This window comes from Episyrphus balteatus, chromosome 1 (genome assembly GCF_945859705.1).
Source record: "Episyrphus balteatus chromosome 1, idEpiBalt1.1, whole genome shotgun sequence".
NCBI lineage: Eukaryota > Metazoa > Arthropoda > Insecta > Diptera > Syrphidae > Episyrphus > Episyrphus balteatus.
The window spans coordinates 126,520,002-126,765,643 of NC_079134.1; the positions used below are offsets into that span (position 1 = coordinate 126,520,002).

Below are 245,642 nucleotides of genomic sequence, written 5' to 3' on the forward strand. Positions count from 1 at the left end.
TCAGCCCCATTTGAATTAAAAAAAATTAAAAAAAGAAAATAAATTTTCTAATCTTTTTTGGGCTGAATTAATTAAAGTTATGTAAAGATTTTATAGAAAACAACATACAGAAGGGGAACGCACCTTTACTTTAGGTTCGCACGCAAGTGGAAGGAGACCTCAATTAAGGAAACTGAAAGCGACTGGCTAAGGATAGAGCTGTCTGTAGTAGCTTGTTTGTTGAGGCCCAAATCCACAGGATTGTAGCCTTAAAACGCAGGGGGTCTATTACGTATTACGAGCGGCAAGTTAACGTTACTTAAGTAAACAATAGTCACGACAAAGAGCGATTATGTAAAAAAAATTCAGAGGGTCCGTGACAGCTTTTCCATAAAACATCAGAAATACGTCTTTAACATTATTCTAATGTGACGCTCAACAAACTTTGTTCTTTTTATCTTTTTTACTAATTTCCTCACTCCATTGTATTGCATTTTCTTACCCCTCTCAGTAATAGATACATGAATCTAATTTTAATTAAAAAAGAGCCACGAAGTGCTTTTCTACTGCCGGAGAGAAATTCAATTTTCTGGAAATTCTAAATTCTACCCCCCGCAAAATTTAATGATTTTGTTTTAAATATCTTTTCCCACCGCTAGGGATCGCGCATTGCAATGCAAAAATGTATGTTTCCTTGTATTGTATTTTTCTTTAATTTTTTTTCTCAGTGTAGAGTTGATACTAAAAACGATTATATAAAATAAATTAACGAACTAAAGTTTTAAACTAAAAAATAATTAGAAAATATTTTTACTCCGTGAGTTCTGATCTATCGTATGTTTTTAAGGCTTATTTTTTCAGGTTTCAATTATAATGCGGAATAACTAATGAAGGCTTTTAAAAGAATAAATTCATAAATAAATAAAAAAAAAAAAAAAAAACAAAACAAAATGCAAAATTAATTAAAAAAAAAATAAAAACAAAATGCAAGATATAATATGTGTTTTATAAGCCCATTTTTTTTTTTTTTCAATTTACAATGCAAATGCGTGACCGCGACCTTCTTCAATTATGACAAAATACAAAACCATTAATTTTTTTTCATCAAATTGATCATTTTATTTTTCAATCGCTTTATTAGATCTTCTATAAATGTCGTGTGCAAGATGAAACCATCTAGTCATATTGTTATTCACATCTCCTGGCCTAATACTCGGAAACTTTTCTGCTACACATTCTGTGATTAAAAATAATTAAAATAATATTAGTATAATTAATTTAAAAAAAAATAAAATAAATTTATGTACCTTTTATTATACGGATCAATAGAAGATATTGCACTTCCATGTTGTTATTTTTGCCATAAAACGAGCAGATAGAAGCAAGTTCGTATTTAAAACACGCTTTAAGACATTTAGAAATATATCTATTCCATCCTCGATCGTCAATATTTTGTAAGAATTTTTTCTAATCAAAAATTAAGAATTAAAACATCATAAAAACAAATAAAAGATAAGTTACGTACAAACAATGCCCTTGGCACATCATCATTTTTAATTTTTTCTTCAAAACTTTTCAGTTCTTCTTTGGTCCCTAACGGAATACCAAGTGATGTTCTATCGACTACTGCAGTCTCCCGCCATGCAGTTGTATGATTTCTAATTTCCTTAAATTCTTCGCAGAGCTTATCTGTTTTGGCAGCTACTTCTGTCATCAGTTTTCGCAAATTATCTATAGCACTTAAAATTGTAGCTGTATCAAGAGCATCGTTTCTATGGTTTGTTATTGATTTGGATGTCGATGGATATGGAAAAATTGTACTTCTTGATGAATGGGATTGTTCTGAGTTTAATCTTTTTCTCTTCGCAGAATCATTGTTTGTTGGAGCTACTAATAATTGGGAATTTGTTTTGTTTCCATTTGATGTGACAATGGATATTTCTTGTGTCTCTGGTTCTATCATTAGACCAATTTGAAATTCCATACATTCGTCCGTTTCATTATCTTGCGGCAATGAAATTTCAATCTCGCTATCTTCACTATCAGTCATATCTGGAAGAATTAAAAACTCTGTTAGTGGAACTGTTAAGCTCAGAAAATGCAATTTTGATGATTCGAGCCGAACAGCTCAAAGTTAAAGTATTTATAATTACTAAAAAAATCCGATGGGTTCAAAAAGGCAAAGAGGCTCCACTATTCCCAAGCACCGCGCCGTTGTGTTTGATTTTTAGAGAATTTAAGCCCTTACTTTTCGTCAGTTGTGCACAGATTCCTCTTCAACTATTCTAAGTCATGTGCTTCTTAGCCGACCTACCTACTAACGTGAAGGGGTTACATTTACTGTGTAACAAGGAAGCTACATAAGGATTTGAATGAACTTGGGAAATTTGCACTGAAACCTTTAAGATCTATTGAGCCCCCAATTTAAGCTCTGCAAGTTACTTCTTAAAGCAGGATTTCCAGCTTCATATGATACCTCTAAGGTATTGAATTATTGGAGTATTTTAAGAGACGGTACACCTTTAACTAGAACCTGGTGTTTGCCCAGATATCTGTTTCGTTGGTGCATCGTTTCACCAAATACAATTTACAATTACAAATTTGTAGTTGTAATTAAAAAAAAAGTAAAAGGGTAGATTAATTCCTTAGGTGCGCGCTTATTATTCAAAAAAATGTTAACTTTTTGTATGTGGTCAAGAGTTGGTGTAACAAAATTTTTTTATTATTTTACAATTTTTGTGAAAAATTGCTCGTAGATTGTTAATTGTAATGGGATTTTGAGCTGAACGAATTAATTCACTTATAGCGTTTTCGTTTGGTCGTCCGGGACTGTCCGGAATTCTCCCGAACGATTCTGAAACTGATCGTTTGGCACTCAATGACAGTTCTAATTCTGAAAAGAAGAGAAAATCGATTCCGAATTTTGAGGCAGAATCAAAACCAGAATCACGCACACATGTTAACACTTAAGACGTCAAAGTAATGAAATGTCATTCTTTGTTATTCATTTCTCAATTTCAAGATTTTTAACTATGCACAAACTTCAAACTATATTAAAATAATGCGAAGAAAGAAAACAAAAATAGATAACTTAATGATAATAAAAAAAAAATAAACAAAACAAAACTTTCATCAGACGTTCGCATTTGATGTTTCACAAATACAAAGGAACCCAAACTTCAGAATAAAAAAAAAGTATCTAACTCTGATCGTTTGGCATTCCGGATCGGACAGTCCCGGACGCTTCTAAGAATTCCCAAACGAAAACGCTATTAATGGGGTTTTCGTTTGGTACAAAAATCAATTTATTTTTTGATTTAGATCTGTCAAAAAACTGATTTTCGCAATTTTTGCCTTCGTTTGGCAAAAAAATTGATTTATTTTTTGATCTTAGATCAAATTTTCAGATCTGGATTTTTCGGCAGATTTACCCATTTTTTATCAACACCTACACCAATATGCATTATTATTGTCATCCATCTGTTTGACAAGTTTTTGTTTGAAAATAATTTGTTTCGGTTTCAAAAATATTTTTAAAAAAAAATATATAAAAAAAAAAATTATATAAAAAAAATTTATAGTTTTCAATTCAAATGGAAGAAATTTTAAGTGAATTAATTTATTCGTGCAGTTCATCTTCGGATAAAAAAAATCAACGGTCAAATCAATATTTGACAAGTGCGATCGCTGTCTGGTTCATAGACACACATACACACCAATACTATTGCAAATAAAAATCAATCTGAAAACGCGTTCGTTTCGTAACGAAAAAAATCAATTTATAGATCAAAATAAAAATTTACCAAACGAAACCCCCATCTTTAAACTAAAAACAATTTTAATTCTTTCTTGAAATCAAAACAAATTATTATCAAACAAAAACTTGTCAAGCTGATGGATGCCAATAATGATGCATGGTGGTGTTAGTAAAAGAGCGGTAAATCTGCCAAAAAATCCAGATCTGGAAAATTGATCTTAAAAACGAAGGCAAAAATTGTCAAAATCAGTATAGCAATCTTTTCTCCACAAAATGCAAAGTGATTTACCCAGTACCCTCAAAGAGTAATAATTGTATTGCCTTTCATTCGGGATTTGGTAGTCAACGAACTATTACTACACCTAGAGGGAGTAGGTTTCAAGGTTATTTCCAACGCGGATGATGTGGCAATTGCTGTTTTAGGGAAATACTTCCACACCCTTGCAGAACTGCTACAAACGGAACTTGTCTTCTTCTTCTTCAGCAGATAAATATGTGACACTAAAATATGTAACACCTTCTCTATTCAATCAAGCTAAATATCAATGACTTATTATTTTTGATACAAAAAATTATCTGGAAGCTTAAATATTTAGGAAAGAGTAAAAAAAAAGCAATGTGAAAATCTTTTGACATGAGATGCAAACTTATGCTAAAGCAAGACGTCTTAAAGAAAACTAACCTTAGATGGACTCAGAACAATACTATGGCAACCAAACAAACAAGTTACAATATTCTTATTAACTTATTATGCTTATTAGTCTTCTTCGGCAAAATAACTTTTTGTGGGGTGATCCAATCGGGTAAGGTTTTTTCTTTTTTTTATAATTTTACTGCCGAAACCTACAATCGTAATTAGTTTTTTGTGTTATCATACGCTGATACGTTGTTTTAAATAGGAAAAAAAAATTTGTTAATTTTGAGGGGGCCGGAGATAAAACACAAAGCTTTTAAATTCAACCGTTTCCTGTATTCGGTCCCCTTTTATTGTTAAGAGCCCCCGCACACTACAAACTACACTCGTCGGGTTGGACTCCTAGTGTGCGCAAAGGCAGCCGACTTAACAGTCGGGTCGCTAGAAAATATTTTAGTTTGAAGGCAATTCGCGACCCTAGAACAACAAGGTTCTAAGTACACCCAAGTGTGTTTGGAGAAAAACGCTTCTCAATATTGAAACACCTTTATACGGTAACTGTGTATGAAAACTTTGATTTTTTATTCATAATTCGATGAGTTTATAGGATATCTTTAAGATTTTAGCTTAAAACACTAATAAATACACATTTTTAACCCTTAAATTTGACTTTGAAAACCCATATAGGACTTCGTTGCTCAACGATGCAACGCTTAAATTTAGAACAATAAGGTTCTATGTACAATTTTTATTCTTATTCGATACTGAAGAATTGGGATGCGTTGAAATAAAAAGATTTAATAAATTTTTTTCTTTTTGTTTAAGAGTGGTATACTGCAGCAATTATTTATTATTTTTATAATTAGTTCTATTTCAAAAAAAATAAACAAAGTCTAATTGCTCAGCATTCAATTTTTTCGTCTATACATGTTACAAAGTTCTAACTGCAACATTGCTTGCAGAACATTGTCGGTTAGAACCTTGTTGTTGTGTAGCAAAACAAACTTTTTTTCGATCAAAGAAACTTTTTGATCGGCCGATACTTAATCGTTGTAGTGTGAGCACTTTCATACATTTTCATTCTGATTAAGAGACCGACTTAACTGTCGGCCGATAGAAAGTAAGTAGTGTGCGGGGACTCTTAAAGTTTAAAAAATGGAAAAAAATAAATAGATTTTTGAATCATTTGATGTTATTACTTATTAATATTTAAAATTGTTTTTAAATTCTAAAAAAAAAAAAAAAAAAATTTAAATAAAAACATTCAATTTATTTAAGCTTGCCCTAATCAGTGGCCGAAGATGGGACACTAGATGGCCGAAAATAGGAAACAAAGGCCGAATTTAGGAAAATCGTAAATAAATTGTTTTTCGGAAAAATAATTATTGACTTTGTTTTTAATTTCAACGAAAAAGGAATAAATAAAGTACATTTTACTTCAAGAATTATTCGAAAATGTTGATGTTTGACGTTTCTCTGCTTTATTTTATGAGAAACAATCATTTAGGGGCTGGCTAATAGAAACTCTACCCAAAATGTTCAACCTCTTCTATGCATCTGCCCTCTACTCTTTCCAATAAAAGAATACTCCATCTAGGAGAATTCTTCCATGACTAGTGATCTAGAGAAAACAGGCGTAAAAAGTCTGTCCCTATTCATTAGAGCCTCCAAGTAGTTCGTCTCTGGGGTATCACAATGGACCCAAGAGGTCTAAAGCCAGAACTATAATTGGAGGAAGCATTCGGAAGCTTATGTCAAATCCACCTTTTTTGTTGTTGTTTTCTTTGAATTTTTGGCAAGTTTTCATCCGTCGAGTGCGGTTGCGAGCGCTGTTCCCCTCCGTTTTGTCCGACGCATCCGACAATTATAGTTCTGCCTTAAATGAGCTGGGTCTTCGCTCGACAGCCACTTTCAGTAATTCAAAATCAATGGGCCATATTCATAATCATATTTTAGAAACGATTGTAACTTAGACCGGAGTCTAAGGTTATTACCCAGGTTAGGACTCTTTTTTATAGAAAAATGATTTGGGTCTAAATTGTCTATGAATAAGATAAACCTCAGTCTATTTTAGAACCAAGAAAGTTACAGCTTATGAAAGAACTATGAATATGGTATATGGCCTAATGTACGTATTTGGATTCGTTTTTTCTTGAATCAGTTCATAGTGGTCATGTCATAACCTTATGAAAGCCCGCTCATTACAAACAAAAAGGGGTGAGGTGGAAGTTCATCAAGTTTCATAGAAACCGAACAAAATATGCTTGCGACTTGTTCCAAAAGAGTAAGGAGCCCCTTATCACCGTTATGTAGGACGTACAAATTGCGCATCTTTATGGATGCATATTTTTCGAAGTTACTACTTGTATGAATGGAAAACTGAGTCAATGTGGATTCGTTTTTTATGTACTTGATCCAGACGTTTTATAAACCTTCAATTTGAAAATAATAAGGTATTGCAAGAAAAGCTACGTCTTAAGTTAATGTATTTCTGTACTTACTTAATTTTTACACAAATCTTCTTTATTTTTATAAAATTAGAGACAAATACAATTTGTTTTTGAATACAAAATAAATTGTGTATTATTTTACCACTACGCAAGAAACAAGAATAGAAAAATGAAGTACAAGCACAATGACATTTGAGTGGAAGAGTTCAGGGTTATATTTGGAAGACGTAAAACGGAGTCATTCAACCTCAGAAAAAACGAACTAATTATGGCCTACACCTACTGTTCATGAAATATTTGTTTTTATTTGAGTATATACATCTTTTATCTTTTAAATATTTTTTTAATTTAAAATTTTGCAAAAAATGGTTAAAGGCTTAAGCCTGGTACGCTGCTCGCGCTAAATTTTAGCTCCCATACAAATTATCGAAAAATTTTATCTGAGCTAAAATGGATCCCATACAAATTATCGATAACTTGTATGGGAATTTTATCTCGGCTAAAATTTAGCTCGAGCTGCGTACCAGGCTTTAATTACAACGGCCACTTTTTGCAAAAAGTCAAAAAGTGAAAATTTTCAAACTCATTTTCTGCCAGTTTTTCTGACAAAAAATTTAAAATAATGATGCAGAAAGCTTATTTTATGGTTTAAAAACAATTTTTGTAGTTCTTTCCAAAAACAAATAGCACTAGAAAGAAATAAAAAATGTTTACTTTATTTGTAAATTTCCCACTTTTTCACTTTTTACGTCATTGTAGTTAAAGCCTGGTATGCTGCTCGCGCTAAATTTTAGCTCCCATACAAATTATCGAAAATTTTTAGCCGAGATAAAATGGATCCCATACAAGTTATCGATAACTTGTATGGGAATTTTATCTTGGCTAAAATTTAGCGCGAGCAGCGTACCAGGCTTAAGGCTTTAATTGTATACAAAAAAAAGTTACACAGCAAAGCGTTGCCATTCCGGTTTGGAATAATTTTTTCATACAAATAGCCGTAGCAGTACCGCATACCTATCCGGTGTGGTCATTCCTTTAAGGTTAGACCACACTAGAGGGTATATGTGGTAGCGGTAGGGGTACTTATATGAAAAAAAATTCCAAACTGACACATCAACGTTAAGATGTGGAATTTTTTAAATACAAATATCGTTACCGCTACCCGTACCGCTACCACATACCGTTCAGTGTGGCCAAGGCTTTAAGCACTCCCAAACCAAAGTCAAAAAATCCGGAACGGCAACGTTCAGGTGTAGAATTATTTGATATACCTACAAAAATTATCGACAGCATTATTTTTAAAATAAAACGGTTTAAACGACATGGTAATAAAAAAAAAGAAAGTCTGTACACGTGTACGTGTGATTGAAGTTATACTTTTCGCTCAGAGAAATTCAGTTAGTTGATTTCCACACAAACAAAACTGTTTTACAATTATGAGAACTAGACATTTCATTCCTTTGTCATTCTTGTCAAAAAAGGCATTTTTTCCCAAAAAAAAACATCTTATTTTTTTGTTATCGTTATCTATAGATTGGTAGTCGGTCTAAATAAAGTGCAGCTTTTAAAATGTGTTGCAAGGCAAAAGTTCTAAAATAATTTTGAAATGAAATGAACCTAGTGTAACGTACGCATAACAAAACAAAAAAATTTTAGTACAATTTTTAACGCCATCTACAATTTCAAAATATCACTATTCTGACACCCACTGACAGCTGTTGTCTAATGTCAAAATCAAAAATCTATTCATCTCTTTCTATCCTATAATAAAAGTATACATTTGCAAGAAAGAGAAACAAATTCCACAAAATCCACAACATCTAGAAAAAATTTTCATTTTTCATATCGAAAAATAGAAATCACTATTTTTTGTCGAGTTCCAATTAATATGGCCGCATGTTAAAATTTGTAATTTAAGGATATTTTCCTTTGTTTATCAATTAAATTTAAGTAAAATTAATAATATATAATAATTAAATATATAATAAAAAGTAGTGTTTAGTATTTTTGTTAAGTGTTTTGTTTCTAAATAAAATAATAAAAAATTCAATTGGGACGTCTCTTGTCTACGCCCCTTGTTTGTCGCGTTTTAACAAAAAAAAATTGAAAAGAAATTAGAAAATTTCAGTGAAAATATGAAAAATATTAAATAAAAAGTGGAAAAAGTGGTGAATTATTCTATATAATTATTAATTTTAAGACGTCTAATGAAATAACTTGCACACTTTTTCCACACTATCAATTTTTCTTGCCCAAAAATAAAAAAAATTAATATAAAATAAACCAAAGTAAAACAAAAAGAAGGAATTTGTTCCAAAGTGAAGATAAAAATTAATAAATTTACCAACAATTTATTAATTTACATCTCTGAAAAATTAATTGGTATGTCCTTTTTTTCATTAATATCTTTTTTTTCTATTTAAATAAAATATGTATTCATAATTTAGGTAATATTGCGCAGTTTGATCCTTTAAGAATTCGTCCTTTTTCCACATTCTACTCGAGGAAAGGAAACACCAAAAGTTTCTTTCAATGCCAATTCGAATTAAACAAACTGCCCGCAGAATGTATTGCAATTTCTTGCATTTTATTATCATCCCTCTCTTCCCTTTTTTGAATTAAAAATAATAGAAAGATGTTTTATAAGAAAAAAACGGAAAACACAATAAACAAAAAATGCATGAAAACTAATCCGTGCAGCTGCGTTTTTTGTTGTCGGGGTGTCCTATTATATTTTGTAGAAAAAATGCCTTGTCCTTGTTTTCTTTGTGTGTCGACGACGAGGCGCATTACTTTTTGTCCACAGACGGGAAATGCAACTGCATTTAATTTGCATATTTTTTTTATTTTCATCATCATCCATTTCATTGAGGTGTTGCATTTCTTGATAATACAAAAAAAAAGATGCAGACAAATAATGGCATTTTTATAGGCAATAAGATGAAGATGATACAAAAAAAAGGGTTAATGTGCATTCTAGGTACCACCTAAATACTTTTATATGGATTTCTTTAAAATAATGTTGTTGTAGAAATCATTCTTGTTGCTTGGTAGGTATACATTATGAGAGATATTTGTCTATTGATAAAGATGCAGGCGTTTTTTTTTATGTAGGTTTGCATGCAGTCGAAATGCATTCGGAGAGTTGTGTGAACTTTTGCCGCGAGAAATAAATGCAGTTGCATTTCTTTCCTTTACCTTTGTTAGTCGAAAATGTTTATTATAAGTACATAGGTATAATAAATAAAAACAGGAATGATGCAAAATAAAAAAAAATATTATATATGTAGGTATTCCCTCTTTTAAAAACGACAATCCAAACCATGTAATAAACTGAAGCGGTCAGTCTTTTTGAGATAATAAGATCTCACCAAAAACATAACTGTTAAAAAAGCGGACAAGCTCGTCTTCGTGACGGTAAAACAACAAAGTTCTAACCGACAATTTTAATAAAAATGAGTTATATTAGCTGCGTTCCTTTGGAAATATTTATCTACTTTTTAGTACTTAAAGCTGCTTTGAACTACTTTTTCAGTATAGCAAAGTAGATCAAAGTAGTTTTAAGTACTAAAAAGTAGATAAATATTTCCAAAGGAACGCAGCTATTATAATAAACAGGGTGTCCTACAGTCACCGTTCCAAATGAAATGATTCCAGAGGTCATTTTAAGTCGAAAAACTTTAGATGTAATTTTTTGGTTTTTGTCCCGTTTTCGAGTTATGATGACGGTTTTTATGATTTCTGCTCTTTTTTCCTTTAACTGGCTTTATCTTAACTTCCAAAACTTTTTTTTTCTGACAACTGTTTCTCCGCAACTTTTTTTTCGTTTTTTTAAGTTGTTTTTTTTTTCACTTTCAAAAAAAACGTGAGTATTAATTTTTCCGCTTAGGCTTACTGGTTGAACAGAATGAAAATTCGCTTGTAGCAAAGAAAAACGTCGTGGTACAAGATGTCAAATAAATTCGCTCAAAATGTAGAAAAGATGAACAGAATTATGTGGCGTACAAAAATGTCAATTGCCTTGAAAAAAAAAAAATAATTTTAACTGAGTAACCACATTAGAAACGTCAAAAGTCATTCCGCTTGTAGCTTGAAGTAAAAGTCGACTCGACTTGTACCACAGCGAATTTCCTTGCCACAGCCACAGCTACGTATTCTGGCACCAATATACTAATTTCATACTTTTTAACTTTGACAGCGACACAAGACACAAGCCACAGCTACATCATTCTGGTCTACCAGTTAAAGCCTAGTACGCTGCTGATGCGAAACGAAAAATCCCATACAAAAATGATACAACGAAATCGTAAACGAAAAATTTCGTTCAACTTTTCGTTCTGCAGTACGCTGTTTGACACAGCGAAATTGAAAAGTCTCCACTTCTTTTTCGCATACAAACAATTGCCATGGACATTAATTGTGTGCCGAAAAAATTACATTTGAGTTTTTTTTGTTTGGTTTTGTTGTTCATTTTTTCATTGCATGCCTTTCTGAGTTCCGTGTTTGCTTTTTTTTTATTATTTATGTTTTGTAATTTGTGAATATTTTTTCGTCGAGATTTCGCAAGCATTTCGTTGTCCTCGTGGAGACCGACGAAAAATTTTGTTTCGCATCAGCAGCGTACTAGGCTTAAGTTGTGAATATTTTCCGTCGATAAAAAAGAATACCGAAAGTAATTAAAAAAAAAAAAATTAAGAAACAGTGAATTTGAAAAAAAATTTTTAATTGAAATGAATTAAAACTTTGTCTGAGCTATTATGGTTAAGAAAATAACAAATAGATAAAGCTCAGAAAAAGCTCATTTAATAGCAGTCCAAGGTTTTATCTTCTTTTATAACCCATTCAACTTTTTCTGCAATTAATACCGTGAACTTCTTAGTTTTTTTCTATAAAACATAATCAATTGCCTTTAATCCTGGATTTATTCTGTTGTTCAAACTTATAAGATTTTTCAACCTCTGTCACCCAAATAACTTCGAAGACCCTTTGCATCAAAAAGTCAATTAAAAAAAGAAAAAGAGATTTATTCTGTTTTTATATCTGACAGTTCAATTATACTGATGTATTGTAGAGCAACAAGGTCCTATAAATCGTTTTTTGAAGTCACCTTTAAAGGATTAGGGGCCGTTTTGTTGACACTCGATTATCTTTTAATCATGGACTGTGAACAAACATTCACAGTAACGTTTTACGTTAAAATTGATAGATTTCTAATAAACTCATCCAATTACGTTTTATCCTTTATTGAAGTCACCTTTAAAGGATTAAAATTAAATTTTTTTTTTTTAATTGAGTTTTTACAATAAAATTAATAGATTTCGAATAAACTCATCGAATAACGACGACGCACAGTGTGGCGAGCCCATTAGGGTGGGTCAAAAAAATCGAAATTCTTTTTTTTGAATTGGTACTCCGAAAAATCGATTGCTAGACCCCTCTAGAATATACACACCAAATATGAGCTCTTTATATTAATGGGAAGGTCCTCCGCTTTGCAATTTTCCATTTTTACATCAAGCTTCTACTAAAAAAAATAATTTTTTTATTAATTGACTTTTTAGCAAATTTCTTTTCATATTCTTGTAGGAAATTAAACGCTCTACAAAAAAGGCCTAATGCACTTTTTTCGTTTATCTAACCGTTGAATAGATATTTGAGGTCCAAAAATCGAGAAAATCTTTAAAAATTCGTTTTTTGTTCTTAATTTTGTAACAAATTGAAAAATTATAATGATCAAACGCGCAAGACATATTCTTGTTGAAAATTGATTGCTCCACAAAAAAGGTCTTATTAACTTTTTTCATTAATCTAACCATTCTAAAGATATTCGAGGTCAAAGTTAAAAAAAAATATAAAAACATTTTATATTTTTAAAGAATTTCTAATTCACTGAAACTTCATTATTTTCAAATTAGCAAGATATATTCTTGTAGGGGCTTAAACGTTCTACAAAAAATTCCTTGGAATGAAATTGATTGCTTTAACCGTTTAGAAGATATTCGTATCCAAATCGCAATGCATACGGGTCATAAGAAAACTATTGAAATCAGTGAGCATTGGTTTGGATACGAATATCTTCTAAACGGTTAAAGCAATCAATTTCATTCCAAGTAATTTTTTGTAGAACGTTTAAGCCCCTACAAGAATATATCTTGCTAATTTGAAAATAATGAAGTTTCAGTGAATTAGAAATTTTTTAAAAATATAAAATGTTTTTATATTTTTTTTTAACTTTGACCTCGAATATCTTTAGAATGGTTAGATTAATGAAAAAAGTTACTAAGACCTTTTTTGTGGAGCAATCAATTTTCAACAAGAATATGTCTTGCGCGTTTGATCATTATAATTTTTCAATTTGTTACAAAATTAAGAACAAAAAACGAATTTTTAAAGATTTTCTCGATTTTTGGACCTCAAATATCTATTCAACGGTTAGATAAACGAAAAAAGTGTATAAGGCCTTTTTTGTAGAGCGTTTAATTTCCTACAAGAATATGAAAAGAAATTTGCTAAAAAGTCAATTAATAAAAAAATTATTTTTTTTTAGTAGAAGCTTGATGTAAAAATGGAAAATTGCAAAGCGGAGGACCTTCCCATTAATATAAAGAGCTCATATTTGGTGTGTATATTCTAGAGGGGTCTAGCAATCGATTTTTCGGAGTACCAATTCAAAAAAAAGAATTTCGATTTTTTTGACCCACCCTAGAGCCCATACAATTGTTTATCATAAACACCAGCACCTAAGTTTTTAGAGATTAATTGTTTTTCTCTTATATATGTATTAATGAAAAAAAAAGTTAACAAATTTACTATTTTTAAGTTAACTTTTAGCATAATTTATGAAATTAACATTTATTGAAGAAGACACTGGTCAGCAAAATAGTTTTTTTGTTGTTACATAAACCAAAATATACTTTTCGTAAGGTGAACTCGAATCCGAAGTCAGAAAAATTCTATCACATCAAGTTTTTGAAATATTCCCGTTAGAAAATCTGAAATGTCGTTTTAACAGTTTTTGAGCTGATCGTGGCCGGGCCAAGTCATTATTAAAAATTTAGTATGTAGAAAAATATAATTTTTTTCTTGTTCAAAACAATATGTAGGTAAAATATTTTTAATTACATAAGCAGCTTTTTGTTACTTGTATATGGTTAAACATTATTAAAAACATCGATGTTTTTATTTTTGTGATCCCCTTGAAGCTGTTTCTCAAAAAATGAATTATTTTGAATACTTGTTTCGTAGCTCATAAATGTAAATATCTCTGGCTGGAGCAAATAGGAGCAGCTCAAACTTTGCCAGCACTAAGTATAGACTTAAGGCAAATATCAAAAAACTATCGATCGATATGATATTAAATGTTTTTTTTTTTTATGAAGTTTGAAATTCAATTGTTTGTTTTTTTGTTATTTATCAAAGAAATGGTTATAATCTATATAAAAAATTAAAAAATAAATTTAAAATTTGTTTCTTATGTGTTATACAAAAATACCTAAATGAACCAGAATACAGCAATAAAATTTTAAAAATATTAACCAAACGTAAAATATATAGGTTCTCTCAAAGTTTCGCCTAAATTCCTCAAAATATTCTTGATTTCCGAGGTACCCATGTTTCGGAGCATAATTTGTGTACATAACGTGGGTTATATGCTGTGCTAATTATATTTTCTTATAAGTTGACACTTCTAAATTATATTTCAATAGCAAAAATATTCATTTCTAACAAAAATAAAAACGATTTATCATAAGGGGACGACACACTGTGCGACGGTTGGTCAATAAGTCCCTGAAAATTGACACAATTTAACTTTTGATTTCAAATCCATGGCACATATTCTATAATAAGCGATTCGGAGTTTTAAAAATGATATTGGCACATCGTTTTCTTTATTTTGACCGCATTACGAGGCGAACGTCGTAGTTTTCTAATCGCAATAGTGTTTGCAAAATCATTCGACTTGAGTCGAACGTTCGACTCGCGAGTCATAATAAGGCCCTTAGATTGTCATACACGATATTTCAAATATGTAACTACTCTTAAATTTTTAGATAGATCAGTCAAATAGTGTTATCAGTACAGAGATTCAAATAAAAAGCATTAAAATAGTTTTCTCAAAATGAAAAAATCGGAATTTTGTGAGTTAAATATTATTTTTTGGGCAAAAAAAGGCATAAGTAACAGAAACCAAGAAAAAGCTTCAAAAATATTATGGAAATTCCTCTTAACCTATTGGAACTCTCCACCACTGGTTTACAAAGGATAACGCACCATCGCACAAGTCCGCATTCGCAATGGCAAATTTACACGATCTAATGTCGAATTCCTTTCAACAAAAAAAAAATCGAAAAGTCGTAAACAATGTTCCGAGCATGTTTTGCTGAGCAAAAAATCGATTTTAAATCGATTTTTTTTTGAAAGGAATTCGACATAAGATATGAATTGCTCCCTCACTCTGCCCATTCTCCTGGTTAAGATTCTTGCGATTACTTCTTATTTCCAATTATGAAAAAAAATGGATTGGTGGAAGGAGATTTGGGTCGAATAATAAAGTCATCTAAGAAACAAGTAAATGTTTTAAGAGCTTCAAGAAAACGCCTTTTTAGGAATATATAAAAAAAATACAAACATGGACAATGGACAAACTGCCCCACCCTCGCATATATACAAAATCAAACACAGTGACCGAATAAAAGAGTTCTTAATATCCAGAAGCGTTTTTCTCAAAACACACTTGGGGTTAAAACTTTGTTGTTCTAAGGTCGCGCTATGTTGAAGGTTTTACCATTGCGTCTCAACATAGAGCTTAATCCTAAACGGTTGGAAGGATTTGCTCGCAATCTGACTCATACGGCTGTTATTGTTTGTAGCTTGTTTTGTGGAAAATTGTTTCATAGACTATTCTTGAATTTGCATGATGAAGTTTTAGATGCAATTGTTAATGACAATGCAAATGTTTCTTATCGGTGCAATGACTGTGTTAAATTTCCAATTATCACCGATCTTATAACAAAAGTCAATGACCTATTACCTATTGTTAGTGCTGTATGTAAGATAGTTGAAAAAGTAGACAAAAAATTACAAGACATGAGTGATATTATAGAAACTCTGCATGCCCAAACCCAAACTGATGCTCTCAATTCTTTTGCTACTGGTGATGCAAACAATGTGCATGGTGTTGATACACAACTCGTGCATGATGAAGTATTGCATCTGGTTTTTTGTACGAAAAGGAATTTTTTGAAAAAAAAAAACAAAAAAAAAATGAAAATCGTTAGAGCCGTTTTTTTTTTTAATTAAAATTTTTTATATACATAGGTATAAAAATTTTCTAATATTTTCAAAAAAAAAAAAAAAGTTGGTGTGCCATTTTAAGAAAATAATTAATTTATACTTAAAAACGAAATTATGAAATATTTCACCAACCCGTTTTGAAAAAATTGATTTAAAAAAAAATTCAAAAATGTGTTTTTTGAAAATTTTTATGAAATTTTAATATTACGCTTATTTAAACGCTTTAGTATAAAATTTTTTGTTGAAATAAAGTAAGTCTTGAAAAAGGTATTCAGAAACCAAAAAAACGGTTCTATGGCAGGTACCGTTAGTAATGGTTCAAAAAATATTTTTTTTTTTATTTCAAAACTTGCGTCTTATCTGTAAAATTACTCACACAAATTTTAATTAAAATCGTTAGAGCCGTGTTTGAAATAAATTTACTTTTCTATTTCCGTTATACGGCAGGTAAAATGAAAAGATCAAAAATAGTAAAGAATTTTTTTTTTCATTTCAAACTATTTTTGAGTTTTTTAAATTTGAAATGCACATTTATTTGAAATGAATCAACAGCAAAAACGGTGATGATATGGTTGGACAGTTACAAAGAAAAACATCCGTTTGAGATACCATTGGTACCAGATTGCAAGCGAATCCGCCCAGTGATGCGTTCTTTTATTCGACGATGTTATCTATTGTTAACAATAGTTAACTTTCATCGTTCCTAAATGAGAAAAAAGTTACAAAGTGTAACATCGTGACGTCACAACATCGTTCCTAAATCCAGTGTTGAAGTGTCAAATAGTTACATTTTGTTACATTTTCCAACTCAGCTCCTGGACTTGAGTTTCAATGTTAATCTGTCAAACACAACTAAATGGGGAAGAGAGGGGATGATGTGAGAAGAGAATTTCTTGTTTGTTTCCATATTTGAAATTATTGAATTAATCAATTTGCTTAGAATTCAATTAAAAAGAATTATTTCAGTACCAAATTAATTTTTTCTTGTTTATTCATTCATAAAATTAATCTCAAAAATTTTTCTTTTGACAGATCAACAAAATGTAACATTTAGTCGTTCCTAAATCAAAGTTAACATTTTGTAACAAAATGTAACAAAAACAAATACAACGATTTTTTTGACATAACAACAATAGTTAACATTGTTCAATAAAAGAACGGACCACAGCCATTAATGGTTAAAATCTCTTTTTTTTTTATTTTTTTTTAACTTGTCCATTATTTTAATGTGTTGGTTTGGATTACAACTTCGATTTTTTAAATAAAGCCTATACCGTCATTACAGTCTCTTTTTATTTCACGGAAATCTGTTTTTTTTTTTTTTGTTTTTGGTAACCAATCGGGTCCACAGCAATGGAATTAAGGTGAAATCTTCTGTAAGTTTCTGAATTGAAACTCATTTAAATAATGTTTCATATGCCTGATTGCTTTAAAATAAAATACATATAAGATATAATAAGAACAAGTCTACAGACTTATAAAACGGTGTAGTGTGCGCACGCTCGTAAGGCCCTATACTGTTTCAGGAGTCTGCCGATAGTTTGCAGACTATTTAGTTTGAAGGCAATCGAGAGGCTAAACAAACTTTTTCATCGGTCGATAGTTAATCGTTCTAGTGTGCGCACTCTCATATATTTCCATACTGATCAAGATCCCGATTAAACTATGGGCGGGCCGATAGAAAGTCTGTAGTGTCCTGGGGCTCTAATACATGTTGAATAATAGTTGTTATTTCTAAAAACAAAAAAATTATCTGAATAAGTTGTTGTTTCGCATTACTTTAAGCCTCTTTTCGTATAAACAGCAATGACAAATCTTTGTTATTTATGTAAAGAAAGAACATCTTTATGCCCTTTGTTTGGGAGAATAAAAATTGTTTTAAAGCTGACTAATCAAACTAGCTTACTTTACCAAATACATTCATAAAAACTAAAATACTTGTTTGCTCATCTGAATAAGTTCAACGGCAAAAATTTTAATAAATGTTAAGTGACGTGGGTCAATTGGACTGTTCTGGACTATTCTGTCTGCCTTTAAATCAATTTAGGTTTTAAATGTTAAGACGAAAATGGGTCGGAGAAAATCCTTAAGAGAGGAAAACAAAGCAGAACATAAAAGAAAGTACCTGATAGCCAGCTGTGATATAAGTGTCAATTGTCGTGTTTGAGTTTTGCCATCTCCGGGAAATATGCGATAGGAGCAGAAGAGAAGCAAATTATGTACTATGTTTTGAGTAAAAATTAAATTGAATAAATACCCCTGAAGAAGTATAGCCCAGTCAGTTTAGTCATTTTTAAGGCTAATCTGCGAAAAAAATCCTACTGGGCTGAATTTTGGTATACAGCTTGATGACGGCTTTGTTATGAAAATGTGAAAAATCGACATTGATATCGTGTCGGCGTTAAGAGTTATAGGGGTCAAAAGGTCACGAAAAGTTTTTTGCAAATATCTCGCGACCTATTGATCGGAGGTCATCAGAGGTTATATATATTATAAAAATTGATCGTCGTGAAATTATCTACAACATATGCTCAACACATTTTTCTGTGAGATGAACCGTTTCGCGAGTAGAGCGCAGAGAAGGTGACTATATTGCACTCACATACGAAAAAATACATATTTATGGTTTATTTTGCTCGATTTTTGAGCTTTTTATCGAAGTAGCTTAATTTTTTTTAGGTTATTAGTTATCTTATTACGTAAATACAGATTAACTAAAAAAAATAATGTACACATTGGGATAAAAAATATTATGCAAAAGGGGGAACCACGTTTTTTGGAAATGTTGTATGTTTCCCTTTATTGTACAATAAGTGCCTTCATTATTAAGAACACACTTTTTAAACATGGTTCAATTTTAGTTTCAACCCAGTAGGAATTTTTCCGCAGATAAAACCTAAAATTACTGGACTAGTAAGAAACACTTACGAAACGTTATTAAAATAATGGGATATAACTTGTTTTATTCCCATTTTTGTATGTAATCCAAAACAGAATAATAACAGTGGAATAAAAGCTCTTGAATAATTAAGCCGAAAACATTGCATTGAGAAAAAATTAAACAGATGTTAACATTCAGTAAGCAGTTATTTGCGAAATATCAAAAAGTTAATACAAAACATGAAAAGTGGATGTGAACCGGTAAATGTCCATTGATCAAAGCTGCTTCCAAATCTCATGATTCCGCGCCAAATCACAGCTTAATCACATTAAAAGGACTTTTATAGTCACTTGGAGGAGTCGTATTAATTTGGTTTTAATTTTGCTAGATTCAGCATACAAATAAACTAGCCAAATATTCGGCACACCTCTAATTTTAACTTTAAAAAAAATGTTTTTAATATAATTACAAAAAAAATGTATAAAGAAAAAAAAATTGTATATCTTTGCTCTATTTTTTTCTAAATCATAAAATGAAAATTAAAGTTTATTTAAATTATTGAAGTCAAATTCTTTTAAATCAATTTCTCAAAATCTTTTTATAATAATATTTTCCAGAACAGATAGCCATACAACATGCAGCACCATTCTATGCCTCCCCGGCCACAACACATGCGACATCCTCCAATGCATCAAGGCCCAATGCACTCAGGACATCCTCCACCACCACCACATATGGGAATGAATATGGGCATTCCACCACAACAACAACAGTCACTTCACATGCCAAATGGGGCAGCAAGACGTGGACCACTTCCACCACAGCCATATGTCATGCCACACATGAGAGATCAAAATAGGTAATTAAACAAAATCGAAATTAAATATTATATACAATTTAAATGGAAGCCATGATAATTATCTTCCCATTTCCATCCAATACGCTTTGGAACTCTCCTCATCGTCCTTTGTAATACTCCTCTCTTCTGGTTTTTTTCTTTGTTTGTTTCTTTTTGTGATTTTTGCTAATTTTATTGTAAATAATTTCAACACATATCATTCGAAGAATATAACCATTAAATCTGCATTTCCAAACAAAGAAATAGTGTGTGCATTGGATGCACATCTTCAATGCGTTCTCACCCCATATGACAGCCGTAAGGACTTTGAGTTAAGGTTATGACCTCTTGCCAATCATATTATTGCAATATATTTCCACATTCAACAAGATTACCATACATTGTCCTCCTTGTTGTTTCTGGTCATTCAAGAAAAATTAAAACGAGTCTACTTCCTTTTTATATACCTACCTTCAGTTCTAGATATAGGTATAGGTACCTTTTGAAGCCAATACCTATGGTTGGCAAAAAAAAAAAAAACAGCACATAAAGGAATGATCGAAGTTGAAAGATTTCTGTCTCTCTTCAACACATCGTTTTGTTTACTTATTTAAATAATTCAGCGGGTTCTCAACAATCACTGTAATTGTTGCCTTTAGTTAGATTTACTTTTTTATTGTTGTTGTTTCATCTGTGAGACACATTCCCCCTTAACTCTTCATCACAAGGTATAGGCCTTTCATCGAGTTTTGAAAACATATGATTTCAGTCCAAGAGAGAGACATCAATCGGTGCGGTATTATAAATCTTATCATCGCGGAAAGAATCTAGAATCGAAAATTAAGAAGAAAAAAAACGACAAAAAATATTAGAATTTGCCGGAGAGAAACCATTACCGGATGTTTTATTAAATATGGTTAGTTCACGACGATTACCAAAAGTGTATGTGAAACACTAAGTTCATATTAATTTTAATTTATTTCTAAAAGCTTATGTCGCGTTGCCCTAAATGAGAAATTTGTATTTTTCCCGTGTTGATTAAAAATTTTAATTGTCCCACCCAAAACTTGTGTTTTTAGCAGAAAAATGTAATCCAAGTTTTATTTTTGAATAATTGTCTGGTGCTTAGTAAAAAGAAAACCCTAATGTTAAAATTTCTTGACAACCAAGTCTTATTGAAATAACTATTTAATTGAACTATTTAATTAACGAACGCATTCTTTTCTAATAAAATCGCATTTCGCTGCATCAATCTTATGATTTTTTTTTTTTTTTGGAAAACAAATATAAGGAAGACCAATAAACCATATCAAAGGATTAATGTAAAGGAGCGTTCGTGACTTGCAAACTCACACCAGGCATTAAATATACACTTTGTGGCCAAAACCGCACAACATTAGGAGTTCTAAGAGAATACGAAATTACAATAAAATGCAACGGTTTTTTCTCAGCGCCAGATAGAAACTAGTTACAAAAAATTTCTAGACGTCTACGGAGTACTCAACAATATATTTACATTTGATTATAAAAGAAAAAACAATAATTGTTAACATGGGACACTTTTCATGGCAGCAAGTGTATAATATATATTTTATACATGGATATAAGTTTGTTTCTTACTCAAGAAAAGTGTTATAGTGCATCCAATTAAGGAATATATGGAATGGATTGTCTACCAATATTTTCTTTTAAGGTGTTTTTACTTGCGATATAGGTACTATAGGGCAAGTTTAGGATTCGTAAAAAAAATCGAACTCGAGATAACAATTTTACATGACATTACGATGATGGAGAATGCCAAAAAAGTGGGTCCGGCAATTCTGTCTGTCTGTCTGTCTGTCTGTGTGTCTGTCTCTATCTGGGGCTGCAGCCTAAACGAGTGAAGTGATTTTCTTCAAACTTGGTAGTTAGCAGTTTTTGGTGATTCCCTAGAGGGGAAATTGAAATTTTTTTTTTATAACCAAAACTAACGGTACCTGCCATATAACGGAAATAGAAAAGTTAATTTTTTTCAAAAACGGCTCTAACGATTTTGATTAAAATTTTTGTGTGTAGTACTACACATAAGAGCCAACTTTTTAAATAAAAAAAATATTTTTTGTACCGTTATTAACGGTACCTGTCATAGAACGGTTTTTTTCGTTTCTGAATATCTCGTACAACATTAACCCGATTTAAATGAAAATTTTTATACAAAAGTGTGTAAGTAAAGATAATATTAAAATTTTAGAAAATTTAAAAAAAACGCATTTTTGGTTTTTAAAAAATATTTCAAAATTTTTTTTTGAAAAATCAATTTTTTGAAAATGGATCAATGAAAAATTTTGAAATTTAGTTTTTATGTGTAAATTAATTATTTCTTCAAAATGGCATACCAACTTTTTTTTTGAAAAATGTTAAAAAAATTTTATATATAAAAAATTATTTTTTTAAAAAACGGCTCCTACAATTTTCAAAATTTTTTTTCTAAAAATACCTTTTTATACGAGAAATAAAATGGCATATTTGTTTTTTTTTTTAAGATATTTTAAAACGGATTTTTATTAATTATAAAAACAGATTTAATTTTTTTATACTACTTATGAAATTTCTTCAAAATATCGAATTTTAAATTTCTTGAATAAAAAGCTTTAACATTATAGTTACTTTAAGCATAAGAGCAAGTACGTGCGACCCCAGTCGTGCAATTTATTTTATTAACCCTTTGAAATCTGCAACTTTTCACCTCGAGGATGCAATGTTCGTCATTTTGAATAATATACAAAAATGGAATTTGACGAATAACTCAAAAAACAATTCTTAAAAAAATTGTCACGTCGAAACCTGTAGAGTGCATCATTTTACAAAAATCAATAAAAATGTCTATTTTCCAGCTACGTTCAGCTACTTTTAGATGCTTTCAACTTTAAAATAGAAAAAAAAAAAATGTCTTCGAAGTTTTTATTAGTCTTGAATAGACACATTCTTTCTAACGACCATTCTTATATCAATTTAATGATAATGAAGTAAAATCATAGCTACTGACCTCGAGACATTTTTTTTAAATATTTAAACATAAATTAAGGCAAAAATGAGAACATTACTAAAGAGAACGGGAAAAGATCATGCAAATCATTTAACGATGGCGTATCCTGAATTATTGACCATAGAACAAGCTGGTGCTGGTGCAGTTCTGATTATGGAAACCATGAGAAAATCGTTATTTAGAATGCAATTTTTTTTTATAAAAATTGATTATAAACCCGGTTTCAAAAATATTTTCATTTGATTTCAAATGGTTACAATTTTTTTATCTGAACAATGTAAAAAAAAAGATGGTATTAAGATTAAAAGAAAAAGGTTTTCCTTTGAATTGAAAATCATTTCTTCTTTGGTAAATAAAATAAAATACATGACTGGATCGCACGTACTTGCTCTTGGAGTTCAATGTATTTACCTATTAGTTAAAAGAGTTCAATTAAGATTCAATGAAATTCTAAATATTACTGTCTTAAATTGAGGCAAAAATGAGAAAATTCTAAAGAGAACGGGAAAAGATCATGCAACTTAATGAACGATGGCGTATCCTTAATTAACCATTACCAATAAATGTGTTAAATTTTGTTAGTGAGACAAATCAATGGTCTAAGAGGAATGCGAAAAGGTAGACCACCTAAAAATTCTAAGCAACCGCACGAAAAAATTTACCGTTTTTGCAACATAGAACAGAAGAGATTATCTAAGCTCTGAAAGTAACTGGTCGTTGTTCAAATGCAGTAAACGAGAATTAGATTTAGACTTTAATTTTTCTCTTGATTCTCTGCATTCTGTTGTCAAAGGTGTCCGCTCCCACAAAAACTGTTTTACAAGTTTCTATAAAATACAAACATATAAAGCTGACCTATTGCCTAAAATTGGTTCTGTATTGGAAACTATTGCTGAAATCAACCTTCAATCAAATTTTTAACTGAAAATAAAAATAAGCTCACGAATTGTTTTCAAGATCAGAAAAATAAAGGTTGAGTACCAAAAGAAAAAGTTCGCTGCTCAACTTTTTTATTCTAAGAAATGCTGAACGGTGCATTTACTGGTGGTTAATTGATGCCCTTTTTAGTTAACAACAAAAATACTGACCGCAATAAGTAATAACATGCAAACTAATAAAATTCCAGTCATTAAAACAAGAGTTATTAATTTTGCCGTTTTTCCCATACACTCGTTCCACTGTGCGACGCACAGACCGATGGACGTCATGACGATAACGAATGGGTTTATTCATCATTGTAATAATAGTTTTGATTAAAACCTCGAAATTTTGTTTTTGACATGAAACCAATAAAAGCAAATTTAAAAAACCACCCTCATTCTGCCAAGTATGGTTAAATCGTTAGAAGTGGTGCTCGGTAGAAAAAAGTTTTCCAGGTTCAATTCCCGGCTCAGGTTGAAAGTTTCTACTCTTTTTAATGTTCTTTTTAATGTAATGGGATGTAGAAGGGCTTTTGTAGCACGTTATACGTTTCTCGCATCAGAAATACATTCCGTTTATGCATTTCTTCAATTATAGGGACATTTGCTTTTTCTTCTGAGTGTGACTTTTCAATTTTTTGGGGTATGCTGTCAATAGCGTGAGTACTTGCTGCCACGGCATTAGAAGTTGTTAGAAAAAAAAATGTATTCATAACGTCATATTTAAAACAGGGCCCCCTGGTTCCTTAGCGGGAGGGTTCGTATCATATGTGATGGTGAACATTGAATCGATAACTAAATGTTTAAACAGAATCCAAACTTTTGCGACCTCTTAAAAAACTGCCATATACATAAAAAAACACAAAGCTCTTCCAGTTTTAACCTACTTAAAAATGATTTCAGAAATCGCATAAATAAGCAGAAGATAGGATAAAATTCCGGTTAATATGAGCAAATAAAAATAATCCCAAAACCAACTGATCTGTACAATAGCATTATTTTCTATCTGCACTCGATAGTTCAAGTATAAAATTCAAAAACTTAATCCCCATCTTTGTGTACACTTGAGAAAAGAGTCAAACTTTTTGCCAATAAAGTGTCAATTGTTAAGAGATGGATTTCTCCATAAAAAATACATACCCAATATTGCACGTAGTCAGAATTGAAATCTTCTTGAAAAAAAAAACTTTCATGTCGTTTCATGTGTGTTTTTTTTTTCCTTCTTCGTATCGAAAAATAAAAACCAAAAGAAACAAGAAATTATCCTTCTAAATGAAACCTTTATAATATTGTAAAGTGGTGCCGTCAACGAATCCTTTCATAGTCATCGGTTTTGCTCACAATACCAAGGGTGTCAGAATGGAAACCAGTTAGATTTCTTTCCGCCCCAGTGCTCTTAACCAAATATCGCGCAAGCAAACTTATGATTACCACTGACCCTTGTTGCACTCTTAAAGAAAATTTTACTTTATTATACTTTCAATTTCACCATGCCAGCCAGCCAGGCCAGGCGAGCGAACGAGCGAGCGAGTGAGGATTTCGGATTTGTTTGTCATTCGACAGTAGAAGTGACACAGAAGCAGCACAACTCATGCTGTTTGTCCACAAAACGCGCTACTGAACTCAATTCTTTGCTCTTCTATTGTACTCTGAACTTTTCAGAGAAGACGTGCTGATTTATATTTATATTTTTTTTTTCTTCTCCACTGTCTTTACTACTCTCTGGAGAAACTATATACAAAGTACACACATAGTGTGTGGATAGAGGACCTCTTTTTTTTTTTTTGTCTGCGTACGGTTATATTTACTCCTTGCATTAAGGAAACGTTTCAATAGCAAATCCCTTAACAAAGCATTGTTAAAAGTATTTATTATCTTCCTTCTTTTTGTCCAATGACATTTCCTCTTGTGTATGCTGGCAATGGAAGTAGTTTATCAGACATCATCAGCATTTCGAGAGAAATATACGAAACCACAAGCCGGTGTAATGTCGTAGTTTTTTTTTTTTTTCGTTTTTGCTGATGGTAAGTTTGTTCGTCTTCGTTCGAACTCTCGACTCGAAATGTCTTTTGAAAAAAAAAAGACAAAAATGAAAAAAAAAATCCTTTTCAATTTTATTTCTTTGTATGTAGACTCCTGCTGTCATCTTTCATTTGGATTTGAATAATTGAAACTTAAAATTAAAATTTATGGAATGTAATAAAATTATATATTTTTTTTTTTTTTTTTGCTTTTTGACTTGTTTTACTGGAATCATTGTACAACTGGCTACATAAATCAACTAATCGTTGTGAGTCATGCTGACAGTAATTATGAGAATTTCACTGCGAACTTTTATCAATGGTATTGATTTTTTAAAAGTTGATATTCAAGCAGTTTATAAAAGAGCTGTCTTTGGCCTTGAATCCAATAAAGAAGTTTTGTTACATGGTTAACCATCACTTTAGACTTTCTATAATCTATTAACAAATGTAATACATAATATTTTAAGCATCCTTGGCAAACGGAAACTACTACCGCATGATATATTGTTCTGCTGTTTTCTGAAAAATATTATAACAACCTTTAACTTCCTTATCGATTTTAGGATGAAATTAAAGATTTCTGAAAAAAAAAAAATTCGAACCAATGCGGAAAGCGAAATCGCTATTACTCCATAGAATTTCTTAAGGACTTAGAACAATAATTTTGATTTCCGTCGACGAAATCCAGTAATGCCGAATTTCATATGAAAAATTACCGAATTTACTACTTCTACTTTTTATGTACTTCCCAAACAGTTCCTTTTGCGAGTATTGATTCAATTGAGTCAAAAGACAAATCAAATGCTGTACTAGACCCTTCCTTGCAATGTTCCACTAACCTTCTCAGATGAACTTAAATGATAAAGTTAACGCAGTTTTTTTTTTTCAAAAATCGAAATTGATTGTCCGTTTTGATCTATTGAAGTTATTCATGAAGCGAACCAATTTTTACTATCTTCATATGATGTTAGGTGCTGCATACTCATGCAATGTGCTTAACTTCGGAAAAAGTGACAATCGGAAGCGGCGATAGGTAGTAAATCCAGCGGGTGAGGTAGTTTATACATTTTTCATTCCCTCTTTCTTATACGCGAAAAGAACTATTTAAACAAAAAAAAAATATATAGCCTTTGAACCCAATTTTTGGAGTAACTTTAAATCCCTGGGCAAGGTTTTGCGTTTGAGTTGAATCTTGCTCGAAAAATGATTCCAAATCCATGTTTTAATGTTTTTTCGTCTCACAATTTCGTCTGTCACGTCAATTTCACTTGAAATAGTCTTATCATTTGTATTCTAGACGCAATCAAATTAAAGAACTAAACCAATAGTTCCCGCAAATGACTCAAAATTTGACATCTTCATAAGAAAAAAGTATTTGAAGCTGATGCGAAATAGCTAGCAAGAAAGTACTTTTAACGATACATTAGTCTGCCCTCATCTTTTGGCGTCGCGGTGTTTCCGAAAAAATTGCAATAACAATGCACAACGTTTATGAGCAAAACAAAAATTATGACACAACAGGTTTGCCATCCCTGATAATCACTCGCTGGAGTGAGTTTATATATTTCCTTAATTTCTAGATCGGCCTAAAGATAATCGCAAAATCGTTCCATTTTTCAAGCTCACGTTGCCAGAATCTGTTTTGATTCTTATTCATAACCTTTATGGAATCATCGTGTCCATGAACGAATATTGTTCAAATGACTTGTTTCCAGTAAATCTATTAGGTATTTTGTTCAAATCGTCAAAGATTTCTACGATCTTATCCTGGCTTTGACAAACATTTTTAATGACTCCTTGATACTCAATTTCTTAAAAAAGGTAATCACAGAGACTTTCACACACAAACTTTAATGCAAATCGTCAAACCAAAATATAGTTGAGTTAAGTTTTATTGACTCATGAAGATAATACATAAATTATACAAACATTTTGGTAATTATTTAACATTCTTCTTCGTTGTCCGTTGAAAATATTTGATCATCCAGTCTCTTATTTCTCTTATTTAATTTTTTAAACAGTTCTCATTAAAATTCAGACGACCAAATTTATATAAATTCCTTTATTATTTATCATTTTTAGATTGGGCCACCATCAACACTCACAACAACAGCATCAACTTCCAAGATTAAACAATCAAATGCAACAAAATCAAATGCAACATCACAAGGGAAGACCGCCTCCTCATGTTGGTGGCGCTGGAGTTGCCTCTGTTGGTCCATTAAAATATCAAAATGGACAAAATAACGGTCCTCCTCCAACTTTGATGAGAAATAATTCACAACAATCTCACCAAGCACCACAATCAAGACTTCCTGCGCAACAACAACAACAACAACAGCAGCAACTTCCTGTTGTTGCAAACCAGGTTCAAATATTAAAAGGACCACCGCCATTAGAACAACAACAGCAACATCAAATGCAACATGGACAACATCCAAAAATAAATTCATGTCCACCGCCACCATCTCATATAAACAACCAACAACAAATTCCTCATTTATCTCGACCTCCGCCAGTTCAACATGCGCAACAATTCCGACAGCAACATCCACATAAACCAATTCCAGTTGTTAATCATGGCATACCAGCAGAGCAGCAACAACAACAGGTACAACAACCACTACAACAGCAGCAACAACGTGCATCCCAAAAGTTTTCACATCCCAGGTCGATTCTACAGAACCCCAATAGGAGTAGTCATCATCATAAGAACCACATTCCTCTAAAAACTCCGCTGCCTACAGTCTCAGAGGTTGAAATTCCTATTATAACTTCAGTAAAACCATCTTTAACTTCATCAGATAAACTATCTGCAACAGCTGAAGATTGTAAGATACCTAGACTTAAAATGGCACAAAATGTTAAGATTAAAAAAAAATTAACTTTATTTTCAGTTACTCCTAAGAGTCTGGAAAAGAAACAACCCCCTGTAGAGAACAAAGATGGTGAAAGTAATTCCTTAATACCTGAATTTATGTCCGTGGTCATGAAAGGAGATGGTGTCTTTCAAACTACAAAAGAAAAGACACCCATGTGCTTGGTAAACGAATTGGCTCGTTTCAACAAAGTTAGTAACATTTTATACTAAAATTTAAAATTCATGAATCATAAATTAAAATAAAAATTCTTCTCTGATTTCAGATACAACATCAATACCGTCTCACGAGTGAAAATGGACCCGCACACTGTAAACGTTTCACAGTCACTTTGAAATTAGGCGAAGAAGAATACTCAGCGGAAGGATATAAGATCAAAAAGGCCCAACACATAGCTGCTGCAGAGGCAATAAAAAAGACTAAATATAAGCATCCACTTCCAAAAACTCGTCGTCCAGAAGAGTCTAGTCTTCGTACTACAATCACACCTACTGTCGAACTAAACGCACTTGCAATGAAACTCGGTCAACAGACGTACTACGTCTTTGATCCACGCACACCTCAAGATCTTCCAAATCGAGATCCTGCTAATGCTAATGGTCAATATGGTCAGCAAGGGCCTAATGGTCCACCGCACAACAATACACGATTATCAAGAAAAATTGAATTTGTGTCAGGAGGAGGACAGCAGCCACAACAACAAATAATGGCTCGTTTTCCTCCTGGAAAACCAAAATATCCTGTAAGATTTTCAAAATTAAAATTTATTATTTTTAACTTGACAAAAAAAATTCCCTTAGGGACAAATTCCTTCAGTAAATGGAGTTTCACCGCACTTTGCAAATGCTCCACCCCCAGAACTTTGTAAAATCACCCTAATTGTTGGGAAACAAAAGTTTGTTGGGAGTGGTAGGACGTTACAGTCGGCTAAACATGACGCGGCATCAAGAGCCTTGCAAGTTCTGAGAACGCAAGCGGCAAATAAATTTAAAGAAATCCTCACACGAACTGCCAAGGAAGGTGAATGGAAGTCACCAATATCTCTAGTCCACGAGATTGCCATCAAACACAATCTCGGTGTAGCATTTAAGGTTTTACGTGAAGAGGGTCCAGCACACATGAAAAGTTTTATTACAATTTGTGAAGTTGGAGACATTGTTGTAAGATAAATTGATATAGTTCCTTATCATTTTTCAATTGTTTATTCTTTGTTAACTTTTTGTTTTCAGACCGAAGGTGATGGCAATGGCAAAAAAGTCTCGAAAAAGCGTGCTGCCGAAAAGATGCTGGAGGAGTTGAAAAAACTTCCTCCACCTTCGCCATCTAACTCGCCGCCAGTGAAACGAATTAAAGTTAAAAGTTTCAAACGGAAAACATCACCAACACCGAGGAAGAGGAACTCAATCAGAGAAAAAACCGACAGTGAATGCGCCGAAGATACAAATCCGATATCGCGATTAATTCACATTCAGCAGAGTCGCAATGAAAAAGAACCCACCTACGAGTTGATCTCAAGGATAAGTGAATCTAAAAAAAGAGAATTTGTAATGGAAGCAACTGTACCGGGGCAGGTTGCTCGTGGATCTGGTATAACTAAAAAGTTGGCCAAACGAAATGCTGCGCAGAGTAATTTTTTTTTAAACTAACTATTGAATGGAGTAAAAATTGTAATTATTTTTTTATAGATCTACTGATTGCAATGGGATTCGAAGTAGCTGTAGACAATGAAAACGAAAATGAAAATGAAGAAAATAATAGTCAAGTTGCGAATAAAAATCCAGACGCAAAACCTGTTCGAAAAGTTAAATTTAGTGAAAACAACAATTCGAATGAAACTTTAAATGCAAATTCTGTTTCTCCTAATGGAACTGGCGGACCATCGGGAAGACAGATTGTACCTGGGGTTATTTTATTACGACAACATAGTAAAGGTAAAGATAACAAAAGTTCTTCTTAACAAAAAATTAATTTTTTTACGTTTATCTTTAAAGATTCTGATGAAGTGGAACACACGGAAGATGCTGAAGCTGCAGCATCAGTAAACACACCAAAAGCATCTTCACCACCGGCGCAGAAGAAATGTTCATTACCTACTGCTGGAACATCTGTTCGACCTAAGGATCAGCTTTTGTACTTAGCCCAAATTCTTGGTTTTCAGGTGAGAATTTAATAGAATTTTTATAGGAATATAACATTTAAGGTTTTCGCTGTTGTTAACATATGATATTTTCAAAGTTTTTATATCAGCCGCGGTAAATATAAAATATTAAATGAATTCACTGCCGTTACTCACTCCGAATTGTTCTGTTTTGATTAGGGATTTGCAAGTTGGAACCAAACCGTGCTCACTGTATGCCTGTTTAAAGAAAGCAACAACTGAATCGATTTTGAAGAATTTAGAAAAAAATCCCATATATGAGACAGCTTGAAACTCATCCCAATTGAAATTTTGGTGTCGTATTGGATGGATTCAAGTCTGAAACCCACAAAATAGAGGATGTACTCAAGGCTCCGTTCTTTTTCCGACTCTCTTCTTCATTTTAATTGATGATTTACTTCTAAACTGCTTCGCTAACGACAGCAGTCTCAGCTTTTGATACAAGTTTAAGATGTAGAACTACAAAAGCAACGTCTGATTAGCACATTAAATTCATATCTTGAATGCATTGTCCCATGGATATAAGGAGACCTTTTAGAATGCTTTAATGCTTCAAAAATTCAATGCTCTCTTTTTCGTTAAAGCGTAACTCGCCTCCTTGGCACTGTCAATGAGTGGCACTTGCATTGCATCGATCAAACAAAAAAACTTGCAATTCTCGTACATCAAAAATCTCTCGTGGAACGATTACATCTTGGTTGTTGCCAAAAACGACGCAAAGCGTCTGATCCGGCCGCTATCTATAAAACATATATCTATCCTGAGCTGGAGTACAACTCCCATATTTGGGTAGGTCCTCCTTTTACTTACGTTAGCCTTTTGTGTGCTTTACAAAAAAGAGTATTCAAGATGATTGGAGATAGAACCATCGTTAAATCTATTACCTCACTTGCATACGGTCGTAAAATTGTTTGTTGCTCCTTATTTAATAGATATTTTTATAAACAGTGCTGTATCTAAATAGCCAGCTGCATTCCACCCTTTAAATATTTCAAACATAATACTCGCGCTCCTAGCTTCAGTTCACCCACGAGCCCAATTTAGGACGTACATTTAATTACAGAGATTCGTTCTTCAGCCGCACAACAAGAATGCTGAAAGCTTCTGTTTGCTATGTTTTTTTTTTCTCATTATTTAGATTCAGAAATAAATGTGCACTATTTCATCCCCCCCTATTTTCCAAACGCACTCACCGTTTCGTTCAACAGTTAGAACTCTTTGGAGTGCGAGCAAATTATAAATAAAATGCAAAACTGGGTCGCACGTACTTGCTCTTGCAGTTCAAAGTACCTTTATCTCTAAGATCTATTTGAAATTTAAGATGAAATATATAAACTTTAAATATATGTCAATTTTTGAAAAACGGCAACGCCATGTTTCCGTTCTCCGAATTTTTTGAGAATACCTCAAAAACGTTATATATGAGATATGCGTTAAAAAGGAGATATTAAAAAAAAATTAAAAAAAGGGTCTAGGGAATCATCTGTACCAAGTTTCAAGCAAATCCATCCATCCGTTTAGTCCCTAGCTCGATGTACAGATGGACGCACAGACCGACGGACGGCATGACGAAAACCACTTTTTTTTATCTTCTCCATCATCGTAATGTTGGTTTTGATTAAAACCCCAAATTTTTTTTTCTACACGAAACCAATACTTGCCCTATAGAGCAAGTGAAAAATTGGGTGGCATTCGTAGTATGGGTGTCAAAACCATTAGTGAAGATATTTCTAATTTTAAAAACGAGTTTTAAATTTTTGTATTCATTCTAATATACTTTTACCAAAGGAGCAAGTTTATTTTTAATATATTGCCACTAATGAATCATTAACAACACTAATTTGTATTGTTTCTTCTCACAGGCAAACTTTTCAGATTATCCCAAAGGCAATCACAATGAGTTTCTCACCATTGTCACATTATCGACAGCACCGCCACAAATTTGTCATGGTGTTGGCTTGAATATTGAAGAATCTCAAGATCAGGCTGCTTCTGCTGCACTACAAATTCTTAGCAAATTAGGATTGGATAACATCAAACCAACACCAGCAGATGATTAAAATTATAGAGAATCCTAGTGAAATTGTCCTCAATCTATTTATTAAAAAAAAAAAACACCCACAAAAAACAAAAAGTGATTTTGGTCCAAGAAAAAGATTCCCCTCTCCATTATCTACAATATTTATTTATCTAATTATTCTAATTCATAGTTATGTTATTTATTAATTAATTATTTGTTATTTTGTTTAAAGCCAAGTTATTAGTTTTTTTTTTTTCTTTTGTTTTCAACATTATGTCCCGTCCAATTGAATTAAAAAAAAATAATAAACAAACTCTAAAATGTACATTGAGAATCCAAATAAATTGTAAGATTATTGCTGATTGGGCGACAATTTCCATTAAAGTGAAATTTAATATCTCACATCATGTAAGCACACGAAATTATTTATTCTTCCTATATCATCAAACAAAACTGCAATACTTACACCTTTTTTGTTGTAAATTTTAATTTTAAAAAATGAAATAAAAAAAAATTTGTTATGCGAACAAAAAACTAAACGAAAACATTTTTATTATTTATTTAGCCCTGATTTTTCAATCGTCAGTTAGACTATCAGAAGAATAAATATCAATATAAAAAAAACTTTTATTCCTAGGAATGAGCTCTATCTGAGGTTTATCTGACTATTGAAAAATTGGCCCTTAAAAACAAAAACAAAAAACCCTAATTTACTTAATTACAACATTAAGACAAAAAAACAAAACAACTTATGCTAGTGAAAACAAATAACTAAAGTAAGCAAATAGATTTACTTAAAATAAAAAATAAAATAAAACAAATTATATTTATTATTATTAAAATATTTATTTTTGTTATATAAATTCATAAAAAAAGAAAGAGAAACTAAAATCATCTTCTAGGCTAAGGTTATATTCGTTTTTTTTTTCTCTTTGTGTTTAAAATCTTCTTTTGAATGTATACAAATTATAAGTGTTGCTCTAGGAGTTTTAAGATTTTTCTTTATTTTCTATTTTTGTTAACAAAAAAAAATAACACAATTTTGTTCATAAAATTAAATTAAATTACATTTTTAAGTCACATAAATTTATAAGCAATGAGCTTTTAGAGAGGCTCAACCAAAGTGAACAAAAAAAAATATGAAAATTTTAAAATTCAAATCTTGAATCTATACATAGGTTCCTCATTTGATATTGCATTGTCAATATATCAATTTATAGCAGTTTAAAAATATTCACTAACTGCTACTGAAAACAAAAATTAAATAATTAAGTAAAAAAAATACTTAATTTAATTGATGAACTACCAAAAAACGTATGTTATTAACTTGCTAATTAATTTAAAATCATTTAATTTATTTGTATGATTTATTGGTTATCAGTGCTCTTATAAATAAATCTTACCAAACGAGTTCTAAATATTAATTTTTGCCTGAAGATTAGTTTTCTCGTTATTGTTTTTTCGAGATCTTTTTTTGGCTTGAATGTTATTTCCTATTCCGTCGCGAGGTGGTGATACATATTTCGCATATCATAATTCTCGTACTCTATATTGTATTGAGTTCTGTATCAATATTCTTCTTCTCCATTATCGACGATAATCTTGTTCTCGGATTGGACCAAAACTCTCAAACTTAGCTTCACATTACGGAACCACTTGGGTTCGCTGGGTCGACCTCAGAAAAAGTCAGCAGACCTCCCAGTGCTGTTCAATGTCTGATGTCAATTGAATGCAGTTGTCGTTGCATTTGTTTTCTCAATGAGTTTTTGGGCCTGCCTCTTTTTCGCGATTGTGTTGGACCTTCGTATGTTTCATATCGTTTTTTAAACTGGGTTCTCAGGGCTTCGGTGCTCTGGTTTTCTTCTTTGTATGAAAATGAAAATACCAGCTTCATTGGTCGGCTGTATTTTATCTAAGATGGTATATTTGACGTTTTGTACATTTTCCAACATTGTAAACCGTATGTAAGTACTGGGCAACAACTGCAGTATAGAGCTTTTCTTAGGGGGCATTTTTGGTCACAGAATATGTAGGCAGTTAGAAGTAGTAGTAGGATGGCGCCGTAAAAATTGGCAGATTGCTCCTGTAAAACTTAAGAATTGACGTGTAACCGTGGTTTGCTCCGATAAAACCGATGGTTTGCCCCAGGTCCAAAATCAAAGATTTGCCCCGATAAAATATACGGATTTCTCCGGCCAATTTAGAGACATCTCCTGTTAAAATCTACGTATTGCTCCGGCAATATCGAAGGGTTGTCTCGTAAAATCTACGGATTTCTCTGTTTTTATCAGTTCTCGAAACACTGTTTTCAAAAGAATATTCTGAGAGCACTGCAAACATTAAATCAAATAAATATTTGAATTTTATAAAAACGCAAGTTAAAAACACTAAAAAAAATAACTTTTCAATACAAATAATTAAATGTTCTTACAAAAAAAAAAAATACATACATAATTAAACAACATGAGGTCATATTGATGAACAAATAAATTTAATAGAAATAATACTAATATTAATAAATATTATTTATGAAAAAATATCTTAATAGGTACTATAAGAATATTTGAAAAAAAAAGAAATAATAATAAAAACATAAAAAATTCAAATAAATTTTGAAATTAAATTGTAATTTAATTAATTTTAAATTTTATTTTAATTTTTTTGTTTATATTCAATTAAGTGGAACTCGTCTAAATATCAATTATTAACTATTCTTATATAGTTATATAAAACAAAACAAAAAAAATATCTGGACAATATATACAATAAACTCTTTTTATTTATTGTCCATTTAAAAGAATTCAATATTAATTAATTACCATCTACCTAATATAATAAGGCATGAATTTTACTTATTTTTGTTCTCGTTTGGTTTATATTTTAAAATTATTCTTTAAATTTTCTTTTGATATTTTTTGTTTCTTAATCAAAATTCTAATTTAAATTTACTTAAAAATAATAAATAATACAAAAAACTAAAAATATCAACAATTTGTCTATTATAAAAATTTAAAATTTATTATTAATCAAAAATAAAATAATAAAAAAAACTTTGTAATTGAAATTTGTATTTTGTGTGAAATGAAATTAGGCAAATGGTAATTATTTATTAAAAAAACAAAATAAATATCTAAATACAATTTACATAAACTTTATTAAAAAAAAATAAATGTATTTGTTTATGGTTGGTTCTTATGTATTGAAACAAACATAAATTAAAAAAAAAAAAAAAACAAACAAATATTTATAAGATGAATGGAAATTCGATACAAAATAGTAATTTAAACATAAGAACTGACCATCTTTGTGTATTTTGAATAAATTAAAAAAAGAAAAAATAAACAACAAAATATATTTAAAAAACAACTATTTCATGTAAAATGTATTTAAATAAAAAAACAAACAAAAATATAAGACAAAAAAACCTTAATGTATATAAAATAATTTGCCAGGAGCCCCTCAAATATATCGACGGAAAATAATTTTATTTTTAACCCGCTATTTTTTTTCATTCAAATACAGAAGTTTCGGAAAAGCAAATGATTTTATAGGAGAACAATGTCTAAAGTTGAAAAATCAACACCATACAAAACATTTGATTTGTATTAATTTATGACTCCTATGTCATCTAAGATTTTCTTGGCTGATGCGTTTTTGATAATGTCCTTATGTGGTGAAGCGGTGGAGCCTACATATTGCACTACGTGTTTTTTAATGTCACGCGACACATTTAGGTCATTTTTTTTAGAATTCAGACTTCACAGTCATACTATAAAGAGCTCCTAACTATTTATAGATAAAATCCGTAAATATTATTAATATATCAATAAAAAAAAGGACCTGTAATAACTCACTTGGTTCGTCCCGATACGGCGTAATAATCCGCCACTGTTGATCAAAAATTGGTACAATAACCATTTACTAGTTGATTTTAAAGAGCGAGCCCTATCTAGTATTTTGTACCAAAGCCTCATGAAGTGGTTGAGTGTGTCTTTTTTTTTATAAAAGTCTGCCAATTTAACAGGAATGCAGCTTATCACTTTAATTTCTTTTTATTTTTTTAAATTCTAACTTTTGTTAGAATAACCAGATACTATCTGACTTTAAAGATCAAGCTAGTGCCGAGCCCTATCTAGTGTTTTGTACCAAAATCTTTATGAAGTGATTGGGAATCTCTTTCTTTTTTTGTTTAATAGTATGCATTAATTTAGCAGGACTGGTACACTCGGTACTTATTCGAGTATGTACTAAATTTTTTTACAATAACTAGATAATTGATTTTTAAAATCTACTAGTTCCGAGCCCTATCTAGTTCTTTGTATAGAATTAACGTAGAGTTATGTGAATTATTCACATAAACTGTATCATATTTCTTTTAATCTTCTAAAAGTATATTTCAGTTACCAGATACTAGCTTATTTCGAAGATGAGCTAGTGCAGAGCCCTATCTAGTAACAAATTAATAACACTAACGCTGAGTTAAGTGAATTCCTCATTTAATCTTATAAAGTGGGTGTCTTTTTTTTTACTCATAGTCCATATAAACTTGTCAGAACTATAGCTTAGCAGTTTTAGTATACTTCAAATCGATTTGAATAATAAATCATGATGCAACAATCAATCATAAGCTTATTTTGAAGACCTAGCTAAAATGGAGCCCTAACTGATATTTTGTACCAAATTTATAGAATTAGGTCGAGTTATGAGTATTCTTAACATATTCACTGGTGAAAGTGTGTTTAATTTATGTTTCCTAATATTTTATATCAACTTGGCAGACGAAGACTACACTTGGTACTGATTTTCGTATACTAAATGTTGGTACAACAACCAGATACTAGCTGATTTTACATATTTCTAAGTACCGAGCCCTATCTAGTATTTCGTACCAAAATCTTCATCAAGTGGCTAAGGGTGTCTTTTTTTTAGTAATAGTCAATTTGTTAGAATTGGTCTTAATTTGAGTACTAAATGTAAGAACAATAACCAGATACTAGCTGATTTTCAGAACTAGCTAATGCCGTGCCCTATCTAGGATATAGTACTAAAATGATTAAATTAACGTCGGAGTTGTGTTATTTTAATTCTTCAATAAATCTTCATCAAGCCACTCAGTGCGTCTTTTCTTTTTATTTTCTAATAGTTGTTGCCTCAATATAGCAAAATTAGATCTTAGTTTGTGGTTTTAGTACACTTTCTTCGGATTTTAAGGTACTATATGCCAATAAACTGATGCCTGCTGACTTTGTGGACCTAACTAGTACTGAGACGCATACAGTGTTTGTTTCAAAATTGTTATGAGTGTCTTTTTTATTCTATTTATAATCTGCATTCATTTTGTAGCACTTGAGCTCATTACTTCTAATGGTACTTCTTTTGATACAATAACCAGATTCTACTTGATTTTGAAGACTACTACGGAGCCCAAAATAATTCTTTGTACAAAATTGATGAAACTGAATTTTTCACTCAATATTTATCAAGTGTCTAAGAGTTTCTTTATTCTTTTTACTGATAGTCTTCAATTTTAAGAACTTAGATGGATACTAACTTATTTGATTACAAATTTTTGGTACAGTATCTATATATATTTTATATACTAGGTGATTTGGACCTTGCAAGTACGGAGCCCCATCCATTATTTTGTACCAAATTGGAACTCACGTCTGCTTATGGGAGTTGTGATCTTCTCAAGTGGCTCAGAGTGCCTGTCTTTTTGTTTCATAGTTTGTGTTAAGCTTTGTAGTTCATGCACTCGTGGTACCGATTTGAGTACTAAAATTTAGTACAATAACCAGATAATAGCTGATTATGAAAATCTACGGAGCCCAATATAGTGTTTTGTACCAAAATCTCCATGAAGTTATTGAGAGAGTCTTTTTTTCTAACTATCTGAATTAATTAGGTTAGAATAGAGCTTGTTACTTCTAAGGATAGTTCTTTTCATACAAAAACCAGATACTACCTGATTTTGTAGACTAATACGGAGCCCAAAAACTTAGTAAACTTGATAAATACAAGTAGCTAAGAGTGCCTTTATTTTGTTTTTATTAATAATCTAAAATTTGGTTCAGAAACTGGATACTAGCTTAGCTAGTGCCGAGTCCTATCTAGTATTTTGTACCGAATTAATGGAACTAGAAAAGTTATGTGAATTCTTCCGTAATTTTCTTCGTAAGTTTCATCAAAAGGCACAGTGTCTTTTTTTTATTTTCGAATAATTTTCCTCAATTTTGCGAAACTGGAGTACAGTTAGTATCGGTTGGGGTACTAACTTTTGGTGCAATAACTTGATACAAGCTGATTTTGAAGACCTAGTTAATACGGAGCCCTAACTATTACTTTGTTCCAAATTGTAGGTAAAAGTATCGGTTTTTTTTTAAGTGATAATCTGGATCAATTGACTGATTTTGAAAATTTGGATGGTGCCGAGCCCTATCTAGTGTTTTGTATCAATTTGATACAAATAATGTAGAGTAATGTAAATTTTTCTTATCATCTTTCTTAAGCAAGAAAAACTAGAACTTAGTAAACCTGTTACCGGTTTGAGTTACTAAAATATGGTGCAAACATATTAAAAACCTACTAAATACGGAGCCCCAACTAAAACTTTGTGCCAAATTGATAGAACTCGAGTTAGAGGTACAGATATTCGATTTATTCCCATCATCTATTTCATCAAGTGGCTGATTTTTTTTTTAATACGAGTTTCAGGTTACTTTAATAAAAATGTCTTCGCTTAACATTTCCTAGTATATTAGAAAATTATCAAACATTAAATAAAATCATTTTCCATCAATATTTTGAGGTATTTATTTTATATATGTTAAACAAAAAAAAATAATAATAATTCTTGGTTGATGTGTGTTGTAAGAATTAAAAAAAAAGAAAATGTTGTAAAATGAAAAAAAAAAAACTATTTCCATCAATGAACTGAAAAAAAATGAAACATATTTGGATATATTTTTAATATTAATTACTTAAGCCGAAAGTAACTCTCTCCTTTTATGATCTTATTTATTTAATGCCATTTAAAAAAGCTTGAAACACCGTCTGGGTGTATAGAATATTATTTTTAGTGAGTTACTTTTGAAACAAATACAAAAACAAAATCACACAATTTTGTTAAATAAGATATCACAAATTTACTTTTATTATTTCTATTTATAAAATACCTATACCTACATTATATAAAATAACACTGTATCAAGACAAAAAAAAAAGACTTAAGTAAAATTATATTCTATCTTTGCAATTAAAGTGGAAATAAAGATAAAACAAGTTTCGAAATGCTCTTACAAAAGGCAAACAAAATATGTATCCTTTTTTTATTTGATCAAATTAATGCCGAAAATTACATGATACTCATTAGTAAGGGGCATAGAAGAAATTTTCTTTAGACTGTTATACCATCAATAAGACCATACTTACAGGGAGGTATTTCCAGTTAAGGACGTCAAGTTGTTTGAGATTCCTTTCCAATCGGTTATACCTGTTTATATTTTTTTGAAAATCTTAAAAAAAAAAATTGTAATTGTTTTAGCTGAATGCATAGGCCTGTTCACTGCGATCTCATATCTGTTAACTAAAACTTGTTTCGGGTTTTTGATCCGCAAATATCTGCTTCTGAATGAAAAAAAAAAAAAAAATATTTTGATTCCAAATAATTCAACAACCCAAACTCCTACAAACTCTTGATTTTCAGTTATGAATAGAGTCTAAAGAGTCCTTTCTTTTGATGTCTCATTTGATGGATTTGGAGAAAATTTTTGAAAATTCTGAATTTTTAGACCCCTTGGATAATTTTCGGTCTCTGATCCGAAACTATCTGATTCCGAATGAAAAAAAAAAAATATTTCGATTGCAAATAATTCAACAACCCAAACTCCTACAAACTCTTGATTTTCAGTTAAGAATAGAGTCTAAAGAGTCCTTTCTTTTGATATCTCATTCGATGGATTTGGAGAAAATATTTGAAAATTTCGAATTTTTAGACAAGGGGTACCCCTTGGATAATTTTCAAAAATCCTAAAAAAATAAATTTATAATTTTTTTAGCTGTCCCAAGGTACCCCTTGGATAATTTTCGGTCTCTGATCCGAAACTATCTGATTCCGAATGAAAAAAAAAAAAAATATTTCGATTGCAAATAATTCAACAACCCAAACTCCTACAAACTCTTGATTTTCAGTTAAGAATAGAGTCTAAAGAGTCCTTTCTTTTGATATCTCATTCGATGGATTTGGAGAAAATATTTGAAAATTTCGAATTTTTAGACAAGGGGTACCCCTTGGATAATTTTCAAAAATCCTAAAAAAATAAATTTATAATTTTTTTAGCTGTCCCAAGGTACCCCTTGAATAATTTTCGGTCTCTGATCCGAAACTATCTGATTCCGAATGAAAAAAAAAAAAATATTTCGATTGCAAATAATTCAACAACCCAAACTCCTACAAACTCTTGATTTTCAGTTAAGAATAGAGTCTAAAGAGTCCTTTCTTTTGATATCTCATTCGATGGATTTGGAGAAAATATTTGAAAATTTCGAATTTTTAGACCCCTTGGATAATTTTCGGTCTCTGATCCGAAACTATCTGATTCCGAATGAAAAAAAAAAAATATTTCGATTGCAAATAATTCAACAACCCAAACTCCTACAAACTCTTGATTTTCAGTTATGAATAGAGTCTAAAGAGTCCTTTCTTTTGATGTCTCATTTGATGGATTTGGAGAAAATTTTTGAAAATTCTGAATTTTTAGACCCCTTGGATAATTTTCGGTCTCTGATCCGAAACTATCTGATTCCGAATGAAAAAAAAAAATATTTCGATTGCAAATAATTCAACAACCCAAACTCCTACAAACTCTTGATTTTCAGTTAAGAATAGAGTCTAAAGAGTCCTTTCTTTTGATATCTCATTCGATGGATTTGGAGAAAATATTTGAAAATTTCGAATTTTTAGACAAGGGGTACCCCTTGGATAATTTTCAAAAATCCTAAAAAAATAAATTTATAATTTTTTTAGCTGTCCCAAGGTACCCCTTGGATAATTTTCGGTCTCTGATCCGAAACTATCTGATTCCGAATGAAAAAAAAAAAAATATTTCGATTGCAAATAATTCAACAACCCAAACTCCTACAAACTCTTGATTTTCAGTTAAGAATAGAGTCTAAAGAGTCCTTTCTTTTGATATCTCATTCGATGGATTTGGAGAAAATATTTGAAAATTTCGAATTTTTAGACAAGGGGTACCCCTTGGATAATTTTCAAAAATCCTAAAAAAATAAATTTATAATTTTTTTAGCTGTCCCAAGGTACCCCTTGAATAATTTTCGGTCTCTGATCCGAAACTATCTGATTCCGAATGAAAAAAAAAAAATATTTCGATTGCAAATAATTCAACAACCCAAACTCCTACAAACTCTTGATTTTCAGTTAAGAATAGAGTCTAAAGAGTCCTTTCTTTTGATATCTCATTCGATGGATTTGGAGAAAATATTTGAAAATTTCGAATTTTTAGACCCCTTGGATAATTTTCGGTCTCTGATCCGAAACTATCTGATTCCGAATGAAAAAAAAAAAATATTTCGATTGCAAATAATTCAACAACCCAAACTCCTACAAACTCTTGATTTTCAGTTATGAATAGAGTCTAAAGAGTCCTTTCTTTTGATGTCTCATTTGATGGATTTGGAGAAAATTTTTGAAAATTCTGAATTTTTAGACCCCTTGGATAATTTTCGGTCTCTGATCCGAAACTATCTGATTCCGAATGAAAAAAAAAAATATTTCGATTGCAAATAATTCAACAACCCAAACTCCTACAAACTCTTGATTTTCAGTTAAGAATAGAGTCTAAAGAGTCCTTTCTTTTGATATCTCATTCGATGGATTTGGAGAAAATATTTGAAAATTTCGAATTTTTAGACAAGGGGTACCCCTTGGATAATTTTCAAAAATCCTAAAAAAATAAATTTATAATTTTTTTAGCTGTCCCAAGGTACCCCTTGGATAATTTTCGGTCTCTGATCCGAAACTATCTGATTCCGAATGAAAAAAAAAAAAATATTTCGATTGCAAATAATTCAACAACCCAAACTCCTACAAACTCTTGATTTTCAGTTAAGAATAGAGTCTAAAGAGTCCTTTCTTTTGATATCTCATTCGATGGATTTGGAGAAAATATTTGAAAATTTCGAATTTTTAGACAAGGGGTACCCCTTGGATAATTTTCAAAAATCCTAAAAAAATAAATTTATAATTTTTTTAGCTGAATGCATAGGCCTGTTCACTGCGATCTCATATCTGTTAACCAAAACTTGTTTCGGGTTTTTGATCCGCAAATATCTGCTTCTGAATGAAAAAAAAAATATTTTGATTCCAAATAATTCAACAACCCAAACTCCTACAAACTCTTGATTTTCAGTTATGAATAGAGTCTAAAGAGTCCTTTCTTTTGATGTCTCATTCGATGGATTTGGAGAAAATATTTGAAAATTTTGAATTTTTAGACAAGGATAATTTTCGAAAATCCTAAAAAATAAATTTATAATTTTTTTAGCTTAATGCATAGGCCTGTTCACTGCGATCTCATATCTGTTAACCAAAACTTGTTTCGGGTTTTTGATCCGAAAATATCTGTTTCCGAATGAAAAAAATATATTTCGATTGCAAATAATTCAACAACATAAACTCCTACAAACTCTTGATTTTCAGTTATGAAAAGAGTCTAAAGAGTCCTTTCTTTTGATGTCTCATTCGATGGATTTGGAGAACATTTTTGAAAATTCCGAATTTTTAGACAAGGATAATTTTGGATTATCTTCGAAAATCTTAATAAAAAAAAATTTAATTTTTTTAACTGAATGCATAGGCCTGTTCACTGCAATCTCATATCTGTTAACCAAAACTTGTTTCGGGTCTTTGATCCGAAAATATCTTCTCCGAATGAAAAAAAAAATATTTCGATTGCAAATAATTCAACAACCCGAACTCCTACAAACTCTTGGTTTTCAGTTATGTATGAATAGAGTCTAAAGAGTCTTTTCTTTTGATGTCTTTTTTTGAAAATTCCTAATATTTAGACAAGGAGTAAACCCCTTGGTTAATTTCCGAAAATCTTAAAAAAAAAAATTTTAATTTTTTTAGCTGAATGCATAGGCCTGTTCACTGTGATCTCATATCTGCTATCGTATTTTCCGACGAATTGACTGGTTAAATTAGCGTATGAGACTAGCGAGGCAAAATGTGTAAGTACTACAAATACAAACTTGTACCGTTAATTGGTAAATGTCTCTGTCATTTTATTTCAACTTTAATAATTTTCCCAATTTATTTTTAAATCGAATCATTCTATAAAAGCTGAAACACAATCACGCTTTGCCGTCGATTTTGACAACTGCGAAAAGTTCAACTATAGGAAATCTGTGTATCCTCACACAATGACGCTTTTCTTACGTACGCTTTTTTTGACAAACGTAAGGAAACGTAAGAAAGCGAGCAAAAGTTCAACCAGACTGAACTTTTGCTCGCTTTCTGACATTTAACAGACATAGTTACAGTCACCCACATTATTATTGCGCCAAATGTGAATAAAAAAAATAAATTATTGCAAAACTATGTGTGTTTTTTTAATTTCTCTATATAGATTTTGCACAAAAAAACGACATCGAGATATTTTAAATCAAAACAATTTACGTATTAAAAACAAAAAAAAATTAATGATGTTTTAGACTGAGTTTTATTGTTAAAAACAATATATTTTGATTGGTTTTGTTTTTATAACTATAGGATTAAAGAATAAACAAATTTCTATGCATTTTTTAAACACATTAATATCCTTTTTCATTTTTCCACAATTAAATCAAGATAAAGACTTGGCCCAATAATTTTGTGAGTGACTGTGTTTTTTTTATTTGACAGCAGATTTTATGTTGCAATCAGCTGTTCAAAGTCAAAGTGACAGAAGCGCGCTTTGAGGATTTCTCAACGTAACGCAACGAAGCGACGCCCTAAAGCGTGATTGTGTTTCAGCTTTAACGATCATCTATCCATATACGTTACGTTACGTTCTGTTAAGATTTCCAAAAATAATCAAAACGAACAGTTCCAAAAATAAAATTAATGACGTCATTATCCAAACGTCAAATACATGTCACTTTGTCGTTGGTTTTTTTCACTACACAAAAAAAAAAAAAAAAACAACCAGAAATAAAAATAAAAAACCCAAAAAGAAAAAAATAAACGTCTTTAAACAACTACAGTGACGAATATTTTTATTTTGGAATTACCAACAGGGTTTTTCATTGTTTTCTTTGTGTTGTCTTCATAAACCAATTCCAATTTAACCATGAAAAAGATCCCGCTTCTATCGAATTTATTCTCACGTTCCCGCTCCAATGCTGGAACTCTTGAAACAGATGCTCTACCTGTTGATGATCCACCCGAATCCAGAAGTAGACAACATAGTTTAAACAATGGCTCATTGAATTCGGGTGACTTTAATGCAGCCCTCCAATTGCACAATCAAATGGCTGAAAGTTCAGATCTAACTGTAGCACGAACTAATTCGAATAATCAAGTTGTTGAGGCATCCAACAATGGAATTCCACAAACTACAATAACAAACAATCAAATGGCTGTTCAAAACACACAAGGGCAAGTTGTAATGCAATTCTCCAATGTTAATGGCTTGCAATTTGGATCGAATTATACATTTAATAGTGGGAAATTAGAACAAACATTGTCACCTGAAAGTTCTTCTGCAAAACCAGCGCCAAATAATGGCCGACTGAGACGAACAAGGACAATCGAAGCAATGATGAAGTCTACGGAAGAACTTGACCATAAAATGATGGTTGTTATATCGACGCATTTGGGAGAAGGCTGGAAAAATGTTTTGAGAGATCTTGGCTACACGGACGGACAAATTGAACAGTCTATTATTGACAATCAGATTCAAGGTGGCGTCAAGGAGGTGAGAATGAACTTGAATGAATAGGGTTATCAAAGGTTATTCTTGTTTTGAAATTTAATTTTTAGCAAAAAAAAACAGCTTGTGAGTTTCTTCATTTGTTGTTACGAAATAAATACATTTTTTTTTTTTTTTTGTTAATTATTTCCAGGAAGTTTTTTATCTTATGTTTGAAGAAATAAAGATTTGCCAATTAATAGGTTGACGTTTGTTAAAGTACATACAAATCTCATTAACAATTAGCTGGAAATCTATTTTTATAGCAAGAACATACGGCAAACTTTTGATTAGTCTTTTATTATAGACTAGAAGACTCCATCCGTTGTTGGATAGTGAAAAGTTCTTAGTATATTTTATTATGCTTTGGAATTGTGCGAATAAATTTTAAAAGATAAATATTAGACTGGGCCAAAAAAATAAAATATTTTTTTTTTTTGAAAGTTACTTCGAAAATCTTGTTCAGGATGATGAAAAAAAAATTGGTGAAAATTTGAGCCGTTAAAAATAATTTTAAGAGGTTATCATCGGTGTTTTTTATTTTTATACATGATATGATGTGTTACAACAGAACAGAGAATTAAATTTCCTATAAGAATCTGTCGTGGTTTTATTTTTCTATTCACTTATTTGCTCATCACAAAATTCCAAAGTGAAACAGTCAAATTGAAAAAACACTTCGATTTAAAAAGCTTAATTACTCGAATACGGCTCGCCTGACGAAAATTTTCAATTAGATCTTTTTTGTAGGAAATTTAATTTTATATAAGAAAAAATGAACAGAAATTTTTTTTACTTTGATCGTCTAGCAGTTATGTTGTAACACATCATATCATGTATAAAAATAAAAAACACCGATGATAGACCTCTTAAAATTATTTTTAACGGCTCAAATTTTCACCAAATTTTTTTTTCATCATCCTGAACAAGATTTTCGAAGTAAGTTTCAAAAAAAAAAAATATTTTATTTTTTTGGCCCAGTCTAATAAATATAAATAAATAAAGATAGAAACTGTAGGTAGACTATAATAGCAAACTGATGATTAAATAAACATAAAATGTGGGCAATGATATCTTGCTTCTTCCTTCTACTAATAGACCAGGGTCGATAATTTTTGAAACCAAAAAAAAAATCATAGTAGGATGAAACCCATTGGAAAAGGATGTGAAAATGATAAAAATGAAAGGAAAAATAAATTAAGGGCGAACCAAGTTCGGGAAGTGGGTGGGTTGAGTTTTTAATGGTAAAAATTGGTATATCTCGATTTCCGGCAAAACTACAAATCCTATAGAAAAAAGTTGTGTGGCAAAGTTGTAGGTAATAAAAAGATCTACAACTTTTGTATCAACAATTTTTTCACATAACCTCGAAATTTATGTGAAAAATTCAAAAAACAGAGTTTTTGGTTTTTTATTTTTATCTTTTTCAAAAACAAAAATTTTTCTACGAAATTTGGTGAAAACTTACCTTATTATATCCCAAATACACTGTAATTTATTTGATTTAAAATATTATTTTTTGTTTACTTTATTTTGACTTAATACCAAAAAAACACCCTAATTTTCAATCGAAAATTCACTTGTCAAAATATCAGCTTTTTTCAAAAAGTCGGTGGGCATTTCGTTCGTTAAAATGTCTATTTTGTGATGGTGTAAAAAAAATTTACATAAGTATACTATAGAACATGTTCTCGTAAAATTCAAAAAATGAAAAAAACTTGAATTCGAAAAAAAATTTTTATCATTGTTTACAATTTTGGCCTATTTATTCAAATTTACACTTTAATTACTCAAAAAATGGATTTCATGTAATATTGATAAATCTTACGTAGGATGGGTTTCATCCTACTATGATTTTTTTGTACTTTTTAATGTTTTTGAAGGCATCGGCACTGGTCTATAACTATTCTATACCTATGCTATCAAAATACAATTTTTTTTTTTTGAGAGATTAAATAAACAAATCGTTTGGAGCAAAAAGTTTTTGTTTTCTTTGCAAGAAGACCTATTTCAGTAAGTTTGTTCAACCACCACCAAATCGAAGCATTAATTTAGTGAATCGACTCATGCTTTCTAAGGAATTCCAATTTAAATCACAGCACACAAAATATACCTGTAGCAAAAATCGAGTTCGACTCCGGTGCTTTTATCTTAATGGACTTCTGAAAGTATTCTGATATTTTTACTTGCGATATAGGTACTTTATATCAAGTTATGCATTCGTACAAAAAAAAGTTGAAATAACATTATTTCATGACATAACGATGATAGAGAATGCCAAAAAAGTGGGTCCCGGAAGTCCGTCTGTCTGTCAGTCTGTCTGTCTTTCTGTATAAGGAACTAGAGCCTAAACGGATGGACCGATTGAGTCCAAACTTGCTGTGTAGCCGTTTTTGGAGACTCTCCAGAGGGGTTTTTGGAATTAATTTTTTTGGGACCAAAAATAACGGTACCTGTCATACAAAAATGTTGGAAAAGTTTAATTTCACGAAAACGGCTCCAACGATTTTGTTAAAAAAATTAAAATGTTAGTTTTTAAACAAGGTCTATCTTTTGAAGAAAAATTTTTGAAAATCATTATTAACGGTACCTGCCATAGGACCGCTTTTTTCGAATCAAATTTTCTGCAAAACTGCTTATTATATTTTAAGGAATTTTTTTTATACAAAAGCATTTATATACTTTAAATATAAGCCAAAAATCAAATTTTGAAAAAAATAATTTTTGGATTTAAAAAAAACAACGGGACATTGAATTTTTTTGAAATTTTGTTTTTAGATGTTGATTAGTGATTTCTACAAAATGGCATACCAATTTTATTTTAAAACTTTTTTTTCAAAAAATTATTTATAAAAAATTAGTTTTTTAAAAAACGGCTCTAACGATTTTGAATTTTTTTTCTTAAAATGCACCTTTATATTTCAAATAAAACTGCGTACTTGTTTTGTGGGCCGATTTCATTTCATTTCATTTTTTTGAAAAATGAATTTTATTTGTTTTTTTTGTTTTTGTTTTTATATACCTACATTTCCCAAGTTTTTATATAAAAAGACTTAAAAACTTAAGCAACTTGAACTCTAAGAGCAAGTTCGTGCGACCCAGTCGTGCATTTTATTTTTTTTCATTAGTGATATAGGAAATACAAATCGCGAAGCCACGTTTTTCATAAAATCGAATTTTATGATTTTTCGAAATCATTGGAATTGATTAATTCAATTCACTACGTATAATTTATTACTTATCCTTAGTTGTCTCTCGAATTAATTCTGATCATATACTTGAGTCATCCATGGAAAAAACGAAATCGGGAAGGAAATTTAGATTTTTTAATTAACATAGTAATGCTCATTACTTCATTTGAATGAGGGTTTTTGTTAGTAAATTTTCCTTTGTCTATAATTTAATCAATTTCTCACTTTAAAACATGTATATAAAATTAATATTAGTAAGGTAGGATAGAACCATATCTATGTAAATTGTGCAATTCAGCCATTTTGTAATGAAAAAATATGTATACGTTTTTTCGCTAAAATAAAGATAAGGTAATGTTAATTAGAACCCTAATTTGTCCAATATTGATATCATTCTAAGAAGGGATTTTAAGGTTATCAAAAAGAATAAGTCAATTCAGACATAGCCGTATTTAGGGGAGGGTTTGTTGTTTACGAGGTTACCTAACCTAATCAAGTCACTAAAATACTGTAAATCTCCCTTAAAGTCTCTACCAATTTTGTATCATTAAAGAAGCTTTCAATGAAGTTTTTGATAAGGTCCATTTCAACGTTTTGTAAGAAACTTTTCACAGCTGTGTAACTTTTTTTGTACGCCTACATAAATGAGTTTTTACCTCTTTGATCATTTCCTAAAGCACCATGTTAACACTTTAAAATGGCCTTTTAGAAACGCTTTAAATAACACAAGTTATATTTATGCAAGGTTTTTGGTGCCGAGACTAAACTAAACTTTCCCAAAGGGTTTTGGTGTGCTGAGCTCGAAGCCGAAGTCAGAAAAATTCGATCACATCTCGTTTTTAAAATAATACCCATAAATCTGTTTAAATCTTTCCGATATCTTTTCAACAGTCCGAGATATCTTCAATTGCTTGGCTTATTATGCTACCATCTATGTTAATGTTTTTTAATCCAGTAGACGGATTAAAACGTACGACATACAGAAGCAAAGATATTGGCTTGGAAGTAAAATATCCCAAAAAATTCATTTTTGTGAATAACTCCGCTAAAAAGAATGATCAGGTGGTGAGAAATTGGGTTTAAGCCTTTTAAATACACCCCTATCGATCCATGAAATAAAAACTGACAGTGCCTCTGTGCGCAAGGTTAGGCCCTTTTTTCCGACGCTTTGACTGTAGTATAAGAATGGTTAAATTTTATTTCTTCAAACAAATTTTCTCGCTATCGCTCACAATTTATATGAACCAACTTATCAAACTTTGTACCTATTCAAAATAGATATGCCACTGAATATTCGGCTGTTTTATATTCGGTATATTTTTAAATTCGTTTACGGAAAGCAGAGGTATTTTAAAATTTTAACTACGAATTGCTCTCCTTAAAAATGTTTTAAAGTTTTGCAAGTTTTTCGTTTCGTGGCAGTTCTAATGACCAATTGCTTTAGCGAAATTAAGAATCGACTGCAGTTATAGTATATAGAATATGTGACTAATAGTGCATTATTTCTGTTGCAATTACTTTTAATTAAAAAAAAAATAACCATGTTTATTTATTTTTTTGTATAGGTCATATATCAGTTATTGCTCGGTTGGACTAATAATGCAGAAGAAGGTGAAGCTACTCTTGGATTAATAACTCAAATTCTTTGGAAATCCAACCATCGGGAGTGTGTGCAAAAAATGAAAGAAGTATGGAAATTGACTAATTCGCAACAAACCACTTAAATCTGAATTAAAACTGGAATTCAAAAGAAATTCCAGCAAAACATATAAACTTAACGCTGTGAAAAAGTGTGCTCTAAACTGCAAATACTTTCGAAAAAAGTAAAAACTGGCATTTTATCATTTTTTTTAGAGAACATTTTTATTTAAACTGTTCTACTTTTGTTTGTTCAATTTTTTAAAATTATTGTGTTATTTTAACTAAAATGTTGTCAAATTCCTAAATCCAGATAATATTTTTTTTTTATATTGTTAATTATATTCTGTAAGAAAAAGATACGAAAATATATATTTTTCATACAAAGAAATGGAACATATTATTATTTTTGTTGTTGTAATTACGACGTAGATCCTATTTTTTTTATGGAAGTTGTTGCTCTTGTAGATCAGATTAAGAAAAAAATGAGACGCAATTTATGAACTTTTGATTCAATTTATTCAACCCTCCTTAAAAAAATTGATTTAACTTTCGCAAAGGAGACCATTTCGAAGTTTTCAATTGAACTGTTATATCATTTTTTTCGAGCTATAAATAAGTCAGCCTTAAAGTGGGGCTTGAAGCAAGGTTAAGTACGGACAGTCGCAAACAAATATGTTCAAAATTGTAAGCTGAATTCCAGATTAAGGGCCAATTTTTCAATAGTCACATAAACCTCAGTTTAGTTCTAAATTTTTTGTTTGAATTTGAAAAAATTAAAACTTGAATTATTTTTTTTTATTAATTCTTTTATTATTTACAATAGTACATAAATTAATTCTATCCTATTTTATATACACATATTCTAAACTGAGTAAAATTTTTAAATAAATAAATATATATGCATACATTTGTATGTATTTTTTCTTTAGAAATACAAAAGTGCAAATTATATATGCTTTTTCTTAACCCCTCAACCATCCCTCTGAAAATTTTAAGCACGCTCATTTATTATATCAGTCAGTGCTCGGTGCAAACCTAAATCTATGCATTTGATTTTGTATTGATTTTTTTTTTTAATTTTTAAATTTACAAATCGGTGACTGACTTTCTTCTAACATATTTGGCAAAATAATCTGGACGCCAGCATTTGCATGAACCTGGTATCAAGAACCAATCATAATACAGTCGAACTTGGAAGCAACCAATCTCGTCTTGGCCATCACAATGCTGACTGGGATCATTTGCTGTAGTTGTTCCATCCGATGCTGACGCTACACCAGCTCGTTTTTGTAGATATTGCTGATAGGCCTGGAAGTCTTGAACTGATGGTGCTGCTGTAGTTGTGGATGTAGAATCGTCAGCACTAGGATAGAAGATCTCAGCAACTAAAAGGCTAACCCAACGTGGGGATGAAAGACAGCCTCCATCTAGATAATGACAGCGGGATTGAATACAACGGGTCACCTCAACTGTCTGGGTAAAGTAGCCTTCGTAGGGAATTTGCACCACATATCGCCATGAGCCTTGATAGTTTTTGGCAAACACAGGTGTGGCATATTCGACTTTAGCTGGGCATGGTGTAGGTGGTCCTTCATATCGAATGGGACCGTTTTCTTCACGACGTTCAGCCACTGTAGGTTGAGTTGCTCCAGAATCACCTTGAATAGCACGATAAAGAGTGCAAAAGCTGAAAGCGTTTGACATAAAGGATTGTTTCGGCTAAGTCTAACACAATATACTTACACTCCACCTCCATCACAGAATTTTCTCGATTGCCGTTCTTGGTGAGTAGGTTGATCTTCCTCATTAACTTCGACATCGGGATAGGTGAAAGCTGGGATTTCAGAACTTCTACGATTGCGCACATGTGCATTGTATTGTCTATCAATGTTATTTTCTACTGTTTCAACCGGATCGTCCCGAATAATTTGAGTTACTTTCGGTAAAGTGTCATCGGCTTTCAATACGGGTAGTGTCTTTGATAAAAATCGGAGGGTCTGATTGCGAATAAGTTCACTGAAATAAACAATATACAAGATTAAGTATGCATATATTTTGAGGGAATTAAAACTTCTTACAATGGATAAGGTTCACCGAGCACATTTTGCTGCAATGGATTCCTTGGAATCTCACCCTTATTAAGATCACCACAAATATTATTTACGGTAACTGAAGACTTCTTGTTGGGGGCATCTGTACAATCAATGTTAACATGTGTATATGGTGGTGGACGAACTTTGGGTGGAACAGAGTTTGGCGATTCCACAAAAGCATAGTAACTAAATTTTGTAAGGAATGGTTTAATTTTAGACTTGGGGTTACATAAAATGTTTAGTTTGTGTTTACCCCTCTGGTGGTTCCTCATATTCAGGTTGGACTTCAGCTTTTGTGTAAAGAAACAGCAGGCAAAATATTTTCTGTAAAAAGAAATAGTTGTTAGTTTTTTGTTTAAGAAAATTTAAAAAAAATCAGGCAGTTTTTTAAGCTCTTTGTTGCCGAAACCAATTTTACTTTCTAATTTTTCTAAAAAAAAAAAAATAAACAATAAAAAACGTTCAAAATAATTTCAGAATATTTAGGTGTTTGGGTCAAAAAGTTCGCGGAATGGCAGAGAAAGAGGGTAACTTTGATACGTTTTTATTTTCCCTTAATAATATATTCTTAAGCCTAATGTATTTCTAATATTGGTAGAAAACTTTATTGATACCGTACAAAAATTTTATTTGCAAAGCTCCACAAAATAGGGTGAGATTATCAACTTGACCTGTACATTGTCGGTAATTTTTTTTTCTACGAAGTTTTAAGATCCCCTTTAATCCACTTCCTTATGCATCAATGTTTGTGTTGTATCCACCTGTTATTTTGACACGTTATTCTTTACAACCGATTAGCCAAATCCGTTCCGTATTCCAAAAACTTGAAGCCATGATTTTTTTAGAGAAAATTGATTCTCTGTCTCATTTAAACCGACAATGCCACTGAAATACCATTGTTTTTCCAATTTAAGAGTCTAATTTTGGGGAAAACTGGTCAATTTTTTTATGGAATTTTTCAATTACATTTCAAATAATAACGGTTGGCAACGTTTTTTGTTTTCAAATTTTTTTCAAATTAGATAATAAGAGACCGAAATTAATTTTTTTATCAACTTTCAATTAATAGTTGACAATCATAATAGGGATGTATGTGTTAAAGAATATTGCTGAACATTCCTCATTTTTATTAACTTGGGTAAATAGTTGCAAAAAAGTAAAAAAGGGTGTCAGTGACGGACATTCGCTGTTTTTTTCACTTCAGATTCTTTGATGTAGAAAGCTTAGAACAAGCTATTATCTACGATCAGAGGCTTATTATATGTGCATGTTAGTGGTTAGTATATACAATATAAAACAAATAATAACGAACAAATTTACAAGTTATAAAATTATAAGTACAAAAAATCCAAGATGTATTACATTCGCCATGGTGAACGTTTAAGTAAGAAATTTACCTCTAAGAAATCACTCAAAACCTTAAACTTTCAAGCTCTAAGAAATTCTATCACTTGTAAAGGTCACAGGTCGAAATAAAGACACAACAAAACTAAATTTTTATTCTCAGCTTTTTAAGATTTCAGCCAAAAAAAAAAAAAAAAGATTTTATCTGGTACATAATTTTTCAAGTATCATAAAATGTAGGTATAGGTATTAAAATAAACTTGTGAATCACTTTTTTTAATTGTTTTTTTTTTTTTTTTAATATAAATAATTATCTCCAGCTCCAAAAAGTTTGTGATTTTAATAAAAGGGAAAAGCTTCAATTAGCCCGACCATTATAGAAATTAAGTTAAGAAATAAACCACAACAACTCCGAATTTCATAACTTTTTTAATCAACCCAAATAAATATTCTAAATGGCAGCGATTTCATCTACTCATGTAATTTATGCCTACATCAAGGAGATGAAATAAAAATGAAAGTGAATACGAAATTGCCAGCACATTTTTTTCTTTTAAATAAAAGTTTATTTCTCCTGACCTAAAGCAATCAATTTTATTTTATATCATTTTTAACGATTTACATGTATGATTGTACAATTTTTATGTTATGATGTGTTTATTTGTTTATTTTTTTTGTTCAAAAGTTTTGTTTACAATATTTAAACTGTTTAAATAAAACTCACATTCCACACAAATTGGACTTATCGAAGGTGAAGGTGACCTAATTGAACCACAATAAGATACTTTCTTCGATACCTACTCAATTTCTCTTTGACTCAAATGCCGCATTCTTATAGATGTTGACTGCTTTCAATAAGTTGTCCAATTCCTTTCAACGCATCATATATAAATGGAATTTGGATATTTTAAATCTTTGCTTGTTGGAGGTGCGAAATTTGTATTTAGGCACAACACACAAATAATATACAAATCATTGGCCTCGTTAGTTAGCATGAGTAAGACTTTAAGGTGTGTTATGTCACTTCAACGCAATCAACTTTAGTCTTATAAATTAAATACATTTGCAAGATAAGAAATTTCTTATTTGAAAATAAAACCAAATTAAACACCAAAAAAAAATTCATATGAAAACTTCTCCATTCTAAAACCTTAAAGATGAGGCTCTCACGCTATTACAAATACAAAATATCCTTCAATTAAAAATGGGATGCAGATTTTAAAGATTTGAATTGATTAGTTTCCAGCAAGTTCAATGGTATCAAAGTATAATCCCCCCACACATATGTAGGAAATTTCTGGAAGTTTTTAGGCTTTGTGAAACAAACACTTTTAATCTGAGTGTCACATTTTCTAAGTTGGCTCAAAGTCAAAACACATTATTTAATAAAATGCACGACTAAGGTCGCACGTACTTGCTCTTATGGTAAAAGTAACTCTAATGTTAAAGCTTTTTACTGAACAAAATTATGAAAAATTTAAAACTTGGTATTTTTAAGGAATTTCATAAATAGTGTAAAAAAAATAAAATCTATTTTTAATAAATAATTAAACCACCATTTTAAATGATCTTCTTCACAAAATCAAGTATGCCATTTGATTTCTTGCAGAAAAAGGAATTTTTAGAAAAAACAAATTTTAAAAATCGTTAGAGCCGTTTTTTAAAAAAATAATTTTTTACATTATACAAATTTTCTAACATTAAAAAACGGAATTTCGATTAAATTCATCAACCCGTTTTCAAAAAATTGCTTTTTTAAATAAATATTTTGAAATATTTTAAAAAATCCAAAATTAAAAAAATAATTTTAAGATTTTTATATAATGATTGTTGTAACGTTTCTGTATAAAAATTTTAGTCATAAATAAAAAAACCGTTCTATGGCAGGTACCGTTAATAATGGTACAAAAAATATTTGTTTCCAAAGGAATTTTAATCAATATCGTTAGAGCCGTTTTTGAAAAAAAAATAACCTTTCTATTTCCGTTATGTGTCCTCTAGGGAATCACCGAAAACAGTTAACTACCAAGTTTGAAAAAAAATTCCTCCATTAGTTTAGGCTGTAGTTCGAGGTACACAAAGACAGACAGACAGAGTTGCCGGAACCACTGTTTTTGGAATTCTCCATCATCGTAATGTCATGTAAAATTGGTATCTCGAGTTCGATTTTTTTTCCGAATCCTAAACTTGCCCTATAGTATCTACCTATATCGCAAGTAAAAATAAGAATCCAAACCTTAAAACAATTTAAAAATACCTTTAATATAAACCACATACTAAACTCTGAAATAGTATCTTTAAAAGTTCAATATTTTTATTCTCCACACTGTTGAGTGAAAGTATAAATAAGATATTTAAATCCGTATCCATCAAGATACTGAACTCTGAACTACACTCGCGTGTACGAAGCTTAGACGTGCTTCACGAAGACATAGTAAATTTCAAGGGTGATTAACGTTTTGTACATTCCTCCGACACATTCCAATCCAACAAAACCGTCATTGCTTCGTATCGGTAGTGTGTTCAAATAAAAACATTATTGCTACCATCAATGGAAGATCATTGTCTTCGTAAATAAATAATAATGCTCATCGAATTTTCTATTGATCTTTTAACAACAAAATTTTCTTCATTTTACTTTCTATACATTTGTATAGTATGTGCGCTATCTTATTGCAACCGAGATAGAGTGAAATCAAGAATAATATAGAAATGAAAATATAAATTTGTTTAATGGACAAAGAAATGATTTTCCTTATGGCAATGAACCTCTCGGTCATGATTAGACAGTGAAGGTAAAGAAATTATAATCAATATAACGGTTGACTTCGGAAAAAGTATAATAGAGAACCAGAATGAAATGATAATGGAAAATTGTCCATTTCATTCTAAAATCAAGTAATAATGGTAACATTATAAACATACGAGTATCAGAATAATATAAATATATAGTGAAAGTTCTATTTGCGAGCACAGCGACGAGTACAGAGTTTTTTTAGACGAAGGAGGAGAAGTAATTTTCCATAAAATCTATATAATATAGAGTCCAGGGGAAAAACAGCACAAGTGCATTCAAACTTATTCCGAGAAAAACGCAATTAAAATTTTGTTCTCCATACAACTTAATACTAAAGGCTTAGCATTCGTTTATTTTTTTATCAAGTGCTTATAAATTTGTTTTCTAAGAGAAAGAATGTTATCACTAAATACTACAAGACCATCATAAGCTTACTTACTATTACCTTCGTGTAATAGTTTTAGAGATCTAAGCGTTTCAGCGCAAAAATTTGCTGCGATTTTGGTTTGTTTTCAGTTGAACGACAAATTCATTTCATCTTTTTTATCCTTTATTTGCGTCACAATAAATGTAAAAAATTATATCAAATAATTCTCTAATCCAATAACATTTTAAGGGTTTAGTTATAAAAGTTTCAAATAATTGCTGTTTTAGGAAAATATAGAACCAAAAGATTGCATGATAGCATACATTTAGCATTCAACGCGAACTTAACACAGTCAATTGATTAACACAACCACTTCAAATCTATGGTGCCATTAGTTGTATAAAATTGTTACCGGTAGAGTTGCTTTGTCAGCAGAGCTCGGGAAATATCCCTCTAAAACCTTTTCTGTAATTTACCCAACATTTGCAAGGGTAGGAGATAATTTCAGTTCAACTTAAAATCACTTAAATTTTATTCAGTGCATCTCATAAACTAATGAAAACACTAAACCCAATTATTTTTTTAATCTTGTGGGAGGTCCACTTATTTGAAGAACACATCAATATCTCAATAGAAAGACTTGTCGCACAAAAAAAAAATTAGAGCACCTTTCTGATAATTTTCTTATACAAATAATTTTCGGCGTAGCGCAAATTAAAAATACGTTACACTAACTCTGATAGTGTATAATTAGATTTCCAATCAGAAAGGTAGTTGTACATTTTTTGAACGACAAGACATTCTCGAGATATTCGGCCCAAGCGAGGTATCAATCGGAACGGAAATTTTTTCGATTTTATACGAATCAGGATACCTCGCCAGTGCCGAGTCAAGCATTTAAAAAATAGACTACAAACATGTCTGAAACTGATATGAGGCGTTCAGAATAATAATGGGTCAAGTCCATTTCAAAATTTGTGCATTATTAGAGAAGGTTTTTCTCAAGAACTAAAGGATCTTTTTAAAGAAATGTATCTTTCATTGTTTATTCTATTTGTTATAAATCGATACCCTTAATTTTTAAGACCTTAAAACATCCAACCGATAGGGAAGTGGACTTGACCCATTATTATTCTGAACGCCTCAAATAAGTAATCAGAATTAACCTCCAAATTCTATTGAAGTCATAACTTTAATCAGATTTTCTAAATCAGAATCCTCTCTCTTTTACTTTGCTACCAGTTTTCTTTGCGATTGTGGTAGGTATAATCGAGTATGTTTGTTTGAAGGATCGAAATACTTCTTTCATATCAATATAACCAGTACAAAACTTCATGAAACAATGAGGGCAATGCACCCATAAATCTGTTCTTTATGTTCTTGCTGATGTAGTCATTTCCGATAGGCTAACAATTACAAATTCATTAAACACTATTTTGTGTTTATTTTTGTTATACACATTAATACCGAGGAAAAATAGATTTTTTTACAGAAAACATTTGTAATAGGCTAATTTTTGGTATCCAAGTTGGAATAATTGTGGTAGTTTACAATCTTCAAACAAAGTTCGGAAGTTTCTTCCACCAACTAGGGCCGTTATAGGGTGTCAAAGTTAAAAAAAAAAAAACTAACTTTAAAATAAGTAGGTTTTAAATAAATATTATTTTTTACAAACTTGTAGCTGAGCTCTTATTTTACAAAAAAATTTCGTAATGTTTTCTTGTATCACTCACTTTTTGGGCGTTAGGTACCTACCTATATTGCATACAAATAAAAAGAATTGAAAATCTTAAATTTTTTACTTTACTTTATAGCGGTCTTATATTTCATAATAATTTATTTAATCATTATGTAACATTTCTTTTGGCATCGAATCTTGAAATTTTCCAATTTTGTTAAGAAAAAGGCTTGAATTATAGATTTCAAATGCAATATCCAAGGAAATATTAATATAGAACGCTTCTCATGGAAAATGTAATTTAACGCTCTCCTTAATTAAATGAATTGGTAAGTAGAATAAATGTTGAAAAATTGTCTATATTCATCATAAAAATCGGTAAAGTAAAAGTATGCAAAAACAAAAAAAAACAGTTGAAAACACAAAGAACAACATCCTGTTCTCTAAAAAATTATACAATTAATGTATTTTTATCATCAGAACATTATTCGTTTCTCATAAATATCTTAGCAAAAATTTCTCTTTCAATATACCTACCTAATATTCTAAAACTGTAACTAAAATGAAAGTGTAAATCATTAACTTTGCGCATTCCAAATAAAATAAACTCAACTCAAACGAACATTATAATCTATTTCGCCTTTTAAAAGATATGTTGGTTTCATTAAAAAAAAAAGAATAACAAAAAGAAATTCTCCTAAAATATTTATTAAAAGCCAAAATTGAATAAAAAAAAACACCAACAAAATGAGCTGTGGGTGCATTAATAAATTCTGCTCGCACACACTTCTTCAGAATTAACATAAATACACCAAACACAAAATATGGGTCAATGTATTTGAGGTCAGATTTAATGAGGTTCGTTTGTTTATTCATATGAAAAAGCAACAAATTCCAAAGTGTGACGGTGCACATAATATAGTATACCGCCGCCGATCCCAAGCCTGTCCTCAAACTGATGTTTATTCCAATTTCTTTTTATTAAAATTAAATCGCGCACCCAAATTTCGCTCATTTTTTTTTTTGTGATTTTTGTATTCTTTGAATAAATTTTTTGTTCATAAAAATATAGTCACACTATTAACTTCACCATCAACACGGTATTTAGCAATTAGAAAAGAAGACGACTTCCACTTCCATTATAATAACTGTGCTATGCAAAGTTGAAGAACTGGTAAGTGTTATTAGAAGTGTGTAACGGAATATTTTGAACCATTTAAATGACTTTGCTCTATAAAAATTTATTCGCTTGCACCAAAACGAAAGAGCTGACGTGCGAACTTGAAAATAATTTTTTTTTTCCTTACAAAACTTACCAAAACAAATTTATAATCCATCGTGTTTTTTATTTTTACGAGCTGTTATTTTTTTTTTATATATGAGATAATTCCAATGTAATCGCACTTTAAATCACTAACCGAATTGTTGGTATTATTATTAATTTCAAAATAAATTCCACCAGCAAAAATTTACAACTCGATTCACGCACCGCGCAACAAGAACGCTTTGCTTCAACACTTTGATGTGAACTAAAAATCAAAAGACAATGATCCCAACATTGGAGCTTCGCTATTGCCACACTACTGCGCTGCTGCTTATTGGCGAAACGACAACTTCATCATTAAGATCATCGCCTCATCATATGAGTCGCCACCAAGTATTCAGCTTAGAGCTCTTTAAAAAATCACTCCTTCCTTTTCTGCCTATTTAACTACTTAATGGTAAAAAATAAAAGAAAGAGTTCAAGAATGTTCTTCGTTTTCGTTGTATTTTTCTGCTTTAGTTTCTTGTTTTCTTCCTTTCTTTTCGTTTTCCTTTCGAAGCTATACTATACGAAGACCATCACGACAACGACGACGATGGCGCGCGCAATGTGAAAGCTAGCATAAGTCCAAAGAATGAAGACTATGTTCCCATTGCTATTAGTTGCACATAGGCTTGGCAGGCCAGATACCTTCCTCTGACAAAATGATATACAAACAACAACAACAACAAAAATAAAATAGATCACTTCATATAAAAACCTCTTCCTGCGTTAGAAAAAGTATATTGAGGGTCGATTCTGAACATGTGTTTTGAATTCACCAGCGCCATCATCGTGCTTCGTCGCACCGCACACGTTTTCTCCAATTCGTTTCCAATTATTGGTCATTCTTTTTCTGCACTTGGTGAAAATTCTGCACACAATGTTTCTCTACTGGTAGTCAGAGTCTATGTTGCTCATCATCACACCCAATGGACATGGCCTCAACATGGACACATACATGACCGCATATCAATTTTAGAAAATAAGATCAAAGTCAATGTCTGCAGTTGTTTTGTTGGTGCGGCGAACTTGTTCAATAAAAAAAAAACATGTTCCTATAAGCATTATGTAACGGTTTTGACTTATTAACAGATGTATCTAATAAATTGTGCCACAGATAAACTCGCTTCGGTGGGTTAGACTTTGGTGCAAGCTATATAGCAACCAAAGTGTGGTAATAAATTCTAATTGCTGATTCTGTTCGCGTAAAAGAAAGTTTTCTTACAGAACACATAGAATGACTTCTTTATTGGAAGTGATTTAATATTAAAAAAAAAGTTGTTAATTTTGGTGCGGCGGCACGCCGCGCCATCCACGCCAATGGTTGCTATTGCTATTGGTGGTGACGATGGTAGTGTGGAAGTATGTTAAAATATAATCGTTATGCTTATGATTATGTGACAGAGAATTTTTTCTGATTTACTTTTATCTTGGATCTAGAATGTAAATCAGGTGGATGAGTGATGAGCCGATATGTTGCTTTGCATTTATAATATAAAATTTATATATATTTTCTTAATGTGTATCCGAGCAGAAATCAAAAGATACTGTGAATGGATTAGGTATACCATGAGATTGGAATTAGAACGCATAACTACCGCTAGATTTGGAAATTAATGCTATGCATTCCGAATGTGGAATGTAAGAGTAAGTATATTTTGTTTTTGTGTTGACCTTGTCACGCCTTAAATGCGTATATTCGTTAAATATAGCTGAGAGTACAGTTAGGAGATTTCCAGAACGAGAAGAAGACGAGTGACATTTCTTTGGAAAAATTCGCTTAGAAATTGAAAACTCAATTTTGTTGACCTGGAAAATGAAATTATAATCAATCTAGAAATAGTTTTCTTTAATTCTTCATATTTATATGAAATATTTTATTAATAACACGGTGCGACACTGAAAATACACCCGAGAAATAACATAGTGTAGGCTGTTCGTATGGTCGAATAATGCATAAAAATATTTTTGTTATATTTTTGGAACCCTCCATTTTTTTTTTATTTACAAAATACCATTTTTACAGACCTTACGATGTAATCTATCAATATTTCAGTCATTTTTCTAACAACTCTCAATATGTTATATGTTTTTGGAAAGAGGATTTCCAGACCTTTTGAATGATGTATATAAGTCTATTGTTTAAACAAATTAAGTGTATGTTTTTATCCCACAAATCTTGAAAAAGTGATTTTTTTCCCAATTTTTTCAACTTTACCCAATTTTTTTTGCAAAATAACACAAACAAAAAAATAAAGTAAGGTTATATTCTGAAAGAATATACATTTAGGCACAAATTGGCGTATTTTTTTTATTGAATTTGACCAAAACTGCGGAATCTATGCTATTTTTTCGTAAATAGAAAATGTGGCTTTTCATGATGTGAATTGCAAGGTGCACAATAGGGTGTTCATTATTTTAAAATAATAAGAATTTCTATGCTCCTAGGATCTTATATGGTTGGAAATAAACTAAAAAATATATTTTCCAAGTTTCAAGTCTCTAACGGCCAATTTCTTCACAAAAGTCCTAAGTCAGCTTAGTACCCGGTCTAGCTAGACCAGGTCCTAGCACTAGTACTCGGTCCTAAGGAAAAGTTAGGACCCGAGCATTTCTTCACATATATAGGACCTGATCTAAATTTACAACGCAGTCCTAAGATTTAATACGTATAAAACTGGTCTTACTGTCATTTTGAGAATTTATTGAAGTTTGAAATATTTTATTTTTACATTTGATCAAATTTAACAAATAAAAAATTAAATAAAAATAGAAAACAAGAAGCAAATAATTAAAATAAATATTGGAAAAATGTTATGAAGATTAAAAACGCTACAAGCAATAAAAATTCATACATTTTATGAAGAAAAAGAAGTCAAGGATGAAGACAAGAATAAGAATGCAGAATCAATCAGCCAGAAATGGCGAGGAATTATTCAATAATATGAATGCAGCCACGAAAGCCTGCCAAAAAGGCAGAAGGACCACCATAAACCATAATAAACGAAAAAAAAAAAATATTTTTTATAGACTTATGTTCATTGTGCTAATAAAAGAAAAGCTTTTAAAAACGCAGTATTTAGTGATTTGGTATTATTATGTATGTTTTCATTCCATAATTGACCTCCATCGGAGTTAAAATTTCCGATTTTATAGTACGAAAATTCCCACAGATATTTTAATTTGTGATACGGTCCTCAAAATTATCCGATCCCGAGGTGATGTTTATTCATTGGTTGTACAGCCTCGTTGTCAAAAGCAAGTGTCTTGCAATTCGCCCCTACTGCAAGGCTTGTACAAATCATGAGCACAATTTAAAAATACACCCGAAATCTTCTGTGGGCTTTGTCCAAAAGTCCAACTCTCGTGTTTTTTGGTAAATTAAAAAAAAACTTTCAAAATCAAAATGGGGGGGGGGGGGCAATGGTGTGGTGGATGTAGTGCTTCACTGCTAACCTGGGAGGTGTGGGTTCTAAATTTATTGCCAACAGAAATTCTTTCCTATCTTTCTATTCCTTCTAACTAGTGCCGTGCAATATGCATCACTAAAAACGCACTTATCAATCGATACAACACCCAAGTAATTAAAAAAAATCTGTAATATGGACAACAGGTCATTTAAATTTTCAAATGGAATTAAAATTCACAAAGTCCACTAAATTTAAACAAAAAATAATGAAAATTATTCTTTTTTTACGTTTTTTCTTCTTTATTAAACTGCAATATCACATGAAAATATGAAATTCATTTATTTGATTCAAGTACTAAACGCTAGACTACCGATTTTGAGGTCCTAACTTCTACCGAGTCCTAACTAATACTCGGTACCAATTTGACAGTACTAGGGCTTAGTACTTTTGTGAAGAAATCACTTGGTACCGATTTGAGTACTAACGATTGGTATAATAACCAGGTCCTAGCTGATTTTGAGGAGCTAGCTAGTACCGAGTCCTAACTAGTACTCGGTCCTAAATTGACAGTTCTAAGGCTTAGTACCTGAGTCAAGAAATGAGTTGGTACCGATTTGAGTACTAACTTTAGGACTAGGACCGGTACTAGCGCTAGGACTCTGTGAAGAAATCGGCCGTAACTTAATTCTAACCCGTGCCGCCAAGCGGTTGAAGTTTCTTATGGGAATAACTTGGGGTTTCTTGGACCTTGTTCGATCAATTTTAAATTCCAGCCAAACCATTCGTTCAAAAAATTTAAAACTTTACAGACTCAAATTTAATAAGTGTAGCTATCATGTGAAAATTTTTCAGATTTTTAATTGTTATAATTTTAGAGATTTAGCTTGGTAAAAAAAGTCATTTTTTCAGACTTTTTCAAAAATTGCTTTTTACACGTTTAATGTCAAAAATTTAAAAAACATACATTTTTATTCACAAATAAGCATAGCATGTATATTTAAAATGCAAATTCAATTCATAGTTATATAAAAAATTAGTTTTGTATTCATTCTTCAAGTCACATCGATATTCAAAAAACGTGTTCCCGATTTAAGAAAAAGTACTGTAGTAAATAAACAAAAAACTAATTAATTATATAACTTTGAATTGAATATAAATTTTAAATATACATACTACGCTTATTTGTGTTGAAAAATGTGTGGTTTTTAATTTTTTGACATTAAACGGGTAAAAAGCGATTTTTGAAAAAGTCTGAAAAAATGACTTTTTTTACCAAGCTAAATCTCTAAAATTATAACAATTAAAAATCTGAAAAATTTTCACATGATAGCTACACTTATTAAATTTGAGTCTGTAAAGTTTTAAATTTTTTGAACGAATGGTTTGGCTGGAATTTAAAATTGATCGAACAAGGTCCAAGAAACCCCAAGTTATTCCCATAAGAAACTTCAACCGCTTGGCGGCACGGGTTAGAATTAAGTTAGAGACTTGAAACTTGGAAAATATATTTTTTAGTTTATTTCCAACCATATAAGATCCTAGGAGCATAGAAATTCTTATTATTTTAAAATAATGAACACCCTATTGTGCACCTTGCAATTCACATCATGAAAAGCCACATTTTCTATTTACGAAAAAATAGCATAGATTCCGCAGTTTTGGTCAAATTCAATAAAAAAATACGCCAATTTGTGCCTAAATGTATATTCTTTCAGAATATAACCTTACTTTATTTTTTTGTTTGTGTTATTTTGCAAAAAAAATTGGGTAAAGTTGAAAAAATTGGGAAAAAAATCACTTTTTCAAGATTTGTGGGATAAAAACATACACTTAATTTGTTTAAACAATAGACTTATATACATCATTCAAAAGTTCTGGAAATCCTCTTTCCAAAAACATATAACATATTGAGAGTTGTTAGAAAAATGACTGAAATATTGATAGATTACATCGTAAGGTCTGTAAAAATGGTATTTTGTAAATAAAAAAAAAATGGAGGGTTCCAAAAATATAACAAAAATATTTTTATGCATTATTCGACCATACGAACAGCCTACACTATGTTATTTCTCGGGTGTATTTTTTTTTTTTATTTTGTAGCACAGTGTAATAGGTTTCAGTAAAGATTGCAAAAGTATATTTTAGAAAATGGGGGGATTTTATAAAATAAGAAAGAGCCCTTAAGTACCTATAACATTTGAATCAGAAAAATGATTCTATGGTGACGTTTTCCCCAAGACATAATCCCCAAACTAAAATCCCTAAACCTAAAATCCCCAAACTGAAATCTTCAGCAGCGGAATCTCTAAAGAGAGAATCCGCATAGCAAAAATGAATTGAGCAAAGAGACCTTTCTTTTGATGGGCCACTCGATGGATGAATATAGGTAGGACGTTAACCTTGACTTTTTTTTCTAAAACTCAAGGAAAATAGATTTGAAAGTTTTTTACCTAAATGCATAGGCCTGTTTCCTGTAAACTCATGTCTTTTAAATAAATTTTATTTCAACACTTTGATCCGGGAATATCTGCTTCCGTATGTGCAATAATATTTTAATTGCAGATAACTCTCCAGGCCAAAATCTCAAAAAAAAAAAAACATGTTCAAATAGTGAACTATCCGATTAAATCGCATGATTCACTACTTGAACATACATACATATTAGGGTGGGTCAAAAAAATCGAAATTTTTTTTTGGTTTGGTACTCCGAAAAATCGATTGCTAGACACCTCTAGACACCCAACAAATATGAGCTCTTAATATTAATGGGAAGGACCTCCGCTTCGCAATTTTCCATTTTTACATCAAGCCTCTACGAAAAAAAAATCTTTTTTTTTTTTTTAATCTACTTTTTAGCAAATTTCTTTACATATTCTTGTAAGAAATTGAACGCTCTACAAAAAAGGCCTTGGACACTTTTTTCGTTTATCTTACCGTTTAATAGATATTTCAGGTCCAAAAATCGAGAAAATCTTTAAAAATTCGTTTGTTGTTCTTAATTTTGTAACAAATTGTGAAATTATAATAATCAAACGCGCAAGACATATTCTTGTAGGAAATAGATTGTTCCACAAAAAAGTCTTATTAACTTTTTTCATTAATCTAACCATTCTAAAGATATTCGAGGTAAAATTTAAAAAAAAATTATAAAAACTTTTTTTACTTTTCAAAATTTTCTAATTCACTGAAAATTCATTATTTTCAAATTAACAAGGTATATTCTTGTAGGGGCTTTAACGTTCTACAAAAAATTACTCGGAATCAAATTGATTGCTTTAACCGTTAAAAAGATAATCGTATCCAAACCGCAATGCATACGAGTCATAAGAAAACTACTGAAATCAGTGAGCATTGGTTTGGATGCGAATATCTTCTAAACAAGAATATATCTTTCTAATTTGAAAGTAATGAATTTTCAGTGAATAAGATAATTTTGAAAAGTAAAAAATGTTTTTATAATTTTTTTTAAATTCGACCTCGAATATCTTTGGAATGGTTAGATTAATGAAAAAAGTTACTAAGACCTTTTTTGTGGAACAATCTATTTCCTACAAGAATATGTCTTGCGCGTTTGATTATTATAATTTCACAATTTGTTACAAAATTAAGAACAAAAAACGAATTTTGAAGGATTTTCTCGATTTTTGGACCTGAAATATCTATTAAATGGTTAGACAAACAAAAAAAGTGTCCAAGGCCTTTTTTGTAGAGCGTTCAATTTCCTACAAGAATTTGTAAAGAAATTTGCTAAAAAGTCGAGTTTTAAAAAAATGATTTTTTTAGTAAAAATGGAAAATTGCAAAGCGGAGGACCTTCCCATTAATATTAAGAGCTCATATTTTGTGTGTATATTCTAGAGGTGTCTAGCAATCGATTTTTTTTTAATGGAGTACCAAATCAAAAAAAAGAATTTTGATTTTTTTTGACCCACCCTAATACATATGTATTATATTTGTTTTGGACATAATAATTTTGCTGTTGAAAAGAAATGGTAGCTTTATCCATTTATAATAAGCTTTTTTCGTCTTTTATTTTATCTTCATACAATAATCTCATCCATACACGGAGAAAAAAGACCACATAAAATTAAGCCGATCCCACTTTATATTAAGCGGATTACTGCAAGGTTTTTTGATTAGATGACTGCCGTCTTAAATTAAGGTGACAAATCACATTAATTTTTTGAATGCGCAAAAAAGATGATCTCCCGACTGCGACAGCCTTACAATCGTGCTATCTCTCTGTTGGAAATGAGTGTGACTATAATTTTAAAAAAATTTTTTGTCGGTTTGATGAAAATTCACATTAAATAAAATGCACGACTTGGTCGCGCGTACTTGCTCTTGTAGTTCAAAGTTCCTTTATCCTAAATATCTCTTGGAAATTTAAGATTTTGTTTAGTGTCGAGAAAAAATAATTTAAAAAAAATCGAAATCTAAAAAAATTAAATTAAATTTTTTTTTTCAAAAACTTTTTTTAAAATTTTTTTTTACATTTTACAAATGATGTCTATAAATTTTGAATAAAATTGCCTTATGCTTTGATGAAATATATGAACTTAAAAAAAATGACAATTTTTGAAAAACGGCAACGCCATATTTCCGTTCTCCGAATTTTTTGAGAAAAACTAAAAACGCAGTTTTGTTATAATACACCGCCTACACCAAATTTCATCGAAATCGTTAGAGCCGTTTTCGAGAAAATCGCAATACCTCGAAAACGTTATATGGGAGATATGCGTTAAAAGGGAGATATTAAAAAAACCAATGGAACCAATTACAGATTTTACTGTCTCTTCGAAAAAAAAAACACCCTTTCACCTAAATTTTTTTATGAAAACTCTTTATTCTTGCTTTCTATCCCAAATTCAATGTTTTTACCAAATTTCATTAGGGTGACCCATCATTTTTGTTTTCACTAAAAAAAAACACCCTTTTGACCATGATATTTTTATAGACACTTTAGATTCTTGTTTCTAATCTTAAAAGTCACCTAATTGCTGAATTTCAATAAGGTACCTCTAATATTACTCTAGTATTACACATTTTTTTAAATATACCCATATTTTTTCTACACCTAAAAAAAAACAACCTTTCACATGAACAATTTTTATAGATTTCTTTTATTCGTAATCCCCATGAGAAAGAGAACATATTTATTGAATTTCGTGAGGGTACCTTTTATACCATTGATTTTATTGGACTTATCGCGGATTTTCCCTATTTTCCCAAAAAAACACCCTTTAACCTTAAATATTTGTATAGACTTTTTGGGTTCTTGGTTTCTGTTATAAATGAAACATTTTTACCAATTTTCATTGGTGTAACAATTTTTGACCAGTTTTTGTGGTATTAATTCCGAATTTCATCATTTATTGAAAAAAAAAATCCTTTCACTCAAGTTAATTTTGTACTTTTTATGGATTCTTAATTCTTATACCAACCAAAACTTTTTCGCCAAGTTTTAAAAATTAATAAAATTTAACAGCCATATTCTGCTGTTCCCGTGAATCTCAGATCCGATTCACACATTCGGTTCACTTTAACTCTACCTTGCCATCCTGCTATCCATCGGGTAAACTGCATTATCATCCCTCAATTTGACGTCCAGGTGAACGTCAAATTAAAAAAAAAATGGCGACGAAGTAAATTGAAAGGAAAAAAAAATGTTTTGTTTGTGTTTATTGGCGATTGGAGGATATACTACTAGCGCCGTAGTGGTCAAAAATTGTAACCAAATATACAGGACGGAAGGAACTAGCGCCACCTAGCCTTCACAAATTGGAAATAGTTTTGTTTACGTCAAGCTGTCAGGCCATTTTTTTTTTTGTTGTAAACAAACACTCATCAAAAATTTCTTTTGGGGTTTATTGTTTTGTAAAAATTCATATGTAATACAATTAAATACATAAAAAGGAATATAAATATAAAATGCTTGAAAAAGTAGTTCATACAATTTAAACAAGTATGTAGTGTGGTGTTTACATAAATGTAATTTTTATTAAGTTTATTCGTTCAGTCGGTCCTTGTCGTCCGCAGTCGTTTGTGTCGGTCGCGTCTCGATTAAATTTTGGTGTATAAGTACACGAGTTTTCTCGAAAAACACCATTGCTGTTGGCATAGTTTTTTTTTTTACAAATCAGAAATAATGGCTGATGGTAATAAGCTGTAATTCAAACAACGCATCAATATTGGAAACAGACATTGAGAGCTTTTTGAAAATATGCATTCCGATAAGTCTGACAATGATGCAGGAGGCAATGGACCAGCTTCTTGTGGAGGATGAGATGGAGCAGGAGGTGATAATCTGTTAATCACAAGTCAGGAGAACCAAACCAGATTCCACAACCAGATTCCACTGAAGCAGGTATGAGGTGAGTTTCGCTTTTAACTTTAATCGTTAACATATTCCCTTTAAAATTATTTTTTTCTATCAAGATAGTGCCAAACAACATCAACAGCAACAAAAAGTTCTTGTGCAAGACATCAAACAGATTCAACAGTTCTTGGAGAGTGTTGGAGTATTGCAGACCAGCGATGGCCTTAGATCAAGCAACACTTCAAATGATTGGAGACAACAATCAAATTGTGACTGTAAAACAAAGCGATAATCCAGCAGGGTCACGGAGATCATGTTCTTGGTAACCTCGGTGTTCAAATTACCATGTCCGTTTCATATACCTACTACTGATGAACAGCCCATTGATTCAATGGAATGGAAATTGAAGGTACCGTCTTTGCAACGACAGCTGTTGGTGAAACAGCGTTAGAAGTCATCTAATTTGACAAATTCATACTGTTTTGATATCTAAAATTTAAAAAGTAGCGATTTTTTTTTCATTGGAATTCGTTGTAGATCGAACTTTTGGTTCTTTTTAATTCTACATAGATATATTAGAGGAAAACTTTCAAATTGTATAGTTTAAGTTCTTTATTGTTACGGTGATTAAGTTTTTAATTATTTAAATATACAAAAAATTCATTGTGAATACATTTAATTTGATTTTTATTTGAACTGATTTTTGAGTAAATTTATTGAATAATTATAAGAATTGAAATTGTGTTTTTTTTTGCATACAAAATGTCTATAAATTATGTAGGCGATAAAAATATTCGAGCTCTGAATATCAGCTCGGGTAACCTTATGCTGGTGTTTCTTGAATTTGGACTCGATATGTTGTTGAATAAGTTTCTAGAGAAAAATAATTGAAACTGATTAGAAGAATTTTCATTAAATAACAAAAAATACAATAAAAACCTGATCATATTCCAACTGACATGCGAGAAAACTTCACTGGCGTCAGTTATATTAGTCGTTATATTTGAAAGTGGTCTAAGTCACATTTTGCTTCCTTTCCAAAAAAATTTCAATTTATTGAATCAAAAACAACTATTTAGCGGAATTTTATGTTCAAATATATAAAAACGAATAATTAGCCCATCTACGGGATACAGTGGCAGATTTGATGCAACACTGATTTGATGCAACACCAATGGATTTAAATGGCTATCTTCCTGAGAAGATGTTTCACAGAGAACAACTTTTAAATTTATTTGATTATCCTTTGCGTTTCCAGTTGCTTGCGGAGCCAGCTTCAGGAACTTTTTTTTCAAAAATGTGTAAATGAGTGAACCAGTCTTTTCATCTCCAAAATCAGTAAAGAAACACCAATGGATTTAATTTGGTCAACTTCGTTCGAACGCACTCGATGCCAACATTCTGCTATGCAGATCAAGAACATCTGTTTGCAAGCCGACGAAACGGGGTGGTTCTTCTCAGTCAATTCTCAGATAATTCCTCTGCTGATCCTGTTGCTGGTAATGCAACTGCTGTTGTGGACGAGATCCATGGGATTGGTTTTATTGTTGAGCAGAATGAAATGTTGATCCTGCTTCTGTTCTTGTTCTGGTCTGTTGTTGTTTTTGTGGCTTGCCGACACCCGTTGGTACCTATATTTTTTTGATTGTTGTCCTTTTTGGTGTTCAACTTTTTTTTGTTCTTTTGGTGATTGTTTTCTGCCAAGCGACCTACACAAAGACTTCGAGGGTGTCAAACACAACATGGATGACGATCGACGACGGTAACAAGGACAATCTTCAGAATATACTTTCTTTCACATTTATGTAAATAATACGACACTACTTAGGTACATTTGATTTGTTTGAACACCTTTTTCTTAATTTTGTATATTTATGTTACTTTTTATGTATGTAAATTTTTTAAATTAATTTTTGCACAATAAAATCGCGAACGTAAAACGAAACCAATGAGATGCGAAAGAAAAATGTTTTGTTTACAAAAAAATGTCAGATGACTTGACAGCTGGACGTGTGTTGTCATTTCCCATAGCAAGGTGGCGCTGGTTCCTTCCGTCCTGTTTATTTAGTTGCAAATGTTGACCACTGGTAGCGCATTTCAACTTTTCCAATCCCCAATTTGCATAGAAAAAATAAAAGCAGCCGATTAAATGTTAAGAAATAATTAAAAATTTATGAAAAGTGGCATTTTGCTTAATTTCAACGATGGTGAATTTATTTTTACAAACAAAAGTGACAGATCCGCAACATTTTTTATGCGGATTGCAAATGTATGGAGCAAGTTCATTCACGTGATTAGTGGAATACTGAACAACATTACCGATATTACCGACGTGAGTTTGGATTCCCCCCGATGAATAGCAGAATGGTAATTGGTGAATATTTAGCGATTTTTCCCCCCGATGGATAGCAGAATAGGGCTGTAAGTTAGCTGTTATGATACCTTTCTCACACACCTTAACCTATCAAAAAAACACCCTTTCACAAAAAATACTTTTAAGAACTTTATGAATCCTTTGTCCCTGCTTTATCTAAGACCTTCATCCCAAATTTCATCAGTGTAGCATGTTTTTCACATGGGTTTTGGTTATATTTTACTTGTTGAAGTCAAAAAACAAGCACCCTTGTTTTTAATCGGCAATAACTTTTCTTAGAGCAGTCGTATTGACTTATTTATTTTTATGTCTTTAGATTCAGCATAAAAAAAAACCTTGAAAACATGTGTCATATGATGATATTCGACTAACAATTTTTTTCAGTATATTTTCGACCTTCACCCCCTCCCTCATGTCCGCGAAAAAACACCCTTCATCCCAACTTTTTTGTATAGGTTCTTGGTTCTTATCCCAAAAGCAAACAATTTTTTTTAAGCCTATTTTACCTGTACTATATAGAGCAAGTAAAAAGATGAAGTTCACATTAAATTTAACTGAGTTTAAGTGGAAACGCCTTATTTTAAGCGGATATGTTCTTATTTTAAGGTGGTGAAATTTAATGTGCACAGCATCTTATTTTAAGGTGTCTTTTTTTTCTGCGTGTAGTAACTATTGTTAGGAAACATAACAGACACTTCCGTTTATTAGTACTTTTGACCCGAGATAGAAAGAGATCGGAAACTTTCGTACGTTTTACCCCACAAAACCCATTTGTTTATTTCGTGTTGTTGTAATTTCTTTTTTTTTTCGTGAATAAATGTGAGCTTGAGCTTGTAGGCTTGCAGTATGACGTCAGAAGTTTCCCCTCTCCTTTTGGGTATCTCTGCTTTTGACAAACTTCAAGTGCATTTTTAATTTGTTTTTCAGAAAGAAACACAGTCGTTATCATGTCATAACGCATAACGGTAAAAGAATGTAATGTCGACCATTTGCAAGAGCAATGGTGTAAGTAGAAGAAACTGAACATTGGAGATTTCGTGAAGATTTTGGCAAAATAAATTGTTTCTTTGGAGATTTTGTTGGAGATATGTATGTAATGGCAAGTTAGATTATATTTTTTGGAGATTTTGGTTCATGGTGATACCTATTTCCTTATGGGGTATTTCGTTCGCACGACTCCCTTATTTATTTGGTTGTTAGATTTTAATGGGAACATAATACCATTTTTAATAATGGAAAAATATATTAAAACATTATAAGATGAGCTGAGTTTTCTTTGAAATGCTATACAGTGCTTTGCAAAAGTATAATCGCTTCACTTTAATTTTCTGTACAGTGATCCGTTGTTGAGATATTGATAGTCAAAGTCAAAAGTATGGTTTTTGGTTTGATTACTGATATTGCAGTCTAAAAAAAAATCGTAGAAGTTTGAAACAAAATGAATCTTAAAGCCAAATAAATAGAAAACTTTGTATAACAATTTTTGTAAAGTAACCTCGGCTACAATTTTGTAGAACATAATTTTTTTCTAAAACTTACCGTTTTAAAATAAAAAATGTTGTGACCTTTGACCCCTTATAATGGGACTAGCGGACAAAGGAAACTTCACCAAGCTGTATACCTAAAATGAGCCTGTTACAAGTTTTTTCCTTGAAAAAATCTATTTTTCCTGGGCTATTAAGAAAGTGGGAAATTTTTTTCTGATAACAAGATTATTATTTTTAGAAAAGCTATTTATTTGGCTTTAAGATTCATTTTGTTTCAAACTTCTACGATTTTTTTTAGACTGCAATATCAGTGATCAAACCAAAAACCATACTTTTGACTTTGACTATCAATATCTCAACAACGGATCACTGTACAGAAAATTGAAGTACACATTTAAAAATTTCATTCAATTCTCTACAAAAAAATTAAGTTTGCTTTGTTAAAAAAAATGTTTTCTTACATTTGGAATTAATTTAGAAAAGCTATCAAAATATGCATTTTTACGATTTTCTTAGAAAATGTACCGCTTTTTAATTTCTATGAGTGATAAGATTAAACTGAGGTTTAATTACACCGGCACTCAAAAAAAAAAAAGTGTCATGTACCAGGAACCAGACCTATCTTTCTATATGTTTTCGGGCACGCTGAATCCGAATTTCAAGTCCGTTTGGCCCGGTCACCCTCCAGTTTTGAGCTGTGACTGCATTTTGTTTGAATTTTTGTGACTTTTTTTGAAGTTTTTTGCATTTTTCTTAAAACTGGAGGGTGTTTGGACAAAACGGACTTGAAATTCAAATTCAGAGGGTCCAAAAACATACAGAAAGATAGGTCTGGTTCCTGGTACATGAAACTTTTTTGTTGTGTGCCGGGGATGACAGCGACATGTCGCGAAAGTGCCAGCACACAAAAAAAAAACACCGGCACACAAAAAAAAAAGTGTCATGTACCAGGAACCAGACCTATCATTCTATATGGTTTTAGACCCGCTGAATCCGAATTTCAAGTCCATTTTGCCGGGTCACACTCCAGTGTGCACTTTACTCAAAACTGGAGGGTGACAGGGCCAAACGGAAATGAAATTCAATGCATGAAATTCAATGAAATTAATATGCAAAGTTTCAGACTTATTCATCATACACCATATTTCTGCAGATCTAAAGGCCATATTTTTTTTAAATAGACTTGTACCACTTTAAAAAAAAAACGATATGGCCTAGTAAATATTGTGGTGCTTGGTATAAACATGATACCATAATGATACTTTTTGCGTATGTTGTTCCTCTTTTTAAAACCAATTAATTTAGTATATTTAAATACTTTCAAAAACTGTTTTACAATTTTTTATAAACGTTTGAGGGCCTTAAAAGAAAACTACCCAATATAGAAGTCATCATGTTTATACCAAACACCACAAATATTACCATTTCAGGAAGAAGGGAAAAACTGTCGAAACGTAGGGTGAAAATATGAATTAATTTTTTAAATAAATCAATTATGTACATCAACTTACGAGTAATTGATCACCTAAACCTAAACGCCATTGAGCTAACGTATAAAATATAATAAATACCAATGATGATGATGATGTGATTTATGTACAGTGTTGTGATAAATAACAAGAGTGATGTTCATTTTTCTATAAACTTTCATGGCCGTGAAATTTGTCATATCTTTCACATAAGCTATTAAGGCTAGCTTTAGAAATTGCTGAAATAAATAAACTTATTGATATTTGCAGCTCATGTGCAAGGCAAGTGATGATGTATGCAAGTGCACAGATACTTTTAATTTCTTTAAACTGGTGTCAAATGATAATACAAAACTTTTTGATAATACACAAAGTTTTGTCACTCTCAACTCAGTTTCAAAAGAAACTGGTGTTCAATCAACCTTTTTGTGGGTGTGCATTGTGTAAAAATGTTAGTCTTAGATTTAATCTTTAATTTGTACATAAATGTATTTACCTGAGGCTTGAAACAAGAAATACTGATTAAACCTTCTAAATACTATTTGATTGTTTCTGAGATTCAGTTAAGACTGAACGACCAAACACTTCACTATTTTTTAACACAGAATAATTGGCTTACACATTTTGATCTTGTCACATGAATTTATAAATGTTAAATTAAGTATTTTCCTAAGCTTAAGAATCCTTTACTCACATAATCTTACCATTTTTGTCTCTCTTTAGCAAAACACAATTCAAAACACTCTTAATAGGAGATGTTTCAATTAAATACAGTCCCGAGACAAAGCACTAAAAATAATAGCCCCAGAAAAGAAAACACATTGTTTTGTTTGGAGAGATCTCAACCAATTAACTTCACTGTTGTTGCTGTTGTCATTTATAATGCTGTCTTATTTTATGCACCCAGAATGTTTTAACAACTCCACGCACACACAAATCACCAAAATAAAAAATTAAAAAATTTGAAATTTTCAATAAACACGACAGAAAAAAAAAACTCTCAGAGAGAATAACAAAGAAAGAGAACAATCAAAAACTTTTCTTATTATAATTATTTTAAACTTTATTCATAAATTTTCAATCCGATATATAGGTTGTATTTTATTCTTAGAAAGAAGCACAATATTCTACAAAATATTCTCTCTGTTTTTTATGTTCACATCAACTTCAACTACACAATAAAACTATAGTTCTTTTAATTTTTTTTTTGCAAAGTACAATCAATTATGACCAAGACAAGAAAAATATAAAACATATGCAAAAAAGTTGTTTGTAATTTTTTTTTTTTCCAAAAAATGGGTAAAAATGTTTGTGTTCTTGTTCTTACACATCTCTTCTTCTTCTTCTTGCAAACAGATGTGAGTGTTTATTTATTAAACTAAAACTGAAACTTGAATTTGTTGTCATGTGCTCTTGTATGAAATGGCAATTATTAAGAAAACAATGTAACATTTGCAAAACCTTTTCAGATAAAACAATTTTGGAACAAATGCTACATGGCGTTCTGATACTGCCCAGTAGTCGGGAGGAATTCCATTGAAGGGATTTGAATGTCATACACTTTCATTGATTGACATTCTTCTGCACTTTCTGCACTAACTTGCACTGCACACCGTTAATCAATTTAAAAAAAAAAGGCTAAACAAATATTTTTAAACAAATAAAACAACAAATTTTGATTTTGAATTTAAAAATTCAAAGAGAAATTAATTTTTGGCGGCATTCGTATTCACAATCTCTCACAACTAGATTACATAGATACTGAATCGTATGGGGAGAAGAAACAACAATTTGATTCTCTCCAGATCCCACTTCTGAAACTTTCACAACTTATTGTTAAACAAAAGATTTTTTTTTAATTAAATGGTTTTTTGAATGCAAATTTGTTGCATGCAATTTTTTGTCGCCATCACTTTTTCAATCATGATTTTTATAAACTGTGAGAAAAACAATCATCAAAGGTTTGGTTTTGAGGGGGTTTTCAGAGGAAAATCTTCCAAGAGAACAGAAGCACATCACGTTTTGTTTTGGTTTTTGTTATATTGAGAGGAAAACAACTACGTCAATTATTTAACGAAAACTAAGCACGTCATCATAAAAATCACAAGAACATTCAATTTTGTTTTCTTCAATTTGTTTTAAAAATTTTAATTTTTTTTTTTCACCACGAATACTATTCATTATCATAAATCACCTAGTGTACTTTTGTTGAAACGAGCACAGATTTTTTTTTGTTCTTAATTTTTCTAATCAAAAATTTTTAAAAAAATATTAAGTTAAGTTTAACACAATAATATTATAGAGAGAAATAAAATTTTTAGTAAATTTTTAGTTCGTGGTTTTAATGGAAACAATTTCAAACAGGAATCGTCGGTCAATATTTGAAGTCTACTCACTAAACTGCACATTAATTATATTTTCTTTGTTTTTAATTTTAAAATTAAGAACTTTTTTTTATACAAAACTTTTTTTTTTTTGCTTTTTTCTATTCTCACAAACATTCACTTCTTCTTGTTGGTGTAATATAATATTATTATAGTAATATTTTTTTTTTAATTTATAGCTTTTATTGCTATAGTTTATATAAATTTATAAAATAAATGAAAAAAAAAATACCGTCGAATATGAACGTTCTCTAACACCTACTACATTATCTCTACAAATTAGAGATTTTTGTTCATTAATTTGACCCACCAAAGCGCAAGAGATCTGAAATGAAATTAGATTATAAACAATTAATTAGTTTATTGATTAATATTGTAATATATAAAGTACACATTGGAAGGATATAAGAAAAAGGAAAAGTAAAGTTAATACAAATCAAATCAATGTGTTAAAAGGGTCAAAATTAACAATGTCGTTTGAGAAGAAAGGCATATTATACGTAATAGGTCAATTTTTGTTATTTGTGAAATATAAAAATTGACTCTGCTTACTAAGAAGCTTCTTGTTTAAATGTTTTTTTACACAAAGGGATCACACTGCAAATTAACTAATAACCCTTATACACAAAATTTTATTCATATAAAAATCAGCCCGTGCTCTGATTTTTTTTATTGGTTTGCCAGGAGTTATGACCAAACAATGAGTTTCGCCCTGGCACAAACGTTGGGCCATCGGTTGAATTTTATTTTTTTTTTTCTAATTTCTTATCCATTACAATACATATGTATAACAAAATATTTACATCGTATTATAATTGTTATTTTGTTTTTTTTTTTTCAATAAGTCAGTCTAAGTGGAATTTTCCAACCGTATTTTTTATTTTTTTATATTTATTTTTATTTTTTTTATATTTATTTTTATTTTTTTATATTTAGTTTTACTTTTTTATATTTATTTTTACTTTTTTAATTGATTTTTTTTTATTTTAATTTGAATATTTAAATTTTAATTGTTTTTAGGTCGAGTTTCACTATAAATCGAAGTTTTATATAAAATTTTGAGTTTTGAACTTTGTTTTCATGAAATAAGTCGAGTTTCTCTTTTTTTTTAATTTTTTTTTTTAATTTATTTTTTTTTTTAATTTTTTTTTTAATTTATTTTTTTTTTTTAATTTTTTTTTTAATTTATTTTTTTAATTTTTTTTTTAATTTATTTTTTTAATTTTTTTTTTTAAATTTATTTTTTTAATTTTTTTTTAATTTAAAAAAAAAATTTCTTTATTTTATTTTTATTTTAATTTTTTTTTATTTAATTTTTTTTATTAATTTTTTTTATTTAATTTTTTTTATTAATTTTTTTTATTTATTTTTTTTTTTATTTAATTTTTTTTTTATTTTTTTTTTTTTCATTTTATTTTATTTTATTTTATTTTTTTTATTTTATTTTTTATTTTATTTTTTTTTTATTTTATTTTTTATTTTATTTTTTTTAGTCTCAAATTTTGTAGTCCTATATTTTACACAATTCCAAAAAAATATATTGTCACCATTATAAAGAGACTTTTTTCCACCCACTTTTTTATAAATTGTTATTTCTTTTATTTGTGTAGTGCCAAATTCGCACCTGTGTGCGAAATTACAAAATTTACTACAAAAGTTTAAAAAAAAAAAATGAATGAAGTGTTAGAATTTAAGATTCTATCAACGTTAAATTTTTTTCTTCGTTCGACACGTTACTTTCAACTACATAATTTTAACAGATAGAAAACAAAAAGAATTTTATAAAAAGTAAACAAAGTTCACATAGGAGTTTATCAAAATTAACAATAAATATTATAATTTAATTAAAATTACCTCTTTACAATAATTTAAGCAGTTCCTCCGCGCACTACGACAATCACCAAATGATCTTCCTTCAAACCATCCTCAGTGACACTGTGGCAGGTTCTCTTTAAGAGTTCTGTTGAAAAATCACATGGTGGGAATGCATACAAGACTCCTGTGGCCTCTGTTTCTTTGTTCAGAAGCGATATTACACCAGCTGCTTCCTTTTGTTTCAAATACGAAACCAAGTTGCGAAGTGGACGTGTCTGCACACCACCAGCTGCATCATCAGCTGGAACAACAGCTGTTGGAGCGGCCAATCCTAGGAAGATCGCATGCGATGAAGAAGAAGTAATTCTCTTTTGAACATCCTCCAGTTTAGGTGGATCCAAACGCAGACGTTGTGTAATACGCAGATTGTGCTTGCCATCTTCGTCACGCATCAGAGAATCAACAATATCAGAATCACCATCGGTGAGATGGAATTTGGCAGGGAAGAGAGAACTTTTAAGAATTAATGAGCCTTCCCATAAAGTGCTGCATTTTCTAGAAATGTCTGTGAGTGTGCGAGCAGCACTCAAAGCTCCATTACGTCTCGTAGATGAATCTGAATCCGAATCGGGACTGCGACGCCTGGGAGAACGAGATCTCGATCTATCAACACCAGGTTCTCGTGATCCTGAACGAGCTCTGTCAAATTCTCCGGGTGGTGGTCGACGCCATTCATCTTCTGTTGCACCGGCTGGTGGTGGTCGATGTACATCATTGTGATAGCCGCCACGATACGCTCCTCGTCCGCGATAAACACCACGACCGCGGTGTCCTCCACGCGGTGGATACGGATGATGGTAATGTGGTGCTGGATGGTGATAAGGTGCCATTTCATCGTAGTGCGGATCATGATAGTCATATTCTCCGCGTCTGAACTCACCGCCCTCTTCATATGGAGCTGGTGTCGATGATTTTGCTTTGAACGCAGCAGATACGGCTCCAGCAATTTCTGAAAAATCAGTTCTTAAACGTTTTCCGGGCCCGCCAAGTGGGAAGCCACGCATTTCCTTCATTGCTGTGGTTGCTGCCTCAACGGATTCATACTGAATGTAAGCACATGTGTCGCCCTTTTGATATTCAATTTTTTTAATTGCTCCAAAACGATCAAATTCTCGCTCCAACTGTGTAACAGAAGTCCATGCACCCAGACCTCCAACCCAAATGCGAGTTGCTGGTGTTGCCTTTCCATAACCAATTTTACACTGGAATTTTCCAATATACTGGCCGGATAGTTCGAGCTTTGCCCTGTGAGCCATATCAAGATTTTGATATCTAACAAATGCAAAGGCATTGCCTGTGCCGGGTGGAGGGCGTTTGATGTCTATATCCTCAACGATGCCATACTTGCCAAAGATGCGACGCAATTCTTCATCTGAGATATTGACCTCCAAGTTTCCAGCGAAAAGGGTTCGGGTAGCAAGCGGATCGTCTTCGGGCTGAACGTGATGCAAGTAGTTGGGGAATTTGTCTTTCTTACTTTCGGGCTTCTCATATGGGATATGTGGCCTAGGCACCATATGCCTAGGCATATAGTGATGCGGTGGCGGATGCATGTGAGGTGGCACGTGATGCATTGGTGGCCCACGGGGAGGAAGATAGTCGTGATGTACGACAGGGCGGAATTCTCTGGGATGATGCATCGGTCCGGGCGGTGGTGGTCCATAACGATCATAAGGGTCGATAGGAGGACGACGCCTCTCTGGTGGCCCAGGTGGAGCTACCGGTGAGCGAGGATAATAATGAGAATGTCGATCATACTCCGGTGGAGGAGTAATTGATCGAGGACGAGCCCGATATTCATTGCGCGATGATGACTCATAAACTGGCTCAACTAACGCAATTTTGTCATAAAGTATGACACGGGGTTTATGATGCTTAGCTTCGCGGGCATCCTCTGGTGTACGGAAGCACACATATGCCACGCGTTCGTCCAAGTCATGAGATATTCTAATACTGAAGTCTCCAAACTTCTTATAGTCCCTGTAAAGAGTTTCCTTGATGAATTCATCGGAAGCTTTCGGATGTAGTGCGCTCACGCATAAAACTTTATAAGTTGGCCTATCGGCCTGAACTCGGACATAATCTTCGCGATGCGGTGGTGACATGTATCGTCCTCGCGGACTTGGTGAACGTGCCATGCGGCGGCGCAAACGATCAGGCGACATGCGCTCATCAGAACTTCCTCCATTATCGTAACGACCCATACTTCCTCTACGTTTATTTCTTGGTGAATCGCGCGATGCGCTACGTTTCATATTATGAATTTTAACAGTGATTCGATCAAGTTCAGCCTCCCGATTACTCATGAGCTGAATTGGCAACTATGCTATTAAAAATTGAATTTTAATTGATATCGTTAACAACAACAATGCGTTCAATAATCAATTTGTATTCCTGTAATGAGAAGAATTTAAAGCAAAAATTATAAAAGGGATGTTTTTTTCATATCCTAAATAACTTTAATCAAGAATTGACTTAAAACAAAACATACACAAAGCTCTTAAAAGAAAACACTGATGGAAACGACAATATATGTATATCTTCAGCATGAAATCGCCAAACGGATTTTACAAAATTAAAAACTGAACTGTAAGCCCTTCATTCAAATTACAAAAACAACATTTTATTTTTTAGTTTTTATACCGTCGCGACGGGCCGGTCGTCGGCACAAAACCAAAACCGCGAATCTGCATTTTTGGACATTTTCATTTAACTTGTTTTCGTTCCCTCTGTTCACTGCGTCGCGGTCGACCAATATGCTCTATCTGTTGCCTAGGAGCCTAAACTATCAATGTCCGTTGCACGAACTTCCATGAGTTTGCACGAGTTTCCAAAACTTTGAAGCCGTTTTTTTCAATTCCTAATTTGTAGAATCAGGGCGTTCAAGCTTTTTGTTTTGGTCATGTATCAGGTTGTTTTTCACAGCAGAAAACTACCTAATAAAAGCAGAATAAATCATCATGTCATGAATTTTCCTGACAATCGGTCATAATTGGATCGTTTATTTAGAAGTTAAAATGCCATTAGATAGTGCTCAGTAAATACTACAAGACCTCATCATTAGTTTTTGACATAATTTTGACATAAAGTTGACATGTGCCGTTTTTCCCCTGGGCCCTTCATTTTAATATACCTACTCATGATCCAATTTAACGCATGATTTTACTGAACAAATCTCTTATTAGTTTATAATTTCAGTAGTATGGTTCTTTTATCAGATGATAAATTCAAGGGATGGACGATGGAATGAAATGTGTGTGAATGTTTGGGGAGAGATTTGCTAAAGTCAACAAGAGAACCTTATAGAGGTTGGTCATACATTTTCCTGTGGTGGAATGTGCTTTACAACACGTACGGAGTTAGTGAGCTTTGGTTTCATAATACCAAGGTTTTCATATAACATTTTTGACCCTTCAACAATAAAGTAATTTATTGTTTGTTGTTGTTTACAGCATAAAATGTTTAATCAGTAAAATACTGAGTATTTCAAAAACATGGCTAGTGATGTAAGTATCAATTATGTATTTTTGATTTGGGCTTTTATGATCATTGAGTTTTTAAAGCATAAAAGACTAATCCATTAATTTTCCCGACGTTTCGTTTGGTTTTTTGCCAAAATCTTCAGGGGTTTTTAATTTTGATTAGACCTTGAACAGCTTTTGTTTTTTCTATCTTAAATTTATCACATTTATACTCAAATTAAAAATTTTGTTTGTTTGGAATTTTTGTTGCAACGGTGAATTGAAAATAAGATGGACTATCTCATAAAACCCCACGGGTAGCTTCCGATTGAATGGGATATAAATCCAACACCACTAGGTAAGCAGTCAAGACTATCTAGTTGCTTATATTAACACTTCGTCGTCTATATTAAAATCTAGAGTTTTTCAGAAAAGCGATTTGAAATATTTTTTTTCTTAAAAAAATTAATTTTCATCTAGAGTTCATCGGAGGAGCTAAAAGTTTTAGAACAAAAAAAAAAATAGAGAGACTTATGTACATACAGAAAACCTCGTAACTCCACTTTTTTTCAAAAATGACTTTTGAATGCCATTCTTTAGAAAATATGTCAGCGGAGCAACCCAGAAAATTTGGGGTCATTCCGAAAACTCTAAATAGACTTAAATTCAAATTTTGCACAGCGCGTTTCTTCCCAACTACTCTGTTGTTTGTTTACTCTTTCGTCTCTCCTGTAAAATTTTGATTTTGGGAGTTACGAGGTTTTCTCATGAGACCGACGATATGTATGTCGTTTCGCATAAAAATAATTACTATTCTTATGTTTTTTTTTTTTTCAAAGTGTCGTTTTGCGTTAAAATGAAACCAATAATTTTGTTTATTAACAGGGATGGCAGGTACGGTACCTTAAGTGCAAAACAACATTATTCCCTCAAACCTTCAGTTTAAGAAGTATTTAAATGAAAGCTTGGCCAGAAAACAGGTTATTGTTTTGTGATTATTTAATTTAGTACTACTATCAAAGCACTTCTGTTTGCAGATGATATAGTGATTCTAGCTCATTCACCGGATACGATTTAACTGATGATCAATCGATTATGCGAATACTGTGCCAAATGGAACCTAGTGGTCAACCAAGAGAAGTCGAAGATAATGATCTTCAATAGAGGGAGAGGCAGACTACGAGCAAATGAGAAGTGGCACTACAATAACGAAAGACTTGAAGTTGTCAGTGAATACAAGTACCTTCGAGTGATCTTCACCTGCAATTTAAAAATGGAAAAGCACTTAAAAGATAAACTTGCAAAGGCAAAAACTGCAATAAACTCCACTTGGAAGATGTGTTTCTCCAAAAAATACCTTAACCATAGCACAAAATTTAAAGTTTTTGAATCAGTTGCAGAATCAATCACGCTTTACGCAGCGCAAGTATGGGGAGTTCAGCAATAAGATGAAGCTGAAAAACTTTTACGTTTCTACTTAAAACGCATGTTCAGGCTACCATCGAACACACCAAACTATGCGTTGAACCTGGAAACTGGATTATCAGCGTTATTCATAAAAACACTTAAGTTACAGTCTGATAACATTATAAAGGTCTTAAACATGGATGAAGATCGACTTCCGAAAAAGATCATGATGATAACAGTGAGCAGAAAAGTTGGATGGTACGATGAGTGGCTGGATCATGCACGTTTGTGTAATCTCGATCTAAACCTAGATAATTTACGAGATCATTTCCACCACAGATATAAACTGCAGGAATGAGTATGAAAGTGAGGCAAGAGGATCCCTTTACAGATCGGTGTACAGTAGATTCAACTATAACCTTCAACATGCAAACTACTTCCGAGACGAACTAGGCGTAGAATCCATCTCAATGATGCTAAGACTGAGGGTAGAACTTCTTCCTCTCAATTATAGGCCACACTGAGATGACCTTCCAATATTGTGCAATATACAGGGTGTCCCAAAAGTAATGGATCAAACGAAATATGCTGATAGGCCAACTTTAGGGCTCTCAGAATTTGGTAACTTGTTCATCCCAAATCTTAACGGTTTTCGATTTAATGCAGTTTTTGTAAAATTTCGATAAATCCCGACTTTACAGCAGTATTTTGCTTCCTCGGCTCATAATTGTTTTTTACAATTCTTTCACTAAAACATTGCCTAATAATAAGAAATAATTAATTAATCAAAATATTTTTTATTTCATTCGCCATTTTGCTGCAAATGAATTAACAGTTCCATGTTTTATGAAAACTCAATTTCTCACTTTTATTTCAGAGCAACACCCTGAACAAATTTTTTATGGTCTGACCCTGGTTTATTAATTTGAAAACTTTCCGTGTTATTGCAGATTTCAAAAATGTATAAAAGTTCCAAAGATGAAATTAGAACGAAAGATATTACAATTTGAATGCAAAAAAACAGAGGTTTTCAGAGCAAAATAACAAACAAAAATCGAGGCTTTTATTCAAAAAGAAATAAACAAACAACAGTCGAGAAAATTTGTTTATTTTTCTTTGTTATTTTTCTCTGAAAGACCCTGTTTTGTTGCTTTTAAATTGTAATATCTTTAGTTCTAACTTCAACTTTGAAAACTGTTATACATTTTTGACAACTGCAATAACACGGCAAGTTTTCAAATTAATAAACCAGGGTCACACCATACAAATTTTGTTCAGGGTGTTGCTCTGAAATAAAAGTAAGAAATTAAGTTTTTATAAAACATGGAACTGTTAATTTATTTGCAGCAAAATAGAGAATGAAATAAAAAATATTTTGATTAATTAATTAGTTCTTATTATTAGGCAATGTTTTAGTGAAAGAATTGTAAAATACAAAAATCAATTATGAGCGGAGGAAGCAAAATACTGTTGCAAAGTCGGGATTTATCCAAATTTCGCAAAAACTGCATTAAATCAAAAACCGTAAGGATTTGGGATGAACAAGTTACCAAATTCTGAGAGCCCTTAAGATCCCCTATCAGCAAACTTCGTTTGATCCATTACTTTTGGGACACCCTGTATGTAACACAGCAGAAAGACAAGACATATTTAATTTTATGGGTAGATGTCCGACTCTTCGCGAAACAAGGCGACATTCCTTCGGTAAAGATACGCTTTCAACGCAACAAGTTCTGAATATATTGAAAGAATTGACAGAAGAGCTATTACTTTTTTGTAAAACAGGTCTTAGTTATAGAGATAGAATATTAAATGCTAGCTTCTAATATTTCAAGTAAATTATTAGTGATTAATTTTATTTTTCTTTAAAAATATGTCTTATTTAAATTTAAAAAAATGTTTGTTAATTTCATAAACAGTACCAATCGGCAGACGGCATAGCCATGCCATAAAGATTTTGTAAATGTAAATTGTTATATACTTATGTTGTTAATAAATAAAATCATTTTAATCTAAAAATCTAAAGAAGGCATGTTTTCGTGAATTTTGTATGGTGACACATAAAAAAGGGCTTATTTGTTATTGTAAAATAAAAACTAAAATGTAACAAATTTGAAGCTTTACCTGGTAAATTATGTGCTGAAATATTGTTCAAAATGTCCAATTTCATAACGTGAGTTGTTAGGAAAAGGCTTTAAGGTTTGGAACACTGATATTTACTTATAAAACCTTCATAAATGAAGTACCTATAAAAATACTCATAACTTCGTCGATTTTGCCCCAATGGACTTAAATTAAATGACAATATTTTTGAGATACATATGTACATATGTATGCATTCAGCTCAAAAATAAATAAATAAAAGCAAAAAAAAAATTAATACTTATATCTCTTATTGCCATTATTGCTTGCTTCAATGTTTTAAAATCGGAAATATAAAATTTGGCCCTTATCTAAGTCTGTCTACCAAACTACCAACGGAAGGTAATCTCTAAGTAAGTATCGTTCTGTAGACCAAACACTTTTAGATGTACTTTTCAACTTTTAAATAATTATTTTTTATACGTAATTGGTTTTTACATTTCTCGGAGTGGGTGCAAGTGGACTTAGACCATCTTTTCTCTTAACTATTCAGAAACTCAAGCAGAAAATAATATTTTAGTTATTTCGCTACTTGGATTGGCTATTGTTAAACTACTACAGACATTTTAAGATCCCTTTATCTTCGCTATAAAAAAAAAAAACTCATAATATTGTCGGCACCAGCGAGGTGTACCTTTCCATCGAAGCGGAAAGTTCTCTAATTTCATACGAATCGGAGAAGTTTTGCTTTTCGCCAGAACACCTCAAACAAATCATGAATTGTATGAAATTGAGGAATTTTTCGCATCGATGGACGCCTTGCTTATATACAGTGTATCTTGAGCAAAACTTAAGAATTTTTAAATTTATGCATTTTAAAAGAATGTGGATATGCACATACTTTTTATAACATTGATATCAAGAACTTAAGATTAATTTCTTACTTATTTTATTTATTATTATATTAAATAAAACTTGTCTACAGATTTTAATTTTATGGATACATACACATTCTTGAATATAGAAAAAAAAGAAGTGCAGAAGCACTCTGATTTCAAGAAAACAAGAAGAAATCATCACTTTAATATTATTAAAATAAAACAAATACAGAAAGCATACACATTTTTTTCACAATTTTATAATTTTTTCTCAATATTAACAATACATAAAAATTTAAGTAAAATATATGTAATTTCCTTTCTTTTATCAAAATTAAAAAAAAAAATTTCCACCAAGAACTCAAAATGGCGTCTCACAATCACCACCAAGCATTATACACACCGCACACACAGCAATCCAACAGAAATAAAAAAATTCAATTTTATCATCAATTTACAAATCACACTCACCATTTAATTAGTTTTAATGAAAATTTCAACAAAAATAAATAATTTTATTATATTTAAATTGGTAAAATGATGAGTTTTTGATGAGATATCTACAATTAAAATTTCCCGCAGAAAATATTACTTTCTTTTGCCGAAAAACTATTTCATAAAATGAAAGAAGCCAAAGCTGCCGTTGTCGGTTGTCGCCGCCAACGAAAGATGCCGGCTCATAGCGCATGGCTCGATTTTTTTTTTTTTTAGTATTTTTGACATTAAAAGTAACGAGTTAAGAGAACGATTACACTTCTGTTGTTTTTACAAAAATTCAAAAAATGTACAAATCTACAACATTCAAGAGCACAGTACACATAAAAAGGTAATATATTCCGAACTGACATTGGTCGCCAAATTGTCAAAACATGACAATTTGGCGACCAACGTCAGCTATCGAATTCTTATTTGTTTTAAAATACCGACGAAAAACGCACAAAAACCGAAAAACCATGCACAACACTAATTTTTTAGGAAAATTTGTTATTTTTCAATTTATAATTGTTTTAAATGACATTTTATAAATTAAAACAAAAACAAATTTCCTGTTTACTGCGATTAAAATATAAAAATCAAAGGCCGATTTGACATATTGGTGCCCATTTTTGACAAACAAATTTTGACAACGTTCGGAATATATTACCTTATTATGTGTACTGTGATTCAAGAGTACCCAAAAAAATTGGGCTGAAAATGTTGAAAAAAGTAGAAACATTTCTGTTTTGAGCCTTATACTACGTTTCCACCTACCGTAAATCTGAGATTTAGCTAAGTAGATTTAGAATAAATCTCGAGATTTAATCTACTTCGCTTTATCACGGATTTGGGTTCACCTACCCCAAATCCAAGATTTTCAACCATTTTCAATCTGAGATTTAGAATAAATCTCGAGTTTTTTGCTAAATCTACTTAGCTAAATCTCGGATTTAGCGTAGGTGGAAACATAGTAGGTGTGTTTTTTTGTTTATCTATATAGATTTTGTGCAAAAAAAACGACATCGAGATTTTTGAAATGAAAACAATTTACGTGTTAATTACAACAAAAACTTTATCTGTATAGATTTTTGAAAAATCCAGATAATTATCCAGATTTTACTTTCTCTCGATAGAAAACAGTACTGCCAAGGTTCATTACACTTATTAAATGTCAGATTCCAATAAACGACAGCTGCAGTTGACAGATATATGACAAAAAATATTTAATATTTTAAATTGAATTCAATTAGGAATAACAAACAACACAAATCAATGTAAGTATAAGCATATTTTTTGGAAAAAGATGAAAATTGTACGATAAACTTTGGTTTTTTTTTTTAATTTAATAATTTTAGGATTCACGTGTTTGCAAGAGTGCGATATCTTCCCCAAAATTAAAGAGAAAAACCTGAAAAGGAGATGGAAAGTAAATCAATTTATTCTTAAAATGAGCTAGCGTATTTATCTTTTTTTCTAGGAATTATTTCACAAAAGAAGAATTCTGTGTACTGTGCGCTTGGGTCTTATCGTGTCGGTACCTTCAACCCTCACAGCCAAAATGTAATGTAAAATGCTCTTGGAATGCCCGCTCGTTTGCGAAAACGTCTATTCTTAGACGATCAACATGAATAAATGATAACAAAGCTCTTGTTGTTAGTAAATTGCCTCATTAGAATGCCCACCACAAAAACAGTCTCTTACATTTTTAAAATGATACACGTCATGTATGTGCGCTGCGAAGAAAAGCAAATACAAACATACCTCCCGAAAAATATTCCCCCAGAAAACACTTTTCAGCCCAAACAGCAGACAGCAACAAGCAAGACAATCCTAACATTGCATTATGCAGCTCATTCAACACCCAAAAATCCTTCAGCTCCCGTTGATGAAAAACCATTTTATAAGAGATCGCTTCACTGCGTTCAAACTTGGACGACATGTGCATGATAAGTGAAGTGTGGAAACAAATGGCATGTTGAAAGTGGTAATTGTTTCAGAGCATCATTTAGCTCCCCAATTGGTTGCAGGTAATATTTTTATTGATTCTCCTTTTTTGGTTCGATATATTCCTTATGTACTCTGCCTGCATTGATGTCGTTTTGTTTCTGTAGGACATGTCTTCTACAAATGGGTCTAAAGCCCCCATCGAGATCCCGAGAAAATCTGCATGAATCTTCTTCGCAATTGCTTTCCCCTCCTAAACAGTTATGCAGAGGGAGGAATTGAGGCAAAACACATGGATTCCCAACCCAACTTAACCAACCCTACAACTGGACATCCGGGTCTGAACAACTCGAGTACAGCAGACTTTTTAAACTAAGTTTATCCATGTATTATATTTGTTTATATTTTATAACTTTGTCATTATTATTTAACGTTAGACCCCCTTTGTGCCATCAAAATTTTTAATGTATCTTAGAAATAAGTTATTTTATTATTAAATTGCAAATTGCAAAATTAAAACGTAATCCGTTTTGCTTTTTCTCATTAAGATTTATCTGACAAGTTTCCAATGCGATATGAAAATTAAATGAACAAATTTGTGCGCGCCTCACTGCATAATCTCGGAACTGCACTTTTACATCAGACTTACAAAATGTTTCCATACAAAATTCAACACATAACTTTGTATTAGTTTTAAGAAATAAATAACATACTCAAAGAAAGAATTACTCAGCTTTTGACAAAATTTACCTATATATTTATTTAACATTTAACATTTTTGTTTCATGTTTTTTTTTTTTTTTTCATAAGTAGGTACCTACTCAGTAAATACTCTTTTACTAATTTTCATTATCATACATACACAAAACAAAAAAAAAAAAACAATCACCGATGCCGAGGGCACTTCGGTATTCCATAAATCAAGGCGACCACTGCCGTCGACAGAAGCGAACAAGGCGGGATGAATTGGAGACCATAATATAATTTGAATTTTCTTCAAATGAATATAATGGTTTAGTGTCCTACAAGTAAATACAAAAAATGTAATACATATTGGTCGTTATAGTAGATATTAAATTTCACCTTAAGACTCCATAACTTAATTGTCCAATCAATGGACGATGTAAGAAACAAATCACCAAAATCTGTTGTAGATTGATTTGGATGAGTTGATATTCCCGTCACTGGACCCAAATGTTTCTCATAGACTTCAGACACACCCGAACGTATTCTATGTCGATAAGCTTGAGTAGAAACAACAATTTATTTATAAGCAAATGGAAAATCACAACAAACTTTTACCATAATAAACATTGCCATCTTCACATGCAACTGATAGCAATTGGGTTCGATTGCCGTGGCTGCATTTCCAGTGTATCTTGCGGCATCGACAACATATCTAAACTCCATGAGCAAAGCTTGCCATCGGATGAGATCGATAACACATTGTCTGCATTCTGTGTGCCAACCATTTGCAAACAATACACTGGATGCGTATGTGCAGTTGCACTTAGAGGTGTCCTCTGGTCCTCTGGATGGGTGTGCGCTTTTCCACTCGATTATTCCATAATACAATATGACCGGAATACGTTCCACAGAGTATAAGGTTTTGATTGAATTTAGCAAAGCATGTTGACATAACGGCACTTTGACAATGGAATACATCTTCGGGTGCTTGTTTTTTATATTTTGTGTTCCAGACCATTACAACACCATCTGGTTCATTGTGACTCTCCTTAAAAAAGTTATTGGGTTTTAGATAGAATCGTAGAAAAAAATACAAATGCAAACCTCATTATTGTGATATGAAACAACAACCAGTTCAGGAAAATGTGTTGTTGTCGGTCTTCGTGGAAATCTCGATTCAATGACAACCTAGCATGTGTCCTCTCATCGTTTGACTCCTATCACCACCTCCAATGTATTCGGTGTAGATGTCGACATTCTCAGATAGAGCCCTTTCGATGACACGACCAGCGGGTAAAACAAACCTTTGAAAGTCCGCCGACAAGATGATCATCTGTTTTTGTTCTTCCGATAGTTCCTTAACTGAAAGCACAAATGTTAAATTAATGTAAAGAGAGAGAAAAAATTCACTTACTTTATTTTTCTCTTCAGGTTCTTTTTTGTATTCAAGTGGTGTTATGGCTGATGCAACTTCCTTCATAGTGGGCAAACCATGTGGTAGAATTCCTGGTGGTAGTTTGGAATGGAAACCATTGTCGATGTGTGGCAGCGATCTCTGTTCGTCATCTCCTTGGGCATCATAAGTAAGCATAGGTAAAACAGGAACAATTCTACGATTTTTTTTGTTTGTTTTTTTTTTTCTCTCATTTTGTTTAGAGCTTTGTTTTATTAAATTTTAATTTAAAAAAAAAAAAGCAAAAGCAAACTTTTTGACAGACAGTTGTCAAAGTTAATGTCCAGTGCTGCCAAACTTTAACACGGATTCCAAAAATCTCGATGTCGTTTTTTTGCACAAAATCTATATAGATAAACAAAAAAACACACCTAGTATTAACTACATTGGCTTAAAAAGTGAAAAAGTACAATTAAAACAAATGATGCAGAAAGCTTATTTTATGGACTAAAAAAACAATTTGCATACTATTTTTCTTTTCTGGGGAGAAAAAAAATATTTTCACTTTTGTACTTTTTCAAAAAGTGGTTAATGTAGTTAAGCCTTAAAGGTATAACTACATTGGCTCAAAAAGTGAAAAAGTACAAAAGTGAAAATTTTCAAATGCATTTTTGTGTAGTTTTTCGGGCTGGAAAATTAAAACTAATGATGCAGAAAGCTTATTTTTTGGTCTAAAAAACAATTTGTATACTCTTTTTCACAAAACAATTGCGCTAGCGAGAAAAAAAATATTTTCACTTTTGTACTTTTCCAAAAAGTGGTGTATGTAGTTAAGCCTTAAAGCCTGAACTACATCAAAACACAAAGTCAAAAAAGTACAAAAAAGTAAACAAGATGTTTTTTCTTCTTCCCCCTAGTAGCTTGTTTGTATATCTCCCTTTCATTTTAAAAAAGTATTCGATTCAAAAAGCTTGAACAAGACCAAGCTTTCAATTTTCACAAAGTTTCAAAAACAAATACCACTCAAACAATTTTGTATATCCTTTCCGTAAGGTAGCTCTGCGATCACATAGTTCCTGTCATTTTGCGAAGAAAAGCTCTTTTGACAAATAAATGTCATTTCAAAATAATATCAAAAAATTATCAGCTAAATTTATAAAAACGTCTGGAAAACAATGCCGTAAGCAAGAAATAACATTATTAAATGTTTTAGAATATTTGTATACCTAAATACATTATGGGACATTCAAAGATTTTGTAATGGTTCAATTTAAATTGAAGAAACTCATTTATTTTGTTGCTTCTGTGCGTTTAAAGAATGGATCATAAAAGACTTGGATTTTGGAATCGAATGGTCTGTTAAATTGAAGTTTTTTTTTTAATTCTTCACGTAAAAAAAAATCTATTTTGCAGAAGCTGAGGATGAGTTTCTGATAACCATCATTCAAAGAGAAATCCGCCGCTCTGGGATAAAAAGCGAAAATACTTCAGACTTGCAACATTTTGCAACAAATGACTCAGTGTTTGTTAGGATAGTTTTCGTCGCATTTTCAAAAGCTGTCAACGCCTGCAAAATTGGGATTGGTGCATTTTGAAATATGAACATTTGTATACAATGTCAAATAATTTTAAATAAATTCTATATTAAAAAAAAAAGCATTTCATTTTTGGTTCCCTCACCATTTTAATGGGTGTAGTTTTTTTTTTCAATTATACATAGGTAGTCGATTCCCTCAAAGTCGAACTTCATCCAGGTCGAACTTCCCTTGTTTACTTTAAAAAAAAAATTTTATTTGAAATTTAAAACTTCAAAAACAAAAGAGCTTTTTTAGTTATTTTTTTTCCAATAGATGTCAGGTAAATATACATGTGATTTTTATATTTTGAGCTTTTTTACTTTTTTGTACTTTTTTGACTTTGTGTTTTGATGTAGTTCAGGCTTAAGACTTTAATTTACAAAAGAATTGATTTCACTCACGGCCATATTATTAACTAGTTTAATAAATACATCTGGATGTAAAGTAATTGAAATGTCAAAAATTAATCCAAATCCATAATATTCACTATCACACAGAAAAAAAATAGTAATTTTTAACAATTTTTTAACTATTTTCATAGTTAAAATCGGGATAACTATTTTGGAGTTGGATTTATTTTTGACATGTGACAATTTTACATCCAGATGTATTTTTTAAACTAGTGAATAATATGGCCGTTAACGAACTCTGTCAAACTAATACAACATTTTGACACATTTACCACTTCACCAAAATTTACCAGATTTACCCAGAGTTTGCACAGTTTCATGAATACCCCTAATAAAATAAAGGCAAACAAAAATCATAAAAAGACATGCAATGACAAAAGCAACAACAAAAACAAACACAAAAACTCTAATGTCTGCTTCTACACGAAGATCAAAGAGAAACGTCAAAATGAGTCTTAAAATTTTCGACTGGAGACTCACAGGGTAGAAAATCTTCATTCCCTTTTTTCGAACTTTCTTTCTTTCTTGCTCTTATGTGCGTCTTCGTGTAGAAGCAGAAAATGTCATTTAACTGCATACAATTACTGTCCCCGGCAATTGTTTGTGCGCGAAAAAGAGGTGGAGCATTTTCAATTTCGCTGTGTCAAACTGCGTATTGCAGACTTTTCGTTTAACATCCAGCAGCGTACTAGGCTTTAGCACGATTTAAAAAAATCGGATTCAGCACTAGCTTTCTCAAATTCCCATCAGACAACCAATTTAGTGTGAGCCACGCCTTACACTTATTTCAGCTGAACACACTCATTCCAAAAAAATTTCTCAACCCTGAAACGCCATCGCATCTAGTTTGACAACAAAAAATTATTTGACTTTTGACATTTTCCCAAAAACCCCATGCAAAAGAAAAGAAAATAAAGCAATACAAAAATAAATGTAAACATTTAATTAAAATTGATTTAAAATTCCTAAAAGAACAAAAAATATTACAAAAAAACAACAATAAAAATGAGAAAATACCAGCAGCTTCTACTCCTTGTGATCTCTGCCATCAGTGTGATAGTCCTCTTTAGTTATAAAAGCGAAAACAATCGTTTAAAATACATTCTACATGTTGTGAATTTTTTCGGCCGCAAAGATGCTGCTTTAATGATGCGCCTCGAAAATGCCACCAAAGACGATGATTTCAATGATTTTGCTTATCCATTGCCAGTGTGGCAAAAAATTGGCGATTCCTTTCATGCATATTCCTCGTTTTGGCAACGAAACGAACTTATGGCTGGCGGTGAGGCTGTCGCCCTTGTCACTGGCAAGAAATCAGCCATAATTAATTTCAAGTGTGCTTTGCAATATAGCAATGATAGGATAATTACTGGCAAATTCAAATTTTATCATTTGGATGAGAGTGAAGCACCCACCGACAAAATCGATTTCTTCTCTTACAAATTTTTATGCAAACTCAGTCGAGATTTTGGAGTTCCTGAGAAGATAATCTTCACAGAGGTTGCTAGCAAAGTCAGCTACAAGTTGCTTTTGCGTCATGTCAAACCACAAGTTGCTCATGGCATGCAGATTGCCACAATCTGTCTAAACATGGCAGATTTCAATAAGACAATGAGTTTCGCCACAAAAGCGAATCTACTCCAGTTCTTTTTCTACCATCAAACCATTGGAATAGATCACTTTTTCATTTATAACGGTGACGCAGTGCCATACCACATTCGCAAGGTTCTCCGCAAGACGAGTGTCAATCTGAATTACTTCCCCTTTAATTTCCCATTTGCCCAGAACGACCCAAAGAAGATACGCAAACTAATCGAGACTGATTGTCTAATGCGCAACACAAATGGAGCCAAATTCACATTCCTGCTTAATATTAACGAATTTGTTTATCCAAATAGAAAAATCCAAGATACTGGGTCAGTATTGCGATCACTTGATCATTACGATCGAGATATTAAACGCTTTGAATTGGCTTCCTTTGGAGTTTGTTTGGATCACAAGAATAAACTCTTGATTGACAATACTTTGTATGATCCTGAATTGAAATTTAGTCACAAATTGTATGCATACAAGCCGACAATGCAAACTGAGAGCAATAAGAGTGTTACATTGCCGCTGTCGCTGGCATTGACTCATCGATATGTGGATTGTTTTAGCACAAAGGATGGCTTTTATGATTGGAGAAATTCATTGAGACAAGATTTTATGCAATATATAGAAAGTGTTAGGACTGAAATTGGATTCCTGTTTTAGAGGAAATATCCAAGGATATATACTGAGATTAATTCTTCCTTATAAAATTTGTAAACACATTTTTTTTTTGTTGATTTATTTTGCTAATAATAAAATTTATATTAAAAACAAAAAAAATTTAAAGAAGTGTTTTTGTCTAGAAATTGCCATTTCAGATTGCCGAGGTGCCAGATTCTACATGAAAGAAATTTGATTGCAATCGAACCTCCTCTCCTCAGTTCAAGGATTACACTGGCTTACAGCCAAAATGGACACTCAATCCTACTATTTTTTTCTTACGAACTTTGACCGGAAACTCGGAAATCACTTTAAAATTAATTACGAAGGATACGTTTTCGAAATATAATTTTTCAAATTTTTTCTTCGTTTTTTTTCTCAGCATACTTATGGCGTTTTCGATTGGCAGTCCGGAAGCGTCCGGAATCATTCTGAAAAAATTTTATTCACACAAAACTGTCAGTTTTGTACGAATAATAGAGATGCGCAAAACAGTTCCAAAGCCGGAACGAACTTGGAACGGTTCTTTTTTCGTTCGGAACTAGTTCCTGGAACTAGTTCCGCGGAACTATCTAGAATTTAAGTTTTTTTCAGGAAAATGCATAAAAAAAAAGTATGATATTGAATATTTTTTCCTTCTAGTTCGTGGAACTAGTTCCGCGAAACTATCAAGAATTTGAGTTTTTTTTTATTAAAATGTATCAAAAAAAGAAATAGTAGGGGTATTCACGATTCGATGCAAATGGTCTTGTATTGTTGTAAAAGTGCAAAAGTGTAACATTTTCTTAAACTAAAATAACCAAATATACAGACTTTGATTTTTTTACAATTTTACACTTTTGCAATACCCTAACCCTATTGCAAAAATAAAATACAATGGTGCAAAATTTGTTTTTTGTAGTTGCAGCAATCGAAAAATGAAATGTAGTAATTTGACACCTTTTTGTTGCACCTTCTTCTAGTTCCTGGAACTAGTTCCGTGGAACTATCAAGAATCTGAGATTTTTTTCAGGAAAATGTATCAAAAAAAGAAATAGTATGATATTGAATATTTTTTCCTTCTAGTTCCTGGAACTAGTTCCGCGGAACTATCAAGAATTTGAGTTTTTTTTCAGGAAAATGTATCAAAAAAAGAAATAGTATCATATTGAATATTTTTTCCTTCTAGTTCCTGGAACTAGTTCCGTGGAACTATCAAGAATTTGAGATTTTTTTCAGGAAAATGCATCAAAAAAAGGAATAGTATGAAATTGAATATTTTTTCCTGGAACTATTAATGTAGTTCCATGTATATGAGCATGATTCATAAGAGTGTAGTTGTGGTTTTGGTTTGTGAATTTTTGGCGCTCAACTCGTTTACATCCATGTGTGTTGGCTTTGGATGATAATTCTATGACATGCGTGTGTGTATTGTGTATTTCAAACAGAGACAGAGACATGTTCGCTTTTGTTTTGTTTCTTGTTCCTTTTCTTTCTTTGTTTTATGTGTGGCTGTGTCGGAACGATGGAACTGTTTAAATTAATTTTTTGGAACGCGTGGAACTAGTTCCGAGTGAGGAACTAGTTCCAGGAACTATTTGGCTCCGGAACTACCCATCTCTAACGAATAAAACGCTTTCAGAATGATTCCGGACGCTTCCGGACTGCCAATCGAAAACGCCATTATAGTAATTTCGATTGGCAGTCCGGAATCATTCTGAAAGCGTTTTATTCGCACAAAACTGACAGTTTTCTATGAATAAAATTTTTTCAGAATGATTCCGGACGCTTCCGGACTGCCAATCGAAAACGCCATTAGTAGCTTGAGTAATAAACGATCAATCAATCTAAACAAAAAAAAAAAACCGGCACCTGAAAGCTGAATAAATAAGCAACAGATACTGTAATAACTTTTTTGGGTCACTCAAGACGGTACCCCTTGCATAATTTTCGAAAATCTTAAAAAAATAAATTTGTAATTTTTGAAAATTCGGAAAAACATGTTTCGGGACTTTGACCCGAAAATATCTGCTTCCGAATGAAAAAAAAAATATTTCGATTGCAAATAATTCAGTAGGGTCAATGTGGGTAAATGTAAACAGGGGTAAATGAGAACATGGCTCATAACAAGCTTCAGTTAAATCTCTTTGACGCATACATAAGTACAAATCGCGGACGCATGTATCTTTTAACTTATAGCGTTTTCGTTTGGGAATTCTTAGAAGCGTCCGGGACTGTCCGATCCGGAATGCCAAACGATCAGAGTTAGATACTTTTTTTTATTCTGAAGTTTGGGTTTCTTTGTATTTGTGAAACATCAAATGCGAACGTCTGATGAAAGTTTTGTTTTGTTTATTTTTTTTTATTATCATTAAGTTATCTATTTTTGTTTTCTTTCTTCACATTATTTTAATATAGTTTAAAGTTTGTGCATAGTTAAAAATCTTGAAATTGAGAAATGAATAACAAAGAATGACATTTCATTACTTTGACGTCTTAAGTGTTAACATGTGTGCGTGATTCTGGTTTTGATTCTGCCTCAAAATTCGGAATCGATTTTCTCTTCTTTTCAGAATTAGAACTGTCATTGAGTGCCAAACGATCAGTTTCAGAATCGTTCGGGAGAATTCCGGACAGTCCCGGACGACCAAACGAAAACGCTATTATACGTCAAACTCATTGCTGTCAAGAGAGAATTCATTCGACGAGCGTATTTTCCGTGAAAGATAATTTTTTAAAGTGTCAAACAAGTCGTTAGTCTTTCAGAAATATTAAAAATTTTTGCAGATTCAATTAAGTCAGTACAATTTGCAAATACTTTTTAGTTTCGAATTTTGATGTAGATTCTATGTGAAATAAACAAATTTTAAAATACAGGACATTTATGTCGATTAGCATGTGTTTACATTTACCCCAGAATATTTTTCATGATGGGAAAATGCAAACAACGTATTCTGGGGGTAATTGTAAACATATATTTTTGCTGAAATTATTGGTTTTAATAAAAACAAAGTGGTTTTAGTCAATTACTACTGCTAAAGTGCCACGGAGTCACACTTTAAAGTAGCCAACACATCGTTTTCAGTGAATGATGTTGCAAAATCGGTCATTGACGTAAAAAAAAATAAAAATATGACGTTGCAGAACGATGAATATTGGGTTCATATATATGTCGTTTTCGATTGGCTCTCCGGAAGCGTCCGGAATCATTCAGAAGACTTCTAAAACCGTTTTATTGGCATGAAAATGACAGCCAGAACGCTTCTCAGAAGAGAAATTCTCTTCTCGATTTCAAATCAGAATCAAATCAAGAAGCACTAATACATGAATACTCACATGTCAAAAATACACTCAATCATTGTTTTTTATTATTTTTCATTCAAATTTTTTGCGTTTTCTGAAATTTATTTGTTTATTTGGTTTCAAACACATAAATTAAGCTTTTAAAATATTTTGCAAAACGAATTCCCGATTAATTTGTTGAATATTAGCTACTATTTTTTTCACATATTAATTATTTTTCAAGTCTTATGCCATATTTGACATTTAAAATTTTACAGAAAAACAAACACAAACACAAAAAAAAAAGAATTGAGTGGAAGCAATTCAAACTGTTTTATTGGATTTCAGAATGAGTGAATCCTTGAGTGATTCCAATCGAAAACGACAATAAAGAATCAAAGGAATAAAACAAAAACTTTTATTGGAATTTGAAAAAGTTTTTTTTTTTCAAATACCTTCTTGAACGTTTTTCAAGTCGTTATCCATATGATAAAGAGGAAATTCTAAATTTTAAACCACTGTTTACATTTACCCCGAATTTGTAAAATAACACAAACATGGTGGGGTATTTGTAAACATGCCATATTTGACAGCAATTTAAACAATTTGGTTAATATTTGTTTATATTTATAAAAAAGAATTGCCATCATTTCATATTTGCATTTGAAGATACCTGTCAAGTTGTTCCGTAAAATTATATTAAAATCTAAAGTCAAGAGAAAAAAAAGACATGAAATTGTTTACATTTACCCACATTGACCCTAACCTGAAATCCTACAAACTTTTGGTTTTTAGTTATGAATAGAGTCTAAAGAGTCCTTTCTTTTGATGTCCCATTCAATGAATTTTGAGAAAATTTTTGAAAATTCCAAATTTTTAGACAAGGGGTATCCCTTGGATAATTTTCGAAAATCTTAAAAAATAAATTTGTGATTTTTTTCGCTGAATGCATAGGCCTGTTCACTGTGATCTCATATCTGTAAACCAAAACTTGTTTGCAGACTTTGATCCGAAAATATCTGCTTCCGAATAAAAAAAAAAAATATTTCGATTGCAAATAATTCAGCAACCCGAAATCCTACAAACTTTTGGTTTTCAGTTATAAATAAACTTTAAACTACTATTCTCCAGTTTGAACTATGTTTAATGTCGTTTTCCATTTCTCAACTTTAGATCGTATAAAAATTTGTTGTATTGGCAGCACTATTAAATCTGGATTTCATCGTATGTTGTTTTCCTTTTCATTTTTTTAGATTCTAGATCTAGATTAAGTTTTTTTGTGGAAATTAGAATCAGTTTTCCTTTTTCTATACAAAAAAAATATTAAAACCGTTCTGATAAATAATTTATATTTTCGGTTGGTGCAGTAACGTTGTATTGTGTTAATTTTTAGATATCCTTTAATCTCAGTACAGAGATCAATTTTTTTGGAAAATGAAATACACGATAAATTAGAATTGGCATCACCTAAAAACACCTGCATTTTCACAGCTGGCTGTCAAAAAAAAAAAAAAACAACTTGAAAATATACGTCATCAATTTGAAGCATATTTTTTATAGAAAAGAAAACAATTCCGATTGTTTCCAAAAAACTAATTCGTATTTAATGAAATGTAAAAAAAAAGTACAAAAATAAAATATGAACAAACATGATTGGTTTCTGTTTTACCTTCTAAGTGCTTTTGTATTTGGTTGTTGCCTTTTCCTAGTCGGCTTCTTTCCAGTTGACTTTCAAAAAACAGGCTTATCTCCTTCTCCCGAACCTCCAACCAAATTAAATGGCTTAAGGTTTGCTTCCAACAAATATTTTTGATCAATAATTTGAAAATACAAATATTTTATAGCTTAACTCGACCAAAAAAACAATATTCAAATGTTGTTTTCATGGTTGTCGATGCGCTGCGCTATGATTTCGTCGACAAAGAACAAATGCCATACACTAGCCGGCATTGTAAAGTTCAAATGAAAGCTAGCATTCCTACTGTGACTTTGCCTCGAATTAAGAGTCTCACCTCAGGAACAATATCGAATTTTATAGATGTAATTTTGAATCTGGGAAGTTCCCAGCCACTTCAGGATTCGATTCTTCACAAATTGCACAAACGTGGAGACAAAGTTGTTTTCTATGGTGACTTTACATGGGTAGATTTGTTTTCGAAAATATTTCATCGATACGAATCCAATACGGATTCGTTTTACCTTACCGAATTTCATGAGGTAATAAAAACTCATTTTTAAAAAATTATATTCATTATTTTTTAAAACAAAACAACTCTAGGGTGATAACAATATTACTAAAAGCTTACATAAGGAATTGAGAAATTTGACTAGTTGGGATTTTCTTATATTGCATTACATTGGATTGGATCGCATTGGTCATATGGAAGGTTCAAATGGGGCCAAAATATTTTTGAAATTGAGAGAAATGGATGATGTGGTGGAACTCATTGACAAAGCACTAGCTAAGAAGGTAATTTTAGAGATCAAATAAATTGTTGATTTTTTTTCTAACATTTTTAACTTAGGTTACAGAACCAAAACCACTTTTGCTTGTAACTGCTGATCATGGAATGAGAAATGGAGGTGGACATGGTGGAAGTTCACCCGAAGAAATATTTGTTCCACTTATTGTGACTGGTCGCAATTGTTCCAAACAGGATAAGTAAGTTTAAATATTTAAAACTAATTTGAATAATTTAAATATTGAGTTTTAGAAGCATGTATATTATTTTGAATCAACTTTTAAGTTGAAGTCCTTTGTGTGAATGTGGATTAATCGATTAATAATAAAGAATCTGGAACTCTAGTAGGGCTTCCTCAAATCGATTTTCTTCATCATTTTCGTTCTCTCCAATTTTTTAACTAAACCTATTTTATTTGACTGAAAATGTCCAACAACGACGTTTTTTAAGTTAAAAATATATGATGAGAAAAATCTATCGGGAAGAAATTTGCTATTGATGGAAAATTTGATACATAGCAAAATGTTGGACATCCATAATACCGAGTTTATCAAATTCATAGCAAGGTCACAGTTTACCAAAAATTTTGATAGTCAATCACGGTAATACCGATTCATTCATTTTGTTGATATATCGTGGCTTTCAAGGCAAAGTGACATAAGTTGAAATTTGTCATTTTTGAGTTTAGAGCACAGAAAAGATTAAAAAAAACGCAATTTTTCTGTGTAATCAGCGCTTTTCTACTTCTAGTTCCCAAGTTATGAAAAAGTGCCACCTCAATTTTCACAAAATATCCCTGTGATTTTGTATACATTAATGGCATTTCTTTAGTTATGTCGTTATCGAATAGGATTGGTTTTGTTTTTTTGAAGAAAACGGCACAACTAAGAAAATGTCCCATTAAAAAAAGAGCAACCCGGTAAGATTTTTTCATCATTTCGGCTTTTTGTCGTATTAAACTGTTCGTCAGTCCGGTTCCGTACCTGAGCTAGAAAAATCACATTTTTTGTATCTTTTTCGTTGTTAAATTAATAAAATTGGCTTTAAATAATATAATATTTTTATATTTTTAGTTTTGTCTTTTAATAACGTGCAAAACGGCACTTTTTCCATAGAGTCTGAAAAAAATGATAGTATCCATTTTGTCGTATATTCATATATAATATATAAGCATCACATTAGTATTGATTTGTAAAAAAAAAATGAGTTTACGACAAACCTTGATTGAATTTAAAAACCTAAACAAATAAGAGTTTTTTTTCACACTCTGATCGTTTTGATAAATCAACATTTATTTCTCTATCCTTTTTTTGCTATCCTTAAATAAAAACTATTCCTATTTGAAATATTAAAAAAAAAAAAAAAATCAAATTCTTTTCGTTAGAAAGGCCTGAGCGCATTAAGATTGAGAAAACTTCCTTGTGTACAAAATTTAAAGGAGATGGCACATTTTTCTATGGAGCTTGGGCCCAGTGTGTTCACTAACGAAATTGGTATCAAATGAAAGGTGACGGTAAGCACATTACGTGGGTAAAATATTTTCAAATTCGTTAGTGGGGTTTTGGAGATATTTGAGTTTGAAGTTTCGGATTTCACAATCAAGATTTCAGCTAATTTTTCGAACAATTAATCGTAGAATGCGTAATATGGGTGTACAGAAATAATATTGGTATCAAATGAAAGGTATTTCTCTTGTCTATAAATCTGTATCAAAAGTTTTTTTCTTTATTAAAAAAAATATTACATTTTAGGTATTTACTTCTCAAAAGGTGATTTTTTTAAGCGAGGCATTTGGCACATCGAAATATCAAAATATTCAGTGGTGACATGCACTTTTTTTTGCAATTTTTCGATAGCTTAATGTGTTTCCTTTAATTCTATATATAAAATAGTTCTCAGCAAAATACACAAAAACGCGCTGAAATATGCCTATTAAATAATAAGAATAGAAACTATAGTTCAGTCAATGGGGAAAAATCTGGAAAAAGCTATGACGTCAGCTAAGTTTGAATGTAGTATTGAAGAGGGGTTTATCCCAAGTACAAATCTCAGATTGCGTATTGTTTGGTCTTGTGGGGCGACCGCCATTTTGAAAAACGCATATGTCTCAATATCTCGAGAACGACTGGTCGGACAGAAAACTAGAAAGGACTTTTTGGATTGGAAATTAGTTAATCTTTCTTTTTCTAGTACATCATTTTTCTCTAGGAGTTATAATTTCAGAGTTACACTACCTAAAATTGTGTGTTTTTTGATATTTTAAATATTTTAAACAACCCTTAGAGTTAAGTGCGGAATTACTGAGAATGAGATACTTTGCGGTTCTGTTACTCTGAAAGTATAACTCCTAGAGAAAAATGATGTACTAGAAAAAGAAAGATTAACTAATTTCCAATCTAAAAATTCTTTTCTACGCATTCTACGATTAATTGTTCGAAAAAATAGCTGAAATCTTGATTTTGAAATCCGAAACTTCAAACTCAAATATCTCCAAAATTCCACTAACGAATTTGAAAATATTTTACCCACGTAATGTGCTTACCGTCACCTTTCATTTGATACCCATTTCGTTAGTGAACACACTGGGCCCAAAAATGTGCCATCTCCTTTAATCTGTTGTTTTTTTGGGTCTTCGTTTCAGCTAAAAAATAAACACCTCATGTAAATGTATGTAATTATAGCGGCTTTGAAGTCGTAAAAATATGTTGGGCTAGACTTAAAATTCGTTGATGTTTTCAATGTCCACATACTTGTTATTAAAAAAAAATGCTTTTTTTTGTAATCTAATTTTTTTCCATGGGATTAATGCGTTTTTATTTATTGTTATTTATGTCACGGAAAAATCCGGACAGGATTATGGATTCAATGTTGTATTTTTGGTCTCCATTGGATTTAGCTTATGCTAGACCGATGTTCCTGCCATGATGTATCGGTATTTCAAAAGCTAGAATTTATCTTTACTTTCTCCGCAAGATTTGTTTTCCTTCCTTATTGCTGGCTCAGTAATTATTATGTTTTGATTTTCTTTTTATTTTATGCAGCAGCATTTTCATATGTGCATCTGCTGTCAGGTCTTCCCAGTTATAGCATTCATCATCACACCACGGCTTCTATTTTGCGGGGTTTAGGTAACATTTAGTGAAAATGACTACTCCCTTGATGGTAGAGCGATCAATGGTCAACTATTCGTTTGCATCGGTGAAAGGTAAATACTTAGCGGGGATCCTCTAAAAACTTCATCTGCGATAAGACGTCCAAATGCTTCAAAATCGTGTATTCCAAAGCCGTTATCTTTTGTGGTTCCGTAGAAGCTTTTCTTTCAAAAAAGGCTGCCAAAGATGCCTTTTTTTCTGCTTTTTGCATTGAAATACATAGCCACGATTATTATGTTTAACCATATTTTTTAAGGAATTTGGAAACTTTATTTTGTTTTTCAATTTTAACTTTTTTAATGATTTGGGAGCAAATGTAAACAAATTGATAAACTTGTTTACTACTATTATTTACAGAACAACAATAGAATATAATCAAGTGGATATTGCTGCAACATTATCTATACTCCTTGACGTACCCATTCCATCAACCAGCATCGGATGTATTATACCCGAGCTAATCGAAACCTTGACACCAGAAGAAAAATTGTATGCTCTCTATTACAATACTAAATTTCTTATCGATAAGGCTATGGCTAAATATGGCAAAAATAATGTACAAAAAGAAGGTAATACCAAAATGCTCAAACAATCACTCATTTGTATACTAAACCTTTTTGTTCTTTAGATTATTATTCATGGTATGAAACTGCAACCGATGCCCACACAGTATACCTGACAAATATATTAAAAGAAAATACAACAAGTGCATATCTTTTTGAAAAAGCCAAATTAAATTACATGCGTTCGGCATATGAAATCTCTCACATATTTGCTAAATCTTATACACGATTTGATTTTGGAATGATTTTTTTGGGAGTAACTTTAACGGGTTTGGTAAGTTTTATTTACATATATTTATTTAGTAATTTAATTTATCATTATTTTTCTTTAGTCCACAGTTCTGGTGTTCCTGACATGTTTTACTTCGACCAACTTTTCGAAAAAACTTCACGAACCATTGATTTATTTCGGAAGAATATTCCTTGCTGCAGCTTCAATCAACACAATTGGTTATGTGTTTCATTATGTCCACACCAGCAATATTGTACTTATGTGTCTGACAACTATTCCAATATTTGTTATTATTCTACTAAGCCTTGAGCTTTCTAAACTTGTGCTAAGAAGTCGTTTAATTGTAAGAAACTTAAATAATATTTTTGAAGAAAGTTTTTTTTTTAAGTATAACTCTTCATTTTTAGTTTACTCTTGACATTCCAATATCGATAGCATTCGGTATTCTTTTTCAAATATTCTCCCTATGTAGTACGTCCTTTATCGAAGAAGAACATCAAACGTGGTATTATTTAGGATCAACTTTCTTACTTAGTTTGTTTTGGAAAAACATCTCCAATACACGACTAAAAGTTATAACATTCAGCAGTTCATCTTCGCTGGAAAGAGATATTTTGATATTCTTTAAAATTCTAAGTCCATTGACGAAACCGTTTTTGGCTGTGCTTTTGACGGTTTTCATAAGAAGACTTAATCAAACTGGCGATAAGTGGATGCGGATACCAGATATTGGTGACTGGTTTGCTGTGTCAGATAACAAAATATATCTGAGCTTGTTTCTCGTAGTTAGTAAGTTTGGCGAAATCATTTAAGTGACTGAAGGCTCAATAATTTCTTATTTCTCACTGCAGGTCTTTTATTAATAATATATCAATTGAAGCAATATAACACTCCTCTGCAAATGGTAGCTTGCATCATAACATGTGTATCCATATACTCCTATCGAGGTATAATCGATGCTGTTGTATTTTTTCATCCTAAGCATTTCAAGTAAGTTATTTGAGAAAAAAAATTCATATCAAACAAGTACTTGTTTTTGATTATTTAAAATAGTTTTGCTTTCAGTCCGTTTTTGGTGCTGCCATTCTATTGGACTAGTGTGATATATATTTTAGCATCAAGTTATTTGCCTGTGATATTTGGTTCAACAAAAGACAATAATCTGGATAATTCGCGTCTGTGTAAATTACTTGGTACCAATTTAACCGTTTTTACACTGATATCTGCACTTTTGCATAAGCCGCATAATGTGTTTCTAGTCTTTGCAATGCATATTATATTGAAATGTACATATAGTCTTTGTGATAATTTGAGAGGAGCACGCAGAAGGCTAGATGCCCAAATGATTTTATTGTATAAAGTCGTTGTGACGATTTATGTTTGCAAAATGTTTTACTTTTTTCAGGTGAGTACAAATTTTTGAAAATCTATTCAATCCAAAGTTATTTAAAAGTGGAGGAATAAATGGGGGAAACATTGATATCAATTCTATTTAAAGGTTATTTTAAATATTTGTCAGGTATTTTAATGGCTTTTGACGGATCCAGAAGCTTAAAGGCTACCTTCCTTTCGAATAGAAAGAAAAAGTTTATGATCCCGATTATAAGCATTTTCTAGGTCCTCCGAAAGAGGTTTTTATTCATCAACTGCTTTCTTACCACAAAAGGAAAGATCCATTAGCAAAAGTTATGCTATTTAAAATCTGTTATTTTTACGAGTTATCAGCTGTGGGCATGTTAACGAAGTTTTTTGAACACATCAAAGTTATAACTTAGTCCAATTTATTATGCGAATCTATTCATTTATTAAAAGACCTATTTTTCGCCTCGCACTCAGATGATTGTAAAGGTATCATTGATAGATACGCTGGATTCCTTGAAATTCATAAGCTCCATTTTTCAAGAACTTGATGCAGATACAATTTTGTCTCATCCGAAAAAGACGAAAACCACTTGTGCTTCATTTTAAACATCCGTTTGTAGCACACTGGTTTTTTCGAGTGGTTAGAGAGTTGGATTGCTAATTCAATGTGCTCTGCACACGTGGGTTCCAATCCCGTTCTCATCAAATAATTTTTTTTTAATTCTTAATGAAAAATTCCAAATTATATATCAAATATTCCATTGTCTCTGTAACCATTCGACGCACATCCCATTGTCAATTGGTCAAATCTAAATCGTTTCTCGTTCGGAATGTTTTCGTAGCACGACGTAACAAACATTCGATAAATTTGTTTTAGGTCCAGTCCAAACCAAATTTCTACTTTAGTCTTATTGAAGAATTGTTTTCCAAAAGCACTATTAAGACGTTTCTTGACGCTATTTGCTGCCAGAATTCGGTCTAACCAAAACGCGTTCGAATCTTATTCTCGTCTCATAACATTTTTTTTGAATCCAAAATTATTATTTATCAAAAAATTACTAATCGCGCTATCAGGTGTCAATTTCTTTTTTTTTTGCTTTCGATTCCAAAGATTTAGCTGGTAGGTAATTTCAAAAGGTATTTTTTACTCCAATTTCAAGAAGATTCGGCGGAATTTTTGTTCGCGATAAGGCTGATTAAATTATCAGAATACAAACTCTAACTGCAGGATTTTATTATTCTTAAGTTCTAAATGTTCATGAATTCAAATATCGCCAGTTAAAAATAACACTGTGTTACAAAAAAAAGGTGTAAATTCACAAACGCATCACTGCAGAGCTGATTTGCGATCATTCCTGTAGCACGTTCATAAACGCAAATAATTAGCATCACTTAAAATGTCGATCGTTCACTATTGCAGAGTTGGATAAACTGATGCGCAAATATCAAACAAAAAAGCATCAAGAATTTTCTTGATAACTTGGTGATGCCGACGCGATTTATAGTAAAAATGAAGGAAAAGGGGAATGAAAAGTATTTAATCAAATTCTAAATTGTTTATAAATGAATAAATTTGAAGAAATTTAGGGAATATTTTACCAGCACACAAATTAAACAACTAATAGAAACTAAATTAATATATGAAAGTGTATTTAATGGGGGCAGAAAATCAAAGTCAGTATTGTGGAGGAAAGTTCTGTAGAAGATAAAATGTGAGGCTCCATCATTGAGCAAAAATTGTTTTTAAACGTAAAACTTTTTGTCAAACAGCATCGCATTGTCATCAGCTGAGCAACGATCAGCATCGCAAAAAAGCAGTGATGCGATATCACTAACAAAAAATTTGAAGTTTGTGAATTTACCCAAGGTTTCAAAATATAAGCGGGAGGAGACCTATCACGTTTTGTAGAGCTAGTCGCTAGTTAGTTAGGGGAGTTAGGGGCAAAAAACGGTTTTTTGCACCTTCACCCATTGAAACAAATCTAGCTTCTTCAAATTTCTACCCATTTTTGATTTTTACTGTTTCTGTAGAAGATAATTATACCTTTCCAACAATGTATAAAAGATGTGATTCGGTTAAACCATCTAGAGTTTATAAGCTGTCAAAGTTCAAACTCCAGATTTTGGGGGTGTTAGGGACTTTTTAAATACCGTTTCGTAATCAGTGCGACTAGCTCTTCAAAACGTGATTGGTCTCCGCTCGCATATATTTTGAGTGTTACACAGTGTAATGTATTTCAGGATCATTAATTTATTAATTTTTGTTTTCAAATTCCTTTACAGGGCAATTCAAACAGCTTAGCAACAATTGATCTCAATCCTGGATTTATCGGACTTTCCCATTACAATCCATTATTTGTTGGAATAATGGTAACGGCAAATACATATTTTGCCGACATTTTCGGTTTCCTCTACCTTATATTGGATATTTATCAAAAACAAGATGAAGTCTCTATATCCAAGGAGACCAACGAATTTGTCAATGATGTTTCAGAGAGAAACAATTACAATCTAGTCACAACAATAATGGCAACAATTAAATTATTAACAACAAGTGTGTATTTGATTTTAATGATAGCTTTTCGTCATCATTTATTTATATTTACAGTATTTTCACCAAAAGTATTGTATGAGTGTTTTGCAATATTATTATTTTATTTAAATTTTTCTATGACGAATTTGTACTTTTATTTGTTACATAAAATCATTTGAATTATATAAAAAAAAAACTTAATAAATAACATTTTTTTTATTTTTCTGATTATTTATTTTTTAATAATTCAAACTTAAAACTTAACTTATGTGCGTGGTCTGAGTAAATTAAAAGTTATAAATAAATGTATATAAATTAATTAATTAGATTCAACTCTGAGGGCATAATGAATATCGTCCATGCTAACATTTAGTAAAATTTTTTGAAAGATATCAGTTCTTGAATGTTCACAGATGATCAGTCTTTCAGCTCCAAGCTTCGAACAAATCCTTAAAGCAAGTCCTTTAAGTAAATTAAAAAAAAAAAAATCATATAAGAAAACAATCACATTGAATTAAAATTATCTTCTTACCTGGAGTAGGTACAGGAGCGCCCATAAATGCAGATATAGTTTCAATTTGTGAATAAACTCCCATAAAGTTGGTCTCTTCGACACCTGTTCGAGTGACCTATATTAAAACAAAATTTGTATCATGTCTAGTTTAAAATGTGTTTATAACGTCTTACCTCTGCTACAACAGCTTGAAGGAAAATCTGTTCAAGTCTGGAACATTTTTTTATAGCGAGCACTTTCGCACTTGAAATCATTTCACTTAAAGCCTGTTGCACGTGCATCATATTGACAATTTTAGCATCCGTTGTCTGTGCATCGGCGATTTCAGTTGCTCGTCGACAAATGTCAAGAGCTCGACGAGCGTCACCAGACACTGCGGCGACTTTTCTAAAAGTAGATAAGTAGCAAAGAAATGAAACATAGAACATCAATGAAAAGTTAATTCACTTTAAACCAAGATCAGAGGGTCTTTTACGTAATACGAAAAGAGCAGTTAGCAAAACTATACTGCAGTGAACGATAGTCACGACAAAGAGCGATTATGTAAAACGAGAAAGTCGTAGGACCAAACTAAATAGAAAAATATATTTTTTTTTAGGCTCAACAACACTATTATGACAGCTAAACATAAACAAAAGTCAAACGATAGACGAATGACAATCGTAAAGATTAACAAGTATCGTTAAAATAAAACGATTATCGTAAAAAATAAACGCATTTGAACGAAAACGAAGTAGTTGCAACGATAATCGTTTTACAAAATAGGGTCCCAGAAGTGTAGACTACGACTGCCTATTAACATTAGAATATAGTTAATTGTGATACCACTAAAATTGGGAGGAAGATTTATAAATTAAACCATTTTTCAGGATGGAATCTAGATCGTAAAATTTAATCAGTGAAAACATTATTTATAAGGACAAAAGCCTTCACTCAATGAACAAACGAATATTTGCATAAGACTAATCACTGCGGTTTTGCTGTATACATCAATGAAGAAAATTCAATGCGCTTTAATGGCAACGAATTGGTAGAAAACAGTTCAAATGATTATTATGATTCCTTAGAGCCCTATCAAACAGAAGAATCAAAGATTTAGACTCAAAATCTCTTAGACCGAACCTACATTTCACTCAAGTATAATTGAAACCGTAGAAATATCTTCTATCAAATTACAAAAAAAACTTACCTTGCAACCAGTTGCACAGCATCACCTTTAAATGCTTCTGAGCCACTTAATCTACCAATAACAATTTCCTGCAGCTGTTTGTGTGAATATGGTTGGAAGGTGAGTCGAGTAAGACCAAGACGAGATGTTACCTTACCTAGTAAAAAAAAAAATTATATAAAACATCAATTCATCAAGTGTGACCATGCTATATTTACCCATTAAAAGTCTTTCTGGTAAATCCATAGTATTTGCAATAGTAACAACAACTAAACGAGCAGCAGACTTTGTTGGCCAATCTAACAAATTATATACAACATCTTGTCGCCGATTACACAATATATCCAATTCATCAACCAAAAGCACAGTTGTTGTTCGTCTTGGCGCTGGAGTGGTGAATCTCTTTTCTAACAACGAATGAGCATGTTCCCAGGACACGGTTTTCCCAGTAAGCTGTCGATAAATTTGAACATACGCCTGTCGTGGTTCTGTCAGTCGCATTCCGTTGATTTCTATAAATTCGAAATCAGGCAATTTATCTTCGGCACTAACACGCTGCAATTCACGAATTACTCCTGTGACTGTGGCAGTTTTTCCAGTTCCAGGTACTCCTGAAACATACATACAACCACCACATTGGTCTTGGATTTTGCCCTCAAGAAATGTATAAATATTGAGGAACTCTGTTTCACGACATGGCAAGCTCTTGGGCACTACTGAAACGTGTAATCTCTCACGAGCTATTTGTAAATCAGATTTGCGACGATCCGTTTTGGATGCCTGACGACTATCGATGGTTGCTTTTAAGCTACCCGAACGCATTAGTTTAAGTTTTTGTGATGGAGTCATTTGGGTAGCTTCAGGTGATGTGTGCTTGCTTGCAGGACTTTTGCGTGTTGGGGTTTTTGGGGCAGAATATTCTTCATCGGATGCCTCATTACCATCTTTCCTCTTCGGGGGGCGACCTCTTTTGGGTGTCGACATAACAGCATCATCATTTATAAAAATTCTCCTCTCAACAATGTTAGAAAGTTGAATGTTTCGTTTAGGAGTTCCTTCAGCTGAAAATTGAAAAAAAAAATGTTTAAATGCATTGGTGAAAACTAAATCTTTACAAATTTACTTACCAACACGACTACTGGCTGATTTGAGAATACTTTTTCGTCTTGTAGACTTAGTGACTTCATCGGTATCTTTGGTTTTTTTCGAAGGTGTATGATAAATGTCTACGTATGAAACATCATCTGCTGCCAAACGTTTTCTTTCTTTATGCATTCCACTTAATGGGTTGACATCTTCTATATGTTCTTCAATTGATTTGCGCATAGACGAACGCCGTGTAACAACATTAGGTCTAAAATTAATAAATTATTTGTTAGAAGCGGACTAAAGGAGACTTATTATTAAATTTTTAGATATGGATTGCGGAACTTGACGCGCGTTAGAAACAACAATAACAACACACTACATTGAATTTTTCCACGCCCAGAGAAGAAAAACTAAATAAGATTGGCAAGTTCTACGCGATGATTGGAACTTGCAGTTATGAGAAACCATCCCAAAAGAAACAAAACGTGAAATGTACCTCATAAACTCAGGGAGGCGAAACTCTTACCGAAAGTGCATGGATGCAAGGATTTGTTAACAAATTCTTTCAGCTGAGAATTTCAATTTCACTAATCAAAATTATCCTCAGCTTTCTTCATTCCAGATTGTTCTTTGTACAAATAGGAAACAGTCAATCAACAATGAAGACAATCAGTATCGGAGTTGCCCAGGGGTCGACGCTAGGACCATTCCTCTTCAATTTTTACGAACGCGAAGTCTATGTCACCGTTATTTGCCAGAAGAAGAGTGGATCCGGGGGCCCACATAAAACGGCTTTGCGACTTTTATAAGCGGTAGGGCTACAAACTCAACAAAGCTAAATCAGAACTGATATGTTCACACAGCCAGTCATTTATGGAAATACTAGAAAACGATCAGGCAGGAACATCAAGATAAATCTTCTCGATGAATACACAAATATAACCAAAAAAAATGTCAAATTTCTAGGAATACAATTCAACGGATGTACCGGTTTAACCCTTAATTACGTCTTCCACCGTATTTATCTGCTAATGTGGAAAAGAAACGGATTCAGCTAAGACAAAATCTCCTGTATAAGCAGGAGGTTCACAGTGAAAAAATTCAACATTAGCAAGTAAGCAATCTTCGAATAGAAGATCTTAATGATCTGCATTACTACAACAGGATACGCAGGAAACACATCAACAAGTGACTATGAAGAAGTCAAAATTATCTAATCAACCAGAAGATGCCTACACATTACACAACCACCTAAACTCAATAATAGGAAGATTTATAAACCAGCCAAGATATTCTGACTAGCGGTGCCTAGAAGCTAAGGAACGGCGCACCCGTGGAGCCGGTGAAGCAGTTTAGTGGGAGAGTTGTGATCCCATTTGAACAGAATAAACCCAATTTTTTTTTTTCCAAATTGATTTTTTGATGCAAATGGCCTCTTCAGGCGTAAACACATCTTCTTAGTTGAAAAAAGCAACAAAAAAAAATATTTTTGATGTCGAAGTTACAGGGGTTGAAAAATCTTATAAGTTTAAGAAAAAACGATTTTTTTCGGACTGAGATAGGCATAGACTTTGCTCTAAGTTGTAAAAACAGAATAAATCAAACGTTTTTGAACCGTTGTACCTGTCTACCAGAAATAGCAATACAATTTTTTCTCATTCCACTCCAATTCACATAATCTTTACTTTATCTGAAGGTTAAACATCTGAAACAAGTCAAATATAGAATGCTCTACAGTTTTTTTGCGTTTTTCAATTGATTTATTTTGTTCTTACAATTTATGATTCATTTGCAGTTCGTTAAAATTGTTATAAAGAAGAAATAAAATGCACGACTGGGTCGCACGAACTTGCTCTTAGAGTTCAAGTTGCTTAAATATTTAAGACTTTTTATATAGAAACTTGGGAAATGTAGGTATATAAAAACAAAAAAAAAAAACAAAAAAACAACAAAAAAAAATTCATTTTTCAAAAAAATAAAACAATATCTGAAATCAAATCGCCCCACAAAACAAGTATGCAGTTTTATTTGATATATTAAGGTGCATTTTTAGAAAAAAAATTTTCAAAATCGTTAGAGCCGTTTTTTAAAAAACTAATTTTTTATAATAGTGGAGTCAAATTAGCTTTATACCTCGGAATCCAGGGAAAGTCGATGCATCTGAAAAACGAGTATAGGACTGCATTATAAAAGGGTCAAATAAGAAAGTTAAAAAAAAAATTTTCACCGCTCTCGATTACAACAGTTTTTATGGACCGTTAACTGTCATTCCGTATGCAAGCGTTAATCGGAATTGCTGTCTCATTTTAGATTTTGATAAAACTTTGTAGGGATGTTCTCTAGGACTGTAAGGAAGCAAATCCATGATGATTTAATTTTAAGTTGCGTGGTTTCCCCGCTACCCGCATTCGAACTTTTTCAGAAGGTCATTTTTATGTTATTATAACTTTGCGTCTACTAAAGATATCTTTTTGTTTGAAACGCCATTTTAAAGCTTAAGAATAGTAATTTTTGAATATATATTAAAAAATTACGTAATAATTATCCCTGAATTAAAAATAATTTTTGAAAAACTGGTAATTTTGCTGATTTCTCATGGTTTTTGACTGGCTCCAGAACCTTGGCTATTATATGTAGGAAGCTTATACTTACCAAATATTAAATATAGATATTTTTCAACAAAATAAATCTAAAATGAACTCGATGGCTGTACTTTTATGCAAAAATTTTAAGTTCAAAGTATTGAGTATTTTAAAAAAGCTAATTTTTATACTGTCATTTTCTACGATTTGACTAAACGAAGAAATGTGAAACTTACAATGTGTTAAGTTAAGAGTACGAACTAAATATACTATTAATTTCATGCTTCTATCTTATGTCAAACATAGTGCAATCATAGCCTTAAGTAAGGGTTATTTTGGCTTTTTAGCATTTTTGCGAATTTTCAAACAAGCGGTACACTAAGAAGATATGAAAATAACACAATTTTATTTAGAGGACTGAAAGTTAAAAGTTTCAACTTAACACACTGTTAGTTTCATGTTTCTATCTTTAGTCAAATCGCAAAAAATCATAGTATAAAAAAATATTTTTTCAAAAAACTCAAAACTTTGAACTTAAAATTTTTGCATAAGGAGTACAGCCATCGAGTTCATTTTAGATTTATTTTGTTCAAAAATATCTATATTTAATATTTTGTAAGTATAAGCTTCCTACATATAATAGCCAAGGTTCTGGAGCCAGTCAAAAACCATGAGAAATCAGCAAAATTACCAGTTTTTCAAAAATTATTTTTAATTCAGGGATAATTATTACGTAATTTTTTAATATATATTCAAAAATTACTATTCTTAAGCTTTAAAATGGCGTTTCAAACAAAAAGATATCTTTAGTAGACGCAAAGTTATAATAACATAAAAATGACCTTCTGAAAAAGTTCGAATGCGGGTAGCGGGGAAACCACGCAACTTAAAATTAAATCATCATGGATTTGCTTCCTTACAGTCCTAGAGAACATCCCTACAAAGTTTGATCAAAATCTAAAATGAGACAGCAATTCCGATTAACGCTTGCATACGGAATGACAGTTAACGGTCTATAAAAACTGTTGTAATCGAGAGCGGTGAAATTTTTTTTTTTAACTTTCTTATTTGACCCTTTTATAAAGCAGTCCTATACTCGTTTTGCAGATGCATCGACTTTCCCTGGATTCCGAGATTTTACAAATTTTATGCCTAATTTGACTCGACTATAAATAATTTTTTGAAAAAAAAAGTTTAAAAATAAAACTGGTATGCCATTTTGTAGAAATAACTAATCAACATCTAAAAACAAAATTTCAAAAAAATTCAATGTCCCGTTTTCGAAAATTTGATTTTTCAAAAAAAAATTTTCAAATTTTTTTTAAAAATCCAAAAATTATTTTTCTCAAAATTTTATTTTTGGCTTATATTTAAATTGTATAAATGCTTTTGTATAAAAAATTTCGTTGAAATACAATACGTAGTTTTGCAGAAAATCCGATTTGAAAAAAGCGGTCCTATGGCAGGTACCGTTAATAATGATTCTCAAAAAAAAATTTTTTCTTCAAAAGATAGATCTTGTTTAAAAACTAACATTTGAATTTTTTTAACAAAATCGTTGGAGCCGTTTTCGTGAAATTAAACTTTTCCGAAATTTTTGTATGACAGGTACCGTTATTTTTGGTCCAAAAAAATTAATTCCAAAAACCCCTCTGGAGAGTCTCCAAAAACTGCTACATAGCAATTTTGAAGTCAATCGGTCCATCCGTTTAGGCTCTAGTTCCTTATACAGACAGACAGACAGACTGACAGACTGACAGACTGACAGACAGACGGACTTCCGGGACCCACTTTTTTCGCATTATCTATCATCGTAATGTCATGGAAAAATGTTATCTCAACTTTTTTTTTTTGTACGAATGCATAACTTGATGTATAGTACCTATATCGCAAGTAAAAAGGGTTGGAACAACTTCAAAGTTTCCGAATTCTAATTAGAAAATGTAAATAGCAAGTATATTTGAATTTGAATTTCTAAATGACTATTAATTCCACTTAAGTTTATTATTGCACCGTTTTAAAAAATCCCAAGTTTTGATTCCGTGATAATTGTCCTGGCTATTATTCGATTTTATTTTCTACAAGATCACAAATAGATTAATTAAATTGTTTCAAATTAACAGTAAAAGAACTTACAAATTGGTAAAACGATTATAATTAATGCGTCTTGATTAACTCAATTTGAAATTTAAGGCAGCAATGCATATATTTTGGAAAACACTTAAAAAACATGCACATGAAACAAAAAGTCAATAAAACAGTAATGACAACGAGGTTATTTTAAAGTAAAATGAAGCAGTGTTTTAAATGAAAAATTCAAATGTTTAAAAATGAAAAAGCGTCTTCATGACAAATTCAATTGTGGAACAAAAATAATCTACTTTTCAATACGAAGAACAAAACAAAACAAGGCAATGAGATTCTATCAATTTTAAAGTGTGATAGAATGACTCCAATCAGTCAAATGTTACAATCCATTAAAATGGTTTAATGTTGAGTCACGTCTAAAATTCAATACCCTTATCATGATCTTTAAAATCAAAAATAGTATTTATCCTGTTTATTTACAGAAAAATGTGGAATATATAACCAACGAAAGATACATGGTTGAGGAATATTAGCGACTTCTGGCTTCCGTTAAATAGAAGAGCACAAACATAAAATAACCTACTTTACAAAGGACTTCAAATGTATAACAATATTGAATGAATTTAAACTTAAAATTAACTATCTTCTAAGAAATAGTTTGATTTAAAAAAAGACTGAATTGTAAATAGTATCACGAGTTTTTTTTAAACTAATAAATGAATTACAATTAAAATTACAACTTTAAAAACAAAACTTACCCTTTTTGTGATTCCGACAATCGAAGCTTAATTTTTAAATTTTGACTCGTACTTTCCGGTGTGCTTTTAATAATTGAATAATTCATTATATCTGAATCGTGAGTCAAATTTGCAGCTGCATTATCCAAACTAATATTCAAATTCCTCCTTGCTGCCAATGCCTTAGCCGAAGTCGGAGTTATCGGACATTGATTCTTCTCTGTCAATGGTGAACTCAAATAATTAGCATTAATTTCCTTATTTGTCGACGAAGTCATTTTCTTTGATGATAGTTTTACCACACTATTGCCCCCAACTATCTTAATTGGTGATACTTTATTCTCATCCATGCGATCAACATCGACAAATTCCACTTCACTTGTGCGTTTCTTTTTAGCACTTGACTTTGAAGTTGATTGTCGACGCGATACGCTTTTTCTTGCTGAACGTTTTTCAGAAAATTCTTCTTCAAAATATTCCAATGGCACCAAAGTATAAGAAGAGTTTTTAAGCTTAATAAATTTATATCGACACACAAACATTGGACAGTTTTTGGTTCTGTTAATTTTTGCTAATAATCCAGATGCTGAGTCTTGGGAACTGCCCGTAACGACATAGCATTTGCGAAAAATCGTTTCAATTGAAATATCGTGATCGTATGGACGATATTCTTCAATGACTTCAAGGTTAAAATCAATACATAGATCGTCTCTATCGAAAAATTTCATTGGAACACATTCAGGTCTATGGATTGGGTGGGGTTGAATATAAAATGACTTAAGTTTAGGTCTAATAAGATTTAATTTTTAACACTTACCTAGAATACCATTGAACTACTGCACGATAAGGATCTTTATTTGAATTTGTGTCATAGAGTTCATAGAGATAGAGCACCTTTGCAATATCACAGCCAGAATCAGTGTCGGGTTCGGCAGCGTCGGCGTTCGAGACAAGGACAAAGTCACCAACTGCAATGGTCATTGGACCAAAGACACATTTTCTATACAAACAACAACAAATTGAGGATTAATTATTTTTAGTGTTTTATGATCTTTTACTTACTTATAAAAATAAACTTGTTTATGCTCCAAATGTGGAACATGAATTCCAGTTAATTGAGCACCAACCCAATCAACAACTGATGTATTTTCAATTTCTTTTACAACCATTTCGCTGAAATTGCATTGATTTCAGGTTTTTGTTTTAAAATACCTATTTGTTAATTTTTGTATGTATTATAAAATTATTAACACGGTTTTTAACAATTAAAGAAAAATGGGTTAGGTGAGGAGAACGACAAAAAAAAGTGCAACATATGCAAAGTGAAAAAAAAGAAAAATGAAAATAAAAGCGCGCAATTTGTTTACTTCGCGAGTGACGTTTATTTTGGCGGTAAACAAAAAGTATATTTAGTTCTGTTTGATTTGTAAATTTTTATGGATCTTATACAATTTTTGTGATGTAGTGCTGCCAAAAATTACAGAATTTAAATCATGGTTTTTTTTTATTTTTTATCAAATTTTTTTCTTAAAGCCTACTACGCTGCTGATGCGAAACGAAAAATTTTCAAGTCTCCAAAGTCGAAATGCAAACGAAAAAATATCATCGAGTATTCTGTCAAAAACAAAATAAAAAAATTCTAAATTAATTAAAAATCAAGAAAAATCATTGAAAAATCAAAGCATTGTGTCGCGTCGTGTCTCGTCGTGCGATCACTTACCGATCCCCCAGGAGCTGCTTCCCGATGTGCACTAGTCCACGACCACTGACGGACTGAATAATTTGTTTGTGGTGTGGCCCTTTTTATAGCAAAATATGACCCCTCCCTCCAGAGAAATATTTAAATATTTAATTTATTGTTTTTATTCTTGTCTAGTAGTGCACCGCCCCCGGGTTTGGTGTTTTAAGTTTGTTGTTTATGATGCGTAACGCATCATGCGTTGCGTGTAGCGTTGCGTAGCGTTGTGTAGCGCTCTTTGAGTTGTAGTAGTTTTTTTTTCGTTGAAGACTAGGCGAACCGGGCTAATATTCTATCTCAGGTAAAGGATTGGGTTCTTTTCAAATTGTTGGAAGCACCATAACAAAATACGAACACAAAAAGGAGCTTAGGGACGTTTTTATTCTACGAATTCGGAACGACCTCGAGGTTCAAAGCTTCTTTATTTAGTCAAGATTGGGTACTTGCCATAAAGTACAAAATATCACGCTAAAAAAAATGTATTAAACCGGTCTGGTAATTTTTCGGGCATGAATTCCATAGAAAACGACTTTTAGTGCTTCTCTGCTACTCTCCCCTAATTTTTTGACAAAATTATGATTTTTTTTTTTACTTTTTTTAAGTCAGTCCATATCAACATGATCAATATAAGTAAATGAGACAAACAAATATGAGGTACTACGGCAAAAACTAAAAAATTGAGCAACATAAACCAAAAAGATTTATTTTATTTTTAGTTTGTTCCTATTAATAACGGCAAGGGACTCTGTAGAGAAGAACTGGATAAGCGATTTTCAATGGAACGCACTTTCAACGAATTCAATAGACCTGTTCCTTTGGGAGGTGGCAAAAGCCCGACTAACAAATTTGCTTGTATAAAGCTTTACAGGTGTTAATGTAGCTCCTGTAAAGCTGTATAGAAGGAATATTGTTTGTTGGGAGTACTACTAGTACTTTACTAGCGATTTTCAATGGAACGCACTTTGAACGAATTCAATACAAATCGTATCTACTCGGGAAAAAAGCACTAGTAAATGATAGTACTAGATTAACCAAAACATCTACTATTTGTGCTTACACAGTGTTGTGCCCAATTCCGTTTCAATTTACATTTTCTAGGAACAAACGTTAAAAAGAAGAAAACCCTCACCCCTCTTGCGTACAACCTGACCCCGGGACCATTTAAAATTTATATGACTTCATTTATCGAAGTTGTTGGGAGAAACAATTTGCCGCTTTTTCTCTTCAATCTTCTAAAAACAAAAAAAAAATAATAGGTGTGTTTTTTGTTTATCTATATAGATTTTGTGCAAAAAAACGACATCGGGAGTTTTGAAATCCATGCAAACATTTGGCACCACTGTACATATACTTTGGCAGCTGTCTGTCAAAAATGTTGCTTTTGTTTTTTTTTTATTTTAACTCCGAAGTGGGAAGGCCATTACATCCATGTTGGATGAAAACAAAAATTTTCATATGGCCATGGCATCCATGTTGGATTCAAAAAAATTGTTTTTTCACAAAAAACCAAAAATTATCTGTTTATTCTTAGCTACATTTTAAGACCATGACCATTAACATTAGTTGCGTCGTTCTTGTGTTATAAGCGTTTGAAGGTAGCCATATTGAATTTTTTTTCGATTTTTTAAAAATCAAATGTGAAAACTTTTTTATTTTTATTTCTAATTTTTCGAAAAAACTTTGGTAATTTTATATACATATCTGTTCAACAATCTTATCAGGATCCATTTAAGACTTTTATCTGAAAAGTGCATTGCGTATATCTCGAGATTTTTTTGATTATTTTTTTCTATGAGAGTTTTTTTCAAACCTCGTTTTCTCCGCTTTTTTTTTTGTTAATAGGTGTGTTTTTTTGTTTATCTATATAGATTTTGTGCAAAAAAACGACATCGAGATTTTTGAAATAAAAACAATTTACGTGTTAAAAACAACAAAAACTTTATCTGTATAGATTTTTGAAAAATCCAGATAATTATCCAGATTTTACTTTCTCTCGATAAAAACAGTAGTGCCAAGGTACTTTATTTGTTGTGTTCATACAAAAATATCTGAAAATATTACCCACGTTCTGTAACTTAGTCGAGAACTTCTCGCATCGAAAAATTGTGAAACAAAAATTCCAACCGTTTCTCTATCTGGAAAAATAGACTGTATCTGTATCTCGATGTGAAAAGCCACCCTGGAGATTTCATATTCCAGTTCAATAGTGGAAACCAAATGTCAAAAAATTTCTGTTAAAATTTAAAAAATATTAATTTTTAAAACATTTGGTTGTGTAAATAAATTAACAATTAAATAAATTTATAAAACAGTGATAAAAAAATGTATCATATGGTAGTATACGATGAGTACAATCGACGAAACGCTATGCGAATCGAGCGCCGGCGTCTTCGTGATGCTCAAGATCCGTTCGAAATGCCGGATGAGCAATTTCGTGCGGTTTATCGATTTACTCGGGAGTGTGCCTTTAAACTAATCGAAGAAATGAGCCCTCATATGGCAAAAGGGCAGAGAAAAACTTTTGTGCCTATCCCTTTAAAGATTTGCACCGCCCTCCATTTCTTTGCAACGGGCTCGTTTCTATAATAATGAATTGATGAAAAATTCAGTTTTGTTTTTAAAAAATAAAATTTTAAAATATTTACCGGCTCTTTTTTTTCAGACATCTTTCATTGATTCCTTTCTCACATTATTTTTGCTTGTGAGTAATTTTGACAGAAAAATCGAGGAATTATCTCGATAATTTTTTTACAGACACAGTTTTATTCACATTTTTCCAGGCTTCCAGTCAATTTTATTCCGAAACGTTTCAAGTCGAGAAAATTCAAGATACAGACACAAGCGAATGTGAGAAAACAGTTTTTGTGCCGATTCACATTATTTTTGTTTCGATTTGCCTGTTTCATGCGAGAAATTTCTCGATGCGAGAGTTACAGAACGTAGGCACTGGATAATTATCTGGATTTTTCAAAAATCTATACAGATAAAGTTTTTGTTGTTTTTAACACGTAAATTGTTTTGATTTCAAAAATCTCGATGTCGTTTTTTTGCACAAAATCTATATAGATAAACAAAAAAACACACCTAATAAAGGATAAGGAAGATTATACGAAAAAACTTATTTGAAAAATCGTTGCATATGGAAATGTCAGAAAAAATGTTAAATGTTCCTAAGTCAGCTATTACAGGAAGCCTCAAGAGGCTTGACTCTTTTTTCGAATTTTCTTTTGATAATCATTCTGTGAGGCGCGTACTATTACACGACGCCTCTTGAGTCAAAGACTCAAATTTGAAATTTCTCTTTTAATTTAAGTATTGTTGTTGTTGTATTCCACCAAGAAGCAAAAAGAAATGAAAGGGAATGTTGAAAAAAGAAAGAGTGGAAAAAGAAACGTCAAAAAAGAGTCTCAGAATTTTGGCTCACGACTCTCCGGTCGGATAATTTTTTGTTTTATCTTCTTTCTCTTTTGCACTCATTAGTTTTGAAAAGAGGCGCGCCTCTTGAGGCTTAATGTAATAGCTGACTAATTCCTCACAAAAAAATGAAGGTTTAATTTTTTTTATAACTACCATTATAACGGCCATATTATTCACTCTGGATTTAGTTTGGATTTAAGTTAATTTTAAATCTAATCCATTAAATCTGAATTTCATAAATCCAAGGATTTAATTTTTTGGTCATATTATTCACTCAAAAAAGAAATAATATGTTTATTCAATAAATTTTGTATAATTTGCATTTATCTTTATTTTTCCTTCACAAAATACGTGAAAAAACAACTGAACACTGTGAAAACTAGTTTTACATCTGGATTTATAAAGTTAAACAGACCTCCAGAGAGCAGTTTAAATTTGTTTGGATTTAACGAGATTGGATTTAAAAAATTGGATTTAAGATTGGATTTAAGTAGTGAATATTATGGAATTGGATTTATTTTTGACATTTGACATTGTTTACATCCAGATGTATTTTTTAAACTAGTGAATAATATGGCCGTAAATGAAATAACAAATCAAACAGATCAAAATTACCCTTTTCCAGCCCCAAAAAAAGGTTGCATACCCCTGCATGTGCTAAACCTTTTTCTCTATTCTCTTTTATCCAAAGGTTTCTCACCCACTACCACTACACAAATAAAGCAAAACCAACAAAACACAAAACAAAATGCCAAAAAAATTCACATGTCTGTCAGAATTCGAAAAGAACCACTTGCATAAAAGGAAAAAGGGAATAGGTTTTTACTTTTTCGTCTACGTTGTTGGTCGACGTAAGAAAAATTTGTCGTGAGAGCTTTTTATTTTTTTTTAGTTTGAAAAAATAAATTTTATAATTTTTTCTTGAGCGTTTCTAATTAATATAAATCTGTTTAACTCTATTCAAAATTAACAAATCTATTAATTAAATAATATGAAAAACTTAAAAGAATTAATAAATCAATTCAAATACGGGAAATAAAAATCGTGTGAAACTTTGGTTGGGTGAACGAAAAAAAAAAAATTGATCACGGAAAAATCGACACCCAACAGTAGAAGCAGCAGCAGCGACTCCAACAGCTCCAACCAGCAGCAACAACAAAAACAACAACAACAATCATGTCAAGTAGCGAAGAGATGCTCTATGTGAAGGTATTTTTATGGATTCCTTTTGGAATTTTCTGTTGCTGCTGTGCAAATTGCAGCAAGTTGTTGCACATAGACAGTAAAGATTTTCCAACAACTGCTCATCATCATCTAATCCATTCACACAGTATATTATTGTTTTGTTTAAATTTTTTTTGTATCCAAAGAAGGGCTTACTTATTGCCTTTCAATGGCAAATCGAAAAAATAGTCAATTCTGCAAAGTTATCTAACTAAATCAGTGCAGTGATGATAAGGGGGTTGTTTTTCTTTAATCGAATTTTCCCCTGAAGGTCTCTCATAGCCAAATTAACGGACAAATTCGATTGATTCACAATTGTCCATCGCGCCATTCAACGGTATTTATTGTTCCCGTTCCGTTTTGAATTGTCAAGTAGTATTAAGTGTCAGCAAGTAGAGTACCTAGGTACAACAAAGGAAGACGAAGAGGAACCTTTTTGTTTTTCTTCTTTTTTTTTTTACTTTTGCATTCTAGTGTTTTCTTTTCTTTTTTGTTTCTTCTTCTTCTCCAAGTTGGGGCTTTATCGTTGATAAGTGGTTTTGGTTTTGGGGTGCTTAGTTGGTTGGGTTGGGGTCAGTGGCGGATTTACAAATTTTCAAGGTATGGGGCATTTCCACTTGTTTCTCATTGGTCAATCTGCACTTGTGAAGAGGTAAATAAACTTTTTTCCAATGTTAATTACAACAAAAAAGCTATTTTTCAGTACAAAAATAACGTTTGTTTACATCTTCACCAGCCCAGAACTGACATTCGGTGGAAGTTCTCCATAGGCTGTAAGGCAGTCATGTCAAAGGGGTTGAATTACTGTGTGGGTCATAATACTGTATTCAAAATACTGTAACTCAAAATACTGTATTTCAAAATTCTGCATTTCAAAATTCTGTATTTCAAAATTCTGTATTTTGAAATGCTTTTAAAAAGGCTGAAAAAATCGTTTTAGTAATTTAAAAAAATGAGCACTTTTTAACATTACAGAATTTTGAAATACAGTAATACGACCCGCTCCCATGTCAAACTATATGGTTACAAGGGATCAAAACAATGAGATCTAAATTTTTTATCGCCGCAAAAAATGTAAAACTAGAATATGTATAAAACAGATTAATACATTAATGTTTTATTAGAAGAGGTTTGTGTATTTTCATACTTGCAGGCAGCTGCTTGTGTAATCAATTTATATTGAGGAATTTGAATGAACAACAACTTGTGTGTGTTACCACCAAGTTCATAGGCTGGAACTCCAGCCTATGAACTTGGTGGTAACACACACAAGTTGTTGTTGTTCATTCAAATTCCACATTAATGTTTTTCCTACGGGAGCGAACGCAGAAAAAAATTTCAGGGGGTTTCAAAAATTGAATTAACCATTTTTTTTTGTATAATCAGCCCGATTGTGAGTTTCACGTGGACAATTTTTCGCCCGAAATATTTTTGTTCGCCGGGAATTTAAAAAGCAATTCCAAGTTTCATCGGAAGGAAATTAGAGTTTCCGCTGGTTTTTTGTTGTTCAACAAAATTTAAGGGAACTGCTTACCTAGCAATTGAACTGAAAAAAAGTTAAAAACACGAGAAGTTTTCGGCCCGTGAACAACTTATCGCCCCCAACTCACAATAGAGGAAAAGATTTCGGGTGAAATCTTGTTCACGTAAAACTCACAATAGGGCTGAATATGTTTTTCGGTAACATGTCGTCGCTTAAAAAGCAAAGTGAAGTAGTGCGAGCGGGGCCTTAAGGTAGTAGGGCGTTGATATGGGACTCAACCACCAGAATGAATCAACGAACAAATCAAGTTTTGTCAATTTTTTTACTGTATAAATGTTCCCAAAACGGAACATAGACCGACCGACGAAAATACTCTTCCGGATCACCATCATAATTGTCTCATTTCTTCTGTTTTGCTATAATGTGTGTACAACCAATTCCATCTTGGATTAGCAATTTCCATAACTGAAACAGATATCCTTCCAAATCATTCTTCGTAAAGTAGTTCAGTCAATGGAAAAAAACATCTGAAAAAAAGTTGTGACGTCAGCTTAGTTTTTTATGCAGCATTGAAGAAAGGTTTCTTCTGAGTATAAAATTCAATATCTCGAGAGCGAATTGTCGCGCAGAAAAGGAGAATGGGCAATTTTGTATGGAACTTGGACGTTCAGCGGCCAAGAACGATTTTGTTATTTTTTGATGTAGTTAAGTCTTACATACATTGTGCAGAAGTTGTATCCTTCTAACGTTCTTCACAAACCGATAAAATGCATTTTTGCATTTAAAAGTTAATGCAAATTGTCTCAATGTTTAAAATTGAACGTGTATTTTAAGTGCAAGATATGATAATCTGTCATTTTCCCTGAGCCTGAAGACCTTTATCTTGGATATCCAACCAATAGAACCCAAAATATTGGCTTTTTAAAACATCAATTTCGAGTCTATTTTAAGACTTTTTTTCAATTTTTTGTTTGTTTTTTCCTTTTGAAAACTCAAAAACAAAATCTTGAAGTGGTTGGCTTAAAAAGCTTATATTTTGAGTTCCATTGGTCAGATATTCAAGATTGACGTTTTAAATCATAGAAAAAATGACATAAAATCATATTTCATAATTTAATTAAAATAGTAATTCAATTTGCCCTTCGCATATTGCTCGATGCATTAACAACACTAATATTGCAATATCTTCCATTCCTAATGCAATACAACGAAACGGCCATAGTAAAAATTTTTCCTACGTTATAGTTCTTTCATTTGATACCAATTTCATTACTGGCCGCCAAACGTCCAATATGCCCATTCTCCTTTGAGAAATATATCTTTGTATATTAATTTCTCTCATACATCTTACGCAATAGCAAAGATTGCATTCTTTTTTTGTAAAAAATTACTCAGCTTCTTCATAAAGCAAAAAATTGGGACTGTTAATGAAACAATAAACATATTTTTGTATTTTGTTAGTAACAATGACTTGAATGTGTTTTCATCCAGGACCCACTAATAAATCCACATTCGCACATAGCGAAATTATAACATAATATCTAATTTAGAAGTCTTAAATTTTGGGAATTTTAGCAGCAAATTTTCGGGGGTGTTTCGACCCCCAGAACCTTCCCCCTGCGTTTGCCGCCCTTTCCTCTGCAATTGCCATATCGCCCAGTAAAATCAAAGGTTCTCGCGAACCGTGTCGTTTAAACCACGGGTTGGCCACTAAAACCGAGGGTACGTTCGGTCAAATTTATGATTTGGTTGCGCTTTTAAAGTCACGAATGGCTCCATAAAAAGCACGAGAATACCTTTGAAAAAATCACGATCGTGTAAGATCGCAAGTTGCACTTAGACAAAAATGACGATTACCTTAGTAAAACACAAATAGTTTTGGTAAATCACGGGTTTCTCCGCTAAAACCACGGGTTTCCCTGTTTTGTCAGAGTAATTTTTTAAATTTTTATAAAAAAGAAATAAACTGAAATAACGCTTAAAAATCACAGTTTCTGAATTAAAAATCACGGTCACAGTTAGATATTGTTAACCAAATTATTCATTTTATTCAAATAAAAATCACAAAATTATACACAAACCATCAGTTCGTACCGTCAACCCGTATTAGGACAGGTATTGTATATGCGTTGTAAGTGGGAAAAGGGGAATACAATTTTGCTCTTTAAAAAAAAAATCTTTTAGATTTCTATGAGGTAAACAAAATCGGTCCCCAAATTTTCCGCCCCCAAAATCTGCCGCCCTAGGGCCGAGTCTACTGGTAAATCCGCCACTGGTTAGGGTGATAAACTTTATTGCCAACAACACCAATTGAATGGCATTGTTGTTGTACTGTGCAGAGTGTGTTTTGGGTGATTCAGAAAATTTTAGTGAGTCTTGTTTAGATAAACAAAAACAAGCAAAGAATATTTTGCCACGAAGAAAAGAACCAGCAGAGTGGTAGTGGACGACAGGTTTTTGGTTTTTATTTTTGCGACTTTACTTTTGGTGGTTTGCCTTTTTGGATTTTTGTTGTGCATTCAAAGCAAATTAGTATGTTAGACTGACATTTGATTTTTTGTAGTCATCAAGCTATGAACTTTGCTTTATCGGTTTCTTATCAATTTGTTCAAACTCAAATCTGATTGACTTTCAACCATAAATTCCCCATAGATGAGGCATTTCGTTGAAATAGAAATTTTGCAGGCATACAATTTTGTATTGGCATTATTTTTTAAACAATTAGCTGATAGTTAAGAAGTTAGCTTTTAAAACTTCATTTATAGATTAGGGAATTGTAAAATTCGAAGTTCTATCAATCTAGTTACTAACAAAAAAACGTGACTAATAAGTAGGGTAGAAACTAGACAAAAATGTTATAAGTTAAATGCAGTCTAGTATATCAATGACTTGTTAGATTAGAAATCTGTGATATCGATTTCAGTTTTTATTTTTAATTAAACAAAAAAAAAAAAAGAAATTGACATATTTTATCTATTTGCTAAACACAACAAATGACATAATAGTTTAGAAAATAAATTTATTCTTTCCACTCAATTGGGTGAGGTTGGGGGCAAAAAAAAGATATGCTCTAGAAATCCAATTAGTATAGGTTTAAAAGCCGATTGTTTTGATACCGCAACTTGTATAGCAGACAGATCGATTTATTTCCTGAAGCAACAAGGAAATGATAAAAAAAACGTAAATTAGGTATCTATGTTAGTCATTCACTATGGCATAGGTATATTCTTTTGAATTGTATTATTTTTTGCAACATATGAAGGGACATGTTGTGTTCTATTTATAATAGAATTAGGTTTTGATTTCTGATGAATTGACTTTTCAATTATTTAAAAGCAATCAGAGGTACCTATGTCGTTGTAAACTCAAAAACTTAAATAGGACAAGAGTAAGATAACTCAGGAGGTCAAAAATAGTAACGAAATCTTGTAGAAGAGTCTAACACAAGGAATAGGAGGGGTCTTTCTATGTATCTCCCCTCGTTTAGGAGGGAGGGATAGTGCAAAGAAAAATGACTAAAAATAAAAAATATTTAAAAAAAACAGCACCACTCACAGTAGTTATGAATTATACTTTTTTCAAAAGCCGATCTTGATTTGAAATTTAAAATAAAGTTATTTCAAGCAATGGTTTTATAAATACATAATTGCAATAACATAATTGCTTTCAAAGTCACTTTTAAAAAAGACATATTAATTATTCAGTGCTATATTTGTCAAGACATCGATTTTAAATACAAAATTCACTGGTTAAATTAAAATCCCCTATTGATTTTTTATCAAACAATTCACATTTCTTTAAACACGAAACAAAACAAGTTTCCGTTAAAACTTGTTTTGTTGAGAAAAGGAATATTTGTTTAGAGAATAATTTTATGTTAGTCACTTTTAAAAACAAAACAAGTTTATGTTTTCAAAAGAGTTTTGTGTTCTGGAAAACTAAACATGTTTTGAAATTTTCAAGATTAAGAAATAAAAACGAATCTTTACTTTTATATTAGAGGTATGAATTCTGCGTTTGAGTACTTTATTTGAAAATAGATTGAGTACATTATTATATTTCATGCATTTTATTCAGAATTTTTCAATACGAAAATGTGTGAAAAAGAATCCGTTAGAATAGCAACTTCTGGTAAACCTTCAGATATATTTAATGTTCTGCCACGTAGTGAGGGCGGGGCAACTCTGGCAGAAACTTTTGAAAGGACGCTGGGTCTTCCTACGGGATATCTCCAATTTTTCTAATCACAAACATATTTCCTATTATCAAAATCTTGTTTTATTCATAACATGTTTATGAAGATATTAGTGAATAATACCGATTTTTAAACTTGAAACTTTATAGACCTCGTTTTGACTAAAAAAAAAGTTTTGTAAATAGTCAAAAATGTGGCTGTATAAACCCATGGCGGGATGGTTAGTGCGATGGACTATTATTGTTTATTACCATTTAAAATGCTTTAGTTTCCAAGTTTTTACAAAGTTGCGTTTTACATACATAATAATAAAAGTGCCGTCTATCTGAGTGGTAGCATTTTATGTTTTCTAAGACAAAGGAGAATGGGCATATTGGACGTTTGGCCAGTAATGAAATTGGTATCAAATGAAAGAACTATAACGTAGGAAAAATTTTAACTATGGCCGTTTCGTTGTATTGCATTTGGAATGGAAGATATTGCAATATTAGTGTTGTTAATGCATCGAGCATATGCGAAGGGCAAATTGAATTACTATTTTAATTAAGTTATAAAATATGATTTTATGTCATTTTTTCTATGATTTAAAACCTCAATCTTGAATATCCGACCAATGGAACTCAAAACATAAGCTTTTTAAGCCAACCACTTCAGGATTTTTGTTTTTAAGTTTTCAAAAGGAAAAAACAAATAAAAAATTGAGAAAAAAGTCTTAAAATAGACTCGAAATTGATGTCTTAAAAAGCCAATATTTTTGGTTCTATTGGTTGGATATCCAAGATAAAGGTCTTCAGGCTCAGGGAAAATGACAGATTATCATATCTTGCACTTAAAATACACGTTCAATTTTAAACATTGAGACAATTTGCATTAACTTTTAAATGCAAAAATGCATTTTATCGGTTTGTAAAGAACGTTAGAAGGATAAAACTTCTGCACAATGTATGTAAGACTTAACTACATCAACAAATAACAAAATCGTTCGTGGCCGCGGAACGTCCATGTTCCATACAAAATTGCCCATTCTCCTTTAATAAATAATTTTTTTTTTTCAACCACGTTATTGTCAAATTGACATTACGAAATTCAAATTACATTGGTGTTGTGCATTTTTCTAATCAAAAATTGTTTAATTTGGTACACATCAATCATTTATTTTTAGGGTAAAGCTTTTTAGGTACTACATATGTATTGTTTACCACTTTACTCTTAAAACATGAAAAGAACACTATTTTCGCTAAGGTAATATATATTTTTTATAACACTTTTATTATTTTTTTTAATTAGCAATAATTTATGGATTAGAACAGTTACTAAAGGATTAGCTCAAGTTTATCGAAATGTGGAACAGGACGTTTTATTTCAGTCGATTTGAAATATTGATTTCAATTTTAACATTTTTAATCTATACGGTGACTATGGTGTATGTGTAACATTTTTAAAAACAAAAACCGTTCGATCAAGACCAGTTTCATTTTTGCTAAACAAATACTTGTAGTTGCCAAAAAAAAAAATTGTAATTTTTGTACAAATGCACCAACCTGTTTATTTTGAACTCATAAATTCAATTCAAAATTTGTTTTGAGACTGGTTTGGATTGCAAATTATCCAAGTTAAACGGTTAAACAAAGTATTGCAGGTGTTAATTACTATATTTTTATATTTGAGCAAACAAACTCGTTAAATTGTTGTTTTTGATTCAATAAATTTATATTTTTCGAAAAGAATGCAAAATGTGACATAATTACATTCAAATATTACGACTCATATCTCAAGTGGTTGCACAGAGCCCAAGCGTTAATACCGGCACTTGTATGTATTGGGGTCTTTTCTGAGATTTATTGTTTCTGATAGAAAAAATATAATCGAGTCAAAGAAATAAGATGAAAAATATGTTTAAAAAATCAGTTTGCATTACTTCATCAATTCAGATTCCGGGTACTGAAGAACGCTTTGTTGTTTTATTAAACTTTTTAAATTTTTACTCCAAAATCTCTCTTGTAGGGTGCCCGAGTATGGATACCAAACGACGAAACGGTCTGGGAAGGTGCTGTTTTAGAACAGGACTACACAAAGGATTGCAAAGAACTAAACGCATACAAAGAGAATGGACATCAACAGATAACGATAAAATTAAAATCTGCAAATGATTTGCCACCACTGCGAAATCCAACCATTCTAATAGGGCAACAAGATTTAACCGCTTTATCATATCTCCACGAACCGGCAGTTCTGCATAATTTGAAAGTGCGCTTTCGAGAACGTCAGTCCATCTACACATATTGTGGTATAATATTGGTTGCCATCAATCCATATGCCAGCCTGCCTCTATATGGCCCAGATATTATACGTGCGTATCGTGGACATTCAATTGGCGAATTGGAACCACATATATTTGCTCTTGCCGAAGAGGCATACACAAAATTAGAACGTGAAAAATGTGATTTAAGTATCATTGTTAGCGGAGAATCAGGAGCTGGTAAGACTGTGTCTGCCAAATATACCATGAGGTATTTTGCCGCAGTTGGAGGTAGTGAATCAGAGACTCAAGTCGAAAGAAAAGTACTGGAATCCAGTCCAATTATGGAGGCATTTGGTAATGCAAAGACCACACGAAATGACAATAGTTCAAGATTTGGCAAATTTACAAAATTGTTATTTAAAAACAATATGGGAGTGATGAATTTGACCGGAGCCACCATGCAAACTTATTTGTTAGAGAAGTCTCGAGTTGTTTATCAATCTCCTGGCGAGAGAAATTATCATGTATTCTATCAGCTATGCGCAGCCAGGGAACAACATCCGGAATTGATGCTGGGTAAGTTTGTTTTAAGTTAAAGGAAGCTTACCAAGTCTCACCTTTCTTTTTCAAATCATCTTTGTACTTTTCTTTTTTTTTTTAAGACCTTTGTTGCTATTCCCATAAGTTTGAATCAAATAACTATAACAATTTTGATTATTTCCACAGACCATCAAGATAAATTCAATTACCTCAACAAAGGTAAATCCCCAGATATTGAACGGGTTTCTGATGTTGATCAATTTAAAGACACAGTTCAAGCAATGGCCATACTGGGATTTGGCACAACACAGGTAAGATAAATATACATTTTCTTTGATTTCGGCTTTTTGATTCCATGTTTAATTTTAGATCTCGGAAATACTTAAAATTCTTGCTGGTATTCTTCACCTGGGTAATATACAATTTGTAAGTAAATACAAACAGGACTCCAATGAAATCGATCCTGATGCCTGTGATATAATGGTGAGAAACATACAATTTACAAAAAGCATTTTAACTCATCATTCATTTCTTACTCTTTTCAAGCCAAATGACTTGCCCTTGCATATAACCGGTGAAATGTTGAGCATTAATGCCGATGACTTGCGCAAATGGTTAATAACACGACAAATTGAGTCGTACAATGAAAGTGTACTCATTCCCAATAGTATAGCTGCAGCCGAATCAGCTAAAGATGCATTAGCCAAACACATTTATTCCAAGCTCTTCCAATACATTGTCGGTGTGACAAACAAAAGTTTAAATTCAGGTCGTAAGCAAAGTTGTTTTATTGGTGTTCTTGATATTTATGGTTTTGAGACATTTGATACAAATTCTTTTGAACAATTCTGCATAAATTATGCAAACGAAAAACTTCAGCAGCAATTTAATCAACATGTTTTTAAATTGGAACAAGAAGAATACTTAAAAGAGGGTATAGTTTGGACGATGATTGATTTTTATGACAATCGGCCTTGCATTGATATGATCGAATCCAAGTTGGGTGTTCTTGCTTTGTTAGATGAGGAATGTAGAGTAAGTTAATTTTGATTTTAATGTTGTTTTCTTTATTAAAATTCCTTATTTTTTTTTAAGATGCCAAAAGGATCTGATGAATCATGGGCTGGCAAACTTATAGATAAATGTTCAAAATTCCCACATTTTGAAAAACCAAGGTTTGGTAAAACAAGTAAGATATTAAATTCATATTAAAAGCCATAAGTGTTGCTTAATCAAAGTATATTTTAATTGAAGGCTTTCTGGTTAAACATTTCTCGGACACAGTACAATATGACGTCCATGGATTTTTGGAGAAAAATCGAGATACGGTTTCCAAGGAATTAGTTAATGTTGTTGCCCAATCTGAAATGGATTTGTGTAAACAATTGATGGAACTTGAAGAAACAGATACGTTAAGTGAAGCAAAAACTACCGCAGTTGGTGGTAGGGTTGTAATTAGTGCATCAAAGCAAACGGTAATTTTGTTATTTAAATTTTTTCTTCCTAAGTATAAATTGCTAGTGTTTTTTTAAATTTTGTAATACTATATTGTTCTTCCATCAATATTCTTCAGCTGCCAGTGGACAGACATAAACGAGTTAGTTGCATTTTGTTTTATTTTTTTTTAAAGGCATGGTTTTCATTATGTATAAATATTAACAGCAAAATATATTTTTTCATTTAATATATAAAGTGGTTTGATGGTTCCCTTTACCCGCATGTTAAAAGCATTACATTTTTATACTATTTTTCTTTTTATTTTAATTAAAACTTAACTTTTTTCCACATTTGCCTGCAATATAACCTTGATTCAATGAATTAAAAAAAATTATTGTTGCAATTCAAATAACAAAAATTGCCCAGCCTAGAGTAAAAAAACATTTAATCATACCATATAGAGCCATAAAATGTATTCTTTTAAGTTGAATTTTTTAATCAAAAAGAAATTTCGGATTTAGTGGTCCGAAATTTCAAATTTTAAATCTTAATGCAAATGAAGTATAATTTTGTTTGCCTGAACTAGATGGATAATGAAGAAACCCCTTTATTTATCAAGAAAATACAATACTGGGTATTGTTTAACTATACCGAAGATATTTTTGGATATTAAAAATTGTTAAATGAGTACAACCTAAAAACTGAATAAATCCAATTTTTGAATCCAAGAATTGATATGAAAAATGGAAACATCACCTGCGACGTTATCTGCATTTCCAATGCAATATCTTTCAAGAAGATAATATTTTAAGGCAGATAACTAAACTGTATTGAAAACAGACTTGATGACCATTTGACGTACACATCGCCGCCAAATCCCCTGTAAACGGAGTTGTTATTGTTCAAAATCAAAACCTTATCCCTTATCTGTTTCAAAGAGGCGCAAATCAGCGCTGGTTGTTCTTTTCTGAGCAGGTGCTCTAGAGGCATCCATATCTAGTTACAACTTATCTAGAGGCACCCATAGACTAGAGTCTATTTAACTACTCCCAAGATTAAATCTAATGGTATTAACCCAGCCGCTCGGTTGCTAGTCACGCTTCCACTGAATTCTCCTTCTTTGCAACGTATTTATACCTTTATCTTCCACTTTAACCGGTCGATCTTCAGCGAAAACAATTTCTCGATACTATGGCTCTTAATTGAAAAATAAAAGCGAGTTTCTTTTCTTAATTTATCTCTTTCCTATAACACATAAAAACTATTTGGTTTTGAAATTCGGCAACAAAGAAAATAAATTTTTTGTTCATTTTTTAACCAGCTTTTGATTGATAACAAATACAAATTTTGCTTCTTCCCGGGTTTCAGTTGAAAGTGTTAAAATTTTTTTACTTTAATTATTATTAACTTCTAACCTACTTGTCCTCCTAGGTTACTCCGTCAAAACAACATAAAAAAACAGTTGGCTCACAGTTTCGTGAAAGCTTGTCTCTACTTATCTCAACGTTACATTCCACAACACCGCATTACATTCGTTGTATAAAGGTAAAATAAATAAATTGAATTTATATGTTAGCCAAATTATTTATACCAAATTTAATGAACTTTATAGCCAAATGACGAAAAAATCGCCTTCAAATGGGAAGCATCAAAAATAGTTCAACAATTGCGAGCTTGTGGAGTTCTGGAAACAGTTCGTATATCTGCAGCAGGTTTTCCATCTCGCTGGTCTTATCATGAATTCTATACTCGTTATCAACTACTTTGCCATCGAAAGCATCTCAACAAAAGTGATCTTAAGACCTCATGTGAAAATATTGTAAAAAAATGGATTCACGATGAGGAAAAGTTTCGTTTTGGCAATACGCAAATATTCTTTAGAGCCGGGCAAGTTGCTTATTTAGAACAAGTTCGTATGAATCTTCGAAAAAAATACATCATCACTGTACAGGCTGTGGTTCGAAAATTTGTCTATCGCATGCGATTTATACGTATCCAAAAAGCCGTACTTGGCATACAAACATTTGCTCGGGGCTATATGGCGAGACAAAAAGCACAGTCTATACGAGAGATGAGAGCAGCTCTGGTCATTTCGAAATATGCTCGTGGCTATGTTTGTCGACGACGGTTTCTTAAACTTCGATTTTCTGTTTGTGGCATTCAACAATACGCTAGGGGAATGCTGGCACGACAACGTTTCAGATTGGCCATGGATAATCATCAAGCTACACAAATACAACGTTTCTGTCGTGGTTATTTGGCTCGCCAGGCTTATAATAAAAAATTGCGTAGTATTATCGTTTGTCAGTCGGCGATTCGAAGGTTCTTGGCACGGCGTCTTTTCAAGAAATTGAAGGCCGAAGCCAAGACTATTTCTCATATTCAGAATCTTTACAAAGGTCTTGAGAATAAAATCATATCACTACAACAGAAAATTGATGAGTTGAACAAGGAAAATACACAATTAAAGTTGAAAACAACAGCCATACCTATGTTGAAGTAAGTTCTTACAGAAATTTCAAAAATATTACCAAAATTTGTATTTAATCTCATTTTGTAAATATTTTCAGAAATCAACTCGATCAGAAAAAGAACATCGAAAACCAATTGAAACAATTGAAATTGCTGCTTGAAGACAAAGAGAATGCTCTACTAATGCTTGACAAACAACTCGAAACTGAGCGCGATGAAAAAATGCAACTCCTGGAAGAAAAGGATCACGAAAAAGAAGAATGGTCCAAGCAAAAGCAAACCTGGCGTATTGAAAATGAAGAACTTCGCAAACAAGTTGATGAGATGATCGAATTGGCCAAAAAAGAGGAAAAGACTTCACTCTATCGTTCACGTATTCTATCAGAAGTCGATATGAATGAAGTACATGAAGCCTATCAACAAGCAAAGAAAGACAAAGACTTTTTGGAAGGTGAAAATTACTTACTTAAAGAAGAAATAAGTCGTTTACAGAAAGGTAATGGAAATACTACCGAATATTCGAATCATACGAGGTCTTTGAGTAATGCATCGAGTCAAAATGAAGAAGACTTTGGCTATGCATCAGCTAAGAATACTCTAGAACCTAAACGAAGCCATCAAACTACCTTTGATAGTAACAATCAATCATCAATGGAATCGTATGCAAAGATTGGTATGTTTTCTGTAGATAATAAAAGTTTTCAACAAAATATAAAATTATTTTACTTTCGTTTTTCAATTAGAAGTGACATCAACACCGAAGAGTGAGCAAACAAGTTTAATATTGAAATTACGAGGTATATTGGAAGAAGAAAAGAAGAAAAACAAAATGTTGGTTGATAAAATGGAAAAGCTGATCAACAGAAACACATCTTCTGATGATGCTTTGAGGTGATTTAAAACTAATTTTCCAAAAGAGCTAAAATGACTAATCTTTATTATTTTCATAGAGTTACTGAGTTGGAGGTTGAAAATGAGAAAATACGCCATGATTATAGTTTATTGCGAAACAGTATAAACCGGGGTGTTGAAATGCAGGAACTTGAAGGCAAATACATAATTTTAAACTTTATTTAAGCATTACGATTCTATATTTATTTGTCTTTTTGTTTTAGCTCAACAAAGTGCCCTTCAAGAAGAGCTTAAAAGACGTCGTGATGAGTGCATACAACTCAAGTCTGTACTACAGCAACAGAGTCAGTCATTGAAATCATTTGGTGGTGCTAAACCTACGGGCGGTGACAACACTTTCCAAGAAAATTCCGAACTTCTAGAAGCATTCCAAGCACAGAAGCTTGTCAACAGGTATGCACATTTTGTTGGTATTCTATTGACAATACTACCAAATTTTCATTTGCCCTTAAATATGTTTTGAAAACAATTACTTAATAAATACGATTATATCCACTTCACTTAAACTATATCTTACAAATATTAAACTATAGAATTTAATAGGAAGGTATTCAAACATTTTTTACATTTTTTGTGGAATTTTGTACCAATTTTGAAGCTCTAGGTTTTATATGCAGAAAAAACTTGGTTTTTGGAATGCATAAGCAGTAACTTAAACAATTAATTTTAATAAAAAGAAAATGAACGAGTTACCATTGGCAACCAGTTCTTAGGGCTTATTTTAGTTTTAATAATTTGTTAATAAAAACTACACAACAATTGCAATATGGCAACAAACATTTGCTGACCTCCGGATATTATCCCCGTGATGATCTGAAATTCGTCCAAAGATACTCTGGAAAATAATTCTAAGAAGACAAATAACAACTTAGGCTGAAACGCTGCTATTGGGGAAATTTATAAAATCAGTACGTAAATAGTACAGAAATTTTACATTTGGCTACAGTGCATAATGGTGTATTTATCTTCATATGGATGGATAAAATTAATCTCCCAAAAGCGGTTAATTTCCTAGGCAAACTCCTACGCTTCGCAAAAAACCAATTTAAAACATTTTAATGAACACATAATATTCATTTTGCAAATTTATTCAAATCTCTCTTTCATGAATTCATTTGATCAAGATAAGTCATTCCTTTCGCGTTCATAAAATTGCAGCTATATAGGACAGTTCACCTATCTCATTTGAAAATACTCGTAAAACATAAAAAGACATGTTATTTTATTTTGCTTTCCATTACCTATCTCCAGCTCAATTTGTTTTACGAATACTGCACTGAATTTAATTGGTGTTTTTATTATTATTGATATTCATTATCATTACGCATTCCAATGAGTTAAATAATAAATAATAGGGTCATCTTTCATAGATGAGGACATTCCTTAAAATTTCTTTTTCGTATTGGTTGCGTTTCGCTTTAAGCTATGTCTGTCATATTACAGTTGTTGTTTTGAAAGGGCAAACTGTGCATAGGGAACTGGTTTTAGAAAATCACAGTTTTTAAAGCAGGATTAGAGTTGGTCTCGATTCTAGCAGGAATCCATCACCCCAATAGCTCGTCGTTAAATCCTTTCTTCTACTCTCCAATATTTCACAATAGACCGAACATTACTCGAAGAATATTTCTCTCAAATTTGACCGTTTTCATTCAAATTTGTGAATATACTTTAAGACAGGATTTATTTGTTCGAATGCCTTCGTAACCCGAAGATACATCGGTTTGCAAAAGTGATCGTTTGATCTCTTCAATCTATCATTTCCGAGTGATTATGAATCTCAATCAAAGTCTCTTCTGTTTGTTGCAAACTGGTTTTTGCTTGGATGATTATTGGACGATAGCTAAATAAGGTATCGTCCGGAGTAAATTTGTAAACACTTTTTGTGAGTTTTATCAGTTTATAGAAACTATTTATGCATGTAAATAAGCACAATCAAAATTGTCTACAATAAAAAAAAAAGTTCAACGATGTAAGAACAATAAAAGTATTCTAATATTCTATTCACATTATTTTCATCTCCTACTATCATCAATGCGATTTATAATCCTAAATAAAAGATATTTTCGTGTTGGTTTATTCCAAATGGAATGCTCTCAATAACTTTGGGCATGTATAGCATTTTATTTTTCTCTTCATAAACCCAACAAGTGCTTTATTAGGCACCGTAGCTATTTCATGATGACAGACGATAGTGAGAAAGTTTAGGAGAGCAAACGAATGACCTGACCATATCGTCAACGATTATCGTTTTAGATTAGGCTCTTTTTGAAAATTACGGAATGAGTAATGAGTACAAAATGTCAATATTTTAACATGTACGAGACTGTGCACTTAAAGCGTAAAGTATTGTCTTTCCTCTGCGCCGTTAGAATAGAGATAAATCCATTTCTCTTTGTTTACAAATTTGTTATATATAATTTGATCAACAAGGTAACGCTGATATTGTGTCAACACAACTTGGAATAATTTTTATGCGCGATACGATATCACTGTGTGAAAGTTGTATATGCGATAGAATTATGCAGTTCGCTTAAACGAAAGTGAAATGCAAATCTTCCCTGTACTTTTTTGAAGGGGGTATAACTTTTCAATAAAATTTTCAATAAAATTGCCTTGATTGGAAGAACTTTTTTTACAAAATCAAACTGCGTTACCATATCTTCCATGTCGAGAAATAGCAAAAAGACCGAAAAACAGGACAATAATAAATGCTGATGGGTCTCAAGTCTCAACCCAAATTAATGTACACTTGATGATGTTTGATTTGCAATTCCACGATTTACCTTTAAGTCATTTTTACTTCATCATTTTTATTATAAAAATTTAAAAAATCTATCTATCAATAAATATCGCTTTTACAAGGTTCCAATCCTTCGATTTTGGGCTTAATTAACTGAAAAAGTTTTTATCATAAAAATCATGAAATTCAGTGAACAAAAAACATTTTTTTAAAATCAAAAAAAAAAAAAAAACATTAAAACATAAAACATGTACCGCTAATGATTTTTAATAATATTTAAATACAAACTAAATACAATATTTCTATTTTTCCAAAAACAATTTAGACAACTCGAATCAGAACTCAGTGCCCTGACCGAGGAGAACAATGCTCACTTAGCTGAACTATCCCGACAAATTGATGAACTTCGCAATGAAAAGACCAATCTTCAAAATATCCTACAAAAAGGCGTTGAAGATTACGAAGAAACTAACATTGAGTCTGTTCGTCAAAATGAGCGTTACATAAGATACGAGTTAGAAAAATCATACATGGAATACACAAAACTTCAAGAGGAAATGAATATTTTGACTAAAAAATACGAAGATGCCAAACGTACTATTCATACATTGACTCGTCGTCTTCGTGAGCATGGCATATCGACTACAACTACAAATCAAGAAGAATCCAAGGTTGTGTCGGCGTCTGTTGTGAAAAAGAAATCACATCATTACAAAGGTACATTTAGATGGAAATATATTTATAGATAAAGTGTGTCTTACAAATTGTATTTCCTTACAGGAATTCTAAAATTCAACAAAAGTGATCTCGATAAGATACACCAGCGTCTTATAGTTGGCCTAACACCTCGCGTTGCCATTGGCTTATTGCCAGGTTTACCTGCTTATATTCTATTCATGTGTATAAGGTTAAAAGAAATCAATATGAATAATCGTTATAAACTAACATACATTTTCGTATTTACAGATATACTGATTTGTTGAACAGTGATGATAATGTCCAAAAACTGCTAGCAATGTTTGTGAATCACATGAAGAAAGTCCATAAGCTTCCATGTGCCACCGAAAACAAAGTCCTGTGGCTGGTTAATTCACTTACGTAAATATAATTGCAAAAATTACAAAATATATTTGTGAATTCTTATATTTGAAAATTATTTTCAGGCTTCATAATCTTCTGAAACAATATGGCAATATTGAGGAATATAATCGCTTAAATACTCCCCAACAAAATCAACAGCTTCTTAATAATTTTGATCTCTCCGAATACCGAAAAATCATATATGATATTATTGTTGGTCTATATGATAGTTTAGTGAAACAAGTGCAAGCATTGATAAAGCAATTCGTGGTGCCGGCGGTTCTTGATCACGATGAAATAAAACATGGACAGAATCAAGGTAATCGCCGGACAATGTCTTTGGAAGGTTCACCTGAACATGCAAAGATATCTGCACCCAGATTGCTCGTCAATCAGCTGGAGCACTATTATAAGCAGTTTCACTTTTTCGGACTACACATTAGCTATACGGAACAAATATTCTATCAATTATTGTATAATATTTGTGCGATAGCAATGAATACGCTTATGTTGCGTGGCGATATTTGTATGTGGGAGACAGGTATGAAGATCAGGTATAATGTAACATGTCTGGAAGATTGGGTTCGCGAGAAGAAAATGGCAAGTTTAAATACAAATAATTTTCGTTTGAAAAATTTAATGTTGCTATTTAATGTGAAATTTAATTATTTTCTAGTCGGCTGATGTAACGAAACCACTGGCACCTTTGATTGATGTTTCACAATTGCTGCAATCGAGAAAAACCGAACAGGATGTAGATAGTGTATATGAATTGTGTAATTCACTTACCACTGCACAAGTTCTTAAGGTAAAATTTAACACTTTGCTTCAAGTTAATGTTATCTAGTAACTAATGTTTTACATATATTTTTTTCAACAGATGATAAAGTCTTATAATTCGGATGATTGTGAAAGAGAAATAAGTAGTGCGTTCATTGAGACACTCACTGATAAGCTCAATAATAGAAACAAGGTAAGTTAAAGCCAATTTTTTGTTTACATAAATGGAGCGAATCTTCGATGTTCATGTGATTAAAAAAAAAATGCGTTAGATACCAGACTTTTAAAATGATGAGCATGATCTTACATCCGCTAAGCCATTTGTGGTTCTCAAATGAAAAACATTTCTAGTTTAATGAAAAAATAAATTCATTTCATTTCATTTTAACGATAACACAGTCATAAACAAAAAACTTAATTGTAATAGAAAGACTGTCTCCTTATAAGTAAGAGTAAGACAATGATGTCGTTGTTTGTTGTTTTATATATTGGTTGATCTCAAAAAAATATAATTTTCCCCAATTGTTTGATTGTCCCCATGTGGAAAACTTCGCAAGCAAACATAATTTATTTTAAAGCTCATGGGAATATCAACATATTTTTCATTATTTTGGCAGACAAATAAACAATTAAAAAAATATACATACAGGGATATTTTTTAGATTTTTGCCTGCTTAATTTTTTTTCAAAAGGTGGGAAATATGCTTTATTTAATAAAAATAAGTATCAGACTATTAAAAAAAAAGACAATCTTTACTTAGACACATGTATGACAGCTATAAGATAACTACAAACATGGTTTTTGAACACATTTTCCAAATTTAAGCAGTTGTTTAAAGTTAAACAACGTATGTAAATAGTGACCATAATCTTTAAGCAGTCACTATGGCGTATGTGGAACATTTTTTTAATGGAAAACCTGTAATAAGCCCTTTGAACCAAGAGAACAGTTGAATCGTAAGTTGTAAGAACGGAATAATTCCATTTTGCAAAATTGTTAGGAAAACGCAAAAAACTGAATAGCTTCTGTATTTTACTGTTTTCAGATGTTTGACCTTTAGATAAAATAAAGATTATGTAGATTTGAGTAGAATGAGACAAAAATGATATTTCTATTGGTTTCTGGTAGAGAGGTATAACGGTTTAAAAACGTTGGACTTATTCCGTTCTTACAACTTAAGGTTTGAAATTTCACCGAAAAGACAAATTTTGAATGAAATAAACACATAATTTATTTAAAACAAAAGTTTTAATGATAGCAATCGATTAACTATTGATAGAGTTTGAGTAATCAAAGCAAAAAAGTGTTATACATATTAAAACAAAAAATTTTGTTGTGGTCTATTTTTAACTTGAATAAAACAAAAAATGGGAAAATAAAGATAGGTTCGAATGGTCATTCTTCAGTAAATTTTCAATGAAAAAACCTTTTCAGCCCAGCTTTTATTTAGAGCAATGCATATGACTATCTCAGCCCGAAAAAAAATACCGCTAAAAAAGCAAAAAAACTAAAAAAATCGCTTTTCTTGACTTTTTTCATGTTTTTTTGGCCTGTTTTGGTATGGAATTTTTGTTTTCAATTTTTTAAAAACATTTTTCGATATTAAATTTGATTCTCTACAACAAGTTTTAAAATAAATTTATCAAAATTACGGGGCTTTTGCACCCCTCTTCAATTTCCAGCACTCCGCGGTATTATTTTCTCTTATAACCCATTCAACGTTTTTTGTAATTAAAACCCGTGAACGTCTTAGTTAAGACATAATTAATAGCCTGGAATCCTGGATTTTTTCATAACATTTTTCAACCCCTGTAACTTCGACACCCAAAATAATTTTTTTGTTTTTTCAACTTGGAAGATGTGTCTACGCCTAAAGATGAAATTTGTATCAAAAAGTCAATTTTGGAAAAAAGTGGACTTATTCCGTTCTCACAACTGACGATTCAATTGAGGAGTCGCAGCACAACTTTTTTTTTTTTAATTTATACAAAAAGGATAAACTCATTGTAATTTCTGTTTAAATATAGCGATAGATTCTTTTTAATTTTGTATATCTGGAAACCGATTGATATACTAGCCCAAAAAAAAAATCGTGATTTTTTTTTTGTGATTTTCGGTGGGCTGCTTCTCAGTGAAATATTAAGTAGTAAAACTGTATCTACAAATTTATATTTTAGTAAAACCTCCGTTTCAAAACTTTGATGTCGCTCTTCGAAGTTTGATATGTATTAACTTTATTAAATAAATTTTATTTTTTTTTATTAAATAGGCACGAAATAATGAATTTACCATGGACCAAGAATTTATCCATCCCGTCAGGGTTGTCTACAACTATAGTGATGTTAAACTTGAAGACATTGAAATACCCAAACAACTGCATCTCGATGAAATTCTCACAAAGATCTAAAAGGTATAATCTAGATGCATCTGTATATTCCACCATAAGTAATAAAAACAACTATACCATATACGAGTCTATCGTATATAAAATTAAGATTAAAAATAATATACGAGTATTACCATTTACTATTTTATGTAAGCTTGTTGCCATTTTCTCACTATAAACCTATTTTGTACATTATTAATTATTGCGTTACCAAGAACCTTTACACACACACATACTTTTATAGCAAGTATGAACTTAAAAAAAAAAAAACAAATTTCTTGTTTTTGATGTAGTTTACGATAATAGTGCAAATGAATGTACCTCTCCTTGACATCGTAGAAAAATAATCTACGATTATATTTTTTTTTGTTACTTAAATTTAGTTTATTTGTTTATCTTTATAATTTTTTTTTTAGAATATATAAAATATATTATAAAATTTCAAATTACCACCAAAAACTTTTTTTTTGTTGGAAATTTAAAATCGTCGACAACAAAAAAAAATTATTTGTTCTTTCGTAGATTAAACAAAACTATTTAGATGCATAATTATAAATAAAATAATATATAAAATCAATCGTATTATTAAAATTTTTAGTAAAATTAAATGCAATTAGAAAAATTTAGTAAAATAAAAATAAAAAATATAATATACAAGAAAAAAAACAACTACAAGTTGAGTGAGAAAAATTGAAAAAAAAAAAACTTATCAAAATTGTTTATGATGATGATTTATTTGGTATGTGAAAGAAATGAAACGATAAGATTGCCTAAAGAAATGCCTTAGAAAGTTTAAAACTTCTTCTTCCTCTAGAAAAATTATTTGAAAATATTTTTTTGAAATTTTCTTTCAAAATATTATTAAGAGATGGATGAACAACAATATGTGATATGATATGCATTCCAATTAAGTTAAACATAAAAAACATTCCTCCTTTAAACTATTTATATATGTAATATTCTCTTTTTGTCAAATATGTGTTAAATTAATATAAATAAAAGCAATTTAATTCGCAATATTATTAACCGTTAAGATAAAATTCATTTCAAAGAAAGAAACGACAATACAATTATTCAAAATTTATATTTAATGTTTTTAGTTTAAAAATATACAACAGAAAAAATTGTTAAAAAAGCGTTTAAGAAACCCTTACACGATCAATCGATAAATGTTTGCCATCGATATGACTTTAAGCTATAAGTCACTGAAAAGTGCATTCTCTACTCACGACTTTTCGCTTCAAATAAAATTTGAGTTTGATCACCGGGAGACTTCTCTGAAAGCGTTCTTCTTCTTCTCCTTTATTGACAACGAACCGCAATGGGACTATGGAACTTTACTGCTTCACATTATAGCGTCACATGAGGTGTACGCCGGGTTGACCTCAGAAAACATTATCCCGGTCTCCCGGCTTTTATCCACTTTACGCTTACGTGGTGGTTGATGTCCTCATCACAAGATCATAGATTTTGATCATAGATCCAAGATATTTGAAGGCAATGTGTCTCATATTTATTTTACAAGGAATGAAAACTTCTTTTCTTTTCCTCTTAATAAAAACTGACTTCCAGGTTATTTGCTTTATAAAATATCCATTATTTACTTTAAGAAATTTGTCTTCCAGATTAAGTCCAGTGGATTAATTGCCGTTGTGACATGTCAATAAACCGATCTCCAATTTGCCAGTGCATTAAGACAATGATGTCATTAATCCAAAATCTGCTATAAACTTCTTTACATTTAAGTACTGGTTTTCCGACCATATTGCCGTTTTCGATTTATTTCACTCAAGTAGCATAGTGAATGTTGTCCATAAGCATGCTAGTTTCAAGAACTTTTTTTACAAGCTTTTGTACGATAGGTGATAAATTTGCAATACTTTTTAAGAGAAAATAAGCAATTCATTCAACTCATTTCAAGCGGAAAAAACTGCAAATTCTTTTTAACTCCTTAACTACGAGTAAAGCAGTAACAATAAATTTCAAAATTAATCAAGAGTGTTCACAGTGTGTATTCACAAACTTCTTGATTTATGACCTTTTGTTCTTTTGAAAAAAAAGATCAATACCATAAACTAGATCTTTTGATCGTGTAAGATGATTTTTAAATAATATCAGAAATGCATTTTTTTTAAATAATTTTCACTAAAATACATACTTAACCCCTCAGAAAATAACCATTAGAATAATTACCGGTTATTTTCAGCTTTTCAAAATTTTTAAAGATTTAAATAATTTGTTTGTATGGAACTCAAGTTCTAAGAAATACAAAACTAGTGAGACAAAAAGAATGATGACACAAGAAATCGTATTATGTATTAACCAAAATTGAGAAAAAAGAAATAATAATATTTTTTATTGCCATTTAAATATTTTAAGGTTCGATTGTTTGTCAAAACTTAAAATATTTTCGAATTATTTTTTTATTACATCGAAAATGAAGATTTTATTTTTAGTTTTAAGAAAATATACACATAAATAAAAAAAATATTAATAATTTCTATAAGAGATTAAGTTATTTAACACACGTTAGTGATGATTCTTCATCAACAAGAAAAAAATAAATTGATTAAAGGTTTAAATTAGAATTGTTATAAAAAATGTATACAATGCATATTAAAAAAAAATATATTTATTAAGATTATAACAAAAACATAATGTACTTAGACAAAAACAAAAAAGAAACAAAATAGAAAATATATTTATACAAATTGGCTAAGGTCGATTTTCTCGTTGAACATATTTAAATAAATTTATTTAATCAAACAGATTAATCTATTTGGCTTTTTATTTATTGAAAACACTTCCAAAATTAGTTTTGTTCGCTAGTAAACGGATTACAAAAAACTTTAAGCCTCCTTAAATCTGTGAAGTGAAATTTATTATTTCGGTAATTTAGAAGTCCAAAAAAGTGGTTTTCTTCAATCTGTCCATCGGTCTGTCCATCTCTGTAATGATCTAGAGCCTGAATGGGTGAACTGATGTTGATTTTTTTATGTAATTTTCAAACTTGTTTTTTTTTCATCTTTAATATTTCCTTTAACCCTCTACCGCATACCAACCCATATATGGTTTATCGATTTCATATGGATTTATTTCTATAATAAAACTACGTCTATTTTTTTATAATAAATCGGTTTTTATTATCAGTAAGAGAGTCGTGATTCTGAAATAAACTCATTGTTTCAAGAGCATGTGTAAAGTGCAAATCAGTGAATAAAAGTGTGTACTTTTCCGGTGTTTTTTTTATAATAAACAAGTAAGTTGCATCCAACTAAAAATAAGTAAAATATTTTTTCCAAAACACCATATATGGGTTATCATGCGTTGGCGACATACATTACTGATTTTTATACGATTTTTATTTTTTTTTTTGTAAAATTAATTCGAAGACTTTCTATAAAAAAAATAAGTGTGTAAATGCTATAACTCGTGATGGCTTTCGAAGTGATGATGATCTAGCTTCAGATTCTGGCTCTTTTTAACATCAAACAAGCCATCTCCGAGCCCTTATATGCAAATCTTTAAAACCTACAATGTCACGAAAAAGAGGACGACCTTCAACTTTGGCAGGTGATCAAAGCAGATATGGAACAAAACAAAAAGGAGGTTGTTATACAAGTCACGGAAGTCCATCCCCATCTTATCCCGAAACTTCAATTCACTCACAATAACCAAGGGCAAAAGTCGTTGAATTCAGTGCCAACTGGAAACATCGACCATATTCCTGAATGGCAAAAAAAACGTAAATAAGTCAAATTTGCGGACTGAAGACGTACACAATGTGTAGAAAATGGAATGTGTTCTTCTGCTACAATGATATAAGAAAGACTTTGAATAAATTCCATGAATAAGAAAAGTCCATTGTAGTAAAAACATACTTTACAAAACACACCTTGAATGCATACTAAACCATATATGGGCTATTAATTTTTTGCTGGAAATCACCTTGCTGCATACTAACCCATATATGGTTTATGTTTTCAAAAATTTATATACACATACATATGTAAAAAAATAAAAATTTGTATGTAATACCTTTTTTCAACCCCTAATAAAGCTAAAAAATTGTAAAAAAAATTTTTATATCACTTCGATCATAATTCATGCAGTAGAGGGTTAATCAAACATTTGTCGAAACAACAAAAAAACTTGAAACTAAAACTTCGAAATAATTACACATATCGGATACGAAAAAATCATTTTTCAAAAAATTACTGTTTAAAAATGTGTTTTTTTTTTATTCAATGTCGAGGGTATCACAAATCAAACTAGTGATACGCCTGTGGTTCGCCGGGTTGATTTCAAAAATCAACGGTAAGCCTTCAACATTTCTGAGGACAACTGAATGTTGGTATTTTTCAAATTCATAGACAGTTTTTTGTGTTCTATTTTTTGTGTGTGCCGACACCGGTCCACCAGGACCAAAAATAAAAAAAGTTTGTTTTTTTGAGCAGACCCACCTATGGTATTTCGACACGCTAAGCCCGAATCCGAGTTCCGTTTGTCTTACAAAAGGCCGCTATTGAGTGAATTGCAAAAAGTCGACAAAAAAACATTATTTTGCATTTCACTCAAAACCCAAACGAAATTCGGATATAGCGCATCTAAATACATAATCCTAGATGGTTCTAGTTTGTTGTACATGCTACTTTCATTTTTTTGTATGTCGGTGGTATTACCATTATATCCAGAACAAAACTGACATTGCGAATCAATGACCCAAAATGATTGGCGGAACATTTTTAAATTTTAAACGATTTAGTAAAATGCTAAAGCCATTTTAGAAATTTACTAAGTTAAAAATCAATCTGCTTTTTGACTAAGTACCTTACTAAAGTGCCTTTAGTATTTTACTAAATCATTAAAAATTTTACGCCTGTGACTTTTAAAAGTGAAAACACAATTTTCTGAAAAAATCAAACCATTTAAATAAATTTTGCTAAAATCCAATTTTTTTTTATTAAGACTAGACAGCATCTTCTTGCATTATAACATTTGCTAACTTATTTCTCGGCAGGTTAATAGATGGCTTTCGATCTGTTATTATCCCCGTGGCAACAGTCATACCATTTTCACGAATAGTAAATGCCTGTCCCGGTGTCATTACCATTTTCCTAAATAAAGTTATCAAAACTTTGCCATGTTCTCCAGGCATCATCATTCCATTAGAAGGAACTAAAAAAAAGGACAACTAAATATTCAAACAAAAGCTTAAATTAAATAAAGAAACATTCTATACCTAAATCAATTCTTGCGGGAACATTCCACGTCGTACTGAACAACTGTTGAATATATTTCGACATAAGCGGCCTTGATCGGCCACCTTCTGCTCGTGACAACAAATACATTGATCCTTCGAAATGATTTGAAATATCTTCAGAACCAGCTGCACAAAGTAACATTCCACGTTCGACTCTTGAAATCTTAACCCCACGCAACAATGCTCCAACATTCTCTCCAGCTAATCCCTGGAAATAGAAGACATACATCAATTTTTTGTTTGAAGAATTCTAATCGAAACAAACCTGTGGAACACTCTTTTTAAAGATCTGTATATCACTGACTGTTGTTCGGATGTTTTGATTAAATCCCAATAAATCTGCTTCATCGTTCTTTAGGATGGTACCTCTTTTGATTGTGCCCACAACAACAGTTCCTCTTCCTGATACTGTGAAGGCATTATCAATTGGCAGAATGAATGGCGACTTGAAATCTCGAGTTGGTGTCGGAATGAAATTGTCTACGTGCGAAAGGAGTTTTTCAATCGAAGGAACTCCATACTCGGATTGATCTTCTCGCAGCGCTAACAGCGCAGAGCCATAAACCACTGGACTGTTAATGCCATCAAAGCCAAAATCACTGAGCATTTCCCGCATTTCAATCTCTACCAGTTCAAGGACTTCCTTATCCACCAAATCAGCTTTGTTCACATAGACAATGATTTTCTGTATGCCAACTTGCTTTGCCAGCAAAAGATGTTCTCTTGTTTGAGGCATTTGTCCATCGGTAGCAGCCACAACAATAATAGCTCCATCCATTTGTGTCGCACCTGAGATCATATTCTAATGGAAAGATAGAAATTAAAGAAATAAGAGAGAAGACATTGGGTGGTATGCAAAAAGCTTTATCTCAGTCTCATGAGTATGAGCTCTGAGCTTGAGCTCTAGATAGTGAAAAATTTTCAAAACTTAATCGTTTTGAAAAAATTAATTTCTTAAAAATATTTCTTTATTTTTTTTTAAATAATCGCTCATATAGTTGAACACTGTCATAATTTAAAAAAAATGGTTTTTCAAGAAACGAGTTTTCTTAAGTGTTGGGACCACCACATAAACGGCTCAACGTTTATAAATTGGTAGATAACTTTCGCTTTTCCCTGGCTGAGAACTTTAATGTTCTATGTCTGCAGGGGTTTCCATAAGACATAGAACTTTATAGTTCTCAGCCAGCGATTTGTTAAGATTATTGAATGAAATAAATTTTATTATTTAGTTAATAAACAAGGCTTAAAATATTTGACCTTTTAATTTCTAAATTTGAGCAATTGTTATTTAGAGAGCATAAAAAGCGACAATTGTGGTCGTTGCAATGTTTGAACAGGTGTAACTTCTGCATACACCAATATAATTCATCAAAATAAAATGTTTTACCTAACAAGCTCAACTCAAATATTAATATTTTAATTTTTTTCAAGAAAAAATATTGAGTTCTTCATTTTACTTTTTTTCCCTAAAGTTCAAATCAAAATCACGTCCAAATCGCGTTCAAACCGCGTCCCAAACACGCCCAAAACGCTTCCGAAACGCGTCCAAATCGCGTCCCAAACTCGTCCAAAACGCGTCCTAAACGGGTCCTAAACGCGTCCATAAAGCGTCCAAAACGCGCCCAAAATGCGTCCAAAACGATTCTAAAACGTGTCCAAAATGCGTCCAAAACGCGTCCTAAACGCGTTCATAAAGCGTCCAATAGGAGAAAAATGAAATTTAATTTTTCCGGGAGAATCTTGTTGCAGAGCGAAAAGTTCTTCGTGCGATTTTGGTCCTGTATGCATTGATGGTGATTGGAGATGAAGATACAACAACGAACTTTACGGGTTGTTCAAGGACACAAGACCAAGAGAGTTAAAGTGCAGCGCCTGAGATGGCTAGGTCAGCTAGGAAGCAGCGATCTAAAGATAGAGCTGGCTGGCGAAGCTTGTTGGTCAAGGAACAAATCCAAAGCGGATTGTAGGCGCCTTACGGCGCTGGTCACCTGAAGTAAGTACACTCCTTTTCATCAGAATATCAAAAGTGGTACGTGATCTAATAAGGTTTTATTGTTTTTTGATAGTTTAAGATGTTAGGAAAAGCAACGGCTAAAATTATTTCAAAATGAACCATAACTTTCCCATTGTTTTTTTTTTGTAAAGTATTTTTTGAGGAAAAATTGATTTATTTTTTTTCTTCATCAGAATAGATACACCCTTGTTATTTTTAATGTTTTTGTGGATTTCGGGAAAATTTACCTTTAACTGGGAGTTTCCAAAGTTTCTTAAGTTTAATTCAATAATCATACTACCATTTTGAGAAACATAGGTGGATTAATAGGTGGATTTTGCCGAAAACACCTTAATAAATAAAATAAAAAATGAAGGATCCACCAGAAATGGTATGGTTAAAAAAAATTTTACGAGGTGTGAATATTATCTATCCAGACTTCAGATACAGACATTCTGTGGTTAAAATACCATGAATGGTGGTAATAAAAATGCAAGATTAGTAAATTTTTACATGTGCTACCAGTTTTGGTGGATTAACGACAAGAATAAAAGTGAAAAACAGTTTTTATTTGTAATTTTAGGACAGTAAATAGAATGGTCATTAGTCCCAATCTTCTAAAATGGTTGAATTTTGAAAAGACAGCATCACTAAACCAAGAACAGAATTGTATGCGTTTAAGGTTTTTAAAATCCTATACCACATGAAAAGTTGAGTGATATTTATTTGGATTAACGAACATTAAATTTTGATGTCCTTGGTGAGTTAAACTATCAGTTTTACATTCTACGAAAGGACTAAAGGAGAAACCATTTTGGGCTCATCTTCATAGTTAAAAATGAAGTGTTAAGGCATGGGAGAAAGTAATTTCTTATGAGAATACTGATAATGAATTTCAAACGAAACGAATATTCAAGTAACTTTTCTTTAATTCTCTAGTATTTGTAAACCAGTGTACTGAATTTTTCAACAGGACCACGCCTCCTCCCACAAAAAATGCTCTCTAAGATAATGGCAGGGAGTGCAAAATTAGGAAGTATGTACATTAGGGTGTCCGTTATTTCCCAAAGTGATGTTTTCGGGGATGACACCCCCCAGATCGAAAGTTTAGGGCCTAAATAAGGGGAAATTAGCAAAAAAAATGTTTTGGAGGTCATTAACCCGTGCCTCTAAGGTCATACTTTCCCCATACAAATTTGTATGGGAAATTTTTAACTCATACATAAAATTTTTTTTCTCTCGAGTTGAATCATCTATTTTTAAAATGTTTGTTGATTCTGGTTGGAAAATAGTTCCTTTAAAAGATTACATTCAAAATTTCCCGTTAAAAAATTTTTTTATATTTTATTTCGGTTTTTGAAATTATTAGCTGTTCTCGTAGTTTTTGCTTTCACCTATCACATAATTTTAAATGCAGTTTTATTGGTTTTTAATTCTTTTTAAATATTGCATTCAAAAATTTGTGTATAAATCAAAAATTTTAATTTTTTTAATTTTTTTTTTGAAATTTTTGCCGTTTTTATATAAAATAAATATTATTAAATACTTTACCCTTTCTTGTTTGCAACTTTTTTGATGTCATTTTTTAGGTGAATAATTTTTAAACAAAATTCAATAAAAAAATTGTAAACATATCTTTTTTAGTTCGAAAAAAATAAATTTAAACGTATAAAAACGGCAAAAATTTCAAAAAAAATTTAAAAAAATTAAAATTTTTGATTTATACACAAATTTTTGAATGCAATATTTAAAAAGAATTAAAAACCAATAAAACTGCATTTAAAATTATGTGATAGGTGAAAGCAAAAACTACGAGAACAGCTAATAATTTCAAAAACCGAAATAAAATATAAAAAAAAATTTTTAGCGGGAAATTTTGAATGTAATCTTTTAAAGGAACTATTTTCCAACCAGAATCAACAAACATTTTAAAAATAGATGATTTAACTCGAGAGAAAAAAAAATTTATGTATGAGTTAAAAATTTCCCATACAAATTTGTATGGGGAAAGTATGACCTTAGAGGCACGGGTTAATGACCTCCAAAAAATTTTTTTTTGCTAATTTCCCCTTATTTAGGCCCTAAACTTTCGATCTGGGGGGTGTCTCCCCCGAAAACATCACTTTGGGAAATAACGGACACCCTAATGTACATACTTCAGTATCTGCTATAGAAAACAGACCTGAATCTTGTTGAAAATGTTTGGAAATGTCTAGCCCGTACCGATGGAATTTGTGATCGTTGATTTTAAGACAAAAATATTTCCTAACCCACCATTTAACAATTTAGGGAAGAGATTCAGATAGATTGCATAAAAAAATTTAACAATGCAATTCCTGAACAGTTTTGTAAATTTTGTATGAATAAAAATGCTATACAAATAATAAAATAATTATAATACATTTTTAAGGAGAACTTGGTTTAAATTCATTTCAATTGTGTCTATGGGAAAAAACGAATACTGAACATTTGAAAAGTCGTGTACCTATTCTGATGAAAAGGTGTTTAAGTAAGAAGGAATCTTGTTCACGTTAAACTCAGGATAGGGCTGAATGTAATTCCTGAGACAACTAAATTTCAGTCTCAATATTTTACAAGCTTTACTGCATTTAAATGAGACAGAAATCTCTTAAATGAGATAGATCTCATTTTTATGAGAATGGGTAGTCTGAAAACAATTTAGCATAGGAATATGAATGCTATTAAAAGTTCAAAATAATGAGATTTGAGACTGGGACAAAGCTTTTGCCATACAAAATATTGTCTTACTTTAATATAATCAGCATGACCAGGACAGTCGGTGTGGGCGTATGTTCTTGAATCGGTTGCATAACCAATGTGACAGGCATTGATTGTGATACCTGAAAGGATTTGTGTTTTCATAAGACACCACTTACATCATAAAATTTACATTATATTAATCTTACCAACCTCTAGCTTTTTCTTCAGGAGCTCTGTCAATTTGATCGTAAGGTATGTAATCGGCCAGACCTTTTTTGGCTAGAACTTTTGTTATTGCGGCTGTAAGAGTTGTTTTGCCATGATCAACATGACCAATGGTTCCAATGTTACAATTGGGTTTTTCAGGTTTATCTTTTGTGGAATAATTCTTGGCTGGGATGGTTTGATGAGGTTGTCTTGTTGTGGTAAGTCTTGGCCAGGATGTTACTCTACTGCTCAGTGTTCTGCTGTTGTTAAGGTAGATTGTGGCTGATTTTGAATGTGATTTGAGTTGGAGGAAGATTTGATGCCTTCGACATAGTTTTGTTATTGTATTCATCTTTGGAATTAGCGCAAATAATGTTTTGGATTTGGATAACCAGACTTTTTTTCTCTTTGGAGAGGAAAAATCCAACTTTCGGCTCCAAAAAAAATCCACTTCAAACAGCTGATTTGAGAAATGTCAAAAGTTTTGTTTACATATTTTAGGTATGTTTGTTTTGAGTTGTGTTTCTTTTGTTCGGTTGTTGATTGGAGGCAAACGTACGTGGCGCCACTAGTCGCCATAATTAGAACTAGTGTCAAAATTGAACGAAGCTACGTAGCTTTCTGTTTTTATTTATTTATTTATTTATTTATTTATTTATTCAACTACAGACTACGTGTCTAAGTTGTTAAAATAGTAACAATAGTTATTTTAAAAAATTTAAGAAATCATAATTAACAATTCAATAGTTTCGTCTTTAAAATATTTTTTGATAAATTAAAATCTATGTTTTGATAATATTGATTAAAGTCCATGCACATAATATTAACAGGCTCATGAATTCCATAGTTAACTCTGGATGAAGCCGTATAAAAAAATGAAGGGTTGCGAGTAAGTCTTGGGCGAGTGTTGATGTTCAGCATGCTGAGGATAGAAGGTGAATTGATTGATCCGGATATAAGTTGGTAGACAAAAAGAACATTGGTGACTTCTCTCCGTTTCTTAAGTGTCGACAGTCCAAGAAGCTTTAAGCGATTTTCATAAGCCGGAAGATTTAGATTCGGGTCCCAAGGGAGATGTCGAAGAGCAAATAGTAAAAAGCGTTTTTGAACACTTTCAATTTTATTTATGGCTACGTCGTAGCTAGGACACCATATACAGCTACAATATTCAACGATGGGACGGACGAGAGCACAATACAAAACCTTTAGAATATGAGGATCATTGAATTCTTTTGAGAACCTCATTATAAAACCGAGGCGACTCCTTGCCTTGCTTGTGATGATGTCAATATGAGGGTTGAACGACAGCTTTGTATCAAATAAGACACCTAAGTCATTGAAATGTTCAACTCTTTCGATCATGTATTCTTCAACAAAGTAGTAAGATAAATAGGGGTTCCTGCTCCTGGAATAGGACATTACTTTGCACTTTTTTTTGTTAAGTTCCATTCCATTTGTATTGCACCATTCAAATATTCTGTCAATGTCGTGTTGTAGAAATAAATAGCCATTTGGGTTCGAATAACCGTAAAAAAGTTTGAAGTCGTCAGCAAATTTGAGAATTTTACAATACGAAATATCCTTAGAAATATCATTGAGAAAAAGGATAAATAAAAGTGGTCCAATGTGGCTACCCTGTGGAACTCCGGATAAGACATCAATTTGCTTAGATATACTTTTCTTAAAGATGACAAACTGTGTTCGTGCTTTTAAATAAGATTTTATCCAGTCAAGAAACCATTCAGGAAAACCGTATTTTGCCAATTTGTTAAATAGTATGGAGTGGCACACTCTATCAAAAGCTTTGCTAAGATCAGCGTAGAAAACATCAGTTTGGAGGCCATTTTGCAGATTGATGTTAACATTGTTAGCAAACTCCAATAGGTTTGTTGAAGTTGACTTCTGCAAGCAGAACCCATGCTGCTCAGGGGAAATTAATCCTTGGCAGTAAAATTGAATATGTTTGCAGACTATTTTCTCAAATAATTTTGGTAAGCATGAGAGTTTCGCAATTCCTCGATAGTTTTCAACGTTATTCTTATTTCCACTCTTATGAAGAGGAACAATAAATGAAGATTTCCACAGCTCAGGAAAAACACCAGTTGACAGTGAACAATTATATATATACGTAATTACAGAACATATATAGGACTTGCTTGCTTTGACAAATATGGACGGAATTTTATCGGGACCGGACAAACAGTTACTTTTTAATTCGTCAATATATTGCACTACTTCCGCTTCAGTCAATCTTATAAAAGGTATATCACAGGTTGGAAAACTTAAATCTATATTATCACAGTAATTAGGATTGCTCGAGGTATATGTCTGTTGGAAGAAATCTGCAAATATGTTACTAATTTCTTTATCACAGCTAGAAATTTTATCTTTATATTGCACGGTTGACGGATATGTTGAACTTTTTCGTTTGGAGTTAACATATTTCCAGAATGATTTCGGATTACCTGATATATTGCACTTAATTTTATAAATATAGGCTTTGTAAGTTGTTTTTAAACTTGTGTTAAATAGCTTGCGATAGTATAAGTAACGGTTATAAAACTGGATGCAACTCGTTCTTTTCCATTTTTTGTGACATGCGTTTTTAAAGTTTCGTAAGCGTCTTAGATCCTTATTTAACCAATTCACTGATGGAGGATTTGTTTTTTTTCTTATAACAGGAACACAAAAATGAATACAATTACTTAAAACAGCATAAAAGTTTTCAACACATGCATTGACATCACTTATACTTAAGACACTTGTCCAGTCAAAATCGATAAAAAATTGTTCTAACTTCACTAAATCGATTTTACTAAAATTAAAGTCATGGTCTAAGTTAGGTTCAGCAATAATATTTGAAGAAATTTGATGATCGATTTGTATATTGCAATTAAGTACGTTGTGGTGAGGTACTTTTGGCAAAAGCCAGTCATTTACACAAACAGTATCACAGGAAACAGGGAAATCAGTAAACACGAGATCAAGAAATCGACGAAATTCGTTTGTTAATCCATTAATTTGAGTTAGACCACATAAGTGTACTGTCTCAACAAAATTTCTTTGAAATATTGGACCATGCTCTAGCACATTATAAGTATATTTCAAATCATCATCCCTTTTCCATTCAAGATTTGTTAAATTGAAGTCCCCAAAGATAAATATATTACTCATAACTGAATTTTCAACAATATCCGATAAGACGTGAAGACGTGATATAAAGATAGACTTCTCAGGTGGTACAACAACTAACCCGTCCGAAACACCCTCATCCATTTCGGAAGCTATTGGGCCGACGGTTTGCGAGCTAGCAGTTTTATCACCCAAAAAAGATCTTTTTTGCGACACGGTAGGAGAATAAGGGATTTCTTCAATTATTGGTGTTGAGTAAGTTATCTGCGAAGGAGCTACGAGAGATAGTCTCGACCCTGTTGGAACGCAGATAACGTTATTTTCTGTCTTCTTACGTTTTGGCGATAAATCCTTGTCTTCGAAATTCATGTCGTTGAAGAGCAATTCATAATCAGACAACTTTTTTTGTATTTTTTTCAAATCATTTGTAATATCATTAAATGTTTTTTTAGATTTTTTAAGGACTTGAAACAAATCAGTAGTTTTTTTGCAGTTGCAGTTCTTACAGAACCAGCGTAAACCATTACCAATTTTAAGAAGACCTTCAATTATTTTGACATTAAGACCAGCACATTTCATATGGGCAAATCCATCACATAACCAACACAAACACATTCTTTCTCCATCGCCAATAATTTCTTTACAGATAATGCAATTCATTTTAGTAGACGTTATAATTCAAATTTAAATAAATAATAATCTAAAACTATGCAATTGATATCGGCGTGTTTGAGTTTATGCAATACTAATTTTTAAAATTTAGTTTGCCTAAAAGTATGCAATAAGAAATTTACAAAATAAAGAAATCACTCAAGATAAACTTAAATATTAAAACAAAAACAAAGAAGTTTGGAGAGTAAAGTAAAAATGACTCACAGAAAACAAAGAATTACGATTAATTTTCTGGAACAACACAATGTGAAAATCACAATTTAACACCAAAATATGAATAGTTAAGCAGAAATTGTGTTTTAAAACAAAAATACCACTTTAAAATTTCACTTTTAATGTTTTATTTATTTTTTTCACTTGATAAAAACCAGGAAATACAGATAAAAACACTATAACGATTACTAACACACAGCTTAAGCTGAAAGAGCAGCGATGTTATCTCAAGTGGAAGAAGTGAGAAAAACATACAGTCATATAGGTCGTCATTGTTGTGGGACAGCTGCCTTACAGACAATTGCATAAACATATTAAAGCCATGGTTCAGCAACTTTTGCCTTCTGAAATCGGTGGTAAAGCTGATCTGTACCGGTTCAAAGTTCATATAATGTTAACATAGACAAATCCATGCTTTAACCAAAGTTGAACCACAGCTAATCCGTCAAAATCAATCGGCAAGGTAAAAATCCCTGAACCAAGTCTGAACCACGTTTTTACAACTACTGCCCTTGAAGCAAGAAAACGGAGTTCTGTTTGATTTCTCCATTTGGACACGCCACCCGACAAACAATTTTGGTTCTATAATGCTTTACAGATGTAAAATTGTTAGTAGGGCATTTTACTCACACATTTACAACTTTTTGTGTATGAACACAAAGTCGAAGGAGAAATCGTGGTGAAAATACCAATACATCCCAACTAACATTTCAGCTTCGGTTAAGGTATTACAAAAGCTACATTTCAGCTTCTTTTAAACTTTAGTAAGGTTGTTGTGCATGGAAAAAGGAGAACGTTATACAAGTTTGACTCTCTATAAGGATCTTAAACGAAGCTTTACCGAAGCTTTGAGATTTGACAGATAGCTTCGGAACAGCTTGTATAGCTCTTTAATACATGTCTTATCGAAATAAAAAAAAAAAAAACAACTACAAAAACAAAAAAGAATTCTTTTTTAGCAAGTTTTAAATCATGAATTTTATCTTTTGAAATGATATTATATATAACATTCCATTAGTGAGTATTTAGTATATCTATTAATAATAATTTGAAAAGTATATAATTTTACCACACCCAGGAATCGAACTTCGTATCTGCTTGGTAGTAGTCCATCACTCTACCCACTCGGCCATCCTAGTATATTCATTAATGAAATCAAAAACATAATCAGTTCAAATAGCAGAAATGTCAAAAAAAAAAATGTCCGAGCTAAATTATTCAATGTCAAAAACAAAAAGTGTCCGAGCTAGATTATTCAATATCAAAACCAAAAATCAAATAAAAACTTGGTAATTTCTGTAAAGCCTCTATAAATTCACTAAGCAAGCTTATCCGAAAAACAAGCTTTCTTCGTTTAAGTTTCTTTAACAGTATTGAAACAACTTATTAGAAGTTATTAAACAAGTCCGAGCTTCTATAAGCGATTAAATTCTGAAGCAAGCTCAATACAAGCTGTTTACAAAGCAGAACCTGCGAAATCTTAATTTATAGAAGCTGTTGTGCTAGTTGGGATATGCAATCGGCTCCGCGGTGATTATAATTACCATACTAATCGTTTTCGTTGTCGAGTTCGGACTCACTTCGGAGCCGATTCGGACCAAGGTCGGACTCGTTTGCTTGAAGGGTGGCCCTTAAGAACTTGAACCAAAGCTGAACAACTTAAGAGAAATTTCAATATAGTTATAGACAACATTAAACATTTCTTGTATTTTCACTCTTGTTTGGGTAAAAAATGTGAGCTGAGTCCGACTTCGGCTCAGAAACTGGTCCGAAGGCGGCTCAAATTAGTATGGAAATTATAATCACAGCGAAGTCGATTGCATATGTATTGGTGTGGTGAAAATCTCCATTCCGAGAAAACGGAGCCGAAGTCGGACCCGAGTCGGAGCAGCAAAAACCTACCAGAAAGAGGAACAAAAAAGGGATGACGTTTCGCATTTGCGACCAAAAAAAGAACCAGATTTTTTTTTTTTCACTGAAACTGTTTTATTTTTTTTTCTTTATTTTATTTTCACAAACACAATTTTTATAACTATTTTCTGGTGAAGGCCAGCGGCAGGAGAACTCGATGTAATTCGACAAATTGTGGATGTTAAATGTATGTGGTGGTGTCAGGCTGCCAAAGAAGATTTCCTAAGAAAAACACAAAATGATTAGTTTATTATTTAAAAAATCACTGCGCGAACACACTCACCCATATTAATTATCGATGAATTCTTTTTTTGGCTTAAAATGATCCCATATTATAAATATAGTAATTTAATACTAAACAAGGCGACACACGACACGCCACAAACACTGCAAGAAAAAAAATAAAATGAAGTTGACGTTTTGTTTTTCTGTTCCCTTCGTCTTTAATTCGTCAATTTTCCTTTTCGCACTTTTTCACCACGATTCTCGTTCGACTTTTGTGTTCATACACAAAAAGTTGCAAGTAGTGTGTGAGTGCAAGCCCGATTTTCGTGTTCTGAGGTCGGAGTTTCTTTGTTGAACTCAGTTTTCTTGCTTGAAGCCTGGTACGCTGCTCGCGCTAAATTTTAGCTCCCATACAAATTATCGATAAATATTAGCTGAGCTAAAATGGATCCCATACAAATTATCGATAACTTGTATGGGAATTTTATCTCAGCTAAAATTTAGCGCGAGCAGCGTACCAGGCTTGAAGGGAAAAAAGAAACTATTTTAAAATTATCCAAACTAGAAAGTATACTGAGATCACAAACCCAATATGGAACACATCTAATACCATATTGTGCAAATGCCTTAATAACTCTAATTTGTAAACCCATTCAAAAATTCTCACAATCTGCCAAAAAGCGCTGTAATCGTTAAAGAGAAATTCAAAATAAATCAAAACTTTTCCCGCCACTTTTGTTGATCATCGTGCAAGTTGTTTGTTATTTTCTGTCGGCATCAGAATATTGTTTTTTTTTCCTTATTTTATTTAATAAATTCTTTAAATAATTTAATAAAATACTTTTAATTACAATCAATTATATTCCTTTTGTTGTGTTGTTGAAAGAATAAAAGTTAAATTATGTCAAGTCCTGCTAGAACACCAGGAAGGAACAATGTCAATCGTGGTCAAAGAACTCCAACAAGAAGTCAGTCAGCTAAAACTATATCATCAAAATTTTGTTTGTTTTAACTTACACTATCTTAATTTGTATTTAAAGGACCCTCTGCTCAAGATGCTGAAACTCCAATGCGAATGGGAGCTCGAGCAGTCGCTTCGGACAATGTCAGTCTGCCGCCAACTTCACCAGGCGGCGTTAGCGTCCCTCCAACAAGTCCAGCTCGAGCAGCTCCAATTAATATGAGTGAAATTGATCTAAGTTCACCTTTGAATTATGGTACTCCAAGGTAAGGAATCTATTTTTTTTTGTTTTCGGGATTTTAAAGCTTCAAATTGGATATCTCCTTTTTCTAGTTCCATGGGATCGATTAGAACACCTCGATCTGGTATTCGTGGAACTCCAGTGCGTGCTCGCCCTGACATTCGCACTGACAAACGCATGAGACAAGTAGCAGTCGGGGCACCAGACTCGGTAAGTTTTTTTTCATGTTTTTCATTTAATTTTATTTCATATAAATAAAAAAAAAAAATAAATAAGTTAACAGTCAAGTCAATTAAGTTTATAGAAAATAAAATATCCCAATGCCCAGCCGAGTAGGAAAAGACAGAAAACCCCAGAACAATACCCCTGCGATTGTTTCTAAGAAAAAAATAAAATTGTTTAAATTTAATTAATATTCTGTTGATAGTGGAGTAACTAGAGCAAATTATAAGGGAAACCGGCCAAATAACTCCGATAGCTCAAACGTCGGTAATTAAAAATGTTTTAACTTCTATAGGTTAAAAATTGCCAATGTTGGGGATAGTACGATAACTAAGGCGGTGAAAATTAGTAACGGATTCTTGCCGAGGCACAGTGTGGCCAATCACGAATCTAGCTGGACAAAATTAATAACTCGCGTTAAATCGACTTTTTTTCTAAACAGTTTTAAACAAATGAATGTGAATAGATAAAATTCTATAAAAAAGAAATATTTTTTAAAAAGAAATCTATAATTTCTGCAAAAAGTGGGTCAAAATAGTGATGAAGAAAATGCATTTTTATAGTATTTGAATTTATGTTTCCGTAAACGTATTCTATGATTGGATATACTTAATTATTTTAAAAAACGCTTGAAAAATCTCAATAAATAAAAGCTCTATTGCTATTCACGAAAAAAGAGAGGCGGAATAATTAGTTTTTATTAAGAAATAGAACTTTTACACACGTTTTTGACAGGTGACATATATGATTTATTTTCTCATTATCATGCTTTAAATTAAAATTTTAGCAATGATTTTAATTAAATATGCTTCACAATCATAAAAAATGGCATCACCTTTAAAAATATCTGCAGATAATTTAAAAAAGTAACTCCTTTTTGTGCGATGCAAACTTGAAACAGAAGGGCCTATTAAAAACAGCTGTGTTTATATTACCTTCGATGTTTTTCAAGCTAATAATTCTCTAAATTTCTTCGTGACCCTATTTCTGGCCTTTTACACTTGCTTGCTTTTTGCATTAAACTTGTTTAAGATGTTCCGAAAGAAAAGCATCATTCATCAATGATAATGCCTCATTAGTTGAAAATTCCAGTAGTTTAGTACAACGGCGGATCCAGGGGGGGGGCACGGGGGCACGTGCCCCCCCAGAACTGGTTCATACTTTAAGCAAATCAAATTAATAGAGTTGTTAAATTATATGAATAATTACAGAAAGTACTTGAGTGAAACTCTTGTCTATTTCTGGCTGGAAATGCGAATTTTATTGTTTGTTGCATCCCTTTACCACCTCACAAATAAATAAACGAATAACTAAACACGAAATTTTTTTCAATTTTCTAAGTGTTTTTTTTTTACTTCAAAGTGATTTTGGTGAAAAATTTTGATACCTATGGACATCAACAACCAAGGTATGAATGGTATTCTAAAAAAAAAAATAATTGTATATTAGACTGGGCCAAAAAAAAAAAAATATTTTTTTTTTAAAGTTACTTCGAAAATCTTGTTCAGGATGATGAAAAAAAAATTTGGTGAAAATTTGAGCCGTTAAAAAAAATTTTAAGAGGTCTATCATCGGTTTTTTTATTTTTATACATGATATGATGTTTTACAACAGAACTGCTAGACGATCAAAGTAAAAAAAATTTCTGTTCATTTTTTCTTATAAAAAATTAAATTTCCTACAAAAAAGATCTGATTGAAAATTTTCGTCAGACGTGCCGTATTCGAGTAATTAAGCTTTTTAAATCGAAGTGTTTTTTTCAATTTGACTGTTTCACTTTGGAATTTTGTGATGAGCAAATAAGTGAATAGAAAAATAAAACCACGACAGATTCTTATAGGAAATTTAATTCTCTACAAAAAAGGTCTCATAGTAATTTTCCCTAAATTGAGTTCTAAAGAAGTTATTCACGATTTAAATCGAGAAAAAAATTAAAAAATCAATTTTCAATTTCAAAATTTTCTAATTCACTGAAAATTCAATATTTTCAAATTAGCAAGATGTTTTCTTGTAGGGACTTAAACGTTCTATAAAAAGTTCCCTGGCAGCAAATTAATTGCTTTAACCGTTAAAAAGATATTCGTATCAATAGTTTTCTTATGACAAGTATGCATTGCGATTTGAATACGACATGGCGACAAGGCGACATGGCGACATGGCGACAAGGCGACATGGCGACAAGGCGACATGGCGACAAGGCGACATGGCGACATGGCGTAAACAATACTCGACTCGTTTGGTTCTCTGATGGCGACATGGCGACAAGGCGACAAGGTGACATGGCGACATGGCGACAAGGCGACATGGCGACAAGGCGACATGGCGACAAGGCGACATGGCAACAAGGCGACATGGCGACAAGGCGACATGGCGACAAGGCGACATGGCGACAAGGTGACATGGCGACAAGGCGACATGGCGACAAGGCGACATGGCGACATGGCGACAAGGCGACATGGCGACATGGCGACAAGGTGACATGGCGACAAGGCGACATGGCGACAAGGCGACATGGCGACAAGGCGACATGGCGACAAGGCGACAAGGCGACATGGCGACAAGGCGACATGGCGACATGGCGTAAACAATACTCGACTCGTTTGGTTCTCTGATGGCGACATGGCGACATGGCGACAAGGCGACAAGGTGACATGGCGACATGGCGACAAGGCGACATGGCGACAAGGCGACATGGCGACAAGGCGACATGGCAACAAGGCGACATGGCGACAAGGCGACATGGCGACAAGGCGACATGGCGACAAGGCGACATGGCGACAAGGCGACAAGGCGACATGGCGACAAGGCGACATCTCGACAAGGCGACATTGCGACAAGGCGACAAGGCGACATGGCGACAAGGCGACATGGCGAGAAGGCGACATGGCGAGAAGGCGACATGGCGACAAGGCGATTGGCTGATTTTGCCAATCCGTCCCTTGTGCCCCCCCCAGAAAAAAATCCTGGATCCGCCACTGGTTTAGTAGTTCCAGAGGATCAGAATTTAATTTTTTATACATTTTGATCCTTCACTCATTTCAATAAATCCTTTCCGGTATTATTGGAATATGCTTTTTCAATTTTGCGGAGAGCGATTCTGCTGATTTTAACTATTTTCTAATGGATAGGTGCACTTAGGAGACTTTTAACCTTCCGTTTGTTATATTTTTCCCGTTTTTTTAGTTTTTAAAAATTCTTTTCTACTTTTGTTTCACTATCTACTGTTTTTGTTTATTTAGTTATCACATAATATTAGTCAAGCAAAATGAAATTCATGTTTAAAGAGCGGTCCAATGTTTCTTCCACCTTTTTTGTCTTTTTTTTTCGCTTAACTTGAAGCACAAAACTTTTATATATGTTTTTAATTTTTCTTTATTGTCAAAAATGTTCCAAAGATGATACCTGCTCATTTAAAGATCAAAAAAACTGTCTTTTCGATCTTATTTGGCAGTTTTGACACATTTTTCGAAAATTTGTTTTTTTTTGAAAATCTTGACTTCATTTTGAAAAGTGAAAAAAGTTGTATGGCGGTCGAGAAAACGCGAGACATGTAAATAGCTAATCTTAATGACAACACTCCACAATACATTAATTAATTAATTTCAGACCGGAAAAATGCGGAAAAATTAACTTTACCTCTAATTGAAAAACAAAGATATTTTTTTTTTGCACTTCCTAGCCTTCTTATAGAATTTATTTTTTTTTAAATAGTTGCAATGGTAATTAATAAATAAAAATTAAAACACTTTACCTCCAAATGTAGATTAACAATTAAAAAAAACAATTAGAACCAAAAAACTACCACAGCGTTTTTAATCGTCAACCAAACTCAAGCGAAAAATAGAATACTTTGTATTATCTCCATCCAACTGTTAACAAGAACCAACTTTCAAGCTTAGCTTACGCTAATCCGAGATGAAAACAAAAAAACCAAACATGAATTACAGTTACCCATTTTATTGAGAAGCTCAACTCATGATTTAAAATCATGTGGCTAAACTTTTTTTTTCTATTTTGTCCAGTCAGATTGGCGAATTACCACACTGTGCGAGGAGTCAAATACAAGTATTTTTTTACTATGGAAGGGGGGGTCTATATCCCTCTATTTAGGAAGGAGGGGCAATTTTCTAAAAAAATAACTCAAAATAAAAATTATTTAAAAATGACGGCAATGCCTACAGTTTTTTCAAAAGCCAGTTTTTCACACTATTTAAATTTTTAAATCAAGTTATTTCAATCAATAGTTTTTGAAATAATCGATTTACTAAATGAATCGGTGATTGTTAAAACAACATAAGTAACATTTTTATTTTTTTTCAGGAGAGACAAAAAACTCTGTATTTTTGACGACGCAGCCGCATTGACAATTTTAGCTTTAAATTCGGTTTAGAGGCCTTGTTGGGAGTTGAAACTAACTAAAAGTTTTTAAAAAATATCTTTATCAAAGAAGATTTAACAAAAAATAAATATTTTTTATATGTTGTTTTAACACCCAACGTTTTGTTGGGAGTCAAAACCACTTACTTGGAAATAATGTTGTTTTAACACTTATTTTACATCCAAAGTATTTGCAAATTTAATGGAAATGAATAAAAGACCATCATAATTCAGCAGTTTTATTAATACATACATTAAAAAACAAGAACATTAAACAAATAGGCGAAAGTGGACGTTCCACGACCAGCAATGAATTTGTTATTTTTTGACGTAGGTAGTTAAGTCTTACTAATATTGTGCAAAAGATTTATCCTTGTGACGTAGGTACTTCAAGATACATAGTATAAAATGCATTTTTGCATTTAACACTTTTTATTGATTGTCTTCATTGAATTTTAATGTTTATTTGAAGTGAAAAATATGATGGTTTGTAATTTTCCCTGAGTTTAAAGACCTTGATTTTGAATATCAAACCAATAGAACCCAAACTAGAAGCCTTTAAGACAAGATTTACGATTTTTTTTTTTTTTTGCATTTTCAATTCTTTGCTGGTATTAATAGCTTGAAAACTCTAGAACAAAATGTCGAAGTTAATGGCTTAGGGAAAATAACAGAGCATCATATTTTATATTCAAAATAAAAATTAAATTCAATATGTCCTTCACACTTTGCAAGATGCATTACCAATACTAATATTGCAATATCTTACATTCTTAATCCAAATACAGAGAAAAATTCATAGTAAAACTTTTTCCTAAGATATAATTTTTTTCATTTGGTACCAATTTAATTTATTAATAAGAACATTTTGAAAGATGCAATTCCATTCGAATGACCGCGAACAACTGACTGACACTAAATCATCGAAAAACTGTAAGAAACAACAGTTTACTTACTTCGTTTTTTAAACGTTGAATGTAAAAAAAACAAATTAATATGAAGTACTTAAGGTGTTTTAACACTCAATTTCAAAATTGGCAGAAGAGATATGTTGTTTTAGCACTAAATGCGTATTTTAACCTCGAAATTTTATATGATCCAAATATCAAATCATGTTGGTTTTGCTCTCAACGCTAGCTCTACCCATAAGCAATGCAAAACAGTTATAAAAGTGGTTTCAAAAAATTTGTCACTTATGTTGTTTTAACAATCACCGATTCAAATTAAATGAAGAGTTTTTGAAACTTTATATAACTTTATATTTAATTGTTGAACTTAGAACAAAAAAAAAATAAGTTAAATAAATTTTTTTTTTTAAACTTCTACATATTAAAAAAATTTCTTCGAAAATGAAATACTTTTTAATTTTTTTCAAAGACTATATTATATATATTGACATTTTATGAATTCAAATAACGATTAATAGCGAAAAAAATTTGAAAAATAAATACGTATTTTTTTACGAAAAAGTTTTAAAAACGACATGTTAAATTTTTTTCTAAATTCTGGTTTTAGGACCAGTTTTACAAAAACACTTATTTCAATGTACTTAATTCTAATTTTACAAAACGGAATGAGATTATACATAGCTTTTTAAATATGTATTATATTTAAATATTATAGGTGTTGTCGTTGAGTTTAAATATTTTTTTTTTTGTGCCTAAACGATGGAAGAGTGTCCTTCACTATATATTTTTATCTTTAATTTTTTTGAAAATCTTTTGGCATTATTAAATTTAAAAAAATTAAAGCAACATTTTTGTAAACCGAATTTTTTTGTTCATAAAAATCTTCAATAAAGTTTAAAAAAAACCATACGGCAACAGCGACACTTTTTAAACTAGAGAGGATAAAGTACTTTTAACTACCAACGAATGAAAAAAAAAAAAAAAATAACTTGAAAATCGGGGCTGTTCAGCCGGGTTCCCTAATATTGCCATTTTTTTTAGATTTAGTTACTCCACTGTGAAAACTTACTTCTTTTCTTGTAAATTTGTTACGACAGAGAGGACATTTGTTGCAAATATCCTCGTACGTCATATATCTCTTGATGCACTGTTTGCAGAAGGAATGTCCACATATCAAAAAGTCTGGGAATCTTTTATTTTCCAAGCAAATAGCACAAATGTCTTCTTCTCTTTTAAAACTAAACATTTTTTGAAAATAAATAAATAAAAAAGAGAACAAATCTGTTTATGACGTATAAATTGATTGAATCAAAAAATTGACTGAATCACATTTGGAATGAATTTTTGAGAGAAATGAAAAAAATTATTTGAGTGATTTTAGCTTATCTAGGTTACTCATTTTTTTTTTTTTGAAGACAAAACAAAATAGGTCTTTGTTTGCTATCCTTCATTTAAACAAACTCGAATCTAAAAAGTTAGAATGAGTACCTGCATCGAGTTGATAACATATTGTACGTATTCTTATCTGCTAGCTGTAATTATGTTATTCAAATTCGTCTTCATTATTCGCCGCTATTAAGATGCTTCATGCAAATAGTTTGCCTGCAAGTTTCTCGGATTGAACTTTGAAAGCCACGGTGATTCTCTAGATTTTAGATTGTTTCCTTTCTTAGATGGACTAAATGCAGGTTTTGTTCCATTTTAAGATTGGCTTCATTTTACTTTGCGATCGTAACCGAACGTTGTATTAAATGGTTTCTGATAACCTGATAAGGTTCTCGGGGTATTACCTTTAAAGAAAGTAATTCCACATCAGTCGATCGTGCTCTATTTTTTGGATATGTGATATGTCACACGAAGTATATTTAACTCTTTTGATCACAGAACAAAGCAACTTCTTCATTCCCCCATAGAGAAAGTATACCTAGAGTCTAGACTCGCGAGTCATACCACCCTTGCCTAAAACACTGGCAAATTTTATTTCAGATGAGTGGTATACATATTTTAGTTTTCTCTTGTTTTCCTATCACATGCTTAGTTTAAAATTTAAGCTCGATAGCTCAATTTATAAACGCTTGTGCAGTAAAATTAAGCTCAGGTGTAATCCCACCTTCCAATAAATGCATAATATTTTCTGGTTCACTTCCGCATTAATTAAATAATTAGAATAATGTAATCTAAGCGCTAATTGAAGCGATAATGAAGGTGTTTAGTGACATTTTTAAAAATTTGAGTAATCAGTGTTTTAATTTCTTTGCTCCCACCAATTTATTAACTTTAAAGAAGTTCTGATTGGACAGCAATTTAAGTTGATAATGTAGTGTCTTGATCTGTGAGAAAAAAGGAACATTTAAAAAAATGTAACTCACCTTCATGCTCAAAGCGCTTCAATTGAAGACATCAGGAGAAGAAGGGGTTAAGTGTCAAATTTGAAGTTTTGTGTAATCGTAATCCGTTTAAACTTTTTGTATAGAAATGAGAGAGATTTAGAAAAAAAGATCTAAAGATAACTTTTATGGCGTTTTTAATTGGCAATCTGGAAGCAAAAAAAAGCAATCTGAATTCGTTCAATTGGGCAAAACTGACAGTTCTGATTCTGAAAAAAAGAGAATTTCTCTTCTGGTTTTAAAAACAGAATCAGAATCAGAAGCAGAATCACTCACACATTTATAAATGTCAGATGTCACACATGTTTGCAGCACAAAAACAAATGAAATTTGGCGCGAATACAAATATATGTTACAATACATTCACACCAAACTTCAGATTCTTCGGAATAAAAAAAAAACTGTTCAATTGGGATTTCGAATCGAAGAACAATTCCGGATTGCCAATTAAAAACGCCATTAATCTCATGACGCTAGATGAATTTCGATAGGACCAAAACTTACGTAAAAATTCGGGCAATTCCATGAGTTACGTTACATTCACAAAAATTTCCACTACACAAGTAGATTATTTTTTGTCAAAATTTAAAATAAATTGATACGAAAATAATGTGCATGAGTTTTGCAAAACTATTATACTTTCATTATAAGTAAAACATTTTTCTTTATTTTAAGCATTTGCTTTGAAAAAATAAAAGTCTGTTGGTAACTCACGTTACAAAGATCGGACAAGGGTCCGACATAATGAAGTTTTTCTGTGAAATATAGAATCTTAATTTGTTTTTAATGCAGATTCCATTAATAAAAAATTAAACGTTTTTAAAATTAGTGACTAAACCAAACATTAATTCAATATTTCTATGAAAAATTTGAAAATATTTAGGTAACTCACGTTACATTAGTTTGGTAACTCATGTTACCTGGGATTTATTGTTGCAAGAATAAAGAATAAATGCATTTTCATCAGAGTAATTTGAAAATCGGATATTGTGTTACAAAGCTTGCTTAAATGGTTATTTATTTTAGCAACCAGAAGGGGATATTTTCATCGTCACTATTGGATTTATCTTGCTTCCTCTTGGCTCTTTTTTCCGTCACTTTAATGTGAAATTCTTCTGTAGATGACAAGCTTATGCTTTAAAAATACTTTAAGATTATTTATACTCCTTGAATTTAATTTCTATCCATAAGGGAATATAACAAAAAATCTTTTCTTGCAACTTGTATAAAGAGTTGCCGTTTGTAAATAGTAATTTGCTATTGAAAAAATCAAAAAAAAGTCTGCATAATTTGTTTCGTGTCCGCTTTTTCATGGAATTACCCATTTGACACTTTAATCCGCTGTAAAAAATAAAAAAATTCAAAAATGTCACTTAACACCTTTTTCTTCTCATGTCTTCAATTATAAATATCAATGAGTTTATTTGACAAAAAAAAAGAAAAAGTTGTACTCAATATAACCTTTCATGATAACCATTTAAATAAATTGCAATTGTACAGAAACAAAAATTTAAATTAATTCAAGAGCCAAAAACGCTTCGGTTTTGACAAACGTGAAGACACAAAATGCGATATCTTCTTCTTTCGATTGGTATACTTCCGAAGTTTCTCGTGTGAAAGCTGTAGAGGTTGCTTGGTACAAGTTATCCTGACGGTCAGATTTCAGTATGTAATTCACTATCTTTGGGAATAATCAATTTGTAGAAAAACAATATGAAATTGTGAACACAGTGTACAAAAAAGCTTTATTTAACAAAAACACAAACAATTTCATTTTCTTATCATAAGTTCACGCCCATGAAGCTGCAATAAATTTCTCTTCATCATTATGATCAGATCCGAATGCATGAATTAAATCAAATTCATACAAAAAAGTGTACAATACAAAAATCAAATAAAAAAACATTGAATAAATTCCAATACTTTTTCTTAAATGAAAATTCACTGTAAATACAGCAAAAGTAAAGAGAATATGATGCAGAAAGCTAAACCATAAACCACTTTGTCCAAGATCGCCGGCTCGTGTCTAAAAATAAAATGTGTTAAAATCTTGGGAAAGATTGCATAAAAGGCCTGATTTTGCTAACTGTGCTCTGAAATAATTTTTTGAAAAACAACAAAAATTAAGACAAAAGAAAAGCAAATATGAAACGATTTCGATCACACAGATAGTAGAATAGGACATTGAATTATTTAAAAAAAGAAAATTCCTTACAACAACAGTAAAACTTTTCTTATCAATACAACGAAGCACTGTCGTTAAACCAATAGCAAAAATCATATCTAAGAATAAATCATAGTTAAATCGATTTTTTTATTTTTAAAATAAATTAAAAATTACTAAAAAGTGGAGCCATGAGAAATTCAACAAGAGGCATAGTTTTAATTTTCCAACTTAACAATGCTTGATAGACAACAACTTCTGCAAAAAATATATTCACCTTAGAATGAAAACAAATTAAAAAAATTATTATTTTTCAAACAAAATTACCCGGAATTGTATTGCCCCAGGCCAAAAGTGTAGTTCCAATTACTGATCTCTTTACACCAAATATATTTCCCAGAGTTACTAGAATAGAAAGTAACTCTGCAGCCAAAAAGTGTGTAATCAACATTTCACAACAAATACCATAAAAAGCAATTGCCTTGAATTTAAAAAGAAATATTAAGTTATTTGGCTTCAGAAAAGCTTAGGTATTACATACCAATTGATATTTAGGAACATTGGTTTTTGTAAAGCAAAAGACCAACATTGCCAAAAGAATGCCAATAGACAAAGAATAAAGTACGTACTGCAATCCAATAAACTGCAGAACTATCAAAGGAGATAGAAAGAAATTAACAACTAAAAGCAATCTCGACCATCCTTCTCCTGGCATTCTTAAATTTACAACTGGCACCAAGAGCTTGACTGGTATTGCCACAAATATTAAAAGTTTTTGCCATAAACTAGCAGTATTGTAAATCTCCTTTCGAAAAGGACTTATGACCTCCAAAAATTGCTTTAAAATATTAAGAGTTACTGGATTTGCATGTGACATCATGGGTAGTTGAATGATTTGGATTTCTTTTGTAAGTTCTAAACGAATCTTGATTTCTTCTGTCACTTCCTTGTGATCGAATCCTTTTCTCTCTTTATGAACAAAAGCAAATGTGTCACACAAAGTTAAGAGAAAACGTATTTCCTTACCTTTTCGTGCAACATGATGATGATAACAAACAACACAACACAATATCGGATAAAATGTCATTGCAAATATTCCTTCAAGGATATTTGTATCCCTTTCAGAAGTCATGTGGAATAAAACTAGAATTCCACACAAAAAAGAAAAAGCATCACGTTTGAAATAAGTTGCAAGTAATGTTACTGGAAAAAGTAAAATCAAAATTCCGCTATGAAAAGCTCGAAGGTACAATGACGTTCCAAGCATTTCATTTATCAACATCTCGGTATCTCCGTCGTAGAAGAAAAACGCTGATATAATATCGGGAATTCCATTGAAAAGGACCATTACGGTAACTCCAGCATTGTGTTCATTCATTTGAAAATATTTAACAATACTCAAAACATTTGATATTCTTGAAACACAGAAGACAGAAAATTAGTAAAAGTAACTATTAAGATGATCTTCGACTTACGAATTTAGTGCTAAGGCGCATAGTGCTAAAACAAGAACTGATGCTATCAACAAAAGCATTAAAATGGCTAGAGTAAAAGACACATCGATGTAATCAATTGCAACACAAAATATAAAATTTAGATAGTCAATCCTGTTTTGAGCTTCATGGCAAGATGCTGTGTGGGTAACAAAAGCACAGATATCTTGATCTTCACGGAGTTCAGACATAAATCGACAAGTAGCCTTTGTAAAAGGATACATATTATTTTTAAATTATTTTAAAATATATTTTACAAACCTCATCTATTCCACGAATATAGTTTTTATGTGCTTCGAAATGAGGACAAGAATTATTCATTTTAAATAATAATTATTAATAAATAATTAACAGCTTGAGATCTCATAGAATTTCCTCATTCAACAAATATTTTTTTTTTCTTCAGTAAATATAACGAAGTTTGTTGATCAGTCAAAGTGTTTTTAGATCTCAAAATATTTTTTTTTGACAAGAACTGATGAAGTTAAACAGTTTCTTCTCCTTTGATTTTCAAAAGAAATTCTGCCCAGGCTACTTAGACCGAGATTGGGGAGCACATTTCAAAGGTTACCGATTCATATGAATGTCACAAGTAGTCTGGGTCATGGTGATGACGAATACCTTAGTCTGCCTGCATTTATTGGGGGCGTTGTCGAGAAAAAGCGCATCAAGAGTACTATTGCCTCAAACTCACTGATAAAAAAATATATCAACGGCAAACATTTTAAATGGGACCAAACCCCAGACAGACGGTCCCTAAATTGCGTTTTTTAGGCGTTTTTAGACTTTGGGGTAACCACTTTAAACTGAGGAGCGTTCTTTCAAAATTCAACAAACGCAAAAAATGCGAAAATAAGTTATTGGTAACATGATGACAAAATAAAAATATTAAAAAAGTGAACAGTTTTAATTTTTAAAAAATATTTAAAATCGATCGTTTTTTCAAAACTCAACAAAATGATTGGAGGTTTTTGCAAAACTAAACAAAATGGCTCGTTTTTACAAAACTCCACAAAGTTTGCCTGGGATTGGAAAGTAATTATTATCATATGGGTTGTTTGGTTTTAGTTGTTTATTGGTATATATGTACATAATGTTGTAAAAAGTGTTCAGCTTTTACTTGAATAAGTTATTTCTCAGAACACATTAGATGTTTGTAAGGGTTGCTCTTGCTCAAACCGACCGTCTTTATTGGACGGTTTGATGTGTATGTATGATTACAAATCTTTTATGGTCCCGTACGCTCGTTTGGCAGGTAGATCATTCTTGTTTTTCCTTCCGGTCCTGGATCGCATTTCTTGGAAGATATTTTGTTTTTCATTCATGTTTCGTTTTGAAGCTTCTGTGTTTGTCACGTAATCCGTTTTTGGCAGGTATGATTCAAACCTGCATCATACTCATGCATATATGTACCTACCTATTTTTTTTAACGAGGGGTTTTCTTCATTGTGTTGGTATTATATCGTATCCTTTTTTTGATCGTATGATTCAAGTCCTGCCGTTCTTTTGGTAGGTAGTTTATATCGCATTTCTGGAAGTTATTTTTTTTTTTTTTTATAAGGAAGCAAGACTCAATCTGGACCTAAGCCAAAAAACTGCGTCTATTTTCTGACTCTTGTGCTTCTCAAAATAAAAACACGATTTTGATGCTCTTTTTTGGAAAAAAGCAAAATGTTCAAAAATATAACCCACTATTTTCCAATGTACATGCCACCAGATCGTGTGTTTGGACGAGTGGAAAAGGAATATAAGAAGAAAGAAGTCATCATTTCTCCTGAAAAATATTGCAACGTTCTTCAAAATCATGGAACCGTAAGAAAAATTGGAAAAGACGACCGTAGCAGGATTCAAAAAAATTTATAAAGTCAAAGTTGCCTTTTAAAATAAGTTCAGCGAGAGTGATATACTACGAAAAGACTATACATTTCTTTAATAAATAAAGTTTTTAATACTAAGAGCCAATTTTTCAATGTTCTAATAAACAGTCTGTTAACTGTTCGACAGATAAAGTTATTAGACTCATAAACAATCAGATAAAAACATTGAATTTTTCAATCAAGAATAATTTATTCCACAGAATAACAAAAAAAAATTGTCAAATTCAAAAATATTTAAAATTAAACGTCATTTTTATTCATGATTGTTTTTGTTTTCTTGTGTTCCACTGTATTTTTTTCAAAATTCTTTCAAAACAGCTTTGATAACTGACACAATATTTTTTTTGAGATTATTCCTTAGAATAATTTTTATTCGTCTCTGAAAGAAGCAGATAGTTTTATTCTTAGGAATAAGCTATATCTGCATATTGAAAAATTGATTTTTTCTCTATCCTTAGGAATAAGTACTAACTGACTGTTTAACTGACTATTGAAAAATTGGCCCTAATTCATCTATTTATTTATTTAAGAGCCAATTTTTCAATCTTCTAATAAACAGTCAGTTAACTGTTCGACGAATAAAGTTATTAGGCTCATAAACAATCAGATAAAAACATTGAATTGTTCAATCAAGAATAATTTATTCTACAGAATAACAAAAAAAAATTGTCAAATTCAAAAATATTGAAAATTAAACGTCATTTTTATTCATGATTGTTTTTGTTTTTTTTGTGTTCCACTGTATTTTTTTCAAAATTCTTTCAAAACAGCTTTGACAACTGACACAATATTTTTGTTCAGATTATTCTTAGAATAATTTTTATTCGTCTCTGAAAGAAGCAGATAGTTTTATTCTTAGGAATAAGCTATATCTGCCTGTTGAAAAATTGATTTTTTCTCTATCCTTAGGAATAAGTACTACCTGAATGTTTAACTGACCATTGAAAAATTGGCCCTAAAAGAAAAATAAACGTCTTTGCAAAACTCAACAAAAACCAATATTTGTTGCGTTTTGAAAAAAACCTGTTGCTTTCGTGTTCAAAATACGGACGAATCTTTCCAAATATTGAAATAGCAATTAAGTCTGTCGATTAGCTATTCAAGAAAGAACAACTACTCATTTCTAATTTAAAGGGGAGGGGGAGGGGGGGGGGGAATAGACACCCTGTCCCATACAATATTTTTTCTTGTCGTGACTCAACCTACACACTTTTTAGTACGTTACTCCAAGTTCAGTCAATAAGAAGTCAAATGCAGGGAATTCGAAAAAAGTTGTGACGTTAGCTAAGTTTGAATGCAGTATTGAAGGGGGGTTTATTCTAAGTACAAATCTCAGTTTGCGTATTGTTTGATCTTGTGAGGCGTCCGCCATTTTGAAAAATGCGTTAGTCTCAATATCTCGAAAACGACTTGAAAGGAATTTTTAGATTGGAAATATAAATATCTTTCTTTCTCTATTATATTATTTTTTCTCAGGAATTATACTTTCAGAGTAAAATTATCTCATTTTCAGTAATTTCGCACTTAACTCTGAAGGTTGTTTAAAATATCAAAAAAACGCACAATTTTCGGTACTGTAACTCTGAAATTATAACTTCTAGAGAAAAATGATGTACAAGAGAAAGAAAGACAATCCGCAAACTGAGATATGTCCTCAGGATAAACCCCTCTTCAATACTGCATTCCAACTTAGCTGACGTCTTTTTGGATTTTCCCTATTGACTCCTGAATCATCCCGTATATCGTTCCTCTCAATGGCTGCCAACCCAAAAACCACGTTTTATAGCTTTGGTCATCATAGCTCTGGTTTTTCATAACTTCGGTTTTCATAACTTTGACGCGCATAACTCTTTCGCGCATAACTCTGGTATTCATAACTTCGTCGGTTGCCGCTTTGAGGTCGAAGTGCAACTTCCACACATCCGTTCATTAAAGCTTAAATGTACCAAATATGTACATATCAAGTAAATTTCCTTTACTTGAAGACAAATTACCAAAATATTTTACTTTTGGCTAATTTGCTTCTAGGCAAACTATCAAAAAGATTATTTCAAAATGCCTAATTTCTTTTCCATCCATAATACAAAAGCAGTTGGTCGATATAATGTTTAAAATTCCAACTCTTATACACATTTTTAATCCAATATAATGTATGTACAGTACATTCATAAATGTAGGTACCCGTTTTCCCGTTCCGAATTCCAATCATACAATAATAATTCTACTAGGTCTACCTCTTCTTGTTTTCTTGTTTGTTGTGTTCCCTTATTTTTCTTAAACACACGTTAAAGTATCCGATATCAAATGATTACACACTTCTTCACAATTCAGCAAGTCACAAATACTATTAAAAAAACTGTGGAATTTGATGAAGTTGTTTGTGTCGTCTGTTGTCTCTTGTTATTTTTTGTATGTTCATTAAACATGAGCTGTCAATTTTCCTTCTTCGCTGAGTTGAACAACAGAATTGATCGACTTTTTTGTTGACTGGACCATAATTTTATTAAATTTGTTAAAAAACAACAAATTTATATTAACAATAGTTAATATTCAATAATAAATTGTTTATCTCTGATCTGAGCATCATTTCATATAACTTAAACTAAGAGTATCTTAAGTCGATTGTGTTTGTCTTTTGTTGATTTAACAATGAGTTGGTCAAAGAAACAAACTCTAACATTCATTCAGGCATACAAAGATTGTCCCTTGTTATGGGACCGAACACATGATGGATATAAAAATAAAAATCAAAGACACGACGCATTGTTGGAATTGGCTGTGGCTTTTCATATGCAAAAAGATGAAATTGAAAACAAAATAAAAGGTCTGCAATCACAGTTTGCTCGTGAGAGGAAAAAGGAGAAAAGTTCTCAAATAGACGGGCCCGAGACTGATGAAATATACAAAAGCAAGTGGTTTGCTTATAAAAGATTGATGTTCTTAGTGGAGAAAAACAAATCCAAGAATTCTACAACTACTGATACCGTGGTAAGATAATTATTTTGAAATAAAATATGAAAAGTAGAGAAGTAACAAATTATTAGGGAAACCGGCCGAACAGTTCCGTTTTTGATGATTGTTTTTTTTTTTCAAACGTCGGTAATTAAAAATCCTTTAACCTTTAAAGTTTGAAAATTGCCAATGTTGTCGTATTGTTTTTTAAAATTAAAATTAATTTTTTTTTTGTTTAAATTTTATAAATTAAATGATACCAAAAAATTGTCTAGGTAATTTAAGGAAAAATAAAGTTATGGAAAAAAAAATATTCCATCGTTTAATCGATAGATGCACTTTTCCCACAAATTGACTTCAAACACAAAAAAAAAAGTTGAACACAACGGCAATACCTACACTGTTTTAATACACATTTTTTAAAAGCTAGAAGTTCATTCTTTCAAAAAAAAAATAAAATAAATTTAAATGACTTTTTTAAAACTTTATGTATTAAAATGTGAATTTATCTTTAAGAATTTTGTGGCCATAAATATTTTTAGTTTAATTTAGAAAAGGAAAATGTAAAATAAATAACAGTTTTAAAATAAAATTAAAAGTTACTTCAATTTCATTGAATTTTTTTTGATAAAAACTGAATTTTTGTATCGAAATAATTGATTTTCTCTAAAGCCTAGTACATTCTTGGTGAAGCAAGTCGTGAAGTGAATCCATAAATTTTTTTTGGTCACCCGTGAACGTTCCTTTGAACTTTCGTGGTGAAAAAAAAAATTGGAGAGTTTTGCTTCACGACGTGAAGTGTTCACGTGCAAAATGTACGGGAAACTCTTTCAGTCGTGAATCTACTCTCCTCGTATGTATTTTTCGAAAAAAAATTAATTTGAAAATTGAAAACAAACGAAAATTGTATGAATTCACTGACTTGCTTCACAAGTATGTACTAGGCTTAAGACTTTGACAAACAAGACCTTCAAACTTTCTCTATTTAACTTTCAACAATAAAGGCGGCTTTAATGAAGAAAAAATATCTTTATAATTTAAGTGTTCAACTTAAAAAAAAAAAAATTTTCTAATTTTTATTTTTTCTAAATTTTAGTTTTTTTTCTAAAATTTAATTTTTACTAAATTTTAATTTTTTCTAAATTTTAATTTTTTCTAAATTTTAATATTTTCTAAAAATTTTTTTCTAAAAATAATAAAAATAAATTGCACGACTGGGGTCGCACGTACTTGCTCTTATGTTTAAAGTAACTATAATGTTAAAGCTTTTCATTCAAGAAATTTAAAATTTGATATTTTGAAGAAATTTCATAAGTAGTATAAAAAAATTAAATCTGTTTTTATAATTAATTAAACTCCGTTTTAAATTATCTTAAAAAAAATAAAAAATATGCCATTTTATTTCTTGTATAAAAAGGTATTTTTAGAAAAAAATTTTCGAAAATTGTAGGAGCCGTTTTTTAAAAAAATAATTTTTTATATATAAAAATTTTTTAACATTTTTCAAAAAAAAAGTTGGTATGCCATTTTGAAGAAATAATTAATTTACACATAAAAACTAAATTTCAAAATTTTTCATTGATTCGTTTTCAAAAAATTGATTTTTCAAAAAAAAAATTTGAAATATTTAAAAAAAAAACCAAAAATGCGTTTTTTGAAAATTTTCTAAAATTTTAATATTATCTTTACTTACACACTTTTGTATAAAAATTTTCATTTAAATCGGGTTAATGTTGTACGAGATATTCAGAAACGAAAAAAACCGTTCTATGACAGGTACCGTTAATAACGGTACAAAAAATATTTTTTTTATTTAAAAAGTTGGCTATTATGTGAAGTACTACACACAAAAATTTTAATCAAAATCATTAGAGCCGTTTTTGAAAAAAATTAACTTTTCTATTTCCGTTATATGGCAGGTACCGTTAGTTTTGGTCATAAAAAAAAATTTCAATTTCCCCTCTAGGGAATCACCAAAAACTGCTAACCACCAAGTTTGAAGAAAATCACTTCACTCGTTTAGGCTGCAGCTCCAGATAGAGACAGACACACAGACAGACAGACAGACAGAAAGAATTGCCGGACCCACTTTTTTGGCATTCTCCATCATCGTAATGTCATGTAAAATTGTTATCTCGAGTTCGATTTTTTTTACGAATCCTAAACTTGCCCTATAGTACCTATATCGCAAGTAAAAATAATTTTTATTATAAATTGTGATACAAAAAAAAACATGGCCAAACAAATTTGAAAAATAAATCCATATTTTATAAAGAATTTTTTTTAAAAAAGCCATGTTAAATTTGTTTCAATAATTTTTTTTTTTCAAAATTCTTAGTTTGATCACCAGTTTTTCAAAAACCCTTCATTCAATTTACTTAATTTTATTTTTACAAATAGGAATAAGCTTCTAGCTTTTTAAAAATGTTGTTTTAAATATTGTAGGTTTTGCTGTTGTGTTCAAACATTTTTTTTGTTTTTGAAGTCAATTTGTGAGAAAATTTCATCTGTCGCTTAAACGATAGAAGGCTGTCCCTCACTCCCAAATATTTTTTTTTCACCTGAAAATACCTAGACAATCTTTTGGAATCACTTAATTTATGAAATTTGAGCAAAATGTTCGCAGATATTTTTTTTTTCACAAAAATCTTCAATTAAGTTTAAAAAAAAAACAATACGGCAACATCGGTAATTTTTAGTATCAATTACCGACACGTTTAAAAAAAAGATAATCAAAATCGGAGCTGTTCGGCCGGGGTCCCTTATATTGCCCTTTTTTTGAGCTTTAGTTACTCCACTAAAAGTTAAAGAAACTGATTTGCAAAGTTGAGATTTATTTTAACAAAAAAAAATTTGAACACCGAACTCGCTTATTGAATTGGATCATCTTGCAGAGATTTAGCAAACACATTTCTCACATTCTAAGCATTTCTAAGATTGAGTTTCCAGGCATTTTCTTAAAAAGTTGAGAAAGATGATTGATGTTCTTCCGCAATAACTCTTCGAAAACTAATTTGTTAAAGATTATCGGCTTTGCGACAGTCTCAAATCTAAAGTCAATTTTCGATATTTTCTATTTGGTTTTTGTTTTCAGATTTCAAGGAAACAAGACATAAATGAAGAAACGAACCAATATGATAATGATAACAGTTGGGCAGCAAAAGAAGAAACAAGAACATCAGAAAGAAGTTCACACATAAATGAAGAATCGGACCAATATGTAAATAGTTGGGCAGCAAAAAAAGAAACGAACACACCAGAAAGGAGTTCACACATAGATGAAGAATCCGACCAATATGACAATAGTTGGGCAGCAAAAGAAGTAACAATAGCACCAGAAAGAAGTTCACTTAATAAAATACGAAAGACACGTATGATTTTCAAACGTAAACAAAGTTCTTTATCTGCCACAACAATGCCAATTTTAAATGAAACATTAAATTTAATAAGAACAATTCAAGATAAAAAAGAAAAGGATGAATATACACTATTTGGTGAATCAGTAGCTTTGAGGCTTCGTAAAATTCCTTCACCAGAAGCTAGATTTGCTGTACAAAATATAATAAATAAAGCATTATTTGATGGCGAAATGGGTGTGCATTATCCGTCGAATACTTTCTATGAAAACACACATGCATTTACATGAGCGAATAATCGATATTAAAGGAATTTAATGCCCACCAAACCTCAAGTATGCCGTTTTCGCCTGAAACACAATACGCTTGACAAAGAAGTATTTAAATTCGAACACTAATGGCGGTTTATCTTCATATCCAAAACTATGACCGGAATAGATGACAAAATGGCCATTATATACAACTGATTTTGAATATTTAAATAGAATATATAAGTTTGCATTAAATGTAAGAACAAATTGGTTTTATTTTTTTATCATGTTCAGAAATTACGTTAAAAATTCGATGTGTTTTAATGAATATCTGGAATCTAGTAGATAAAGAAGACTGGAATTTTTTTTTAATGTTAGAAAAATTATAATTCCAGGGAAGAAAAATTCCGCTCAAAATCAACAGTAGATAGTACAGTACCCATTAGGAGTATCTAAAAAATAGTCTTTTAAATTAAATCACCCTTATTGCGATTTTCAAATATACAGGGATATTTATCACTGAACACTGTTTAACTTTTATCAATTCATGAGAAATATGCTTAATAAAAATATAAAATAAATATTAATCCAGTTAAATAAGGGTTTAACCTCGGAATGAATGTTAGTAGAAATTTTTGTTGCTCAATATCTTCCTTTTGCCATTCTATAACATATCTCAAAAGTCTAGAAAAATCTCATGTCCGCTTGTCGCGATTTCAAGGTCATATCGAGAAATGGAGATTTTCAAAATTAACAAAAATAGGCTACGGTAGTATATACACATATGATACATGATTTAAAGGTATTTTTTAATGGTGATTCCAAAAAATATAAAATCAAGACAATCTGACGTCTCTGGAAAAAGTTATACCTGTTTTTCATCTGTCAACTCATATTATTATAACAGTTGCAAACTTACTGCCGAAAAACCCTTAAAAGTTATGGAAGATGAACCAAATTTTGCATGAAGATTTTAGAATCCATCATTATTAAAAATCAAAACAATCCATTACAAAAAATATATATACCTACGATATAATGGTATTTTTTGATGGAAGGGCAAATTTTAGGATATGCACTAAAGAAGATTCTTGTTCATCTTAGGAATAAGTGCAAATAGGCTAATTTTTTCATTTTAATTTTTGTTTGGATATTCTTTAACTACCCTCAAAAATCTAAAAAAATCTCATGTCCGCAAGTCCTAATTTTCTTGGTTTGAAAATAAGGTGCAGATTTTAAAAAATTAATAAGAAAAGTTTAAATTTTTATATGTATACCAACATAAGCGACATGATTTAAAGGTATTTTTTAACACTAATTCCAACAAAACTCACAAACAAGTCAACCTGACCATCCCTGAAAAGTAATGCACCTTATTCATGTTGATCTGACACAAATATCTGAAGTGTAGTTTTCCAATTTTTTAAAATCTGCACCTTATTTTCAAACCAAGAAAATTAGGACTTGCGGACATGAGATTTATTTAGATTTTTGAGGGTAGTTAAAAAATATCCAAACAAAGATTAAAATGAAAAAATTAGCCTATTTGCACTTATTCCTAAGATGAACAAGAATCTTCTTTAGTGCATATCCTAAAATTTGCCCCTCCATCAAAAAATACCATTATTTCGTAGGTGTATATATTTTTTGTAATGGATTGTTTTGATTTTTAATAATGATGGATTCTAAAATCTTCATGCAAAATTTGGTTCATCTACCATAACTTTTAAGGGTTTTTCGGCAGTAAGTTTGCAACTGTTATAATAATATGAGTTGACAGATGAAAAACAGGTATAACTTTTTCCAGAGACGTCAGATTGTCTTGATTTTAGATTTTTTGGAATCAGCATTAAAAAATACCTTGACATCATGTATCATATGTGTATATAATACCATAGCCTATTTCTGCTAATTTTGAAAATCTCCATTTCGCGATTTGACCTTGAAATCGCGACAAGCGGACATGAGATTTTTCTAGACTTTTGAGATATGTTATAGAATGGCAAAAGGAAGATATTGAGCAAAAAAAATTTCTACTAACATTTATTCCGAGATTTACCCCTTTTTTCTCCTTATTTTACTGTATTATATCACACAATTCAAAGTAAAGACAATTTTACTTATGTCGTTTTCTTTTACTCTATTAAGGAGTACTCTAAATTTTTACTCCTTTTTCTGGAGTGAAAGAACATAATGAGAGTAATTTTTTTTTGTAATTGTGTGTGTGACAAGGCAAAAATGGATAATTTCCTTGAAAAAAATAGTGATAACAGGCCTAGGGAAAAAAATTTATGAATTGAAAAAAAAAAAAAAATTAATATTAATAACATATGAAGCATAATAAGCGTTCGTTGATAAGTCTGCTTCTACACGAAGACGCAAGGCGCAGAAATTATCTTCGAATTTGCTTTTGCTTCTACACGTAGTGTTTTTTTGAAGACGCAAATTTGACAGCTATTTTTTTTGTTTTTATTTTGTTCTTGTTTTCGTATGACGACAAAATAAAATAAAGCAGAACAGCAAAAAAAGAACAAGATCAAAGAGAAACGTCAAAAAGAGTCACAAATTTTTTTACCGGAGACTTACGGTAGAGATTTCCTTCCCTTTTTTTCGAACTTTATTTCTCCCTTGCTCTTATGTGCGTCCCGCGCTTTGCGTCTTAGTGTAGAAGAGGACTTAGTTTTACTTTTGGTATATTTTTCATTATACTTCTGATCGGTTTTTTTCAGCCTAATTGCACACACCCTTAGTTTGATAATTGTAAAATAAAAATATCCCATCATCGCAGAAAAAAATGGGATTTTTTTTATCTGGCACAGGTTTTTTTTTGTGTTGATGAAGAACACTGGCTGAAAAATCCTTTATTCGGTTTTCAATTTCATTTTTGGAAAAAGTGAAGAATTATAGAAGAAATATATCTGGCGGAATATAATACAATAAAAAATATATTCATAATGGTTGTTTTTGTTAATAACAAAAGAGTTTGAAAGAAAAACTTTTCGAATTTTTCACTTTTTAAACAAAATTTTGAAATGTCAAACTTCAAATTCATAAGTGTGTGTGCAAGTCCGTGTGCAAATCGGTGTAAATCTGACTAAAAATGTGGAGTAAATCCGGGGTACTCCGTAGTACTAAAATTACTCCGCACAGTGGTACCGGTTTCTAAGAAGGGCGGCCATAGGGGATTATGGTTAGGATAGCAACAAAATATACTTGAATACGTGTGAGAATATATTTTTTTAGCAATAAAAAATTAATTAATTTAAAAACAATTGTTTTATAAAGAAATCTTGTATATATATTTAATAACAAAATGTAAAAAGAAGGCTTGAATCTACATACAAACAAATGATAAGTAATTTTTTAAAATTATTTATTTGGTTTTTTTTTTCAATTTCAGTCATAGCTTTTATGTTACATTTCAGATTTAAAGCTTGCTTAATATCATTTATTTTTATAAAAATATGTGCAAAAACTTAAGGAAAACATAAAAACTTAAAAAAAAGAAAAAAAATTTTGAAAAAGTTTTAAATATGAGAAATATGGGTAAAATTGAAACAATGAGTGTGAAAGAGTCAGTCGTAGCCCGTCGCACTTATTCGCAGACAGATTCAATTGTTTAAGAAACTACACGTGCTAGAGAAAATTTATGTATATGAATCATGTATTTATATTGATGACAACATAGTTAAAAGTTTCGGTAAAGTGAGAAGAAAAACAAAAGTATGGAATTTGAACCTGTCCTTTTATAGTCTGTTTTTTTATTGAAAATTTTAAATAAAATAGAATTGTAAACTCTTTAAATAAAGTACATACCTTCAACTTAAAGTTCCATAACAAAAAAAAAACTTTAAAAATAATTTTAACCGAAAAATACACTTAAAAGTTTAAGTTGATTCGGGACCAAAAATAAAGCATTGAAATCAGACTTTTTTCGACAACTTTTCATGGTCGATATGAAAAGTTCCGTTATTTTCTCAATGTCTGTTATGCTATCTTAAAGAATAGGCTTTTTATAACAAATATAACGAAAAATGACGTCATTATATTGACATCGATATTTCGGCCTATGGCCTACTACGGAACCACTGTGCTCCGGAGTAATTTTTTTTTACACTTTTGTGGCGTCAAAGAACACAAAACCTTCAAAAGTGCAAAAATAAGTACTAAAAGGGTACTCTCATTGGAGTGAAAGAAAACGACATTAGACACAAGTATGACAGCTATAAGATAACTACAAACATGGTTTTTGAACACATTTTCCAAATTTAATGTCGTTTTCTTTCACTCTATTAAGGAGTACTCTAAATTTTTACTCCTTTTTCTGGAGTGAAAGAACATAATGAGAGTAATTTTTTTGTATGTAATTGTGTGTGTGACAAGCCAAAAATGGATAATTTCCTTGAAAAAAATAGTGATAACAGGCATAGGGAAAACATTTTATGAATTGAAAAGAAAAATTAATATTAATAACATATGAAGCAAAATATACGAAGACGGAAGGCGCAGAAATCATCTTCTAATTTCCTTTTGATTTTCGTTTCGGTGCGTCACGCGCTTCTACACGTATTATTTTTTTGAAGACGCAAATTTGACAGTTATTTTCTTTGGTTTTATTTTGTTCTTGTTTTCGTATGACGACTTCAACAGGAAGACGTAGACTCATAAGAACAAGAGAGAGAGAAAGATTGATTTCTCCTTTGCTCTTATGTGCATCTTGTGCGTCTACGTCTTCGTGTAGAAGCAGACTATGTATTTTAATTCCAAAAAAAACACCAAAATATACAAAAAAAAAACAACTCCCATGCGGGGTCTATGTGCAACGAAAACTTTTGAAAAAATTAAAAACGTTACTATACACGCAAATAATACACAACCGACGAAGCAGATGACGAAATAAAATAAAGCAGAACAGCAAAAAAAAGAACAAGATCAAAGAGAAACGTCAAAAAGAGTCACAAATTTTTTTACCTGAGTAGAAAATCTTCCTTCCCTTTTTTTCGAACTTTATTTCTCCTTTGCTCTTATGTGCGTCTCGTGCTTTGCGTTTTCGTGTAGAAGCGGACCTAGTTTTACTTTTGGTATATTTTTCATTATGCTTCTGATCGGTTTTTTCAGCCTAAGTTTGATTGCATAGTTGTAAAATAAAAATATCCCATCAACGCAGAAAAAAATGGGATTTTTTTTGTTATATGGCACAGGATTTTTTTTTTATTGATGAAGAACACTGGCGGAACATTTTTTTTATTCGGTTTTTAATTTCATTTTGGGAAAAGTGAAGAATTAACGCAAAAATGGAAGAAATATATCTGGCGGAATATAATACAGTAGAAAATATATTCATAATGGTTGTTTTCTGTTAATAACAAAAGAGTTTGCAAGAAAAACTTTTCGCATTTTTCAATTTTCAAACAAAATTTTAAAATGTCAAACTTCAAATTCATAAGTGTGTGTGCAAGTGCATGAGAAAATCGGTGTAAATCTGACTAAAAATGTGGAGTAAATCCGGGGTACTCCGTAGTACTAAAATTACTCCGGAGTAATTTTTTTTTACACTTTTGTGGCGTCAAAGAACACAAAACCTTCAAAAGTGCAAAAATAAGTACTAAAAGGGTACTCTCATTGGAGTGAAAGAAAACGACATAAGTAATTGTCTTAAGTTAAACAACGTTTATTAGCCATAATTTTTAAATTGATTAAAAAAATGCATTCAAACAATTTGATTAAATTGCTTTGAGTGGAGCATCATTTCATTATGAAGTACACGGCACAACCACTTGAATAACTCTTTGAATATTTGTGGACTAATTTTATCTTTTTCATTACGTGCCTGACATCCATGTTCTTTTCTTCAAAAATATAAAACACAGTCAAAACGTTAGAAATATCTAAAAAATAAACTTCATTAATAAATACAACTTGTTTCGAAACAACTTAATCCTGGAAGCTTGTTAAATTTAATTCATTAGAAATAAAAACCCAAAAAACAATGTTCGCTTTTGGGAATAACTCAAAGCGAAAGTGATCGAATTGGAAGTATCGCTTTCAACGCCCCCTTTCCCGAAATTAGCTTTTGGGCAATTTAATGTTACCCTTTCATATACCATTTATGTAAATTTTCCCACCACGCTTATGCTGCTACTTATTTTTTCAACTTTTGTCCTCGGAATACCGGAATGGCTCTGGTCTAGTAGCGTTCCAAACAGGATTTGGATTTTTTCAAAGATACAATTTAAAATTACAGTTTGGGAATTTCTTAAACTTGATTGTCCTTGACTTTTATCTGTTTATTACTTTAACACCATTCGGTTCGCAACCTAAAAAATTGATTTTAATCTTATTACGTAATTTTCCAAAAATTATATTTACATAGCTTGAACCAATACCGGAACAACATTCGGAAACATCCGAAGCATCAACAGGTCCACAGCTTGTTATTTGGGGAACAAATGTTGTTGTTGCCCAATGCAAGACCAAGTTCAAGAATTTTCTATTACGTTACATCGATCCAGATGCAGAACAAGATGAAATATCTGAAAACATTGATGTCAACGAACCGTTGTACTTGCAAAAGCTTGAAGAAATCCACACTCTGGAAGAACCATATCTCAATGTCAATTGTTCACATTTAAAGACATTCGATGAGAATTTATATCGTCAATTGATTTGCTATCCCCAAGAAGTAATTCCTACATTTGATATGGCAGTGAATGAGATGTTTTTCGAAAAATATCCAGCAGCCATTTTGGAGCATCAAATTCAAGTGCGTCCATTTAATGCTGAGAAAACTCGCAGCATGCGTGCTCTTAATCCTGAAGATATCGATCAATTGATTAGTATTTCTGGAATGGTTATTCGGTCATCAAATATTGTGCCCGAGATGAGGGAAGCATTCTTCAAGTGTATCATCTGTTCGTTTTTTACAACCGTTGAGATCGATCGTGGTCGTATTGCTGAACCAACTTTGTGTACCAATTGTAATACAAATCATTGCTTCCAGTTGATACACAATCGATCGCAATTCACTGACAAACAATTGATTAAACTTCAAGAGTCACCAGATGATATGGCTGCTGGACAAACTCCACACAATGTACTCTTGTTTGCTCACAACGATTTAGTGGACAAAGTTCAAGCTGGTGATCGTGTTACAGTCACAGGAATCTATCGCGCTATGCCTATGCAGGAGAGTAATAGGGCTAGAAATGTCAAGAGTGTCTACAAGACCCATGTGGATGTTGTTCATTTCAGGAAGGTGGATAACAAACGGTTATATGAAGAAGAAGATGGGTGAGTTTTAACTTTTGATAATTTCAAAATACCAACGATTTGAATGTAATTTGTTTTTATTTTTTATAGAAAAGATCACATTTTCCCTCCAGAGCGTATTGAATTGTTGAGAACACTTTCTCAAAAGCCAGATGTCTATGATCGTCTTGCAAGAGCTTTGGCTCCATCGATTTACGAAAATGCTGATATCAAGAAAGGAATATTGTTGCAGTTGTTTGGTGGAACTAAGAAGAAGCATGTCACTGCTGGAAGACAAAATTTCAGGTAAATTTCTTTAATATAAGTGTTTAACGTCTCGCCAAATTTATTGCTAGATATGGCTTTTGAAGAGGAAAATGTAACTTATTTTTTTGTTCTGTTTGTATGTATGTCTAAATTTTCATCCAGGTTGAATTTTTGTGGTTCCTCCGTGGTTTAACTTAGTATGCCTGAGAACATTGTCATGTCATTCTTTTCATGTGTTCTATTCGTTTTCAAATTTAGCATCAATGAAATAGTGGCCTGAGTTAAGTTCCAGACAGGAGATCATTAATAATAAAATGCACGCCTGGAACACACGTACTTGCTCTTGTAGTTCAAAGTACATAATTTGTTAAAAACAATTTTTTTGTTATTTGTCTTTTTGAGAAAAAAAAAATAAAAATGCAGTTTTATTGCAATTGCTTTTATAATTACGTATGCAAAGTAAGGCGGTCCATGCTTGTATGGGAAAAATAAAATTTTCAGATAAACGTTTATTTATTTATTCAAATCTACGATAAATTATAATCAACAGATTTTGCTTAATGGCGTTTTCGATTGGCAGTCCGGAAGCGTCCGGAATCATTCTGAAAAAATTTTATTCATACAAAACTGTCAGTTTTGTGCGAATAAAACGCTTTCAGAATGATTCCGGACTGCCAATCGAAATTACTATAAGACTAAAATATTGATTCAAATTTTCAACAAAAATTGTTTTAAACAGAATTTTGCAACAAATTAATCAAAATAGATTTAAATTGATATATTGACATACAAAGATCAAGTTCATTATAATAGAAATTAAAATGTTTACAGCAATGGGAAATTGGCTCACGCTGTTCATAATTGGTTGAATGGGGAATTTCAAAAATTAACTGTCTCATCCTCATTGGCCTACTAGGAGCACATATTTGAACTAAAGAGAGTATTTCTAAGCAGTCAATGTCATTACAAAGAATATCACGAATAAACATTACATTATACATCTTTCGTCTTGATTCAAGGGTCTGTATTCCAAGCATAATACACCTGCTTTTATAATTCTGATCGGTATTACTATTAAGAGAAAACTGCCTCAAAGCAAACCTTAAGAAATTTTTCTGGACCTTTTCAAACGTTGGGCCACCCCCTAGTTTGGTTCCACGTCCTATTGGTAACATACTGTTGAATTTTCAGCCTCCTATCTTATATCGAAGGGGGTGCTGATCGATATTGAAAAATTGTTTTTTTTTTTTTTGTAAAAAGTAAAAAAAGGATTTTTTTTTTAAGTTAAAAATTGCTTGAAAGTTATGGTTTTTGTTCTTATTCTGAAAAAATATCTAAATAATAATTTCGAAATAATAACTTCCAAGTAAATTTCTTCAACAGGACAAGATTACCTACAAAACCTAAAAATTGAATTGTTACCAGCACCCTCTGGTGCTTAAAATAGCGAATTGAAATTTAAAAAAAGTTAATGTTTTACAAATGACCAAAAATGTTTAATACCTTTGTAGTAATTTTTGCCTTAGTTTTTGCTTGCTTGCTTGAGTTTTTTAAAACATCGGATGATTACTTCGCATTCATTTTTTTAAGACCTCGAACTTGATAGTATAAATGAAAACAGGAAATAGGGAACTTTATTTATACGTTAAGTCCACTTCGACTGATTTTAATTCGTTAAGCGCTATTTGCCATGCCCATTATTTTAGGGTATTTTTTAATTTAATGTTACATTCGATAATCGTTTTTTTTCACTCAAAGCAAGTATTTCGAAACTGATGAGTGTAGAATATGTATGTCAATTCGTTCCCATTTTGAAATTTAAATCTTTAGAGAGAATGTAGCTTTGGCTTATGACGCCTGCATAAGAGATTGAAATCCTTTAAAAATTAATCTTCAGAGCGATATTATATCTTTTGCCTATATTTTCTGATTTCTAACAACGATTTACAGAAAACAAAATTAGATTACCCATGCATTTCTTTTAATTTGATTTTTTTGTTTCTTCTAGGTCAGAAATTCACATTCTCCTGTGTGGTGACCCCGGTACATCCAAATCTCAACTTTTGCAGTATGTTTTTAATTTGGTACCAAGATCACAATATACTTCAGGTCGTGGTTCATCAGCTGTGGGTCTGACAGCTTATGTTACCAAAGATCCTGAAACACGACAGTTGGTTTTACAAACGTAAGTTTAGTTATTGTAAAATAAGAAACAAAATCAATTAATCCAACATTAAATTTTAGCGGCGCATTGGTTTTGGCTGACAATGGTATATGCTGTATTGATGAATTCGACAAGATGAATGACTCCACTCGCAGTGTTCTACACGAAGTTATGGAACAACAAACCCTCAGTATAGCTAAAGCTGGTATTATTTGTCAACTGAACGCTCGTACTTCCATTTTGGCTGCTGCAAATCCTGCCGAATCACAGTGGAATAAAAACAAAAACATTATCGACAATGTTCAACTGCCACATACTTTGCTCTCCAGATTTGATTTGATTTTCTTGGTCCTTGATCCACAAGATGAAGTATTTGATCGTCGTTTGGCATCGCATTTGGTTTCGTTGTATTATGTTTCAAGGCAAGAAGAAGAGGATACCATGTTTGTAAGTTTATTGTTGTTGTTTTTGTATTATGTCATGTGTGTAAATTTATAACAATTTTCTAGGATATGAGTGTTCTTCGTGATTATATTGCTTATGCTCGTGAACATGTTGCTCCAACACTTTCGGAAGAAGCTCAACAACGTTTAATTCAAGCCTATGTTGATATGCGCAAAGTTGGTGCTGGTCGAGGACAAATATCTGCATATCCACGTCAGTTGGAAAGTTTAATTCGTTTGTCAGAAGCTCATGCTAAAGTTCGATTGAGTACTGAAGTAACTGTTACCGATGTTGAAGAAGCTTGGAGGTAATTTTGTATTTATCGATTTTAATTCAAGAAGATTTTCAAATATTTTCATTCATGCAGACTTCATCGGGAAGCCCTCAAACAATCAGCAACAGATCCTCTCTCTGGAAAAATTGATGTGGGCATCCTTACCACTGGATTGTCTTCTGCAGCTCGTAAGAAGCGTGCTGAACTTGTTGCAAGTATTAAAGACAATTTGAAGAAGAGAGTTAAGGTGCCAACCATTCCTTATCAGAAGTTGTTCAATGAGATTCGTGAAGCTTCGCAAATTGTAAGTATAATATTTTAAAAGTATTTTAGTATTGTTATTGGAAAAATTCTAAAAGAGGCAATTGTATCGTTTTATCTTAAAATCACCGTTTCGATTGAGTTCAAAAGGTATACGTATTAAAATATTCCTTAAGGAAAGAGAACTGATTTTAAAATCCTAATGAGGTTGGTGGTTCTATCAAAAAAGCAAATGAAAACATGCATACCTGCGACCTTTATAATTACACAAAAAACGTAATTATTGGATGATGATAATACTAAAATTGATCAATCGTAATCCAACAACATACATGCAAAAAATCTTAACGAAAAGAATTATCTAGATCTATCTATCTATTTTTTCTATTTTTGTTATGTTTCTTCTAAAAAAAATGAACGGAATTCTAAAACAGAAAATAAACAAAATAAAAGAAATACCTAAACAAAATTTAAAAACCTTAAAAAAAAAACCTATAGACTTGGAATAATGCTGTTCCAATTCTTTTGTTTTGTTTCCGATTTCATGCTACAATTGTTGTTTTACGATAAAATCTCAACAAAAAGACAGGTTTCGTTTTTGATATTTTTAAGAACACACCTCTTGCAAGTGAATTCTGGTAGGTAAATAAATAAAAAGAAAATAATTCTAAAGCCGGAACCTTGCCATAATATTGAACCTGAGATTATCCCTCAGGTAGTTTAATGTTTCATCTGTTATTTCGCAAAAAAAAGTCGATTTTTTTTAATCCTTAAGTACTTGTTCATCAAGATTATTTTTCTGATAAATTCTTATTCTCATTTCAGCTCATTACTCGAGAACAGTTCGAAGATGCTCTTAAAGAAATTCAAGACGAAGGAATTGTCGTTGTTATGGGAAAGAACACAATAAGGGTCTGCTAAAATTGTTGCTGTTTTCTTTTTTATTATTAATTTACCTACTTGTTTATGTTACAACCATAAGTTCTTTTTTTAACTATCGAAAATAAAAATTAAAGAATTAAAAAACAATGTTTTTATCATGCTTTTGAAAGCAGGCCAAACGAAATTTAGAAAGCAAAAACTGAATTTTATATATTAAAATATCATGCACGTAGGAAAATATTACAATTGTTTGAAAGGTATATTTTCGATCTTTTGTTTGATGCTTAAATCATTTTCTTATACACTTCGGTTTTACATTTATTTCGAAAGAAAGAGTTTTGGTTCTACAAAATTCAAGTCTTCAAATCTCCTTTTTCTGAGAAAATATCATCTTTGCATGAAAATAGTTATAAATTATTTTTTATTATCAGTTTATCTTTAGTTCCTTGGATTCAGTGTCATATGATCATCTTGCAACAACAAACATTTTTCAGCTAATCTACTTGCGCACTTAAAACGCGGTTTAAAACAAAGGGGGCTTTGAGGGACTTTGGAACAATTTTAAATCTCAAAATTCTGTGTTATACCCATCATAAAATTTCATGAATTCTTGTTTCTGACCCTCTCGATACTAAAATTTCCCATCTTTCTGAACTATACCGAGGCTCACCGCAGAATTACCAGACTTGAAGAATAATTGTTAGTGGATGCATAAGACGACTGGGGTTTTCTTTTTTTGCTGTTTTCAATAAAACAAACATCTTTCCAACGATTATAAAAATATGTTTTTTATTGAAGGTTTTGAATGAACAACAACTTGTGTGTGTTACCACCAAGTTCATAGACTGGAGTTATAGCTATTTCACGAGTACCAACCCGATCATCAGACTCCTTTCAGTGGTGCGCTAAATGGCTTATGTTCAATAAAACTTGAGGAAAAAAAACAAAAAAGGTAGTATTTTTTTTTTTAATGAAGAACGCTTTAAGATAAGCTTTAGGCAAGGATTATAAAAGTAAATTTTTCTTTTAAACTTAAGACACGGTTAAAATACAAAGTGACTCCCAAACACCCAAACAGAGTTTATAAAACACAAAAAAGAAACTATAAGTTAGTTCTACATTCGAGTTGGAGAAGCCGTGAAGGGAATTTTTGAACCTCTTATTTTTTGGACATTCAATAAAAATAAAATGCACGACTGGGGCCGCACGTACTTGCTCTTGCAGTTCAAAGCCTTTTTATGTTAGCTTACTTGTAGGTTATTAGAGCTGCCTCTATATACATTTTTAAGAAATTTGGTTGATGTAGGGGAAGAGCCGGCATGGAGGCCAAATGTTAGTTAAATAAAATTTTTTTTTATTTTACTTGACTTTTTTGAAAAAAACTAAAAACGCAGTTTTACTGCAATTACTTTGAATATTACGTATGCAAAATTTTATCAAAATCCTTAGAGCCATTTTTGAGAAAATTGCAATAACTCCATAATGATGTACGGGAAGAGCCGACATCCGCGATTTAAAAAAATGTAAAGACCATATTTCCACTATCCGTATTTTTTGAGAAAAACTAAAAACGCAGTTATGTTAGAACTATATACAGCATTACGTGTGCTAAATTTAATCGAAATCGTTAGAGCCGTTTTCGAGAAAATTGCAATAACTCGAAAATTTTGTATGGGAGGTATACGTTCTAAGCGAGATATTAAAAAACAAAAAAAAAACAACCTTGGAAATTACGAAAAAAACATCCATACCAAATTTCAAGAAAATCCGTCCACTCGTTTAGGCTGTAGCTACTTGTACAGATGGACGCACGGACGCACCGAGGCACCGACGCACGTCATGACGAAACCCACTTTTTTGGGCTTCTCCATCATCGTAATGTTAGTTTTGATTAAAACCTCGAATTTTTTTTTTACACGAAACCAATACTTGCCCTATTGAGCAAGTAAAAATTATACCAAGTTTGATCAAAAACGGGTCATAAGTTATTGAGCTTTCGCTAAGTTTCGGAAGTGAATCCGAGAGAAAAGATAATTTATGGATAAAATTTGAATTCTAGCTGTGATTAAGGTGATTAAGAAAAACAATGGTGCATAAGTGGCATTGGCGGTTTAAATAAGACAGAGATGACTCTCGCTTTAAGGTTTTTGGGACACGGAATGAATTTTACTTATTTTCACCCAAAATATATTTGTTCGCCCGGAATTCTAAAAGCTTATTGCTATTGCCAACATTTAAATAAAAAAGCCATCAGGACGTCGCATTTTACCTTTGAAAAAAATTCAGAAAAAAGGGAAATTTATCAAATTCGAACAACTTTTTTATCGGAACTCCCAATAAGGAAAACGTAAAATTTAATTTTTCTGGTGGGAATTTTTATCACGTGAAACTCACAACAGTGTTAAAAAAGTGTTGGAGTGATAGAAATTGGCAAGAACTCTAAATTCTTAGTTTTCTTCAAAAATGAAACATTCCTGTACATCTTTGTGGAACTGTTTTCGGACAATTTTTTCCATTTTTAACAATTTTGCATTCGACAATCAATGCCGAGAACTGAAAATATTTATTATTTATTTATTATCATCATTTTATTTATAAGCAGTTAATTAAAAAGTTATCTGTGCAACATAAAATTAAAAATTTCATTCAATGATTTCGCACTGAGGTAGTTACTACAAAAACATGCTTCTTCTTTGAAATCTGATAGCAACATAGCCGTAGCTAGCATTTCATTTCGGGAGGGGTTAGCTCAGACCAAAAAATTTTTTTTTAGAATCACAATACTTTGTATCAACTATATGTAACTGCAGTCGATTCTTAATAGTGCTAAAGCAAATGGTCATTAGAACTGTGTCAAAGCGAAAAACTTCAAGTGTTCGTAGTTAAAAGTTTAAAATAGTTCTGCTTACCGTAGACGAATTGAAAATGGCCGAATATTCAGCGGCATGTCTAGTTTAAATTGGTACAAAGAGCGAATAAGTTGGTTGATTTAAATTGCGAGCGTTAGCGAGCAAGAAAATTTTTGTGAAGAAACAAATTTTAACCATTCTTAGGCTTTATACAAAAAATTATTGTTGTTTGGCATGAGCTAATTATACTTCACTTTGAAATTTAACAATAAACTGAAATTGTTCAATTTTATAATTTGAAACAAAAAAATAACGAAATGTTGTACATACAATTTTAAAGTTCAAGTGACCTCAATTCCAAATTTATAAAGCGTTTCGCCTACTTAAAATAAAAATAATTTTAATAATTTTTTATTATTTTTGTTATTTTTCTTTGTTATTAAATGTTGTACATAGGTACTACAATACTGAATAAATGGATACATTAATTTTCGCTTATATACTGGATTTAAGCTTAACATAGAACAAAAGTGGGTAACAAGCAGCTGGAGATATCTCGGACTGTAGAAAAGATGTCGGAAAGATTTAAATAGACTTAACGGTAATATTTCAAAAACGAGATGTGGTCGAATATGTCTGTTAGTGTCCGACCGAAGCTTCGGATTCGGCCTTCGGCTTCTGCCGAATTCGCTCAAAAAAACAACATTCGGCCAAACGTTCGGCTTCGGCTATTTTAGGCCGAAGTTTTGGCCGAAGACGAAGGTTCTGTTTATTATATCGAGCATCGTACTAGGCACTGGAAAAAATTTCAATTTTTGAAATTTTTGAATATCTAAGAAGATTGCATTTTTTTCTTCGGTAGGTATTCAAAAATTTCAAAACAAATGTGTGCCATCATAGTAGCCGCCGAAAAAAATTTCAAATTTTGAATTTTGGAGGAGAATTCTTGACTTTTTTTCAACCTTAGGCTTCGGCTTCGGCCGAACATTTTCTTTCAGCCTTATAATTCGGCTTAGGCTTCGGCTTCGGCTGAAAATCGACCTTCGGTCGGACACTAATGTCTGTCTTTGGATGCGAGTTCGGCACACCGAAACCCTTTGAAAAAGTATAGTTTAGTCTGGGCACCAAAAACCTTGCATAAATACTTGTGGTATTTAAAGGGTTCTTTAAAGAGCATTTTAAGATGTTAGCATGGTGCTTAAGTAAATGGTCAAAGAGACAAAAACTCGTTTTTTGAAAAATCCCTTACCAAAATTTGTATTGGTACAAAAAAATTTTGTTTTCCATTATAAAACTTCATCGACTTCTTTAACGATACAAAATTGGTAGAGACTTTAAGGGAGATTTTCAGATAGGTAATCAAATCACTAAAATACAAAAACAAACCATTTAGTGCTGCACATATTAGACTTATATTTGTTTATAATATATATCATTTGATTTTCTGAAAAAAAATTTCGGGGGGGGGGGGGTTAAACCCCCAACCCCCCCCCTAAATACGGCTATGGATAGCAACATCCATTTATCACAGTTGCACACCTGGCATCTGGCTTTTGCACGCTTCTCATTTCACAATAGATCAATTCTTTCAACATAAAAAAAAAGAAACTTGTCAGTATCTTGATAAATAGGTAGGTATGTATCTTTGCAACAACTATGCATCTATCATTTCAAAAACAAAAACAATTTTGAATAAGCTTAAAAATCTCATCGTGACCACCTACAGCACATTGTTTTGAAAACCGGATGGATGGTGCATGCAAAATAAAACTGCATCTGCATCGTTTTACTTTTTGTTTGAGGTACTTAGCTTCTATGAAAAATTCTCAGTACCAAAGGTAATAAACTGATCTATGATTTTCAAAACCTGTATAGTGAATACCTACCTTTTGTTCTCATCATCTATTTCAAAAAACCCAATAGATAAAGAACCTTCCCCTTCTTTACTTCGAACTATTTTTCCATGTTCAGATTATTCCTTTTGTTTTGTTTATAATTTAAATTTGTAAGCCAATGTGCAGATCCTTTTTTTGTTGAGGGTTAAATTCTAAAAATTCAACTAGGTGTGATGCCTGGGTGCAACCTATGTGATACTATCCTGTTTCGGAATAATTATAACAAAGGTATATAGAATTTTTGGGAAGGTCTTCCGATACCTAAACGAGTTGCAACTTGCAATCTCTTTTTGAAAATTTATAATTTTACAATTTACAGGTACGTGAACGACATTATTCAAAAAGATTTCCCAAGACTCAACCCTTTCAAAATTTTGTATGACAAATAATTTGTGATTGTAGGAGAGAGGAACACCTTTGAACACAATATTACATATTTAAACGTTAAAGATTAAATTTATAATATAGAGGTCCAAGATCCTAAAGGAGTGAGAGTTATCCTCTGGAATTAAAAACTTATTCCACCTTTTCTTGTTCTGAGATAATTAAAAATAGGAGTTCCTAAGGACTTTGTCCCGCTGCGATGTATTAAAATACTGTTTTCTAAAACAAGTTAAACATGCATTTTTAGTTTTGAGCTGACGTTGCTTCCCTCCTTCACTCAACGGGTTTTAAAAATAAATACAAATTCGTTTGCATTTTTGGAAAAAAAATGTTTTTGAATAATCATGTATAGGAATACTTTGGTTTTGAAACTTAGCAAAAAAGTACTTGTTTTAGGTCAGGAATAGTCTGGTTTTGAATCTCATTTATTTTGATTCAAGCCTTAATACTGCAATTATTTATATCTTTGGTGTTCATTTCAAGGGCCCCAAAAATTAGAACTAATTAGAGACATACAAACATATTTTATTTAGCCCTCTAGCAATTAATATTATTAATATTAAGGATGTGTTGCTATTAAACAAATAGGTAAATAGTTACAAGGGTTTCCACTTGGTTCTTCAACAAGTTTTTTTCATGTCCCTTTCTTTGGCTAATTTGTTGCGCAAAGATTGATTTTTTACTTCCTATGAATAATGTTTTATTCCAATTTTAAATTTAAAAAGTGTACTTCCGGTTTGCTCAGGTCAATAGTAAATTTCTATGTAATTGTACACGGAGAAAAAAGACCACCTAGAAATAAGCGGATGCCACCTTAAATTAGGCTGATTTCTGCATGGTTTTTTGCTCAGATGACTTCCGTCTTAAATTAAATTAAATCATCTTAATTTCTTGAATGCGCAATCCCACTTAATTTAAGCGGTAGAACATCTTATTTTTGTGTGGAAACATTTAAATAAAAAGAACTGACAGCCACAAGGGACCAAACCTACAACTGTTGAGTCACTAGGCGAGTGCCTTACCATCGTGACATCTCACTATTGGAAATAATTATGATAAACTGCAACTAAAGCTAAAGTGTGACTATAATTTAAAAATTTAATTATTTGTCGATTTTTTAAGATGAACATTCACATTAAAATGAAATGAAGTTCACCTTAAATTCAGTGGAGTCTACTTATTTTAAGCGGGAATCGTTTTGTTTTAAGGTGGGAATCATCTTATTTTAAGGTGCCTTTTTTTACCGTTTAGTTTTTTAAAACATAGTTTTAAGCGCAAAACATTATTATGCAGCTCGAATGCTTTTAAACATATTCAAATTTTTGTTTGAAATTATAGCTCATTTATTGGCAAAAAAACAAATTTCAAAACAATCCTTTTTAAACTTGGTACAACGAACCAAAGTGCACTTTTTAAACTTAAAATTTAAATGACAAATATGACATATCGCTGGCTGAGAATTATAAGGGTGTATTTCATACAAAATACAAAAAATGAGTTTTATACACCAAAATTTTCGTTATTTCAGTGGCTTTTAGATAAAATTTAAAAAAAAATTAGAAAAAAATTAATGGCGACGGCACAGGTAAAAAAGACATACAACTTTCATGATTTCACATACATGTATTAATATAATAAGGTTCTATGTTATTCAAATTGCAACATAGAACCTTTTTACTGATTTTTTCAAACAAAAAAATACATTGATTTAAGTTACATAGAACTTTTTTACGCAAATTTTTCAAAATGAAATCTTATGGAAATGATCTTTTTTCTTACTAAAGTAAAAATAAAAGATCTTTTGATGTTTTTGCTGGTATTGAACAACAGGGATGGAGTCGGCTAACTTGATAGTCAATAAATGACAGTCATAAACGACGATTTTGCTCCATAATTCGTCGTTTTTGGCTATCAACTATCGACTATCAAGTTAGCGGACGGGCTCTTGCTTAGCAGCAAAGAATTTTTGTATCTCGTTCTGTACTCTTTAAACCAAAAAATTTGTACTATCCAACCTTAACTTTTGCAATAATTCATAACCTAGATATTCTTACATCATAATTAAATTAAAATAATGTTTTTTGTGTGCCAAGAATTGGAAGTGATTTTTTGAAAACTTTTTTTTCATAATCGAGGTTGGGAATTTCGTAGTTCGTATTAATAAACCAAAAGTTAAAGAAACACTTAGATTCCTTAACTTTAAATAAAAGAAGTCACCTTAGTACCCAAAAAACAAAAAATTAACAAATTTTTAGTGGTATTTGGAAAATTCAGTATTTTTTTTTTCAAAGGTCAAGATTTTACTCTACTAACCGTAGTGAACTCTTCGTTATTCATCTTAAAAATTATATTAGTTTATTTCTATTAATAGTTTCATCGAATAAAAATTTTTTTTAACTTGAAGCAAATTTACTTACGTTATACATGGAGACAAATAAGCAGCTTAGAATCAAGATGATACTCCTCTAAAATCCAATCCTCTTAAATTAATAAGATTTCTAATAAAAATAAGTAAAATTTGTTTAATCCTTTTTAAAATCAAAGTGAACTTCATTTTAATAAAAATTTTCTTCTTAACCCTCTACTGCATACGAAGCCAAATATGGTTTTGTCTGTTTGTATGCACTTTTCTCTTCTCTGTCACAAAAAAATGGTAAAGATTAAATACAATCCTCTTCTTTAAGTTTCTGAGAACCCATAGAGATAGTTTTTTCGTGTGTCCGACACAAAATAAATGTGTATTTTATGATCACAGGTGAGTCGATCAGTCGTGTGCATTGAAATCGAAAATGTAGAATATATCCATACTTTAAGTGTTAATTATTGCGTTTGTTTGGAAAGTAAAGTGGAATTAAAAATTTATTTTTGATCGATTGTCTAATTGTGTATGCTATGAACCAATTTTTGTTGAAAAAAAATTATTGGCCTGGTCTTGGGAGGGCAAAAAGTACGGAAGCCATATTTGGCTTCGTATGCATTAAGGGGTTGTAAATCTACACAATTTGTTAAATTTTTTTGTTGGAAAATTTTGTTTCTTTACATTGTTATTTTGCTTGGAAGTTATGTTTTGCTTCAGAAATGGAGCCCCTTCGCCTTTAGAGACATTTTTCTCATGTTAACCATATTTCCAGCGGCGTAACCTTTAAAATTTTAGGGGGAGGGGGGCTCACCAATAATATTTTTCAATAATTTTATTACTTTATAGTTTTTGTAAGATCTGGGAGTAGGTGAAAATGTTGGAGCAAGACTAACTTCGACAGTGGAAAGAATGTGAACCAGAAGAAATGTTTAAAACGGACGAAAACAAATTGCTTTTCTCGGTTCCATGTCTTAAAATGAGCCAAATTTGAATTAATTCGTAACCTTTTGTAATACAATGTATTTTTTTTACTTTATTTTGTTTTTAAATGATAAATATTTATCTTTTGATGTTTTTAATTGTATTTTTTACATAATCTGAATAAATAAAATTTGTAAGATTTCTTACCCCTTAATGCATACGAAGCCAAATTTGGCTTATAAACAAATTTTTTAAACAAATTAATTTAAACAAATTTTTTTAATGAAAACCGTTTTGAAATAACCCAAAGAACCCATGTAAAGCATTTTTTAATTTTTTCGTCCGCTAATATTAATTCATGCAGTAGAGGGTTAAGAAAATTTAAGTGTAGATACCTGCTAAGACTGAAATTATTTTTCATTAATTTTCTGTACTTATTAAAATAAAAAGATTAAACAAACTTTAAATTTTTTTAGGCATACATTTTGTACCGTAGATGATTGTTTTAAGACGACTGTCTTTCTGGCAAAAAAGCATGCAAAAATCCGATTGATTTAATACAAATTCTAAATGTTTTTAGCATGTCTTTTTTCTGTGTACCTAATTCAACAATTGTTGTTTTCTAAAAATGCAACAACGTGATTTGTGGTATTTTGTTCTGTTATTTAAAATAGATTTTGACTGTTTTGTGCAAAACTTGAATAAAATTAAATTAAATCAAAGCCTATTTCACGATGAAGTCACTTTTTTCATATAAAATGCATTTATTACGTGTAAGCTCTTTATAACTATAAGGTTCTATGTTGAACATAGAACCTTTTTCAAATTTTTTCATAAAAAGGTTCTATGTCATTTTTTAAAAATGCTCATAGAATCCTTTTTTGTGGTGAAATTAATGTTTTTTTCATGGTTTTATGATTTTTTTAGGGTCCTTTATAAGATTGCATCAATACTTTACTGCTATGTAACTATTTTATCCAAAAACCAGCCTTAAAAAACTTTGAGATCGATTTTCTCAAAACTAAGGTGAGTTGACATACAACCCTATAATTCTTAGCCAGCGATATGACAAAATTTTGCATAAGGTAAAAAAAAAATACCTAATAAGAAACTAACATTTACGCCTCTTACGAAAAGGTCAGAAATCAACAAATCGGTTCCATGACACCAACGCACAGGGTCGGACTGGCCATATAACCGAGTTGGCGATTGCCACTCGGGCCCTCAGCTATCCCATATAAAAATTCATAAGAACATGTACAAAACAAGTACAAATTAAAATTTCAAACATCAAACAGTCTTATGTCTAAAGAAAAGGGGCCCGTTTAACAAGTGCAGGCCCTAAATCGGACTATTTGACTATACTATATTTATAATTGTATATGAAGTGAAAAGTTTTGGGGCCCGAGGGGTGTATGTACCTATACCTTACCTTCGGGCAGTCAATACAATTGGCGAAAATCCTGATAAAAAAATTAATGCAGGATAATATTAATTAATTTTTTTGTTTATAAGTCATTGTCTTTGCAGCTACAAGTTCAAAAATTTCAAAATCTTTATACAGATAGTTAAAAATCTCGCGTTTTAATAAATTTTTCAACTTAGTTTGTGAAGAGCTTTCAAATTTTCTTACAATTTTAAATTTTGTCGACTACCTATCTGTTTTTTTTTTTTTTAATAGAAATTCTGAATAAGATTTATGTATCAAAAATAAAAAAAATAAACTGAGCTCAACGCATGCCTCTTGGGGCTCTGCTCTCATACTCTATTTATTTATGTTTAATATGTAATTTTTAATATTAGAATCGCCAAAAGAAGCACCAAAAATCTTAACATTAAATGTTTGTAGTATTTAGTTTTTCTTAGTTCTATGGATCAAGCAGCGGTGCGCGGGACCTTTTTATTATTTTGCCACCCGGGCCCCTTTGCCCCAGTCCGACCCTGCCAACGCAACGGTTAGTTATTTCGATACTCTGAATCTGAGATCTGTTTGGCGCCATCAGGTCCAAAAGTGCAAAATTCCAGCAACAATTTTTTGGTGGGTGTGTAAAAAAATAGCAAGAAATTTCTTTTTAGGTCGTTATTTTGAGAAAAACAAGCATTTCCAAACTATTCATACCTACACTAAAGGAAAAAAAGCAACGTATAATATAATATGTTCAACGTTGATTTATAGTTGAAAAAATTAACATGAAAAATCTTTAAATTAAAATTGAAACAACGTGAAAATTTTTTTTATTTTTGTCGGACCTCAGCTTTTGTTGCATTTTATCACTCTTATTTCCAACAGTGAGATAGCACGTTTAATGCATTCGCCTAGAGACCCAAGCGTTGTAGGTTCGATCCCCAGTGGCTGCCAATTTTTCCTTTTTTTTTTTATAAATTGATGCTTTTTTTCAAAGTTGAAACAACTTTGATTTAAAAATGTTTTATAACGGCAAATCACTTTGAACTAATGATGTTCTATTTTGATTTTAAAATTTTTTACTAAATTATTCCCAAAAATAGTTGAATCAACATGTTTTTCGTTGATTTTAAGTTGTTTTTTCCCTCAGTATATCTGGCATATCGCAAGTAAAAATCCTTCAATTGATTAGGTACTTATACCGAAGTCCAATAACACTGGTCATCAAGGTTTTTGCCACAAGAACTAAAATATACTTTTCTAGAGGTTTTACGGTGCTGAACTTGGATCCGAAGACAGACGTTTTTGAAATATTACCGTTATAAAATGCCAAAAAATGTCATTTTAGCTGTGTTCGGAGTTATGTTTTCATGTGAGGTAGGTAGTTCATTATGAATAAATTTGTAACGGTGCCCATAAGAAAATCTTCCAAAAAAGGTTTAAATTTTTCCGATATGTTTTTTACTGACCGAGATATTTGAAATTTAAGTAAGACTTTGGCTCAAAAACAGCACCGATCACGATCAACCAAATTATGTTTTTTTTCACAAGAACCAAAGTATACTTTGGGTTGCTGAACTGGAATCCAAAGTAAAAAAATTCTATTAGCTTAAAACCTTTAGAAAAATAGGTATAGATTTTGATTCTTGTGGCAAACATTTTGTGACCAGTGACTTAAATTTTAGATTTAGTTTATATTAAGTTAAGTTTGTCTTTGTCTAAGTAACTGATACTTAAGATATCTCGATCAGTAAAACAGATATCGGAAAGATTAAAACAGTTTATTATGCTGGCACAAAAAGTATTGAGATATAAAAGTGTACCAAGTTCTAAAGCTTGGGTTCAAATTCGTATCAATAAAATTTTGATTGCTTACTTGACAATTTTTGTTTTAAATACCGATTTTTAAAGTTATTTCAAAAATTTGCCAAGTAAACAATCAAAATTTTATTGATACGAATTTGAACCCAAGCTTTAGAACTTGGTACACTTTTATATCTCAATACTTTTTGTGCCAGCATAATTTCAACATAGGATAACTTGGCTCTTTTTTTAACAGTAATGTTTTTGTTGTGATTTCACTACTTTTTGCAAGGTATGGCTGTAGAATTGAAAATCTCTATATTTGATGAAAATTCAGTGAAAATGGGCGGTTGCCACGCCCCCTGGTTGAAATTCTCAGATTTAAATTTGTTTCCTTTGTATAAACTACCAGCTCTACCATTCTACCAAATTTCAAGATACTCCGATAATCAGAAGGGCTCTAAAATATTTAATGAAAATTCAGCGGAAATGGGCGGTTGCCACGCCCACTGGCTAAAATTCTCAAATTTTAAATTTTTTCCTTTGTATAAATTACCAGCTCTACCATTCTACCAAATTTCAAGATTCTACGATAATCAGAAGTGCTCTATAATATTTGATGAAAATTCAGCGGAAATGGGTGGTTGCCACGCCCCCTGAATTGAAAATCTCAAATTTTCGATTTTTTCCTTTGTATACACCACAAGTCCTATCACCATGTAAAATTTCAAGTTTCTACGATAGCGGAAAGGTCTCCATAATTTTGATGATCTGTCAGTGAGTCAGTTACGGTTTTCGCGATTTTTGAAGTCTTTTATCTCAGAAACTACTCATCGTAAGAAGCTGAAATTTTGTGAGGAATTTGGGTTCGGCGAGCTCAACAAATGTAGCGAGTTTGAAATTTCTGGCATCTTTGGTGTGGAAGTTAGTGGGGGGTCGAAAATGGCCTGAGTTGTTTCCTGTAAATAAGGGTGTAGTGCCAAAGTTGCTAGAGAACTTGGCTGGGCACTACCGTGCCCCTTGATTTTGGTTCTTGTGGCAAACAAAAGTTCAATTTTGTTGATAGTAATTAAAATATTCAACTTTACTATTCTTCAATAAAAAAAAAACCAAGAGAATAAAATGTTAAAAAAACAATCTATAGATTGATGTAGATTTTTAATAGTTCATTTTTATTTTGTTTTGAAGCTACAATTAACTATCGATTTTTAAATCATAAACATTTGTATAGGTAATAAAATCATCCCAACTAAAAATGTGCACGTAAAGCACACCCCAATAATAAAATCCTAGAACATAGTTATATATTAGTAGGAATATATATCAACATTTTATGTACCTACAATACCCACATAAATTAAATGCACCATAAAGTTGACAAAGGAATTGCAGCCCATGTCCCTTATGACATGGTCCAGGATCACTTTATCCTGTGCTCATTTATACATATATAGGAGGTAATATAAATTTAGCACACATTCTCCAACAACAACAAAACGAAAACAAAAAATTTAAGTAATTCGTGCCTTTGGTCCTGATGACTGAGGCTGAGTCACAACCCACACTCTTTATTGTAACAACGAACATATAAATTTACGTTCCAAGGATTCTTTTTCTTGGAAAAGGATGTGGTGTGTTAGTGTTTATAATGAAAAAAAGGGGAAGAACAGAAAAAAGACGACAAAGAAAAAAAAATTAAGAATCTGTCCGCCCTCATCTGATAAATACATTTTTGAAATTTTTTCTGAGCCTATCAATAAGTTTGAACCTTGAGGCTGATTTTCTTTTAACATTGGTGTGACCAGAAACAGTAGAGGTTAAAAGAATACGTTAAGAAGACATTTTTAACGAGTTTTTGCTGAATGAAAAACATTTTGGTTTTGTAAAATTAAGTTAATCAGAATTCAGAACCTACGAAAGCACCGAAAAAAAATGTGTAATTCGTGATAGGTTCTCGCAATATTCAGACACTTAAAAAGGATTTTCGTCACCAAATGCTTTACTTTAATCGAGAAAAACAAAATTTAGAGAAATTTCCTCAATATGTAAAACAGATTTGGGTAAATATGTATTTCATATTAGCTGCGTTCCTTTGGAAATATTTATCTACTTTTTAATACTTAAAACTACTTTGATCTACTTTGCTATACTGAAAAAGTAGTTCAAAGCAGCTTTAAGTACTAAAAAGTAGATAAATATTTCCAAAGGAACGCAGCTATTAATTGAATTTTAGTATCTAAATGTGAGAAAAGACTCTTTCCCGGGCGCCTTTTAAAAAAAAACATATTTTCTATTTAAAAATCGTTTGATAATTTAGTATCATTCGACAGATAATTTCAATTGTATTGATTCTTCATTAGTACAACCTGTTCAAACACTCTTATCAACCACTGTAAGCATTTTTGTACAACGAACAGGTACGCAAAAAAAGGACTCTACGCGAATTATTACCATCCAGCTGCGTGTGTACAAAATTCAAATGATTCTAAAAGATTTTCACTCACAAAAAATTAAAAAAAAAAACAAAAACTCAGGGGTTAGATGGTTTTTCGGGATTTTCCCAATTATTCTTCTTATAGTGCCAGAGGAGAAGGTACCTAATAAGGAAAATGAATTAGGTATGCCGTGCCGTGTCGGTAGTCGTCTGTCTTTGATACACTCAAATATACTTGCATGTCGGTCGGCTTTTCTATACCCTGTCTTCCTGGCATTGTGTGCGTAGTAAAATTCTATGCCAATGCCACATTTATGTACATATATATATATATTTATTTTGTTTAATTCCAATCTAAATTAAATAGGAGAATTTCACCAACTTAGTTCTCTGAAAATAAATAAACATTTCTATGGCTATAATATGGGTATGAAATCTTATCTAAGTTTGAAATACCAATGTTGACAACTCTAGAAAAAGACTTATAAAACAGATTCGAAAATTTCAAAGACACAGTACTGACCATGGCCTTGTCCATAGTCCGAGATGAGTTTGCATATTCTGTTAAACGATCGATTGTTTTCAACTGTTTTTCTTTCCTCTCTTTGCGCTTAACTACTACAGGCATTAGGGAATCATCTGAGAATTTCTATAACGGTAATATTTCAAAAATTAAGGCCAATAATTGTTTTCTGACTTCGGATTCAAAATCAGCGCCCCAAAAAAACACCAGAAAAGTATATTTTGGTTTTTGTACCAAAAAATGTTTAATTTTGCTGACCAGTATTTTCAGTGTAGTGAAACAACAAATTTAAAAGTCATGATCATCTCCGAGAACTTTACATATTTTCGTCAGTAACTTTTTATACAGAAACATTACAAAAAAAATTATTTAATAAAAAAATTAGTTTTTCTTTCAGAACCTTTTAGAATACAAAAACTTAAATAATATGGACAAATTACCTAATAAAAAGGTCGGATTTCTTAAGAAAAAAAATTTTATCTCGGTTATTTATGGAATATTCTCTAAAATGTTACACCATTTTAAAAAGAGAATTGAACACACCAACTTTTAAGGTTACTTGCGAAACTTCGTAGTGCATTTTTTTTACACTACGGTTCATTGAATTAGAGTCATGTAAAATTTTTAGTACTTAGTTGGGCAAAAAAGTAATATTTACTTTAAAACTGATGCAGCTGAGTTAAAATTTTTGAATGCATTTGGAAGTAGGGTTATTCAAGGTTCCGTAACAAAAGAAAAAATGATAAAAATTAAGATTGGTAGTCACGGCACATGAAAAACCTACACAGGGTGACCATTTTTTGGACTTTTTTTCAAATGCCCATAGCTCACAAAATATATGGCTGCGATTTTTTTTATTATTTTTCTGATAACTGTCACCACCTAACCTATATACCGTTTTTGTTTCGACGTTGACTTTTGGGACACCCTGTATAGAGTACTACCAAGACCAACGATGCCAATTTGGACGATGCTTTTTTGGATATATCTGCTTATTGGAATCGCGGACTTGTTTCAGGTTCCACTTTTCTGCTGAGATCAGCCGTTGTCAGGGGCGTACACACGATTGGGGCAAGCGGTCCGTGCCCCGGGGCCCCGACACGCCAGGACCCAGAAAGAGGACAATTCAAAACCAAAGATAAGATATTTCACATGAATCACTTCGGACACAAGAGGGACATATTATATTCTTCAGTGTAATGTATAATGAATTGCTTTTTTTTTAAAAAAATTATATAATATCTTGGGGCCCCGAAAAATATTACTTGAATAATCTAAGCGACTAACGAATGAAGTCTACATAAGGGCCCCAAGAAAAAAGTAGGGCGTATAATTTATTGTTCTTATTGTCTATATCAAAGAGCCCCCAAATATCAAAGGGGCCCCAACATTTATTCTTACCCCGGGGCCTCTACAACTCAACTTACGCCCCTGGGCGTTGTGCATGTGATTGTCTTTAATAAATACGGATTTTACAAATCTACTGGTTCTCATCTTGTTTGTATGCGTTTTTGGGCCGATTTCACAATTTCTGATCATTATTTTTTTTTATTTTGTCGGGAAGAATGAAACCTCAGAACTTAATTTTTCCTTCACTGTATTAAACTATTAAGTAGTTGATGCTTCTTTTTCAGCACCGAAAATGGTCTTGGATTATTTTGCTTCATGAAACAGGAAGATGGATTTCAAAACAGGTAATTTTTTTCAAGCACCTTCACTATATGACGAAGGAAATTACTCCAGCATTATACTCAAGCCTTCTTACTCTGAATACTATGTACAATTTGCTTCAGTAACATATTTGTAGATCTTTTAAAATAAGTGTTATCTGAATAATTTACACGTGCTTAGTAATCTTTGTACACATTTTTCGAGCTGAAACATTGAAAGTCCTGAAGGTCTCCTTAATTAAATATAGTGGATAAAAAATGAAGATCTGGGAAATACTTGAAAATTGATTATTTTTTTATTTTTGTTTTTGTGAAGTTGTTTCTTTTTCCAAAAACTGAAACTTTAAATTTAAAACAAAAGCAGTAGTTATGAATTTCACAAAAATATTAGGCTATTTAATTAAGGGACACGGTAGTGCGCAGCCAAGTTTTATATCAACTTTGACTCGACAATCACTCTCCAACATCTATTCCAAAAAAAGGCAGAAATTTCAAACTTTTTAAACTAGTCCAAACCAAGTTCCAACACAAAAATCGTAACTGACTGATTCAACCACTAAAAAACTGACAGATCATCAATGTGCAATGGTTTTGAGGAAATTCTGTTGTAAATTATTTCGATTTTATAACTTTTTCAAACTTATTGATTTTGTAAGTCTATTTCAAACATACATAAGTGACATTGTTATCTGGTATAAATGGTATAAAACTAGCCTTTTCAACATAAAACGTCTCAAATACTTCTTGTTCAGTTCATTAATGTCCCAGTGGGAACGAAATTTCTAAAGAGATTTTACAATCTACTTGATTAATTTAACAATTACCAAACTTGACTTTTTTTACAGTATGAACAAAATAAAAAACAACCACTTTCTGAACAACTTTTTCAATTACATGTAGGTACGTTCCCAGTTTTAACTAATTCCTGGTAAAATTCCTCTTTTATTGCGGGCGGTTAAATTTGTTGTTGTCTTGCCGCACAAACTGACTGTGTGTTTTCATTTTTCAAGGGATGATGGTGTTGTTTATATTTTCATTTGTATTTTCTCTTCTTATTTTTTTTTTGTTTTTGTTGTTGTATTCTTCATTCTTGTGGGACTTTGGGACTTCGAATTTGGATGTGGATTTCGGGAAATTCTAGGCTAAACTAAGGGAAACACATGAAAATCAATTCAGTGTCATGGCCAAAGTATAAAAGAGAAGAAGTTAGTGGAAGTGCCATATATTTTGTATCCTTCGATGTAAATATTATTAAGAAGAAAAAAAAAAAGTGCATTATATATATATGTAATTCTATCTCTTTCTTTATATATATACATTTTCGGGATTTGAAAATTTTTTGCATCTTGAATTAAAGAAAAAATATTTTCATAGGACAGTTGCAATCTTATGGTCAAACGGAAAACATCACGAAACAAAATAAAATAGAAAAACAAACAATCTTCCGGTTTAATTTTTTTTTTTTTACTATTTTTGATAAAAACACTTTTTTCGGTCTTATCTTATCTTTATGCCTCGCTCTATGATCAGGAACAATTTTCAAAAATAGAAACATACAAAATAACAATAAACAATTTATTAACTTGCATTGAAGAAAGGAGAGTGTGTGTTTTATTTTGAAGTTTTATGTGATTTTTTTAGTCTAAATTTACACTCGCCCTAAATGTTTTATTTTATTTTTAATAAAAATCTTCATCATCGGTTTTCTTCTTCATCGTCATAGTCGCAATCGTATGCTTTCACTCTCGTTTTTTCGTATGTACGCATGTTGAAAACGCACTCTTTTGAGAGCAGGCGTTTATTTTAATTGGGTCACTGGATGAATATAATATAAAAACAAACGAAACGAACGAAAACAGTGACGACAAAACTGCGTTCTATTCTACGCATCATCATAATCATCATCATCGGCATAGTGAATAATACTCATCCCCCAAATTTTAACAACGAAGGAAAACCAAGAAGTGGAGGAGTTTCATCTATAGGCCTCCACTTCACCGTTCAATTTTTTGGACTCTAAAATTTTTCATATATACACTTTAATGTATGTAATACACAAAACAACAACAAAAAACACAAAATCACTTTGAGTGAGAGTGCGATGTTTAGTGGAGTCGTTGGTGGTGTGTCATGGTGTTTTAAAAATTCCTCAAATCAGTCTAAATGAACATTTCGAAAGTAAAAGTTAAACACACACAATAATGATTTAGCATTAAAAGCAATAATATAATATAGTTCCGTTATTTTTGTTTAATTATGTGTTTTTTATGAAACAAACAAAAACAAAAAAAAAACAAAATTAAAATGAAATATATTTAAATTCCGTTAACTTAAAAAAAAACACACAAACAAGTTCAATAGTTAGTTTAAAGTGTCCCGTTTTTTATCATTCTGTTTTTTTTTTCTGTTTGTGTTTTGTTTGTTTTCGGCGTAGAGATAAAAAAAAAATATCAATAAAATTGATATAAAATAAAAAAAAAGGAAAATCCAAAGGAAAAACCCAACAAATTAGGGTTTAAATTATTTTACCGTTCTGAACGATTTTTTACCAAATTACAAATTATACTTGTAAGTAAAAATTGATTTTTTTTAAAATTTTAAATAAAAAAATTATTTTTTTAAACTCGAAATATTTTTTTTTATGATTAAAAGTTAAACATTTTTTGTGTTTTAGAAAAAAAAGCCCCACAGAGTGTTAAATTTTGTGGTGTTGTATTGTCATTGTTGTTTTTCTTCCTTTTTTCCCTTTATTTTTTTTTTTGCTTTTTTTTTGTCTTGTTGAAGAAGGGTGTTGTTGATGGTCTTTACACTTCTTGTACGTAGTATTGTAAGTTTCTATGCTACCCTCCCAGGGTGCGTTTACGCAGGACGCACTTTTTCCCCCTTGTTTTTATTCGTCTGTTGGGAGGGTGTTTTTTTTTTTAGTTTTTTTTTTTTTTTTATTCAGTTGTTGTTGTTGTTATTTTGGTAACTCTGATGGGTAATGTCAACTAACAGTCAAAACCTCGTATGTGCAATTTTTTGTAAACTAGTGATGGTGCAAATGATGTTGAAGTTTTTACACAACTTGCAACTTCTATTCAACAAATTTAAAACTTGGAAAACTTTAACTTAATAGCAGTAGTTAATACTCTTTTGCTGAAGGGATAAACTTATGCATTTAAGTTCAACATAAAAATCTTATGTGACAGTTTAAGCAGAGAAAAAACTAGGAAATAAGCATTTATGTATTTTCAAACATAAATATTTAAGTGTCGTTTCAGCAAAAGGATCTAAAAGATTTGCAGGTTTAGATTTACAGAAAGTTGAGCTAAATGATTCTGTTTATTTAACTGTCTTTTAACCGATTACAAAAAAGGAAGGTTTTTTTTGTTTATGTTTGTTATTTCAGAAGTTTCGACTGGATGAACCGACTTTGAAGACTTTTATGACTTTTATTTCCTTGAGAAAACCGTATTAACTACTTTCAATCCAAAGAAGTCGTTTTGTTTTTGTTAAAATTTTAGATTAGATATCTCCCAAAAAGTGTTCGGAAAATAATAACATTGGTCAAATATTTTGTCTATAGGTACAATTATTGTGAGATCAAACTGTATGCTTAGAAAAGATAATAAGTGCACCAAGTTCGGATCTACCTAAAGTCAAAAAAGCTCTATACTGTGTTTTGTTTTTTTTTGAAATATTTCATTATGGTGGAAAAATGTCCCAAAACAGTTTTGTATGTAAATTTGATAAATTTGGTTTTACACAGTTGTTGCTTTTTATACCTAATGATGTGAAAACAAATCTTAGAGAACTTATCACCTTTGCTACTTGCACCATAAATTTGAATGTTTTGAAAATTTCGAAATGATTGCTTACTAAGGAAAAAAAACGCAACATAAAATTTAATATGGTCAACGTTGGTTCAATATCGAAAAAAAAATTTACTTGAAAAATCTTTAAATTTAAGCTTAAACAACTTAAAAAATCAATTATCAATTTATTTTTTGTCGTTGAAGGTTCATATAAAATATATAAGTTTACAAAAAAATTTCTCAACAAACGAATACTTTTGTTTATTCTTAAAATTAATTTGTTGTTGTTTATCGTGCAAAATTTTACTCAGATAAATACTGAGTCACCACAAAAACACAGATATAGTTAAGTTATTACAGTCACAGAGAGTAAACACTCCTCACATTAAGTCAAAAAGCCATTCAACAGTTGATCTTTTAAGCTATTTGTAATTCATTGTATAACACGGATTACTTTTTTTGTGTCATTTTGAATAGCACACAACTCTTAACATCTCGAGAAGGACTTGCTGTTGCTTTACATAAAATTGGCTGAAAGTATAATTCCTATAGCTAAAAGAAAGATTCTACTAATTTTTTGCGCGGCAAATCGTCCTTAGATATTGAGAATTGCCACTTTTTCACAATGACGAAAGCTTCACAAGACAGTATTTAAATTTTGGTCGTTACAACTATTTTCAGATTTTTATGAATGATTCCCTGTTGACTGTATTTAAGAGCCCTTAATCTTTTGCATGTATTCCTCCAAAGGCCATGAATGAATATTTCCTATCATTTCTATAATAGTAGGTATACCTACAATTTTGGGTAATTATTATTTTGTTGTTTCAAAAAACTTACTTTAAATTGTGTGGCTGAACATTAAAAATTATTGTTTTGATAGATAATTTCCTAAACGTTCAAACTGAGCATAAACAATACTTACTGGTGGAAGGCGATTGTTTTGTAGGCACACCAAAAATTTAGTTGGTAACTTCAATTCGTACTTTTATTGCTACGAAAACTTTTATTGCTGAAAATTATTTGTTTGGCTAGCAAAATATCCACCCTAAAAATTTTCTTTCGTGTCATTTAAAACACCCAATTTTAAACCCCAACGAATTGATTTTTGCTGACCGGGAACGACTTAGCTTTTTGACAATAATTCAATTCATAGATCGTGTGAATGTAAGCCGCAGTTTATTAAAGCCGAAATTCCTTGAGAAGGGCTCTAATCGAATCTTCAGGTGCGCCTATTTTGTGCGAAAAAATCGACACTTGAAAGGTAGGCATTTGGTGTAATTTTTTCCATATGGGGTCTATTTTACACTTCCTTGAAAAAAATTCCATTCATTTAGGACCAACTTCAAATTTGACATCTCGATTAGCAAAAGTTACAATTTTGTTACGTTTTCTTTTTAATTCAATATTCGTCAGATATCAAAGTATTTAGTCAACAGAAGTTGAAAAGCAAATCCAAAGCTTTCCCGGCTCTGTTTCTGACAGAGGAAGCCTGTTCAGATTTCAAAGATTGCTAAACACTTTCAAATATCTGAAACTTGAACTGGCTAGCTGTTTGTTTTTTTGTTCTTTTTTCAATCCAAATGTAGGTATGCATTTATGTTGAAATAAATGTATCTGCTAAATACACGCATTGATTTATTTTCAAAATGTTTACTAATTAAGTAAAAGGAGTATTTATTTAAGTAATTTTAATTTAAAATTATTAAGTCCTTTATTCTAAAAACTCAAATACTAGGTTTTGACTGTAAAAACGAAGCTATATAATACTCTACCAAGCTGAAGTCTTTGCAGCCTATAATATGTTGCAAGGCATCACAGGAGCAGGACTATCCGAGCATATATATATATTATACATTTTTGTCCCATTAGAGGTAAAATAGTAGAGAGGTAAAATGGTATAATTTTTAAGGGAGGAAGAATATTGAAAGAATGGGCAAAAAAGATGGTCTTTATAGAAGAAGAAGGTTGTGTTTCAGTTTGATAAGTTGGGGGGTTGTCGTTGGTTTGGCTTCTCACAGTTTACTTTTCTCCAAATACAAAAAAAAAAGAAGTTATAAGGAAGATTCCTTGAAACTAAGGTGATTGACCCTTTTATACATACGCACTCCTTAGTTATAAATTGCGTTTTCTACTTCAACAAGAACAACAACAAAAATAATAACCAGCAGCATCCCCATAACAACATTAGAGATTATAGAACTCTGGCAAAAAATTTGTCAAAATTTGTACCAACCTCTTAACTTTGAATTAAGGGTGTAAAAATTGATATGAGGTGAAGACTAAAGAGTCCTTTGATATGAGGAACGTTTACTTAGAATCCTAGTATTGCAAACAACGCAGACTCATTTTTGAGTAAGAGAAATGATGGATGGAAAGTATTCCCTGGTGATGGGATTTGAGTTTTTATTTCTTTTTTATGACAAAATTGTTCATTAATTAGCAAATATCCGATTTTGACGCCATGTTGAGGGTAGTGGGCCCAAATATTCTTAAATTTACTATTTTGGGGGGAAAATAATCGTTGCGACGACTTTTTTGTATCTAATTTAAATTGAAAAGTTTTTAAAATTTAAACATCTCAATTAACTATAAAAAAGAAAAAATTTCTTTCTTTATTACTTTGGTGGTTTTAAGTTTCTATTTATAAGTATCGGCGGATGCATTTTTAAAGGTTTTATTGATCCAAATCAGAATGGAATTTAACACCACTTGCTTTGCAATGGAATGATGATCCCTCTTCTATGTACATAATTTAGATAGGTACCTATTTCCTTGCCTACTTATCCTACAACATAAAATACAACAACAAAAAAAAAAAACTTGACAACGCACTCATACTCACTAAAGTACCTAGTGTCCTGTCCTGTTCTTCTACTATAATTGACAAACATCTGCTTTTAAACCTCAGACATCATACTAAATTAATTTAACGGAGCATCTGTTTGAAATTTAAGCCAAACACATTAAATGCATACGAAGGCTATTGTCAGGTAGATGATGAAACGCAGGATGCAGGATTCATATATAATTTATCTTTTGATCATTGTCAGGATTTCTTTTGGGTACCTACCATCTACCTACCTACTCTGCTGTACGAATGAACAAAATTGTTGTTTTGAAATATACAGAGACAATCTAGTTATAAAAAAAACTTAGTTTTTCAAGGTTCCATAATATAGCTAAATGTGTTTTGTGTTGTGTTAATGAACTGAACATGCTTAAATTCACGCACATCTTTCCTAGAAAAGAATTAAATTTAAAGGACTCAATTGTGTTGCATGAACTTGAAAATAATTTAATAGATGCCTTAGATGTTTTTTAAACATAAGCATATCGTTGATACGAAAAGCAGTTGAAAAAATAAAAAAACAAAGGTCATACATTTTGTTGAAAAATTATTTTATTTTAAAGAACTTTTTTAGTTCTTTTTTTTGCAAAGTTAAGTTGCGATGCATTGAATACAAAAATCATTCTTTTGGGTCCTTCTTTTTTCGAATAACACACTTGCTTGGTTTCTAAGAAGTTTTTTTAATTGCACAACTAATTCATTTTGGTTATTTAAAATTGCTTGTTTTTCGATTAAGAAATGCACAAGGTTCGTTCTTGTTGATTCTCATAGTTTGGAGTACCTTACTACAATAGTTAAAAAAGAGTACTTGAATATTGATAAAATATTTAATGAAAATGGAATGAATGTATACCTATTATGGAGCTTTGTATAAACTGAACAAGCTTTAAAAAATTTCTGGTTTGCACCTTAAGAACTGTTGATGAATCAAAAATTCCCAGTTAAATAAAAAAAAACTGTTTGTAAAGATTTTGTCTTACAACTGAACACAATTTCGTTCTAAGTCCTGGTACCTGGTACGCAGATCGAGCTAAATATTGGCTCTCATACAAATTATCGAAAAAATAACAATTCTGTTTTTAAAAAACAGTCGTCGGTGTTGGCTCTTACACTGAGGGAAAAAACAACTTAAAATCAACGAAAACCACGTTGATTCACCTATTTTTCTGAATGATTTTGCGTTGAAGACGAAAATTTTAAAATTGAAGTAGAACATCGTTAGTTAAAAGTGGTTTAACGTTATAAAACATCTTTAAATCAAAGTTGTTTCAACTTTAAAAAAAGCATCAGTTTTAAAAAAAAAAGAAAAATGGGCAGCCGTTGGGGATCGAACCTACAACTCTTGGGTTACTAGGCGAATGCTTTACTAACGTGCTATCTCACTGTTGAAAATTAGAGTGATAAATTGCAACAAAAGCTGAAGTCCTACAAAAATATAAAAATTTCTTACGTTGTTGTTTCAATTTTATTTTGAAGAAGTTTCATGTTAATTTTTTCAACATTAAATCAACGTTGATAATTTTACATTTTACGTTGCGTTTTTTTCCTCAGTGTAGAGGCTTGTTCAATTGTGATGCTGATCTGTTTTGTTTTGGGTAATGTGTGTTTTAAATGAATTTTTGCGAGCGTAAAAAGAAACTCAATTTGTTGGCAATGTTTTCAATAAATTTTATTACCAATATCAGCAAAAAATTGTCTTTGTGACTTCTTTCAAGATTCACTTTGAGAGCTGTGTTTGTAGGTTAAGTTTTTTATGGTTCTCTGTCACCCTTTGAAAGAGCAAGGCCTATTGGCTTACAAACCTCAACTATTCTTGTGTGCGTGTAATTAATTTGCAAGAATGAAAGGGACCTACAATCTACCCCCACCCCCAAGTCCGACCGGCTATTCAGAGATACCCTACTTTTTCATGACAATGATACTCTTGGAGGCTTTGTCAATTTCTCGCAAAAAGGTAGTATCCTTGAAAAATCTTTCTTATATTCAGGTGGTGAAGACTGAGAATCGAACCCAAACCTCTGGCATAAAAGTACGGTATTTGTAATGTGACTCAGTCTGCTCATTCATCTGATAAAATAGTGTTGACGATGAAACATAACACAAATACAGCAATTATAAGCATTTCATCAGGATCTAGGTCTCCCTAAGTGCACAAGTTTAGACTTTCATAACTTGCCTGAAGACTTGTTATTTCAGACTCGAACGCAACTTTTTTTGACTATAAAAATGAACAAAATTTTTGTATTAATATCGAAGTCACGTCAAAAGTTCGAAGCTTTTATGAAAAGGTTTTACAATCTTCAGCCAAAAGTGAACGATATGGGTTGAAAGAGATGGATTGAAATTTTGACTAGCCTCATGCCTTATTAAAAATGAAATCTGTAATCCTGGCTTAAAATAACTTATACTTCTCTCTACTATTGCGGTTAGATATCTAAAATTAAACTTAAATTTGTTAGAAAAATTAAAGAAAAATAAATCCTTTACGAAAACGAAAACAAATGTAATCCAAGTACCGATATATGTCGGGGTGACCTAATGGATTTTTTTAATGATTTCTGGCAAAATTGGCAAAATTTGAACATTTCTCGCAATTCCTTCTCCATGACATATACCTATATCATCGGAAAGATGATTTATAAACAAATAATGTTACGTTGTAAACACCGCTCATGGTAGTTTGATAAAGCTCACTTATAAATTATGTTTTTAAATTTTTCTTTCACCCAATCCCTTTTAGCTTTATTTAGTTGGGTCCAATTCTATCAAAAAACCTTTGCCCAATATGAATTTACCATCTAACCTAAATGAACATGCCTTTTATGTATTTAATCCAATAAATCTAATTATAAAGGTCTGCAGAAAAAACCCAGAACAATCAAATGTCATCCATTAATCATTTGGAATTACCGCCAAATATACTTAATATTGTTGTTTTTCTTTTTTTTTTCGAAAATCTAAACCTACATAATAAAATAAAACTCACCCTTAGCCAAAAAAAAAATTATAAACTTTTCTTCTTTCCTATTGTTGTAACCGATGCCGATTAATTTTGCGAGACCCCAAAATTGCATTTATACACCCCACATCGAATAGGTACGTGTGTTATTTAGTTCTTTTTTTTTCCTAATTTTAGTTCTTCATTTCTAATTCCCTTTGACAAACGTACATAAGTTTCTGTGGAAAAAAAGGGCCAGCCATAAATATTTCAGAGCTCTATAAAGAAAACAAAAGAAAAGGGAGCAGACCGCTTTCACCTCACCTCACATGCTATGGCAGAGATCCCTTTTTGTACCAAAAGTGTGTTGCACAGAATATCACCCCTCTATTAGAAAGGGAGAGATTTCCATTTTCCAATTATACATATACTTATACTTATACATATATACTTACTTTCACATTTCACTATTTCAGTAAGTACACTATACGAATAAATACAACAATAACAATAACAACCAGTGCAATTTCTTTTAGTTCCCTGGTACTTGCTTCCTGTTTTTAGAAGTCCCAATGGGAATATGGAAGTGTTCAGTTATAATTTAGTTTTACAAACATTAATTTATTTCTAGAAAGTTAGAAAAAGTAGGTATTCTTGCAATAAATTACTTAGAAATAAAGATTTTAACGAAAATTTTCAAAGTCATAAAACATAAATCAGTAAAACAGCTTTAATTATTGTTTATGAGGAGTAGGTACTTGCACGAAAATATATTGACATCAGTGCACTGAATTAAAAACAGTTTAATCACATTTGTGTTATTTTATTCAAATCAGATTAGTGAATTAGTAGAGACATTATTTCATGAGAATCAACAAGAACGAAGTTTACTTTGAGTATTTTATTGCTGTGTTGTTGAAATATGAGAATTAACAAGAACGATATAAGTAATTTTATTGTTCAATTGAAGACATTTTTCTTTGACATTTATCTTTTTTCTGCATTTTGAATAAAAATTTTCAAAGCGAAAAAAAATGCTATGAATTTTTAAGTCCTTAAAATCAAAGCTAAAGTATGTATCTGGATTGCAATGAAAAGCTAAAGCTAATGATTCGACTTTTTGACGAACACTAAAACATTATTTTTTTTTTCTTAATGAGTTATTATATTTTATTCAAGTAATGGAAGGTATTATTTTTAAAAATCGGAAATTTAATTAAAATTAAAATAAATATTACTTCAGTTTTATGTACTAGACATTTTTCATAGCAAATAATTTTCTTTTGATATCAAAAAAATGTTTCATCGACGTGTGCTTTCTTTCGTTAGCTTTCTGGAGTTAGTAATGATTTTGAGTATAATAATTCGTAACAATATGAATTTACATATAACGAACCTTCCGAGAGCTAAATCAACAATCAAAGAGTTGTTGGAGCCAAAAAAAAAAAAGAAAAACAAATGTAGGACTTATGGTAAAAGTAGCTCTTATCTTAAAGGTTTTTATGAAAACAAATTAGGAAAAATTATAATTTGTTGTTATTAAAGCATATTTCTAAAAATGTAAAAAGATACATACTACTGATTATGACGATTTCAACTCAACTAAGAAACGGTGGGTCTTAGGAAAAAAGTGTCATGACACTTTTTATATATAATAATCTGGTCTACAATTCTTGCATTGAAAATTTTTTGATAAGACTCACCGTTTTGCTGAAAATGCGAAAAACCAGGCCTCGGATCGATGAGGACTTTTTAGATTTAATTTATGATGGTGTTTCCAACAATCCTACCAATTTTCAGCTTGCTGGGAATTAATGTAACCTCAGATGCCTAAATTGACCGGACTATACAATCTTTTTTATATTTAATAATAAACGGTTCTAAATGGTTTCGATCACAAAAAGGGGTATGCCATCAGATTTCTTGTATGAAAAGGAATTTTTAGAAAAAAAACTAAAATTTGAAATATTGCACTAACCGGTTTTCAAAAAATTGATTTTTCAAAAAAAAATTTTGAAATATTTTTTAAAAATCCAAAAATTTGTTTTTTGAAAATTTTCTAAAATTTTAATATTACGGTTACTTAAACGCTTTTGCATAAAATTTTTCGCTGAAATCGGATTGGTCTTGTATGAATATTCAGAGAGCAAAAAAAATGTTCTATGGCAGGTACCATTAGTAACGGTTCAAAAAATATTTTTTTAATTAAAACTAATTTCTGTAAAACAACACATACAAATTTTAATCAAAATCGTTAGAGCCGTTTTGGAAAAAAAAATTACTTTTCTATTTCTGTTATATGTCCTAAAACAAAAGACTTTTAATTCCCCCAACTATCAAGTTTGAAGAAAATCGCTCTACTAGTTTAGGCTGTAGCTTGAGGTGTATACAGACGGACAGACAGACAGATTTACCGGACCCACTTTTTTGGTATTCCACCGTCACTTTTTGGGTCCTTTCCTTATTTTAAATGTTGCAGTATTGTTTCACACTGCACTAAATCTGAATTGATTCATTTGGATTTTCCTCGCCATATTATTAATTATTCCTCCATAATCAAATGTGAACTATAATACTTTCATGGAAAAACTTCATATTATCATATCTTTTTCTATACGAAATATGACTCAATATTTTTTTATTTTTCTTAGTTCGAAATTCTTTTTTAATGAACTACGAATTCTTCTTTTTACTTCGTTCTTGTTGATTCTCATGGTTTAGTGTGCCAAAAAAAAAAATATTTGGAATATGCAATAACACATTAAAAACTTCGTTGTAATTGATTTTCTCGGTGTGCTAGGTTGAAATGTAAAGAAAACTGAGTTCTTCAGAACTTCAGATGTGAGTTGTATGATCTTCTAATTTTTGTCCGTTTTCTTAGTAGCTCTTGATCATGTTTGTGGGTATTAATAGGTGGCAAATATAATTTGATTTACTGAATAATATTTACTGATTTTAAAATTACAATCATTTAAAATTTCATTCAACTAAATCTCTTCTCATCTTCACTTTTCAGATCCAATTTTATAAAAATGGAGTTAGTTACGAATAACAATCTTCCTCACGGCACCAAAAATGTCCCACCACATGCAAATACAAATTCATCCACCGAAACACTTTTAGCTGGTATATTGGATTCTTTTCCTGCTTGGGAACTGAATACAGCACTTCTTCAAAGTACCCAAATGTAAGTTTTTGAAATATAATTTTTCCTATAATTCTTTCTTAATGATCATGTATTTTTTTTATTCTAGATCTTCACCAGTACACAATGATTTCCTTATGAATGGAATGTTTAGTACACAACCTACACAACCACTTGTCCGTAATTCAAGAATGTCACCGGGATCAAGTAACTCGAGTAGTTCGAGCATTCATTGTGGCGCTGGATGTGATAGTAATGCATCCATTCGCTGCCTTGATTGCAACGAATTCATGTGCAATAACTGCTTACGTGACCATCGTAACAGTCCTTTGTCCTCAAATCATTCAGTGATCTCATTGCCATCACCAATTGGATCCACTTCAACTGGAGGAATGCCAACTGTGATTCCAGGGCCAGCTTTTATGTGCGATCTACACAACGAAATCTATCGCTATGTCTGTGAGTATTGTAAGAAATTAGTCTGTCAATGTTGTACACTTCGTGAGCACAAGGATCATGACTACACCTCGATTCAGAGCTTTGTCGAGGAGGCCAAGGAAAAGATTGATTTGGCTATTGAAAGTAGTCGCATGGGTACCAAGTGTGTTAAGGGTAGCATTGATAAGGCTTTGGCATTTATTCGCCTCATCGAACGGAATTGTGCTGAATTGTCAGATAATATTAGGAAATCCTTCAGACAGTTTATGATTGCCATTGAAGATCGTGAGAGATTTTTGCTAGACTTTGTTGAGAAACTTCGCCAGAGACGCTTGGCTTTGTTGCATGACCAAATGGCAGGACTTAAATCGACTCTTTCTGGTTTATCTGAGACATCCGACATGTTGCTTAAGGTCTACGAAAACTCACATCTCATGGAACAAATCGAAGTTGCTCTCAAGATCACCAATGGTCAACGTCAATTGGAACAGTTTGCTGCTATTTTCAAAGATCTCCAGCCCCGCCAAGAACTATTTGCATTTGTTCCTCCAGATTTCACTATTTTGGGTGACATCCGCAATCAGGGTGGAGTTGTTGTAGTCGATGATAAAAATATTCCCATTGAAGCAGGGTCTTTGATTCCACTGCCTGCATCATCAGGTCTAGCATCTTCTACTCCACATTCGGCCATGACTGCTGCTGCTGCTTCTCGTCGTCCAATTCTTCGTGATGTGAGCTTTCGTGTACCAACGCCATTGACCCAACGCATGCCTAATCCAGGTCTTGACTGGGAAATAAGTCTTTTGCGAACTTCACCAGCTCTACAGTTTGGTGCTCCCAGAATAACTCAGTGCATTGCTGGAAGTTCTGACCACATCAAGGTTCGTAATTCAAATCTACTGACACTCTCATTTGCCACTGAGGGTCATGATGATGGACAAGTAAGCCGTCCGTGGGGTCTTTGTGTTGACAAAATGGGCAACATACTAATTTCCGATCGTCGCAATAATCGCGTTCAAGTATTTAACCCTGATGGAACGTTTAAATTCAAATTCGGTCGCAAAGGTGTTGGAAATGCTGAATTCGACTTACCAGCTGGAATTTGTACTGATTGTGATAATCGTATCATAGTCGTTGACAAAGACAATCATCGTGTTCAAATATTCTCGGCCAATGGAATTTTCCTCTCGAAATTCGGTACTTTCGGAAAGGAATACGGACAGTTCCAATATCCTTGGGATGTTGCTGTCAATTCTAGGCGTCAAATTGCTGTTACTGATTCGCGTAATCATCGTATTCAGCAGTTTGATTCGGAAGGTCGTTTCATTCGTCAAATTGTCTTTGATAATAATGGACCAAGCAAGAGTATTGCCGCACCAAGGGGAATATGTTATACACCGCAGGGCAATATCATTGTTTCTGATTTCGACAATCATTGCTTATATTTGATTGATCCGGATGTAAATGAGGTATGTTCAACTTGGAAAACTTTTAAATTCTTTTGAGAAATTTTACTATAAGAAAACTTAACGAAATTTTCTTTTTTTTTATTTTTTAGATTATTTCTGCAAAAGGTCAAGAAGGCTGTGGTTTTCAAGAATTCAATCGACCATCAGGATTATGTTGCGATGATGAAGGACGGATTATTGTCGCTGATTCGAAGAATCAACGTGTCATTGTTTTTAGTCCTAACATGGATTATTTGTGGGATGTAAGTATTGAAATTTATATATTACCTATTCCCTTTATAACAGAATTCGACTAAAAACCAAATAAGTTCTTTGTAAAACTCACTTATCAAAACAACATTCAAATAAAAAAGTTCCACTCTATAAAAACCTCGCGTTCGGTAAACCAAACGTACATCTCTGAAATCTGTAACAGGCTCTAAAATTCTATTTTTTGGAATAAACTAAACTAATGTCTATCAGCTACCGTAAAACAGGGTTACTTTACCAATGCCTTTCATAATTGATCTTGTTTAATAAAAAAAATCAAGGCAGCAAATGTAACCCGTTGTAAAACTTAAAAAATCTTTACCAAACTTTTCAATCAAATGAAAAAACAAAGAAATTTAAAATTGAAGATAAAAAAAACAGTTTATTTACAACCATCGCAAATAGTTTTCAAAAAGGTATAAACCATTTTTCTAGGACCAGGGGTTTAGTCAGGACACCGACACGCATTTTTGTTTTGGTTTTATTTTATTTTTCATGCTATTGCTTGTTTTAAAAAAACATGCTTGCTTTAATAAACACAAAAAAACATCCATAGCCTGACTAAACCCCTGCCTGGTTCTAGAAAAATGGTTTATACCTTTTTGCAAACTGTGTTTAATGAAGATAAGAATCTCTTGAAACATTTTTACTTTAAGGCTATATCTAAAAAATGTTCCTCATAAGTACCTATTTCAAATGAGAAAAAAGTTTAACCGTTTTGGGGCGCCATCTAGAGTCAAAATAAAAATCTAAAATAATTAGGGAATTTTATTATTTTGAAATAGTTTTTCCACTTAGGAACTTGATTCTCGAAAAAAAAAAACCTAAAGAACGAACGGCCTTAAACAAATGTATTATGATTATCTATTTAAGTCTAAGAAAATAAGCGAAGACAGGTCATTATTGAAAAAGAAAAATTAAATGATTTCCGGGTCACTGTGGTGTATGCGTAACATTTTTTTCTATGGACAAAACTTTAACAGTTATAATATAACATAAAATTTCTATCGCTGCGCTGCATGTTTAGGATCATTTTCAAACCTTTAAAATAACTTTTATTACTGTCAGTTCAAAACTGTACACCTAAGATCCAGAGCCAGACTTAAATACTATAAATGTATTTGTTTCGCAACAATAGATTTTTCAAAAAATTTTTTTTCTTTTCACAGATTGAAATCCGTCCATCAGTCAATCCACAAATGCCATGTACTCTAGATGAAAAAGATCGCACTTGCGATGTTGCTCTCATGCCAGATGGAAGAGTTGTATTTTTAATTGAACTCTCACCAGACTCCAAAGAAGGATCTAATCCTCACAAACGGTTTGTCCACGTCTATTAGTAAAGTAAATATATAATTTCGTCTCAATGATTTTATATATATATATATAAAATGAAACAAAGATCGGGTGTTAACGAAGCCTCAACGAAAAATTAAAAGAATTAAAAAAAAACAAGAATCTTTCTAAAAAAAAATAATCAAAAAATCTTAAAAGAAAAAAAAAATAAAACTCATATTAATTAAATTGACCTATAATTTGAGTACAAATCAACGACTTACCTCAATTTGAATATCGTTTATTCAAAACAAAAAAAAAATCAAAAATATTAAATATTTTAATTAAAAAGTTAAAAAAAAATAAATATAATCTATATTTAATTTTACTCTTATCGAGAGTATAATTTATATTTTATCAAAATGAACAAAAACATTCTTTTAACTTTTTTAATATTTTCGTATGGGCTTCAAATTTTTTTTTATAAAAATACAAATCGAACGGTTGTTGTCGAATAAAATAAAAAAAATTGTATAGACTTAAATTTTAAGACTGATTGTGGAAGACAGTTTAAAAAAAAAAAACAAAACACATTATTATGCAACAATCAAATCAGATTTGAAGAAAAAAAAAAAAAAAAAACAATTTACTAACTCAAAAATTGAGGTTAAGAGAAAGAGATATGATTATATTATATAACAAAAAATACTTACATAATATACTTAAGAAAAAAAAAAAACAACATAATTATATATAAGAAAAAAGAAAACTTTTTTTAAAAAATTTACGCAAGAATTGAAAACATAAATTTTAGTACAATTTTACACTACGCGGAATTGTGGAATTGATGTGTTCATTTACAGACAATTTATATTATAAAGAAAAAAAAAAAACATAAATTAAACTTTATATAAAAAAAATACTTGTGTACCTATATACACATAAAAAAAAATAACTATAACTAACTATTATAAATGTATATTAGATGTGTGTTGTCCTTTCAAAAACAAACAAAAAAAACTAGAAATTAGTAAAGGACATGAAATTTATTTTTGTTTTATTTAGTAAAATATTTTTTGTTTTTATTTTGCAACGGTAGAATAGTTCCTGTAATTTAAGGGATTGCTAGGACTATATAGCACAAAAGTTCTTTAAACATAAAAAAAAAAAATTATTAAACAAAAAAGGCATTTATTCTTATGAGCACGTTATTCTTTCAGCAATAGAGTTATATAATATAGAACATTTTTTTCTTTATTATTTTGTCATGTAGTATATGATCACAAGTACATAAACACACACACATTAAATTTTCTTTGTATATACATATTTCGTTGTAAATAATATTCAGATATAAGCTTTTTACTCATATCAATTTTTATGAAAAAGTAATACGAGACACATCATTTAAAGTGAAATTATTTAGTAGTTTATTACTTTTTAAAACTAAAGTATTTTGATATAATTTTAGTTTACATAGTTAAATTTAAATTAAATTCTATTTAAACGACTTTTTTAGCTGAAATAATGATATAAATTTTGTCATATTTCTGTTATTTATTCAGAAAAATGAAGTTTAAAAATCAATTTATGTGCCATTTGTACAATTTAAAATAATACCTATCCTTGTTTTCGTGAGACTTTGAAGCTCAGTCGTTTCAACCTTACTAGAATATGCTCTACTTTTTTCTTAAAATCACGAGTCGTAAAATAGTGGTGAAATCACGCCTTTCACCACTAAAATCACACACATTTTCCGGTACTCTCACGAGTGGCCTCGGTTAAATCACGGGTTCATTGCTAAAGTAATACATTTTGCAGAGTTGCTTTGTTAAGTTTATGGATTTGCGGTAAAATTATGAGTTCAAATCATGGATTTTCCGGTAAAATTACACGTTATCTCAGTAAAACATGAGTTGCCTCGGAAAAGTTACGGGTTTCTCCCCTAAAGTCATATACCTATTTTCTCCGGTAAAACAAGAAAATTAATTAATTAAATTAAAAATTAATCCGCTAAAATATTGGATTTTTCCATTTAAATCAGAAGCTGCCTCAGTAAAATTAAGGGTTCTTCCGTTAAAATCACAGAACTTCCGGTAAAATCATCAATTTTTCCGTAGAAATCACGAGTTGCCTCTGTAAAATCACAGGGTTTTCTGGTAAAATAACGTGTCACCCTTAGTAGTTTCCTCGATAAAATCATGGACTTTTATGGTGAAATTTTCCGCTAAAATTAAGAAGAAAAGAAGAATTTCTCTAGTTTTTAATGGCAGCTTAATATTCTGAACTCATGCTCTAATTTTGTATTTTGAACATGAGGAATGAGAAAAATTAGATAACAATAGTTTTATTTCTCAATCTTTAGATAGAAATGACAAAATTCTTAAGTGAGATTTTACTGAGCGAAATCGATGAAAACTACACCGAATCATGGAAGTTTTTATGAATTCATAATATTTCTTTAGGTTTCTTAAAAAACTAAATGTAAATTAAATAATTGTACAATTTCTGACCTTATGGTTTAATAAATCGTTTTGATTCTTGGAAAAAAATTATATAAGTAAATGCTATAAAGCATTATAGTTTAAATTAAACTGATAAATAGATTCTTGATTAATTGAACAAAATTTAGTTAATTTGTTTTTAATCACCTAAATTTCGATCTCGCTTTCAAATTGGAAAAAAAGTATATAGCTGTACTTGTGACGCATACTGTGTGTGTTTATTTTTTTTTTTTGTTTGTTTTATTTAATTGAAAAATTCTCTTGATTTAAAAAATATTGTAAAAAGCATTATGAATGCAGAGTTCAATAATAAGGGTTAGTGTAGATCTCGAAGAGAATAAAATATACAAAAATCAAGTTTTATTTTATTAAAAAGAAAAATAAATCTATAGAAAAATTTATTTTTTTTTTATTTAAACTTATAAAAAACATATATGCGTCTATTATATAAACGAATGGTTTCAATAAAACAAATACTCATATATAGTTAATTATACATTTTTACATTAATAACACAATTATTATGTTATTTTTTTTACGTTATTTGTTTTTATTTGTGCAAAAGAATAAATGGTTCTAACGTATAAGTTAAATTTAAATAAAAATAAAAATAAACATATTAATTAGAAAATTACAGGCAATTAGTTAAATGTTGTGTGTGTTCAAATATATTATATATATAAGTTAAATGCCATATATTTATATATATTATATAAATCATAATAATAATTATCTCTATGCAATATTTTATACAAAATAAAAAAGAAAATATTTTGTGACTGATGAAAATTTAAATATTTGCATGGTGTGTTTAAAAATAATAATTATTTTGTGTGTGCAGCTTCCAAAATACAAACAATTTATTACACAGTAAGATAGATCAAGTGCTGAATTTGTATATAAATTAAAGAGGAAAAGTCTTACAAAGTGTAAAAAAAAATTAAATATTATATAAAACTAGTCACAAAATATTAAATTAATATTGAACTAAATTTAAAAAAATAAATTTTGTATTACCTTATAAAAAGTAGGTATTTTGACATTTTAGATTTAGATTAAAAAAAAAAAAAAACATATTTTATTTTAAAATAATCTTATAAAATAATATTCGGTTGCTATGAAAAATTGAATTCTTAAAGTTGAAGAGGCTAATTTGATCAAAATTAAAGAGGAGCATTAAACATTCTTCGTTTAAAATCATTCAAACTCCTTTCGCGTTAATATTGAATCCTAGAAACAAAAAAAAAAAAAAAAAAAAAAACAAAATAAGGCTTTAGTTTGGCTTATTCCAATCCAGTTATCACATCGATAATTTTTGTTTATGAATTATTCAAACACAAAAACAAATTTCTATAGAAATTCTCATTCAGAAATGAGAAGATTCCAGCAAATTTATCTTAACATTGTTCATATGTTGAAAAACACTTTGAAAAACAAACATCAATTTTTAGCCTTAAAAAAGCTATATTAAAAAAAGTATAATTTGGATAACCTCATTTAGGCTCTAACCGAAAATGTTTATTACAACAATTTGTAATTCTGATATTAAGGTTCATTTGGTAAACATTTACATTAAAATGTCCATTCAAATTTCGTCGATTGTATGATACCAAAAATGTACTAAAAAGTGCTGAATTTGGTTCTTTTAAGAGAGAAAATTCTCAAAAAAATTTAAATTTCTTAAAATGAAAAATTGTTAATAGAAACAACCAATTACGACATATTATGAGTTTTTATTAATTTATTTAATTTTAACTGTACTTTGAACTGACAACATTCTTAACTTTACACAACATTAAGTTAGTGATCCAAACTCTGGTATTAACACTCTCATTATTATTAATGTGTCCTAATTAAGGCAGCTGGTCTTCTTCAATGATCCAAAAATTTGTTTCAACCAGTCCTATGAACTTACAACAGAGAACAAGTATCAGCACAGCTATCAGTACATTGTACTTGAAATTTCTTAGGCAAAAGTAAAAATTCATAACCAAATTTAGAGATTGCTTGAATATTTAAATCGACTCTTAGGTATTTAAAAACTCCAATTAATATGAGTACTTTGTACTTATAGTAGTTGCCACAAAAGTAATAACAAATGCGGACTTAATTATTATAAAACCTAAAATCAGTACATTTTATTTCTTTAAAGTATTTTATAATAAAAAAATTAAACTACAAAAAGAACTTTAAAGTACTGAAAAGGAATTTTAAGCAATTAATTTAGAAGCATACAAAATTATTTCTTTATTAAATTTTAATATACTTAACCACAAAATTATGCAACAAAAAGCTTAAAATTTAAGTTGAATTATTTATCATTAAAAAAGTTTTATAACTTAAAAAAAAAAAAAAACAAAAAAAAATTCAAAATTGGTGAAGGGAATTTATATAATATAGAAATATCGGTTAGATCTAAGTCGTACAATTATATTTAATCATATTCATTATAAGGATAAATTAAACATTTCATAAGTCATATACCTAAACTTACAAAAAAAAAAAAAACAAGAATTAATTTTCATCAATTATCCCCAATTTTTAAACTTCACTCTTTCTCCCATTCATCGTTTTATCATTTTTCGTTTCATTTTTTCGTATATATTATTTTTTTTGTTTGTGTTTAACCTGCCATTCACATTTTTTAACTTATAATCAAATTTCTGAAAAGTAAAAAAAAAAATAAAAATTTAAAACAAAAATTTTGTGATTACTGGTGCCAACCAGATACAAATTTCATTAAAAATGATAAAAAATACATGATAGTATTTTGCCCTGCTATCTTGTCATTCTTTTTGTATGGCTGCAATTAAATTGTAAATTTAATAAAAAGAAAGAAAAAAAAAAAAACATTTTTTTATTTTTATATTTTCTAAAGAAAAATAAAATGCCAAAGGCATTCCCCAGCATTAATGCTTTTATGTTTTATTTTTAATTTTAATTTAAATTTATTTTTTAATTTAATATTAAATCAATTATGTATTAAAAAAAAAAAAAACAAAAAATATTATACTCAACATCAGGGATCACAAGTTAGACTCTCAGGGAATTTTTTGATGTTGTAATTTTGTGTCTCTATATTTTGTTTTTATTTTTTTAAATTTATTTTAATATTCTTATATATTTATATATTTAAATAGAAATTTTTATCCTAAATTATGGGTATAAAACAAAAAACTATCATTTGATTCCCTACGTATTATTCTCTTGCGTATACAACGTAAAATATTAATACACTGAAAGAAAATATTTGAAAAATATAAAAAAAAATATAATAACAATATAATAAAATATTCTGTGACTATATTCGAAGAAGAAATTGAATTTATTTTTATTGAAATTATTTCAATAAAATATTCAATACAATTTTAAAAAATCATTAACAAAACTACATAGAACATACGAGTATGAGTATTTTTCTCGAAATAATATCAGAAGTGATTGTGTGAGTATAAATAAATTCTATGGTTTCAGATGTTCTTTTGAAGATGGCATTGAAACTTTATTCAAAATAAATTATAAGATTGATCGAAATTTTCAAAATTTTGTATATTTAAAAATTAAAAAAAAAAAATCAACAAAAAAAAATAAAATTATTAAATAAAATATTTTGTATTCTACAAATTAAAAATAAAATACATATTTCTTCATAAATCAGATTTAAGCAATTGAAATCAAATAAAATTAAAACATAAATCTTCCTTTTTGTAAAATGAAAAAAATTAAAAATTACTGTACACAAACATTATACTCATATTATATTTAATTATTATAAGTGATGACTTATGTATATTACTTTATATATTACCAATGCCATATTGTATACAAAAAATACAAAAAAAAAACAACAGTATGTGTATTACACAGAGTACAATTGAAGAGTACAAATTTTTCATTAGAATAAGAAATACAAAGAATAATAATGAGTTTGTGTCAATGGTCAAATACCTTTATTTATAAAAAATAAAGGTTATAATTGTACACAAATCCAGACACAACTCATTATTTTACTTAAGTACAAAATAATAATAATAATATTATGTATAAGATGTAAGTTTTAATTTCACCTTTATGGTGAATATGCATTAAAACTGAAACAACACATGACAAAATAATGTATTGTAATTTGAATATTTTAATACTTTTGTATCTAAAATTAATTTGAATCTATATGCTATATATGAAAGTTTCAAAATTTTCAATAATATTTTTTTTTTCAAATTTTTTTCACAATAAATAAACGTTTGCATGAAAAAAAAGATTTGTTCGTCTTATTTTGTATTTGTTTATTCTAAATGTTTACTCTTAAACTTGGCACATAGTCCATAATGTTGGTCTCATGAGACATTTATCTCGAGACATTTATCTCGAGACATTTATCTCAAGACATTTTTCTCGAGACATTTATCTCGAGACATTTATCTAGAGACATTTATGTGGAGATATTTATCGCGAGACATTTATCGCGAGAAATTTATCGCTAGACATTTATCGCGAGACATTTATTTCGAGATATTTCTCTCGAGACATTTCACTCAAGACATTTCTCATGAGATATTTTTTTTTTCTCATGAGACATTTCTCATGAGACATTTCTCATGAAACATTTCTCATGAGACATTTCTCATGAGACAATTCCCATGAGACATGTCTCATGAGAAATGTCTCATGGGACATGTAGAAAACTAATCGAGAAAAATAGAGGTTTAAGCATTTCATTTGGGTCACTTCAAATTTCTGCAAAACAGTCCGGAAAATTATACAAAAATGACTTTAAGAGAGGGAGAGGGCTTCCAAAAAAAATGTGGATACAGGGCCCCCAAAGGGCTAGCTGCGCCACTGATACAAAACTAGCTAACGATAAATAAAAACATTTAATTTCATTCTCAAGGCTTTATGTCCAAATTAGTGTATGTGTATTTTTATTAAAACGGAACGAATGTGAAGACCGATTGCCATTTGATTTGGTTTATGAACAGAACAACTTAACTTCTTTCAATGGCCAAAAATAACAGTTCTTGTCAAATCAACGACCAACGAAAATTTTTTCTTGAAAAAACACGCTTTTTGTACAAAACAAGCATTGGCGTGTACATTTTTTGAAAAGTATGCTATTGAAGGATACAAAATGAACATGAACACGTATCAAAAATTCATTACATTTTCTTTAACTTTGAACTTATACGGTCACTATGGCGTATGTGTAACATTTTTCTCTAATACAAAAAATTAATGGAACTATCATATCTGTTGAGCATTTATCGAGCCTTTAATTATGTACATAGCAGAATATTTTTTCATATAGGGTTTGAACATCCCGATACACCTATAGCAAGAAAATGTTAAAAGGTATTAAGAAACAAGTTCGGTGCTATTATAATTTTGATGTCGATGGAACTTAACTCTTTTAGATATCTACTTATACTATTGATCTGTCTGTAGGGTTCACCGGCTCACTTCCCGTTTTTGGATTGATCCGTTTCTGAGTTGAACTTAATGCCTGGATTTTTGCATTTCCCTATACCAGGAAGTTTTGAGTAGCCTACTTATTTTCTAACTTCGTGGCTTAGAGAGCGTCACATAAAGTCAACAAGAATAGATCAATTGATGGATTAGAGACTGTTATTTTTAACAAATTGTTATCTTACTTTCCTTTAATTTTTTTTTTAAGTAAGGAAAGAAAAAAAATTGCAGGCAGTCACAACTTGAAAAAAATTTGAATATAAAAAACTTGTTTGAATAAAGTTAATTTTATTCAACAAAGTTTAATGACCCCATAAAGTTAAATTTACCTAATCACTAATCATATTGATGACTATATTTAACTTGGTATTCGAAAGAAACACAAAACATACAAAATATCAAAAGTTTTAGTTCGGAAACTAGTCAAAACGACTTTTATTACCTTTTCAAAACATCGACCAAGAAACTCAATTTCAATTTTAACATTCAAATTTATTGCAGTTATCATATTTAAAATATTTAAAATTTTGTTTATATTATATTTTTATGGTAATAACTTGACAACAATTATTAATTTACCACGCCCCACTTATATTACAAAATATAAAAAATTAAATTAAATCATAAATTAATTAATTGAAACTACCTTGTTTCATTTATAGAAAATTTAAACCTTGATGATTGAAAATCTTGACCATATTATCATCATAGTTTTCCGACAGATATTGATCTATATTGGTTACACATCAAATTATTTTAAAGTCTAGTTATTTATTTGCATTGCTTAACAAATCAATATTATACACACTTAGCTTGTGAATAATAAATTTTATAAACAATTTATGCATGCATTAAGCTTATTTTTATGTGTCTTCATTTAAAAGTCAATCAGATTTTTGTATGGATCACAATTATTGCACAGTAAAGTCATTTTAGTATTAAAAGCCAAACAAATATGTAGGCAAATTATTTTTTTTTTTGTTATTTGTAAACAATTGGCAGCTGACTAATAGTTTGTTTTTATGTCTGTGTTGTAATGTTTAACTAAAAAATCAGTAATTTTCAATCAAATTGAATTTAATAGAGTTATAGAAGTTCAATGACATTTTAATTGAAAATTCATAATGATAGATATTTAAAAGTTTGTAAAATGAGAGGAAAATGCATTATAAAGCAGAACTTTTGCGAAAATTAAACATTTCGTTCATTAGAACTTGGTGGTTTAATCATACTAAGGTTAAGGTTAAAAAAAACAAGCTGAATAGTCTTAATTCAATTATTCCTTTTCTCATTAATTTTTCAGTATATTCAAAAGTCCAAATTACTTTATATTAAAAAAAAAAAACTACAAAGGTAACAAAATAAATAAAAATGTTTAATCAGATTTTATCTGCATGATGGATAATAGTAACACGAATACTTTATTTTGTTCTACGAAAGAAAACCAAAGAACACTGTCAAAATTCATTTATTCCTCTTTCGATAACAATAAATAAATTTTGTTGTGACAATTATTTTGTATAGATTTAAAAATAGAACTCAGAAGTGCAGAAAATCTTAAGGCCTACTTATAGTTCTGGAATAATAGTTAAATAAACCGGAAATTGTCTATTTAAACTCGTCAGAGCCATTTTAGTTACAAAAAAAATAAAGTGCACGACTGGGGTCGCACGTACTTCCTCTCATGGTAAAAGTAGATCTTATCTTTAAGTTTTTTATAAAGAAATGAGGCAAAATTATAATAAAATTTAATTAAACCATTACCCATAATATAAAAAAGGACATAAAACCTTTTTGTTATAATCAATAAAACACCGTTTTTAAAGGGTTTGATCACAAAGCGAAGTATGCCATCTGATTTCTTGTATGAAAAGGAATTTTGAGAAAAAAAATTTTAAAAATCGTTAGAGCCGTTTTTTAAAAAAATAATTTTTTATATACCTATGTATAAAAAATTTCTAACATTTAAAAAAAAAGCTGGAATGCCATTTTGAAGAAATAACTAATTTACACTTAAAAACTAAATTTCGAAACATTTCAAAAACCTGTTTTCAAAAAATTGATTTTTCAAAAAAAAAAAATTTTAAATATTTTTTAAAAATCCAAAAATGTGTTTTTTGAAAATTTTCTGACATTTTAATATTACAGTTAATTAAACGCTTTTGTATAAAAATTTTCGTTGAAATCGGGTTAGTCTTGTAAGAGATATTTTAAAACCAAAAAAACGGTTCTATGGTTGTAACCTTCCAAAAAATATTTTTTTTAATCAAAAGTTGGGTTTTATTTGTAAAATCATACACAAATTTTTTTTATCAAAATCGTTAGAGCCGTTTTCGAGTTATTTGGTTTGAATTTAAAAATTTGTATGGGAGGTACACTTTCTGAGGCAGATATAAAAAAACAAAAAAAAAAACCAACTTTCAAAATTCCATAAAAATCATCTGTACCAGATTTGAAGAAAATCCGTGCACCAGTTTAGGCTGTGGAAATGTATACAGATGGACGCACAGACGCACAGACGCACGGACGGAATTGCGAAACCCACTTTTTTGGAATTTTCCATCATCGTAATGTTGGATTTGATTAAAACCTCAAATTTTTTTTTCGACACGAAACCAATATTCGTTGACCCCTATAATAGAGCAAGTAAAAAATGAAAAATATTACTTTAAAAAATATTGTTTTGCATAATCTTCTTCTTCATTATTAAGGACTGTTATGATCTCAAATGGGATTATAACTCTCTCACATTTCTGCTTCAATTTTTGCAAGGTTACATAAAATTTCCAAACAAATTAAATTCGCTGACCCACAATCGGAAATTCGGAAGTTGAAAATCTATAATTTTATCAGATATCGCTTTTCGATAGCCAAAATAATTATTTTACAAATTTTAAACTGACTTTTTTATGAAATTTTTAGCAATAACCTAGTACGCACTTACCAGCACAACGAATACGTCAAAGAAGATTTTGTATGCTTTTCGTTTCACAGTGCGCAGTTTCACAAACGAAAATCTTATCTGTGCTAAAATATTTGAAGACTTTTAAATCATTTATCACACACATTTAACTGTTCAACAAGTCATTTTTTTCTCCAAAAGATTTATTTTTACTTTGGAGACCGTTAAAATTAAAAAAAAAAATGTTACGCATACACCACAGTGACCCAAGCAAAATAATTTTAAAAAAATGTTCGCCACTTTTCATTTGATTTTATAAAAATGTTTTACTTTTTTTGTTTTTGTTACCTTTATGCATATTTTTTTTTACCTTATTAACTAGGAGCCTATTATTTTGCAGCTACAAAATAAATCAAGTCAAATGTAATAAATTTCATTATTTTTATTTAACTTTTCGAATGTGAACTTAATATAATTTACTCCTCTTAACCCTTAAAGCAACATGAACAATAAAATATAATTACAACTTAAAAAAAAACGCTTCGTGCACGCATAAAGATATTTAAACCATTGTTTTTTTTATGTTTACCTACATGTTATATTGTTAGATCGCTGAGGACAAACAAAAAAACTCTACAAGTTAGCTGAGATTTGGTCAGTAAGTAATTGAAGGTCTTAAACAAAATTAGTCATTTTAATGATAATGGACTTTACGATGATAAGTAATTTATTTTAAACTCCGGAAAATAATGCCTTGAATGTAAAATTAAGTTGTGTACTTGTGAAGTACTTTTAGAATACATTTATGTATGATGGCTTACTTTGTTTTTTTTTTTTTTTTATAAGAGAAGAACCAACAGTTCTTAAAAGGCAGGCTGATTTTTATGGCCCACATTCGTAGAATTTTTTTAATTAGACGAAGTTTTTTCAAACAACTCTAGATAGGAATAAGCTGCCACTGTTTATTATTTTAAAAACTGATTGCTTCTAAAAAAAAAAAACGAAAAAAATATTATTTTAAACCGGAATTGTTGCATATTTTTTGTTAAAAAGAATCCAGCCCTGTTCTAAATAACTTCACTCAATTTTGTTCTTCTTTTTGGTCATTATAAAAACTCTAAAACATTACAATAAAAATGAAAATCCTTGAAAATATACTTAAGGTGTTGCATACTAATAGTTTTTTAATCGATCTATGTTTAAAGCAAGAGATATATACTAAATACGAACAAAAATATTCGATAATGTGATAATATAATGTTGCTGTTAATAAGATAAGTTGAGATGAGAAATCACACGCTCATCTTTCTGTTCAAGCGTGTCTGTTTCTTAATATGCAATGAGTTTTGTTTTCTTTAACTTCAAAGATACAAATGTAGGTATTTATTCTAAAAGGTAGGTAAATGTTTATGAAGATTGCTCATTTAAAAAAAAAGAAACAAAATAAACAAATAAGTAAAGCACAAGGGTGGGTCGCAAGTATTTTGCTTGTATTTATATTGTAAATACCTTAATAATATTTTTACAGGGACAAATTGTGAAACCAGTGGCGTACGTTGAGTCGCCGGGGCCCCGGGGTAAGACTAAATTTTGGGGCCCCTTTGATATTTGGGGGCCCCTTAGTTACAAAAAAAATTACGTATACGCCATACGTTTTTTTTTTTTTATTGTATGGCTTATTTATTTTTAGGTTTATTTTAATGTTTTAATATGTTCGTAATGCACTTTGCTATACTTACTTAAAATGTCTCTCATAAAAGTAGTAAACACTTGTACTAGGGGCCCCCAAAATTAAATATTTAAAGACCCCTAAAATAAAAATTTTTTAGCTAAGAATTGATAGTTTTTGGGGCCTCTGTTCTTAAGTAATAAATACATATTTTATTTTTCATCATCAGACATAATTTTTTTATTTTGAGGCCTCTGAAAAATTGTTTTTAGAGCCTCAAAATTAAGTGCTTAGAGGCCCCTAAAATATAATATAATTTTTTTGAGCCAAGAATTAATAGGTATTGGGGCCTCTGTTCTGAAGTAATATTCGGAATGCCACCAATAACGTAATGTTTTTATTTTGGGCGATGATGTATTTATGTTGGGGCCCCTGAATTTATATTTTATTTTCCATTTGATCGTTTTGAACCACTTTTAAGGATCCTCAAATAATATTTTTGTATTATTTGTGGTGGCAAAGATTTTTCAAGTAATATTTTTTGGGGCCCTAAATAAAATTATAATTTTTCTTTTAAAAAAGCAGTTTATTTTTTTGGGGCCCCTGGGGTAACCTTTTTTTAAAATCAATATACATATATTGTGTGGCTACCAATGCATTATACATTACACTGAATGACATAATTTGTCTCCCTGGTTACTTCGTAACTCAATTTATGCTAACAGTTTCCTTCTCTGCATTGTCTCCAGTGGGGGCCCTGGGGTCGGTCGGGGGCCCCGGGGCACCGCCCCGCTTGCCCCAAGGGAGTGTACGCCCCTGTGTGAAACTTTGTTTGGATTTTTAATTTTTTTTTTTTGTCAATTAAAAAAAAAACCTGAATCACTGAAAGACCGGAAAGGAACATCCAGGGACATGGACATAAATAGACATAGTGTCCATCTGTGGTCAAAACAAAAAAAAGTACTCCTTATAATTGAAGTTTAAATCGAAAATGAAATAACGCATTGATTTAAAAACAAATAAAAAATAAATAGCCATATGATATTCAAGTTCATATAGATTTTTTTTTTTTTCAGAAAAAAATTGTTTTTAATTTTGTATTTGAATGCGAACGAAATTTTTACTATACTCACCGCAATGTTTTTGTATTTTGTCGAGTGGGGTGTTTTGTATAATTTTACGCAAATTTTTTAAGATTAGTAATTTCAAAATATAGGGTTTTATCCAGTGGCGTACGTTGAGTCGACGGGGCCCCGGGGCAAGATTAAATTTTGGGGCCCCTTTGATATTTGGGGGCCCCTTAGATACAAAAAACAAAGTATGTATACGCCACGCATTTTTTTGTATGGCTTATTTATGTTTAGGTTTATTTTAATGTTTTAATATGTCCGTGATCCACTTTGCTATACTTACTTTAAATGTCTATTATAAAAGTAGTAAATACTTGTAGGTACTAGGAGCCCCCAAAATTAAATACAGTCGACTCCCTCTAAGTCGAACTTTCACGGGACTCGAAAATCGGTTCGAGTTAGAGGGAAATTCGAGTTAGAGGGATTTATTCAATATTTTTTTTCAAAATTGTTCATTAAAAGTGGTGAAAAAGTTTGACTTAGAGAGAAATTCGACTTAGAGGGAGTTCGACTTAGAGGGAGTCCACTGTATTTAGAGACCCCTAAAATAATTTTTTTTTTAGCTTAGAATTGATAGTTCTTGGAGCCTCTGTTCTGAAGTAATATATACATATTTGATTTTCCATCATCAAACATAATATATTTTTTAGTTTTGGGCCCCTGAAAAATTAAATTAAATATTTAGAGGCCCCTAAAATAAAAATGTTTGCAGCTTAGAATTGATTGATTGATTCTTGAGGCCTGTGTTCTGAAGCAATAATTACATATTTGATTTTCCATCATCAGACATAATAAAAATAAAACACAAATTTTTTTTAGCTTAGAATTGATAATTCTTGGGGCCTCTGTTCTGAAGTAATATGTACACATTTGATTTTTCATCATCAAACATAGTTTATTTCTTTTGGGGCCCCTGAAAAATTATTTTTGGGGCCTCAAAATTAAGTGCTTAAGGCCCCTAAAATATAATATAATTTTTTTGGAGCCAAGAATTAAAAGGTATTGGGGCCTCTGTTCTGAAGTAATAATCGGAATGCCACCAATAACGTAATATTTTTATTTTGGGCCCTGATGTATTTATGTTGGGGGCCCTGAATTGATATTTAATTTTCCATTTACAGTCAAACTTCTTTATAACGAACCTTCAAGGGAACACAAAATTGCTTCGTTATGAAGAAGTTTTATAAAAAATTCGTTATACAGAAAATTTATTTTTTTTAACACTGCAAGTGTTCTTTTATACATATTTAAAAAAATATGGTACAAAAGACTTGTGGCACTCGAGGACTGCCGCGCTAAAGCTATTGCATTGCATTTTTTATCAACTTATGCAATTATAATTTGTTTACCTACACTACACAAAACAAATGATTATATTTTGTATCTACCTATCAATTCATATACAACAACAAGGTCACATTTGAAAACATGCATACACACAATCTCATGTCATAAACTTCTCCAGATAAAAAAATAAGAAAACACGAATACTTTTTCTCTTCTCTTCTGATTTAATATCGCAAGCGCAATCCAACGCTTTACTCCTTCACAAATCACAAAAAGTTGATCAAGAAAGAGAAGAATGGGAAGAGAAAACAAAAGAAAAGAAAATACAGAACAATGTATGGTCTTCTTCCTTACTCCTCTTTTTGTTGTCTAACACAATTTATATAACCCTCTCTGGCTGAACCAAAACCATTCACACATCCATGCAAGCTTCGTACAATCGTATCATATGCATATACACACATACCATCATAAATGTACTAATTTTTCGTTACGTTTTTTCTTGGTTAGCTCCCCATGCCAGGCCTGCGTTAAAATCTATGCAATAGCTTAAAAACGAACTCATCTTAAGGAAATTTATTCATTTTAATTTTTTAGTTAAAAACATATGTATCGATTTTGAAATTGAACATGCACAGTTTCGGTTTTCGTTTTAAAATAAAAATCTTCCAATTTGAATGATGAATCATAACTTTAAAATTTAAATTAATTCTTTAAAATTGTTGATAGTGTACTAAACGACACACCAAATTTTTCAGCCACATCTTTTTTCTTTTCTCCATTTTTAACATTATCAATAATAATCGCCAATTTCTCTGATAGCGAAATAGCCTTGTGATTCGCGAACTTAAAATGTAAACTCAAACGAATGATTCACCTGTCTATATGCGTACAATTCCTACAACACTACACACGTACCCTTTTTCATGCATCCATACAATAACTTTAAGAAAATTCTTTCTAAAACGGGGAGATCCCTTTTAAAACTCGGAATAAAAATCTAAGTGAGCTTTGTTTTCAAATTTGAAAAATGACATTTCGTTATAAAGAAACAAATTTGCTTTTGGGTCAAAAAAATTAGTTCCTTATAAAGAGAATTTCGTTATAGGGAACTTCGTTATAAAGAAACTAATTCGTATGGGATATTTTTTAAGGGGAAGGGGAACGAAATGAAATTCACTATAGAGAGAATTACGTTATAAAGAAGTTCGTTATAAAGAAGTTTGACTGTAATTGTTTTGAACCACTGAAGTAATAGCTTTTGAGGATTCTCAAATAATATTTGTCATGCCATCAGAAAATTTGATGAATATTTTTGGGCTCTTTAGTAATAGATTTTGGGGCCCCCAAATTAATATTTGATTGCCTCTCAACTAATGGCGTTCCTTAAAAATTATTTTTTGGGACCCTTCATATAATATTTTTGGAGCCCCAAAGTCATTTTTTTTGGGGCTCCTAAAGTAATATTTAGTAATCCATCAACAAATGTAATTTAATTTAAAAAACAATTTTTTTTTTTTTTTTAATTTTTTTTTGACGATCTGAAATAAAGGCTTTTGGGGCCCCTGGCCTGAAGTTGTTTGCTTTTTTGGGGTCCTTAATGTATAGACTTGAAGTAATATTTGGTATGCCATTTAAAAAACTTCGTAACTCAATTTTAGTTAACAGTTTCCTTTTCTGCATTGTCTCCAGTGGGGGCCCTGGGGTCGGTCTGGGGCCCCCAGACGAAAATTTGCACTTTAAAGTGGCTTAAAAAATCGAATTATTGTCAAAAATCTTTTTCCTTAGTTCATTACCTGACAAAAGTATCTAAGAAAATTGTGTAAAAATTTCAAGCCGATCACTCCAGCCATTTCGGAGAAATTTTGCTCACCTCCAGACACCTCCAGATCTACTACAAAAATAACTAAAAACTAAAATAATTATACATATAATTAAATGCCTCTTCACAAAAAATCCACAAAAAAGAAGGTTTTTTTTTGCACTTACAACTAGATATAACCCCTTAATTCAGCGTATTTAATTAAAAAGCTACATACGTTGAATAACTTTAAAATATACAATGGTTTTGTTGCTTTAAAATGAAATCATATTTAAATCAAGTATCAACATGGTCAAATCAAACAATTATTTAAAAAAATCTGGTCAACAATACAGATTAAACCAGAAACGTGCTCTAATCAAAAAAGATTTCTTCTTTGGGTGAAAATTTTTAAGTCCATCAATTCATTAAATTTAATATTTAATATACATAGCTTGATTAGTTTTAAAATGAAGATCAATATAAGCGCCTAAAAATGTGGTATCCATTTTCATCATTTCTTCTTGACATGTGGTTATTGACAATTCCCGCTGGTTTTAAACGTGATTATACATAAAAGAAAAAAACAATGTAAATGAAGAGTTGTAAGTTTTTAAATAATGCGGCTACAATTTCTAATGACTTTTTTAATTTTTAAGTTTGATTTGAAATGGTTCCGTTTTCGAATGACTTGACCTTTTTTATCTCAAGAATGTAAAATCAAAATTATTTAGTGTCAATTCTACATGAAACATGGTTTTCATAGTTGAAAGAAATCGATTTTCATTTTTAATTTAAAACAATTTCTTCTTCTGCTTAAAAAAAATTACATGAAATTAAAAATTAAACAACCACTTTCATTCTTCCCTCTACATGGATCAGTAGTTAGAACTAAAATTCTTGTAAGTTAAAATCTCAGTTCAGTGAAATATGTATAACTTAACAAAATTCAGAAATAAGAAGAAAACATTGAAAAAACAGAGAGAAGAATTAAAAGCAATAATATTCTTTGGAAATATTCAAAATCAGGTATGAAGAAAAATCCAATAAAAGATTTTATTTTTTAGGACTTGAAAATTGCATCGGAAGACATTTATGTATTTGTTTACAAGATATGATTTCTGAATTTGTTTTATAGTTATTTTTCAAATCATAAGTATTTGGACCATATCTTGACCTTATTTTCCTTTTAAAGATGCTTTATAAATTGATAAGGTAAACAATCAAATTTTAGTGCATGAGAATTGAACTCCAAACCCAAGAGTTTAGTGCCAAACCTAATTACAACATAATGGCTCAATTCATTTTTTAAAAGTTATTGTTCTTTTTTTGAGAAAAATATATATTACATATATCGTGGATCCAGAGCTAAAACCACGAATCTGCAAAACTGTAGTTTTGAGAAAAAACAGGTTCAAAGTTTTGGAAACTCATGCAATCTTATGGAAACTCTATACCAACGGATATTGATTGTTTAGGCTTCTAGACAACAGATGGAGGATAGGGATCAACGCAGTGACCGATAACAAGTAAAATGATGCATTAAAGTGAAAATGTCATAAAATGCAGATTCCCGGTTTTTTCGTTGTGCCGATGATACAAAAAATACTATGTTGTGTGAAGAGTGAAGGTATGTAATTTTTGGGAAACAATGCAGGTCCTTTGGGTAAATTTTCAAAATCAGGTATCTAATTTTAGATGATTTATTTTTGGAGTACAAAATATACAAAATTCATAAGTGTTCCAAACAAAAAAAAAAAAAAAAAACAAACAAACAAATAGTTCGTCAATAAATTAATTTAATTGAATTTTAGAACCAATCTAAAATCTTTGGTCCCTGTTATGAAGTAAAGCTGATAATAAACGTTGACCCGCCAGCCCCAACACGCCAGGGCCCCGTAAGGAGACAATGCAGAGAAGGCAACTGGTTATAAATGTATCGAAGCAAAATGATAATATATTTGACATTAGTTACTTCGGACACAAGAGAGACAAATTATATTTTTCAGTGAATTGGTAGCCAGCGACATCTAAAAAAAAAATATTACCTCAGGGGCCCCAAAAAAATAAATTGCTTTTTTGAAAGAAAGAAATTACATATTATCTTGGGGCCCCAAGAAATATTACTTGCATAATCTTAGCGACCAACAAATATAATAAATAATAAATAAGTGGACATACCTATACAAAGTTTTTTATTTGTTCTTAATTTTCTATAACAAAGGGGCCCCAAAATTTAGTCTATCCCCGGGGCCCCGACAACACAACGTACGCCCCTGGGATTCCACATTAAATTAAACGGATTTCTGTATGGTTTTTTACCATGACTTTCGTTTTAAATTAATTAATCATCTTAATTTCTTGAATGCGCAAATTTAAAATAAATCCAAAGGGAGATAATCTAATTTTTATGTGGAAACATTTTAATAAAAAAAAGAAACTGGCAGCCACTACTGGAAATAAGTTTGATAAACTGCAAGTAAAGCTAAAGTCTTACTATAATTTTAAAATTTTTATATTTATAGTGGGGTTTTAAGATGAAAAATCACATTAAAATGAAATTAAGTTCACCTACTTAAATTTAACACAGTTTAAGTGGAATCCACTGATTTTAAGCGGACATCGTATTGTATTAAGGGGGTGGGATTTAAGCAGGTGCCTTTTTTTAAGTTTCTGAATTAACATCAACAATGTCAATACAATAACTGGAAAATAATAAAACTAAATAGGTTAGGTACCTAGAGATTTTTGAGAAATTCCAATTTCTTTTCATCAGCTGTTTTGGTGAATTTTTAAAACATTTCTAATTTCTAAAACCATCGTTTTCCTTATAATTTTTAATTTAATTAGAAAAGTCTTTAATTTTTATTATTTTGTATCCCATTATTCTTA

At 31.0% G+C, this 245,642-nt stretch overlaps 13 protein-coding genes and 1 long non-coding RNA gene across 20 annotated transcripts; 9 read left to right on the forward strand and 5 right to left on the reverse strand.

The window, feature by feature from the left end:
• Window positions 1-1,504: 1,504 nt before the first annotated feature.
• On the reverse strand, window positions 1,505-155,178 carry LOC129906842 (elongation factor Tu). The gene is made up of 7 exons (XM_055982794.1): window positions 154,711-155,178; window positions 154,549-154,640; window positions 150,049-150,585; window positions 149,763-149,991; window positions 149,485-149,698; window positions 2,133-3,251; window positions 1,505-2,031 (listed from the first exon to the last, which is right to left on the reverse strand). Exons 1-5 carry the CDS (start codon window positions 155,057-155,059, stop codon window positions 149,490-149,492), a joined length of 1,416 nt encoding a protein of 471 aa, XP_055838769.1. The 5' UTR covers window positions 155,060-155,178; the 3' UTR covers window positions 1,505-2,031; window positions 2,133-3,251; window positions 149,485-149,489.
• On the forward strand, window positions 8,752-33,423 carry LOC129906836 (maternal effect protein staufen). 3 transcript variants are annotated; one of them, XM_055982778.1, is made up of 10 exons: window positions 8,752-9,202; window positions 19,618-19,854; window positions 27,885-28,633; window positions 28,700-28,872; window positions 28,947-29,423; window positions 29,482-29,841; window positions 29,911-30,307; window positions 30,367-30,612; window positions 30,673-30,839; window positions 32,702-33,423. In XM_055982778.1, exons 2-10 carry the CDS (start codon window positions 19,631-19,633, stop codon window positions 32,897-32,899), a joined length of 2,991 nt encoding a protein of 996 aa, XP_055838753.1. In that variant the 5' UTR covers window positions 8,752-9,202; window positions 19,618-19,630; the 3' UTR covers window positions 32,900-33,423. The 3 variants fall into 3 exon arrangements, with proteins under 3 accessions (XP_055838753.1, XP_055838752.1, XP_055838754.1); XM_055982777.1 differs by having other exon boundaries at window positions 8,753-9,202; window positions 19,613-19,854; XM_055982779.1 differs by lacking the exon at window positions 8,752-9,202 and adding an exon at window positions 17,471-17,490 and having other exon boundaries at window positions 19,613-19,854.
• LOC129906847 (protein immune deficiency) lies at window positions 45,055-51,050 on the forward strand. The gene is made up of 2 exons (XM_055982799.1): window positions 45,055-45,836; window positions 50,587-51,050. The coding sequence occupies exons 1-2, from the start codon at window positions 45,210-45,212 to the stop codon at window positions 50,743-50,745; spliced, it is 786 nt and encodes a 261-aa protein (XP_055838774.1). The 5' UTR covers window positions 45,055-45,209; the 3' UTR covers window positions 50,746-51,050.
• On the reverse strand, window positions 51,494-53,124 carry LOC129906849 (uncharacterized; the record flags this gene model as incomplete). Its single annotated transcript, XM_055982801.1, has 4 exons — window positions 51,494-52,349; window positions 52,406-52,678; window positions 52,741-52,941; window positions 53,009-53,124. Coding segments are annotated over 4 exons (1,191 nt in total), but the record flags the coding sequence as incomplete, so codon positions are not given.
• Window positions 77,850-88,018, reverse strand: LOC129906839 (RNA-binding protein spenito). 2 transcript variants are annotated; one of them, XM_055982784.1, is made up of 3 exons: window positions 87,864-88,018; window positions 79,544-81,958; window positions 77,850-78,014 (listed from the first exon to the last, which is right to left on the reverse strand). In XM_055982784.1, exon 2 carries the CDS (start codon window positions 81,868-81,870, stop codon window positions 79,558-79,560), a length of 2,313 nt encoding a protein of 770 aa, XP_055838759.1. In that variant the 5' UTR covers window positions 81,871-81,958; window positions 87,864-88,018; the 3' UTR covers window positions 77,850-78,014; window positions 79,544-79,557. The 2 variants fall into 2 exon arrangements, with proteins under 2 accessions (XP_055838759.1, XP_055838760.1); XM_055982785.1 differs by lacking the exon at window positions 87,864-88,018 and adding an exon at window positions 87,523-87,852.
• LOC129906851 (uncharacterized) lies at window positions 89,013-90,337 on the forward strand. The gene is made up of 4 exons (XR_008770859.1): window positions 89,013-89,143; window positions 89,225-89,295; window positions 89,347-89,896; window positions 89,981-90,337. It is a non-coding gene; the product is annotated as an uncharacterized LOC129906851 (long non-coding RNA).
• On the forward strand, window positions 94,758-96,221 carry LOC129906843 (uncharacterized). The gene has a single exon (XM_055982795.1). It carries the CDS (start codon window positions 94,886-94,888, stop codon window positions 96,131-96,133), a length of 1,248 nt encoding a protein of 415 aa, XP_055838770.1. The 5' UTR covers window positions 94,758-94,885; the 3' UTR covers window positions 96,134-96,221.
• Window positions 100,912-109,914, forward strand: LOC129906837 (GPI ethanolamine phosphate transferase 2). Of its 2 annotated transcripts, none has more exons than XM_055982781.1 (11): window positions 100,912-101,179; window positions 101,236-101,608; window positions 101,670-101,861; window positions 101,917-102,053; window positions 105,363-105,574; window positions 105,634-105,842; window positions 105,901-106,143; window positions 106,208-106,589; window positions 106,652-106,790; window positions 106,854-107,205; window positions 109,446-109,914. In XM_055982781.1, exons 1-11 carry the CDS (start codon window positions 101,031-101,033, stop codon window positions 109,872-109,874), a joined length of 2,817 nt encoding a protein of 938 aa, XP_055838756.1. In that variant the 5' UTR covers window positions 100,912-101,030; the 3' UTR covers window positions 109,875-109,914. The 2 variants fall into 2 exon arrangements, with proteins under 2 accessions (XP_055838756.1, XP_055838757.1); XM_055982782.1 differs by having other exon boundaries at window positions 106,866-107,205.
• On the reverse strand, window positions 109,893-119,208 carry LOC129906838 (origin recognition complex subunit 1). Its single transcript, XM_055982783.1, has 9 exons — window positions 118,936-119,208; window positions 118,691-118,873; window positions 117,895-118,617; window positions 112,505-112,731; window positions 111,596-112,438; window positions 111,399-111,534; window positions 110,383-110,596; window positions 110,228-110,324; window positions 109,893-110,157 (listed from the first exon to the last, which is right to left on the reverse strand). Exons 1-9 carry the CDS (start codon window positions 119,040-119,042, stop codon window positions 110,015-110,017), a joined length of 2,673 nt encoding a protein of 890 aa, XP_055838758.1. The 5' UTR covers window positions 119,043-119,208; the 3' UTR covers window positions 109,893-110,014.
• On the forward strand, window positions 123,853-147,043 carry LOC129906833 (unconventional myosin-Va). 3 transcript variants are annotated; one of them, XM_055982772.1, is made up of 22 exons: window positions 123,853-124,237; window positions 131,935-132,748; window positions 132,899-133,023; window positions 133,082-133,195; window positions 133,259-133,747; window positions 133,808-133,901; window positions 133,967-134,187; window positions 134,286-134,309; window positions 135,581-135,694; window positions 135,762-136,648; window positions 136,720-137,294; window positions 137,365-137,512; window positions 137,572-137,669; window positions 137,737-137,926; window positions 140,599-140,990; window positions 141,054-141,180; window positions 141,240-141,371; window positions 141,437-141,953; window positions 142,030-142,161; window positions 142,234-142,326; window positions 144,404-144,544; window positions 146,727-147,043. In XM_055982772.1, the coding sequence occupies exons 1-21, from the start codon at window positions 124,205-124,207 to the stop codon at window positions 144,539-144,541; spliced, it is 5,457 nt and encodes a 1,818-aa protein (XP_055838747.1). In that variant the 5' UTR covers window positions 123,853-124,204; the 3' UTR covers window positions 144,542-144,544; window positions 146,727-147,043. The 3 variants fall into 3 exon arrangements, with proteins under 3 accessions (XP_055838747.1, XP_055838746.1, XP_055838748.1); XM_055982771.1 differs by lacking the exon at window positions 146,727-147,043 and having other exon boundaries at window positions 144,404-144,640; XM_055982773.1 differs by lacking the exons at window positions 134,286-134,309; window positions 146,727-147,043 and having other exon boundaries at window positions 123,854-124,237; window positions 144,404-144,640.
• Window positions 155,179-161,596: 6,418 nt separating the features above from the next.
• LOC129906854 (DNA replication licensing factor MCM4) lies at window positions 161,597-193,704 on the forward strand. Its single transcript, XM_055982805.1, has 10 exons — window positions 161,597-161,828; window positions 161,901-162,087; window positions 162,155-162,272; window positions 188,423-189,339; window positions 189,409-189,603; window positions 191,573-191,749; window positions 191,809-192,175; window positions 192,238-192,479; window positions 192,540-192,750; window positions 193,533-193,704. The coding sequence occupies exons 1-10, from the start codon at window positions 161,762-161,764 to the stop codon at window positions 193,626-193,628; spliced, it is 2,577 nt and encodes an 858-aa protein (XP_055838780.1). The 5' UTR covers window positions 161,597-161,761; the 3' UTR covers window positions 193,629-193,704.
• On the reverse strand, window positions 171,688-173,815 carry LOC129906852 (mitochondrial sodium/calcium exchanger protein-like). The gene is made up of 7 exons (XM_055982803.1): window positions 173,596-173,815; window positions 173,147-173,535; window positions 172,662-173,089; window positions 172,448-172,601; window positions 172,298-172,378; window positions 172,172-172,239; window positions 171,688-171,982 (listed from the first exon to the last, which is right to left on the reverse strand). Exons 1-7 carry the CDS (start codon window positions 173,802-173,804, stop codon window positions 171,746-171,748), a joined length of 1,566 nt encoding a protein of 521 aa, XP_055838778.1. The 5' UTR covers window positions 173,805-173,815; the 3' UTR covers window positions 171,688-171,745.
• On the forward strand, window positions 177,829-182,625 carry LOC129906853 (uncharacterized). Its single transcript, XM_055982804.1, has 2 exons — window positions 177,829-178,478; window positions 181,537-182,625. The coding sequence occupies exons 1-2, from the start codon at window positions 178,140-178,142 to the stop codon at window positions 182,086-182,088; spliced, it is 891 nt and encodes a 296-aa protein (XP_055838779.1). The 5' UTR covers window positions 177,829-178,139; the 3' UTR covers window positions 182,089-182,625.
• Window positions 193,705-211,006: 17,302 nt separating the features above from the next.
• LOC129905654 (protein wech) lies at window positions 211,007-226,583 on the forward strand. The gene is made up of 5 exons (XM_055981182.1): window positions 211,007-212,400; window positions 222,435-222,605; window positions 222,673-224,470; window positions 224,560-224,712; window positions 225,889-226,583. The coding sequence occupies exons 2-5, from the start codon at window positions 222,451-222,453 to the stop codon at window positions 226,057-226,059; spliced, it is 2,277 nt and encodes a 758-aa protein (XP_055837157.1). The 5' UTR covers window positions 211,007-212,400; window positions 222,435-222,450; the 3' UTR covers window positions 226,060-226,583.
• The last annotated feature ends 19,059 nt before the right edge of the window (window positions 226,584-245,642 follow it).

Bases quoted from the DNA above. Each gene is read 5' to 3' on its own strand.
- LOC129906837 (XM_055982781.1), top strand. From the start codon at position 101,031: ATGAACAAACATGATTGGTTTCTGTTTTACCTTCTAAGTGCTTTTGTA. The intron at 101,862-101,916 runs GTAATTTTAGAG...TTTTTAACTTAG, and splicing joins ACAAAGCACTAGCTAAGAAG to GTTACAGAACCAAAACCACT. The intron at 106,590-106,651 runs GTAAGTTTGGCG...TTCTCACTGCAG, and splicing joins GAGCTTGTTTCTCGTAGTTA to GTCTTTTATTAATAATATAT.
- LOC129906839 (XM_055982784.1), bottom strand. From the start codon at position 81,870: ATGAGTAATCGGGAGGCTGAACTTGATCGAATCACTGTTAAAATTCAT.
- LOC129906852 (XM_055982803.1), bottom strand. From the start codon at position 173,804: ATGTCTGAACTCCGTGAAGATCAAGATATCTGTGCTTTTGTTACCCAC. The intron at 173,536-173,595 runs GTAAGTCGAAGA...CTGTGTTTCAAG, and splicing joins TGCGCCTTAGCACTAAATTC to AATATCAAATGTTTTGAGTA. The intron at 172,602-172,661 runs GTATGTAATACC...TTTAAATTCAAG, and splicing joins ATGTTCCTAAATATCAATTG to GCAATTGCTTTTTATGGTAT.
- LOC129906854 (XM_055982805.1), top strand. From the start codon at position 161,762: ATGTCAAGTCCTGCTAGAACACCAGGAAGGAACAATGTCAATCGTGGT. The intron at 162,273-188,422 runs GTAAGTTTTTTT...ATATTTACATAG, and splicing joins CAGTCGGGGCACCAGACTCG to CTTGAACCAATACCGGAACA. The intron at 189,340-189,408 runs GTGAGTTTTAAC...TATTTTTTATAG, and splicing joins TTATATGAAGAAGAAGATGG to AAAAGATCACATTTTCCCTC.
- LOC129905654 (XM_055981182.1), top strand. From the start codon at position 222,451: ATGGAGTTAGTTACGAATAACAATCTTCCTCACGGCACCAAAAATGTC. The intron at 222,606-222,672 runs GTAAGTTTTTGA...TTTTTATTCTAG, and splicing joins CTTCTTCAAAGTACCCAAAT to ATCTTCACCAGTACACAATG. The intron at 224,713-225,888 runs GTAAGTATTGAA...TTCTTTTCACAG, and splicing joins ACATGGATTATTTGTGGGAT to ATTGAAATCCGTCCATCAGT.
- LOC129906847 (XM_055982799.1), top strand. From the start codon at position 45,210: ATGAAAAAGATCCCGCTTCTATCGAATTTATTCTCACGTTCCCGCTCC. The intron at 45,837-50,586 runs GTGAGAATGAAC...TTTTTTGTATAG, and splicing joins TTCAAGGTGGCGTCAAGGAG to GTCATATATCAGTTATTGCT.
- LOC129906838 (XM_055982783.1), bottom strand. From the start codon at position 119,042: ATGGTTGTAAAAGAAATTGAAAATACATCAGTTGTTGATTGGGTTGGT. The intron at 118,874-118,935 runs GTAAGTAAAAGA...TTGTTTGTATAG, and splicing joins AAACAAGTTTATTTTTATAA to AAAATGTGTCTTTGGTCCAA. The intron at 112,439-112,504 runs GTAAGTAAATTT...TTCAATTTTCAG, and splicing joins ATCAGCCAGTAGTCGTGTTG to CTGAAGGAACTCCTAAACGA.
- LOC129906842 (XM_055982794.1), bottom strand. From the start codon at position 155,059: ATGAATACAATAACAAAACTATGTCGAAGGCATCAAATCTTCCTCCAA. The intron at 150,586-154,548 runs GTAAGACAATAT...TCTTTCCATTAG, and splicing joins GTCATGCTGATTATATTAAA to AATATGATCTCAGGTGCGAC. The intron at 149,992-150,048 runs GTTTGTTTCGAT...TTCTATTTCCAG, and splicing joins TTAAAAAGAGTGTTCCACAG to GGATTAGCTGGAGAGAATGT.
- LOC129906853 (XM_055982804.1), top strand. From the start codon at position 178,140: ATGAGTTGGTCAAAGAAACAAACTCTAACATTCATTCAGGCATACAAA. The intron at 178,479-181,536 runs GTAAGATAATTA...TTTTGTTTTCAG, and splicing joins CTACAACTACTGATACCGTG to ATTTCAAGGAAACAAGACAT.
- LOC129906833 (XM_055982772.1), top strand. From the start codon at position 124,205: ATGTCAAGTAGCGAAGAGATGCTCTATGTGAAG. The intron at 137,670-137,736 runs GCAAATACATAA...TTTTTGTTTTAG, and splicing joins TGAAATGCAGGAACTTGAAG to CTCAACAAAGTGCCCTTCAA. The intron at 142,162-142,233 runs GTAAAATTTAAC...TTTTTTCAACAG, and splicing joins CCACTGCACAAGTTCTTAAG to ATGATAAAGTCTTATAATTC.
- LOC129906836 (XM_055982778.1), top strand. From the start codon at position 19,631: ATGCAGCACCATTCTATGCCTCCCCGGCCACAACACATGCGACATCCT. The intron at 28,873-28,946 runs GTTAGTAACATT...CTCTGATTTCAG, and splicing joins AATTGGCTCGTTTCAACAAA to ATACAACATCAATACCGTCT. The intron at 29,842-29,910 runs GTAAGATAAATT...TTTTGTTTTCAG, and splicing joins GTGAAGTTGGAGACATTGTT to ACCGAAGGTGATGGCAATGG.
- LOC129906843 (XM_055982795.1), top strand. From the start codon at position 94,886: ATGAGAAAATACCAGCAGCTTCTACTCCTTGTGATCTCTGCCATCAGT.